The sequence below is a fragment of the Phycodurus eques genome, chromosome 7, assembly GCF_024500275.1.
Source record: "Phycodurus eques isolate BA_2022a chromosome 7, UOR_Pequ_1.1, whole genome shotgun sequence".
NCBI classification, from domain to species: Eukaryota; Metazoa; Chordata; class Actinopteri; order Syngnathiformes; family Syngnathidae; genus Phycodurus; species Phycodurus eques.
Window position 1 is genome coordinate 30,595,091 of NC_084531.1, and position 266,662 is coordinate 30,861,752.

The 266,662-nt window shown below is 47.0% G+C and overlaps 16 protein-coding genes, 1 long non-coding RNA gene and 1 other non-coding gene across 40 annotated transcripts; 8 read left to right on the forward strand and 10 right to left on the reverse strand.

The window, feature by feature from the left end:
- Positions 1 to 1,218: 1,218 nt before the first annotated feature.
- caln1 (calneuron 1) lies at positions 1,219 to 19,577 on the reverse strand. The gene is made up of 6 exons (XM_061682596.1): positions 19,386 to 19,577; positions 13,629 to 13,756; positions 11,374 to 11,517; positions 9,289 to 9,401; positions 6,063 to 6,219; positions 1,219 to 4,629 (listed from the first exon to the last, which is right to left on the reverse strand). Exons 2-6 carry the CDS (start codon positions 13,747 to 13,749, stop codon positions 4,502 to 4,504), a joined length of 663 nt encoding a protein of 220 aa, XP_061538580.1. The 5' UTR covers positions 13,750 to 13,756; positions 19,386 to 19,577; the 3' UTR covers positions 1,219 to 4,501.
- Positions 19,578 to 23,164: 3,587 nt separating this feature from the next.
- On the reverse strand, positions 23,165 to 61,449 carry tyw1 (tRNA-yW synthesizing protein 1 homolog (S. cerevisiae)). Its single transcript, XM_061682273.1, is given in 17 exon segments — positions 23,165 to 25,575; positions 29,572 to 29,739; positions 36,621 to 36,731; positions 42,244 to 42,379; positions 42,968 to 43,145; positions 46,664 to 46,773; positions 48,257 to 48,375; positions 48,459 to 48,511; positions 50,973 to 51,099; positions 51,901 to 52,002; positions 55,495 to 55,691; positions 55,694 to 55,775; positions 56,890 to 57,084; positions 58,320 to 58,421; positions 59,179 to 59,313; positions 59,436 to 59,563; positions 61,311 to 61,449. Coding segments are annotated over 17 exon segments (2,256 nt in total). The 5' UTR covers positions 61,402 to 61,449; the 3' UTR covers positions 23,165 to 25,353.
- An 825-nt stretch (positions 61,450 to 62,274) lies between these two features.
- Positions 62,275 to 67,847, forward strand: ilkap (integrin-linked kinase-associated serine/threonine phosphatase). The gene is given in 11 exon segments (XM_061681505.1): positions 62,275 to 62,613; positions 63,397 to 63,558; positions 63,888 to 64,005; positions 64,103 to 64,209; positions 64,953 to 65,046; positions 65,685 to 65,772; positions 65,899 to 65,958; positions 65,961 to 66,043; positions 66,258 to 66,377; positions 66,469 to 66,550; positions 67,659 to 67,847. Coding segments are annotated over 11 exon segments (1,077 nt in total). The 5' UTR covers positions 62,275 to 62,573; the 3' UTR covers positions 67,782 to 67,847.
- Positions 67,848 to 68,325: 478 nt separating this feature from the next.
- On the forward strand, positions 68,326 to 84,052 carry zgc:162872 (BAR_ACAPs and ArfGap_ACAP domain-containing protein). Of its 8 annotated transcripts, none has more exons than XR_009768951.1 (22): positions 68,326 to 68,619; positions 68,705 to 68,762; positions 69,315 to 69,434; positions 70,017 to 70,070; positions 70,158 to 70,216; positions 70,753 to 70,936; positions 71,374 to 71,418; positions 71,989 to 72,084; positions 72,180 to 72,254; positions 74,010 to 74,113; positions 74,315 to 74,366; positions 74,457 to 74,557; positions 75,686 to 76,056; positions 76,906 to 76,988; positions 78,312 to 78,400; positions 78,471 to 78,550; positions 79,174 to 79,328; positions 80,347 to 80,456; positions 81,037 to 81,147; positions 81,583 to 81,644; positions 81,714 to 81,903; positions 82,392 to 84,052. XR_009768951.1 is itself a non-coding variant. In XM_061682421.1 (22 exons), exons 1-21 carry the CDS (start codon positions 68,567 to 68,569, stop codon positions 81,824 to 81,826), a joined length of 2,175 nt encoding a protein of 724 aa, XP_061538405.1. In that variant the 5' UTR covers positions 68,326 to 68,566; the 3' UTR covers positions 81,827 to 81,856; positions 82,392 to 84,052. The 8 variants fall into 8 exon arrangements, 7 of the variants coding, with proteins under 7 accessions (XP_061538405.1, XP_061538406.1, XP_061538408.1 ...); XM_061682421.1 differs by having other exon boundaries at positions 81,714 to 81,856; XM_061682422.1 differs by adding an exon at positions 77,050 to 77,089 and having other exon boundaries at positions 76,919 to 76,943; positions 81,714 to 84,052.
- Positions 84,053 to 84,367: 315 nt separating this feature from the next.
- On the reverse strand, positions 84,368 to 87,468 carry wdr74 (WD repeat domain 74). The gene is made up of 2 exons (XM_061682433.1): positions 86,739 to 87,468; positions 84,368 to 86,080 (listed from the first exon to the last, which is right to left on the reverse strand). Exons 1-2 carry the CDS (start codon positions 87,351 to 87,353, stop codon positions 85,364 to 85,366), a joined length of 1,332 nt encoding a protein of 443 aa, XP_061538417.1. The 5' UTR covers positions 87,354 to 87,468; the 3' UTR covers positions 84,368 to 85,363.
- An 872-nt stretch (positions 87,469 to 88,340) lies between these two features.
- On the forward strand, positions 88,341 to 111,423 carry LOC133405462 (protein IWS1 homolog). 5 transcript variants are annotated; one of them, XM_061682430.1, is made up of 17 exons: positions 88,341 to 89,086; positions 89,390 to 89,472; positions 90,523 to 91,180; positions 91,362 to 91,421; positions 92,194 to 92,416; positions 93,646 to 93,703; positions 94,298 to 94,404; positions 95,167 to 95,317; positions 95,390 to 95,472; positions 95,824 to 95,953; positions 97,873 to 97,990; positions 98,071 to 98,182; positions 100,696 to 100,752; positions 101,287 to 101,398; positions 102,782 to 104,774; positions 106,590 to 110,407; positions 110,486 to 111,423. In XM_061682430.1, exons 1-15 carry the CDS (start codon positions 89,044 to 89,046, stop codon positions 102,905 to 102,907), a joined length of 2,121 nt encoding a protein of 706 aa, XP_061538414.1. In that variant the 5' UTR covers positions 88,341 to 89,043; the 3' UTR covers positions 102,908 to 104,774; positions 106,590 to 110,407; positions 110,486 to 111,423. The 5 variants fall into 5 exon arrangements, with proteins under 5 accessions (XP_061538414.1, XP_061538413.1, XP_061538415.1 ...); XM_061682429.1 differs by having other exon boundaries at positions 106,590 to 107,447; positions 110,287 to 111,423; XM_061682431.1 differs by having other exon boundaries at positions 102,782 to 104,206; positions 104,533 to 104,774; positions 106,590 to 111,423.
- On the reverse strand, positions 104,379 to 109,680 carry LOC133405372 (uncharacterized). The gene is made up of 6 exons (XM_061682247.1): positions 109,569 to 109,680; positions 108,558 to 108,811; positions 107,356 to 107,445; positions 106,607 to 106,803; positions 104,632 to 104,741; positions 104,379 to 104,567 (listed from the first exon to the last, which is right to left on the reverse strand). Exons 1-5 carry the CDS (start codon positions 109,678 to 109,680, stop codon positions 104,657 to 104,659), a joined length of 738 nt encoding a protein of 245 aa, XP_061538231.1. The 3' UTR covers positions 104,379 to 104,567; positions 104,632 to 104,656.
- A 4,074-nt stretch (positions 111,424 to 115,497) lies between the features above and the next one.
- Positions 115,498 to 121,995, forward strand: gmnc (geminin coiled-coil domain containing). Its single transcript, XM_061682248.1, has 6 exons — positions 115,498 to 115,589; positions 115,690 to 115,867; positions 119,449 to 119,572; positions 119,716 to 119,798; positions 119,879 to 119,983; positions 121,272 to 121,995. Exons 1-6 carry the CDS (start codon positions 115,498 to 115,500, stop codon positions 121,959 to 121,961), a joined length of 1,272 nt encoding a protein of 423 aa, XP_061538232.1. The 3' UTR covers positions 121,962 to 121,995.
- Positions 121,996 to 126,848: 4,853 nt separating this feature from the next.
- On the forward strand, positions 126,849 to 127,039 carry LOC133405629 (U2 spliceosomal RNA). Its single transcript, XR_009768974.1, has one exon. It is a non-coding gene; the product is annotated as a U2 spliceosomal RNA (small nuclear RNA).
- Positions 127,040 to 128,781: 1,742 nt separating this feature from the next.
- On the reverse strand, positions 128,782 to 143,272 carry LOC133405583 (interleukin-1 receptor accessory protein-like). 3 transcript variants are annotated; one of them, XM_061682690.1, is made up of 12 exons: positions 143,188 to 143,272; positions 141,976 to 142,124; positions 138,116 to 138,290; positions 137,320 to 137,403; positions 136,997 to 137,210; positions 136,717 to 136,885; positions 136,556 to 136,627; positions 135,588 to 135,717; positions 134,199 to 134,347; positions 133,469 to 133,612; positions 131,904 to 132,047; positions 128,782 to 130,317 (listed from the first exon to the last, which is right to left on the reverse strand). In XM_061682690.1, coding segments are annotated over exons 1-12 (1,815 nt in total). In that variant the 5' UTR covers positions 143,190 to 143,272; the 3' UTR covers positions 128,782 to 129,934. The 3 variants fall into 3 exon arrangements, with proteins under 3 accessions (XP_061538674.1, XP_061538673.1, XP_061538675.1); XM_061682689.1 differs by having other exon boundaries at positions 136,717 to 137,210; XM_061682691.1 differs by lacking the exons at positions 138,116 to 138,290; positions 143,188 to 143,272 and adding an exon at positions 142,868 to 143,181 and having other exon boundaries at positions 136,717 to 137,210.
- Positions 143,273 to 143,321: 49 nt separating this feature from the next.
- Positions 143,322 to 187,097, forward strand: LOC133405582 (latent-transforming growth factor beta-binding protein 4-like). Its single transcript, XM_061682688.1, is given in 35 exon segments — positions 143,322 to 143,498; positions 149,237 to 149,292; positions 149,607 to 149,820; positions 150,717 to 150,883; positions 161,148 to 161,402; positions 161,466 to 161,545; positions 161,617 to 161,766; positions 164,173 to 164,275; positions 164,581 to 164,643; positions 166,623 to 166,745; positions 167,592 to 167,768; positions 169,899 to 170,036; positions 170,130 to 171,290; positions 171,381 to 171,561; positions 171,563 to 171,759; positions 172,355 to 172,474; positions 172,717 to 172,830; positions 172,928 to 173,047; positions 173,126 to 173,245; positions 173,319 to 173,444; positions 173,816 to 173,947; positions 174,023 to 174,145; positions 174,539 to 174,673; positions 174,745 to 174,870; positions 175,749 to 175,892; positions 176,712 to 176,948; positions 177,024 to 177,095; positions 177,951 to 178,079; positions 181,414 to 181,554; positions 181,856 to 182,008; positions 183,551 to 183,640; positions 183,775 to 183,931; positions 184,454 to 184,656; positions 184,843 to 184,995; positions 186,195 to 187,097. Coding segments are annotated over 34 exon segments (5,772 nt in total). The 5' UTR covers positions 143,322 to 143,498; positions 149,237 to 149,267; the 3' UTR covers positions 186,338 to 187,097.
- Positions 155,126 to 160,182, forward strand: LOC133405587 (latent-transforming growth factor beta-binding protein 2-like). The gene is made up of 2 exons (XM_061682698.1): positions 155,126 to 156,144; positions 159,811 to 160,182. The coding sequence occupies exons 1-2, from the start codon at positions 155,899 to 155,901 to the stop codon at positions 159,817 to 159,819; spliced, it is 255 nt and encodes an 84-aa protein (XP_061538682.1). The 5' UTR covers positions 155,126 to 155,898; the 3' UTR covers positions 159,820 to 160,182.
- LOC133405588 (uncharacterized) lies at positions 180,306 to 182,492 on the reverse strand. Its single transcript, XR_009768962.1, has 3 exons — positions 182,193 to 182,492; positions 180,826 to 180,899; positions 180,306 to 180,689 (listed from the first exon to the last, which is right to left on the reverse strand). It is a non-coding gene; the product is annotated as an uncharacterized LOC133405588 (long non-coding RNA).
- A 1,252-nt stretch (positions 187,098 to 188,349) lies between the features above and the next one.
- zgc:101731 (SNARE_SNAP25N and SNARE_SNAP23C domain-containing protein) lies at positions 188,350 to 199,206 on the reverse strand. Of its 2 annotated transcripts, XM_061682696.1 has the most exons (8): positions 199,190 to 199,206; positions 197,698 to 197,877; positions 196,375 to 196,416; positions 196,250 to 196,298; positions 193,541 to 193,652; positions 192,324 to 192,470; positions 192,115 to 192,259; positions 188,350 to 188,587 (listed from the first exon to the last, which is right to left on the reverse strand). In XM_061682696.1, the coding sequence occupies exons 2-8, from the start codon at positions 197,767 to 197,769 to the stop codon at positions 188,522 to 188,524; spliced, it is 633 nt and encodes a 210-aa protein (XP_061538680.1). In that variant the 5' UTR covers positions 197,770 to 197,877; positions 199,190 to 199,206; the 3' UTR covers positions 188,350 to 188,521. The 2 variants fall into 2 exon arrangements, with proteins under 2 accessions (XP_061538680.1, XP_061538681.1); XM_061682697.1 differs by lacking the exon at positions 193,541 to 193,652 and having other exon boundaries at positions 196,250 to 196,416.
- Positions 199,207 to 200,129: 923 nt separating this feature from the next.
- Positions 200,130 to 209,193, reverse strand: capns1b (calpain, small subunit 1 b). Of its 3 annotated transcripts, none has more exons than XM_061682692.1 (11): positions 209,066 to 209,193; positions 208,109 to 208,158; positions 207,993 to 208,029; positions 206,317 to 206,409; positions 202,848 to 202,905; positions 202,453 to 202,517; positions 202,297 to 202,365; positions 200,793 to 200,871; positions 200,595 to 200,711; positions 200,387 to 200,445; positions 200,130 to 200,304 (listed from the first exon to the last, which is right to left on the reverse strand). In XM_061682692.1, exons 2-11 carry the CDS (start codon positions 208,153 to 208,155, stop codon positions 200,278 to 200,280), a joined length of 651 nt encoding a protein of 216 aa, XP_061538676.1. In that variant the 5' UTR covers positions 208,156 to 208,158; positions 209,066 to 209,193; the 3' UTR covers positions 200,130 to 200,277. The 3 variants fall into 3 exon arrangements, with proteins under 3 accessions (XP_061538676.1, XP_061538677.1, XP_061538678.1); XM_061682693.1 differs by lacking the exon at positions 209,066 to 209,193 and adding an exon at positions 208,667 to 209,059; XM_061682694.1 differs by lacking the exon at positions 209,066 to 209,193 and adding an exon at positions 208,272 to 208,652.
- Positions 209,194 to 210,126: 933 nt separating this feature from the next.
- On the forward strand, positions 210,127 to 223,396 carry zgc:162698 (Transmembrane protein 87A-like). 4 transcript variants are annotated; one of them, XR_009768899.1, is made up of 22 exons: positions 210,128 to 210,344; positions 210,544 to 210,616; positions 210,732 to 210,829; positions 211,191 to 211,310; positions 211,388 to 211,435; positions 211,808 to 211,876; positions 214,183 to 214,257; positions 215,456 to 215,600; positions 215,694 to 215,755; positions 216,677 to 216,860; positions 217,046 to 217,145; positions 217,230 to 217,323; positions 217,399 to 217,476; positions 217,733 to 217,841; positions 218,094 to 218,152; positions 218,275 to 218,378; positions 219,546 to 219,625; positions 219,718 to 219,779; positions 220,311 to 220,363; positions 220,445 to 220,475; positions 221,675 to 221,779; positions 222,985 to 223,396. XR_009768899.1 is itself a non-coding variant. In XM_061681501.1 (21 exons), the coding sequence occupies exons 1-21, from the start codon at positions 210,228 to 210,230 to the stop codon at positions 221,714 to 221,716; spliced, it is 1,794 nt and encodes a 597-aa protein (XP_061537485.1). In that variant the 5' UTR covers positions 210,127 to 210,227; the 3' UTR covers positions 221,717 to 222,807. The 4 variants fall into 4 exon arrangements, 3 of the variants coding, with proteins under 3 accessions (XP_061537485.1, XP_061537484.1, XP_061537486.1); XM_061681501.1 differs by lacking the exon at positions 222,985 to 223,396 and having other exon boundaries at positions 210,127 to 210,344; positions 211,817 to 211,876; positions 221,675 to 222,807; XM_061681500.1 differs by lacking the exon at positions 222,985 to 223,396 and having other exon boundaries at positions 221,675 to 222,807.
- A 1,823-nt stretch (positions 223,397 to 225,219) lies between these two features.
- On the reverse strand, positions 225,220 to 245,504 carry si:ch211-137a8.4 (high mobility group nucleosome-binding domain-containing protein 5). 2 transcript variants are annotated; one of them, XM_061682527.1, is made up of 4 exons: positions 245,279 to 245,504; positions 232,918 to 234,405; positions 229,453 to 229,926; positions 225,220 to 225,667 (listed from the first exon to the last, which is right to left on the reverse strand). In XM_061682527.1, the coding sequence occupies exons 2-4, from the start codon at positions 234,203 to 234,205 to the stop codon at positions 225,642 to 225,644; spliced, it is 1,788 nt and encodes a 595-aa protein (XP_061538511.1). In that variant the 5' UTR covers positions 234,206 to 234,405; positions 245,279 to 245,504; the 3' UTR covers positions 225,220 to 225,641. The 2 variants fall into 2 exon arrangements, with proteins under 2 accessions (XP_061538511.1, XP_061538512.1); XM_061682528.1 differs by having other exon boundaries at positions 225,220 to 225,664; positions 245,279 to 245,503.
- A 6,179-nt stretch (positions 245,505 to 251,683) lies between these two features.
- Positions 251,684 to 259,478, reverse strand: si:ch211-137a8.2 (uncharacterized protein LOC777613 homolog). 3 transcript variants are annotated; one of them, XM_061682554.1, is made up of 10 exons: positions 259,406 to 259,478; positions 255,567 to 255,725; positions 255,357 to 255,507; positions 255,006 to 255,188; positions 254,794 to 254,928; positions 253,733 to 253,927; positions 253,544 to 253,664; positions 253,333 to 253,461; positions 252,632 to 252,724; positions 252,471 to 252,549 (listed from the first exon to the last, which is right to left on the reverse strand). In XM_061682554.1, the coding sequence occupies exons 1-9, from the start codon at positions 259,423 to 259,425 to the stop codon at positions 252,657 to 252,659; spliced, it is 1,161 nt and encodes a 386-aa protein (XP_061538538.1). In that variant the 5' UTR covers positions 259,426 to 259,478; the 3' UTR covers positions 252,471 to 252,549; positions 252,632 to 252,656. The 3 variants fall into 3 exon arrangements, with proteins under 3 accessions (XP_061538539.1, XP_061538538.1, XP_061538540.1); XM_061682555.1 differs by lacking the exons at positions 252,471 to 252,549; positions 252,632 to 252,724 and adding an exon at positions 251,684 to 251,754; XM_061682556.1 differs by lacking the exon at positions 253,733 to 253,927.
- Between the last annotated feature and the right edge of the window lie 7,184 nt (positions 259,479 to 266,662).

Below are 266,662 nucleotides of genomic sequence, written 5' to 3' on the forward strand. Positions count from 1 at the left end.
GGGTGGAAAGAGAGTTGTATGGTTTTAAGGTTAAATTAGGGATTCGAGACAGGGTCAGGCTTTAAATTAGGGTTTGAAAACAGGGTTAGGGCTTCAAATAAGGGTTTCAAGACGGTCAGTATTTCAAATTGGGGGTTTAGAACACGGTTAGGGTTTCAAAGTAGGGTTTAAAAACGCTTTGGGTTTTAAATTAGGGTTTGAAAACAGGGTTAAGGCTTCAACAAAGCGGTTCAAAACAGGGTTAGGGTTTCAAGAGAGTTTTAGGGTTCTAAAACAGGGTTAGGGTTTCAAATTAGGGTATGAAAACAGGAATTGGGTTTTAAATTAGGGTAATAAAACAGGGGTAGGGTTTCAAATTAGGGTAAGGTTTTCAAAGTAGAGTTTCAAAACGGCGTCAGGGTTCCAAGACAGGGTTGGGGTTTCAAAGTCGCATTTAAAAACGGGGGTTGGGTTTGAAAACAGGGTTAGTGCTTCAAAGTAGGGTTTCAAGACAGTGTTAGGGTGTTAGATTAGGATTTCTAGACAGGATTAGGGTGTCAAAATAGGGTATCAAGGTGAATTGTAGGGTTTCAAAACAGGGCTAGGGTTTGAAATTAGGGTTTCAGTGGTAGGGGTTTTAAGACGGTGTTAGGGTTCCTAAGTAGTGTTTCAAGAAAGTTTTAGGATTTTAAATTAGGCTTTAAAGACACGGTTAGGGTTGTTTCAAATTAGGGTTTCAAGGCAAATTTTGAAATCTCAAATGGCATTCGCACTTGTGGCCTTTCGGTGACGGGCCACGTTTGTCATCCACTGTCGCAAAAGACAGGAAGGCAAATTTTCTGTGCCGCGGGTCGCGGGCGCGCCGGAGCCCATCCCCCTCCTGCCCGGGATGGGCAGGAGGGGGATGGCGGGGTACACCCTCAACTGGTTGCCAGCCAATCGCAGGACGGGGCACCTACAGACAAACAACCAGTCGCACTGACAGTCACAGTCACACCTACGGGCAATTTAGAGCCTCCAACTCACGCATGTTTTTGGGATGCGGGAGGAAACCGGAGTGCCCGGAGAAAAGCCACGCAGGCACGAAGAGAACGTGCAAACTCCACACAGGCGGGACCCCGCGGGACTTGAACCCGGGTCCTCAGAACTGCGAGGCTGACGCTCTAACCGGTCGGCCGCCGTGCCGCCGGCAAATAAATCAGTCAATAAAATACGCTAAAGTACACGATGCGTTTGAAAAACAACAAGATTTATTGCAACATCGTGAATACGTTGACTATTTACAAGTTGAAGCGTGTGCGTTCGGTTGCCATTTTGTGTTGAGCGTGTCCACGTTCCCGCTCGGCAACGTCACGTGTTCCCACATCTTGCCATCCTCACGCGAGACTTCGCGTCCGCAGGCAACAAAAGTGCTACATTCTTCGATTTGGTCATGACCAATTCTGAAAAGGTTGAAGCAGAATGAATGACGATTTCGTGACTCCAATCAACTATTTCACGCAAACATTTAAAATGGGTTATTTTGCTTTTCGTTCGTAATTGGAAAATGAATTATAATGACATTATTTATGAATAACCTCAAAATGAGAATGAATTATGATATTATTTCAATAACTATTTTATACATGCATAGAACTTTTTTTCTTCTTTAAAATACATCATTGGTTCATGAATTATAAATATATTGATTATCAAATAAACAAAAATGAGAACGTATTCTTGTCAAAATAAACTTTTACACATGCATTTAACATTTAATGATTTGTTTGACTGTATAATTGGTCATTCATTACAATTCAATCATAAATAACGAATACAGGACAATTATGTTATTACATTATAAAAGTATTTTACATGTTTTACATCAACATTTTAACTTTCTTCCCCCCCGTTTGTCTCCAAATGACGTCAGGTGCCCACGTGACCTTTCACAAACTCCTGTTGGCCCGCCCCTTGGTCCTTCTCGCTAGACACTTCATTAGGTACACCATCTCATACTAAAAAATCCTCTCGTCATAATGCGCACTGTATTATTATTATTATTATTAATGTAACAAATTGTTTATTATTGTGCTCATACAAGTGTTTCGTATCGTAACGACAATAATAAAGAAATTGTTCCATTTAAATCTCTGATAATCGTGTTTGTGACCTGAATGCCATTATTGTGTGAATCGACACGAAGCCACGAGAGGGCGCCCTTGCACAGAGTTTGCTGGTCATCCCGTTTATGGCTTGGACATGCGCGCCTTCCGCGTCAGAGTGACGTCACCCGGCGCACGCGTGTTGCTATTGCGGTGCGGTCACAGTGTTTCGTTACCTCGTACAAGTCACACGGAACACGTGACGTCGGTCAGCCAGACCACGTGGCTTCTTCCTTCTTATTGGAGGTGCGGGGAAGGTGTGGCGCCCGCACCACCAGGGGGCCTCAGAGACCCCCAAGTGGTTCGGGTTAGGGTCTGGATTTGAAGAGCCTGCTTGCGTCACCATTTCAACCATTCTTTCACTTTTCTACTCCACGACGCTTATGCTAATTTCCGTTAGCCCGTCTCTGGCGTTTTGCATTCCACGGTAGCATTAAGCTCGCGGACTTTCGTTAAACAAAATGATATGGTTTGCTTCTACGATGTTTAATTCTTGGGTTTTATGTGTCAGTGTTACAGTAAACTTCGCACTTTGGCTCTTATTTAGAGAATCTATTCTTGAAAAGTTTTGTCGTGTTTCAAGTATGTGGGAGCGCTTAAAAATACGGTCTCCATATTGTAGATTTTCATCTATTGCTGACGAGTGTGGAGGTTCGCGACACTCTGAACCTCCGAAAACCGCGCGGCGTTGAACGCAGCACTTGGAAGAGGAGGTTGAAGAAACATTTTATATCCAACTGGAGACTGCGGGCGGCAAAGAAACAGGGTGCTGCAGCGGAAGGAAAAAAAAAAAATAAATAAAATAAAATCTCTCTATATATATACACGTGTGTGCGTGTGTGCATTATAATTTAGTCCCGAAGGAATCGATTATTTATTGTGGATTTTCACACTCAGAATGCAGGACTAAATAAAAAAATTAAAAACTTAAGTCATCTGAACTTTGTTGTTGTTGAAGTTTGTTTAGAACTCAAGTGCCTGCAAACAAATTCTACAATTAAGATAAATATAAAGGGAACAAAGAAAAGGTTTGAAGTGTCGTCACTGTCCCGCTTTAAGACGATTTAGACTTTCAACCTAATTGGCATTATTGGGGTTATAGTTTGGATCATAATGAGCAGAAAGTGGAGATAAGGACTTGGCCCGATTGGGTCGAGCAAAAATCCACGAGTAATCGATGCAAATTGTAATTGCATTGAAAAAAGAAATGAACCCCAACAAATCTTGAAGCAGGCAAATTCCACCAATAAGTGTTTTGCCCAAAAGCAGCTTTGTTCTGAAAAAGGCAAAAAAAAGTTTGCAAAAGATTGTGAAAATTGGCGAGTTCGCGAATGGATTTAAAAACAAACAAACCAAAAAAATGGAATAGAAGTTGAGCAGGTTCCATTCCAAGCAAAAAGAACGTCTGGGTCCGGGTTTTGGGTCTGGATCTGGTTCTATTGCGCCACACATTTGCGATGAGTTCCTTTCAAACAAACTCCTTCACTTGCCTTTCTTTGTTCTCGACTGTTTCACTTCCCACTGGGAGCCGGCGCGATGGTCACGTGTCTATACGCGCCCTGCGATTGGCTGGCGAGCAAAACCGGGGCGGAGTCTCCGGCTCGCCCAACGAGCCTCGTGGTTTAGAACACGTGCTTCGCAGGTGAGCGGTTCCGCGTTCGAATCTGGCCTCGGGTACGTCGGCGTCCTCCCGCCTCCGCCTTCCCGAAACGCAAACGTGAGCTTCACCGGTGACGCAAAATTGTCTAAAGGCGCGAATGGTCGTTTGTCTGTTCAATAACCGATAATAATCGATCGATTCAGCAGGACAGAAGACGCAAGCAGAAACGCGCAGACGGACGAGACGGGACGACGCGATTGCGTCGCCGAGACCCGACGGGAAGTCAGACGAAGACGGCGACAAACGCGAAGAACATTGACGCGCCCAGATGGAGGAGGAGGAGGAGGAGGTGGACAAGAAAGAAGATCGTGAGGACGTGAGGTGTTCGGGGTCCTTGTCTCAAAGAGATCCCCGTTCGATCCCCCGCTCGCTCGCAGGCTTACCGTCCGGACTGACAGATTGTTTTCCCCACAATAAAAACAACAACAACAACGTTTCCCAGCATTCGTCGAGGCGACCACCACGCGAGGGTTCAGCGCCGGCGTGAGGCCGCCAGGTCGGACGCGCCTTCACGTCCGTCCGCGCGCATTCAAACCGTCCGGCGCTCCTTTCCCGCGCCCGGCGCCTCGTTATTGCGTCGTCGGAAGAGGACAGAGGAGGATTGTGGGTAACGTCAGCCCTTGAGTGTCCCTGCTGTCGGAGTAAAGGGGTGGAGTGCGAGGAAAAAAAAAACTTTGTGTGTGTGTGCGTGCGTGTGCGTGTGTCACAGTGGGCGTGGCTACTCCATGCCGTTCCTCAGCATCTGATTGGCTGCGATCAGCATGACGCTGATGATGAACGCCATGGCGAAGGCGCAGATCAGGCTCTTCCTCACGCACGTCTGACGGTTCTTCTTGGACGGGTGAACTGAGGGACAAAGATACGACGACAGCGGTCAGGCCGAGGCGGCGCCGTTGACGGCGTGTCCCTGAATGCAAGCATTACATTCTCAACAACTGTTCATCCGTCAGCACGTACTGTACGCGTGCAGTGTGGAGTGACCTCCGAACCTCATACGCACAAAAAAAAAAAAATGTTATCTCTTCCGCTAATGTGGCTAGCTAACGGTAGCTAAACAACTTACCCGTCACTCAATACTGTTATTGATCCAGCGAACGTGGCTCGCTAACGTTAGCTAAACAACTTCCCCGTGGCTCCATACTGTTATCTATTCAGCTAACATGGCTAGCTAATGTTAGCTCAAATTCATGCCCGTGGCTAGCTAACTTCAGCTAAAACACGCGCATTTAAAATCCATTTTCGGAGCCGCTTCTCCTCACGCGGGTCACGGGCGCGCCGGAGCCTATCCCAGCTATCATCGGACGCAAGCGTGACTTATTCCTGACGGAGTGTTGCCAAACATCAAATGTTACTGGTTTGATGTTGCATCATTGGGACTGTACGAGAAATACAATCATATAAGAGCGATGATCGACTTACCCGCCGACCGTACGGGGTCGTCCGTGAACGGGACATCGCCGTTATATATCTTTGCATTTGATTTGTCTGGAGAGCTGTCCAATTCCTTCTTTTAACTTTTGTTGCTAACTGGAATTAAATCATTCGGCCAAGACGCCGCGTGAATGATTAGCACCCTATTTGGTCACGCCTCGTATCGCTACGTTCTCTGACTAACTATTCTTGTTGCAATTGTAATTCAAATTCAGTTAGAGGCAGAAAATGGGACCAGAGAGGGCTGATTTTTCAAAACATCATTTGAATAATATTCTTTGAACACATGTGACAAAAAGCTTTTGTGCGTCGCTATGAGCGTTCAGCTTCACGGTTCGCGCCAGCGCTACTAAGCGTTTGCGGCTTTTTCTCGCGTGAGTTCACCGCCGGAGGAACGCTGTGTTTACTTTTGCGTCTTTAAACGTAGCAACAGGACGAGATTTCACACACACACTCACACTCACACCAAAAAGTCTGGTTTGAATGGCCAGCGAGCGCAGCAGCAATTTTGAACGCCGGATTCTGAGTTTTTTGTGTGTGAGGAAAAATGAGCTTTTTGGGGAAGGTTTTTGTGTGCGATTGCCAATTAACAAAAAAAAAAAAAAAAAAGAATCAAACAACATGCAAATCAGAGTAAAAGATTACGACTTCATCAGCAGACCTACTCGAGCTTTTCGTTACGTCTGCGACTCGGGGAACCTCATCTCCGATTGGCTGACGAGTTTGAGTTGAAAATATCCACCGATAGGCTTCTGCCATCCTCATCTTCCAATCAATAAATCAGAAGGCGACGGGAGATTTGACGAGGGAATGTCAAATACTCTCTGACAGCCCCACGCGCGTGTTACCTCCTTCAAATTCGGTCTGGCAGTTTCCCGCGTTCTCCTTGAGGCTCTCCTCCTCGTTGATGATGATGTTCTCGATGTCCTTCATGGTCAGGTGGTCTCGGAAAGCGTAGAAGAGGACGTGCTTCAGCTCCTCCAGCGTGATCCTCTGCATGTCGAACTACACGCGCACACAAATCGTGAGGATTACGGCGGGGGCGGACGTCGCAGACGCGCACGCCGCATCGGCCGTGTCGAAACATGCCGTACAGAGAGACCACATCGTTTCAAAAGAAAATTCATATTTTATGACGCTTATTCCTTATAAAAGACACTTTTTTTGAAAGTATTCTTCAGCACCTGTTCTCACCGTTTCCCAACTATAGTATAACATCACTTTAAGGAACGGAAAAGAAGACTGGCTTGCACAGTTCTCCAAATAAGAGGCAAAGTGTGCTCGCTTCAAGCTGTTTATTTGTCACTCCCGCTTGAAGTTTACCGTAAAACTGACCAATCAATCAGAAGGGGGTTAAATAGTCTATATTTTAACAGCAAACCATATAATTTCATCAAATAAAGGTATGCTAGCTTCATGCTAACTTCTACAGTGACCTCTCGCATAGTTGCAGTCTGACATTCGCAGATTTATTTACTTGCTGAAAAACTCTCCTATTCAATGCTTTTGTGCGCAAGGGTAAAGATATTAAAGTTGTGCTTTTCTGCCATCTTGTGGCATCCTCGTGCCGAGGAACTATGTTGAAGTGAGTTGAGGAGACAAAAGTTGTGATGTGCCGCCACCTCGTGGCTTCTACATGCATCTAACTGGCGCTTCGCTTTAATGCGACTCGTTACCGGGGGCAGACGAAAATGAGCAGAGACATGACGGCAGTCAAACAAGTGCTACTTCACACGCACGCAGCTTACGACGACACTCACAGGCATACGTATAACGGCAACAATCCCAAAAATTAAAACATTTCAAAATATAGCGCTTACAAACGCACGACAAAACATTGACATTGTGTTGCGTTTGGGTGCAGATTGAAGTTTGAAGGACAGACAAAACCAAACCAAACCAAAAAAAATTGCTGCGTGTTCCGGAAGAGCGTGACGCACGTTTGGCATCATCCACGCCGACCTCGGGGGAGGTCGGTGGCCGCCTGAAGCTGGTTGCCCCCGGCGACGGGGGGGCGCTTGGCAGGGAAGAGAAACATGAAAAATGTATTTTCCTGCGCGGGCCAGCGAGCGAGCCCGCGTCAGCTGTAGTCCGGCGCCCGCCGACCTTTACGGGACAACGCGGCGGCCGCGTGGACAGGAAAACGAGGCCCGACGCGCAAATCGATCCAATTACGGACTGCGATCGAAAGTGTCCGATCGGGAGATGAGCAATGTCGATTGGTGAAGTAGTTCCCGCTTCCGGTTTGACGAGCCGGTTTGGCAGCCGCAACCGACGACCTTCAAAGATGTCGAGGTCGCGGATCGCAAACAAACTCGACCTCAAAATGCAAAAACCGAAACATTTGTGCCACAAGTTCTTCAATGAGGCTTGCAAGCGCGACGCAATGCGGGCGTTGTCGCAATAAAGAGGCCTTCGTTGAAACGACCGTTTGCGTTTTAGACCAGGTCCGCGCATTTCAAATTTGGGTTTCAAGTCGGACTCAAAATAGAATGAAAATGACTTTCATTACATTCAAATTAGGGTTTCAAACAAGCGTTGGGTTTTTAAAGTAGGGTGTAAAGTCTGGCTTCTTATTTAAACAAGGGGTAGGGTTTCAAGCCAGCGTTCGGGTTTTAACGAGGAGGCGTGCTCGCAAGCGGCCCTCGAAAGGAAGGGAGAGCGAGAGAAAACGTAAACAACAACAACGGCGACGAGCGCGGCGTGCGGACGGCGTTTGTCATCGATCGCAAAAGTCATCGATCGCCAATTAGCGTCAGCGTGATTGACGATTGGCCGCCGAGGGGCAGAACCGCCGCAGAAACAAACAAACAAATAAACAAATCTCCCGTCTCACGCTTCTTTGACTTCGGCAGAGGTCACGCAATATATTCCCGGTCGCACGTGAGGACGCGACGATTATGCGCGTCACGCTTTAATCTCAAAGCAAACTCGGCTCGTGGTGTTGACGATGTCGCGTCGACCGCGGGCGGTCATCAAACCGTGCCAAGTTATATCTTTATTTATACGTAATAATTTCAGCTCAGCTCTTTTACAATTCATTAGAAAAGACGATCAAATTGCCAATTATAGCTCACGTTTGGTCTTTTTATCAGAAAAGATGAAAATTGTGCGCATCACGTTAAGAAGGGCATTTCTAACAGTTATAACATTTCCACGGTCCGTGTCATTAAATGCCGCCTTTGACGAATGTTTTCATTTCGCTCTTAACGGCTTATTATCGCGTAACACGCGCCGAGCACGTGACCGATGGGAACGTGAGCGAAAGACTCATTTGTTCAATATCACTTTTGTCATAATGACACGCTTCATCACGCAAAATACAGCAACTCGGTGTGACGTCAATCAAAATCCCGTGGTGCGTTGGAAACTGTAGTTAAGTACAGTATAATCACTTTCAAGTATTTTACTGTTCGGTATTTGGTAAATAACTGGAATTTACAGGAATGTCTAACAGTGTGTGTGTGTGTGTGTGTGTGTGTGTGTACCGCTCCTGCCGACAGCGTCGATATCCACATTGCGGGATAAATAAAGGCGTATCTTAAAGTTAAAGCTAAAGCTGCACCTAATGAAGCGTCTGGGGATTAATTCAAAAAACAAAATGCGAATCTGAAACAACGCGGCAATGTTATCGAGCCGACACTTCATCTGCAATATAATGTGTCGTGTGAGACAAACAAACGGGTGGTAAACAATAGGTGTCGCGCAAGCATATATATTGTAACAACAAGAAGAGACCAAATGTGCAATGCAAGCACGGAACACAAACAAGCGGAACACAAAAGGTGTCGCAAAAACACGCAACAACAGGAAGCGCGCAACACAAAGATAAGTGGCACACTAACACGTGCACGTTCGCAAAGACATGTAACGCAAACGGAGCGGAACAAAGACATTTGTCACACTGACACAGACTGCAAAGAAGATGTGTAAGATGAAAGCGTAGCACAACAAGTCCCAGGACACACAGGAGGTGTAGCGCAAACACACGGAACACAGACAAGTCAAACGCAGAAGATCAGCATGTAACAGCCGCAAGCGGAACCCGAACCGCCGCGGGAGTCGTTCCCGTACCTGCCAGAAGATGCTGTCGATGGTGCTTCCCAAGAAACCTTCTCTGGTTTCGGAGGAGAGAAGTTTTGGTCCCAGGATGGTCATGAACTCCTCGAAGTCCACCTGGCCGTCACCTTCGCAATAAAACGCAAATTAGCAACGCAACTAAATACAACCTCAATCCCAATGAAGTTGGGACGTCGCGTTAAACATCAATTCAAAACAGAATACCTTGATTTGAAAACCCTCTTGGACCTATATTTCGTTGAATACACGACCAAAACGAGATATTTCATGTTCAGACTCATACACTTGCTTGTTTTTAGGAAATAATCATGAACTTGGAATTTGATGGCTGCAACACGTTGGGACGGGTGGCAAAAAGTTGAGGAACGCTCATCAAACACCCCGCAGGTGAACCGGCCAATTGGGAACAGGCGGCTGCCATGATTGCTTCCCTGAATTGCTCAGTCGTTCGCGAGCAAAGGTGGGGCGAGGTTCACCTCTTTGTCAACAAGTGCGGGAGAAAATAGTCCAACGCTCTAAAGGCAATGTGTGAATTGAGGGATTTCATCATCTACGGGCCATATCATCATCAAAAGGGTCAGAGAATCTGGAGACATCGCCGCATGTGAGCGGCGGGGCCGAAAACCGACATCGAATGACCGTGACCTTCGATCCCTCGGGCGGTGTGTAGCGCATTGTGAAGACCCCGGACTGTTGGACAGCTGAAGCTGTGCATCGAGCAAGAACGGGAAAGAATTCCACCTCGGAAGCTTCAACAATGAGTGTCCTCGGTTCCCAAACCTTGATCGAATGTTGTTCAACGAAAAGGTGATGTAACGCCGTGGTAAACGTGAGCCTCTTTTCCAGCTTTTCTGGAACGTGTTGCAGCCATAACATTCCAAGTTAACGATTATTTGCTAAAAAACAATCAAGTTGATCAGTTTGAACATGAAATATCTCGTCTTTGTCGTGTATTCAATGACATAGAGGTCGGACGTGATTCGCAAATCATTGTATTCTGTTTTGACTGATGTTGAACACGACGTTCCAACTTCATTGGAATTGGGCTCGCAAGAGCTGCCAAACAACGAGGTCGTGTGGCGGCCGGTTCCTTATTCTTTCAAAATCAAAGTTGTCGCACCACAAGGTCTCAAGAAAATGATCAATACCTTCTCCCCCTGCCAGCGAGCAGGTTGGAGAAGGTCTACATCCTTCATCCCTGATCCCGGCCGGGCCTCGGGCCCCTCTGCTGTTTCCTTCCCCACGCCACGCCCCGCCCCTCTCTGTCACGGTATTTGCTGAAGAACCAGAATCCCCGGATTCCGTCTCCCGCGCGGCCCCGATGCCGACTGGCGTCTTCGGCGTCGCGTCCCAGCACGTTTCAAGAGCTCAAGGGTCATCCCCGCCCCGAGAAGGCAAAGGTCACGGGCCCCCCAAAAAAATAAACGGCCGCGCCGGGATCTTGTCGGCGGACTCCGGCTCGGCCTTCGAGACAATTATCAATTGACAATTAGAAGTTATATATTATATAACTTCAGCGGCTGAAGCCGGCCAAGTGTAAATCCAGCCCCGGTGGGCCTCACGACGAGTCCGCCTACGCGCAACCGGTGCAGCTGCGACAACGTGAAACTCAACGCGCAGCGAACGGCGGAGAGCGCCGTGGACTTTAGAGGAAGCGCAGCCCCGCGCCCTCCCGTCACACTGCGGCCACTCCGCTGGACTCCGCGGAGTCACGCCGCTCGCTCGGCTCGACCGTCTTCGGAAGCCAAAGCGGGAGCCCGACGCCGCGGCCCCGGTGAAGAAGGCCGCAAAGAGGAAGTTTTACCTAAGGCGGTTCAGGCCGCCGAGGACCGCGCGGACGCGGTTCTGCGAGGCTATCATCGGATCCGTCACCCTTTTGAAATAAAGCGGCCGCTTCTCCATCCTTCCCGAACAAAAGCTGTCGCAGCAGAAAGTCACGCGGCGTGGCGCCCGGTTCCCGACGCTTTCCCCCGCTACGCATCGACCCTTTCCGAATAAAAGCCGCCACGTCGCCGGCTTCGTGGAGCGAACGCTGCTTTCCGTCTGGAGCGGCAAGTCGTCGCCCGCGACGCGGCTCACCGTCCATGTCGAGCCGCTGCATGATGATGGCGAGCTCCACCTCGCTGGGCATGTACCCCAGCGAGCGCATGGCCATTCCCAGCTCCTGCTTGGAGATGAAACCGTTGCCGTCGCGATCCAGAACTTCGAAGGCCTCCCGGATCTCTGCCGCACAAACGTCGATGACATTTTCAGACATTTAGCGTGAAACTTTGACATTGCATTCATTACAAAAAAGACGTGAACTTGTATGAATGAAAAATCATTCATTCGGAAGAACGAAAAGACGTTCGGACAGTATCCAGCCGAGTCGCGTCTTGTGCCGCGACGTGCGCCACTCGACTCGACTCGACTCGACTGCGGGGAAGACATACAGCAGAACAAACAAAAACAACAGCAACGTTTCCTGTGGGAAATAGTTCCGTTTTTTGTTTTTTTTCCCCAGCTTTTATACGATTCGCTTCTCGTCGGACTTCCTCAAACGGAAAAGTGAGCTTACGCTGCGCTCAAAGCGTGTGGGAGGGATCAAACCTTTGCCATTTCCTTTTTATGTGGTCTCTCTTTTCACGCTTGGGGAACGTGTCCGCCCGCCGCGATAAACGGGGGTTCGCTGAACACTGAAGGCGCACAATTGCCCCTTTACTGTTCCAAAAAACATCTGCAATATTACACTGTATTAAATGTATAATACGGTGCCAATATGAGCCTCGATGGAAGACGGACTTATTAATGCGGCGCAGCCTATTAACACTTGACGCGGCCTCGATCTCGCACAAGCAATTTTCCAGGCGGCGTCTTAATGTGACACCATCGCGACCCCATTACGTGCGCACGGCGCGCCATCCTCCGTCAGGTGCTCCAGCCCGCAGCGGTCACACAAAACACACACAACGGCGGCGGTAAACGTTAGCGGCGTGCATCGAGCGCTCTTAGCGATGAGCAGCTAATGACGTCGTTAACCGTGCAAATAAAAAGCCAATGAATAAAACGTCAGGATGGACGGCGAGGGCGCAGAGAGGCCGATGGCCTTCAAACGACCTTCGCATCCAAACACATCCGCTGCACTGAGAATATATATTTCATCGTGCGTGTTCAACTTATACTGCATATTTTGTCAGCATCATAGCATCATTGTCCAAGTCATTTTGAACTTACTCTTATGATGTCAATAACAAATGCGAATGTGTTTTCTCTTGATGTCGATTTAGCTAAAATTCATCTGCCAAGGTTGAATGGCTCAACCCGACTCTTCTTGCTTGTTGAAGTTGGTGCTCCCCCCCCCCCACTTGTTTCCTGAAAGTGTTCTAAAAGGACAGGCAACTATGCTATTAGGCTAACGATATGTCAAATATATAATTATGATGATGATTATTATTATTATTATTATATATATCGTTGACATCTGGTGGAAACGTGACATGTCCAACTTTTGATCAAATTCCTATTTTTCGACAAATGGACACTTGTGTAATTTGACAAATTCTTGGCCAGCGTCGATGCCGCAACAAACCCGCAGATGTATTGTTTTTGGGGGGAGGGTGTCGTAAAACTCCGCCTCTTCCGTGCGGAAATATTGAGGTTCCGTACATTTGCGTAAGCTTGTTTTGTTAAAAATGGATGGCTGTCGCGTTTCGGCGCAGGAAGGAGCGGTCAGCCGCGAAGGTACGTTGGTGAGCAACTCGTTTCTGCTGAATTGTGCCCGACAGCGACTTTAATCTTCATCGTGGTCTGGAGGTCGTATACTGCACGTTGTGTTTCTTTAGGATGATGATGTGCACGAAAATACAGGATAAGCATCCTAACATTTTCTAAACATTGCGCAGGTTGTGTTTATTATGGCCCACAACAGTATTATTATTGTGGCACATAACATCGTATGTATTTGTTGTTCAGCGCTGCAGCAGTCTGCGGGCGCGCGCGCGCGTGTGCATGCGCATCGATTAGTATGCAGCCTATATTTTTCTGCAGTGACTTTGATGCAGTTTCGTTGCACTGCTCGCTGGCTTCTTGAACATTTGTTCAAGTGGGAAAGCTGTGGCGCACACGCAAACACGCACGCACACTTGATTATGATAAGAAGCTTGATGGAAAATAACACAACACTAACTTGAACCTCCTGACAGAGAATATGAACGACGCGCTTTTGAGGAGAGCTCGTGCTTTGGGTTCATCATCGCGAGAGTCAACAGAAAATGTTTCTTCTTGCGGACGAGCGTGAGCGGCTCGCCGAGACCGACGCGAAATATGAAATGGGAATATGACGAGGCGTGACTCACCGTGGAGTTCCTCCACGGAGATGCTGGCCGGCACGTCGCCGTCGGCGTCGCCGTCCGAGAGCGAGCGACTCAGGTAGTTGCCTTTGTACAGCAGGCCCGCCGTCACGTGGTGGAACGGCATCTTCTCCCTGGCGACACACGACAACGCAATCGTCTCGGTGAAGCAGCATGTGGCTCGTCGCCCGAGGTTGCCGGCGGAGCCCGAAGGGGCCGCTTTGAACACAAAGGCCAGACTTCCTGTCTTTTCAGACGCACTGGCTTCTTGAAATAAATCCCGTTGGGCGCAACTGGACAATTCAAAACGGACACTTGAAATCGCGGTGTCTATTTGGGCACGGCTTCTTCTTCTTCTCCTTTCCCTTCGCCCTTGTCCCTTTACGGGTCGCCACAGCGCGTCGTCCTTTTCCATGTAAGCCCATCTCCTGCATCCTTCCCTCACGCCACCCATCGACCTTCTCCTCGGTCTTCCTCTCGCTCTCTTGCCTGGCCGCTCCACCCTCCTCATCCTTCTACCGACAGACTCACTATTTCTCCTCTGGACGGGTCCGAACCATCCAAGTCTGCTCTCTCTCGAACTTTGTCCCCGAAACATCCAACCTCGGCCGTCCCTCTATGAGCTTTTTTTGACCTTTTTTCAAACGGAATTTTCTCTGCCTTTTTAATTTCATTTTTGATTCTCACAGGAACTTGTAAAACATGTCCGTACACTTGCAGGATTACAACCTTTTTGAAGAAGAAATAAGACTTTATTCTTGTACGATTACAACTTATTAATACAAGAAATAAAATTGTTATTCTGACAAAAATATTTGTATAATTATATAAAAATATGACCTTGAGTACAATTACGCCTTCTAGGTTTTTTCTTAACTTCGGTCTCACAATATTTATTTTTATTTAAATGAGATTTAAAAAAAAAAAAAAAAGTAAACATAGGACTATTGTTGTCTTTTTTTTCGAAAAAACAAAACAGAAAAAAACCTTTATTCGAGCAAGATTCTGACTTTTTTCGACAAAAAAACCCCAATTTAAGTGACAAGAATACACATATTTTTTTCCCGCAAAAATATGTCTGTGAGATTACAATTGTTTCTTTTCTGGGAATAAGCCCTTTTTGTCTTGAACAACTACGAGTCTTTCCTGAAAAAACCCGGCCGTTATAGCGGTCAGCCTTCCGGTCCTCGATGCGGCGGGTCTCGTCGCCATGGCAACAGATGCCGACCAGTTTAAGATGAGACGGTATGCATCATAGAAGATACAAACGGAGACAATATTCTCTTGTAAACAATTGACTGTGCCCTATAATGTCATCGCTCGTATTTGCATATTACACAGTAGACGTCATGAGTGTGTGTATTAACTACATTTAAATTGACGAAAACAGAGTGAAAGTGTTTTTATGTGCAGCATAAAAGCTTGTACATACGACGCCGTTTAACGCCGACATCCCATAATACTCAATCACCCTCAACGATTCACTGGCTTGGACGCGCGCGCGCGCACACACAAATAATACAACAAAATACAGAAATGTAACACTGACGAGATAGAGCTCCACTCAGGCATTGTTTTTTGTTTGGTTTTGTCTTTTTGCACCTGCAGACCTCTCCTCTTTTGTGATTGGTCGGCTGTGATAAACCCCGCCCCTTGATATCACTTCCTGATGGTTGACCAACGCGTTGCCACGCACGTATATTCTTGAAAGGATATTTTAAAAAAAACAAAAAAAACAACTGTTGTATGTTTCAGATTTTTTTTGTGTGTGTAGAAAACATCCATCCATCCATTTTCTGTCGCGCTTCTCCTCACGCGGGTCGCGGGCGTGCCGGAGCCTATCCCAGCTGTCATCGGGCAGGAGGCGGGGCACGCCCCGAACTGGTTGCCAGCCCATCGCAGGGCACATACAAACAAACAAACATTCGCACTCACAGTCACACCTGCGGCCAATTTGGAGTCTCCAATTCATGCATGTTTTTGGGATGCGGGAGGAAAGCGGAGCGCCCGGAGAAAAGCCACGCAGGCACGGGGAGAACACGCAAACTCCACACAGGCGGGGCCCCGCGGGGATCGAACCCGGGTCCTCAGAACTGCGAGGCCGACGCGCTAACCGGTCGACCACCGTGCCGCCTGTAGAAAACATATTGTAGAAAAAAATAACTGCAATGCTTCTGAAAAGGTTGTATATATTCAGAAAATTGTATATTTTCCAAAAAAGTAACACATTCTCGAAAAATGTATTGCATTTTCAGAAAATGTTCATGTTGACGAAAAAGTGTCTTTCCTAAAGAGTTTACTTCCAAAAATTCACTCCGCCCACCCCCAATTATGAATTAGAAAAAAAATAGTTTCTTCTTCTCAGATTGATTTTTTTCCCCTGAAAAAAAGGATTGATCTTTTTTTGTGAAAAATAAAACAAACTTTCTTGCAAAATGACAACTTTTCTTTTTTTCCCTGAACAAATTTAACGGTCAAGACAAACAGCTTGCTAAACACACGCCGTGTTTATGCACAACTGACGCGTTGCCCTTCGAACTCCGCGGATCCTCGTGCAAAGATGATCCCAACTACTCAAAGCCGTTAAAGCACTCTCGTCTTGATACAATCGTGATAATGGTAAAGACACGCGATAGTTCCGACACTTTGACGAATTCATACATATTCATTCATATCTCAGAAATAGCAGCATTTATTTTGCTGTCTGCTATTGTGTAGATACAAAATGGCTGCCTCACCGCAGATCCGTCTGGTGTGTTGCAACATCATCATGAGGCATTCATTAACGCTAAAGACAGCTCGGGTGACACACACACAAAAAAAAGATGCATTTGTGGTCATTTTCATGGGAAAGGCTAATTAAGCAATAGTAGAAAAATCCCCTGCGATTGGCCGGCGACCGGTTCAGGGCGTACCCCGCCTCCTGCCCGGCGATAGCTGGGATAGGCTCAGGCACGCCCGCGACCCGCGTGAGGATGAAGCGGTACGGCGAATGGATGGATGGATAGAAAAATCCCATCGATCCAAAAATGCGTCCAGCATCTGCGCAAAACATGCAACTTCATTTGGTCGTTCGATGTGTGAAAAATATGACTTTCAAACATTTTTCTTTCTTAGAAACAATCATGACTGTTTGATGGATAACAACTGCCAATAATTCAAATACTCCGATCAGCCAAATTCAGTGGGTTACGTCTTGACGATTATTGATCAAATCATAGGAAAATGACTCCTATTGTTTTTGTACATATCGTGTATTTTGGTTCCCTCCAGTGCAGTGCTGTGCGCGCGTTGGACAGCTGAGCGAACATGTTTCTCCATGTTTGATGTTGACATCATCAATAATCGATCGTGTGAAAAATTCATATCGAACAGAGGACGCATTGATCACAATACTTATTCGGGTTTGATCTCACATCAATCACGCTGCTCTGTTGTTCAAAGGTATTAGTCAGAGGAAGGGTAGAGTAAAAATATGTACACTTCATCCAAGGACTCAAAGAAATGCCCGCCAGATATCAAAAGACTGCGGCGGGTGGAATTGATGACAGAGGGTCATTCATTTTGTTGTTAAATCATTGATCAATCAAGAATAAATGGTCGGCAGGCAGCAGAAAGGGCCCTTTTCCGTCCAGGGCAAACGGGCAAGCGCTCGAGCACCACTCGGGCCCAATGTGCGCACGTGCCGCACCCCGAGATTGTCCGGAAACCGGTCCGGTATAGATCCCGCCTCCCGCCTCCCTCAAGTGGGCCGAGAGCCCGGCTGAGCCGAAACCCCCGATCGGGACCGACGCGGCAGGAAACGGACGGACGGACGCCGCTCAAGAGCAAAGCCGCCGGTACCGCGACAACGCTGCGGCCGTCGCGGCCGAGAGAGAGAAGCTACACGATGGAAACATAACGTCGACGGACGTACGAGAGGAAGTAACGAGACACATTCGAGATGGAGAGAAGCACGCGTGAGAAACGGAGAGAAGGTGCCGATCGACAGAGACGTGAGAGAAGGTAGAGGGACAAATGAGAAACAGAGATAAGGTCGAGAGACGTTTGAAAGAGAACGTAAACGGTGTAGACGTGAGAGAAGGTAACGAGACGCGTTCGGGATGAAGCGATGGTAGAGAAAGACGAGAAACAGAGAGAAGGGAGAGAAAGACGGAGAGATGGCGGAGAAACGTGAGAGAAGCTACGGGGACAAATTTGAAACAGAATGTAAACAGAGAAGGTAACCAGAATATACGAAAGAAGGTAGAGAATCAGAGAGAAGGTAGAGACAGAGACATTAGAAACGCCGAGACGTTCCAAGAAGAGAGCGAGTGAAGAGACGAGAAGGTAGAGAAAGATGGGGAGACGGTAGAGAGAGCCGTGACGGAAGCTTGCCAGGGACACATTTGAAACAGAAAATACACTTTTGAGATGGAGAGACGGTAGAGAGAGAGACACACATGGAAACCAAAGAGTAGGGAGCGCAAACAGAGAGAAGGCAGACAAAAAACGGAATCAAACGACAAATAGAAGGCGGAGAGACATTTGAAATTCAGACGGTAGAGCAAGACGCGAGAGAAAACCGAAACGGAGAGAAAGGTAGACACGAGACGAGACTAGAAAAAAAGAAGGTCGTAGAGTGAGACATTAAAACCTGAGAGAAGGTAGCGGGTAAAACCGCAAAGTGGCGGTAGAGAGACATCAAAGGTAGAGCTGGACAGAAGGTGAACGCGAGACAAGATGAGATGAGGAAAAAGAGAAGGTCGCAGAGCGATGCATTCGAGACAGAGCCAGAAAATACCGTAAGTGCGAGAAGACGGTCAGAGAGAAGGTCGTGAGGAAAAGACGGAGCAAACAGAGCTGGAGAGAAACTCGCAGGATTAAAGACAGAAACAAGGTAGTAGAGATTCAAGGTAGAGCCGGAGAGACGGTAAGGGAAGCAGAGAAAGAGAAGCTAGCGCGAAAATGACAGCAAGAAGGTGCTCGCGAGACAGAGAGAGCCTAGCGAGATTAAAGCCACAGTTGGAGAGAGACCAGACGGGACTTGAGGAAGAGAAGGTAGGAGAGACAGACCAAGAAAAAACAGAAAGAAAAACAGCGAGATGGTGTTAACGGTAGAGCCGGAGAGAAGGTAGTGAGTGTCGAGAAAGAGAAGACGGCAGAGAACACTCACTCAATCCAGACCGAGGGTAGAAAGAAAACGGGGAAAAAAAACACCGCAGGTGGAGAGACGCTTTTTGAAATAGAGAGAAGGTAGGGACACACAATAGAAACACAGACGGTAGAGCGAGACATGACAGAAGGCAGGCATTAGAAACAGGGAGAAGGTACACACACACACTTTAAAACAGAGAAAAAGTAGAGCTACGTTCAAAACAGAGGTGCCGACGCAATAGAAACTGAGAGACGAAAAAAAAAAGAGAAGGCAGTCGCGTGAGAGGAGGTAGCCAGAGAAACACAGCAAAACGGTGGGAGGCAGACACGTTAAATGGTAGAGCCGGAGAGAAGGTAGCGAGAGTTGAGAAGGACAAAACTCACCAAATAGACAGACAAGGTAGAAAGAAACTGGAAGAACCACATTTGAAATAGAGGGAAGGGAGCGAGACACCATCGGGGTAAAATCCTATCAAAGAAGGTCAAGTGCTGAGCGACATCTTTTGCTGCAACCCCCCCGCCCCCCCCCCCCGGCATGTGTCAATCAACCTGACGTGCGTGTGCATGTGCGCGTCAGTCATGCAACAGGTGCGCTGCGGCGACCCCTCCAGAACGCCAGCAACTCACGCGTGCGTGCGCCGACGTCTCGTGTCCTTCCGCTGCCGTGATCCACTTTTTGTTTTCTTCCTTCCAGCTTGCGGTCGTCGGACTCCCAAAATCCCGCAGCCGCCCGCCGCGCCTCATTCAAAGGAAAACACAGAGATTACGTTTCCGTGACGACGACGCGTTGCGGGCTGCGCTGCCTCCATCCTCCTCCTCGTCTTCATCCCGGTGATGATGAAGATGACGCCGAGGACGATGAGGAGCACGTGCACGCGCACACCGATTGGCTGCCGGCGGTGACGTCGTCGCTCGTCTGTCCGTCATGACACTTTTTTTCTTTTCTTGAGTAGATATTCCACACACGCGTGGACTTACCGCCAACTGCAGGTTTGAAAAATATCGATTTTAAGCTTTTAAATGGCGCGAAAACGTGGACGTCAAAGACACACACGTGCGCCACGCATGTAAATCACACCGAGTGAAAGTTAGAGTGAAATGCTCAAATGCTGTCGAGTGGAGCCAAATGACAAATTTAGACGCAGGAGGAATCAAAACGGCATTAAAAACATCGTTTGGAACACTTTGGAGAGCGCGAGAGAGACAGAGAAAGGTGGACACATTCAAAAGACAAAGATGTCGGTAACACAGAGACGGAGAGAAGGTGGCGGGAATAACAAAAAAAGGAAAAGTTTGAGAGAAAGAAACAGAAGCTAGAGACAAACAAAGAGAAGCTGGACAAAGAGAGAAGAGAGAAGGTAGTGTGATCCATTAAAAATAGAGAAAAGCGAGCAGTAAAATTAAAGACAGAGAAGGTAAGCAGATCCAGATCCATAAAAGACAGAGAGAAGGTTGCAACAAACAAACCGAGCCGGCAAGATAAAGACAGTGAGAAGCTAGCGAGAGAGTAGAGAGGAATAATAAAGAGAGAGAAGGCAGCAAAAAAAAAGTAAGTGAGAAAAGCTAGCAAGACAGACGGAGAGAAGGTAGCGAGAAAAAATAAAGACAGAGAGAAGGTAGCGAAAAAAATGAAAAACAGAGGGATGGTATCAAGACAAACACAGACAAGCTAGCGAGATATATTAGAGAAAGACAGAAGAAACAAGACAGATGGTCGTCAGGCGGAGAGGTGGTAGAGAGATGGAGAGAAGCTAGCCGGACGCATGAGCGACAGAGAGAAGGTAACGAGACAGAAATTGAGAGAGTGTAGATACAGGCTTGGCGAGAACCCAGCGAGAAAAATTCAGGGAGAAGGTAGCATGCAGAGAAAGCGAGACAGGAGTGGGAAAAATTAAGACGGAAGTAAGTTAAAGACATCAAAGATGGAGAGAAGCTAGAGAGCATGGGCGATATGGGCAGCCGCACACCCCCCCGTGGACGATCGGCAGCCATCGCGCAAGGCGCCATTTTGTCCGGGACCGCCTCTGCTACCGAGACAATTAGCGACAGAGAGAGGGTAGCGATAAATAAAGTGAAGCACCCATTTGAATGTGATGTCACTTCCTGTTTAAAGTCCTCTACACTTACCTGCTGTCTAAATAAAGCCAAATAAAAAGCAAAGGACGTATGCAGAGGGTCGCACGTAATGCAGTGTACACTATTTCACCCTATCCCGATGCTGCTCGAGTCTCTATTTAGCCACGAGCTAATTTAGCGTAGCACCGGCTGACTACGAGAGGTGCCAAGTGCACACAACGGCTGTCAATCATCCCACACTCGCCGCCGAGTCATCGCACTACTGCCGTCCTTTCGCGCTATGCTAAGCTAACGGGCGACCTGCAGCGTGGAACAGATAAAGAACGAAGAGAAGACGAGGTAGGGGTGTCTTCGGAAACTCAAAACGTGTAGAAACGTCAAAATGTGTGGAACGCGCGCACTTACATTATGAAAATGTTTTTCGCAACATATGTGTACACCAAGTGGAAAACATGATACCATGTTGACCTCATGACAAATGTGCACAGATGTCTTCACATGACAACCAGATAAGCAAATGTTCAAAAGTCAATGTTGTGTAACTGAGTCAAAACCTTTACAAAATCTCAGACAAACTAATACATTGCACCACAAGGTGGCGCTTCGAGGTCATATTTGGAAAAATATGTCATGTGTGGGACTACGGCAGAATGGCGCATGACTCGAGAGACCCAATCACAAGCCTCGGCTTTCGGAGGAAGAAGTGAGATGGGAAAAAAAAAAATCTGCGCTTCGGCGATTATTTTTCAAAGGTAAAGTGAAATTGCAATCGTGGAAATTTCCGAAAGCAAGTGTAATTTAGTTAGTTACACATTTTCTTCCAGTAAGGTCACGGAATAGGATTACATACATTTTGTAACGGAATGACATCACCTCGTTCCATGTAATTCGTTACTCGTGATATTCCTGCCACTTGACAGCTGCTGAAAGTAACTAAAAAGTTACTTTTTTCGAAGTTACTTTTGCAATCAAGTCATCAGTAAAGTAACCAAGTTACTTTTTCAAGGTAACTGCGGCAACACTGTTCCCAAGTCCCTTGTTGTGTTTGTGCAACATTGTCGAATCTACCTTTTCATATATGTGCATGCCAAATCATCCTTCAAACACTTCCTCACTAAGTAATAATTCCTTGTCCCCTGGAAAGTTTGAAAAAATAAGCCCGACACATACTCCTACTCTGCCATAGACAAAGCTGCAAAATGGAGGCAGACTCAACAACGCACGCACTTTTTGTTAGGTAGTCTACGCACGCACGCTTGCAGAGTAGTGTCGTGCATTCGATAACGTGCGCCCACTCACCCGTGTGAAGAAAAACATACGCAATTCAACAACAACGTGCTGCATATCCACTTGTGACCAGTGAACGGCTCCCAGCACAACTCGCGTGCTTCAGATGTGACAAAAAGTTCTCCGTGCTCTGAATTAAGAACACGGTCACATTAATAGCTTAGTGTTAAAACAAATATGATTATTAGCTCATGCTTTGATCCAATGAGATTGTGTACCTAATGAAGTGGCCTTGATTTGTGTGTTGTGTTCAGGGTTCTGGGCACAGGTTCCATTTAATCCTCCTGTTGGGTTTTAAACCAAATATTTTTTGGGGGAAAATCCCAGACATAAAATCAATACGTTTTAATTCCCATTCTAAATGTTTTTTAACTTGACTTTACAAGCATCTTTAACATAAAAATTAAGAGATTTAACTTGGTCTTGTGTGTGTTTGTCGGAGAAGACATACTGTATAACGGGATTGAGTTTATATTTGATTTTTTTTAATAGGGTATATACATTTTAATTAAAAATAAAAATATATTTAAAACAATATAGAATAGCAAAATATTTAAAGTATACTGTATAGTGGATATTTAATACTAGTGTGCATATACTGTACTTTGCTGTAGACCCAGAATTTTGCGTTAGCAAATATAAATTCGATATAAACAAAATGTTTACAAAATAGGACAATTTTACTTTCACAAGGGTCTAACTTGTAATTCATATAAACCAATCTTTTTGTTTGTTTTTACAACTTTTTCAATTTCATATTTTTTCCTAGTTTGAAACTTTAAAAGGGATCAAACAAATCCCAATGAACAGAAAAAGAGTATTTTGTGGTACCACTGTTTTGGAGGCTAAGGAGTTCTGATGATGATGATGATGACGAAGTCAGTCCGAGCGCTTCCTCGTGGATGTCAATCACGTCACACAGTTGCTGTCAATCAAACACCAAAGTTAGGCAGAAAAAGATGGGAAGTGCACCGAACGTTTTGGAGTGGGTGCGCGTGGAACAACATTTCTTAGCGTGCAAAAATCAGACCAAAAACTACAACTTGCACATTCAACTTGTATTTGAACGGGACACGTGACTAATCAACAAAAATGACATCCCCCTTTTTTTCATTTCTAGACAAAACTAGCAACTTATCAAAATGCGGAAAGAAAAAAAAAATTGGGCAAATAAAATGTGTATGTAGCCTAACGGGTTGCTAAAATATGCAACTTTTAACACGGATGACAAGGTTGCAGACACTAAAGAAAATCTCCGCAGCGGACGGATGACATTGAATCTAATGTATCCGTACAAATGAAAAAAACAATATGAAGAATAATTCAAAACAATGTGCTCAATTTTCATACATCAGCAAGATTTCAAGTTTTGACACGAATGTAATTGATCAGGAACCTAATCCAATACTTTCATGAAAATTGCCCCAAATAGGGCAGTTATGACAGTGAAAATCATAAACGTATAATCACCTCATACATTACAAATAGACAAATGTCATTGAATTGTTATACATTTAACAAATTGAATTTGAAATCACAATCATGGAAAAAAATTGGGACAACCAAATATTTCAGTACTCCACTGCATGAATAGTGAAAATTCATGACCCCGCGAATTTTTTTTTTTTTATAATTGCTTCAAGATGTCACAAAATGGTGGCAAAGCACTTCAAAATCCTCAACTCACTTCAACATAGTTCTTTGGCACCAAGATGCCACTAAAGGGTCTTTGTCTAAATGAAGCTCCTCTCTACTCACTCCAACACAGACATGATACCAACATGCCAAAAGACGGCAGCGAACTACTTTTGTCAAAATGAAGCTCCTCAACTGATGTTAACATAGATCCTTGACACCAACATGCCACAGGATGGTGGCAAAGCACTACCGTTGTCTAAACAAAGCTCCTCAACTCACTTCAACATAGACGCTGGCAAAGAACCTCCTCAGCGCACTTTAACGTACCGTATTTTCACGGCCATAAGGCGCAGTCTTACATTTTCTCCAAAATGGACGGGGCGCCTTGTGTGTGCACCGATTTCCAAAATCTGTAAATGTTGTTGTGTGACTTTAATGAGCGCTCCGCTTGACTGACACAGAGCATTTCCTGCCGACACGCTGCTTATGTCGAGGAAAGGCGGATGTGACTGAGGACGGCATGCGGACGTTAAAGGGGGGAGGGTGCGCGTGAACGAGGACGCTAAAGGCACGCCCCCAGGAGGTGTATATTGGCTCAGGACCCCCGAAAATGGCACCTACGAAGAGACACGCTTACGAAGCACAGCTTAAACTGCAAGCCATCAGTTACGCGGAGGAACATGGGAATCGAGCAGGCGCGAGAGAATTCAAGATCAACGAATCCACGGTTCGCAAGTGGAGGAAGCGGGAAAACGCCGGCGTCATTGCTGAACGGCCCCCCGGCAACGAGACCGACCCCGACAATGACGAGAGGGAACCCGGCGTGTTTAATGGAGAACTTGCCCAGCTGTTCATTTCGGATACAGAACATGAGGACTTTGATGGCTTTGTGGATGAGGATTGATCAAAAAATAACGTGAGTACATTGTTAAAGACTTCAATAAAGTACAGCTGAACTGAGTTATGCTACCGCTGCCTTTTTAAAAACATACGCTATGTTTTAGCGTGCATGCATGCTACCGTATGTTTTAAGCTAGCGTATGTTTTACCATGCCTGCACCCAATAATACGGTGCGCCTTACGTGTGTGTTAAATGCAGAAATTGACCCCGTAACTGTGACTGCGCCTTTTAATACGATGCGCCTTATGGTCGCGAAAATACGGTAGTTCCTTTTCACTATGTAATGGAGAATAGGCTAAAAAAAAAAAAAAAACAGCAAAAGGTGAATTTGCCAATGACGGGCTAACATTGTCTTGTATTAAGAAGGGAAAATGCCTGTTCAGTATTATCTGTTAACAGTGAAGAAAAATGTAAAATTTGGGACAGACATTCTGCTAAAATGAAAAGAACCAAACTGTTTAACGGGCCAAATGTAAGCCTCGAGTTTGACAACTGCGCTCTATTACCAGGCCGCTAATGAAGCTGCCGAGAGGATCGATTGAATTTAATCAACTGGTATCAATTGCTCACCAGATTCAATTTTGTCAGTTGACTAGGAAACCCAAAAAAAACCCAAAAAACCCCAACAACAACAGAGAAAGGGAACGCCCTGAAAACAAGAGCCAACGCAAAGTCCCGATCCCAGCGGCGCCGTCAGCATCCGGAGACGTCTTTGCCTTTGTTGCGCCTCTGGAAGCGGCTTTCGGCCGGGTCGAAGCCCCGCTCGCGGGCCCCAAAGAGCGCCCAGTCGGGGGTCGGCGCCGCGTAGTCCGACGCGGCGAAGACCTTCCGGCCGCCGCTCTCCAGTTGGGCCCGGGCCAGGTCCTGGAAGCGCTCGTAGTCGATCCACGTTCGCCACTCGCCGTCCACCTTAAACTGAAAACACGAGACAACTCGGGATGAGGCGCTAGACTGACGACGGCTAACGGGAGAACCATTGTACTCGCACCCGACCGCAGACTTGTCTCCGATGACGTACGGACGCTAAATTCCTGTCTCCTTCGCTGTCGTCCCTTCAGAATAAATGTGGCAAAACTTTCAAGGTCGCGCTGAATTTTGGTAAGATGACTCACAGCCAAGCTGCCGTCCATCTTGTTAAAGAGCCCACAGGAGGCTGATGCATGGATGCGCGCCCCTCCAATCCAAGCAAAGTAGGTAAGCGAGTGACCCCCCCCCCGTCTTTCCCACAATGCACCAGTGGCAGATTCAATAAATGGACACCCAGGCGCTAAAAGCTAACAGGACAAACATTGCATTTGTATTAATGCTCGATATCAGAAATGGTCCGTGGAGGATACGAACGAACATTTTTGATGAGGCGGGAGGTTTATATATATATATATATATATATATATATATATATATATATATATATATATATATAAAAAAGAAGCGGCTTCATAAAAGCTGCACGAAAATTCAGAGACATAAATCAATTTACTGATTGATTGATTGATGGTGAAGAATTCAGCCAATTGTGTGGAATGGAATACTAATCGAGTCTGGCATGCAAACTGCGAGGAAAAGAAAGTGGAGCAAATTGATCTTGACGGAGGAAAGTTAAAGACAGGACAAAAGACCACGAGAGAATAGAAGACGGCACAGGACAGGAAAACGCGCGGCATGACACGACAGGACAATGATGAATTTACCGAAAGGTTAATGGATAAGCATTCCGCGGATAGTGTGGAAGAGTTGTGGGACCCAGTAATTTGCGACGACACCTTGGAGTTTGCCATCTGAGGCCCGGTCCACACGTGACGACAATCGGCCTGTTTTTGTGCCGACTGCGCCAGTTCCCGACAAAGCACGTCAAACGCCAGACAATCTGAAGTCTTCTAAGATGATCCTACAAGACTGTCCTCAGCTCTGATGTGTGGTGAGAGTGGATTTATCCTGGTTTTAGGGTCCAAAATAGGACGGGCCGACCATCTTAAATATAGAACATGTTCAATATTTACGTTCAAAACGCTTCATGTGTCGGGGATGCCGATGTCTCCCCGAGTCACGACGCTGAGAATCGTGACCCCAAACGGAATGTAGCCAAACAGGAAGCACCCTATACTGATGAATATGGAAACGTAACGTACCAGGCCTAAAAGAGAACGTGACAAGGCCATTCATTCCAAATTAATATCATGGAAACAGGAGTTCAGAACATTCACAGAGCGGATCATCCTGAGCACGTTCCGACGACGTGGACAACTTTCAGATGGTTCAGGTGTACCTAATGAAGTGTCCAGTGGCTTCATGCTTTGCGCTCCACATGTCACACAGTGGAGAACACGCAGCTAACACGTAAAGAACACGTGCGGGACGATCCAGCTGTGGCGGTTCTGTCTCATTGGGCTTCATTCGTTCGTTGGTTGCAAGTGAGCTGAAGCTTCTTCTGGGCTTGCAGGGCAGAACATTAACACGCGAGCGCGCGCGACACAAGTCATGCGTTTTTGACGTACCTACGTTCACTTGTGTAAAAAATTTAATAAATCAATAAAATGTTTACAAACGGAGAAAACTGTCATATGCATGCCAGACCACTAGTTGGCGATGTCACTTCGTAAAGAAACACGACACGTGTTTGCCCTCAGGTCGACTTTACAGAAATTTTCATTTTTATTTTTTTATTTAATAATCGGTTAATTACGACTCATGTATTTAATGAATTCATTATTTTTTATTGAAATAAACTACGTATTTCACATACACAAAGGAGCTGGTCCATTTATCTGTTTATAAAAAAAAAAAAAAAAAATTTATAAAAAAAATAAAAAATACAAAAATCGAACGTGAGCCCAAAAGTTTCCCTGCCCGATGGAGACGCCGACGAAAAAAAAAGGAAGCGTCCGTTTCGAAAGGAAGACGACAGCGAGAATTCCGACTGAGCACGTCTGCTGGAGAAAGCGTCACGCTGCAACACAACAATCTGGGCCACAAGTGCAAAGCGTGCGTGCGCGTGTGCGAGTATATTAGGAAACGCTGACAGGCGTGGGCGAGCGGGACGTGCAAATGAAGCAAAGTCTGGAGCTGTCGCACAAATGGCTCCCGCAGCGCAGAAAGGAAAGACGACGGAGGGGGAATATGGGCGAGAAGGTGTGTCAATTAAGACAATGCAAGACGGGGGAGGACAGGTTAGGACAGGAGAAGACGAAATGAGACGTGAATGAACAACAATATACGACCCCAATTCCAATGAAGTTGGGACGTTGTGTTAAACATAAATCAAAACAGAATACAATGATTTGCAAATCACGTTCAACCTATATTTCATTGAATACACTCCAAAAACAAGATATTTCATCTTTCAAACTGATCAACGTGATTGTTTTTAGGAAATAATCATGAACTTAGAATTTGATGGCTGCAACACGTTCCAAAGAAGCTGGGACAGGTGGCAAAAAAGACTGAGAAAGTGGAGGAATGCTCATCCAACACCTGTTTGGAACATCCTGCAGGTGAACAGGCTCATTGGGAACAGGTGGGTGCCATGATTGGGTAGAAAAGGAGCTTCCCTGAATTGCTCAGACATTCACAAGCAAAGATGGGGCGAGGTTCACCTCTTGGTGAACAAGTGCGTGCGAAAATAGTCGAACAGTTTAAGGACAATGTTCCTCAACGTACAATTGCAAGGAATTTAGGGATTTCATCATCTATGGTCCAGAATATCATCAAAAGGTTCAGAGAATCTGCAGAAATCTCTGCATGGAAGCGGCAAGGCCGAAAACCAACATTGAATGCCCGTGACCTTCGATCCCTCGGGCGGCACTGCATCAAAAACCCACATTGATGTGTAAAAGATATCACCGCATGGGCTCAGGAACACTTCAGAAAACCAATGTCAGTAAATACAGTTCGGCGCTACATCCGTAAGTGCAACTTAAAACTCTACTATGCAAAGCAAAAGCCATTTATCAACAAAACCCAGAAACGCCGCCGGCTTCTCTGGGCCCGAGCTCATCCAAGATGATTCACGAGCTCATCTAAGATGATTCCAAAGTAGAAAAGTGTACTGTGGTCCGACAGGTCCACGTTTCAAATTGTTTTTGGAACCATCCGGACAATTAGGGACCCAAAGTTAAAAAGCCAGCATCTGTGATGATATGGGGCTGTGTTAGTGCCAATGGCATGGGTAACTTAGACATCTGTGAAGAAACCCTTAATGCTGAAAGGTACATACAGGGTTTGGAGAAACATAGGCTGCCATCCAAGCAGCCATCTTTTTCACGGACGCCCCTGCTTATTTCGGCAAGAGAAATGCCAAACCACATTCTGAACGTGTTACAACAGCGTGGCTTCGTAGTAAAAGTGCGCGGGTACTAGACTGGCCTGCCTGCAATCCAGACCAGTCTCCCATTGAAAATGCGTGGCGCATTACGAAGCGTAAAACACGACAACGGAGACCCCGGACTGTTGAACAGTTGAAGCTGGACATCAAGCAAGAATGGGAAAGAATTCCACCTCCAAAGCTTCAACAATGAGTGTCCTCGGTTCCCAAACGTTGATTGAATGTTGTTCAAAGAAAAGATGAAGTAACACAGTGGTAAACATGAGCCTGTCCCATCTTTTTTGGAAAGCGTTGCAGCCATAAAATTCCAAATTAACGATTATTTGCTAAAAACAATCAAGTTGATCAGTTTGAACATTAAATATCTCGTCTTTGTAGTGTATTCAATTAAATATATTCTGTTTTTATTTATGTTTAACACAACGTCCCAACTTCACTGGAATTGGGGTTGTAATAAATGAGACAGCAGAGGACAGGACTGAGCAGAGCAGACAGGATAAGTCGGGGTGAGACAGGATAGGACAAAAGAGGAAACGACGGCACAGGACAGGGCACAAGGAGACGGGAGGCGTTCGGGGGTGCGGCGTCACCTTGTTGTGCGCAATGAGCAGGCAGTTGGAGTGCTCGTGCTCGCAGGCGATGTCGTAACCGGGCAGCATGTCGAGCAGCTGCCGCGCAAAGTCGACCACTTCCCGGTGCCACGGGACGTTGGCCATGGTCAGATTGCTGGCCGAACTCTCGCCGCAGTACGTCACGCCCTGAAAAATACACACGCAGAATAAGCAAACGAGCGATTGATAAAAGACAGTCGCCAAAGCTGGAGGTGTGAAGCTGACTGCACGTATTTTAGGTTCATCCTGAAACTTCACCCCAAAGCCGACATCCGGAACTTTTTGCGAGTAGTGTAAAAAGATTCCAATTGCCCTTGTTGTAAGCGCAGATGGCAAGTTGCAGCTCCTCGGCGCAAGTAACGATTGGCAATCTGTGCTCCCAGGTGGCTGGAAACTTTTTTTTTTTTTTTTAACAGCTGACATTTATTCCCTTTTGCAGATTGTTTGTGCATTCGGGACGCAATCGATGGCGGCGGCACCTGGAGGCATGCTGAGTAACAGCGCGGCGCACCGGAGTCGCCTTTAAATCAGCAGGTGGAGAGGCCCAGACGACGGCGACCGCCGGGCGGGCGGGCGTGTTTCTGGCGGCGGAGAGGACGAGAGCCGTGATATATGCAAAGCCGAGTAGCCTCCAGGAGGTCATGTGACAGCTGGCTTGGCTCCAATCAATAATGTTGCTTGCAGAGGGCAGAAGCCCATAATGTCATCCCTTTTCCCTTCTTACAATGTAATAGGCCCATATCTTTTTGTTTTTTTCCCCCAATGCAATTATAATTGGCGTCAATTACGCACAGATTTTCGCTACAGCGCCCCAGGCCGGGCCCCATCCCCCGCCAATAGCATTTTGTGAAAATGTTATACATATATTGTGGCCGCTATTGAATTTATGTCTGGGACGCTGTAAAATAAATAAATCAAATAAATAAAAAGGCGGTTTGTGTCGAAAACACATTTATCGGAACGCATACGTGATCAATAACGCTTATTGATGCAGCAGGGAGCCGATCAATCAGACGTCCGATGAGCACAAGACAACAAATGAAAAGAAAGTCATTCACTGGGAACAAAAATCCTCACAAACGGAAGAAAATGAATTATTGCCTGCTTTCTGCAGCGCGAGCGCACACGCACACACATTGATGAATTGAACAACACGTGATGTGCACTCACTGGACGCTTCATTAGGCACACCAGCAATGCAATACTGCTTCTGCTGTGAATTGTGTTTTGTGACTTCAATGATGACTGTTAAGAGTTCATATTCTTGGGAAAATAATAGAAGTGACATCAAGCAAGCAGTTTTGTATGAAAAGAAAAGGAATAAAATGAAAAAAAAAAAAAGTCCCAACATATCGAGAATAAAGTCTTATTTTTCAATCAGTTTTCAAGTAATATAGAGGTAATCTGAAGAGAATCAAGTCATTAATATACATATTTGGAGTAATTAATTTTTGAGAATATTTTTTTCAACAAACTATATGTCATATTTTTCAGGGAAAAAGCTTGCTTTAAAGTTATTTCTTTTAAGTCATATTTGAGGAAAAAAGCGGCAATATTACTCGACTAAAGCCTGATTTTCTTGAAGAAAAAAAATGCAGACTTTCCTCGAAAAAAATGTGGTCATTTTATGGGAATCAAATAAAAAATATATTTTTGATGGGGGAAAAAGCACTAATTTTACAAATTATTTTGTATTATTTGCATTATTATTGTATTTTTCAAGTAATATAGGGGAAAATTTAAGCAAATAAAGTCGTACTTAAAAAATAAAATCAAACATTTAAAGAAAAAAGTATTAAAGTAACGTCTTAAAGACATTACACTTAGAGACAATCATTTTTTGGGGTGAAATTTTAGGTCTTCGATTGAAAGAGTTCGATATTCGATATGAATGGAGTTAACCCCTTCCCCGCGTCCCCAATCAACGAGCGCGTCACGTCGCATTATTGATACAAGCGCATTTGGTCAGCGCTTATTGTCGAGTGACAAACGACAAGGTCTCGGCGCGAATCGATAGCCGATCTCGTTTGGCGGGAGCGCAGCGACGTTCTCTACGGGCCACGCGGCAGTGTCGACACAATCGAGATGTCAAACCAAAGAGATATTGGGCAGCTCTTTGAACATCTTTCACTTTGTTCACAAACACACCAGAGTGAGCAGAGTTACGTTCAACAGCACAATACATTCTTTTTTATTATTTGTGGCATTGTTAACACCTTGGAACAGCAGATGTAAAGAATTATTGTCATTTATTAAAGGATAATTAAGGTCTTTATTTTGGAAAAACATATTTATGGGTACACCAAAGTCTTTCACGGCTTTAGTGGGCGTGGTTAGATCATAGAGCAGGTGTTCCTAAAGAAGTGGTTGCTGAGTGTGTGTATGATGTGCTATTGAAGAACCATTCAAATCAAAGCATTAGTCAGTTCAAGCTGGGTTCTGGATGAGCAAATACACGACGGGCCAAATGGGGGGGGAAAAAAATGCAACGAGCAAACAAAACGCAGACCGTCTCCGCGAACAGACGAGAGGCTCTGAGGAGGAGGATGAGCTAACACGGGTTTTGCTACTTTTAATGTGGCAGCAAAGTGCAAAGCAAGCAAGGCTAGCAAAAACAATTCATTACAGGAAATGCACACACTCGCACATATGCTTGTCACCAGGCCAGAAAGTTTCGCTTCTCATTACGCCGACACGTCCCTGGACTCACGGCTGTACTTCGTATGCGCCGCAGTGTCCCCCTTACAGCGACAAATACGACAAGCGACAAACAATATTATCCCGTTGCAGGGTTTTCATCACAAATCAAATATTTACAGTATTAATATTTAAAAAAATAAAATAAAATAAATTAAAAAAACACTCTACAGTGAACCCCCACCGTATCGCAGTTCATCTTTCGCAAGTCTGAATTTACAGTTGTGCGCCTCAAGTGTCGTGCCACAACGTGCCGGGTAGCACTGAGTTCGACTGGAAGACATGCAGCGTAATTAAGAGGAAGAAGAAGGGGCAGAGAAGGGCCCCTACTGCGCTCCAATAATAGCGCTTGTTCGCAAAGAGCAGAGAGAATATATTTCTCATAAGTACTGCTCTATGCTCTGTTTGTATGCGTTGCTGCTACATGTATGTGATAGGAGTTGTTCGAAGATTTAGAATTACTGTTACGTCGATGCTAATTTACGTTAGTTGTCTATGGCATTTCGCATTGTGTGTTAGCATTAAGCGAGTGGACTTTCATTAGGGGAAATGATATGCTTTGGTTGAACATTTTGCTGTTTGTTGTATGCTCTGTATGTATACATTAAAAAACATTAAGGTAACAATTATATTCCAAAACCTTATGTTAAAAAAACATTATGTTTAAAAAAATGATATTACAAAATATTAAAATAAATATTTTTTAACTTTATCACAAAAATATATTTTTTTTAAAGAAACGTGTAATTAGGAAAAAATGCTACAAATATTAAAATAAATAATACTGTTTAACTTCATCCCAAAAATAGACATTTTAAAAAGAAAAAATGCATAATTAGGAAAAAATGCTAAAAATGTTAAAATTAATTATTAATACTGTTTAATATTATCACAATTAGGAAAAAAGCTAAACTGTTGTGAAAATTCCAAAGACCAATCACATTACAAATGATCTAAAATCAACCCAAAAGTGACAAATATTTACATAAATAAAATATGACAAAATATATAAAAGCAATTATGAAAAAATACAAATGATAAAAAACTTATGAGAAATATCACAACAAATAAAATCAGAATACAACAATATATATTTTTTAAATACTGTACAATAAATTAATACATTAAACATTGAAATATATATAAAACAGTAATATTAGGCAAAAATAAACAAGTTAGAAAAATGGAAATTGCAAACAAATAAACAATTCTACACAGTAATTAAAATATTACATATATCCAAAATACTTAAATATCAGATATCAAATATCAAATTACAAAACTATGACAAAAATGACATTACAAAAATTATTCAAAAGTACAAAAATATAAGAAATACTAAATAACCCCCCAAAAAATACAAAAACGTTTGGAATATAATCACAGAACAGTTGCATAAGCACTGTTGCTGACAAGTGCTTCACGCTGTGTAGCATTGCCGTTCCACTTCACAATTCCTGTCACTTTTGTGAACGCAAACACCGACGAGGAGCGTTCCGCCGCAAAAACAAAAAGCCTCACGCGAGACGTCCAAGAAAAATGAAGCGGCGGCGTCCCGCCGCCTTCAATTATTTACTGGCAGTTGTCACGCGTGAGGCGCCCGTGGGCTCCCTGTCCTCTATCATCGTTTGGGGGCCCTTCTGCCGCCTGATGACTGCGGACGGCTCTGGATTATGAATGAGCGAGCAGAAGAGGACGCGCTCCCGCGGGAGGCTGCTTCCTGAATGCTAACAAAGAGCCTCGCGTGCTCTTTCACTTCTGGAATGGCACCAAAAAATAAAAAAAACATTCGGGTGTGATGTGAAAACCAATCTGGACCTGGACGAACATCATGCGCCTGTGTGAAAATGTATTTCACCCTCAGGAGGACTTTCCACTTGTTCATGGCCATTTTGGGCCAATTTGTTTTGCTTCTTTGACATCATAAAGTTTACAACTAACAACATTTCTTGTCCTCCGTATAAAACAGACATTTTGATCTTTCTGACTCTGACTTGGGCTGGCTGTTGTTCAGTCATTGACTGGCAGCCCATTTCAAAGCAGGGTTGCGCATATTGCCAGCGGTTTTAGAGCATTTTGGCTGATCTTTCAAGACCCACAGAACATTGGGTTCTGTGCCAATATAAGCATTAGCCCGCCAAAAGACAGAGGAGACTATTTTCTTTCGCTACAAAAAAACAATTGTTTCTACCTTTTTCCGTTCTTTGGTAATCAGCAGTAGAACATCGCTTGTATTCACCGAAAATGCCAAAAACGGGAGAAAACGAGATTTTTGTGAAAAGCAGATCAGTGACTCTCACTAAAATCTTTTGCTTTTGTGAATGCAGCAAAAACAAGACTGAGAACAGGCTTTTGATGGCAAAATAATCATTTCTTTACATTCCAATTTTCGCTACTGAAATTGCTCCCCCAATTGATAAATGTCACTTGGGGGCGGGTGGGCGGAATATAAATTCAAGTGTATAAAAACCCCATTTTACCCAAAGTCCGTGATTCCATCCTTGAAATAACAAGGAATAAAACAATGTACTCTTCCTGGGTTTCAACTGGCCACAACAGAGCCAAAAGGTTTCTTCCCGAGAGACGTATATCGTTGCTGTCGGGAAGAAGCCTCACAAATATGATAACGTTCCCAAAAACGCCATCTTGCTTGAGTTAGCAAACACCGCATCGTTCAAGTTGGCATTATATCTTGTATTGTTATCATACATCGTTGCGCCCCAACATCAGCACACCACCCCTAAATAATGTTCAAACGCTAATTCAATATGCAAAAAAAAAAAAAAAAAAAAAAAAAGTATTCCGCTGACAAAAAGCAAATGACTAGTTGCCTCATCTTCGCATGATGTAATAAATACGATGATGAGCTGATTCAGCAGTTGAATACGCAGAAGCCAATCTACATGCAAACATACCTTTGCCATTTGGGACAAACGTTTACTCCAATGTAGCTAGCCTAACTATTTTCACTCGGTATTGTCAAAAACACAACCGGACTTTCAATCTTGACGCGAATTAATGCCGCACGGCTCCCGCAGATTGATGGAAGAGGCGGAGTTTTGTAGCATTTCTCAGACAGTTGAGTTGACGGATTTGTTCGCAAGCTATTGTCAACACTTTCAATTGGTTAATAATGTGTCCACATGGGAACAGACCAACAGTATCAATTTATTTGTGAAAAAATACAAACTTGACCCTATTTGGACATACGAGGTTTCCGCCTGACGGTGGTGAAATTTAAAGAGCTGAAGTTGGAAATGACAAAATCAGATTTGATCATGAGATTTTTATCCCTACTTGGAATTGGTCCGATTCTGCTGTGCACATCAGATTTTTTCGCTTTACAGGTCTCGCAATTGTGACGCTTGAGAGCAAGAAAATGGAAATCGCGTCCCTCGCAATCCAGTCTGAGCTGACGCGAGGACAAACGCCATCTGATGAGGACACGTGTCACAGCCCCCCTCGTGAAGTCAATTATTCATCCGCTTGTGGAAAAAAACGAAAGAAAAAACTTGCATGCAAAAGGGGCCGCATGTTAAATAATGAAGCCTTCGCGTCTTTTTGGCTGCGCTAAAAAGGAACCCTAATACTCGACAAGATACGGTTTTCGCAGGGCTTTTAAGACTTTCAATACAACAAAGTGATTTGAGATTTGACTCGTGTTTGCTTGCGGATGCTTTCAATTCTTCAACTACAAAGCTTTTAATGTAATGCAGATGATGCAAGTCACATCATTAGGTACACTTGCGCAGTCAATAAGAACATGAGCAACTTGTTACAGAAATAAATAAATAAATACCGAAACAGAAACCATTGCAAAAGTTAGAAAACAACGAAAATTACAAATTAGAAAACAAAAAAAATGAAAACGTTTCGAGCAGATTATAAGAATGGACAATATTACAAATATCCATCCATTCTCTGAACCGCAGATACTCAGTAGTCCCCCCGGTGTGCTGGCGCACGATCAATCAGCCTCATTACCACCGCTGTATATAAGCCTGCCTGTTCGCGGAAATCCTCGCCAAAGAATTGCCGCCTCTCCTAGCGGTACCACGGCCCGCCTTATGTCAAGTAAGCTATACTGTTACTCGCTTCCCTTGTTAACTCTTGTGTCTCCTCGTTCCCAAGGCTGCCCTGTGTTCCTGACCCACGTCATTCAGAGCGTCGCGTGCCAGCCACTTCGCTTGAGCCAGACACCGGCGCTCCGAACGCAAATGAGGCTTTGCTGCCTGGGATGTCTCTTAAAACGCCCGCCACGTGGAAGCGCTCCAATAAAAAATAAAAGTCAAAAAACACACGGGAAGAATGAGACAAAAGCATTATCCTACCTTGACCTCGATGAAGTCGGGCTGGCCTAAGGCGACGAGCTCAGAGTAGGCCGTCAGCTCGTCCACGTTCCACGACTTCACCAGCGTCAGACGGTACACCGTCCGTTGCCTCTGAACCATAAAACACACACACACACACACACACACTCATTGGAAAAAGGAACAAATATCATCATAATGGAAAAATATTAGGCAAACATATCCATATTACTGAAACAAGACAAAAACATCCAAAATATGGAAAAAGAGAAAAATATTACAACAGACAAAAATTGAAAAAAAATAAAAACCTATTACGGCAAAAATATTGGCTAATGTTACAACACACGTTTGAAAAAATTGAAAAATATAAACTATCACGGCGGACGACTGGTTAGCACATCTGCCTCACAGTTCTGAGGCCCGGTGTTCAAATCCCGGCCCCGCCTGCGTGGCTTTTCTCCGGGTACTCCGGTTTCCTCCCACATCCCAAAAACATGCAGGGCTAGGTTCATTGAAGACTCTGAATTGCCCGTAAGTGTGAATGGTCGGTTGTTTATCTGCCCTGTGATTGGCTGGCGACCAGTTCAGGGTGTAACCTGCCTCTCGCCCGAAGAGAGCTGGGATAGGCTCCAGCGCGCCCGCGACCCGCGTGAGGAGAAGCGGAATGGAAGATGAATGAACCGATGAATAAACTATCACGACAAGAACAGTACAATACAAGAATATTACAACAAAAATCGTGGAACATTTTTACATTTATTTTATTTAAAAAAATAAGAATTAAAAAGTAGAAAATTAGTCCAAAAGAATCTAAATGATAATACAATATATTACACTAAATACAATAGATATTACAATGATATAAAAAAAAGTGTTATAAAATAATACAAAAAAATATATTTGTAAAAAGGATCCAAATTATTAAAAGAAAATATTTAAAAAAAAAAAAAAAAAAAAAAAAAAAAAAAAAATCACAACAAAAACATTAGTACAATACAAAAAAATACGAGAATGCATATGAAAAATATGACGAATAAATAGAAAAATATTTCAGACGTTTAAAAAGTAGAAAATTACAAACAGAACTTTTTAATTGAAAATAATTAAAAAATGTAAAATATATTGAGTATACAAATGGCGTAAATAAAAAAAATGATAACTAAAAAACAAGAAATACATTAGAGAACAAAAATCTAAATTATTTTAAAAGAAAAATTGTAAAATATATATCTAAATAAATAGATTTTTTTAACAAAACAAATCTCAAATTAGAAGATTAGACAAAATATTTAAATAAAAATATTAGACAAATATTACAAAATATATCAAATACCTTTTCAAAACATAGCAAAAAATATTCCTGAAATGTAAATGTATTTCTTTAAAATAGAAAAATACTACAAAATGACTAGCCACGTACGTTCGAAGTAATCTACAAAGTGTCAGATTGTTTGTCGTGCGAGAGTCGGGTGGGGGCGGAGGGGAAATCAAGGACGTCCTGAAGTGTAACTTGCAATAAAACAAAAACACCTTCCCTTTGGTGCCTGGCCAGGACTCCATTGTTGATTCCGGGGACACAACTCTCGTTGTTCCGCATGAAAGACGCCGCCGCAGCGCTGCAGGGTGCGCCGTGAGATGGAATGAAAATAAAAGGGGGAGCGGGGGCGCCAGTATTTTAATGCTACAGCAAAAGCTATTAGATGAGGGAATATGTTGTACAGTGTGAACGTCTCCTGGGTGGATTACAAAAATGAAGGATTGGACTGCTGCTGTTTGAATGGTGCAGGATGACGTAGACTGGAGTGTCATGCTACTTATGCCGTTAACAAGGAAAATAGCAGGCTATAATATTGTACTTTACAAAAACATCCGGTAATAACATATAGAATAAAGAATGTGCATCATGATTTATGATGCTTCAATTCAATTCACTGTGCTGCTCCTTCTGGTGTGCCTGCCTTGGCCACCGGATGGCAGCACATTGCAGTCGTACAGACACAGACGAAGAAGAGTCACCAGTACGCTCAAGTGACTCAGCAAGCTGCAATATCATTGGCTGTTTTTTGCAGAGGACAAAGAATATATGCCTTTAAGTGTTGTTATTTTGTCTGTCTTTCCCTTACTTCAACATAATTTCTTGGTGCCAAGATGGCGCCTTCGCAATATTTTACATTCAACATGGCTTTGGCCTAAGCAAAAAACAGCAAATAGGCAAGAATGAAATGTGTGAATTTGTGATTGAAAAGGTAATCCGTTCCAGCCCCTCAAAATTCAACCTCCCAAAAATTGTAACGTGTCTCTAAGGAAAACTAGCACTTTACAGTACAGTGGTGTATAAAAACGCTAATCGCAAAATAAAATAGGATTTGAAGAATTCAACCATTTTTGCATCATTTTCTTTGTACCTTCACTTTCGCTGAAGTTAATCTCACTCGTGTTTTTCGATGATTTCATGCTTTACTTCAATGGACGTCAGCCGCTTCTATTCAGCACTCACTGTCTTTAGACAGACGGTTAGAAAAAAAGACATTTGGCAAAATACCTGCACAAACAACCGAAACTGCGATAACAAAACAAAACACTGTGAGGTAACCATGAGGCCACGGAAAACATGAAGAAAGTGTGTTACTTTTGTTCTTTCCACTTACAAGCACTTTACATATTTTGCAAGAGTAACTAATAAACAGCTTGAAACGAGCACAGTCAGCTTCTGTTTTGCAGAACTGCTTCCTTAATTGGCCAAACGGCGCAAAAGTACTGAGACCAAAAACAAGTGTTACGCTTGCATTTTTGACCGTGGTGTACTGAGGTACTTTTCTAGAAGCGGTGTTATGTACAACCCTACTATAAATAAGACTACCGTTTCCCAAAAATCTGTTGACAACCTGCGATGCGCTCAAATAAACGTACGAGCAGCTTGAGAGCTACATGCAATCTGGAGAGGAAACGAGAGAGAATGAGTGAGTGAGAGAGCGAGAGAAAGAGAGAGGTGGAGAAAGATGGTGGAAGGGGAACATGGGATGGGAAAGAATGCGAGAGAGTAGGAAGAACAGATGAAGGTAGATTGTGGAGAGAACAGGTGCTGAGGAGTGAGAGAGAAAGACAAAAGGTGGAGAAAGACGGTGAAAAGACAACAGGTGATGGATGGAGGAAGAGAGAGGGACAGGTGGAAGAAGGCAAATAGAAAAAAAGAACAGGTGGAGGAGAAAGAAGGTGAAGGAACAGAATTTGAGAACAGGTGATGGATGGATGGATGGAGATTCTCCAAGGAATACTTTAAAAAGTGTGTTTTAATACATTGAAATGTGTTTAAAGCGTGGCAGGGGTAAAACGACACGGCGTTCCAAATGATTATGCAAATTGTATTTTTCTCCGATTTTTCTACCCCATGCAAATGACAGTCAACGTCATGCTCAATTCATTCAGCATTAGAGTATCATTTGAATGCTATTGAACAAACCTCCCAACGATGACAATATTTGTTTTCTTTCAAAAATGCACCGCTTCTCAATTATTGTGCACAAAAGAGTTGCCAAAATGTTTATAGCCTGTAAAGAACTGAAAAGGGTCGTTTGTTGAATTTGCAGCAGTAGCAGGTCACATTTGGTGATCTATTCAATCAACAACATCTGAACAGGTCAAGTTACATTTTGACAGAGACGCCCTTATTTAATAGCAGAGCTTGATAATTGTTAAACCCATCAAACGTTTTGGAGAATTTCTGCTCGAGTTTCTTGGCACAATGTCAGAAGAGCTGCGCGTTTGGAGGTGAAGGGCCGCGCACCCTGGCCGATCTTTTGCTTGAGCGTGAGGGCTGAGCTCAGGGGAGGATGAGGGCCACAACACCGCTTTCTCACCATAGCCGATGATGACGATGATGCCGCGGCATGAGACGGTGCATTGTCGTGCATGAAGATGATTTGCTTCCAGAAAGCAGACCTCTTCTTTTTGTACCATGCAAGAAAGTGGGCAGTCAGAAAGTCCACATAGTTGTCAGAGGTGATTTTCACAGGATCTGGGAACCTCAACGGGCCAACCGCCTCTCTGCCCGAAACACGTCTCTGCCGCCTCCTTGCCGACGTGGCAGCCATGTCGGGACGTGCCGGCCTTCCGCCGACTAACCGCCGCGCCGTCCATCTGGACCATCCACGGTCGCAGGGCGCCCATCGGCGAAACAAGACTGTTTGAAAACTTGTCTTCACCTATTTCAGCCGTTTCTGCTCATGAGCATTGTTTCGGGGTGGCCGAATAAAACGTTTACGCAAACGTTCAACCCTCCGGTCGATCCTCCACCTGGATGTTAGCGCCAGCGGCTTCAAATACTTGTTTGCTGCTTTACAATTACATTTCAGCAGCTGCGCTCTTAATCCCATGTAAAAACCCCAATTCCAATGAAGATGTGCAACAAGGAAATCAAAACAGAATACAATGGTTTGCAAATCCTTTTCAACCTATCTTCAATTGAATACACTCCAAAGACAAAGCATTGAATGTTCAAACTGATGAATACTGTGGCAAATCCTTCTTGTATTGGGCCGCACCTGGCAAACTAATTATCACAAGTGCCTGAGATTGACTTCAGTAATCCAGAGCCCTGAGACACAATTAGCTCCATTGAGTTGAATCAAAACCCACAAATCTAATTGTTATGACACTTTAATACAATTTGCATCATAATTTGGAACACGGTGTATATATTTTATGATATTGTCTCTCGATACTGCAGTTTTTCACAGGTCCGGAACGAGAAACGGGTTAAGCGCAAACAAGCGTCTGTAGCGTACGTATCGACAGAGGCCGCCGCGGGCCGCCAGCTGCGCTGATGGGCTTTTGTCTCTTTTTCTTGAAAAGCAAAAGGCCAGCGAGACCTTTTGTCCAGGCGGTCCCCCGCGACACGGAAACGTCGACAGAAATGGACGCATGCTGGGACAGGCTCGCATCCGGCGGGGACAGGCACAAAAGTTTGACGTTTTAAAGTCATCGATAAGAGCAGCTCAAAGCGAGCAAAGTGTTTTGGCATTTTAGTGACTTACGCACTCAAACACAAAAACACTGTGCTCTTGACTTCAATGAATGAGGTCATAAACACTCTAAAGCAGTGGTTCTAAACTGGTGGGTCGTGACCCAAAAGTGGGTGGCGGAGTCGTGGAGAGCTAACATGAGTAAAAAATGTACATGGGGTCCTCGACGGTACCAGTATGCAATGTTTCGAGGTTACAAATGGGGCGCAATCAACTGGTTGGCGCAGTGGCGTAAGAATATGTGGCCACTTGGAAAAATAAGGCATTTAAGGCAGCTAAAGTTGTACTTATTGTTTTTCCATTGGATTCTTTTATATTTACCTAGTGTTTATCATACAGAAAGGCCCCCACCCCCCCCACACACACAGCGGGGCCCTTTACCTAAGATAGAAAAATGTGACTTAAAATAAAAAGAATTCAAAAACGTTTCTTTTTTTTTTTTTTTTTTTTTTTAAATAACTGTCAAAAAACTACAAACATTTTTCCTGGGGAAAATTATCTCATAATATTAGGATATTAAAATTGAATAAACTGTTTACATTTAGTTTTCACTGTATTCTTCTTGGCAGCGTGTGACTTTTTCTAATAAAAAATATGAGGATTGGAGTTTGTGGTCTGACCTTCTCCGCCAGGGCCTTGAGGCTGTCTAGGAATCGCGTCCAGAAGTCCTTAAAGAGCGGCCTGTCGATCTTCTTCAGGCTCTCTTTGGTGCTGGCGTCCACGCTCACATACAGCTGAGTGACGGGATCCAAGCTCCTGAAAGCACCGGCAACTACTGAGCCTTCACCAATTATTGACTCCCCCACACGGTGGAGAGGAAGAGGAGGAGGAGGAGGAAGAGGTAGACGACGGAGAAGTCGGGTCGCTTAGTTCAAGAGTTTGTCATGAAGAATTCAGGAGAAGAAATCATAAGGGACTCAAGCACGACAGATAAAGCACTTAAAAACAAGTGACAATTACTTTTTTTTTTTGGAACAGATAAATGTCAGTTTAATTCAAATCAAAGGGAAAAGCGATTTGATATGCAGTGGACGCCCGCATACTCGCTGTCTGGCACCCGGGGATTCAACTATTTGCGGATTAATAAAAGCTTTTTTTTTCATTTTTCCTCATTTATTCTTTTTTGGAGGGAGACCAACCCCAAAAACGCTTATTGGCGTTTTATCACTGCTTATTCAAGAATATTTAGGAAAAAAAAATAATTCTATGCAATTACAATGGGCGCCAAATATCCATACGTATAGTCAAGGTAGCCATTTATTGCTACTTATTCACAGCTCTGGCAAACAACTCGACATCAATTGAAGGCATCTGGCTGCCAAGCGGCGAGCGAGGCAACGCTACCTGATTTCCTCGGGGAACTGCGCGTTGGTGACCAGGAAGCTTGAAATGCGTCGGGAGTGGAGGAGGCGCACGAAGCGGTTGATCTCGGGGTACATGATGGGCTCGCCCACCAGGGACAGAGCGCAGTGCTGCACCGTCAGACCCTCCTCGTAACGATCCCGCTTCACGCCGGGGACGCCTGGCGAGACAAAAGGCAACGGCGGATTTCAATCTGCAGCGCCAAACAACAACGCATGGAGGCAAAATGTTGTAGTCTTATGGGGATACGTCTTCATGAGCATGTAAAGATATTGCTTCAACTTTTTGTTTTTTAATCGAATTACTTGAGTTAGTCAAATAACGGTTGCAGTCCTAAAACATTGACATTTCTCAAAACACACTTTTATACAGTATCCCCATCTCACTGTCAAGAAATGGGAGACGATTGTATAACATCACTGAGGAAACCAAAAGAATCTCGCATGCACAGTTCTTCAAATAAGAGGCACAGCATGCTTGCTTCAAGCTATTTTTCCGTCACTCCCAGTTGAAGTTTACTGTAAAACTGACATATAAAACAAAAGAAAATTAAACTATACATTTAAATACCAAAATCATCAACCAAACATTCAGTCGTCGTCTAACAAAAGTCCAATAGCTTAATGCTTACACATAATGCATCTTTTTGCACAATTGTTTTTTGTTTTTTGTCAATGTCTTTATGTCTCCAAAGTGTTCTGTAAATTGACCGTCTGTTGTACTAGAGCGGCTCCAACTACCGGAGACAAATTCCTTGTGTGTTTTGGACATACTTGGCAAATAAAGAGGATTCTGATTCTGATGACGCTGCAGAAGGGCTAACAGAAATTAGCATAGATGTTAGGGTAATTCCTAACCTGCGCTTCTTTCTTTCAATTATGTTTAGATTTATCAACATTTCTCCTATTTTCTGACATGTTACGGACCAAAGCGGTCGATGAATCATAAAGAATTTGTCAATTTAAAATTATTTTAGTTAATTTAAAAAAATCATCAACAGATTAACCGATAACTAAAATCATTGTTAACTGCAGCCCTAATTACCGTAATTTCGCGTGTATAATACGCACCCCCAAAGTTGACCTCAAAATTCTGGAAAACACTTCTACCCATGTACAATCCCAATTCCAATGAAGTTGGGACGTTGTGTTAAACATAAATAAAAACAGAATACAATGATTTCCAAATCATGTTCAACCTATATTTAATTGAATACACGACAAAGACAAGATATTTCATGTTCAAACTGATCAACTTGATTGTTTTTAGCAAATAATCGTTAATTTGGAATTTTATGGCTGCAACGCGTTCCAAAAAAGCTGGGACAGGGTCGTGTTTACCACTGTGTTACATCACCTTTTCTTTTTACAACATTCAATAAACGTTTGGGAACCGAGTACACTCATTGTTGAAGCTTTGTAGGTGGAATTCTTTCCCATTCTTGCTCGATGTACAGCTTCAGCTGTCCAACAGTCCAGGGTCTCCGTTGTTGTATTTTATGCTTCATAATGCGCCACACCTTTCCAATGGGAGACAGGTTTGGACTCCAGGCAGGCCAGTCTAGTACCCGCACTCTTTTACGACGAAGCCACGCTTTTGTAACACGTGCAGAATGTGGTTTGGCATTGTCTTGCTGAAATAAGCAGGGGCGTCCATGAAAAAGACGTCGCTTGGATGGCAGCATATGTTTCTCCAAAACCTGTATGTACCTTTCAGCATTAATGGTGCCGTCACAGATGTGTAAGTTCCCCACGCCATTGGCACTAAGACAGCCCCATTACATCACAGATGCTGGCTTTTGAACTTTGCATCCATAACAGTCCGAAGGGTTCTTTTCCTCTTTGTCCCGGTGGACACGACATCCACAATATCCAAAAACAATTTGAAATGCGGACTCGTCGGACCACAGAACACTTTTCCACATTGCATCGGTCCATCTTAGATGAGCTCGGGCCCAGAGAAGCCGGCGGCGTTTCTGGGTGTTGTTGGTAAATGGCTTTTGCTTTCCATAGTAGAGTTTCAAGCTGCACTTACGGATGTAGCGCCGAACTGTATTTACTGACATTGGTTTTCTGAAGTGTTCCTGAGCCCACGCGGTGATATCCTTTACACATTGATGTCAGTTTTTGATGCAGCGCCGCCCGAGGGATCGTAGGTCAAGGGCATTCGATGTCGGTTTTCGGCCTTGTTGCTTCCATGCAATGATTTCTCCAGATTTTCTGAACCTTTTGATGATATTATGGACCGTAGATGCTGAAATCCCTAAATTCCTTGCAATTGTACGTTGAGGAACATTGTCCTTAAACTGTTCGACTATTTTCTCACGCACTTGTTCACAGAGGCGAACGTCGTACCATTTTTGCTTGTGAATGACTGAGCAATACAGGGAAGCTCCTTTTATAGCCAAGTACATCAATTTGAACATTAAAAATCTTGTCTTTGTCGTGTATTCAATTAAATATAGGTTGAACATGATTTGTAAATCATTGTATTCTGTTTTTATTTATGTTTAACACAACGTCCCAACTTCATTGGAATTGGGGTTGTACAATGCATGATTTTGCTTCTACCCATATAATCAAAACGAAGTATCTGTAGTTTGTTAGTTTTTTTCCAAATATTAATTCTGAAGTTAAACACTTTATTTGAACACGTAATACTTTATTTACTTGCTCTTATTTTGAAATTCCCAGCCCTACTTTTATTTAGTAAATGAGAAAATACACAGTTGTGCTCATATGTTTCATTACCCGGGCAGAATTTGTAAGATGGGTACAATTTAAAGAAAACATGAAGGGCCAGCCCAAATACTAAAAAAAAATATTTTAATGGGACTCAAATTAAACTGTCAAGCATTATCATTAAACAAAACATAACCATAAAGAAATTAATGATGGTTGTTATTCAGTCATATTTACAAAACAATATTTCACAAATTCTGCCACGGTATGTAAACTTATGAGCACAACTGTACATATACGCAGTCATATGTACCACTGTCATATTGGAATGAAAGTGTAGGCGACATCTTTTTCATAACCTCGAGGTGGCTTGGCATATTAGAATGAAAGTGTACACCTTTTTCATAACCTCTAGGTGGCGTTGGCGTATTAGAATGAAAGTGTACAGCTTTTTCATAACTGCCATAGACAGGCAAACAAAATTTAGCATCGATGTTACGGTAATTATAAACCTTCAAAGAACGGCTACTGAACACGCATGGAGCAGCAACACATACACAACACAAGCGCACAACAATGCTTACATTAAGGAACAATCGATATTAAAAAGGCAAAACGTGGTTCTGTATTAAACTGAAGGGAAAAATGACAATCTTCATCGTATTTAAGAAAAAAAAAAAAAAAAAAAAAAAGGCAGATTTTTGGGCCTGTTACCTTGAGAAATGGCTCCAGAAGACAAAATAAATTTCTGGATGTAACCATATGAACTCCTGTTTTAGTGTTTCTCTTGTTTGATTTGTATTTTCTGGCTACAAACTGGTCCGTGCTCTGAATCGGGAGACGACAGTACAGCACAGCGCACACGAGTGCAACCGCCCAGGAGAAATATTTAATTCATGCCTGGAATTTGCCAGAAATGCTGGAACATCAACAAGAAGTGCAAGAGCATCTCACGCCACATTTTTCAGAATAGAGCTTGGCGTGTCGCGCCGCTGACCTCGAAACTGTCGGATCATGTCCTGATGCTTCTCCAGCGCGTCCTGCAGGATCTTCTCGGCGGGGTCCATCTTCCAGCGCCACTCGGTGCCCACCGGATTGGTGTGGTGCCTTATGGTCAAGCACGCACATAAAAAAAAAAAACATCACTGGAGGTTTCATCTTGGCTTTGTTCTGAGCACCTGAAAGATGTTTGCACTCAGCGGACACAACAATAGGTAGACCTGTATAATTCATTGGCATCCAAGACAAGAGCTCGATCAAAAGTGGATTGTTGTGCTTTTACTTCACACTGGTGTACAATATTGTTTAATATTGGACAGGGCTTTTTTTTTTTTTTTTTTTTTTTAAGAACAAAGTTGGGTTTTATGAGAAAAAAAACACTAATGCTGTCAACTTTAAAAAAATCATTGTATTGGAATAGATGAATTGGCATTTTTCTTGTTTTTTTTAAATGTCAGAAAAAGGTAATGTTACAGGAATAAGTTGCATTTTTCGAGGGAAAAAAGTCACATTCTATCCGATAAAAATCTAAAGTTTTCAAGAAATAAAATGTGAATTTATTGGACTAGGTCTACTTTTCCTAGGTCATATTATGGTCATATTATGAGAATAAAACCATTAAAAACTGAAAAAAAGTTGGAATCTCACAGGAATATATATTTTTTAGAAAAAGTCACATTTTAAGTGATTAAAATAGTTATATGTAATATTTTACAAGAATAGTCCTGTTTTTACAAATTAAGTCATATTACAAGAATGCAAATTGATTCTTTTATAATTTCCCATGAATAACATCGTATTTCTAAAAAGAAAAAAAGTCAATGACATAATAATCTTACAAAAATAAAATTGGATTTTTTTTTTTTCAGGGTCCAAATTCAGTGATTATTCCCAAAAAGTCTCGAGGTCCTTTCTATGTAGACACTTGTTTCAATGTAAGCAGCTGACCTTGCAATGACACAAGACGTTTTCTGCAGGTTGTCAGCGTGTATGTGTGTGTGTTTGCGGGGGGTTGGGTTCCACGCTTGCTGACTGCCTGTCGCCCTTCATTGCTGCTTCTGGACAAAATGTCGTGCGCGCGGCGACAGGGGGAGCGGTGCTCTGACGGCGACCTTCAAGCGGGGAGCGTTGGCGACAAACACTTCGCCTGTCGCCAACGCTGTCATGAATCAGCGTCCGCATTTTGGTGTTTGCCGCATTCCCACCGCATGCTGCTTGCTTGCAACGACGACTTACACTGCGCTCAGAAACAGTGTTGGGGAGTTACTAATTACATGTAACGAGATTATTATGTCATTGCATTACAAAACGTATGTGATTGTAATCCATCACATTACTGGGAGAAAATGTGTAATTCAATGACCGTTGCTTTTGGAAATTCCCATGATTACTATTTTAGAAAAAACAGTCACTCCTAATTACTCGTACAACTGTCTCATGCTTTCACATGTTGACACGCTGATATTTCTCCACAAGAATTGCTCAATTATTATCTTACACTTGACATTTCAACAGCTCAGAGCCTCAGACCGATGCCTTTACTGTTTAGCTAATCCATCAGATTTCTTGGAAAAGTCGACTGCTGCCTTACCTCCAGCAGAAGACGCATTTGTTGGCGCAGGCCAGACTGGGCGTGGTCTCCATGCAGCGGTGGGACTGGATGCCATAGAAGGTGTGCTTGTAGCAGCCACCTCGGCCTCGCAGCATGGACTTGTTATATATTAAAAAAACAAAAACACCTCAGCTGTCAATTATGTCACTCAAAAGGGGTTGTGGAGTTCAAGTGTACGTACCTTGGTCCAACGGCACAGCTTCACCCCTGAGTGACTTCCGATCAGCTTGTAACCTGAGCAGAGACCGCAAACGGGACGCTTTATTAAGAACAGTCACTCTGAATGCCTGATTTGCTTCACTTGCTTTGGCTCCGAAAAGCACTTCAAGGAGGGGGGGGGGGGGGGGTAATAAAAAATAAATTGGACAGGACATTACCTGGACATGATACAGTAAACCCCGCATATTCACAGTTTGCCACTTGTGGCTTCTTTATCAGTTGTTCTACATTTTTTTCCAATAATTTTTTTTTTCTTTGGGGTGGAACCAACCCCGAAAACGCTTTATTCATGCATATTCAAATTTTTTTTTTCCTTTTGTCAATGCAATTATAATGGCCGTCAATTAGCCGCCGATTTTCGCTATTCGCAGTCCGGTCCCCCACGAATAGCTGGGGTCTACTGGCTGGGCAATATGGCAAAAACATTTTTTTTTAAAAATATATTTTTTCATTGTTTATGAACTGACAGTTTTAAAGGATATGTATTAAAAATAAAATTAGAGTAGCTTAAGATTTAAATAAGTAAACTTGAAAAAAAAGGGAAAATAAAGAATTTATTCAACAGTATAAGAAATATAGAAAAATATATAACAACAAACTAATGTAGCAGACATGGTTATGACGTGGTTGCTCACGTCTGAACTTTCATTATTTCATCACACAACAGAAATAAAACCCAACTGCTTGAGGCCATTGTCGGCCAAAGATGATCCTTGGCCGAACATTTGGTGCGTCGTTATTAAGACTGGCTAAATTCCGTTTATACCTGTTTGACAATTTATAATGTTAAAATAAGTATTGCATATACAGCTAATACACAATTTCATAACGACGAATGGATTTCTGTTTTCTAGCCGTGTTGCAGAAAAACAGCAAGAAATGTTCCTAACAAAAGACAGCAGGTCAACATTTAGGTGGACAGGAGTGACGTGTTGCTATTTATAGCGTAGTCGTCGTGGACGGCGCGCAGCAGGAGCGGGAGCTGAACGGCTGCCAGAGGCCGCTCAGCGACTTCCGCAGGTGAGCGAGCCAATGCGCTGGTTCGGGTGAGAAATAAAAATGTTCCAGACAAAGACACCTTCGGGGAAAAAAAGAAACAAACATGGATTTTGTGCTTAATAACTCGGACGACAAGGTAAAGCAGCCCCTGGAACGGGGGCTGCATCGTGGCAATGTCACAATTGCCGGCTCTACCGTTACACTCTGAACCGGCCTTCTGATTCTTTTACTTCTGTTTTGTAGTAATTTAGCCGGATCTCACGTGAAAAAGAGGCTCATAACGCAGTTTATCACGTTCCACCTCTCGAGTCGCACCTTTTGCGTTATGGATCGTGCGGCTTTGGAGTCCTGCCTCTTGCGGTATGGCTCTCAAGACACGGCTGTGGAGTCGCATCTCTGGCAGTATGGCTCCTGCAGCTCTCGAGTCGTCCTCTCATTAAGCCTCACGAGTCGCGTCGATCGTGTTACGGCTACTGCGGCTCTCGAGTCACGGCTCTCAAGTCGCAGTTCTCCCGCCGCGCCCCTCGCAGTACGGCTCCCGCGGCTATCAAGACACGGCTCTCGACTCGAGAACGCCACTCACGGGCCTCTTGCATTATGGATTCTGCTGCTCTCAAGTCATTCCTCTCACAGTACGCCTCTCGCAGTCCGGGTCTTGCGGCCCTTGAGTGGCGCCTCTCATGTTGCGCCTGCTGCGTTATGGATCTCAAATCGTGCCTCTCGGGGTATGGCTCTCCAGATACGACTCTTGAGTCGCGACTCTCATGACGCAGTTGCCTCTCTGGCATGCCTCTCGCAGTATGGCTCCTGGGGCTCTCCGGTTGCACCTCTCGCACAATTGCTCTCAAGTCGCGGCGCTCAAGTCGGGCCTTTTCTCAAGTTGAGGCGCTCGACTCGGGCCTCTCAAGATGCAGCTCGCGCATTAGGCCTCTTGCATTACGGTTCCTGTGGCTCTTGAGTCCTGGAATGGCGCTCCATTCGAGGCTCTCAAGTCGGGCTTCTCAGGTTGCAGCACACGCATTAGGCCTCTTCCAGTATGGCTCTTTTGTCTCTTGACTCACGCCTCTCACGTTGTGTCTGTCGCAGTATGGCTCTAAAGCTCTGTCTCCCGAGCTTTGGCTCTCGTGTTTGATCTATTTAGCGATTAATAAAGCAGCAACAGACGGGCAGCCTCTGGCAGAGTTGACCAAATTGTGATTGATTTGTTGGCGCAATGAAGAAAAGTTTGGGGACTTTTAAGTCAACAGACTTTGTCGTCCTTGTGGAGACAACAAGGTGAGGCGACTGGCGGCTAACATCTGGCTGCCTTCCCTCGAGGACGTCCTTTTATTTTTATTACTACCAAGCAATGATGATGGAGCTCTGGCTCCATCCTCCATCATCATCATGCACAAACACCTGGCAGATGCTCCTGTTGAGAAAAAAGCTATTCGCCGCTCCATTAAGGACTCAGTGGAGCACGGGGGCACTGCGCTACCTTGTTTACTCAGAGCTTCTCTCAGGGCGGGTGTGATCATCTCCCGTCGCTCTTCCTCTTTTTCCTCTTGGCTCTTCCTCGCCACCTTCCTGGAGCGCTTGGCCACCTGCCCGCCGTCTGAGGGAATCTGGGAACCGTAAAAGATGCATGATAATGGACTCACGTCTTGTAGGAGTGATTCTTTTTTTGTTTTGTTTCCATTCGTCACTCTATTGAGTCCTGTCTCGTCCCCAAAAAATGAATACGCCGGATTTCCAGCACCACGCCAGAGTACTAAGCTTATTCAAGACTTTTTTGGGTTAACAAATGTTTTTTCTCTCCAGAGGTCCACTGTATATGAAATACACATCTATTTCCCTAACAAATAACCCCCCCCCCCCATATCAGGAAATACATGACGTTTTTCCTCAGAAATACACGTTTTTTGGAAACAACTAAACAACTTTTCTTCTCCCCCCATAAAAATACAGAAATACGTGATTTTCCTCAGAAATACCTTTTTTTTTTGTATACAGTACACATCAGGATATACAGTATACCAAATCTCCAAAATGTTTTTTTGTTCTTTTTTGAGAAGAAAGCCATATATTTTTGTGGAATACAAAAAAAAAATGTCTCAATGCTACCTTTTTCTAGAAAATACACAAAACAATGTGCGCAAATATACAACTTTTTTTCTCAAAAATATAACATGCAAAACGTTTCTTTTTCGAGAAGAATGCAGTCTATATTATTTTGAAGAAAACAAAAACCTTATTAAAAATGATCTAAATGAATGAAGACCCGTGTATTATGTTTACGTGTCCATCCGTTGTTTGAGTCACTCATCATGTCGGTGGGCGTCCGCGCGTCTACCAGGCCATCTGCCGCTTCCGCGGGAGGCGAGGCTGCTTTCAAAGCGTGCAAATGAGACCGGCCGCACGCTGACCTGTTTGACGTTGCTCATCATCAGGCTGCCCAGATCCTCCACATCCAACACGGAGGGGGAGGTCGACGAGTCGTCGTCACTGCTCGACTCCACCGGCTCCTCCTGAAGAAAGCCGCAAAAAACAAAAAACAAACAATATATATACAAAAAACATGAGACTTCAGAGGTGGATAACAAGAAACAACATGCTAGATGCTAACGAGTTTGTTGGAGGTTTGAACATGTCCAGAATGCTGTGTTCAACATGTTTTGTTTGGCTGGCGACCAGTTCAGGGTGTACCCTCCGTCTGTCGCCCAAAGTCAGCTGGGATAGGCGCCAGCATGCCCCGAAGCCACCCAAATGAGGATAAGCGCTAAAGAAAATGGATGGATGAATCAAACATGCTACTAGCTAACAGCTAATGAGTAATTTGGCACACCAAGCCTTTCTATGATCAAGAGTCATGGGTTATTTGTTGCAATCATTTTTCTTTTTGTCTTTTCCCTAAAACTGGTAATTGAAATGTATAATGTAAAAATATGTTTTATTAAATAATTGGTTAGTTATAAATACATTGATTATATATCATGTTGCAATCATTTAGCTTTTGTTTTTTTGTTGTTTGGTTAATACTAATATATTTATGGATTTTTTAAAATTAATTCATCCTATTAAATAATTGGTTAGTTGATTTGTTGTAAACAATAGAATATAGGAAGGTTTGTATTATTAAAAATTGGATGTAGATAAACACATTCACCCCTCCTTGAGCCGTCACCTTATGGCGGTGGAGGGGTTTGTGTGTCCCAATGATCCTAGGAGCTAAGTTGTCTGGGGCTTCACGCCCCTGGCCGGGTCACCCATGGCAAACAGGTCCTAGGTGAGGGACCAGACAAAAGTACGGCTCCAAAGACCCTTATGATGAAAACAATTATTGGGTTACGTTTTCCCTTGCCCGGACGCGGGTCACCGGGGCCCCCCCTCTGGAGCCAGGCCTGGAGGTGGGGCTCGAAGGCGAGCGCCCAGTGGCCGAGCCTGCGCCCGTGGGGCCTGGCCGGGCACAGCCCGAAAGGGTAACGTGGGTCCCCCCCTTCCCGTGGGCTCACCAACTGTGGGAGGCGCCATAGGGGAATCGGCACGCCTCACCGGGTTCCGGGAACGTCCCTCCGGGAGGAGACCCCGGGGACGACCCGGGACACGCCGGAGAGACTACGTCTCTCGGCTGGCCTGGGAACGCCTCGGGATCCCCTCGGAAGACCTGGAGGAAGTGAATGGGGAGACGGAAGTCTGGCCTTCCCTACTGCTGCTACCTGACCTCGGCTAAGCGGACGAAAATGGATGGATGGATAAATACATTCAAAGAAAATTAGTTCATTAGGTAGTTGGTAAAGTATCAATATTAAATACATTGATTGATACATAATACAATTAAAAAATGAGAATGAATTAACTACGATTGAAATTCATAATTGTACGCAGACCGCATTCCAAATTATTATTCAAATGATATTTTTCTCAGATTTTCCTAAATAGCTGATGTAAATGACATCATTTTCAAGTAACCAACAGAGTATAATTTGAAATCTTTTTTAACAAACCTCCCAATTAAAACAGCATTTTCTTTTAAACATAAAATGCCATCCATCCATCCATCCATCCATCCATCCATCCATTTACTGAGCCGCTTCTCCTCACGCGGGTCGCAGGCGTGCTGGAGCCTATCGCAGCTATCATCGGGAAGGAGGCGGGGTACACCCTGAACTGGTTGCCAGCCAATCGCAGGGCACATACAAACAAACAACCATCCGCACTCACATTCACACCTACGGGGCAATTTAGAGTCTTCAATCCACGTTTTTGGGATGTGGGAAGAAACCGGAGTGTCCGGAGAAAAGCCACCGAGGCACGGGGAGAACATGCAAACTCCACTCAGGCGGGGCCGGGGATCGAAACCCGGTCCTCAGAACTGTGAGGCAGACGCTCTAACCAGTCGGCCACCGTGCCACACACATAAAATGCACTGTTCCAAATTCTGACGCACAACAGAGACATGTTTGAACATTTTTTTAACTAAACAACTGGTTAATTATATTGAAATTAATTATACATAACATACTAAAATGAGAATAACTTTATTATTTCATTAGTAACATAACTCATTCAAAAAATGTAACAATTTATTTTATTCTCAGCTGCAAATGATTTGGCCCATCTGTCCCTCGTAAGCATCAAATGAGCGTACGTTTGCCTTAAAATAATAAAACCTGGTCTCCTTTCAGCTACAAATCGGCGACAAAAGTAAAGCCTTGGTGTAGGTGTGACACTAGTTTGTAAACGCCACGTCCTGGCAGACATGAAACGTGTTCATTAGAAACTCTACTCCCCCCCCCGCCAAAAAAAAGTGTCTGCGTTTAACCTGCCTCTCGCCATTATTAGGCCGTCAAATTAAAAACTGAAAGGTGCGTAAATCTAAAAATTGCTTGCAAGTACGATGAAAAAGATGACAGGCGCGCTTGTCGGTTGCTGCCAGGAACAAGTCTCGACGACACAGTCGTCTCCCGAGGTGTCCGCTGCCATGACGACGGGTCATCTGTGAGCTGTCACGTTGTACGTGTGTGCGTGCGTGTGTGTGAAAATGCAGCGATTGGTGAGAAGAGCAAAGAGTGTGTCTGAGGGACGGACAGAAATGTCACATGTGAGGCGTGTGGAACATTTTCTCAGCGGAGCGACTAAAACCAGTATTATGTATGCATACATACAATAATCTGTCATTTTTAAGATCGTTTTCCTTCTTTTACTGTGTAAAAGTTTTAACTAATATCCATTGTTCCCATTAGCATAAAACAGGGGTGTCAAACTCATTTTGGTCACGGGTCACATTGTCATTACAGTTTCCCTCAGAGGGCCGTTATGACTGTGAAAGCTTCCATTTTTCCATTTTCTGAGCCGCTTATCCTCACAAGGGTCGCGGGATCATCGGGCAGGAGGCGTGAACTGAACTGGTTGCCAGCCAATCGCAGGGCACACACAAACATACAACCGTCCGCACTCACATTCATACTTACGGGCAATTTAGAGACTTCAATTAACCTAGCACGCATTTTTTTGGGATGTGGGAGGAAAGCGGAGTGCCAAGCGAATTGATGGATAACTATTTTTGACATCAGAAGTCAAGGATAATAGTCCAACTATTGTTCAAGTTACTTTAAAAAAAAAAAAAAAAAAAAAAAAAAAAAAAAAAAGAGTTTGGTAACAAAAAAACGCAATATCCCAACGATATTATTTATTAAAAATGACAAATTAATTTAACATTTTGGTACAGATTTGAACAAGAATCATAGAAGTTGACGCACTGAATTGCTTTTGAGGGAGACATAAGATGATGTGGAGGGCCGTATGAGGCCCCCGGGCCATGAGATTGACACCTGTGGCATAAAACCTTTTTTTTTTTCCCCATGTATTTTTTTTTTTCCATGTATTTTTTTGCTTTGTACAGCCCTTTGGTGCACTGTGCGTGCTTTTAAAGTGTTTAACAAATGAAGATGATGGCGCTAAAGCAATACTTTTATTGCTTGCCAAAGTCAAACAAAGTAATTGTTTTTAAAGTACCTTACCTCAGTGTAGTTATGATCCAGAGCGACGTTCTCGTACGCTTCTACTTCCTGTCCATCCGTCTTGACACAGGAAGTACCCTTCTCGCGTTTCCCGCAGCACTTGTCGTCGTCGTCGTCCCGGCAGAGATCCCGCAGACGTTTGAGGAACTTGAGCTTCCAGGCCAGGAAGTCGGCCTGGACGCTGCCATTGGCGCTCTGGCCACATTGCAATCGCCTTCGCCGCGGGTCAGGACGCGTGAGGCGCTCAGCATCCACAGCCACTTGTCCACGTTTTTGCCCACCTGGACAGAGAATGTATAGTCAATCAAAAACTCATATGTTCAAAGTTGTGCATGGGCCAATTCTCATAGGTTAATTTGGGGAAAAAAAGGTTTTTTGTTTTTTTAAGTTTCTGAAAAAAAAGTTTTGTTTAGTTTTGGGGGAAAAACATGTTTCCAGAAAAAAATATTTTCAACATTTAGATCTGAGGGAAAAAATATTTTAGGGAAAACGTTTGACTTTTTTACATTCTAATAATAGTTGTATATTTTCTATGAAAGTAAATTGTTTTTTTAGGGAAAACGTTGATTTTGAGAAAAAAGTAGAATATTTTCCAGAAAGAAAATGCAATAATTAAAAAACAAAGCTGCACATTTGAGAAAATAGTTGTCTAGTTTTGATGAGCAAAAAAATATGTTTTGAGAAAAAAGTCTGACATAATAAAAAAAATGATTTTTTTTTTTTTTAATTGAGGAAAAATGTGTATTTTGAGAAAATAAAAGTTATACATTTTAATAAAAAGTAAACAGATCTAAAACAGATGTCACTTTCTCAAAAAATATTTTGAGAAAGTAGTATGTGTGTAAGAAAAAAGTATATTTTTGAGAAAGTGAAATCTGTTTTAGAAAAAGTAGCATATTTCTGAGAAAAGTTTCATACTTGAGAAAATAGGTTTAATTTTAAACAAAAAAAAAAGTTTGAAATTTTTCAAGAAAATTTTTTTTTATCTTTATTAATTTCGAGAAAAAGGTATATATTTTTGGGGAAAATGTTTATTTGAAAAAAAACATTTTTCTTGTACTTTAAAAACATACATATTTCAGAAGAGAAAAGTTTTACATTTAAGAAAATACAAGTATAGTTTTGCAAAAAAACTTGGCTGAACTTGAGAAGTTACAAGATTATTATTATCATCCATCCATTTTCTGGACCACTTATACTCATTACAAAGATTTTAAAAAGTTGTATATTATAGGAAAACAAGTGACACATTTGAGGGGAAAAAAGGTGTATAGTTTTATTTATAAGGAGAAAGTCCAATATTTTCAAGATTAAAAAAAAGTTGTATAATTAAAAAAATAAAAATAAATCGTGGTGTTTTGTTGTTTATCTTCTGTCGACACGACCGAGCCCTACCGTGTTGTAATGGGCGGCGTAGAGAGAGTTTCCCAGGCCAAACACGGCGTAGCGGAGGCCCTTCAGGTACGTCTTCCCATAGCGGAAGTCGGTGGACGCCTCCTCCAGCCACTTGCAGAACCAGTCGGCGTTGTCGGTGGGCCGCCCATCCGTGTACGTGGCCACCAGGAACACGCACACACACTTGCTGCTGCACTGGCTCAAACAAACAAGACCACACAGTCAAAAGGAATTCCCACTTTTGGGACATGCGCTACTCCCAAACAGTTTGGGATATTGGCCTTTGGGGGGAAATTTTAGGCTGTACTGAAAATGCACTATAACCTTTACAGGTCAACTCAATTGAATTGAATTGCACGTCTAACTGATATGTTTCTAACAGTTAAAACTTAAATGATGTTGACCTTTCATTTTTGCATGCTACTATGTGCTTTTTCTTAGCCAGAAGAAAAAGCAGCTTGCCGCTATCCTGCGTTAACAGCAACCAACTCGATTGCGACCCTAAGCGGACAAAAAAAATATGCCTGCACTGCGCATACATTTTCATATTACTATTATACAAAAACGATTTTGATGAGATTGCTCAAATAATCGATGTCATGATCGGTAGAATCATGGATTCCTTAAATATTTGACAGCCCCGGCCATAATAGGAAGTGTTTATAAGAGTTTGGGAAAGGTTAGTCAGAGTGTGAAAAGGGTCATTAACTCAACTGTATTAATAGAGTACTTCAGAAATGGCAGAAAGGAGTTCACTGGCTTATTTCCATAAGACATGTTCATTATCACATGTTGGATTGAAACCACAGAGCAAGTTTTTCCGATCTGAGGCACTTTGCATATACTGGCCACTCATGCCAGAGTAGCATCTGCTCCATTTGCACACTGATTGAGGAGTATCTGTAACATTTGCACAACCGACATTGTCCCAGATGATCGCACTACTCGTCACTTTAAACCGCATCCACTCCTTGAAGTCTCAGCGCCCTTTGCACAATGGTCATTGCACCGGACTATTGCAATATTAGTCGTTCGAACTGCTCTAAGTGCTAGAGGACTCTGCATCTTTTTGCACAATTGTTTTTTGTCAATGTCTTTATGTCCCCAAAGTGTTCTGTAAATTGACTGTCTGTTGTACTAGAGCGGCTCCAACTACCGGGGAGACAAATTCCTTGTGTGTTTTGGACACACTTGGCAAATAAAGATGATTCTGATTCTGATTCTGATTTTGAATGCGGTTTACTGGGAGGATGAATGAAGCCAATGTAACTTAACACAGTGTCAGGATTTTAATTCGTGGGCGACCTTTTTTTAATATGAATGTGTCTGCCATTGGGGCTCTAATGATGAGTACAGTTGGCCAGATGTTCATGTTGGAAAGGGAAGCCACCATCTTAGCGCAGCCGCCAAAGGAAGGAGCCGCTTCTTACCTCTTCGGCCAGCCGATCGTCCGGATCGTAATCCTTCATGTCCATCACCTCGGCCGGCAGGCCCAAACTCCTCACGTCTGCCGACATCTCCTTTGCGAAACTCTGTCAAGAAAAAAAAAAGCCAGTTTCATCAATTGGGTTGCCAAGGGGTGGAAAATGTTACAGTCAATATCTACAAAGTTACCGATACATTTTTATGGGAGGCTGAGTTGGGGAATTATGAAAATATTCCAAATTGGAAACTTTCCACAGGAATTAATGGGAAACTGAGTCATTTAAAAGAAGAGCTAGGGCTGGGCGATTCATTTATTTAATCCCATTTGGTTTTTTTTTTGGGTCTCATCGATTTTTTTAATCAAATAAATAGATTCTCCCCCCCACACCCTTAATAAAACGAGGCAACCGACCCGTCTTGTACCTGAACTGCTATATATTGTATGCAGAATTTTGTTACATTTTCAGGGACAAACGTTCATTTGTTTTTTTGGAAGCAGCACCTTTCATCCATGTTATACTCAGTGACAGTTTTGTTGTTACAGATGAATACAAAAGAGAATACTTTGTTAATTAATTGAGGTTAAATTGTCAAACATTCAAAATGTTTCATTAAAATGTAATGAGGCTTTCTCCGGCCCGGTTAGAGTTAGGAGTACCTACTTGTCCAATTTGTTTTCTTGTTTGCTATTGAGAGCCAACTTTCAAGTGTGTCAATTTATAGTTTATTCCTGTTTGTTCCCATCAATTCCCAGTTAATTTCCATTGAGTTTCCTCCTCTGTAAATGAGCAGAATTTGGCAACCCTAGTCATCATACAAATTTCAGCTTGGTGGATGAGTAACACGTTGAAACAAGACACGTACTTTAGCTGTTCCGGTCTGGGAGCCAAAGAAAATTTTCACTCCGGACACATGAACTTCAGCAGGTTTAGCACAGCACTCGTCTTTCTTGGTGGCTTCCTGGACCCAGGGGCTGACGACAACCTTTGAGAAGGTTTTCTAAAAAACAAAACAAAAAGGTGATCTTTTATTACCCTGAAAATACGACAGCGGTGACACACACACACACACACACACACACACACACACGTTTACGTCTGAGTATCCACGCGCCACTGTACCTTCTTGAGGAATATGTTGAGCGAGAACCACAGCGTGATGGTGAGTGCGGCGGCCGTGTACAAATAGAGCCGGTTGTGCCATATGCACGTGACGTAGTTCTCGTAGGCGCTGCGGGAAGAGTCCGACGCTTGGGGCAAAAAAACAACACCGATGCACAATAATAACAGTCCAATGCTCAGGAGGTGATAGTAAGTCAGGGCTCGAGACGACGACCAAATTGGTCGCATATGCGACCTTTTTTTCCAGCAAATTTCATCTTGTCACACTGTGCATGTTCTAATGGTTGAAAGTTGCCTTTTTTCCCCACTGCAATCTCCTCCTAACCCTAACCCTAGCAACACTAACAAATCTTTCTTAATCTATCTATCGATCCCATTTTGGTCGCAGTCTTGAGCCCTGTTGGTGGCCTCCTGAATGGGTCGTCACTGTGCTTTTGGGGTCTTTTGAAGGCCGACCACTCCTGGGAAGGTTCACGACTGTTCCGTGTTTTCTCCATTTGTCCATAATGGCTCTCACTGTGGTCTGCTGGAGTCCTACAGCTTTAGAACTGGTTTTGTAACCGTTGCCAGACAGATAAATATCAATTATTTTATTTCGCATCTGTTCTTGAATTTCTTTGGATCGTGGTGTTTTGTTGCAGCTTTTTGAGATCTTTTGGCTGACTTCATTTTGTCAGACAAGTTCTACTTAAGTGATTTCTTGATTGAACAGGTCTCGAAGGTAATCAGGTTTGGGCGTGATTAGTGAAAATGAACTCAGCTTTTCCAACAAGTTGATTAGCCAAAGTTCATAATTAAACAAGGGGGGCAATTACTTTTTCACACAGGGCCAGGTAACAGAAGTTTTTTTTCCTTAGTAAATACAAGTCACCATTTTAAAACAGAATTTTACATTTACTTGGGTTATCGTTGTCTGATATTTACATTTGTTTGATGCCCTTAAACAATAAAGCGTGGAAACTTTAAAACAAAAATACTAATAATTTGAGAAGGGGGCAAATACTTTTGCGTGGCACTGTAAATGGGCTTGTTTGGTCAAATAAAAGTAAAGGCTTTGTTTTTATTTATTTATTTAATTGACCTGTTTTGTCTGCCGCTGCTTGTTCACAGTAAAATATTTTGCGAACGTCATATCGAGTCACTGTCAAGCTTTACTTCCCACGAAACTATGGTATGCCATGATCATGCTGTACCTCGTCAAAACATGGTGCGACCAAATCATTGTGTGGTGTTGGTCGCACCAGTGCTACTCGTGCAGAAAGTTCGTGTAGAGCCCTGGAACACGTGAGGCAAATGTAAAGCTAAAACTGCTGGAATGTCTTTTGGGAGTTAAAGGTTACATGTTAATTATGCATTTTTAAATGTCTTCTCAACCTGTCATGGTCAACATACCCCAAGGATCGAGAATGAAGTAGTCAGATAACTCAAACTTTACTTGGTTGTGTAATTTCACTGTTGATGGGTAGGCACAGGCAGGCAATCCACAATCTAGGATTCCCAGCTATTTCTATTCAAATATTCACAAGTCAATTTCCATAATATTTCCCTGATAAAAAAAAAGAAAAAAGTTAGCACTGGGTTCATATTACGCTGATGGAAAAAAAACATGAAAGGGGTGCGCTAATTCGTTATTTTAATGATACATTGACGCACAGAGGAAACAAAAGCATTTAATAAGTAAATGACTGTGCCTCACTAAAGATACGTATTGGTTTCGACCATTTCAAGCTGAATTCGGGTTAAATTGGTCGAAATCACAACAGGAGGGCACCTGTTGTTGAGTTGATGTTGAGGTTGCATGTGTATCGAATGCTAGCTAAAAGCTTTCCCTGCGTTTCTCTTATCCAATTTAGTTAAAAGTTTAAATAATCTCACCTTTTGTGTTCGAGCTACTCGCACAAGATCCGAAAAATACAACGAAAACTATAAAGCAGTACATGGCTGCAAACGTTTTGTCTGAACACATATATTTTAACAAGTACAGTGGCTACTGGTGCCGTGCAGAACCATTGCCGTTCGGTCGAAAAGGCTAATGGGAGATGTAGTTCTTAGAGTCTTAAAACGAAGACGTTACGCATATAACGTAAAAATGATTTTATTATTCATGTTGAGATAAACACAAAAAAACTAACCATTAACATTATTTGCAGGCATTATGAAATTACAAAATACATGTTAGTCAAAAGAAAGCGTGGTCGAAAAAGAAAAATCACGAAATGCACCCTGGGAAACGTATTTCTTACGACCACTGTTTAAACTTACTGTAAAATTACTCGTAAGTTTACAGTTTACAGTCACCTGTCGCGTGCAGACGATACGAAACAAACCACAATCAATAGACAGCAACCTGAACAAATTACAGTACGTATAACTAATTTAAAATCTAGTTAACGTTTTTTTTGTTTTGTTTTACTGAAAGCGGTACGGAAAATGGATGGATGGATGGATGGATGAAATAAACTAGGGCGTCACGGTGGCCGACTGGTTAGCACATGTGCCTCACAGTTCTTCAGTTGTGAGGAACCGGGGTCAAATGCGGCTCCGCCTGTGTGGAGTTTGCATGCTCTCCCCGTGCCTGCGTGGCTTTTCTCCGGGTACTCCGGTTACCTCACACATCCCCAAAACATACATGGTAGGTTGATTGAAAACTCTTAATTGCCCGTCGGTGTGAATGTGAGTGCGAATTGCCCTGCGATTGGCTGGCGACCAGTTGAGGTGTACCCGCCTCTGACCCAGAGTCAGCTGGGACAGGCTTCGGATCGCCCACCACTCCAAACGTGCAGTTCACAACGAACGCGTTCGGAGGCGCCAAATCCCGTCAGTGTGCGAGTCTCAACAACTTTAAGACGAGGACGAAGAAGACGCCGACTCTTGGCCTTCTGTTAGCAAGCACCCATCCATCCAGCCATTTCTTTACCGCTTATCCTCACTAGGCTCGCAGTGTTGCTGGATTTCAATGTGTATGCAATGAAAAAAATAACTGTAAAACGAATTATTACTCTAAAACTGTGAGTTTTATTTTATAATTCCACATTTCGTTTAATCTTACTTGCTATCGCGTGGACGTAATTCACGGATTCAGACTGACAAGCGGTTAAGATAAACTAGGCTAGGCTAGGTGGCTGGCTCCGGAGAAGTATGGATCTATTTGACGACCTCCCCGAGCCCACTCAGACCGGTGAGTAACGACGGTTTCACGGGTAAACGCAGACGAGCACACCGGCATCAGCCACGATTCATCTGCGACTGATAAGGTGGTCGTCACCAAATAAAATGCTCGTTCTGAGTCACTTCATGTCGTTTTATGATAATGATGATGATGATGATGGTTGTGGGGGGCTGGAGATCGGTTTTAGGAGCTTGGACTATGAACCTTCAAACATTAACACAGATTGCCAAATATTTTTGGGGCGCTTGAGAACTTTTTAGGGGGACTGAAGATCCCTGCATATATGCACTAATGTACCTTTTAGTCAAAACTTATGGAAACAATTAACATTTAAAGCCTTCAGCAATTAATGATGCCACAATAAATCCTATGGCATTTAAACCTGTTAAAATGAACAACAAATATATTTGATACTGTTTTGGTAAATGGCACGAGCCGTAGGAGATTAGCTTCTATGTTTGTGGCATTTATTTTGTGGGAAGGATTATAATCGTTTTATTTCTTAATTTTTGATGATTTTCTTACTGCTAGAACGCCTGCATTTTCCCCTCTAGGGATCAATAAAGGTCATTTAAACACATTTAAAAAATGAAATGAGTACGTTTCATCAGCCAGGTTGGCATCGGAAATGAGAATCTGTTCTCAATTGCCTTATCTGGCTAAATAAAGGTTAAATCAATTTAAAAAAAAAAAAAAAAAAACATTTGAAGTTATGGTCAGGATTGTTGTGACTTCTGCATTTTAGCCACTATTGCATGCAAGTGCTGCATTAATGTGTGGATGTGTTGTCAGGTCCTGGCTCGACTGCCGTTCCCGTCTCGCCGCGAACCGCCAAAGACCTGGTTGACGACGACGACGACGGGAAGAAGAGCGTCAAACGAAAACGGGTGGATGAAACATGTGATGTACCTCGGAACGAAGAGGAGGAGGAGATCAAGAAAGTTTGTAGAGAAGGTTTTTTGACCTCTGTCACCATGTCTGATGATGCACGGCGACCGTGACGCAGCTCGGTTTACTCTGTGTGTTTTGTGTGTGTGTTTGTTTGTGTTTTTGTGTGCGGGGCTGTATCTATGTTTTTTGTGCACACATGCATTTCTGTGTGTGCATGTTTGTGTTTTCATCTGTGTGTGTGTTTTATGGTTTGTTTTTGTGTACGTGTGCTTTTGCTCCTGTGTCCGTGTGTGTACACGTGTGCGTGCGTTTCTGTGTGCACGTTTGTGTTTTCATTTGTGCGTGTTCTGGTTTGTTTGTGTGTGTGTGTGTGTGTGTGTGTGTGTGTTCAGGCCGCCCCGTGTTGCGAGGCTACGTGGCTGCGAGGCGCGGCGAGCGTGAGGAAATGCAGGACGCTCACGTTCTACTTCCCGACATGTGTGACTGTCTATCAACGCTGCCTGGTCAAATGTAACACGCATATACATGTACACACGGCACACACACAGTTATGTAGAAATGTGTTTCTCTTGCTGATGCTTGTGAATATTTTCCGATGTTTCTGAAGATCTGGGGCGTCGTATTTCGCCGTGTTCGACGGCCACGGCGGCGCTCGAGCGTCTCGCTTCGCGGCTGAGCATCTTCACCACATTCTGGCCAAGAAGTTCCCCAGAGGTGAGCAGTAAGGATACAGTGAAATAAATAAGAAGAATATTTAAACAAAATTTAAACTGTCTACATATGCAGGGATTCTTTTTATAGCTCTTTTTTTCCCTAGGTGTGGGTGAAACAAAACAAAAATCAGCAGGCACACAAAAATCTAAGTCTCAATCTCAAGTGGATTTTACAATCATCCATAGAGAATAAATTGATGTAAATTATGTTTAAAATCATTACTGTAGATTTATTGTAAGTTTAAAATCATTCCTACATTATATTTTAAATATTTGATGTGCATTAATTGTGTAGGCTAAATATCCCTTTCGAAGTCAATTATGTGCAAACTCATCCCTTAAGAAAAAGTTCAAAATCATTCCTTTAAATTTAAACTAGATTTACTATCATCCCTTTAGTTGTAAATTATGTTTAAAACACCCCCTTATATTGAAATGATGTTGCCCTTTAGACATACAGTTTGGTTTAAAATCATCTTTCGTTGCAAATTATGTTTGAAATCCCCTGTTTATATGTAAATGACGTTTAAAATCCTCCCTTCATGATCCCTCAAGTGCACCCAAAGACACTGTACAGTGAAATCGAGGTAAAAATAAATTAAAAACACAAAAACATTTGTGTAAAAAAAAAAAAACAACAAAAAATAAAAACTGGATGACAAAAAACAGCTTTTGCATATGGACACAAAGCCAAACCGTATAGAGAAATATAATTTTGAAAAATATCCATTTGTCTTTTTTCAGGTGAAAGTGAGAACCTGGATAAGCTGATTAAAAAGTGCTTGGTGGACACTTTCCGCCAGACGGACGAGGACTTCCTCAAGAAAGCGTCCAGCCAGTAAGAGTCCTCATTTGCTGCTGATAAGCAGCAATGGACTCAATTATTCTGCATTTGTATTTCTTATAAAACACGCATACATAATCATGTAAAGCACATTGAGTTACCTTCTGTATGAAATGTGCTATATCAATACATTTACTTAGGTTAAAACATTTTTTGGTGGGGTGGGGGGGGTGATATGACCTTAAATAAAATCTCCTAATTTTATTCCTCACAAAATACCGAATTGTGATTTTTATTTTTTTAAAGATTCCCCCCCTTAATGAAAAGTAAAAGCAAATAACGATGACATTTTTGTTTATTTTTCCCCTGATATCAAACAAGCTTTGAAACAGTTTATTTCCCCCAGTAATAACTTGCATCAACTCCCACAGAAATAATCAAAATGAATGTTTTCTTTTCAGATCATGTGCAAATAAGTGTTTCCTTTTTGGAAAATGTCCCTTTTGTCTAAACATGTATGTAAGCACGATCCTTAATAAATTTAGTGGGAAAGTAAAAACATTGGCATGACAAATTAGAATTCATCAATAAAATGACTCAATCATCCAATCCTACTGCAAAAGGTGTTTTTAGTTCTTTTAAAATTTCTTTCGGTTTCAGCATTTGTGAATCAACTCATCTTTGTGGAACAGGAAGCCGGCGTGGAAGGACGGGTCCACGGCGACCTGCGTGCTGGTGCTGGATGACGTGGTCTACGTGGCCAACCTGGGAGACAGCAAGGTAACTGCTGTGCTGCGCTAGTGCCACGACTAGGCCCAACTAGTGGGCATATGTCACACACTAGAAAGCCACCCTATGGAGGATATAGCAAAGGCTGTGGGCGTTCCTAAAGTTGCGTCTCGGCAGGCGGTGTTGTGTCGCATGGAAGAGGACGGAGAATTCCCAGAGGGACGGCGGCAGGAGGCCGACCACTGCTGTCGCTCAGTCGAGAACACAACCCCACCATCTACGAGGAGAGGATGAGGATCCAGAGGGCGGGAGGAACCGTCAGGTACTAGCGTCAACATCCCCCCAACCCCTTGGATAACATTTTCTTGAATATGCTGGTGTGCTTTAAGGAAAGATTCAAATACACTGCACTGTCACATCCCAAATAGGAAATGTTTATGAATGGCACTTTTCTTTCCTGTTGTGTCTCTCCTTTGTATTTAATGGCAGTGGATATTTTGGGGGACGAATGGTGGATATGTTGTTGTTCGTTGCAGGGAGGGGCGTGTGCTAGGCGTCCTGGAGGTGTCGCGCTCCATCGGAGACGGCCAGTTCAAGCGATGCGGCGTCATTTCCTCCCCAGACCTGAGGAGGTGTCAGTTGACGGCTAATGACAGGCAAGAACAATGACACACACACACACACACGCACACACACACACACACACCAAGAAGCAGAAAAACAAAATGTCTCCTTTGGCCTCTTCAGGTTCATCATCTTGGCCTGTGACGGCTTGTTTAAAGTGTTTTCGGCAGATGAAGCTGTCAGATTTGTCCTCGACGTCCTTCAGGTACCCAAAGGAAGTCACTTTATTTAGTTCTGCTTCATTCTATTCTGCGTCTTGTTTGCATTTAAACGGCGGTAAAATCAGATGTTTGAAGTTTTGTGTTTGACGGCAAGTCATCAAACTTTCCCGCCATGCTCCGCCCACACGAAATAACGAAAAGCTAAGTCCTTTGCAGTTTAGCGTTCTCCATCTGTATAGGATACATGCTTCAACTTTGGAAGCAATCAGCAGAGATGTCAAAAGTGCTGGTATTCAGTACTTAAGTAAAAGTACTGATACTTGTCCAAAAAACAATTCTGGTAAAAGTACTGAAGACACTCCCTTAAACAAAAGTACACACTTATAAGAGTACATAAAAAAAGTAAATTAACATTTTTCAACCCAATAACAATATACATACAGTGAGCTTTTTGTATCTCTCCAGATGATTAGGATGCGTTCTCTGGGGCAACAATAGATAAAACAAAAAACAGAAGCTAGTCAAAAAAATGAGCAAATTATGGCTATTTTCAGTTTGGGATTTTTACTGTTTTGTTTTGGCACTGGGCAAATAAATGTGTTGGAAATATATGTTAAGGCTCAAACGTGACACAATTTACTGCCAGCAAGCGAGACTTCAACATGTTAGCTATCTAAAAAACTAACGTGGTTCATTCATTGCAGGTACCTTTCAAAAAAGAACCCGATATTCTTGCTTATGGAAGATTATTCCCAGTTCGGAGTTCCCTTGTTGTGATTGTGCGACGTGTGTGCGAACGTACGCAGCACCATGTGCGGGTGTCCTTGCTATTTTGGTTTCCGACCGTGCCATCCACAAATATGGAATGCGGCGACACCTTGCCCCCACTAGCTTGGCTACATGGAATGCGCCGACACCTCCGGTTTCCGTTTTTTCGGCGTTCTGCTTTTTACGTTGCGTCCTCGCTATCTTTAGAAGGGTTTAAAAGTAAAAAGCTAATTTTTTTTTAATGTAAGGAGTTGAAAGTACAGATATTTGTGTTTTAAAAAGTAAGGAGTAAAAGTAAAAACTTGCCACAAAAATAAATGCACAACAAAGGTACCTGAAAAATCTACTTTTTAAAAAATTAAACCTTCTGTTGTGTTGTTGTAGGACGCTAAGTTGACTGACAAGGAGGAGCAGTTTGAGGCGGCCTGCCAACAGTTGGCCGGCGAGGCGGTCAGAAGGGGCTGCGCTGACAACGTCACCGTCATCTTGGTTTCTATTGACTTCTGAACACACACACACACATGCATGCATTGACTTTCTTTTCCAATAAAATACTTGACTTCCTCTTTTAAAGTCTGCTGTTGTGTGTGTTACTCTTGCACAATACAAATGAGCAATAAAGCACGTCGGATGCGCCTTCCATTAATCACTCACCAGTGTGCTGCCTTATAGCAATATTACTGTTCCAACATTTCTTTTAAGAAATAAATATTGTCTGATAATACTGAACCCATATCACCTAATCCTTCTTCAGTATATGTGAGGTTTAAAATGTGTGGTGTGTCTTAAAAGCGATTTGCCCGAAGCAATATGGCGGCGCTGTTACGTGCCATAGCTGTTGTTGCTCAAGGCTGGTGTTGGGTGGCGCTAGTTCTGCTTAAAAAATTACACTTCAGATTACTCTTATTAGTTGTCATTATCTATAATAGTGTTAACCATATTTACATTTAAATTACGAAAACTATCCCAGTCTTGAGTCCTAAGGGACGCAATACCTCTGCCGTACGCCAGATGTCTCTGCAGGCTGAATGCAACCCGGATGGGGGTTGGAGGCGCGGTCCCGTCAACGTTAGCATCTCTTTGGATGTGTGAGATGCAGACAGCTGTTGTAGCCCTCTACACTACTTTAGATTTTACGACAACATGCGACATAACTACTGCTCACAACTAAGTAGGCTGCGTCTCTGTTACTAGTTTAGTGTGTAGATTGAACGCAATTTTGTTCCTATTATGAGCAGTCTCGGTGAGTGTTAGCTAGCCGGCTAACAGGTTTCCAAGTGCCCTCAGTCAACATGGACGCGCTGCTGGACTTCTCGGAGTGCGTCGCGGATTCTCCTGACTTCAGGTGAGCAGCTCGCTCTTCCTCGAGGAGTTGGCCTCGTCGACGCGCATGCGCAGATGCCTCAACCTTTCTGTGACGTGTTGTTCAGGCTGAAACTGGATCGGTTTGAAGAGGATGTTTCTCTGCTGCAGACACAGCTGGACAAGGTACCCAATTGACTGTACTGGCAATAGGGATCAGAATAGCAAAATCGGCACCCTAATTGACACGCCCCCTCCTTGAAGGGCGTTGAATTGCCAATAGATGGCGGCTAAGTACTATTTTGAGCTAAATGAACCTCCTCACTACAACACAGTTTCTTGCCACCAAGATAGAGGTAAACCACTACTTTTGTCTAAATTAAGCTCCTCAACTCACTTCAACATAGTTCCAAGATGCCACAAGATCGCAGCAAACCTATACTTTTGTCTAAACGAAGCTCCTCAACTCACATCAGAATCAGAATCATCTTTATTTGCCAAGTATGTCCAAAACCCACAAGGAATTTGTAGTTTTTGGACACCAAGATGACGGCGAACCACTGTTGTCTAAATGAAGCTGCTCAACTCACTTCAAAATAGTTCCTTGGCACAAGGTTGCGGCAAAAAAACTTATTTACCTGCGATAATTGGGGGTTCGCTGTATATCACGATTTCACAGTCATTTTTGTCTGAATAATCAACATGCTATTATCGTGTGTTTTGCATGTGACCCATCAGGTGACAAGATTGTGCGGAAAAATGGTGGAGGCGGGACAAGCGTACAATGCAGCCAATCAGCTGTTCCTCGCCGGCCTGGCTGAGCTTTTCGCACGGCACAAGGAGGACGGCGTCGTGGCGGTGAGGACCCGTCTGACAGTGCCTTTAGTTTTTCTATGGCATTCTAGAAACTTCTTGATTACCACTGGTTCTCGTTTTACTGTCAAACTCGAGGCGTGCGAAAATGAACAAACATTTATGTCACCGTACAGCTCATTTGATATCCTGTTTATGACATATATCCCGATATAGTATTTTTCCTTATTGTCTCCATTTATAAAATACTGTACATATTTTATAGATACCACACAATACATTGGGAAAAAAAAGATGATAAAAATAAAATGAAACAAAAATATCCAGCGGCCAAATAAATAGCATTGAAAATATCTGGTAGTACAACCACTTTTCAAGGAATGCAATCCCAATATCATAAATGGACCCGAAGGAAAATAAAGTCAGCTCGCACATTCTGACGCTTACTTCCCGCTAGCATAAATTGTGAGCACCATCTTCTGAGCTCTGAGGGCGGGGGTCCCATTTGAGAATATTTAAATATTCGGGGGAAAGTTTTTGCGGTGTTGGGTTGAGCGTAAGCAAACTCGACATTTTGATGTGATCATAAATTGTGACCACCACCACGTTCTTTTGGTGTCCTCTTAGAAGTGCCTGAGCCAGTTCGAGCAAGGCCTGCAGGAGCTGCTCACTTTCCACACCGTCAGTACGCGCGCACGCACGCACGCACGCACACACACACACGCACACAAGCACGCTGAAGTCACACTTTTGTGTGCGTGTTGTCAGATGTTGTTGGATCAGAGCCAGCGAGCCGTCAGCCATCAACTCAGCGGCCTGCGCAAGCAGTAAGAACACACACACGCACACACACGCACGCACGCACTTGAAACCCGAATTTCAAACCCCAACTTTTCCTTCAATCTGTCATTTGAATACCGTCTGTCATTTTAAACGCTAATCCAGGTTTGACCCCATCATTTAAAACCCTAATCCTGTTTTGACATCCTAATCCAGTCTTGAAACCCTAATTTGAAAACCTAATCCAGGTTTAAAACCCTAATTTGAAACCCAAGACCTGCTTTGAATCCCTAATTCTAAACTCTACCCCGTCTTGAAAACCTCATTTGATGCCGAAACCTTTACTTGATACCCTCATTTGAAAGACGAATTAAAAACCCTCCTTTAAAACTCAAATTCAGGTTTGAAACCGTAATTTGAAACACTAATCCTGGCCTGACATCCTCATCCGGGGTTGACACCCTAATCGTTGTTGCGCGTGTTCATTATTTGACGATATCTGAAAATACAAGCAAGTTGACCGACGGATCGATCGATTGATTGTACCGATCGATGCGTTGGTGATGATGTCGTCGTTTTTGAGGTTGCTGCCTCAGCTGTGGGAGACGCGTGCGGAGTTCGTGCGCGTCGACGAGGACGTGGCCGCGGCGGCCGCCAAGAACGCTCGGGTGCCTCGACACAAGACGGCCGAGGCCGAGAGCGCCGCTCACGTGCTCGTAGCCACCAGGAAGTGCCAACGACACTTTGCCCTGGATTATTGTCTGCAGGTACGCGCACGCCTCATCTGCTGACACGCGCGCGCACACACACGCACACACACACACTGACACTGACCGCGCAGACGCCATCTTGACACACACACACGCACGCACTAACAAATAAACTAAGACAAAAACACACACACATAAAGACACACACACAAATAATACAAAAATCAATTAATAAATGCACACAATACAAAATACAAATTTACCATACATCCATTTTCTGTACAGAACACATAAATATACATGTATACACACACACTAACACGCGCATACACATAGAGTAAACAACCGCACGTGCATAAAAACACTCACACACACACACAAACAGTCAAACACAAACACTTATCCATGCACACACAAACGGACACAAACACTCAACACGAACGCTGACCCTTTTCTTTCTTGTTGTGTCTTTTTCTTCTTTGTTTGCCATTTAGCTCAACACGTTGAAGACGCAGCAGAAGTCGGACATCTTGAACTCGGTGAGACGAGGGCGGCGCTCACAACTTTAGCGTTTACTTGAGCAAATTTAGCGTGAAGACGACGGACAAAGGTATTGGGACGCTGGCGGCTCTTCAGCGACCAATCACAAGTGGGACTAAATGGAGATATCTGCTCGGAGGAGTTTGGTACGGGAGCGACCTACTAACGGACGAAAACATTTTCGGAACGCCTCGCATCCGGCAACTCGAACTTGAACCCCTAATTTGATGCCCTAACCCATGTTTGAAAATCAAACTTTGAAACCTTAATCGTGTCTTCAAACCCTGATTTGAAACCCTACAGAGAAAGCCTCACCTGAAACACAAACTCTGTTTTGAAGCCGTAATTTGAAACCCAACTTAAAGAAACCCAACCCTTGTTTTAAACCGTGACTTAAATATTTGAACCGTAACATTTGTTTGTCCCAATACATTTGTCCATGCAATTTGTTCTTTCTGGAAGTTTCCAGCGATTTCTTCCCGGCGACAATAATTCTGATGTTGTTATGATGATATTATGGTGATGATGACGATGATTAGTGTGGAATAAGGTTGTGTTGTGGTGTTGAGGTGTTCTCCTTGGTCAACGCTCAGCTGACCTTCTTCCATCAAGGCTTCGACCTCCTCCGAGATCTGGAGCCCGCCATGAAGGTCATGGCCGCGCAGGTCCACGCAAACACACACGCACACGCACACGCACAGCAAGTAGGTTGTTGCTTCCGCCGCCGCTACTAAAGACGATCCGTTGACTTCGTCCTCAGTTGTGCGAGCGGTCGGCCGAGTGTGCGAGCAAGCGGAAAGATCTGGAGAACGCTCACCTGCTGGTCCAGGAGGGAGTAAGTCAACCACCCAACCAGCGCACATTTTGGGGAACTTTTCTCTTCAATTCAGTTACATTGGATTTCAAAGAGGAGCTTAGGGTTACACAAATTGTTTTACCCAAAAAGTACTACAGTGTTACCTTGACTTACAAGTGGCACAACTTGCAATTTTGTCGTTCTTGCAAGTTTCGAGTTGTCGTTAAGCTGATTTTTTTGCTTTGACGTTCAAGTGCACTTGAGGCTTTCTGCCAGTAGGTGGTGGCAGCGAACTTCACCACATCCGTCCACCGTCAGTTAGAAAAGTGGAAGTAGAATATTTGATTATGATCGTTGTATGGTGCACATGCATCCAAATTGGGCTAAAACTCCCAAATTTGTGGGATTGAGAGTGAAAATTAGCAGGAAAAAAAAAATCTAAACTATACGAAAAAAGGCCAATTTCTGCAGTACACGTTCACATTTTCCATTTTTAGTGCAGCTGTTTCCAAGTCTCGTTACGTTCAATTTAATTCTGTTATTACGCTATGCCAGTGTTTCTGAAAGTACAGTGGACCTCCGCATACTCGCTATTCGGCACAGATTTGTTTTCAATTTGTGTCAAATTATAAAATTTCAAAAGAAATGTTTTATTGTTATTTTTTTTTCTGTTTTCTTTTTTAAGAATGTTTTTTTTTTTTTTCCAGTGCAATTGATTGGGTCATCAATTATCGGCGGATTTTCACTATTTGCTGACCAGCCCAGTACTGTACTCACTGTACTACTAGCTGTATGCGAAGGAATCACTCAATTCAATACAAATCAAATCTATAGCATTTAAAACATGAAATTAAATCAGCCACATTGGTTGCAACTATAAGTAAAGCCTTGTACAGTACTTTTATTTTACATTTTGAGTACAAATGTTTTTAAACATTTTAGTACACATTTTATTTAACTTCCGTGTACAATAATATTGATTCAAATCATTAATGTACAGTTTATTTTCTTTCATTTTCCTGTATTTAAAACACTGTTAATGTTCAAACTGTGCATAATGTTACAGTGACTTATAATAATATTAAATATACTTCTTAGGAATAAAACTACTGCTTTGTTTTTGATGAACACTTAAGCCTATTATGTTACTGTATTTTAATGTTGATCGTTATGGTGTTACTTGGAGAACTAAGTACTGGTATTTTTTCTTGGGTGGCAATTGGTGTAAAAAGTTTGAGAACCACTGCGCTGTGCAATATTATACAGTGCTTTTTTTTCTAATTGAAAAACCCGTGACAAAAAAAGTGTAGTTTTTTAGGAGGTTGGAATGGATTAATGGCATTTTAATTGCAAATTTACAAGAATAAAGTTGTATTTCTTTCTAGAATAAAGTCATATTTTCAAAATCATGTCTTTTGTGGAAAAACTGGAAATCTTAGTTTAAAAAAAAAAAAAAAAAGTAATTTGTTGGAGAACATTTGCAGGAAAAAGTTTTGTTTTTTTTTTTCTTCAAGGAAAAAAGTGATTTAAAAAAAATTTCAAAAATAAAGTTCTATTATTTTGAGGAAAAAACCTTTTCAGATCAAATGGTATTTTACAGGGGGAAAGGATTAGATTTAAAAGAATGAAGTTATTTTTTTCAGTTTAAAAAAAATCTCTGGAAAAAAAGTTTCGTAAAGTTTTAAAAATTCTTTTGAAACACAACAACATGCTTTCGAGGAAAAAAAGTAATCTTCCAAAAGTCAAGTCTTTTTTTGGAGAAAACCCCCCAATTGTGTGCGCGTGTGCGTGTAGGATGCCTCAGGAGAGACGCCGGCGAGGCCGTGTGACGGAAGTGATGACATCATCCAAGGTTACCTCTTCAAGCGCTCCCGAAGGAAGTCCAAAACGTGGAAGAGGTCACGTGTCTTCTTGTGTTGAAGATGCAGTTGGATACTGAATACTTTACCTTCCTCATCCAGAGGGAAATGAAACCATCTTGTCTGTAGAGACACACACGAGACAGTAACGCCCAAGTGACATAACCTGGCGTTCAGGCCTTTATTAGCCTTTTTAAAATGACATTTAATTCTTAAATCCATCTCTTTTTGTCTGTACAGGTGCTGGTTCTCCATCAGACACAACCAACTCACCTACAGGAAGTCGCACAAAGTACCGTTTTCGATCATGAAGTCATAGTCGTACGTGCGATATCGGTAAGAGGACAGGAAATGGTGACGCTTCGTTCGTTTCCCGCTCCAGGAGGCGCCCGTGCGTCTGTTTGAGGACCTGCGACTGTGCGCCGTCAAGTCTTTGGAAGACGCGGACCGACGGTTCTGCTTCCAACTCATATCTGTGCACAAGTGAGCCAAAAACCCAACACGAAGGCACCAAAAGTCGGAGTAGACATACAGTACGAAAGCCGCAAAGACCAGACGCACCGGACGCTTTTGGATGACGCGCGTCCCGTCGACTCGTCCGGCCGTTTTCGAAGCGGTTTCCCGTATCGCCGGATTTTGGACCGCATTTGGTCTGGTACCTCAACACGTACAGAACAGAAGATAGAAGCACCAAAAGAAAGAGTAGACTCGTGTTTCAAGTTTTATTTCTGGCTTTTTCCGTTCTCTCGTAATCAGCAGTAGAACACCCAAACCCCACCAAAAAGCGGAGAAAGGCAATTGTTTGTGAGAAGAAACATGTCGAGCAGAACGGTGACTTTGAGGCCAATATGTTTTGCTCGGTGACACCTCAAACCATAAAACAACAAAAAGAAGCCTGAGAACGGGCTTTTTATTTCCAGATAAACAACAAACCAACGTGCCGACTCGCCGCACGGCTCAGTGGCTTTTTTGCACGGCGGGTCTAGAAGGTTGATCGTCTTCCTCTTTGAAAGGGTTTTTGCATTTCTCCGGTTTCGAGGAATCTCCTACGTTGCCGAGCGTTCCGCCAGCCGCTCCGGCCTCCGTCAGAGCTGCGGCGTGCCTTTTAAACGGGGACGTCCCCATCCAACTTTTCCACTTCCGATACCATACGGATATCGCGCCCTTGAGTTTTGGCCAATACGGAGTATCGATTGTGAACAAAAACCAAGCAATAAACAAAAGTCCGCGATGTATTAGAACATTCGAGAGGTGTCGTTCTTTTGTCGACTTTAGTTTGACAGTGAACTTCAACTCGCGTGCCAATAAACCACTTTAAGCAAGCAACATTCCCGCTGTTACGTGCGTCGACAAGGTTATTACGATTATCATGAGATTACGTTCACACTGTTGCTGTGATCACGTGGGCTCTGGCGGATGGAAGCGCTGGAGCGGCGTTGGAATGGACTGCTTGGATGAGCGTGGTCAAATCTGGCATTTTCGAGCCCGATCCGATTATTTGCTGACATCGGACCGTTTTCCCATTTCAAAAATCACATCGGGACACCCCTGTTTTTAAGAACAGCAGGAAACTTGTCGCGCCTCTCATTTTGTCCCATTATGTCCCATCAGGCGTTGCGTCCTTCAGGCCGACTCGGAGCCCGCGAGGCTGGCGTGGACGTCCGCGTTGCAGGGCAGCATCGACACGGCGTACGGAGAGCGAGGCCGAGCCGCGTCCACGCAGGCACGCTCGCTCCTCGTTGGCGCCGGGAACTCGTCGCGATCGTCGATAATAGCGACGTTCGTAAATGTCACCCGCAGCCCCGAGAGCCCCTCCCGCCCGACAGCGACGACGGCGCGGCCCATCGGAGGACGGCGGCGCTGGCCGCGGTCTTGCGCGGCGCCGGCAACCGTCGCTGCTGCGACTGCGGCGAGGAGGAGCCGCGGTGGGCCGCCGTCAACTTGGGCGTCACCGTGTGCATACAGTGCTCCGGGATACACCGGTACACACGCACACGCAAAACATTTGGATTTGACTCACTTGGAGCTAATCGGGTTTATTCAAAAATAAACTCGGAATGTTGCGGGCATCGAGTCCTTTTGAAGATAAACGGCAATTGATTAGGACGCGTTTTATATGAGAAAATCATGCATATTTTCCGCATTGTGTTTTTTACAACTGAACCTTATATCGATTCCTCAAGCATTTGAACAGAAGAAAAAGACGTCGTATGACTAAAAATCAAATGATAGAAGTTAGAAAAAAAAGGGGTAATATTAGGCAAATGAAGGGAAGTTCATGTTGAGAAAAGGCTTGGTGCAATTAGGGTTAAAGTTAGAGTTTTTCAAGTCGAAATGGGAATATTGGGAGAAAGTCAATCTTTAAGAACAAAGACTACTATGAATAAAATCATAATTTAGAAAGGAAACTGTAATTTTATGAAAATAGTGTTGTTTTTTTCAGAAAAAGGTATATTGCAATGAGGATCAAATTTAATCTAACAAGAATAGAGTTCTATTATACAAGTGGATGGGTGAAAAAAAACCCAAACTTTTTTCTAGAGAAAACTTGTAACATTTAATAAAGAATAAAGTTATATTTCTTGAGAGTTTTTTTTCTTAAATAGAACTATAAAGTCTTATTTGGGGAGAATATATTATGAGAATAAATGAAAAAAAAATGTGTTTTGTTTTTTGTTTAAAAAAAATCCGAATGAAGGTTTTTGTTTTCGAGAAATAAACGTTTTGAGAATAAAGTTGTAATTGGATTGTGCTAATAGAAGGAAGAAGAGTTTCTTCAAGTGTTGTTTTTTTTTTTTCCCCTCCCCTCTTCTCCCCCCCACCGCTGCGAGGACGCGCGTGCAGGAGTCTGGGCGTCCACGTGTCCAAGGTGCGCTCGCTCACGCTGGATTCGTGGGAAGCGGAGCAGCTGAAGGTGAAACTCGCACAAATGAGTCCTCCTGTTTGACACGGCCACCGGCCCGCCTCTGTTACAGCGGAACCTTCGTTTACCAACTTAATCGCTTCTTAGACGAGGTTTGTAATTGGAAAGTCTGTAAATTGAACATCATTTTCCGATAAGAAATCATGTAAACATGAATAATTGGTTCCAGCCTTGACAAAAGTCCCTATTTTAATATAAGCGTGTCCACTTCGAACGTAATCTAAGGCTAGGCGGTACTAATATCAATCATGACAAGGGCAACGAATCACAAATCTCTTTATTAACCGAGTGAACAACAGCAACAACGGGCGGAAGCGTGCTGGTGCGTTCGCAGTCAGTCTGGTTGCTAAAATTATGAGGCGACAAATGAAATCCATTTGACCTTGACTTGTTGGTTTGCAGCGTCTTCTTCTCGTGACGACAAACTGCCATCCATGTAAGGCCTGGTAAACACAGGAGGATTTCAACAGTGACAGTCCCTCAACATAACGATACAAAATGCGGCATTGATCGGTTTTGGCCGTATCGTACGAAGCGTGCTCGAATCATCTCAACGCACACAAAGATTGTGTTCCGCCGCCGATCTCAACGCCGACGGATCTTTGCCGAGTGGCGATGTTGCTAAAAAAACAGCTTGCTTTGGAAAAGACGTCTTGCCGTCTGGGAAACTCACTTTTATACATAAAGTCTTGGGGATCATCGAGATCGCTTCCGGCAACATTGGGACGAGCCTTAATGTTCCTTTCGCTCAGCAGTGCTTTTTGTCTCAGAACTCTGCCATGCAGGCCATTTTTGCCCAGTCTCTTATGGTGGAGCCATGAACACCGACCTCAACTGAGGCAAGTGAGGCCTGCAAGTTCTCCGGATGTTGTCGTGGGGTCTTTCGTGACCTCTCGGATGAGTCGTCACTACGCTCTCGGGGTAACTTTGGTCGGGCCGGCCGCTCCTGGAAAGGTTCACCGCTGTTCTGTGTTTCGGCCATTTGTGGATCGTGGCTCTCACTGTGGTTCGCTGGAGTCCCAAAGCTTCAGAAATGGCTTCATAACATTTTCCGCACTCCTAGATCTCAATGAATTCCTTTCTCGTTTGTTCCTGAATTTCTTAAGAACTCAGCATGATGTCGAGCTTTTGAAGTTCTTTGGGTCTACTTTGTCAGGCAAGTCCCATTGACGTGATTTCTTGATTGAGAAGAGGTGTGGCGATATCAGGGCTGGCGGTGGCGAGAGAACTTCAACTCGGATACGCTAAGCCGCACTTGTGAGACGAAGTGAAGCTTCGTGTCGTAACAAAAGACTTTGCGTGTTTGTGTCGTAGCTGCTGTGCGTCCTGGGAAACGACGCCGTCAACGGGATTTACGAGGCGCGGTGTTCGCCCCGAGTCAAACCCACCGCCGAGAGTCCGCGGTAAAAAAGCGCCGCACGTCAACCAATCGCGAATCAATACTGGATGATTGACGAGTCGTCCGTCGGTCAGCGCCGAGAAGGAGGCCTGGATACGAGACAAATACGTGGACAAGACCTTTGTGAGGCGTGACGGCGACGACGACGGCACACGTGAGGTTCATCGACAAAACGCTGACTGTGGATAGAAAAGGTCTACACACCCCTGTACGAATGCCAGGGTTTTGGTGTTAAAAAAATGAGACCATGACAAATCATTTCAAAACCTTTTCCAGAGGGGAAGTAAACAAATAAACAAGCAAAATAATGTGGTTGCACAAGTGTGCACACCCTCATAAACCAAATAAACATGTGGCCATGTTTTGAATTAACCAATGACATTCAGACTCATGTTAACGGGAGTCAGCACACACTTAAAACCTCTCCCGACTTCTTTGTACGTCTGGCCTGTGGAACTCATCTTACAAGGAATCGGACAGATTTGGAGCCACACTAATAGACCCAGAAAGACCGAGTGCTGTAACAAAAGCCAAAGGTGCTGCAATGACGTATCCTTTTGAGGGTGTGCGTATTTATGCTGCCAGGTCATTTTATTTGTGACGTCACCCCTTTAAAGATTTGTTTGGTTTTCCAGTTGAATTGGTCATCGGTCACATTCAAAATCCTGGCATTTGTACGGGGAGTGTGTAGTCATTGTATAGCCCTTGTATGCTGTACATGTGTTGCTGCATATATGTTGTTAACGTGTAGTTGCATATTTGCTGTCGCGCATCAAGACGCCGTCGATGCCTCGCCGACCCCGCGTCTCTACCGGGCCGCGGTGGCCGGAGATCTGGTCGCCATGGTGACGGCGCTGGCCCAGGGGGCGGCGGTGAACGGGAGCGTGGCGCAGGAGGAAGGACGCAGCGCCCTCATCGGGGCCGCCCAGGGGGTGAGGTTATTTTGGAATATTACCAGAATAGTCGTATCTATTTTTTTCACAACTTTGGGAATGTTAGGAGCGTCAAATATTTTTTTACGAGGACAATTTTTGATCATTGGTGTGAGTTGGAGTGATTGATTTGTTTGTCGATGTATGTGCCCTGCGATTGGCTGGCGACCAGTTCAGGATGTACTCCCCCTTTCGCCCGGATTCAGCTGAGATAGGCACCAGCGCACCCGCAACCCGCGTGAAGTGGTATGGAAAATAGAACATTTTTTGATAGTAAATTCGGAGTATCAGAATGATCAAATCCTATGTTTTGAACAAATTCGGAATATTACCATGCAACTAATGATTATTTTCATAATCGATTAATCTGTCAATTTTTTTTCTGATTAATCGGTGAATCCGATTTAAAAAAAAAAAAAAGATACATTTTTAATGTCCATCCCTTTATTCATAAAAAGGACATTATTTCAAGTGGACAGTGCCAAAAACGTCCATCCATTTTCCTTAGCGCTTCTCCTCACAAGGTTCACGGGCGCGCTCTAGCCTAGCCTAGCCCAGCTAACTGTGGGCGAGAGGCGGGTTACGCCCTGAACTGGTCGCCAGACAAAGTCATTTGTTCAACAATTAAACTTGTAATATTTAAACGGAAGTCAAATTTTGGAACATTATGAGTTGGAATTGATATTTTTTTTTCAAGCTCGTCCTGTCAAACCCTTTTCCTGGCTGGGTTTGCTGCCTCCCAGTTTTATTTCCTGGCTAACTAAAGGTTAAATAAAAACAAAAAGAATACAATCAAAATATGAGCAGAATTAATTGATAATAAATGTCCTATTATTATAACAACTTTTTTTTGCTGAATAAATTCGGACGACTCGGAGAATGAAACTTCCATTCAACGTTTTGAAATGCACCAGCGCCGTGGAACAGATTGTGTTCCACTTTGGAGGTGAATCGTGTAATTGAGACGAGCAATCAGCAGGTGGCAGTAGATGCTGACATTCCTCCATGCCGTCTGCAGGGGTCGCTGTTGGCGTGTGAGTTCCTGCTGCAGAACGGTGCCAACATCAACCACAGAGACCGAAGAGGACAAGGAGCGCTCCATGCCGCGGCCACTGCGGGACACACCGGGTCACTCCATGCGCACACGCACGCACGCATCAACTTCCACAGAGATGACAGAAAGATTTTTTTTTCCTTTACAGATTAAAATAAAAACACACACACACACACACACACGATATGCAAACATGTTTCCTAATACATTTACATTTTCATGATAAAATGCACATACCTCAGGACAAGATTTTCCACCATGTCGATAAATGACTGCTTTTACAACGTATAAACGGGCGCCGTATGCAAAACTATGTGGAAAAGCATTCGACTAACTGTCCATTTCTTAGCTGGAATTAAATCCGCCAGTCGCCTTTCGGGGGAAAAAGTTGTTGATCGGAAAAGTGGCTTAATATCGAAGCGCCCACTGCCGCGGTAAACTAGCCCCACTGTTTGCAGCCATGTTGTTAGTGTAAAAGTGCACAGCAGCAGAAACAAGTTTTTTTTTTTTTAATTCAAGGAAAAGGTCCCAGCCTTTATTTATTTATTTATTAAACACAGCTCGTTCTCCAAAATAAAATAAACATTGAACATTTTGCTACACAAAAAAAGCTCACACACAGACTAAATGTGACGTTCCCATTGGCCGCCGCAGGCAGGTGTGTCTGCTGCTGAAGCGAGGAGCCAATCAGTACGCGGTGGACGAGGGCGGACGCGACCCGCTGGCCATCGCCGTGGAGACGGCGCACGCGGACATCGTGACGCTGTGAGTTGACGAGAAACGCGACAGCTGCTGACGTTCACGCCGTGGTTCTCGACCTTGTCGGAGGGTGACCTTCAAGTGTCCGCCGCTGATCAGACGCTAACGCTGCTAACGCTGTTAGCTAATGCTAATCGGTGCTAGCACCGGGGCTCTGCTTACCTATTGCCTTTGGCATGATAAGGATTCTCTGCATTCTGGCAACTGGACTCTGACCATCACTTGAAAGTGGCTCTGAACCTTCAGCCTCCAAGTCACGGGCGAAGAAACTCTTGTGAGGGCGGGGTTATGTAAATTGGCCCGATGGTGATGTCACAGTGGGCAGCAGGTTTCCCCCCATACTCAGATCACAAATGATACGTTCCCTTCATTGTGTGAAATGGTAGTTTACGAAAGATTGTCATCTTTTGGGTGTGTTTCTTGCTCGGCTTTTGCTTTCAGGCTGCGCATGGCCAGAATGAACGAGGAGATGCGAGAATCCGAAGGAGCGTTCGGAGCTGCGGGTGAGTCCGCTAAAACTCGAACGTTCGGTTTTGACATTTGCTCAGCGCCGTCCGTTTGGATCCTTCCAGGAGACGACCAAACCTTTCAGGACATTTTCAGAGACTTCAGCGACATGGCGTCGCACGACCCCGAGAAGCTGGCCAGACGAACCTTCGGCCGCCCAGGAGATTTTCAATCTTGAGGCGACGTAATGCCGCACGGCTCCCGCAGAGTGAGGGAAGAGGCGGAGTTTTACGACACTTCTCAGACAGTCAAAGAGTTAATAATTTGTTGTCAGACTATTTAACACTTTCAATTGGTTAATCCTTTGTGAAAGTAACAGACCATGTGCTTGTGTGCACATGGTCTGTTACTTTCACAAAATCAAATCGTAACGATTTGTGATCAAATATGAAATTGAGCATTTTCGGACATACGAGGTTTCCGCCCGACGGTGACGATATGAACTCGAAAACAGAAAAAGTGTGAAAAACACTTCATCGCGTTACTGCACTTGCCGACATGAAGCTCTTTTTATTTCATGTGGCGCCACCATCAGGCAAAGGCTGGAATTGCATTGCTAACCGGCTAAGATGCTAACGCACTAAAGTTGCCGAAAACTTTTATGCTCAAGGGCCACATTTGATTTTTAAAACTGACGGATGGGTCAGTTCATTCGTAGTAAAGGTTTTTTTTTTTTTTTTTTTTTAATTACAGAAACGTGTATTTTAATGACACATTTTTTTTTTCCCAATGATATGATTTAGAATTGGCGGCACGGTGGACGACTGGTTAGAGCGTCAGCCTCGCAGTCCTGAAGACCCGGGTTCAATCCCCGCGGGGCCCCGCCTGTGTGGAGTTTGCATGTTCTCCCCGTGCCTGCGTGGCTTTTCTCCGGGCACTCCGGTTTCCTCCCACATACCAAAAAACATGCATTCATTGGAGACTCTAAATTGCCCGTAGGTGTGACTGTGAGTGTGAATGGTTGTTTGTTTGTACGTGCCCTGCGATGGGCTGGCAACCCGTTGAGGGCGTACCCCGCCTCCTGCCCGATGACAGCTGGGATAGGCTCCGGCGCGCCCGCGACCCGCGTGAGGAGAAGCGCGACAGAAAATGGATGGACGGATGGATGATTTAGAATTATAAATAACCAATCATTTAAATAAATCACAACATTTAATGTAGATGAGACCCCCGCATATTTGCAGTTTGGCACCTGCGGATTACCTATTAGAAGTTGTTTTTCTACATTTTCTTATTTTTTAAAGAGGGCGTAAACCCCCGTTTTTCCTGGAACACGGTTATTGGCGGTACTTATTCAAGAATTTAGGGCTTTCAGTTTTTTTTCTTCCCATGCAATTATAACGAGTATCAATTATTCACAGATTTTCGCAAAACACAAATAATCAATGCTATTTTACAATGAAATATAACCTATTTATAAAATACATGGTAAATGTACAGCAGAAGCCCGCTATTCGTAGGCGATCGAGACCGCGAACAGTAAAAATCTGCAGATAATTTACGCTCATTGGCAATTTATTTATTTCTTTTTTTCAAGCCCAAAACTTAGTGACTGGCAGGAGATAAACCACAAACAAGTGTTTTCGGGATTGGTTCCCCCATAAAAAATAAAAACAAAGAGAAAAAAAATTGGGATTTTTTAAAATGTTATTTTAAAGATTTGAATAAATAAATCCACTGGTGCTGAGCGAGTATGCGGGAGTCTGCTGTATGCCTTTATTATAATAATGAAATAATACACATCTGTCCATTCTCTTACATTTTTAATTCACCTAATTTTAATGTATTTACAAATTTAATAAAATAAATGTTAAATGTAGGTACAAATATTTTGAGTAATATTTTTACAATCCATGAATTATTCAATTAGCTAAATGTTTGTGGTGTTTCCATACGTTTGCGGTGTGTGTGTGTTTATTATCCATCCGTCCTTTATGAGAACACAAAAATTGTTTGTAATTGCGACGTTGACGTAAATGTGTTGTCACCCAGCATGCACCACAACTTCACAGTCAAAAGTGGAAACGCATAATTGTTTTTGAACAAGTTTGCAAAAGAAGGCAGAAATCAAGTTATGTCCAAATGTTTAAAGTGTTAGCCTCACCGCTAACATTGTTCATGTTGACTCTGTCACAAAGGGAACGTTTGCCTCATTTGAAGCGCCTCCGTCATCACTTGGGAGATTCACGAGTGTTTACAAAGCAGCAGCGTTGCCTTTAAGATTGAAAAAGTTTTGTCAAAAATGTTTTTAAGGTGAACTTCTCACGCTGCTGCTCATGTTTGTTTTTGTCATCTTACTGCAGAATTATAAATCGCTGCTAAAAAAATAAATACATTTAATCCTTGACTGTTGCTAATATACTATTGTGTAATAAACATTTAAAAACACAAAGAAAAACATATGGCCGGTTATAATTTTGTATGAAAATGCACCAGTCACAAAAAAGTTTGCAATACCTATTAGGCTTCGGGATGAACCAAAAATGCACTGGAGCCTTTAAACGTCAGCTTACTTTGACCGTCTGTAAACTTTTGAATGTGCGTCCAACAGAGAGACGAGAAGAGTCACAGAAAGGCCTAGAGGTGGATTTACAGCGTTGCCTTAATACCAGATCATTTATTGGAGATGCAAGTCGTCGCTTGGTCGACTTTGTTTGTTGTCTTAAGCACGAGGGGGGAAGGAAGAAAAAAAAAAAAAAAAAAAAGAGATCAGGTGCGCTTCAGACCCCCACCGCTAGGTGGTGCCAGCAAACTCCACAACATGCAGCCACCTTCCATTCGCATTGGTTTCCTTGCAGCTGCAGGACAATATCAGTTGGTGGCGCTAGCGCACCATTAACGCTGCTTTGCAAACCTCTAAGAAAGAACCACAGAAGAAGAGCAAGGAACGCATCAGGCAGTCGTTTTGCACTCGCATTTTCCAGCTCATGCGGAGAACAATTCTTATTACTGGGTTTTTATGCCCAAAAATACTGTCAAGTAGACAGTATTGACAACGAATCAAGAATCAGATTCATCCATCAGGATTTTATCATTTATAGACCTTGTCCAAATCTTTGGAATTTCTGCCTCTCACAATATGAATCGTTATGTATTATAATAACAAAGCAGTAAACATTCATGATTATAGAATTTGAATATTAAGGCGGACTGATCATCTTTGTGTTTCATCAAAATAAGACATTTGCAAATATCTGCTTTTCTTTTACAAAACCACGATCAACATTTTTGCTGATTTTCTGACGAATGCTACTGCCCAAACCGGGAACCGAATCATCATCGATTTATGTTTGTGTCAATTTGAAATGATATCCTCTTTTAGTTAAAAAAACAAAACAAAACAATCAGATTCAATGAATTGATCAAATAATCGGGCCTGCTACGCGACTGTCTTTTGATGGTGGTACTTGGAGAGTGAAGACTTTTGGGAGGTGTTTGACAAGCGCCGCTCGAAGCGATTGACAAATCCCAGCTTCACCTGAAAATTGAAAGCCTTTTCCCCGAACTGATGCATTCACGGACCGTTATATCTTCCTGTTCATGTTTAAGGCAAAGCAGTTGCAGGCACGTGTATACAACGACAACAAAATGTCATTTTAATGGCTGTGCTAAAATGACAAAAGTACGCACATCCCTCCAAGCAACGCTCGCCCGTGTCATCGGTCTCTCAGTCCGAGGAGCTAAGACGTGAAAAGTCCCACAACACGAACGCCTCTCAGGCTTGAGCTTTCCTTCTCTTCTTCTTCGTCGTGTTCTTCTGCGGCTGTTCCTCTTCCTCGTCCGGTGTTTCTTTCTTGGGATTCTCCTCTTGATCCTCAGATATTTTCTCTCTCATCTCCTCTGCCGGTGCTTGCCTCTCCGAATCGTCTCGCTCTTTGCATGTTTTCTCTCCTTCCTCCACTCCTCGTGCTTTCCTCTTCGCGTTCATCTCCTCTACCTCCGCCGACGTTTTCCTCTTGAGATTCTCCGCTCGCTCCTCCACCCGCTCCATGCCATCCCACACCTCGTCCACGTCGTCGTCGTCGTCGCCCTCCTCCTCCTCCTCCTTCACCTCGCGGCCGCCGTCCCCCCGTGCCTCCTCCAGGCTTCGGCTGGCGAGCAGCAGGCAGTTGAGTCGGGATTTGAGGTAAACCTTATGCTGCAGCCGCCGGTCCTCCAGGCTGTGGATGCGCAGGAAGCGGTCCAGGCCGCAGGACGCCACCAAGGGCTGCGCGGCGTGGCACTGCAGGCTCCGCACGCCCCCGGACAGGCCCTTGAAGCACCCCCGCACCAGGCCTTTCCGCAAGTCCAGCACGGCCACCTGACCGTGCGTGTTGCCGACCACCACCGAGCCCCCCGCGGCGGGGAGAGACAACGCCGTCAGCGGGTACTCCCCGAAGGTGGCCTCCAGGACGGGGCGCCGCTGGGGCGTGGAGGGGTCGTACACGTGGACCTGGCCGACAAAGCGCCGTTACGACAAATGACTCTTGACAAGAACGAAGACAAACAATAGGGAACGCAAGGACCATTTGAAGTGTCGCAACTCTGCTAACCGCAAACGTTTTTGCCAGCGGAGTTGTGACGTGGACTTTCTCAAAGGGGTTCCGTGCGGTACCAGCGCCGATCAACTGGGCACAATTAGTTTGTTACTTCCCATGCGCCGTCCGTGACAAAAACAGTAACGAATCGTAGTGCAGACCGTGAAACCCCCAATTCAACTTGTTATAACTTTAGGAGCAAAGTATTTCTTCTGCAGCCAGGGGGTGAAGTTTAAAACTGGCTGCCGCTGAAAGGAATTTGGTGTGCGGACTCACTCATCTGCATTAGTTTGCTTTCGATGAATCGATCTCTCATACTTTTGATTCCACTCGAAACGTTTCATTTCGTGCCACTGAACTTTTTGGTACCATTGTTCCCGTGACGAAGGTCTGTCGCACGTACGGCTGTCAAGTCATGTACGAAAATACACTACCGTCGGGGAAACGAACACGAACGAATGGTGGCGCAGATGCTCAAGAGCCGAAATCCGAGTGGTGCGACGCTGGCGACGACGTCGTTTTTGGCGAGGCAGGGGGTCAAGGTTAAAACGGTGCAATTCTCAAAGGACTCACCTGGTGGAATCCCGTGCAGGTGACCACCTTGTCGGAGCCCGGTATGAAGGCCGTGTCCTTGACCCAGTGCGGCCGCCGTAGATTCAGCCAGTCGTTCCGCAGGTTCCTGGCGGTGAACACGGGCTGGTCGGGCTTCTCCAGGTCCCACACCTTGAGACAATTGTCCTTACCGCCGGTCGCCACCTTGTGCCGGCGCTCCGGGTTCTGCCTCATGCGGGCCACGTCGCTTCCCACGCGGATCTCCGCGGAGGGCTCGCCGCTCTCGTCCCTCCAGACGCGAAGCAGGCCGCCCTCGGCGCACGTCACCAGGGCCGCGCCGCCGTCCAGCACGGCCAGCCCGACGAAGGAGCCGTCCTCGGCCGGGTCGCCGCAGCGTCGCGCCTCGGTGAAGGCTCCCTTCTCCAGGCTGAACGTCTTGACGGTCCCGTCCGCGGCGGCGACCAGCAGCTCGCTCTCGGCCGCGTCGGCCCAGCACAGCGCCCGGACCTCGTGCTGGCGGCTCAGCTGCGAGCTCTCGCCGAAGTTGAAGGCTTGTCTGCGGGACACGCTGACGCCTTTCAGGATGCCCGTCTCCGAGCCCAGCCACACGGTGCACGGTCGGCTGCTGTCGCCCATGTCGCGGGGGCTTCGACGACTGCTCGCTCGTCTTGTCGTACTTCGCGAAACCGAGCACGCGTTTCCTCGCCGGTGGCCGGGTCGCGCGTAACTGACGTCATTCTTCGACTTCTTCTTTGGTTGGCAAACCAGCTTGATGGCGCCTTACCGCCACCTACTGCACTGACGCAATGCAGCCATGCTGAAAAGTAAAGGCATTTGAAATGTCATTGACAGTATCTCACGATCTCACGTTAGGAACGGTGTCGTCCTGTGATTCTCTCCGGGTGGTACAAGTACGGACAGTGGTTCGCGGGCTCCCTCTCGTGGTCTGCAAAATCATCATTGCCTAAGAACAGTTGTACTGGTATTTACATTTTTATTGAGGTCATGTTTTATTTAACTTTTGTGTAATACATTTAAATTCAATGTTTCATGAACTATTGTTTGCCTGCGTTTACCTGTTAATATTCAAACTCGACTTTCACAGTGGCTTACAATATTATGCAATGCACTTTTTATTATGAATAAAACACTTGTCTAGTTTTTAATGAACACTTAGACCTACTATGCTACTGCATTTTAATGTTGGTCGTGATGACGGTACGCCTTTCAGGATGCCCGTGAGAGCCAAGTATTTTTTTTAGCTGGGACTTGGGGAAACAGGTTTGGGAACCAATCCTACAGTCAATTGGTAAATCCGCTTCCTTTGAGGAAATTAACTATGTTGTAGAAAACCCTTTTGAGTTTTTCTCCCCTGAGATAAGAGCTACCTCTTCAGTGGACATTTAAAAACTCTTAATAAAATCTTTCGACAGGCATTCCAGTTTGGATTGATGAAACCCTGACGTCATAAACGTTACCGTAGCTGCCGTTTGACGTCATGACGCAAAACGCGGTGAAAACAGGTGGAAAGCAACGTTTACACCGGAACGGAAGTTCAAGCAGGTAGAGTCACAGATATGGTTTGGTTATACGTCACGCCCATTTTGAGCTCCGTGCCGACTGCGACGCGAAGCTAGAGAAGTCGAAGTCACCGTGTGTGTGTGTGTGTGTGAGCGTGTGTGCGCGCGCGCGCGCGCGTATGTGTGTGTGTGTGTGTGTGTGTGTGTGTGTGTGTGTGTACGGCAAGAAAACCAAAAGACCAACGATGCCATATACGGTTGCGTAAAACGGCGTACAATTACGACAAGGGAACTGTGAGTCTGTTTCACGTGGAAAAAAATAATAAATAAATAAATATATATTCTTATCATTTAAAAAAAATGCTTTTTATTGATATCATACGCTTTGGGGTTGATAAACAGTAACCCTCATAATAATCGATTGCGGAATAAAACGTTACGACTTTATTTCCGTGTCCATGCATTGCTTTCTCTGGGAACGTCGACCTCTCCAACATGGCCGACAGGTAGGCACGTTGGTAAGCCGGGCTGTTTCACTTGCGCCATCATATCTATGGGTAGATTGCCTAATTTGGCTTCTTGTTTGGTGCGTCATTATAAGGCGCCGGTTACGTTTGCGCATGCGCATATGACCGTCCCGCTCCATTTTGGCTCGCCTTCTTCTTCCAACAAGCGGCGGCTACCGTGGGGGTAGCGGAAGCCAACTGTCTTCTTTTCGTCTAAGTTCCGTGTTGATAAAGCGTGGATAGCATAATAGTTGTCGCGCGTGCTTTTCGTCTCAACTGCGAGCCGTCTTCGTCTGAAAAATGGACGGAGAAGAGGACGACTTCATGTCCGGGAGCCACTCCGGTAAACACTTTTGTCCTCTTTGATACATAACAAGCTCACCCAGTTACCTCCGAATTCGAAATCTCATTTACACTCAATGTTGTTTTTTTTTTTTTTAACCACGCCTTTCTTGACCTAGTTACCCCCTCCCTCCAAAAAAAAAAAGTAATTTATTGCAGGCAAGAAGTGTCTGACCGCTAATAAGTACAATAGCAGGAAATACTCAGGAAACTGTACAATATTACATTATCATAACATATCACCTTTGAGATTATTTTTGGTCCAGTCGCCCCTAAAATCTGTCAAAGTCTTTTTGATCCGCAGACGACGGAGGCGGAACTCCAGTCCAGGATGAACATCTGGCATCAGACGGCGAGGACGCGAGCAGCAACAAACATCGTTCTGAGGTCAGAAGCACGGCAACAGTGTGTGGCCGGAAAAAGGGGCAAAGCAAAGTGCCGGTGCCCTTTGGCAGGAAAACTAATGGCAATTTTACAATGGGGATTTGCAAATTGGGGAGGCGCAACTGTATTTAAAAACCAAACAAAGTGAATATTCTTGGGAAAAAAGTTACACATTTCAAAAAGGATCTGTCTGGAAAAACAACTGCGTCCATCCATTTTCCGTACCGCTTCTCCTCACGCGGGTCGAGGCTGTGCCGGCGCCTATCCCGGCCGACTCTGGGCACCCTGAACTGGTCGCCAGGGCACATCTAGACAAACCATCCTCCGCACTCACATTCACACCATACCGTCGCCATAAACGAGGGATTACGTTAACTGTATTGCGGCGTCGTACCAGAAAGGAAAGCGCCGATTTCGATGAGCAGACGCACAAAAGGAGCCCGGCGGCACAGTCTCCACCCAGCAAAAGACAAAATTCATTTCTGCGCAATGTTGGATTGTGTATTTACACAAGTCGTACATTCCAAAAATCATATTTTCAAGACAAACGTATGTTTTCAAATAAGCGGTATTTCAATAAAAGTAGTATATTTCTGTAAAATGTGGTCTTGTACAGTGGAAGCTGGGTTTACAAATTCAAGCGTTCATGAACAGAGGTCATGTTTCCCGTCGAAATAAATTAAAAATCAATTAATCCGTTCTAGTCACACAATGAAGTTATATTTAGTTAAAAATAAAAAAATGAGTACAAACACTTTATGATGATGAAACAGCACGGCATGTTCGCTAGCTAATCGCTGCGCGACGTCTTGACCTTTTTTGCACACGGTACGCGTTGAGAACCGCGTTGCGTTGTGGGACGCGGTGGACGTTTGGGCCAGCGCGTCCACGGTGAATGTAAACAAGGCTACAAAGGACTGCTTGTTAAAGTGTGCGCAAACCAACGTCATTTTGGTGGGGAAATTGTCGTTCGGAAACCGCGTTACTGCGCATGCGATGTTATTCGTGAGTACGTGGTCAACGAAGACGCGACGTCATCGTTTGCGTCATCAGGACGAGGGCAGCGACGACGAGGACGCGTCCTACGACAAACGCCGGGAAGACAGCGAGTCCGACGACGACGACGCCCGGCGAGACGCCGGCAGCGACTCTGAGGCGGAAGCGCCCGTTCGCCGCCGCGACGACGACCGGGGGAGCGGCTCCGACGAGGAACCTCCGAGGACCGCCGTCAGCGACGACGACTCTGTGGGCAAACGCGGGATGAGCGCGTCAGCGGACGAGGCGCCGGTCAAACGCGCCGCCTCGGACGACGAGGAGGGCGAGGCGTCCTCCTCCGCCCGGCGCAGAGGGAGCGGCTCGGACAGGGAGGAGGACGGAGGCCCGGCGGCGGCGGCGGCGAGCGACTCTGACAACGAGGACGCCAAAGCCAAATCCCCCGCCGACAGTGACTCTGACACGGAGACGCCGGCCAGGCGCAAGGCGCCGGCCGACTCCGGCGACGAGTCGGACACGCGGCCGAGGGGGGGCGACGAGCGGGCGGGAGGCGAGCGGAAGGCCGTCGTGCGGTCAGACAGCGACGACGACGACGACGACCACAAGGAGGACGGCGGCGGCGAGGGGGGGAAGGACGCCCCCGACGTGGCGGGAAGTGACGGAGACGCGCGCGAGGCGCGGAAAACCTCGGACAACAGCGACGACGACGAGCCGCCAGGTAATCCACTCGACGCGCTGAAGACCTCCCCCGAGGCTTCGACCTTTCGTATGCAGGAAAGTTCAAGTGACAGATGACGTCCCGATTGAAGGGAACGGCACGTCACGATCAATCAATCAATCAATCAATCAATCAATCACTCACTCAGTCATTGATGAAGGCTTGCATGCTCGCGTTGCAGTGAAGAGGAAGAAGGCCGTCCTCTCAGACAGCGACGAAGACGAGCGGGCTGGCAAAGCGGGTGAGGCTTTCTTCAATTCGTTTGTCCCATGAAATCAGCGGGTCAAATATGCAAATAAGGAAATGAGAAATATCTGTGAAGTACATTTTTAACAAAGTTAACATTTTTTTTTTTTTAATGTATTTTAATAATTGTTTAAAACAGAGCAAAATGTATTCCTCAATATTAGTAATAGTATTAAATGAATATAATAAGGGCTGCAACTGATTAATGTAATAATGGATTATGATCTGTCAATAATTGTTTTCATTAAGTGACGAATTGGATTAAGACAAATCTTTTCCATCCTTTTATTCCAAAAAAGGAACACGATTTCAAATTGACGATTACGATGAGGACGCATCGCTCCGTAACATCCGTCAGAAAATCTGCAAAAATGTTGATCATTTTCCAAAGTGAAAGCAGATGTTGACAAACGTCTTATTTGGGGAAAAACACAAAGATAATCGGTCTGCTTTTCAAATTCCGAGGATTTGGACAAGTAAAACGAATAATCCATTTTCAAAGTGGTTGTTGATTAATTTGATAACTGATTAGTTGCTGATTAATTGATGAATTGTTGCGCCTCTACATTTAACCGTTTTTATATTCGTTTCAAGTGAAATTTCCCCCTAAATTTTAGTTAAAAATGAGAATCGATCGTTTTAATGTTAAAAGAAACGATTTTACATCGTTTTAATCCACCGTTCCACACTTATTCTTTATCAATATTACGATTGGGTTTGTTTTAAAAATCAAAAGTTTTCCATCCCCGTTCCGGTCGTGTCCGCAGCCGTCAAGAGGAGTCGCGCGGTTTCCGACGACGACTCCGACAGCGACGGCGAGTCGGGCGGGATCGATAAGAGCATGGCGGCCAAGCTCCGAGAGCTCGGCTCGGACAGCGGCAGCGACGACGACGGCGGCGGCGGCGGCGGGCGCGCCGAGGCCGCGGCCGAGGACAAGGACGAGAAGGCGCTCTTTGGGAGCGACAGCGACGACGACGACAACCAGGAGGAGTGAGTGAATAACTCGAATAATTCATTTACATTCAAACAATAAAGAAATAAAAAGTTGACATCTTTGCCACAAAGCTTGGCGGTGATCGTTTTTCCACATGGGCCAAATGTTTCCGTGGACTCAAAGGCTAACCGTTAGCCGGTAATCAGCCTGCCTACTTGACGTTCTCATTGGCTGACTCTCATGTCGCTCACCAGGCCAGGCCACGCCTTTTAAAGCCACACACGTTCAACCTCTACAATACTACAGTTTAGGAGAGGACGACGCTGACCCCAGGTGGACAAAAATAATACCTGCACCTCACGTGCATATTTTGTAGTGGTATTTGTGTCTAATAATGCAAAATCAATTTGTATCCGACTACTTAAACGACTGCGACAATAATGAATACACACATTTGATAGCCGCATCCCTACAATATTCACACACATCCAATCTTCTTTTTCTCCAGTGGGATTTTTTTCTTTTTCTTTTCTTCAATTACTGTAGTTCAAAGCGCATCCTCGCTAACATGGCTGCAAGCTAAGAGGATCTATTTGCATGTTCACGGTCAGTCTTGCCAACGTAGCGACTTTTCCGACACCTCTCGCGAGTTTTTGTTTCGCTTTTGTTTTTTCAAAAGAGGATCTTCAGTTCCCGCGAGGAAGGGAACAGCACGAGTGGAATCGTTTTTCTCGTCGAGTCCGCCCGATGACCATCGCGGTGTCAATCGCTGCACGACTCTTGCGCAAGGGCAGGAAAAAAAGCAAAACCTGTTTTGAATAATATTTCCTGGTTTTCTCCAAGCCGAGACAGAACCCAATGGACTAGTATTGGGAATCTGAATTGAATTTGGGGGGCGGTGGGTAGCTCATATATGGCACAACCCTACAAACAAGTCAACTTTGTTTGACTTCAGCTCGGGTTTACACACCCCGTGGACCAGCGAAAATCAAATGACAGCAAAAAGAATAAAACCCCCAAATATTTCCCAGTATAAACCAGCAAATGCGTTGAAAGCGCAGCACAGAAAGTGGTTCCTTCTCCATCTTTGTGAGTGATTGAAAATCGCAAAATATACAAAGCCAACAATACAGACAACATTTTTGTTTGGAAAATGCGTTCGGTCGCACAATGCATTTATTACACTGTTGTTTATTGACCTTGGGTAGATTGGCAACAAGTGATTTAATGGTAGTTTGCACACTGAAGTCAAATATCTCCCATCTGGTCCTTGTGTGTCTTTCAGGAAAATGATCGCAGACATCTTCGGGGAGTCTGGAGACGAGGACGAGGAAGAGTTCACGGTGAGCGCGACACGGAGGCGATCTCCACCCCTGGTGTACCGAGAAACCATTTTGAATGTGTTCATGCTTATGAACAAACCCGACATCTTGGGAGCGGAAAAGATTGCCGACGCCGATGCGTGCGTCGCGTGACAGTCGCACATCGAAGAAGACATTCACTTCGGTCAACATTCACGTGCTTCTTTTATGTGCTGCATTTTCCCATGTAAAACGTATTCATGGGACATGGCATCAGTGTGCAAAAGTCTTAAGGCCAGTGTTAGCTTTATTTTGTTTTCATGAATTCAATGTTTTGAAATCGTCTTTTTTCACAGCTTTACGCAACACACAAAAAACAATTTTCAACAACTTGGTTGAAGGAAAATGCGTTTTGGTTAGCATCAGGATACAGGAATGTATTTCCGCCATTTTAGTCTGAAGTAAGATGAAGGTTTTTGCTACTTTTAAATGCGCTTTGCGTCACCCCCTATTATTTTTTTTAAATTTTATTTGTTTGTTTTTTTCTGTGCGTGTGCGCGCACGCCCGCATGTCCGACATATGTAGGGATGAGCAGATGCTACATGCTAATGCTACATCCGTGTTTGTGCGCGCAGGGCTTCAACCAGGAGGACCTGGAGGGCGCAAAGAAGGAGGCCAAGGAGAAGCGGCAGGAGCCGGACGACTCGGACTCCGACGAGGGCGTCCGGCGCAGGGGCCAAGAGTGCGTCGCACGTGCACCCGGCACAACCAAAGTCCGGCCGGGGGGCCGCTTGTGGCCCGCCGCACATTCTAATCGGAATATTTCAAAGCGGCCCGCATTGAAAGGTTAAAATGTTGGAAGATAGCGCACTGTTTCAAATATTACCAATAATGTCGTACAAATGTATGTTCCAAGATGGCACTTTTTTAAAAACACATTTTTCTGTACCAAAGTTGATCACAATTTCTTAAATTTAAAATAAAAAAACATTACAGTTCATTTTTTTAAAGTTGAATGTTATGAAGACTTATTTAAAATATTTTTAATGTAACAATGTGTCAATTGTTTTTATTGAAAATAAGAAATTATATTTGACACTTATTTAGTTTTGCTGCAGTTATTTTAATGATATAAAAAATTGGCACACAATTTTTGTATTTAACAAAAAGAGTAAAGTTCCGTTTGAGACAAATTTTTCAGACGTTGAACGTTATAAGAAACACTTATTTTAAGTATTTTAATATAAAGGATGACAACATGTGACCATTGAAGTTGAATACAAGATAAGCAATTTTAAATGTAACGAAATCCGCTACTACACCAATAGGACCTTTTTGCTTCGTCACCACCAAGAACGTCAACCTGCGATTAAGACGGATTTTGTTCGTTAACCGTGTTGAACTGCTTTGCGTATCTGCGGCATGTTTTCTGAACGCGAGGTAAAGTGGCCCTCGGTGGAAAAGGCGACGAGGCGTTTTATCGTTTTGCCGCTTGTCTCCTCAGCACCAGCTTCATGTCCGACTTCGACATCATGCTGGCTCGCAAGAAGGCCATGAGCGGCAAGCGGCGGCGCCACCGAGACGGCGGAACGTTTATCAGCGACGCCGACGACGTGGTCAGCGCCATGATCGCCAAGATGAACGAGGCCGCGGAGGTCTGGCCGGCAAATTCCCAAATCCCTAGAAGCCTGACGAGTCCCAACTTGGTTGTGTTCGTCTTGTTCCAGGAAGACAGAACCCTGAACAGTGCCAAGAAGCCGGCGCTGAAGAAGCTCACTCTGCTGCCTCAAGTGGTCATGCACCTGAAAAAGTATTTTGTCTTTTTTGGATTTTAGAGACTGTTCAGGTAGCCTCCATCTCAGTAAAGTAGAATGTCAAAAGCTTAATTTATGGAGTTCAGTTCAAAAAGTGAAAGTCATTATAGAGTGCGCTACACACGCTCTGTGAATTATTTCATGTATTTTTTTGAAATGTGTATAATTTGAATGGTATCGATTTACAGCGGACGTAAACCCGAAATTCAAATATTACGTAACAGTCCAGAAACTATGAAACGTTGCGAATGGAGTAATTACACAGGAGTTTTCCCTCTGAAGTGTCGCCGTGAGACAGGTGGGTAGAAGTGTCAGCTTACCCAAAGTTGTGTCGTGCGGCTGCTCAGGCAGGACCTGAAGGAGACGTTCATCGACAGCGGCGTCATGTCGGCCATCAAAGAGTGGATCAGCCCGCTTCCCGACAAATCGCTGCCGGCGCTCCGGATCCGAGAGGAGCTGCTCAGGATCCTGCAGGAAGTGAGTGCGCACCAGCCTGAAGGTCTGCGTCAAATCTTACAAATGATCAGACGCGTCGGGGCGCCGACACGTCACTCGCAGTCCGATAGGAAATTCTGGTCCACCAGGAGGGGGAAGCAGTGCACCGTCAACACTGTGCATAGTGGGGATGGGGCGCCGCTGACCTCGACTCGGGACGTTGTGAGTCGGTGGGGAGAATACTTCGAAAACCTCCTCAGTGCCACCGACGCGACTTCCCGTGAGGAAGCAGAGTCTGGGTTCTCTGAGGCGGGCTGTCCTATCTCTGGGGTCGAGGTCACCGAGGTGGTTCAAAAGCTCCTCGGTGGCAAGGCCCCGGGGGTGGATGAGATTCGCCCGGAGTTCCTCGAGGCTCTGGAAGTTGTGGGGTTGTCCTGGTTGACTCGCCTCTGCGACATCGCGTGGACATCGGGGACAGTGCCTCTGGATTGGCAGACTGGGGTGGTGGGCCCCCTTTTTAAGAAGGGGGACTGGAGGGTGTGTTCCAACTACAGGGGGAATCACACTCCTCAGCCTCGCCGGTAAGGTCTATTCAGGGGTGCCGGGGAGGAGGGTCCGTCGGGAAGTCGAATCTCAGATTCAGGAGGAGCCGTGTGGTTTTCGTCCTGGCCGTGGACCAGTGGACCGGCTCTACAACCTCGGCGGGGTCCTCGAGGGTGCGTGGGAGTTCGCCCAACCAGTGTACGTGTATTTTGTGGACTTGGAGAAGGCGTTCGACCGTGTCCCTCGGGGAGTCGTGCGGGGGGTGCTTCGGGAGTACGGGGTACCGAACCCTCTGATGCGGGCTGTTCGGTCCCCGTACGAGCGGAGTCAAGAGTTTGATCCGCATATCCGGCAGTAAGTCTGACTCGTTCCCGGTGAGGGTTGGACTCCGCCAAGGCTGCCCTTTGTCACCGATTCTGTTCATAACCTTTATGGGCAGAATTTCAAAGCGCAGCCGAGGCGTAGAGGGGGACCGGTTTGGTAGCCTCACTATTGCATCTCTGCTTTTTGCAGATGATGCGCTTCTGTTGGCTTCATCAAGCCGCGATCTCCGACTCTCACCGGAGCGCTTCGCAGCCGAGTGCGAAGCGGCCGGGATGAGAATCGGCACCTCCGAATCCGAGACCGTGGTCCTCGATCGGAAAAAGGCGGCGTGCCCCCTCCGGGTCGGGGATGAGATCCTGCCCCGAGAGGAGGAGTTCCAGTATCTCGGGGTCTCGTTCACGAGCGAGCGAAGAACGGAACGGGAGATCGACAGGCGGATCGGTGCGGCGTCTGCAGTGATGCGGACTTTTAATCGGTCCGTTGTGGTGAAGAAGGAGCTAAGCCGAAAGGCAAAGTTCTCGATTTAGCGGTCGATCTCCGTTCCTAGAAGAACAAGATCCTCGAAGCAAGCGGCCGAAATGTGTTTCTTCCGCAGGGTGTCCGGGCTCTCCCTTAGAGATTGAGTGAGAAGAAGCCCGATCATCCGGGAGGGGCTCAAGAGTTCAGCCGCTGCTCCTCCGCTTTGAGAGGAGCCAGATGTGGTGGCTCGGGCGTTTGATTCGGGTGCCTCCCCGCTGAGGTGTTCCGGGCACGTCCCACCGGGAGGAGACCCCGCGGGCGACCAAGGTCACGCTGGAGAGACTGCGTCTCCCGGCTGGACCGGAAACGCCTCGGGATTCCCCCGGAAGAGCTGGACGAAGTGGCTGGGCAGAGGGAAGTCTGAGCGTCCCTGCTTAAGCTGCTGTCCCAGCGACCCGACCTCGGATAAGCGGAAGAAAGTGGATGGATGGATGTGCAGGCTAACACCGTTACTGTGATGTTAACATTGAAATATACCGTTTGCGGGAGTAAACGTGTAAAAGTCATCAAATCAGCGGCTGGAGTCCCGTGGCGATCCCGACGTTATCCCTCCCGTTGCCTTCTTCGCTCCTCAGCTGCCGAGCGTCAGTCAGGAGACGCTGAAGCACAGCGGGATCGGCCGCGCCGTCATGTTCCTGTACAAGCACCCCAAAGAGTCGCGATCCAACAAAGACCTGGCGCTCAAGCTCATCAGTAAGAACCCCTCGCCGCGCCGCCGCCTCCTTCCCGCTCCTTCTTGCCGTCAAGCTCCCTCCCCGTTGCGTGCGTGGCAGACGAGTGGTCGCGACCCATCTTCGGCCTGACGTCCGACTACAAGGGGATGACGCGAGAGGAGCGGCAGCAGCGGGACCTGGACCAGCAGATGCCTCAGCGCAGGCGACTCAGGTAGCCACCGCCGCTTACGTCCCGCTTCTAGGCCGCACTTCCTGCCTCAATATTTCACCTTTAATACGTTGGAGTCCTCACATCGTCACCGTCGTCACCGTCACGTTCCACACCGCATTAGGGCCTTCAAATAAAACCGAATGAATGCCGTTTTTGGCTCAACAAAACTGGCCACAAAATCGATTGTGTGTTTGTTCAGTTTTCTTTCAAATCTAAAAGTATTTGTGACTCCAAACTTTTGGACGGAAGTCTGTGTAAAGATGATCCTTAATGAATGAACATTTTCAATGTTCGACAATTGAAATAAGTCGTCAAACTGCAAAGCTCGGCTGCGCCGTTTGTCTTTTGCCGGCTCGTCTCGTCTCGTGTCGCGTGGAGTCGCTCAGGTGAGGCAAGGCGACCTCTGCGAAAATAGTCGCGGCACGGGAGCGCGTGGCTCGGCTCGCGAGCTCCCGTCGTGCGAGTTCATCGCCGCCTTTGCGTAGCGAACACAATCTCGATTGCCTTCCACCGGGCTCCTTTCTTGTCATACGCAAAACGACGTGAAAATGATTCCGCTCTGTTTGTTAGCAGCAATTGAAGGACCAAAAGCGTCCAGATGGCCTACGTTTCACTAACCGGTTCTCTTTGTGTGTTTTTTGCTCAAGAAAATGAAACTGGCAGTCATTACCAATAATACCAATCCGTTGTGGCGCCATGGGTCAATGAGTAATTGCCCTCGGGAATGGCAATTTTCATCATCTCGATCGGTACGCTGCCGTGTGATGGTGGTGTGGCGTCAGCGATGGAACCGAACACCGAATCGGTTGCATAGGACATAGGAACGTACTCTACCGGTATTGTAACGTGGCAATATATACTCATATTTTCTATAGTTGCTGTCGAGCAGAAGCCGAAAATGACTGGCCGGTCAATTTTGGGGGGATATTTTTCTTTTTCCAGAACTATGGAACAAGTGCCAATGTTGACAGCATTACAGAGTTATTACCGATAACTTTGAAGTTGCTTGCGGTGGAAAGACGCTAAACATAGCGACCGAATGGCCAAGTGCGTAACACTGATTCTGCTTATTTAAACCAGCTCCACTCTGTTGTTAGCGAAAGCAGTGCATATCGGCAGGCATGCGCTTTCAACTAAGGAAACCACTCAAAAATCTGATTTATTTAAAAAAAAAAAAAAAAAAAAATGGAGAGCGAGGAAATCACCCTGACACATAAGTTCCAATTGATGGATGACTCGGCCAGCTCTGCGTTCCGGTGTCTGCTGTCCTCCTTTCTTAGCTCCCTCCATCTCTTTCCCCCTCTCCCTCCTCTCGGTCCTCTCAGTCGGCCTCAGAAAGCGGAGAGGGCGGAGGAAGCGGACGTCTTCTCTCCACCCGGCAGGTTCTGTCATCGCCATCGTCGCGCATGTTACATGTGGACAACACACACTTGGAAAATTTAGAAGTCCAAATTTTGAGGAGTTTTAAGCGGGTTGCTCGCACTGGAGTAACCGTTGTGTGATGAAACAGGCGGGTCGCTGCATGTTCTCCAACGCGCGCGTCCGCCGTCGCAAGTCTGAAGTGTGACATGAGTGCTACACGGTGGAGCCTTGGTTTTGGTTATTAATCTCCAGGTGAAACAATTCTTCGACAACTAATCGATTATCAAATTAATTCAAAACTATTTCGATCATCGATGAATCGTTTCGATACCTCGTGGAACTTAAAATTGTCCAACTTGTCGGAAATTCAGCCTCTCAACAGTAAATATTCTCCGATTTCTGTCGTCTTCCGTGAAAGCAGACTGATTATACTTTGCGTGTTTAAGGAAGACATTTGCAAACATCTGCTTTTACTTTGGAAAACAAATATCAACATTTTTCTGACAGATCTTACGAACCAAACCAGGAACTGAATCATTTGTGCATATTTTGCACTCTCAATTTGATTCAACGTCCTGTTTTTGGATGAATGGATGAAAATGAAAAACGTTTATCCAAATCATCGAGTAATTGATTGAATTACTTGACAGATGAAATAATGATTACAACAATCATTAGGTGCAGTCCTAGATTTATCCATTCCAAAAAGTCGGACTTGAACCAAATCGTACAAAAACCAAAGAAAGATTTCCCATAGGAAATAATGTAACTCCAATTCATCTGTTCCAGACACCCCAAAAAATACATTTTATAGAGAATAACTATATTTTAACATCGAGAAAGCAATGTAAATTATGTATGACTGACGAAATGGATAAATGAACATGAAACGTCACTTTTACCGAGATTGAACATAATAAAAACTGAGCAGATGTATGAAAAGTGGGCCAAAGTTTTGCCGAGAAAAAACAAAAAAAAACCAAATGCCACACGAAAAGCGAGCGTCCATCGTAAGTCAAGGAGGTCCAAACGCCCGAGCGGAAGCTCGACGTCGCCGGCGGTTCTCGTGCGACGTCACGCCGGCAGCGGACAATAACCGCACGAGTCCGCGTCCACGCTGACCTCGTCGTCTTCCTCTTTTGTCTGCGCAGTTCCGGTGGACAGACTCCCCGCCGGGACCTTGAGAAACAGCTGACGGGAGAGGAGAAGTAAGATTCCACCGCCGGTGTTGTTTCGGGGTGATCTGCTGCTCCTGTTGCCGTGGTAACAAGTGTCGTTTGAGAAGCGACGACGGCTCCGTCGCCGTCACGGATGCCCCGATTATCGCTTTGTCCGCGCAGAGTACGCCTACTTACATTTGAGTACTCGGTAATGCCATTGTGACGAAAATATTTTGGCTAAAGGCATGTTCAAAACACCAACTTTTTGAACATATGGCAATGTTTCACTCAGAGAAAGAGAGAGAGAGAAGACTTTTTAGAGTCACAACACAAAGAATAAATCCCATATTACAAAAGAAAAAGAATCATTACAACTGTGATCCAGCATTCCAATACAAAGTCTTTATAATACTGTACAGAAAGGAAATAAGCACATGCGCACACACGGCTGACATGTGCCAGGCTGGCAAAGCGCCACATACAATATTGGCACAAATCCTGGTATCAGACATTCACATGACTTGACGTATTGTTGGAAATGTTGACTTCTCCTCATCGCTCTGCGTGCGCTCGCGTCCGCAGAGCGCTGCGACCGGGCGACCCGGGCTTCTGCGCCAGGGCCCGAGTACCGATGCCCTCCAACAAAGACTACGTCGTGCGGCCCAAATGGAACGTGGAGATGGAGTCCAGCAGGGTGAGCGCTTTGACAATCTTAATCGTCGCTATTCAATGAAGATATGGAGACTGTACTGTAACCGTAAAACCAAGTTGAGCATTGGGGTCTTTGACTCCGTACGCTAATTAAGCTTTTCAGAATCAGAATCAGAATCCTCTTTATTTGCCAAGTATGTCCAAAACACACAAGGGAATTTTTGTAGCTCGTTTGGGGGGGCTGAAGCACCCCTAAAATGAATCCCAGCGCCCTTCAAGTTTGAGATCAAACAAGGCAATGTTTCGAAACAACCTCGAACATTTACAACCGCAGTAATGTAATATTTGAGCAACAAGAGTACAGCACTGTTGCCTCCAAATGGTTTGCTCCTGCAATTCTATCCCATTTTGCAAATGAATTCCAGCACCCCGAAGCCCGTCATCCTCCAGACATGAAACTAAATGGGGGTGCGGCAAGGAAGTTACTGGGAGCGAAAAACCGCATGAATGCGTTTGTATCGGTTGTTTTGCGATAGTGTTGGAAGCCGAGAGAATAGGAATAATCTTCTCGACTTCTCATCACCGTGTACGTAAACCTCGTGTTTTTGTCTTCACGGGTGTCCGAAGGGGTCTTCAAAAGCTTCAAATATTTATCCAATTTGAGGTGTTTTAAGTCTTGAAAATGATTTGGAAAAGTCTAAATTAGGTCATACTAAAAACTACTCACTTCAACAAGTAGTGTAATATTTTGTCTGACGGTAGCCTTATCTATTTGTCGTTCGCAAGCGAAATAGAACTCTCCACTCTCAAGTTTGTTGAGTTTAGATTTAGGAACTTTTTGTTCATAAACCCAGCTACCTCAGTCTAAAATGGCAAAAACAATAGTAGCACTTTATCACTCATAAGTTAGGCATTTTGGAACCAGTTTTAATGTCAAATTGCGATTTATTGAATGATTTTATGTACTTGTTGACATGTCTTGTCTCTGTTTTAAATCACCTACCAAGGGACTACGAATGTAAATTAGCTGTTGCTAACTTTGGCACAAGTATTGTACTGGCGTTCATTAATGTGCGTTGTGCCCTTCAATTAAATGATACTTTATATCATACATTGAAATTATGTTTACAAAATGCCCTTTTAAGGCATTCCTAGTGGTCATATGCAAATAGGTGGCATTCAAAGTTTGTTAAACTGGCTTAAAAAAATCTCACCTGGTGCCGTGATATTCCTTGTCCCGCTAAGTAGGATTTGATTTTAAGGCTATCTCTTTTACGGGAGTGCGGATGGATCATCATGTGAAAATGCATTCGGAAAGATGCAATGTTTCGAGGCAACGTTGACAAACCGGGAAGTGAATGCCGATTCGGCTTCGGAGCCATGGTTAGTGTTGAAAATGAAGGTCGGAAGCCGTGTTTCCCCGCAGGGTTCCGTGAAGAAGGGGATGTCCCGGGTGGACAAGCAGATGCGTCGCTTCGCAGACATCCGCCGCCTCACCAAGACGGGACACGCCGTGAAAATCAGCGTGGAGGGAAACCGCATGCCGCTATAGGATTGCTTTTCTTTTCTTTACTCTTCTTGATTTTGTTTGTTTGTTTGTTTGTTTGTTTGGTTGGCGCAGCTCGTCACAAAAGTGAGCGCTCGCTCTGTCGTTTTTAATTGCCATCCGTGAAGCCCGGCCGCTCGGTCACACGGTCTCCGTCGATGTCATCGGAAGTTCAAATATGTCATCTGCGGTGTTCTAAAAGATGAGCGTGTCGCATAGTGGTCTCTCGAAAGAGATGCCTCAAATTCAACAGGAAGTCACCAGTGATGTCACATCAGGTCTCCTCGACAAGGCTGATGATGTCCCAGATCGTCCAAGGTCCGCTTGGAGAACCTTCGTGTGCTCTGTTCTGGGTCCAGGATGCTTTTCTTAATAAAAAAAAAATAATAATAATAAAAAAACAACAACAACAACTGGCCTCTTTCTGTCACGCATACGTACATGACACCGTTGTTATGATAATATGATCTGTTCGTGTCTATCATGTTAACATCTGGGAAGACTGAAGATGAACAGATTGTTACCAGAACGACGTATCCGACTTGTTCTTAGACCAGGACATTTGTAATGGAGATTATTCTCAATGAGGCTTTCCTGTTCAAACAAACAAACAAACAAACAAAAAAATACTGTGTGACTGGAAATTCCCCCATTGTACCTAAAGTAACCACCCTGATCCACTGGGTTTAAAAAAAGAACACTGATAAACGATCAGTATAAAAAAAATCAGTATAATACTAACCAAACCTTATGATAAGATGGATATTTTATTTAAAACGCACCATAAGAAGTTGAGGTTTCCAATGTGACGTCATTGTAACGGAAATCATTCCCACGACCGGCGAGTGAAAAGTAGAAAAGGAAGCAATTAGCAACGTACACTTACGTGCTTAGAAAAACACAACATCATTCATGAAGCACAACGGTAAGTTGGAAATAACTTGTGAAATAATGCTTTTGTGCTTCCAACTTGAAGGCTCGAATACAAATTGTGGCGGTGGTGTTGTTAGCTAGCACAAGCTAGCTCAATTCAGTGGAACATCCGGGTACAAAATGATTTGTATATCTGCTCCGGACCCCCACGTGAAGATTAAAAACAATAATAATAATCACTTAACAGTTCTGCTTGTACTCTTTATGGTGTGCTCCGATCATCTCGACACGCAAGACCAAACACCACCGATCTCGAATCTAGTCTTGCAAGACTGAGCAAAAGCCAGGAAGAAGAAACATAACACAATATGTCGGGCGCATGTTTCGACAAAGGTGTTTTCATTCCCAGCCGCTTCCTTGTTCCTCAGTCAGGTCAGTCGAACACGCAAATACAAAATGAGTACACTCGCAAGGAGCCGCTGTTGGCCACAGTTCAACCCAACTCCAGCGCCTGATTCCACTCACTAGGCCACGCCCCTTTAAGGCACACATCCAACATGCATACTGCATATATGTCCGGTAAATACATGTCACAAATCCCCTTTTTTTTTTTTTTTAACATATTCTCTTTAATGTGTTGATACAATACAGTGCTCTTTTATTGTATTATTTATTGTTTGGTAGGCAGGAACAGATTTGGAAACATTCATTTTGTGTTTCAAGTATAACAAAGATTGAGTTGACTGCTGGACTTCCAGGTTGGCGATCTTGGCGGCCGCTGATTGGCTGAGGCCTAGGACAAGAGGCAGTGCTTACTCGGTCACATTGTCCAAATGAGCGACGCTGTCATGCGGTACCTCGAGCGGCCGGAGGTGGCGTTGCCTAGCCTCTTGCGCTTGGAAGGCGTGTCATCCCGATCCTGTCCACGGGAGGAAGGCTGAGGCGTCGCCGTGGCAACGCAATCACGCTGACAGCCACGCAGACGACAACAACACTTCAGGTACTACACAACATCGTGTTACACTCACTTTCTTTAGGACGTCGTAGTAACACACCACAAGAAGTATTAGGGACGCTCTGGGGGAAAAACAAATACTCTGCAACAACAAAGTTAGAATCTTACAAAAAGAATCATTTTTCTAACCAAAATCTCGGAGGAGGCGAGCGTAGTCAAATTTTAACAAAGAAAAGTCACGCTACGCGCATAAGATTACTTTTATTTATTTTTTTATCCAAATATGACTTATTCTAAAAATGCAACTGTTTATGTTACTCTAAAAAGATTATGATTACTATTCTTTTAAATGCAGCATTTTTCTACGATGACTAATTTTACCTCTTAATGCGATGTTTTTCTCTGAAAAATACGACTATCCTCAATACCTTACTTTTTTCCCTCAGAGATAAAATACGACTTTCTCAAAAAACAACATTTTTCTCACAACATAAAAAATACAACTATATATATTTTTTCAACTTTATCCTCAAAAGGTGACAACTTTCTCACTTGAAAATTTTGACTTTTTCCTCAAACTACCATAAAGAATTCAACTTAAAAATAATTATAAAGACGTTAGCTTTGAAAGATTGTTTTTTTTCTTAAAAAACATTTTTAAATGCAGTTTTTCTAAAAAGAAAAAGATGATCCCTGACTTTTTTCTCTCAATACGGTGCTTTTCTCGGAAATATAAGACAATCGCTTACTTTTTTTCCTCCTTTTTTTGCATCTTGATTTTGAAGACAAAAAAAATTAAACTAAGATAAAAAAAATTTCTCAAATGTACAACCTTTTTTCTCCAAAATACAGGCTACCACCTTTTTCCTCCTGAAATGTGATGCTTTTCTCTGAAAAAAAGTATCACTTCATTCTCAAAACTTTGAAATTTTCCCTGGGGAAAAAAAATGATAAAATGAATATTTTATTCTTGAAAAACACAACCCTTCCCATAAGGTTTGAACTTTTTTCACTTGTTTTTCAAAATACAAATTCTCCAAAGAATACATATTTCCCCAAAATCTTGCATCATGAAAGATCGATTCTCTTCAAGAAAAGGCAACAATTCTTTTTAAATGCAGCAGTACAAATACAATATTTTTTTTCTTGAAAAATGAGTTTTTTCTTACAAATGTTAAAAACACAACTATATTCTCATTACATTTTCCCCAAAGATACAATTTAAGTCTGATAAGATTAGAACCTTTCCACTAAAAATGTTTTCGCAATCTGCCACTTTTCTTGAATGAGAATACAAAAAAGATGTTACTCTTAAAAGATGATTCTATTTCCTCTATAAAAAAAATGTTATGAAATGCAAAATTTTTCTAAGAAGAAAAATGACTATCAATATTAGATTACCACATTTTCTTCGATTAATATGATGCTTTCTCAGGAAAAAATGACTATTCTCAAAACGTTGTTTCTCTGCAAAGAATAAGAGTAAAATATGACTGAAATTTATTGTCAAAAATATATATACCCTTTTAGCTTTTTTTTTTTCTCAAATTAAAAGTTCTTGAAAAAATACATTTTCAAAGGTGGGTACATTTTCTCTTAAAAAGCAACTACTGTCTCTCCATGAGATTACTACTCGAGAAATATTGTGTTTTCTCTCCAAAACACAATATTTTCTCGACGACAATCTTACAACTTTTAAAGTCGTGATTGCAACAAAAACTAGTTTCGAATGGAAATTCTCAGAAGAATCAAGTCTTATAATTGTTTGTAAAGGTAGAAGTTTTGTGAGAATATCGATTTTTTTTTCCAGACAAGGAAAAAAAAAAGTCACACAATTTTTTTCCCCCCTGTTTTTTTCAGCGTGTTCTGACCCGTACCCGTCGGCCGCACGTTTGGCGGCGGCGCCGGCGGAAAGTCGATCCAACCGGTTCGGCGGCGGCGCGTTCGCCTTCCTCTTGGGCTCCGTCACGCCGTTCTCCGCCTTCGCGCGGCGATCCGCCCGCAGCGGCTCGATGCCGCCCGCGCGGGCCGACGAGGCGGGCGCGGACCTCGTGGAGGCGGCGCCGTCTACATGCTGGAAACGCCAACACAACACGACGCAGATGGGTGGCATCAGGCTAGTTGCAAGGTGCGTTTGCGCTTTGTTGGATTATTCATAATGAGATATTTTTGACATAAATATCAATATGCACCACTTTTTTTAAGTGTTAATATTTTCAAATGATCGTTTCTACAACATTCCTAGGAAATCACAATGTCCCATCACTGGCGCGCAAGTATTAGAACAGGTCGGCGAGCGCCATGTTGGAATTAATTGTCATTAAATAAAAATTGTTTTTTTAAATATATTTATATATATATTTATATATATATATATATATATATATATATATATATATAAATTCACTTATTCATAGATTTTTTTGGGGGTGGGCAGCGGGGGCGGCGCATGGGTGTCCCCCGTTTTTTTTGCGGAAACCCCTCGCTTCTGCTAGCGCACGGCAAATTGACACCACAGCGGTCATGCCTTCTGTCTCTGATAGGTTGTTGTTCTCCGGGCGCAGTGGTTTCCCTGCAAACTCTGACTATAATTATCTTGCTAGCGTGCGCGCGTGTGTTTTCCAACCTGTTGCGGTAGCGGGAGCCGGCGGCCGTCGCGCTGGGCCACGTTGACGGACAGCAGACAGATGACGAGCAGCGAGCCGCACACGCGCATCTGTGAGCGAGCGCACAACCGTCACTCTTCACACCTAGCGCCTGCCTGTTAGCATATTAGCCTACGAACACATTTGCGCTGCATGCTAACACCTGGAGCAGAATCCACGCACGCACGCACACACACACACAGAGTCCACTTTTAGCTCTGCTGACGGGGATGAGTATTGTCCAGCAACATCCGGCTAATTTTAGCATTTTCCATCCCCGCAAATAAACGCCTTTTGACTGTCCAAAAAAACGAGACACCCCCCCACCCGAGGCACACACGCACGCACGCACGCACGCACGCACACACATGGGCAAAGACACATGCCGGCAACATCAAACACAATTCTTGATGACGCACAAGTTACACACACACAAGTCAATTGTTCCATTCACAAAAATGCGCCGGTCTTGCCAGACTTTCATCTTCAACATCAGCCAAACTTTATGAAAGATGTTAAGTAAGTTTTGTATGAAGAGTGACATTCAAATTTACACTGGGGAAAAGCAAAACTTTGAATTGACTGAACTGGAACACTGTTCATCACTTGCACAGGATTCAAATCATTTCGAGTGATGTTATTGGATTACTTTGGAGGGAATAGGGGCAACATTTTGTCGTCATCTTGCAAACACTTCAATCACGTGCAACCGAAAAGTTAAAATACACGTTATGAGACTGGGGAAGACGTTCTTCTTCTTTTTTCAAAAAACGTCCGGGTATGGCAAAAGACAATCTCCGCTCAATTGCCTTACATGGGTAAAGAAAGGTTCAAGACAAATAATATAGTTTGTGTATTTTCTTGCGTAAAATGATTACGTGACATGAAGAGACACGTGCTGAGTGACACCCGTGTCCGCGCTTCAGGAGAAGTTCCGAATATTGTTATGAATATGGAAACAACACCAACACGCCGACATCAAATCATGCAGAAAAACTGCGAGGATTTGTGTCTAAAAATGGTCAAATGTCAACTGGCATTTGCAAAATCGTTGCTCCGATCAACGAACAGCGCAAGTCTTGTTGAAACGACATCAAAGTCGAGCGATCAAACTGAATTGAAAAGACAAAAAGCGGAACGGCACACGCAGAGACAGACGCGCGCGCGCGCGCACGTGTCTTACCTCCAGCGTGTCGTCCGTTGTGTCGCCGCCTGCGGACTCCACGTCAGGTTTTATAGCAGCCGCCCGCCCGTCCTCCCTCGTGACCTCGCTTCCTGTGCGGGCGTCACTTAGCCTGAACTGCAACCGCAGCTTTCCTCCCTCGTCTCCTTTCCTTTCCCTCGTGTCCTCGTCCCCTCCGACTTTGAAGACTACGATGACGCTCGCGCATCCAAAGCACGAACTCCTCCGGCATCGATCGACCTGAGCCGAAGCAGCTGTGAGGATTTGGTTGGGTTTGCTTTGGTTTTATCAACCGAAAGCGCAAAAGTCAGATTATTATTGCTGTCGTAGATTTTCAGGACTTCGGTCACTGATTTGACAGCGCGGCATCCCGTGAGGGCCGAGTTTCAAAACAATGTTTTTTGAACTCATTTTCATGAATGTATTGATTCAAGCTGCGACAATCGATCCATTAACGACGAACGGCTTATCAAATGAATCAACGACTGTTTTGATCATCGATTACGGGTAATCGTTTAGAGAGCTCGTCGAACTGCAAATTGTCCAAATGGTCGCAAATCTCAACAGTAAATTTCTCTCGTCCTCCACGTTTGCAGGCTGATTATCTTTTGTGTTGAATCTAAAGAAGTCTTGTGCTAACATCTTCGTTTACTTTGGAAAACAAAGATCGATATTTTTGCCGATCTTCGGACGGATGTTACGGACCAAAACCACAAACTGAATCGTCGTCAATTTGTTTGTGTGTATTTTTCACTGTCAATTTTCACTGCCGAAACGTATTTGCCGAAAATAGCCCACAAGTGCATTATTTTTGACTTTTTGGGTGAAAATAAAATGTCACATCGCTGGCACGTGCGAGTTACGAGTTACGAGTTACAGCGTGACGAATCATTTACGATTAAAGTGGCACTCAGCAGATAGCCGTGTTTTGTTTCTAAATACGTTCAATATGTTTGAAGATAAGTGCCGAAAACATGTGACATAACACAAGACCTCGAACAATATACGTACCGCTAAATTGTTGAGCTCCGGCATTAGCATCTTTTTCACCGTTTGAATTTTCCTGATTTTGTGACATCACGGGGCCGGCCGGCGCGTATACTTTCTCGCGCGACTTCGTCATGTCGTTTCGCCGCCTAGCTTCCATGACGAGGCCCTTTTACCATTCGGGCGTGCAGCGAGCGAGCTAACGATGGCTACGCCCGAAAACGCGCCTTCTCCGGATGCGTCACTCGACTGGACTTTTTTGAAGCTCCCAAAAAAACGAGGAAATAAAAAAGTGATGCATTGACAAAATCGCGTCCGTTTGAAAGACACACGCGTCTTTCAAACGGACGCGATTTTGGTTTGTTTGTGTCGCCACGGGCACCGTGCCACCCCCCCGGGGGGCCCGGCGACCTCCGTCTCCTCGTCTCGCTCGCCCACATTGAGAAAACACACCTGCGCTATTAATAGCAGCTAACGCGCCAGTAATGACGGAAATAACCGGGCGGCTAATTGGCGACGACCTTCTCGGGTCGCGCCGATGTCCTTCCACGCCGCACCGCGCTTTTCCTCCCTGGTGCTTTCCTGAATGCATTCATATCAGTTTCCAATTTGCGCACACGCACACACGCACACACGCACACACCCGTTGCTCCTTTCCAAGAAGTGATGTGGGCTCTGACTAATACCTGGGAAAGAGTGCGTCACCTCAGCTTGTTCCTAACGAAGCCACTTTGCTCGGCAGGTTCCGCTTCCGCACCGTGAGCCAGTGGAGAAAGAAAATGATTCAGCTCCGTGTCAGAAATTTGGAGCCCCGGACTTCTTGTGGCTCTGCACACGCAGAACTTTTTTGTGGTCCCGTTCCGGTTTGTAACTCTTAAATCCGATGTAAACTCAACAATCTGTGGTTTTGAACTAATTCCTCTTCTACCTTAACGCTCTAGTGTGGTTCTGACTTCAATCCAATCAACTCTCTGCTTCTGAGGTCCCTGGAACCTCACCTATCTGTGGTCCTGATCCAATCCCCTCGAACGTCAACAATCCCTGGTTGTGAACTAAATGCCTCTTAACCTTACCTTGTGGTTCTGACTTCGATCCCCTTCAACCATCTGTGGTTCTGACTTACAGTGGGTACGGAAAGTATTCAGACCCCCTTAAATTGAAATTGAATCACGAGGTTCTGAACATAACAGCGATAACAGCCCCTACCCGCCATTGAGGACTCGCACGCTGCCAGAACTGAGACAAGGGCGTGCAAAATCCTCTCGGACCCTCCGCGCCCCGGTCACCGGCTCTTCCGGCTCCTTCCCTCAGGTCGGCGCTACCGATCAACGCAAACTAGAACTAGTAGACATTCCGACAGCTTCTTCCCTCTTGCCATCGACGTCTTCAACACCTAACCTCAAATTCCGTTACGACCAGCTGGCAATTATTTGACGTGAGTTGGTTGCCACATTTCTGTGGGGCCAACGATGTAGGACTCGTGCACTCGCTGTCGTCGTCTCGCCACGCTGCACTATTTGCATATACCGGCCGCTCGTGCCAGAGTCGCATCTGCTCCATTTGCACACGGATTGAGGAGCGTCTGCAACATTTGCACAACCGACATCGTCCCAGATGATCGCGCGACTCGTCACTTTAAACCGCATCCGCTCCTTGAAGTCTCGGCGCCCTTTGCGCAACGGTCATTGCGCCGGACTATTGCAATATTCGTCGTTCGAACTGCTCTAAGTGCTGGAGGACTCTGCATCTTTTTGCACAATTGTTTTTTTGTCAATGTCTTTCTGTCCCCAAAGTGTTCTGTCAATTGACCGTCTGTCGTAGTCGAGCGGCTCCGACGACCGGAGACAAATTCCTTGTGTGTTTTGGACATACTTGGCAAATAAAGAGGATTCTGATTCAGATTCTATAAACTGGCTCTTCTCTGTTCATATCCATCTTGTTCGTGTTAGCCGTGGACATCTGCAGAGGCCGCAAGAAAACAATCTTCCCAATTGAGAATCATCGTTCAAATTGCTGAATCGCTCAGCCCAACACACAAAGTCGTCGTGAGCAATGTGATAAAGGAATATGAGCCATTCACGTCGTCAACGTTTTGCTGGTTCCGTGCACTTTGTGGACGTCCAATTCAATTCCAGGACCTGGTGTTGGTTGTGTTTCATCTATTTGTGGATTTAATTGTAACACGATACACACGCACACACACACACACACACACGAGCAGGCGGAAGTATCCAATCTCTCCAGCCGCCGGAACATCTTGTTCGAGCTCAACAAAAAGACGTTTCCAACGCACGGGAATTGGCGCGCGCCGGCAGCGGCCTCACTTGAGCAGCCAATGGGAGGACTCGCAGGCCGGTGATGTCGCCCGCCGCGCGGGTAGGCATGCCGCCGGGCGACACCCGAGCCCTCTCGGCTTTCGCGCGGTGTCGGTAACGTGTCATTACGCCGCTGCGCACGGTGGAAATAATGGGCATGATATAATGTTTGTGGACAAATGTAACAAGACCACAATTCTTCGCAGGAATGAGGGGCGGGACGTCGAAACTCGGATTGGAAGTGAGAAGCGTTCGTGGGGAATATCCCTCGACCGCTTCAATCGTGGGATTACGAACACGATTTCAGTATTCGCGGTAGCGGCGCCGAAATCCTGGCACACGCTGGCGGGGCAAGAGGCCGTGCGCATACGCGATGTTAAGACCGAAGTGGAGATTGCAACCTTTCTACGGAGGTCGGCGCTCTAATTGTCGGGGGGGGGGGGAGCATTCCAGAGTATCGGAGCCCAAATAGAGAAGGCTCTCGAGTCCGGAACCTGCGGCCTTCTTCTTTAATCGTCATTGGGTCTGGGAAGCGCTTTCGGACTCTTTTGTAAATAAAGGAAAAGACAAATCAACTTAACATAACATCAAGTGAAACGTCTTTGCTCTCTGGGTCCCCGACAGGCCGGCGTCTCGCGAGCGGACGAACGTTCGTTTTGACTCGGCGATTCAATTTGACACTTGACGGAGTCGAAGTTTTGGCTTGACGGCAGGTTCTTCGGAGGTGCGTCGGCGTTGTCTCGCTCGCTCTTTCTGGTCGCCTCCGGCTCTCAGCGGGCGACCGTTGTGGGCAGAAAAGGGGTCTCGGCTTAGCTGAGATTAGCGGCAACGAGCCCGCGGCTAATCGGCGCTTTCGCTACGGTCACGCGTACGCACCGAACAGAGAGCAACGTTGGTGTGTGCGCGCGCAGCATTTCTTGCTTGTTTCTGAGGGGGTTGTTCATTTCTGCGTGCAGAAGTCAAACAAAGCGTCCGTCTTGTTTTTACTTCATCTCCACAGGGGGCAACACACACACTCAAGATGAGTTAACACACTCACGCGCTATCCTAACACTTTTGTGTTTTTGTTGGAGAATTCATTCAAGTAGTAACCTCAGAAAAGACGAACCATTTTCTGGGCGTTTTACAAAAGCACACACATCAGGTTAGTTCGAGTCTATTTTGTGTCAATTTCCCCAAATAGTTAAGATTCGGGGCGGGACGGGATCACGTTCTGACAGTTTTGCAGGATCCCTGTGCTGCAATTACAGCTCCGAAAGTACTTGTTTCTCAGAAAATGAGTCACTTGAGTCCTTCTTTGCCTTGCTGCGTTTTGCGACGTAACGTCAGAGCGGAAACGAACTGCTCGTCAGCTAGGAATCCGCTGGCCGGTCGGTTGTCGAGAGGCCGCCTCCCGTGGCTGGCTGCAAACATTCCTTCCGGTTCCAGTAATATATTAACGTGACCTGCCGTTACCTGTCCCTCGTCGATGTGATACCGTATCGGACGTGTCGCCTCCAAAAGCAGGCACGATTTGAAAAATATCCTTCCCAAAAGAAGAGAGTTTTTCGACAAGGGCGATAAGGTCAGGTCAGGGGTCAAAAACGACGACGCGCGCAAAACAGATCGGAACGTTTTAGCGGTTTTGAAACTGCGCTATAGCTTCAACCCTGTAAGCGGCTCGGGGCTCAGGACTGGGGTCAATTGTCTTTTTAGTTTTACTTTGTTCTCATCTTTACAGCATATTTGAAATTCGTTGAAGACTTTGATGTGCACAGAAAAGCACGGACGTTAGATTCTTTGAAGTAAAAACAAAAAACAAAAATCATTTACCTTTACAATAACGTGTGTGTGGTAACCGGTTGAAGACTAAATCTTTGTTGTCAACCGAAACAGACGTTCGGTGATTTCGAACTGGATTGCCTCAGACGTTGACAAAATCACGTGTTGGGTTCATTCAAGACGTCAAACCCTTTTGATGGAAACGATTGCAGAAACTCTCGTCGTTGTCATTGATGATGACAAAAACTCACATTAGTTTTGTTCAAATTGTATTGCAGGTTTACAAAATCAAGTACGTTAGGTTGGTTGAAAACTAAATCGTCTTTGCGTGTCATGAGTGCGATTGACAGGTCGAGTTGTCAGTTGTTTGTGACTCGAAGGCTAGCCTCATGTGTTCCGACGCGAGAACGTCATCATGAAGGCGACGGGCCGTCCGCTCGCGTCGGCGGGCCGCCGCCGTCGTCCCGCCCTCATTAGGCTCCCGGCGGGGAGGCGGAACGGGAGGCGGGGCGGGCGGGATTTAGCATCTGCGCTCACAAGCCGACTCAGACCGCCAGGTAGACCGCCTGTAGTCCCGCCAGTCGCTTATCTGGCATTTCGGACGCTCCGGGCTGGCGATTTGGTCAAAGTCTTGTCTGGCATCGCGTCGCTTTTACGAGCCGATGCTTCAATCCCGCCGTGTCCTAACAGTTCACATCCTGACCGTCCGTACGCCCCGACCCGACTGTCTCATCGCTTCCGAGCCTTCTCGTCCGTGTTTTACCCGACCGACGGTGTCGAATCTGTCACACCGCAGGTGTCCGGCGTTACCTCAGAAATGGCGGACCAGCTCGAGTTAGGGTTTGAGTTTCTTCTTTGTTTTCATTAGCTCTGGGGAGATTTCTGTCTTGGAGGACTAGATTGGGGATTGGCGGTGGGACAGAATCTTTGCGTGCGTTGTGCAGGACAATCGAACCTGTTAAATGACAGATTGTTTTTTTTTTTAATTTCAATTTTCAAAAAAATAAAAAATCTCAAGATTTTAAAAATCCTTCTGTGCGCACCGGGCCTCTGCAGAAGAACCCACTCCGCTTGGTCCAGTTCTTGTGGTGGGATCCCGAAACCCGGGTCTTCCCCGCATCGTAAGCAGATGCCCGAGCCACCTCATCTGCGGAGGAAAATGCAGCCGGACTCCGAGCCCCTCCCGGATGACCGATAACCCGACAACTCCATTGAAAAACAAACTCCCATCTTTTTGAGATTCGACTGAGTGCGATGTTGCGGTCGCACGACTGCGATGTACCCGTGTTCAGAATTCAAAGTCAGCGCTTTCAAATACCTCCAATTAACGCCCAATCCAATTTCAAATTGCTTTTCCTGACCTTTTTAGCGATTGAGCAGAAGCCTGAAGTGTTTTATGCTAAGACTCTTTGCTATTTGGAACTGTTCCTAATTCCCTCCACCTTGACTCAGGCCCTGGTTCCAGTTCCCGTGTTCTCGACGCTGGCACCGCCCCGGCGTTCTCTTCCGGTGATGAATAGTGTTGTGTTTGCGCCGGAGATAACGTTTGAACTTGTGGGCCAAACGTTCAAGCTTGGTTCCAGAATTTTGCAAAAACGCACTTGAAATCTCTCAAACGCATGCGGGAAACGCATGTAGACGGGAGGATGAGGGCCTGCCCGCTCGCCGGCCGCCCGCCCCCCCCGAGGTCCGGTGTCCGCTCGAGGCGAGCAGCTGGTCGCCGGGTAATCCCGCGTCCCGCGTTCCGTCCGACCCCGCGGCCCCCGGGGGCTAATTGGAAAACGAGAGGCCCGAAGCATCAAAGTGGTCACCTGCTGAGGGACACGCCCGCCTGACACGCGCACACACGCGGTGACCGCTGACTTTGCTCGGCACATATGGCGAACACGAGGTTATTGTGCCATCCCATCATAACGTGCACGAAACACCTGACGGTCGCTCAGGGGGAAAAGCTTCGACACTGCGCTCGGTAATGACATCCCGTCGGTCAATGACGCGGCAACGTGACTCCTCGTTTCCTCTCCTTGTGCCCTAGCTGCCTTTTCGTGGCCGACTTCTACCGCGCCTAGCCCGCGCGGTGTCCTACCCGCGTCTCCTCTGCCGTCCCGTGACCTCCTCACCTCCTTTCCCCGCGTCCTCCCGTCGGTGGAAATGCGCCGCACAGAAAAAAAAGAACAGTGTGAAATCGACTCCTGCTGGGTCGACGGAAGACTTTTGGAGGCTTTCTATAGCGCCGCGCTCTCCAGAGTTGCGTGGGCACTTTGGAAACAATCAATTCAATTTGATTTATGCAGCGCCAAATCACGACAGACGTCGTCTTTGCGCATGGAGCGGGTCCAAGGCCGAACTCCTCACTCGTGAAAAGACCAAGCGAACCGCACATGAGCAAGCGCCAGGCGACGGAGGCCGGGAAAACGTCCTGTCGCTCGGGAGGAAACTCGGGAGCTCGTTCGGCGAAGTGCTGCAACTCCGATCTTGTCGCGGTCGGTCGCCGCTGAGGCCTTTTCCGGCGACAGCCTCAGATTCGCTCGTCGTCGCCTGGCAGTAAAACAGGACAACGAATACCAAAGTGTTCAAATAAGCCTTAAATCGAGGTTTCTGTGGAGGGAGTTCAACATTGAACACCTTGGAAGAGTTCCTTCTTCAACACCCCCCCCCCCCCCCCCCCCAAAAAAAAAGAGGTCAATTAGGGATTAGACACGTAACACTGCCTTAAAAAGTGTTACAGTGAATTGTTTTTATATATACCGTATTAAATCATTCCAATTAAGAAAATCGTTTTTTGACACGAACATTTATCATTCCTGGGACCAGACATATTTATTTGCACAGCCGTTGTATGCGGTCGACACGGGCACAAGGTCATTATTTGGTTTCATGCCCGCGTAGCGACGAGCCCGACGCCAAACGCAGCGGCTGCAAACAAAGGCGAGAAAAGAGCAACAGTTAGCGACGACTATTTAGCAACGGTGCCGCAAAGCATGCTGGGAGTAACGTTTCTTTCCCCGTCGCTACAATACAGCGTGATTCAAAAGTAACTCCCTATTTTAAAATGCTTATAATGTACTCATATGTTGTCATATGTTTCTCATTTTTTGTGTGTATGTTCCGTGATGTATGGAAATGAAATACATAAATGAAAACGACTTTGGGAGAACTTGAAGGGCGAATACGAGAAGTTACGTCTTCCGTCCCGCAAGAGTTCCTTGCGAAATCAGTTTCGCGCGGTTCCCAGGCGGCTTGAGAAAGTGCTGGCTCACGCTGGCGCCCACGTCCAATTCCAAATAAACGCCGTGCAATACACTTTCTTCTCATGTTCATTTCTTGTAAGAATTATATATAGTTCAGAAATAAATTACAAGTACCGTTATTGCTTGTGTATAATGAGCATTCCCCCTGCCCCCTCCCCAAAAAATTGTCAAGTCAATAGTGCGCATTATACATAGGTAGAGGGGCAAATGGAAAGGGGAAAAAAACAGTTCACATTTTAGAAATGTATGTCGCCATCTAGTGGTTATGAAAAAGCTGTACACTTTCATTCCAAAGTGCCACCGCCACCTAGAGGTTATATAAAAAGTATTTCATTCCAATATGACAGGGGAATGTATGACTGCATAGATGTACAGTTGTGCTCATAAGTTTACAAATTCTGCCCAGGTAATCAAACATGAGATTATAACTGTGTGTTTTAAATAAAAGTAGGGCTGTTAATTTCAAAATAAGAGCAAGTAAACTTAAAAAAAAAAGGATTTACGTTCAATTAAAGTGCTTTACTATCAGAATAATTTGGAGCAAAAAAAATAACAAAATACAGATAATACTTCATGTTTTGATCATATGGGTAGAAGCAAACTCATGCATGGGAAAAATGCATTATACATAGGTAGAAGGGTTTTCCAGAATTCTGAGGTCAACTTCGGGGGTTGCGTATTACACACGAGAAATGAGGCTATTTAAAAATCGGGAGTTACTTTTCAATCACCCTGTACATTGCGAGGAGTTCCACTAATTACATTTCAAGATCTCTCCAATTCAAGCACGATTCAAGATATCTACGTCTCTCTTTCCGGATATCCAAAATCAAGTTTTGACTGGGCGAATTCAAAATGTCGATATCCCAAACTGGGTTTCCACCAGGCCGGGGTGTCCAACCTTTTTTTTGTCGGGGGGCCACGATAGAGTCCCGGTTCACCTGCGAGGGCCGTTGGGACTGTGAAACCATATCAATGTTTGTCTCATCATGTTCGAACATGTACACAACGATAGCGGGTTTGACATCCAAAGTCAAGGATAATAGTTTGTTCAACGACTCTTCCAGTTACTGTAACTTGCTAACAAAAAATGTTTGTAATATCTCGTGATGATTTATGACATATGACAACTTGAAATGTTGCTACAGATTTGAGCAAGAATCCTGGAAGTTGCTGCACATGATTTGCTTCGGTGGGCCACATAAAATGATGTGGCGGGCCGGATTTGGCCCCGGGGCTGCGAGTTTGACACGTGTACGCTCGGCAAAACTGAATTCCAGTTTTGGGGGACTCAAACTCTGCCGAGCTGCGATGTGAGAAAAGGTTTTGGATTTGTTTCTGAAATCAAGCTGGAGTTGAGCGTCCTTGACTCGTCTCCTCGTGTCCTCATCTCGTGTCCTAGCGCGCCTTCGCCCTCGTCTCCTCGTGTCCTTCCTGTCCTGGCGTTGGTTTGACGAGGTCGCTTCTTGGGTGGCTTTTTGAATTCAGCTGCTTCGCTACACTTTTTTTTTTTTTTTTTTTGCACATTTCATGTATTTAAAAAGAAATATTTCAGATGATTCATTTGTTGAAATCATCTTCTGCTCAGGTGTTTTCCTACCTGCGTGGAGGCATGACGTGTCAACAGCCCTTGGATGTGATTGGGCGAGCTGCGTGTGTGTGTGTGTGGCGAGCTTCGCGCCCTCTTCATCTCGCCTCCTCGCTTATGTTTCCGCATTTCAACATTTCCAACTTTTTCTTTGCATTGACTCGCTGGGACTTTGGAAGGGTGCGCGTGCACGTGGCGCGCCTCCTCGGCTGCGCGTGTCCGCGGGTGAGTTCGCGGACGCGTCGGTGCCTTGGATGCTTCGCGGGAAATGGGTGACTTTTCTCTTCTTTCGTTTTTCATTTGTGATGCTTGGAAATGATTTGGGAATCTTTGAATTTGTGCGTTTGGTGAGTGGAAATGTCGACGGATTCCAACAGATGCGAATGTTTGCAATGCATTTATGTCCACGCGAAGCACATTCATGTAAAACAAAACAAAAAAGATGAAGTTCAAGTTGCGTCATTCACCATGAGAGATTGTTAAAATAGGACTCATTTGAACGTGTTTTATTGCAGCATTTACAGCATATCTATATTTCTGTTTATTTTACAGAGACAACAAAAAACATAACGTCAGCAGTGAATTTAGGGAAAACAGTAAGCTAATAATTATACGTTGAAAAGATGTTTATAGAGTGTGTGTGACTTTCCATTTAAGTCTCCCCGGAAAATATGTGCGTTTTTATTTATTTTGTATTTTTCCTTTGTTTTCCTTCAACTCTATTTGTATTCAGTCTTATCATTTCTCTTGTAATTGTACGTTTGATTCTCTTTCATTTCAATAAAAAAAATTATGTATTTGAATATTTGGATCGAATTCGATTCCAACAATCAAAGAGCGTTTTAAATGTTAGTCAAATAAGGAACGTTTTTAATCAGGTTATTTGATTGCATTTTTACAAAGGTGCTGTTTGGATGTTCTTTTCTTTTCTTTTCTTTTCATTATTAATCATGATAATGTACGGCATATGTGTTTGACTCCCCTTCAAGAGGGACCTCGGCGCCGCCCTTGTTTCCGTTTCCATGGAAACCCTAACCTCCACGTGGGCCCCCGTCGACCGTTGTGACGTCATCGACGCCGGAGCGACGCGTCGCAATTCCTCGCGCGTGCGGGGTCCGTCCAGAAAAACAAGATCTTTATATTTGACATTTTATTCAGTATAATTCTGATTGCTGATTATGCCGTGATGTGGTCACCCGTCTGAATGTATTTCGGCCTCAATTGATGTCAATCGTTTGTGTGTGCGTGTGTGTCAGAGGCGTGTGTGTTGAGCAGGTCTCCCCCTGCCGGTGGGTTGTGGTCAGAGCAGTTGCCGCCTCACCTGCACAGGAACAAACAGGTACGCCGCGTGTTTGTCAGCCAAATATGCGAGCTTAAATGCTAAAGGTGGCGCACACGCGTGTCTCCGGTCACCGGCAGCTCGAGGACGCGCTGCGGCGGCGGGACGAGGAGATGGCTCGCCTCCGGGACGAGAACGACAAACTGCGCCGATTCCTCGACCGGTCGTCCGGCGACCTAAACCAAGTGAGACAAACACCGTTTCCACGATAGACGTAAATGACCGACCGGTCGCCGCTCGCTGTCGGGACACGTTTCGACAAACGGCCGTTCGCGGTCCCATTGCCACTTGGAGGATCTCACAAAAGTGTGCACACCCCTGTCGCGCGTGCGAGCGCGACCGCCTCACGGCTGACGCGGAAACACTAACGAGTCGCATGCAAAATGGCCGATTGGGCGCAATTTGGATATTTTCACTTCGCTGCGGACACGAACAGACATATTTCCAATAATTGATTGAAATACCAAGTCTTGCTTTTAACACAATAAAGTCTTGATTAAGCAAGCATACCCTCCCCAAAAAACAAAAACAAACAGAAACATGAAGAAAAATGTGGATTCTTTTCAAGAAAAATTTCAATCCGCGGGTGCCAAAGCGCGAGTATGCGGCGTCCAACGTAGATTCAATTCTGTTGCGAGCGGTTTCAACTTGAACGGCTGCCTTGTAATATTCGGACTCGCCTCCTAAAATCCACATTCGCTGTTCGTCTTGACAGTGACGAACGACTGGCGAATCACCATTGAATCAGAATCAGAATCCTCTTTATTTGCCAAGTATGTCCAAAAAACACACCAGGAATTTGGCTCCGGTCGTCGGAGCCGCTCGAGGACGACGACAGGCGGTCGATTGACAGAGAAAAACTTTGGAGACAGAAAGACATTGAGAAAAAAAGAAAAAACACTCACTGAGCAATAAAGGGTTGCTAGTTGTCTGGTAATGCCGGTACATTTTTTTCCCCCTTCTGAGTATTTGAAAACTCTCTCTCTCTCTCTCTCTCTCTCTCGCTCTCTCTTTCTGTCTGTCTATCAGAGCACCATAAAAGATGCATGATGCATTTTGGCTGTTGAGAATATCCGTGCAGTTCCTCGTCATCGGACGCTTCGTTCCGCGGAGATGATCGTCTCGGGGTAGACGGCGGGCGCCGCTATTGTACAACGACGCGTGCGCAATAAGTCGAAATGGCGGCAGAAGTAAACAACGGAAGTTGCCGCAGAGCTTCGCTGCATCGCAGCTCGTCAGAATAAAATATATCGGCTACTTCGATTCGTTTTCAGTCAAATGCGGAAATTCAGGGTTTGGTTTTTTTCAATCCAAATTGCCACTCATGCATTCGTAGTGGTGCTGTGTTGCGTAATTTCGAGGGGAGGCGTGCAGAACGGGAGGCTACCACCTGGACTGGAAGACAAAAACAGGTTTTTGACACTGTGAAGAGAGGAAGTACTCAGAACACAAATAAATGTTGTCGTTGTGCAGAAATCGAGCGCCGACAGAACCAAGAATCTGAACCGGAAGCGGCCGTACCACGTCGGACGCTTCCAGAACTCCGCTCTGCGCCACCTTCGGGTCACCGAGCACGTTTGTCGGAACCTTAGCTCCGAGTTCAGTTCTACCGAGTTCGGTTCCGACGAATCCGGTACCGCCGCCTCCGAACCCGCGCCGGACCTTTGGGTCCTGAGGACTCTCGGTCCGAAGGACCCGGCCGCCGTCGACGTGTCCTCACCGCTCGCCCGCCAAATCGAGAGCCACCGGTCAGACTTCAGCCACGGCGGCCCCGAAGGTCCGCGAAGTCCTCCCGCCTTCTCGGCGTCCACTCCAAACCGCAGCGGTCCGCCCCCAGGACACCTGTTTCCCGAGGAGACTCGCTTCGGCCAGGCTCCTTTCAGCGATCCGGTCCCGAACTGGTCCCGTACCCCGCAGACTCCGTGGCGAGTCAATTGTCCCGAAGGGGGACGTCCGGACTTGGCCTTTGCGATGTCCCTGAGCCCAGCCAGTAGCGTGAAGACCCTCAGCTACCCTCAGGGGCAGGCCTTCGTCAGGACGGATCCCAAAGGACGCTACAACTTCACCTGGTTGCCTACACGCACCTCCAGATACCAGGACCTGGGTGGTGGACTCGAGGGGCCACGCAAACCCCGAGACCTGAGACTACTTCATGGAACCTGACTCCTAGATTATCATTCACTTATGCCTAACTCAGAACCAGTTTGTCTCTCTGAGGCCACCGTAGACAAGTGTATAGGTTGCCAAGCTAATCGTTGTAGTTAGAAATAAACATGTTGATGTACAGTGGAAGCCACAGTTTCCTATGATTCTGTTTTGAACCTTTTTTTTGGGGGTCTAAATTTTGGCCCGGTTTTCATACTTCGGTGTGGTTTTCATGCAAAACAACCAACAAAAAATGTGATTCTGTACGTCAACTCCCGAAATTGATACGAGCTCATTTGAAGAATTTCATAAATTGTGTATAAAATAGGGATGCAACTAATTATTGTTTTAATATTAGATTCATCTGTCAATTATTTTTTCAATGAATCCGATTAAAAAAAAAAAAAACATTTTTACTTTCCATCCCTTCATTTCAAAACAGGACATTCTTTCAAATTAAAAGTGCGTAAAGGTCACAAACATAAATTGATGATGATTCAGTTCTTGCTTTGGTCTGGAACATCCATCCAAAAAAAATACAAATAAATCAATCATTGGGCAAAAATGTTGATCATTGTTTTCCAAAGTAAAAACAGTCTTTTTGATTTTGAAAAAACACAAAGATAGTACATAAAGGATGATTGAAATCGTAGAATATTTGCGGCTGTGAGGCTGAAATTCCGAGGATTTGAGCAATTTTAAGTGAAATGAGGTCTCTAAAGGTTGAATCCAATTCTGAAAACCTTTGTTGAATAATTTGATAATCAATTAGCTGTCGCTTCATCGATTGCCGCACCTCTGGTATAACGTGTTCAACAGACGGCGAGGCATATTCCGCAATGCAATTAGCAACTCGAGAAAATAACAAACCTCCCGGTCTGCTCGGCAACACTCGTAACATCTTGCCAAAAGTCAGACCTTCGGAATAAAAGCCTGGCAATATTCTGACCGTTTTGCCACACTTTTCCGGGCCACATGGTTATGGCTGCTTTCACAGTCACGCATGTGGTTTTTTATGTAATGTCTCAATAATGTTATTTTTTTTTAATATATGTACTTTATATTTTTGGGTGTTGTTGGGGTTATCGGAGGGGGTTATTGCTTTGAATCTTGGTTGTAGTCAGACTTTCAGGAACGGATTTCTCTCCCGAAAAGCGAGCTTCCACCTCCCATCCGTCCATCCGCTTTCTGTAACGGGTCTCGGGCGTGCTGGCGCCTATCCCAGCCATCTTCGGGCGAGAGGCGGGGTACACCCTGAACCGGTCGGCAGCCAATCGGAGGGCACAGACAAACAAACAACCGTTCGCAGTCACATGCACACCTACGGGCAATTTAGAGTCTCCAATGAATGCGTGTTTTTGGGATGCGGGAGGAAAGCGGAGCGCCCGGAGAAAAGCCACGCAGGCGCGGGGAGAACATGCAAACTCCACACAGGCGGGGCCGGGGTTTGAACCCCGGACCTCAGAACTGCGAGGCGGACGCGCTTCAGAACGAAATATATTAATTATTATTATTAACAAAACGATTATTAGATTGGAATTAAAATGTAAGCATAATTTCCGACTATTCGACTGGACGCATTTGGGCCGAAGCGCGTTAGCATGTTAGCTTGTTAGCTTGTGAGCTTGTTAGCTCCCTGCCCGTGTTTCCCAACAGTTGGCGGTCCACGGCTCCCCGGAGCCCACCGCCACTCCCCCCGCCCGGCCCTCCCTCCGCAATGACGGGGAGGCCATCTCCCCGGGGGTCCCCGAGAGAGCCGGCCCGCTCCCCCGAGACGGAAGCGGCGTGTCCGAGCGCTCCGTGGCTAATAACGCGGTCGGCGAGGGGGCCGCAGATGCCGGCCAGATTGGCGGCCTTGGAGCGGAACGCGGGAATGCGAAGGCGGGTGCGACGGGGATCCCGCCGAGATCACACGGAGATCACGCCCGGCCTCTCCGCCGACGGCTCATTAAGGAGGACGGACGTGAAACTCAATCCGTCCTCGGACGAGCGTTCTCGCGCAAGTCGACAGCTTGAACGCTCGACGCGGCCGACAGCACGACGCCCACCGGCCACCGTTCTCACACACACACACACACACACTAATGAGTCGACACTTCTCACATCTCACTTCTTCTTCTGGCCCTGAAAAGCCCTGAAAATGCTCGCGGTTCTTTGTGTCCGATGAAACTAACGCTGACCCTACACTGGCCTCAATGGCTCACGTCTCCCACTACGCTGGAACGCAACCCTGACCCGAAATCCGGACTCCTGTCTTTTCGCTCGGGCTTCGACACGACACGAACGCTTCAAATTGATTGGCTTCTTTGTCCCCAAATCAACCCTGGCCCCGGTCCTCACCCTTGAACCCGAACTCCCCCTCAAGCCTAACCCCAAGCCAGGGGTCAGCGACCTTTTCCAAAGCCAGAGCTACGCGCCTGTCGTTGCGGCGTGGAAATACGGGCAGGTGCCTGAATATCGGAACATGGACCCGATCCGGTACCCGCGTGACCTACTTGCGCAGTCGGCAAAGCCGGTAAAAGCACTTCCGCCTCCGAATGGCGAAGGGGACCGTTTGAAAGCGCTCGTAGCAGCTGCAAATGGGGCATTTCCTTTCACTTTTGTCAGTTCAGCAGGTGAAATGCATGCTCTGTTGGATTCAGGTCAGGTGATTGACTTGGCCTAACATGGCTTCCCACTTTTGCAGTAGTTCCATCGCTTGGGTTTGAGATCAGCACAGCTTTTGAGTGGAACATAAAGATTAGGAGTTGAATCTCGGCACGTCACGTCCATTGCGAGGGACGGATACGACAACATCAGAAACCGAAATTATTGGTCCTTGCGCAACAGCACGGCGAGATTAGAAACTCAAGAAACTCAAAATGCAGCCGCGTAGAAAATAAACAATGAAAATGAACATAGGTGAACGTGCTGGAAGTTGGACAGGTTTAGGCACCTCACCCCCCAACAGAGGATGGACAGTGGGTACGGAAAGTATTCAGACCCCCTTAAATGTTTCACTCTTGGTTATATTTCCGCCATTTGCTAAAACCATTCGAGTTCATTCTTTTCCTCATTAACGTACACACAGCACCCATATTGACAGGAAAAAAACGGAATTTTTCTGGCGGAGGGCTGCAGCGATGGCTGACTTTCTAGAACTTTCTCCCATCTCCCGAGCGCATCTCTGGAGTTCGGCCGCAGTGATCTTTGGGTTCTTCTTGACCTCTCTCACCGAGGCTCTCCTCCCCCGATGGCTCCGTTTGGCCGGACGGCCGGCTCTAGGAAGGGCTCTGCTCTTCCCAAACGTCTTCCGTTTAAGGATTACGGAGGCCACTGTGCTCTTAGGAACTTTAAGTACAGCAGACATTTTTTTTGTAACCTTGGCCAGATCTGTGCCTTGCCACAATTCTGTCTCGGAGCTCTTCAGGCAGTTCCTTTGATCTCAAGATTGTCATTTGCACTGACATGCACTGTGAGCTGTAAGGTCTCATATAGATCTTATCTTTGGGTCCTCTCCCCACGTGTTGTGTGCTACTATGCTGCCACCTGTTGGTGTGGCGAGTGAAGCAAGATCCGCACGGAATGTAACCCAAAATTGATGAGATTTTATGCTAAATAACCTTTCGCAAGGTTATTGAGCATAACCTTGCGAAATTCTTCTGAATTGATGAGCCTCAAATTAGTACATTGGATTCAACTATATTGTATGTAAAATTACATTGCAGTACGGAAAAGTCCATTTAATCCAATCTGGAATGTTTAATCAAGCCCTTTTCGTAAGGACTCTGAGATATCCCCGGTGACAATGAACGCAGCTTTGAAAACAAGTGGTTTGTGTCGACAAACTACTACAGAAGCTGACTGGTAAAAATACAAATACATCCCCTTCTTAATGACGTCCGTCTCCATTTTAAAATAGCTACGGTGCTGATTTGTCTTCTTTTTTTGGTTGCAAATAAATTTATAAATAAAATATTGTTGCATTTTTCGTTTACATAACGACACCGAGACGTCCCACGTGACCACGAACGTCACCTCGTGAAGGCAAATTACCGGGCAAGGTACCGCGGCAAAATTGGGATTTTCGCCGAAGACGAAATATAAAAAAAATATATTGATGAATGTATGAATGTTTTTGCTTTATGTTATGTTTCATCTCAGTAGGGGAAGGAGTAATCATCCACATTACAGCCTAACAACGTGTTAGCGATTGATGCAAGTCAAATACGTGTGTGTAGTTCACCTCCGGTGCGATGGTGGCGCTATAGCAGTAACACTTGTCGATTGCCAAACAGGAAAAACAGGACGTAATTTCATGTAGTCTATATTTCGCGTCTTTTTTTCGAAACAATGTCGATCGAACAGGAAACTGATTTTCACCACACCATTATACAAAAATAGCGCGTTTGTGCATTGTTATAAGAAAACAACTCTGTGTTTTCTTTGGCAGTGGAGGACTATTTTAACGCTATTGAGAGTGTTATGTTTATCGCTAAATTACTGTTGGTTCGACGCGGAACACGTGACCTATGAGTGCGTCCTGCGCATTCTTTTCATTTATAGAATGAAAAGCAACACAATTGTCCCTTTATGATTTATGATGCATGTTTATTATAATTAAAAACCCACCGTTGTGTTATTTGCTTGTCGAAGAACATTGTGACGCCAGTATATGAGATAAGTTTATTGCTGCTTTCCGATTGGACCAATGTGGGTCACCTGACCCACAGGAACCAGCATTTCCCAAGCATTTGTTTCATGTAATGGGGGAAAAACAACACGTTTGTCCCCATTGTCAATTAAATTGTGTGCAGATGTTGTTTGGCGTGTAAATATGTCTTATTGGCGGTCGTTGTCGTGTGTCACCGTCACTGTAGCTCGTAGTGTCGGGAGTGAAATGGTCCCCCGTGGCGTTTGGACGTTATCGCTTCTCGGCCTTTTGGCTAAGATCAAGTGTAGTATCTGTTCTTATCAGTTTAATATCTGATACGTCCCCTATCCGGGGACCATATATTAAATTGATTTTTGGAACTGGGAGATGGAATAGGGGCTTGCTCCGTCCACTCCACGCATCGACCTGGTATTGCAGTACCTCCAGGAACGGTGCACTCCCTCTGCTGGTTCAAAACAATAACTACATGAGCGTGCGTAAGTACCTCCCGTGAATTGAGGAGGAAGTTGTTGGTTGAAGGCTCTTATTCGAATGTTATCTGTTAAAGTCTTGCCTTTTTTTCATAGGAAGTGCTTCTAAAGAAAAACAATTCTCGATGTAATCCTTTTTTTTTTATTTTATTCGTTCCCCAAAAGTTATTTGTTTTTATGGAAATTTCTTTTTTCTTGACAAAAGTTGAATTTTCACAATTTTAAGAAGTCCTAATTTTCTGAAAACAACAACGGAGATCAAAGAATTGCTTTTACAAAAAAGGCATACAATTTAAAAATTCATTTTGTCATTTGAAGTCACATTTATTTATGCTTCGGTCGGGAAGGAATCGAACTTGTGTCTCCCGTGCGTAGACTCTTCTCGCGAGATCCTCATTCATCGCGATGGTTCAGGCGTATCAACAGAACGCGGGGGAGGAGGTGGAAAATCCATCCATCCATTTTCTTTAGCGGGTCACGGGCGTGCTGGAGCCTATCCCAGCTATCTTCGGGTGAGAGGCGGGGTACACCCCCGACTGGTCGCCAGCCAATCGCAGGGGAAGCATTTCTCGGTTTGGAAGCAACAATGCATGGTGGGAATGTCTTTGCAGATTCCTTAAACCTAATCGATATATATATATATATATATATATATATATATATATATATATTCAATTTCTTGAATTCCCGTTGTTATATATGTTATATGATGATCGAGTGTGCACAAACACGATTCGCGTACCAGATGAGCCCATGACTGAAGCCAGTGCGTGTGCTACCAAGAGTTCTGCGTCGGTGTGACGTTATGTAAACATACGTACACACGTACTTAGCAACATGCTAGAGGTAAAGGCTTCTTTGTACTCGCGCGGACGGCGACCGCGCTGACGTCACTGCGCCTGTCCCACGCGCATTTTGGCTTTATACTCGAGCGCAACCCACGCGCGCAGTTTTGAAAATGTGCTGCAGTTCACCTCCAAGTCGGGGGTGTCGCTACGGCTGCTATTGGCGAGGACCCCGCACGGTGGAGTTTGTGGAACAGCGTCTGCGAGAACGAATGGACTTAGATGACACGTGTAATTATGCTGCAAAATCCATCGAGAAGGCGGCGGCGGGGGCGTAGATGGTATGCGGAACCGAGGGGCACGCCGAGTACGTCGTCATAGCGTGTGACTGAAACGGACCAATCGCGAGAGATGATCTCTGCGGCGTTTGGACGCGCAGCTGCAATTTTTGACGTGTGCGGGTCAAGCTACGCAGACGGGCCCGGCGGGGCAATTCGTCAGTCACGTGATGCGACGCGGGCGTCGTCGACCGCGGGAGTATAAAGAGGCCTTTAGGCACTGATTGAGAAGGTAGCGCATCCGAGGTGAGGCTCAGCCTTTGCGCCCAGGTTGTCCTGATCCCTGTAAAAAATCCTCACAATCTCGATTTCACACATTGTTAGTCGGCAACTGTGATCGTGCCATGGACTGATCGATGATAATTGAGCTTCATCGCAATTGTCTCATGAGGGTCGGTACTCCAGAGTGAATGTTTTTTCTACTTGAAGGAAACATGATGCATTGTACTGTGTGTGTGTGTGTGTGTGTGTGGGATTGGTTAGCACTAACCATACTAAAAAAAAAACAGCTGTGCAATGCAGAAGCCTGTGCAAGGAATAAAACAGAGTGAGCGACACAGGGCAGAATAAAAAAAAAACAAAGCTCGAGACTTTATTTGCATCAATGTTTATTCATAGAACCGAGCACAAACAATTGCCAGGATTGACGTAAATCTGGGGCCAAAAAGGCACCTGATCATATTAGCAAAATATGTTAGAAAGAGCACATATGGAGCTGAGGTTTTAATAGCTTTTGCAGTGTCTAGTGGTGCAAATAATACATTTTATGTTAATCATTGTAAATACCCTTTACACGGGTAGAATCTGTGAATTATTTGAAAAGATGTCTTTCATATTATTGTCCAGTAAATATTTTGCGGGTTCGTTTTCGACAGTGCTTTCCTTTCCACTGTCAAAAGGAAGCTTGACCTTTTCCAACAAAGGTTAAGGAAAGGTGACATAAAGGTGGGGAGCCTCCCCCCCGAGTGCCTCCAGCCGAGAAAGCGACTCCGCCCCGTTTTCAATTTGACCACTTTTCTGACCCATCTCGTGACTAAGCTTAAAAAGAAAAAAAGAAAAAAAACGACACAACCCCCGGGAGCGACGTTTCGGACCGCCAATAGCGGCCTTCCTTGCCTCTGAGGGGTGGCGAAAGCGTCCGTTCGTTCAGCGAGCAAACCGTTTTTTATTCCAAGCCAGTTCCATCCGGAAGGGTGTCGAACGGGGAGTCACATGACACGACTCCTTGGTTTGTACTGGTCGCTTGAGTGTTGTGAAATAAAGGGGAAATGCACAACAAGATCATGTGGCACAAAGTTGACTTTTCTCAGTTGAAGTTGGCTTTTGGAAAGTCTTCATCCTGGCAGTTTTCAAAGGACAAACAAATAAAAATGAAAAAAATGAGTTTCTGGATGGTGTCTGACTGGTTAGCACAGCCGCCTCCCAGTTCTGTGCGGAGTTTGCACGCTCTGCCCGTGCCTGCGTGGCTTTTCTGCGGGTACTTTGGTTTCCTCCTCCATCCCCAAAACACGCCTGGTAGGTTGACTGAAGACTCTAAATTGCCCGTATAATGTGAAAGTCAGTGCGATTGGTTGTTTGTTTCTATGTGCCCTGCGATTGGCTCGCGACCAGTTCAGGGCGTACCTCGCCTCTCGCACGCAGTAAGCTGGGATAGGCACCAGCGCGCCCGTGACCTGAGTGAGGAGAAGCGGTCAAGAAAATGCATGGACGGAGTTTTTGGATAAGCGGCACGGCGAACAAGCGGTCAGAACAAGCGGTCAGACTGACGGCGATTGGCCGTCCTCATAAGCCCCGCCTCCTCGCCCCGGTCGGTGCCCGGCGGCCTCCTGACGGGCAGCTCCAGCCGCAGCTTCTTCCAGAAGCGCGAGGTCGACTCGCGCGATCGCTCGCCGCGCCAGCGCACCGTGGCGAGCGCCACGCGCGCCCTCCTCAGCTCGCGCACCCACTCCTGCCGCCGCACGGGCTCGTACTGGATCAGGATGAGGCGCAGGTGCCCGCCCGCCAGGCCGTCCACGCCCGCCTTGAGCTCCAGCAGGCCCTGGGAACCCCGGCGGGCGTATCCGGGGCCCGGCACCAGCGCCAGGCGCCGGCTGCGAGCCACGAAACGCAGAGTCTCGTCCGTGATGGCTGTCGGGACACCAGAAGAACAACCGCTGCCGCGTGCATTTTGCATGTTTTGCCACACTTTTGAGTTCAATTTGTAAAAGCATTTCGAAAATAAGAACGACTGCCATTCCATGATTTCTCCCAATTTTACAAGATGACAACGTAGGAGGCAAATAAAATGTCGTCGCAATAAATATTCTGAAAGCGACTACAATTTGAAAGTCTTGAAAATGGCAAGATTCAGAACTCCGGTGACGGAAACGAGTTGCGTGTGGAAAGGGTGTGACGTGCAGGAGCGACCCAAAGAAAGAAACCAGAGAGTCAAGCTCAATTCATATGACAGGTACGACAATTGATTGCTTGTCCTGTTAGGTCAAGCAGAATGGAAAATCTGTATCCCTTTTACGCCGGAACGCTTTGACTGTGTTTGAAGCTTCCGCTGTGCTATTCGAATTGAGCTTTATTGAGAATCAGACTCGATCAGTCGAACGGAGCAAAGTTTCGAGAAGGGGGAGAGAAACAAAGACGGAAGACGAAGCACTAATTGTGAACGGGATGAGAGAAGTCAATCGTTACATGATCTCCAACAATCAAACGTTAAATTGCGTGGGGCCAACCAAATTCAAATAGTCGTTCGTTGCATGCCTCATTAATATATGGAAAAAGCGCATGAAATCAAGGTTATGGAATAATTCTGAAATGGTTAAGACAATAATGTGCAGAATAGGTTCAAATCATTTAGAAGACGTGATGTTAGAGAGACTAAAAGGGACATTTTAATGTAAAAACGTCCGAAAATGTCATTGGTTCTTCCCTCAGCTACTTTTCCTTTGAATTTTGTGTTTTCATGCTTTTTTACTTTCATGTACTGAAGTAAAATTACGTTACAAAATAAACGCGGCGGTCTTGGCCATATTCTGCTCCTTCTGCTGTGCACACCTTGGCCACTGGGGGGCGGTCAAAGACAGACATACGGCTGGCTCAAACAAAACTCCTCAGAAGGCCGCAAACAAAACTCAATTACTCTGGAACCTGTCTTCCGATTTTCAAAATCCTTCATGAGTTCTGGTGGTCGTTCCAAGCAAACTCAGCATTTTGACAGACTGTTGTTGTTGGCAAATTTTGTCACAGCGCTCAAAATATCAGCCAGGTCAGTGAACACTAGTTCCTATTTTGGGCGGACGTGAACTGTTCATGAGTTCATTTCTGCCCCATGAACGTCGTCGTGAACGGTTTTCCATTTTCATTGAAGAGTGCGAGTTTTCTCCGCGACTTCCAGGACAAAACCCGTCCAAACACCGCGTACACCGTACGAGCCGCCATAAACGCTGCATTTGGCGACCGATTCGGTGCGGCCGCGCGCATGCACGAGCTGCGTTCGGGGACACTGCGTAAATGGGAGCGAACGTGTTCTTTGTTAGGAAAATTATTCATTTCGTTATACCACTGTACGATCACACTGTCATAACGGGGAATTTATTTTGTTGTGGAATATAAGACGAGTGCCCGTCATACTGTGTTGCATGTTTTTGTTTGCAAATTTGTATTTGTAGGCCAAAGCCTTCACTCCTAAGATTGATGTGTGTGTGTGTGTGTGTTCAACTCACTCCCTCCCGGCAGGCTGTCTCGGTCAAAGATGCACACCGAGTATCCCAAATGGTTCTCCAGGACTCGGCGCAGCGTCCCCAGGACAAACTTCTCCTCCTCGCTGTTTCGGGCGTACGAGATGTACACGTCGAAATCCTTGCTGTCTGCACGCGCACACGCATTAGCGATACACAGGAAACCACTCGACATGACGCAGCCCTCAAAGTCGGGGGAAAAAAAAACAACACGACAACTTTCCTCTGAGGTCTATCGAGCACAAATCAGAACAGCAGATTAACACAAGTGAAATTATGATGATAATTCTAATTACAATATGAACACTAAGTATTGTGACACGCGCAGTAAGTGAAAAGGAAAATCACAGGTGGAATTTGGCCATCGACGCTGTTCCCTCGCAAGTCGCCAGAGGAGGGCCGCGCGATACGGCAAAAGAAAACTAAAAGATCAGGATAGACTTTTCATGTCGTCCCATCTCAAGTATCACCACAATTCTGTCGATTGTTTTTCACACGCCAGTTTTAAAGCTATAAAGGTGCAATTTCGGGCGCCCCCGACTGCAGATATTCGGCATTACAACAAAGCGGTCAGTGACCGCCCGGAGGCGACGGCTCCTCGAAAAGAGGTCGATGCGGTTCATCCGCGGCAATTTTGATGATTCTTTTCATTTACGCAGCAATTATTCGATGATTGTTCGACACTACAAAAACATATTTGTGGTAAGCTTTTGACAACCGCGCTCCGCCCATATTGCTCGGCAGAGAGCCTCATTTCCGTGCCGTCGTTTGCGGGGCATGTATACGGTAGACCACAAACTAAAAAAACCTCAAATACAAAATGCAAAAATACGGCGACATGTTCGAAGAGCTGACAGGCTTAATCGGCATTTTGTCATCTCTCGTAGTGGCTCGGGTGAAAATGACAACCACAAACATGTCGTGGATGGCAGGTTTCAAGCATCTATACCGAAAACTACTTTATTACGAAGTAGTGTAAATAAAAAAAACATGAAAAAGATTATGACAGAAAAAAATCAAACATTTTATACAACAAATGTAGGAAATAAAATGTAACCTAAAGAAAGGGGAAGAAAAAGAAACTGTATTAGGGTGTAAAAGGGTGCAATGTGTAACTCCGACCAGCAGAGGACGCTGCCTAACAAGATGAGATGCGTATTCTAAAAGTGTGGAAGAGCAACACTCGTGTTGCGACGGTGAACGTTGTAAACAAATGTTCTATTTTGGTGTTTTACAGCTAAAACAATCCAAACTGAGACAGACCGAGAAGAATCCTTTCTGCGCCACGCTACTCCAGCCAACGTGGGAGAGGAAAAGGTCGACTCTGATCGGCCGTTGTCGCCGACGTTTCCGCCGCGTCTGTCAAAGCGGATACGCTCACGGCCTATCGCCGGGATCGACCAGAAATTTACCGCGATCATTTCAAGCCGGGGTCTGCCGCGTTTCCAAAATCCCCACGCAAACGAACGCTTCCGAGATTGGCCCAGTCAGAGCGGCGCCCGGTACTTTTCCTTCCCGGTTGCGGCCGACAGAGCGAAGGCGTCGCTCACCCGTGTGCCGCTCGTCCGTGTGGAAGCGGGATCTGTAGAGCAGCAGCAGCTCCAGCCGAAAGACGCGGTAGAGCGCCAAGAGGGCCAGCGACAGCGCCAGGGTCACGGCCAGACCGCAAGCCAGCTCCGGCGACGGCGCCGACGCTGGAGCCCCAAAGAACAAAAAAAAAAAACATTTCACCATTTTCAAAGGCTGAGGATTACGTTTTCGTTCCAGCGCGCCCCGCAAATCCGCGCTTCAACACCCGCCGATTCGCCCATTTGTCCATTTTTGGAGAAATATGAAAAGAGATTTTTTAAATCTGAAATTATAACGGGGGTCAATTATCCGTGGCTTTCGGCTATTTGCCATCCGGTCCGTAGCCCCCGCCAATAGCCACGTTTGTTGCGTTATAGCTGACGGCAGGTGGGAAACATTTTGAGTCCCGCTTGAAAATATTTTCAGGCGAAAATGCCAATCTTCGAAATCGACATAGTTTTGGTGCAGAGGGCTAAAGATCGGAACGAGCGAGAAACAAAGTTTCTTTTGGGTTTTTTTCCTGAGGAAATAAAGCCGACTTTGTTTTGCTGGGTGGGATTGGCTTTATCTGCTGACACAACACAATATTCCCTGGCCCTCGAAATGCTCTGAAACGGCCGACGGTCAACGAGTTGTGTAAAAGCGCCGGAAGACGAGAGCTCTGCGACACTTTCGCCGCCGGCCGAGAAAACCCAGCGAGTCCGTTCTCACCTTCCTCCTCCAGTCGAGCCCTTCGCGTCCGGAATCCTCGCCGGTTCCTCACCGAGCAGTCGTACGTCTCGCCGAGGTCCTCGGAAGCGAAGTCGCGGATCAGCAGGGCGCTCTCCTCGATGCGATCGCCGTGGTCGGAGCGCACGTGCCTGAACACAAGCCGGCGGCGGCGCGGCGGGTCAGCGTTTGGACGAACGTGGCTCCTTTTCTTATCATTTGATCGGTAACGGGAAAGACGCGGGCTTTTTGGAAATCGATTCGTTCGCATGATTGGAGGATTTGAATTCTCGGCGGTTGTTATTCATCAAAAGCTCATCGTTGTTTGTCAGAAAAACAATATTCTGAAGTGATTGATACCTTTCTCCCTTTTAATGTACTTTACCAAATGAAGTTTCAGGACTTCTGATGATTTTGATTCCATTTTTCTTCCTATTTCTCCTCTGGCCGAATTTGCCTTTTCCGTGAAAAGAAACCCGAATGCATCTTGCCACTGGAGAGAGCCTCGTGTTGTTGTTGCTGCGATATCTGTGCCGAGGCGGCCATTTTGCATTCGCACCACAGCAGACGCCGGCACGCCGGACGACCGGTGAGAGCGCCTCTGCCTCGCAGTTCTGAGGACCGGGGTTCAAATCGCGGCCCCGCCTGTGTGGAGTTTGCGTGTTCTCCCCGTGCCTGCGTGGCTTTTCTCCGGGCGCTCCGCTTTCCTCCCGCATCCCAAAAACACGCATGCGAGGTTGATTGACGACTCGAAATTGCCCGCAGGTGATGTGAGTGCGGACGATTGTTTGTCTCGACGTGCCCTGCGATTGGCTGGCGACCGGTTCGGGGTGTACCTGTACCAGGGTGTCGCCCGAAGATAGCACGTGAGGAGAAGCGGTAAAGAAAACGGATGGAGGGACCGTAAATAAATCCGGTTGGATGAAGGAGCATGTATGAATTGGCCCAATTGTCGTAACTATTGCAGCCCTTCATCGTTATCGCGATTGTATCCAGACAAGAGTACTTTAAGGGCTCGAACGAGCAGTCGGCATCGTTGGTGCACGTTTATCCGCAGAGTTTGAAGGGCAGTTTGTCTTTGAGTGGGCCGCCACCATCGCCTCCATCTGTAAAACAGCCTTTACCTCAAATGCCTCAAATTTGAAATCATCGAGAGCTTTTGGAAAGTCGGACTTGAGGTGTCTTTATCGTATCGGATGAAATGATAAGAAAACGACCCTATCGGCCCGGTCGCCAGCCAATCGCGGGGCACGTGTAGGCTAAAAGGCACGTCCGCCCACGGACAATTCCGAGCCGTCGACAAGGTTTTCAAATACCCGGAGGGAACCCACGCGAGGGCTTTACTCCGGCAAATGTGCAAACTCCGCTTAAAAAGTCAAGACGTTTTGCTACCGGTTGCTGGCGGAGAATCTGGGGTCCGCCAGCTGGTCCGCCGCGTAGCCGTCCACGCTCCACCAGATGGACCAGTTGGCCGAGTCCAAGTAGGGGAAGTGTCCTCTGCACACCAGACGCACGTCCGAGCCTGACGGGAAGACAAACGCACTCTCACTCTCAAATACTGTACACCCGTCACCGCCATTACCGACTTAATAGGCACAATTAAAAATACACAAATAAGAGTAGTAGATCAAATGTATTTTTGCATATTGAGTACATGTTAGTAGTTACAGTACTACCGTACATTACTGTATGTTTAAAAGATTAGGAGTAGAACGTGTTTATAAGTGTACGATAGATGTTACGAGGAGACTGAGGAGGTTCGGGCAGCTTTCAAATATGAAAACATTATTCCCAAAATAGGCGGTCGCTACTTCCCAGATTTCACCTATTGCGGGAGTGATCCGGAAGCCAACCCTCGCCGTGAAAAAATATTGACTATTATTATTATTATTACTATTACTATTATGATCACTATGATAGTGACCATTGTCCATGATAAAATAATAATTACAAAAAAACTCTCTGTCACTCTTCTGGCATTTCGCAAGTAGAAATCATTTTGGTCAACATCACTGATCGGGAAAACTTTAGTCTGATTGAACGTCAAGACAGTCCCAAAAAATAATAAGAAGATTGTGTCTTTTTATACTCGTGCTCAGTCAATTGGACTGCATTTTCAGCAAAGCTCGTTCATAGGAAATGATTCGGGACTCTCAAGCGCGCACGGCGGCCGGCCGCGTTCGACATGTTTGCTTTTCAGTGGAAAAACTGAAATTGCATCTTGGGTGCATCGCGAGTGTCTGCCATCCGGCGTGAAAAAGAATCTCAACGTGCTGCAGTCTGTGTTGCACGCGGCCCTGCTCTGAAAACTTCCCTGGGCGCGCGGCGTGCATCACAAGGCGGCAGAGGCGCCCGCTCACCTAGCTTGACGCCGAAGACGTGCTCGGCCGTCGGCTGCAGGATGCTCGGCTCTTTGGGCAGGAAACTGGGCGCTGAACCACACGCGCAAACGCACACCTTTCAATAACATTTGCGTGTGTGCGTGTGCGTCACTGTTTGGGTGTGCGTGCGACGTGCTCACAGACGGCAGTGACGTTGACGCCGCGTGTGAAGCGAAGCGCTCGACCGGCCCTCCGGTAGCGCACCTGGCACCGGTAAACGCCTTGGTAGTGGTCCAGCATGTAGTGGAGCTCCAGGCGGGCGCCGGCCTGCTGGCGGTCGCTCGTCCAGCCCGAAGGCCCCTCGCACTCCTGACACGCACACATACACACGAGCCATCCACCCGCACACACGCAGGTTTGCAGGGCCCCGGCGAGCCATTTTGGGCGATTGCGTGGCGCAGCGTCGCGATCGGTCCTCACGTGGTACCAGGTGACGACGGGCGCGGCGTCAGCCATCTGGCGGGCCTCCCGCCAGTCGGGGCAGTCCAGAACGTCGCCGCCCTGCAAAGGGACGCGCGCCCCGGCGAGCGCCACGGCGACCGGCAAGTCGCATTCCCGGCCACCCTCTGGCGCTGCCCGCGGGCGGCGGACCACGCTCACGCTCGCGGCCATCTCGACGCACTCCGAGCGGTGGCTGGAGGAGGAGCGAAAGGGTCGTCAGAGCAAAGCATTGCGGGATGCGGGGATGCGGGGAGCGTGCGTGCGTGCGTGCGGCGTGCGCGTCTCCGGCGCCGGCTTCTGACCGTAGCTGGCAGACGTAGCGGCCCGCGTCCTCGGCCACCGCCGGCTGAAAGCACAACATGTCGTCCTCTTTGCTCAGACGCGCACTGCGATGCGACAACACAAAACATTATTACAACACGATCAAATTACACTGCCACTACTCAATCACATAACAGCACAACACAATCTATACACAATTACGTTCAAACACAACAAGTGCGTTACAATCCAATCGCTTCACAAGTCAATAGCATGACAACACAATCACGTATCAACGGTACAACACAATGTAACACAATGGCATTACAACAAAACGACATTAATACACAGCGACGCAGTCACATTACAACACAATTGCATTACAACTGCACAAACGCATTTAGACAACACAATCACGTTGCAACAACACATTCACATGCGCCACAAAAACACAAAACACAATCGTGTCACATCATCATCAACAGCGCCCTCTACTGTGCACACAACAACACTACACGCAGCGGAAGAACAAATCGCGTGTCGGGCTAAAATGTCCGAATTTGGTCAGGTTCTTTTTTTCCCCCCCCACAAATGGATGCTATTGGTCAGTTTCCACGTGTGTCTGTTATTTGAGTCAATGATTGACCAATCGCAAAAATTGAAAATGTCTCGCTCTGTTTGACGATGACGCAATGTTAACGTCTCAACAAACGCGCTGTTTTTTGAGGACGTGTGCGCTTTCCGCCCGACGCCGGCGCTTCGTTTTTCCACTCGCACGTAGCGTTGCCGTGCGCACAGTAGATGGCGGCGTTGAAGACGACGACGCTTGTGGTTGACCTGTGTGTGATTGGCTCCAGGTGTTGTCCTGGGAGGAGGCGGTACCACAGCGGGTCGCCTGAGGACGAAAGGTTGGAGAGGGACGGCTGGCGGAAGAGGGGGCACCGCAGCCACGTCGCCTCGCCCTCCAGGACCCGCACGCCTGCGGACTCGCCCCGGTCGTGGCACCGCGCCCCTAAACACGCACGCACGCACGCACACATGAAATACCAAAACACAAGTGCTACGAACGACTCGGTGGTAAGTCAAATTGACTTCTGAATTTTTGTATTTGAATCCAAACGAATTCAAGTCCAGCAGACCCCCACATACTTGCGCTTCAGCACCTCTGCGGATTTTGTAAAATATTTTTGAAAGTTATTTGCTTTTTGTTTTTTGAAATTTACATTTTTCTTTTTTTTTGGGGGGGGGGAGGAGGGGGGACGAAACCCAAAAATGCTTTGTCCCTGCTTCTCCGAGAATGATCGATTATATATACAGCGGGTACAGAAAGTATTCAGACCCCCTTGAATTTGTCACTCTTTGTTATTCATTTATTCCGTTTCTCCAGCTTATCCGAGGTCGGGTCGCGGGGCCGGTAGCTTTAGTAGGGACGCCCAGACTTTCCTCTCCCCAACCACTTCATCCGGCTCTTCCGGGAGGATCCCGAGGCGCTCCCGGGCCGGCCGAAAGACGTCGTCTCTCCGGCGTGTCCCGGGTCGTCCCCTGGGTCTCCTCCCGGCGGGACGTGCCCGAAACACCTCGCCGGGGAGGCGTCCGGGAGGCATCCAAAACAGATGCCCGAGCCGCCTCACCTGGCTCCTCTCAATGCGGAGGAGCAGCGGCTGAAATCTGAGCCCCTCCCGGATGACCGAGCTTCTCAGCCTCTCTCTCAGGGAGAGCCCGGACGCCCTGCGGAGGAAACTCATTTGGGCCGCTCGTGACCACAGGTGAGGGGAGGAACGGAGAGCCACCGGTAAATCGAGAGCTTCGCCTTTCGCCTCAGCTCCTTCTTCACCACGACGGACCGATACAAAGTCCTCACCGGTGCAGACGCCGCACCGATCCGCCTGTCGATCTCCCGTTCCGTTCTTCCCTCGCTCGTGAACGAGACCCCGAGATACTGGAACTCCTCCGCTCGGGGCAGGATCTCATCCCTGACACAGAGAGGGCACGCCACCCTTTTCTGACCGGGGACCACGGTCTCAGATTTGGAGGTGCCGATTCTCATCCCGGCTGCGAACCGCTCCGGTGAGAGTTGGAAATTCCATAAAAGTTATGAACAGAATCGGTGACAAAGGGCAACCTTGGCGGAGTCCGACCCTCACCGGGATCGAGTCCGACTTACTGCCGGATATGCGGACCAAACTCTGACACCGGTCGTACAGGGACCGAACAGCCCGTATCAGGGGGTTCGGCACCCCGTGCTCCCGGAGCACCCCTCACGGGACTCCCCGAGGGACCCGGTCGAACGCCTTCTCCAAGTCCACAAAACACAAGTAGACTGGTTGGGCGAACTCCCACGCACCCTCGAGGACCCTGCCCAGGGTGAAGAGCTGGTCCGCTGTTCCACGGCCATATATTGAACTCGGGTGCTGTCCGTTTCTTCAGATCATCCTTGAGATGGTTCTACACCTTCATTGGAGTCCAGCTGTGTTTGCTTACACTGATTGGACTTGATGAGGAAAGCCACAACCGTGTCTATATAAGACCTTACAGCTCACAGTGCATGTCAGAGCAATTGAGAATCAGGAGGTCAAAGGAACTGCCTGAAGAGCTCCGAGACAGAATGGTGGCAAGGCGCAGAGCTGGCCAAGGTTACAAAAAAAAATTCTGCTGCACTTAAGGTTCCTAAGAACCCAGTGGCCTCCATAATCCTGAAACGGAAGACGTTTTTATCACGACCAGAACCCTTCCTAGAGCCGGCCGTCCGGCCAAACGGAGCGATCGGGGGAGAAGAGCCTCGGTGAGAGAGGTCAAGAAGAACCCAAAGATCACTGTGGCCGAACACCAGAGATGCAGGCGGGAGATGGGAGAAAGTTCTAGAAAGTCAGCCATCGCCGCAGCCCACCGCCCGTCGGGGCTCTATGGCAGAGTGGCCCGACGGAAGCCTCTCGTCGGTGCGAGACGCATGAAAGCCCGCATGGAGTTTGCTAAAAGAAAACACCTGAAGGACTCCAAGATGGTGAGAAATAAGATTCTCTGGTCTGATGAGACCAAGACAGAACTTTTTGGCCATAATTTTAAGCGGCACGTGTGGAGAAAACCGGGCACCGCTCATCATCTGTCCGATAACGGTCCCAACAGTGAAGCACGGCGGTGGCAGCATCACGCCGTGGGGGTGTTTTTCAGCCGCAGGGACAGGGAGACCGGTTGCAATCGAAGGAAAGATGAACGCGGCCAAGTACGGGGATATCCTGGACGAAAACCTGCTCAGAACCTCAGGGCCGAAATGACCGTTTTTGAGTGGCCCCGCCAGAGCCCTGACTTAAACCCAATTGAGCATCTCTGGAAAAGACCTGCAAATGTCTGCCCACCAACATTCACCGTCCAACCTGACAGAACTGGAGAGGATCTGCGAGGAGGAACGGCAGAGGATCCCCAAATCCAGATGTTGCATCAATCCCAAAAAGACTCATGGGTGGGTGCGTCGACTAAATACCGAGCAAAGGGTCTGAATACTTCTGGCTGTGTGATAGTTCAGTTTTTCTTTTTTCATAAATCAGCAAAAATTTCAACAATTGCGTTTTTTCTGTCCGTATGGGGTGCTGTGTCTACATTAATGGGGGAAAATTCACTTCAATGATTTTAACAAATGGCTGCAATATAACAAAGAGTGCAACATTTAAGGGGGCTTTCCGTACCCATCAGTGCCTTGTTAAGGCTTCTTTGTACTCGCGCGGACGGCGACCGCGCTGACGTCACTGCGCCTGTCCCACGCGCATTTGGCCTTTATACTCGAGCGCAACCCACGCGCGCGGTTTTGAAAATGTGCTGCAGTTCACCTCCAAGTCGGGGGTGTAGCTACGGCTGCTATTGGCGAGGACCCCACGCGGTGGAGTTTGTGGAACAGCGTCTGCGAGAACGAATGGACTTAGATGACACGTGTAATTATGCTGCAAAATCCATCGAGAAGGCGGCGGCGTAGATGGTATGCGGAACCGAGGGGGGGCACGGCGAGTACGTCGTCATAGCGTGTGACGAAAACGCACCAACCAGCGACAATTTTTGACGTGTGCGAGTCAAGCTACCCAGACGGGCCGGGCGGGGCAATTCGTCGGTCACGTGACGCAACGCGGGCGTCGCCGTTCGCGCGAGTACAAAGAGGCCTTTCGGCTTTCATTTTGAAGTTGGCCTCCGCAGCTCATCGGAGGCTCCCGGCCCGAACGATCGCCGCGGCGGCCGGCCCGACCTCGACACTTTCTATTCCGTCTCGTACCGTCGCCCCAAATCGTGCTCAGTCGTCATCGATCGGTCATTGCGAAACGGCGCTAGGTCATCAGCGTTAGCGGCGAGCAACTTTTCCGAGGCGCCTCGATCGGCAAAAATGAATCCGCACGATTGCCTTTGATGCCGAGAGCCTGACACGGTTGCGGTCTTGACCGATCCATTTTGGACAAACTGTAAGGGAATGCGCTAGCTAGCTAGTAGCGACATTAGCTGTGACATCACTTCCTCACTTTCGTCAGAAGGAGGGGCAGTTTGACGTCACATTGATGCGATTTTTGCACGCAGAATGACGTCAAAATGGTGGCCCAATGTGGTGTTTGAAAAGTATTTTGGGAATAAAGACTTTGTAGATTGAAATAAACGGCATGAGATAAAGAGGCCACGGACATTTACAATATAACAACAAGTTTCGACATGCAGGCTTTACTTGCGCTTTAACGCAGGCTCGCGTCCGTGTCCGTTTTCAGTCGAAGCAACGGCAGCGGGCGGCGGGCGGGCGCCCGGCGGCTCGGCGGACGCCCGGAGGTCCGCCGTCACCGTGGCGACCAGCACAGACACCAGGAGGAAGACGCAGGATGTCCTACACACAGATTGGGCGTCACTTTCCCTTGCGAACGCGACATGTGCGTTCGTACGAGGTGTGTTCGAGCGTGTCGACTCTCCTCATTACGAGACGGACGATAAACGAGCCGGAGCGGACGATCGTTTGTCCTCCGTGACGACTCCTCCCCGTCGTTGTCATCATCACGTGACAAAAAACGGCGAGTGACCAAAAGTGATTGTCAAGTGAACGCTTCACCAAATTTCCAATCATATTGCAATATTTTCCCTTACAAAATAGAAGTGTTGTTATGCCTTATTTCTTGAAAAAAAGTTTTCCCCAAAAAATAAGATGAAAAGAAAATACGACTTGCTTCCCATAAAGTCCATTTGTGATGATTTTCTGGAAATTTTTCTCATCCAATCAAAAATGGCTCTCCTCGGTTAAGATTGACCTTTGCCCCCAATTCTGCCTTTTTTCCCCTTGGTTTTCGAACATTTACTTCGGAACAGTTTGGATTTCGCTGTTATGTACGTATGCATTGTACGTCCACTATGTTGTGTCGATTTGAATCATTTCAGTCCCGCTTTGTCAAATTTTCAAAGCTCAACCACATTTCTGCCGAACACCGAGGCCTCCGACGATAGTCGCCCTTTTAATCGTGCTCAGGATGGCGATACTTGACGAGCAAAGATCGCGTTTTGCAGGTGCTACTACTTGGTTTCAAAAGACAAATTCCATTTATATTCTTACTCTGTATTTGCGTGGGTGTGCGTACGTACCAGTCAACTAACCCGTCGGTAACATGATGTGATTCCTTTTGTCACATTTAGCACACAAGTTGCCCATTCGCAGAGTGAAAGCGAAACGCGTCCTTTTCTCAACGCTGGTGGACAATAAAGATGTGGAAAGGTTTTGGCTGATCACATCCACCCTGAACTAAATCCTAATGTATAATGCGACAAGCGACATAGCTTAAGTGTACATGAAAACGCACCCATCTCATTAAAACTCCATCTTGTCAAGACCATTGAAAGCAGAACAGTGTGAGAGCGGTGCCGGAGAGCAGAAGAAGACAAAAGCAAATTGTTTGTTGCCTTACATGAGCGCGAGTCGCGAGCATGTGTCCGGACGGGAACGGAACCGAACACAAGCGACCGAGGAGTTCGGCGAGCCGCCGACGCTTGGCGCGTCACGCGCGCATGCGCACTCGGGCGCCCACGAGCTGGGCCATTTTGGGTTCCGAGCGCCAAATGGCGTTGGAAGTTGCGCAAGTGGGCGCTCGGGAAGTGTCGCAAGTTCCTGTGCGCTTGCGAGTTGCGACGCCCGTTGCCCGCTGACGGCACACGACACGCGCCCGCCGACGTCTCCCTCTCGTGGCGGCGAGGAGTCCTGCACGCCGAAGGACTGAAGGTCTGCTATTTGTTGCATTGTTGTCATCGCGTTCCCCCTTAAAACGGCTTCATTAACGCGGATTTACTCTACGTCATTTCTCTCATTACACAATTGGCTAATTGTGTGAGTGTTCAGAAACAATGCCGTTATTTCAGAAATAAGCAATTATACATGTCCGCTACGTTCAACAATGATGTATTTATTGTACAGTGCTTAGCTTGTCTCCAATAATTAGTGCCGCTCATTCCACTTTTTGGGCGCAGTCGTGAGCGTCGGTCACCGCCCTTGCTGGCTTCCTATTGGCCGAGTCGCTCGCGTTCCTATTGGCCCGCCCGCACGCACTCGCGTGCCCCCTTTCACACCCCGACGGGTGAGTTTCAAGCTCGCCGCACTTTGCAACCGGAATCTCCTCCCGACATGCGCGTGCTCCTGCTCTGCGTGTGCTGCACGACGACGTGGATGCTCGGCGCGCACGCCAGCCGACGGGCACCGGAGCCGACACCGGGAGCGGACGCGGAGGCCGGCGGAGGAACGGAGGCGGGAGGCGGGGCCGCCCGGGAAAGGGAGGTCAGCGTCCAAACATTTGCCACAACTCGCCTGTTGTTTTCTGTACCTTTGATCCTACGAGTGACGTGACGTCGCCTTCTCACGTTCAAATCATTTGACGACGTCGACCAGTTCAGGGTGTCGTCAGCTGGGATAGGCTCCGGCGCACCGCGACCCGAACCAGGATAAATGGATGGATGGATGGAATGTGTTTGGTAGGCTGCAACTTCGAGAAAAGTCAGCCCCCCGAAGAACTTTGCGAGACGTTGTCTACCATGGGGAGACCCAGCCCAAAAGGTTTCGACCGGCCGTGACTGAAGAGAGTCTGCCATTTCGGTCCAGCCTCGCTTAGCCTCACTTGCGCCAACAATATTTTTCCTCTTTTAAAGGGTTTCAGGCCCAGCGTGAAAACACGTTAATTTTGCAACTTGAAATGTGGTAGACGTATCCATTACGAGTAGAAACAGTCTCTGGAAATAATGTTTGACAACACACAGGAAGTCTGCACCCAACGGGATTGTTTTTTTTCTTGTCAGTTTTTTTCTTTTTTAAAGATGTGGCTTTTGGGAGACATGACTATCATGAGTAGACCCACCCAAAAGTCTCAAGAAGCCACGGAAGACAGGAAGTCTTCCATTTTGCTTCACTTGTATTCAACCGTATTTTTCTTTTTTAATCACTGCCTTCAAAAGCCGTCAATGGCAGTGAATGAGTTAAAGGAATTCATCCCCTGAAGCTTCTTTGTCTTAGCAACATGGAATTTGGGAGGCATGTCTGTCATGAGTAGACCCACAAAAAAGTCTTAAGAAACCATTTCCGAAAGCACACAGAAAGTCTGCCGTTTTGGTTGGAATTGGCCATTTTAGGCTCATTTGGTTAAGTTTAGCCCAACCAGGGAAAAAACACAAAAAATATCAGCCCCCGCAGCCTGTTAAACTTAGCAACATAAAACTTGGTAGATATGTCTATCGTGAGGGGTCCCACAAAAAAGTCTCTCGAAGCTGTACCCGAAAACACACGGAGAATCTGCCATTTCCAGGTAATTTCCCGATTTTGTCCCATTGCGACCAAATGTGGTCAAACGGGACCTCGGATGGAGTGTGTTTATCCCAATTGCGTCGGCGACAAATCAGCAGCTTCTCAGTGTTACAATGCTGACACCGCTGGAATGCGACGCATCCTGTGAGTTCGCGAGTGTCCGCAGTCACACACGCGCGCTGATGTTCAACTGATGGAGGCTCAGGTCAACGTGCACGCACACACACAAAGTCACCTCGCAGAAAGTCAGCGAAAGAAACTGTGACGTGTTCACTTATCGTTTATAACGCATGCAATATAAAAAGACAAATGCAAATGTAGATGTCAAATATTTCGCTTTGCTTCACACTGACAAGTGTTCCTAATGTTTTGGCCAATGAGATGATCATTTGTGATGGAGGGCAAAGGGAGCCAAAATGTTTCTGGCGGCCCGTTTCGTACGTTAATCCGGCTCACTTAGCATTTTGCTCAGTAAGACTCCTGTAATTATTATTATTATTTTTTTTTGCTTTCATTTAGCAGACCCCCCCCGGAAAACAAATCAAATAAATTAACTCTCATGTATTGATTATTTTATCTTAAGTTTCAGTAATTCATATTATGAAATAATCGGTTAGTTAATGAAATGGAAATAATCAAATAAAAACTACTAGTAAAATAAACAGTTTGTAAATACAGTTAACGTTTATTTGTTTAAATAATTAAATGATCCTAAATACATAATATAGTAGTATATATATATAGTGTATATACTGTATAATATGTGATAGTATGCTGGAATTAAATTGAACTTTTAAGAACATTTATTAATATATTATGTGATACATAATGCATATTATAACTATAGTTTATCTGATATTAAATGCTTTTTTAATAAAAAATGAATGTTATATTTTATAATTTTACAAATGCATTTAACAACTATTTGATTAATGAGCACCATTATATTCAAAACAAAAATGGATTAAATTATTGTCATAAACAATATTTTATACAGTATGCAGTACATCCTCCATCAATTATTTATGTTATGAAATAATTGGTGACATCTGTGGATATACTTAAACACGTAAAACATGAGAATAAATTGTATTAGAATTGAAGTAAAGAATTGGACATCGAGGTTGAACAATGATTTATGACAATCGACTGGTCCGAGTCCAACATGCCTACAAACGCACAGGAAGTCTGCCATTTTGGTTTGAAGCAGAGATTTTAGGCTCAAACGGCTCAGGTCCGCCCAACCAGATTAACAACAAAAAAATAAAATAAAATAAAATAAATCGTCCAGTTAGTATTAACAATATGAATTTTGGACATGTCAGTCATGAGTAGACCCACCCAAGAATCTCAAGACAGGAAATCTGCTATTTTAGTTTGAAGCGACCATTTTAGGATCAGTTGTGCCCAACCATACATTATTATTTTTTTTTTAATAATTCAGCCCATGAAGCCAGTGTGACTCAGGCATGCTTACCAAATTCTGTGTACATGCCTAAAAAGACGCAGGAAGTCTGTGCTTTTGGTTCAAAGCAACGGCGTCGCTTGAATTCCATGTGAATTGAAGCATATGTTTCACATGAAAGATGTTGTTCTCCTTCGTTCCACAGACACATATCCACATACAGTGCTAGCTTGACTTTCAAGTGCGAAAACCTACCGATTTTTCCAATTGCTTGGTCGTTTTTGTATTCTTTTTTAGCGCTGTGCTGCGAGACAAAATTTGAATGGCGAACAAACGTCAGATACAACGCCGCACGAGTGAAGTGACAACCTTTGGTTTGCAGTCGTAAACGTAATAGTGCCATGTTTGCGCCACCATTCAAGTTTTTGATCAACTTTGCCAAAAACGACAGAGGAGCGTCTGTAAGTGATTTTTAAGACACTGTTAGATTTGTAATGTACATATAACATGATGTATGAGTGAGCTGAATGCTAGTTAGCATTTTTTTTTTTTTTAAACCAAGAATAGTAATCGCCAGCGCGCAATTGCTGATCGCGATTCCTAACGTTTAGCATCAGCTAAGTTTGTTGTTGTCTCAAATTCTGTACACCGAATTTATACCATACGCACAGTACAAACATATGCAGTCTACGGATAGAAGTCCATTCCTCATCAATGAAAAAAATGCACGTTCCTACTAAAAAAAAAAAAAAAAGAACATTTTTTTTTTTTTTTTTTTATGTTTTAGGGGAGGGGTGGTGGGCCTGGACAATTACTCAATGGAATAGTTGATAGGATAATCCATCCATCCATCCATTTTCTGAGCCGCTTCTCCTCACGCAGTCACATTCACAACTAGTGGGAATTTAGAGACTTCAATCAATCTCCTATGCATGTTTTTGGCATGGGGGAGGAAACCGGAGTGCCCGGAGAAAACCCACACAGGCGGGGCCGGGGATTGAACCCCGGTCCTCAGCACTGTGAGGCAGACACTCTAACCATTCGTCTGCCGTGCCGCCGACAGGATAATCAATTCTAAAAATATTCGATCGTGACAGCCACGCCGAAGACGTGCATAGACTGAGAACTATGTAGGGCTGAATTATGGAAATTCCCAATGCCCAATCGGCATTCATATTGACAGTAACTAATGACTAGCGAATCACAATCGAATCGTTACAACTTGAACTATTCCGAAATATTGTCATTTTCCAACAAATGAAAATCCAATTTAATTTCAGTGGACCTCTGCATACCCGCGTTTGGGCATCGAAGGAGTCACCTATTCACCGACTTCTTTTCAATTTAAAAAAACAAACAAAAAACATTTTCTTTTTTTTCAAATTTTTTTTTCTGTTTGTTTTTCCCCCTGGGGGGGGGGGGGGGGGGCAATCCTGAATTCAAGTTTTTAAAAAAATATATATTTGCACAATAAAGTAAAGAAGTTATTCTTTGATTTGTTTTGCTTCAAACGTGAAAATTCGGATTTGTTTTTCTTTTTTTTTTTCTTACAATAAATCAAAGAGGGAAAGAGAGGTGTGCTGGTTTTCACATCTGTTTTTATGTTTCCTTGTATTATTCTATGTCACAATTCATACTGTATGACCAGGTTCCCCAAAAATCGTGCAGCCTCGTCGGAACAATTTTGTGTCTTTACCGTTATTCTGATGACATAGCGACAAGAGTGTTATGGCTTTAAGGAGTATTTCGGATCATTTATGAACTTGTATTTTCAGAGTTTGAAGGGCAACAGGTGTCAATTGTGCAACTCACACCATCTTTGTCTTCTTTACCGTGACGCTTTTTGTATTTACCGTTATGCAAGAAGTGTATTTCATTGGCCCACCACAATTGGCTCTGTCATCAAGGATTGCCTTTACTACGCATCCATCCATTTCCCGTAGCGCTTCTCCTCACACGGGTCACCGATCTCAGCTGACTCTGGGCGAGAGGCGGGGCCCACCCTGAACTGGTCGCCGGGCCAATCGCAGTGCCTTTGCTCTGAAAAACTAAAATTGGAAATCGTCAAGAACTTTTCGAAAATAGGACTTTAAGCGTGGGAGATATTTACCCAGAGAAAACCAAGGCGGCGTCAAAAAATGAAATTTTATTTGTCTTTAGCGTTATTGATCCGATGTGAAAATGGATCAGATTTTGTAACCTTTGACAGAACAAAATGTGATAATAATTGATAATTAAAATTCAAGCGCCGTTGAACGCAGTGACAAAGATGCGTGTGCGTGTGTGTTTGCGCGCGCACAATAGGAGCAAGGCACCGTGAGTAATTTTGAAATCCTCGGCGAGAGGTGGCGTCCTCTCTCATGCTGACACGCTTTTTTTGCGGCGCTTCCCGGTCGGCGCGACTCGAGCTAACGTCAACAACGCGCAAACGGGACCAACCAAACGCTTCCGCTGGCCCGTCCGCCCCTTTTTCGTCCGTTAGCGTCCACGTGCTAACGTTGACTTCAGACAACATTTTGGGTGGGACGAGGTCACGGCGAGGTCGCGACGAGGTCGTCGCCGGTCGCGTTCACGAAGCCGAGGACGAACACACGTGAGCGTGAGGACGGCCGGAATCTCCGAAGTGCGAGGCAGACGCGCTGACCCCGAGGTCGCCGTTTTGCCGCCTCGTCACCTTCGTAACGGTCGCCTCCGTCAGCTCTCGCCCGCTTTGAACGATCGTCATATTTGCTCATAGAAAAATCACATTGTCAACGTGTGTGCGCAGATGGGGCGCGTGTGCAGATCCGGTAGCGAGGATGAAGACCAGCACGTGTGTCAAATGTGAGTACACGCATCCAAGATGGCCGCCACACCCGCGTTCATCATTTCCTGTCCCTTAACGCACGTGTGCGTGCGTGCGTTGGTGCGTGTGCGCGCGCACCTGTGCAAACGCAGCGTCGATTACGTTTGCCATAAGTGACTCTAAAAGAATCAACATGTTGTAGGACTGGCGTGTCACATTTCGATTCTTAACACATTAAAGGCACACACGCGATTGTGCTAATGATTTTTTCTTCTTCCTTTTGTCCTTTGTCTCCTTTCCTCTTTTCCTTCTCTCCTCCATCCTCGTCTCTTCTCCTCGTGTCCTCCCGCAGGGCGTTGTCCCCCTCGTTGCCGCGGCGCCCCCCGGTGTCCGAAAGGCGTCTGCGAGGTTTCCACGGCGACGCCATCACCCGCCAATCAGCTCACCCCGCCCACTGCTTTGAGTCCGCACCCGAGTCCCGAATCGGAGGACTCCGGACCGCCGTCGGACCGACCGAAGCTGGGGGCTAATCTTTCAGCGGGAGCGGCAAAGACGACTTTTCTCAGGTGAAGATTCCAACGGAAATTGAGGAAATCTCGAGGAAGACGTTTACGATCCGAATGTTGACTGCTGAACGGACGTCAAAATACTTGCGGGAGACCGCAAACGATTCACGCGTGATCAGCGCTAATGCTAATGCTAATGCTAATGCTAAACAAAGATCTCAGAAAGCCACTTAGAAAGGCTACTAGCCCGGAAATCCTAAATATTTAATATGATATGGGGTCATTGTCATATAAATGGGTTCATAATGGTGAAGACGCTTTGGGGGAGGGACGTTTTTCTCGTTGAGCATTTATTTTTATTTGTTTTTTATTTTTCCTCCGCCTTGGTTTTATATGTATAAATGTCTCTCCCATGCTGAAAGAGCCTCGCTCGAAGTCCCACTTTCAGAACGTTACTGATGATTTCAAGTTTTATTCCATAACAGTGAAGACAAGTGATGAATGCACGAATTTCGTGGCAGTCAACTGACCAAGAAGATTTCTTCAGCTTATGTGGGGAAAAATCCTAACCCACGATAACGACTTCAATTTTGCCACAGAACAGAGCAACAGATGGTGGCGGCCCACTGAAATACACTTCTTTGCATAACAGTCAAGACAATACTGCATCACGCTAAAGATATAAACATCCACCCATCCGTCCGTTTTCTGAGCCGCTTCTCCTCACGCGGGTCGCGGGCGTGCCGGAGCCCATCCCGGCTGTCGTCGGGCGAGAGGCGGGGTACGCCTGATTAGCTGATTAGCAAGAAATTGCTCAATGCGAAATGCAGCCAATTAGAACAGCTAGGTCCTTGTCTGGAAACGCAATGCTAAATATTCGTTTTTTTTGCTCGATTGGCCCTGCGACAAGTTTTTTTTTTTTTTTTAAATCGATTGTGAATATCATATCTCGACAGTCTGCGTGAGGCTCAGGCCGTCCTGATGAAGAAGACGGCGGCAGGAAGAAGAGACAAGATGGCCGCCATCCTGATGAAGCACATCGAGAAGGAAAAGAAGAAGCTCGAAGTCCACAAGTCGTTCTCCCGCGACGGCGACGTCGCCGTAGGCGCCGACGCCGTCGCAGGTAACGTCATGCTAACGTCATCAAATGACGCCACCGGCGGCCAACTCGTCGGTTTTACCGGCTGCGATTTGCTTGATGCGTTAGCTCAGCTGCCATATTTCATGTGGCAGATATGCTTGTAAACTCGTGCCAGTAAATGGACTGAACTTCATAAAGCGGCAGCCTACAAAGTGCGCAAAATGGAACGCCTCGCAGTCACACACACACACACACACCATCCATCCATTTTCTACCGCTTATCCGAACACAGGAGGAGACCCCGGGGACGACCCAGGACACGCCGGAGGGACTTGGTCCTTCGGCTGGCCTGGGAACGCCTCGGGATCCCCGGAAAGACCTGGATGAAGCGGCTGGGGAGAGGGAAGTCTGGGCGTCCCTGCTAAAGCTGCTGCCCACGCGACCCCCCCCCCCCCCCCCCCTCCCACACACACACGCACACACCAAAACATATATACCACCATATATATTTGTCTGCGATTGGCTGGCGACCAGTTGAGGGCGTACCCCGCCTCTCGCCCGAAGATATCTGCGATAGGCTCCAGCACGCCCGCGACGCGCGTGAGGATAAAGCGGTACGGGAAATGGATGGATGGATGGATGGATGGATGGATGGATTCCATGCGTTAATGCCCATATGCAGGATATTTCATTGTTTATCATTGCGGTAGCAGTTTTCCACGCATTGGCACCGGCATCTTTAAACACTCAGGCAAGCGTTAGAAATGTGTGTTTTCCTTTCTCCAAATCATGTAAATAGATATCCTTTTTCTTTTATACTCCGTGTTGTTGTTCGTTTGACCATTTTATATGACCAATATACAGTATTTTGTCGACGTCCGTTCCCGTGATGTCATTTTATAAACAAGTTCCAGTGACCTAATGTGTGTTTGTGCATGTGGATGTGTGTGCGTTTGTATGTTTATCTTGTAAGAATGCCGCTAAGCTAATCACGCTAACATCCGCACAGCACGCATTTGTAGCGTTTCACCTCCTGTGCGTTATTTTCTGTAATCAGGAATGTGCAGATATGCTCCTGATGATTGACATAATGCACACACACTGAACACGCGTGCGCACACACACACGGAGTAAAAACAAGCTGGCGGTGATGTCATCGCTGAGGAATGGTGCTTCGGGGTTTTGTGAGCTTCAGATAAGGAATGTAAACGCGCTGGCCCATTCGTGACATGTGATCCTTGCACCAAGTAGCAGCACTTCCTGTTATTGCGCTGCACCGCGGCCACGCCCACTTTGGTGAGCCCCCCTTCTTCACGGTGGGAATGCGTTGCACACACACCTGTGACGGATAAGTGAAAATTCCCAATATACAGGAGACCGTAAATAGCGAAAATTCTCCAATGAGCGGGGATGTACTGCCAATAAGCTATTTTTGGGGTCGGTTGCTCCCCCCCAAAAATGGAAAAAAAGGCGACAGAAAGGAAAACCAAATGAGAATCTGCGGGTGCTGCACCGTGAACATAAACGCACACGTAGCACTGCTGGCATAAACTACGGCTGCTACGTTATTAGCGTGTTTGTAACAGAGTGCTACTGTAACTCTCACTTTCTGTGTTTGAAGTTGAATTTTTTTGGGATGGAAAATCAATTAAAAGTGAAAAAGAGGTGCTAAACGTACCTGTTGAGCAGAAATGCTGCCAATTCCACCTAGCTTCGGAATCCTATCGGTTGCCTGATATGTTTGGGATGGAGTTTTTTGTTTAGTTTTTTCCCCCCAGAGGTGGTATTTTCCAAAATAGTTTCAACAAAGCTTCCGAAGCCCAAGATAACAAGTCAGCGGGAGCCTGCGCACGTGCGCCGCCGACCAGCGTGCGCCCGGATGAATCGGTCACGCCTTCTGTCACAGATAGGATGGTCTTCCTCAGGCATGGTGGTTTCTTAAAAAACAACAACTGCAAATTTCCCCTTTAATCCGAGCAACAGAAAATTCAACCAATTAGCCATGAACGCATTATTCACGTTTACTATGTGTGAATTTCCACCGTGTGTACTTTTCAATCAACTGACCTGTTGAGATGTGAATCACGAGCGCAATTGGCCTCACGTAACGTCTCCTTGTGGGCTGACACGTCACACATTCAAGCTAGGAAGGCTAACATCCTCCTTCAAACCATTTCATCTGTTTTCTTCACGGTTCTGCCCCGGTCAGATGAAATGTAGTTTTTGTCGCTAATTTCGTTTTCTTGTATTGAACCTTGATTTACCCAGGTAAAGCCTTGGAGACCAGATTCTCATTTGTAATGGCGACTTGGCGGCAGACGGCAGAGTAAAACTAAGCAGAAAGAAATTCGTATACTGTGCAGTGGACCCTCGCTACTGGGCCAGATCGCAAATAGCAAAAATCCGCAGATAATTAACGCCCATAATCATTGCATTGAGAGCACAACAACATTCTTGAATGAGCGCTGATATACCACCAATAATTGTTTTCTGGGTTGTTTTGAAGAGAAAAAAAGAAAACAAATCCTCGAATAGGTCAATCTGCAGGTCCCTCGCTAACTTGTTAAAAGATGCTATTGGGGTGAATGAGGTGAGTTTTTATTTGCATTATTTGTCGTCGAGTCGCAGTCGTTCGGGGCGAACCGTTCTACAGACGGACGACAGAGCAAAAGTCGTGCGGACTTTGGCGAAGTCAAAAGGCGCACCGCCACATTTCCATACTCAACTTCAAAATGAAACACGCCGGCATGGACGTCTGATCGGTTTATTCACGATCCCGATTCCGACGGAGTTGGGACGTTGTGGTAAACATCAATAAAAACACAATACAATGATTTGCGAATCATGATCGACCTATATTTAATTGAATACGCTACAAAGGCAAGGTATTTCATGTTCAAATTGATCAACTTGATTGTTTTGAGCACACACAAGAAAAGCTCGTACAAGGCATAAGGAAAAGTGGAAATACTTGTGGGGGGAGTGCGAGGCGAAACAAAAACGCGGAGGCAAAAACACACGCCGGAGCAGGCAAATGGAAAATGAACAACAATATTTCCATCTATCCGGCGCTGAACTCATCACGATGCCAAGCGGCTGTGCTCCGCCCGTCCGGCGCGGCCAGAAAACGGAAAATAACTCAGTATTTTCCGGTAACGCAAACCGGGATCACGACACCTGCGACGAGATGGCCGACGTTTGTTGACATCGCTCCTTTGGCCCGTTCGGCCGTGTTTCGGCGCTTGGCTTCAGTTGTTGTTGTTCTGCGCTTCGAGGGAAGGTTTGCGTCAGGACGTGAGCTCATAGCCAAACGCAAACGAGAACAAGACTCCTTTATGCCGCGGAACCCCGTAAAAGTCGCTCACTGGGCTTTTTTGAACGAGGCTCCCGCAAAGCTTCACTCGGTCGGTCGGAAAATGTCGGAACACAAACCCGAGTTGGTCCCGGCCATCGTGCAGGGCGTGTCCCGCTTTGTTTCGATCGCAACCGGGAAGTGAAATGTTACCAGCCGAGCCGTGCGCTTTGACACGTTCATTTATTCACGATTAATTTTTCCGATAAGCAATCTTTTTCACATCAGCTGTACAAATTGATGTCAGTACTTTTTGTGACAAACTTAAAAAAAAAACTTCCTTTTCCACATGCAAAAAAAAAAAAAAAATGTATTGCGTAATGTCATTGTCGTTTCCATAAGCGAAGGGGTCAAAACGATCGAAGCGACTTTTTGGTCTTCTTTTGTGTGACCTCGCCGCCTTTACGTATCCTCGCGGCAGCCTCAGTATATGCGGGTGTTTTTATAATGAATGCAGAGCTGAGAAGATGATGATTTCAAATCAGCTCACAAACTTTCAAATTCCTTTTTCAGGCCACTCCCCCTCGCTCCACACTCGCCACCTGTCAATCACGCTCATTGTTCTTCGGATATAACGCACACGCGCACAAAATGTCCGCGGCATTTGAGGTTTAGAGGAACGTTACGCGTCATTAATTACACAAACGAAACTTGGGGGTTAAACATTTTTCAAATTGGACCTCGGCCACACGCCTGGCTAATATTGCTAGAAATAGAAAATGGACTATTTCTGATCATAATCACAAGTGGGCCTGGCTAGAAATGGACGGCAGGAGCGGGCCCGGGTGGGAGAGGCGCACAGCGGGCGTCGGCGCCGCAAGCGTTGGTCGGGAGAAGCGTACGGCGGGAGCGGAAATACGGCCGGAATGGCAGAGGTGTGCCCGGATGGCGCCAGCGCGCGGCCTGGCGTCGGCGTGCTAGTTTGTTTCCACATGTGCTTGCGTGTGTGCGACAGACACGCACCCTTGGCAACACAAAGAGTGCTCGTGTGTGTGCGCAGCCCAAAATTGACAAGACTTCGCTTTTCTTCAGCTTGTTGTTGTTGTTTTTTTTGCTTGCATCATCAGCGAGACGCGCGGGGAGACTCTCGCCGCATTGACCTTTGATTTACGGCACTGGCGAGCCGCGCCGGGAGACGGCCACGGAGGAGGGCGGCGGCGGGAGTGGGCGTGTCCCGGCGGGGCGTTTATGTTGGAGCGGAGCCCGAGCCGCTCACTGCTTTCAATTCGATCCACCGCAAGGCGAGAACGCTCGCTCGCTCGCTCGCTCGCTCCCATCGGAGAGCAGCAGAGACGCAACGCCGTGCAAGAACCGCGACTTTTGGAACCAGACTTTCTCCTATCGGAACCAGACTTTTGCCTTTTGGAACCAGATCTTTTTTCTTTCTAACTAGACCTCGTTCTTCGGAACCAGACCGTTGCCCTTTGGAACCGGACCTTCTTCTTTCTTCTTCTTAACCAGATCTCCTTCTTTGGAGCCAGACCTTCTCCTTTGGAACTAGAATTTCTCTCCTGGAACAAACCTTCTTCGAAACCAGACTTTCTCTTTTGGATCTAGACCTTCTTCTTCATCTACTTCTCATCCTGCTTCTTGTTCTTGTTCTCGTGCTGCTTCGGACCCAGACCCCGTCCTCTTCCTCTTCTTTCTTCTCGTTCGGACGATGCCGATCCCGCCAAGCGCGAACTGAGGAGCCCCAAAAGTCATCATGCCGCTTCTGACGCTCGTCCGCTTGCTGTCGTCCGTGGTCGTTTTCTTCTCCGTGGCGGCCGACGGGCAGTCGGCGGGCGCGGCGGCGGGTCTAAGGGCGGACGGGGTGCGGGTGATGTTCACGCCGACCATCTGCAAGGTGCGCTGCGACCAGCGGCGTTGCGTGAATCACTGCGAGCGCGGCAACGTGACCACCCTGTTCAGCGGCCCGGCGGCGGGACGGCGAGACGGCGACAGATTCAGAGTGTGTGAGTCACATTATTACTTGATTGACAGCTGTCATTTAGCAGCAGTTCCTTCGCGTGTGCGTGACTTTATCCGAATGACAACTCTCCCGCTCCTTTCTTGGTCAAGTGAGACAGAAAAGTTTCCAAGGTAACATTGGCGATGGCGAATAATGGGGATTGTGCGCCCGAATTCTGCCTAGCAACAGGTGACCAGGAAAAGCAATTTGAGCATGTTGCTAGCTAAGGTTGAATTTGTTTTCGTTTGAAAATCGTTAATCATTTAGAGGCACGGTGGACGACTGGTTAGCACATCTGCGTCACAGTTCTGAGGACCCGGGTTCAATCCCCGGCCCCGCCTGTGAGGAGTTTGCATGTTCTCCCCGTGCCTGCGTGGCTTTTCTTCGGGTACTCCGGTTTCCTCCCACATCCCCAAGACATGCGTGCTAGGTTGATTGAAGACTCTAAATTGCCCGTAGGTGCCAATGGTTGTTTGTTTGTATGTGCCCCGCGATGGGCTGGCGACCAGTTGAGGGTGTACCCCGCCTCCCGCCCGAAGTTAGCTGGGATGGGCGCTACAGAAAACGGATGGATGGATTTAGAAACGGCGGAGTTTGCATGTTCTCCCCGTGACTCCGTGGGTTTTCTCCGGGCACTCCGGTTTCCTCCCACATCCCAAAAACATGCATTCGTCGGAGACTCTAAATTGCCCGTAGGCGTGACTGTGAGTGCGAATGGTTGTTTGTTTCTATGTGCCCTGCGATGGGCTGGCGACCCGTTCGGGGCGTACCCCGCCTCCTGCCCGATGACAGCCGGGATGGGCTCCGGCACGCCCGCGACCCGAGTGAGGAGAAGCGGCTCAGAAAATGGATGGATGGATGGGTGGATGGATTTAGAAACGCTTCCCCCTGTATGGTGGAGGTGATGACATCATTGAACTTGATGCTGCAAGATCAGGGTTTGATTTCAAAAGAAATGTATTATTATTGCCCTACCATATAATATTATTATTATTTTGGACATTTCAGTGGCAGAAGTAAATGGGGTCATGTGTAGGAATGCCTTATTTTGTTTTGATAACTTAAGGGGATATATATTATGTTATATCATATGATATATTCTGCTTTCATGTTGGTGGAAATGAGCCTGTTTTGAGCGGTCGGTCGTGTCTCATGCAAGTGAACCACTGTTCACCACGCCCCCGTCTCCTGTCGGGCCAACGGCTAGAACAGAAAACAAAAAAATAGTCAATGCCAACTGCAAAGAACGCAAAGATCCCCACAAAGATGGCACAGATTCTGTTTTCCCTGGTGGAGGCAGCACTTCGTACTCCCAAACATCTCCCAGCAGCTCCACCTCGCAATCACGTACGTGCCGCTTATCAGAAGCTAACGTTGCTAGCTAATGTCGATCTGCGCGTGCACCAAAAACCCAGTGCAGCTCTGCTTACCTTTTAGCGTTTTCGTAACGGTGCAGTCCGGTGGTCGTTTGAAAGTGTTTCCGGATCTTCGCCCGACCAAGCTGCCAAATCGTAGTCTGAGAAGTTTAGTAAATTGGCCGACTTGTGACATCACACTGCGGCCAAATTAGGAACGTCTTCCTTACAGGCACATTTTCAGAAATACTATATACATTTTCCGGTCGTACTAGTAAATCTCCAACAACTGAAGATTTACTAGTACGACCAGTGAAGTGCTACCTGTTAACTACTCGAAGTTTATATCATCACTAGTCTTACTAGTAGCATGCAATTGTCAGCTAGTTTTGCCTCATAACATGCAGTTGTTCTACTGTCGTTCTACTAGTCCACTCTTTGTCCTCACTAGTAAGACTATTCAGCGCACTCGTAGAAAGACTAGGATGCACTAGACGTTAAGTAGTTAGTCTTAATAGTAATGTTTTTTCCACTACTGTATGACATTACTGCACACTAGTAGAATGACTATGTTACCAGTGAAGCAAATGTGTGCACTCGTTGACATTTTCATGCTATTAGTACTACTAGTGAAGCATAGTAGTACCAGTCGCACACAATTGTCAATTACTAGACAGCTTTGTTTCACTAGTATGCAGTTGTTGTACTTGTGCTTCCTAGTCATTCTACAAGTACTTTTTTCTCTCTCCCTAGTAAGACTATTCAGCAACTAGTGAAGCTAGGATGCTGTCGTAGTATGTCGTAGTCTTACTAGCTATGTTTTTTCCACGACTGCCACTGTGTGAAATTTCTGGGTACTGGTATAATGACTCCATGATACCAGTGAGACAAACATGTGCACTAGTTGATATCTGCGTGCTGCTGCTAATGACGCGCTAGACGTTAAATAGTACAATTGTATACTGTCACTAGTAGTTCTAGTACCACGCAATTCCTCAGCTCTTCGGTTTTGCCTCACTCGTAACATGCAGTTGTTCTACTAGTGTGACCTAGTTCTTCTACTAGTACATTCCTTGTCTTTAGTAGTAGAATGACTAGGACGTTCTAGTAGTATGACTGTGTAACTAGTAATGTTTTTTCCACTGCTGTATGACATTACTCCGTACTAGTCGAATGACAACTTTACTAGTGAGACAAACATGTGCACTGGTTGACATCTGCATGCTACTAGTGCTACTGGTGAAGTGCTACATGCTAACTAGTAGAAGTATATATTGTCACCAGTAGTAGTAGTAGCATGCAGTTATCAACTAGTACACAGTTTTGCATTACTAGTAACATGCAGTTCCACTAGTCCATCCTCGTTCTACTAGTGCACAGTAATGTCATACAGTAGAGGATGGCAGAATAATGTTACTAGCCAGACTTAGTCGTTCGATTAGTGTGCCCGAGTTGTTCTACTAGATCACCCTAGTCTACTAGTGTGCAGAATTATTATTACTAGTGAGGACAAAGTAGTAGCAGATGTCGACTAGTGCACGTTTGCCTCACTGGTAACATGTAGTTGTTGTATTAGTGCGCAGGCATGTCACACAGTAGTGAAAACAAATCATTACTAGTAAGAGACAGCCACACTTCTAGTGCATCCTAGTTGTTCTACTAGTGTGCTGAATTGGCTTACTAGTGAGGACAAAGAGTATACTAGTAGAAAGGCTGGATGCACTAGTAGAACAAGTGCAAGTTACTAGTGAGGGAAATTTGTGCACTAGTTGAAAAATGCATGCTACTAGTACAATATATAATTCTACCAGTGAACAGCTAGTGCTTCACTAGTAGTACTAGAGTGCTGGTAACATGGAGTCGATCTACCTGTGTGCAGTAATGTCGTTCTGCTAGTGCGCAGAGTTGCCTTACTAGTGAGGACAAAGAGTCTACTAGTACATGGACCTTAAGCCGATATGAAATAAATGCTCAAGCGGCTTTCCACAGGGCCGCCTTATCTGCTCATGAGCGGCACTTCCTGCCGGGAAGTGTCTGGCCAGGAAGTGCGTGCCTGCGTATTGGCTGTGTATCTCATAGCTATGAACAATAGGTAGAAACGACACGACCCTTTGATCTGCGTGCCTACAGCGACACTAAGCTAGTGGGGGCAACGTGCCGGCACATGTCATGTTTGTGGACGGCGCCAAAACCAAAGTAACAAGGATGCCTGCACGTCGTGCTGCATACGGTTCCATACAACGTTGTACAAGCACAAGGGAACGGGCGATAACCTTTCATCCATCCATCCATTGTCTTCCGCTTATCCGAGGTTGGATAAGATGCCCGAGCCACCTCATCTGGCTCCTCTCGCTGCTCCTCCGCAATAACCTTTCAAAGGTACAAATATTTTTGAGCCAAATGTTCTCTACTGATAGCACACACTCTGATGTTGACTGAACAGTAAACCTCGGGAACATCGGTTGAGAAATGAGCAAAGTTCCACCGATTTCAATATCCTTGCATTGCCTTTTACGGGAATGTTGACCCCACCAACATGGCTGCCACGTAGGTAGCCACTACTATCACTATTGAGTCTTTTTTTAATCGATTCTCCAATTGATTATTGATCTAATAATTGCACCCCACTTTGTTTTTTTTCTGCGACTAACAATTTTTTTTAATTCTCATTTATGAGGAATGGACTTCCATCCTTAAACTGCATATGTTTGGACTGAGCGTATGGTATAAGTTTGGTGTACAGATTTTGAGACAGCAAAATGGTAAATCGCGATTAGCATTAGCGCACTAGCGTTTACCATTTTAGGTCAAAAAACACAAACTACCATTCAACTCACTCATACTTATGTTAAATGCACATTACACATTTAACAGTGTCTTAAAAATCACTTTCAGACGCTCTTTTGGCAAAGTTTAACATTGGCCCAACACTGTCCATGTGCAATAGATGTCAATGTGTTTTTTTTGGGGGGGGGTTTGGGTCCCGGCAGAGCTTCAAAGCAGCGTCAACATATTTTTGAAGTCAACTTAGCCGAGGTATTGGATTTATTTTTGTTATTATTTTTTTAAATCCTCCCCAGCCCGACACGCAGGCGTAGGCACACACCCACCAACATGGCCGCCACATAGGCACGTCGCTTAGCCGGCCGCGCTGGCGTATCACGTCTTCTCTTCATAGCTGTGGTGTTTTCTGTCAACAACACATCACGTGACCGGCCTGGTATCCCAGCAACCGGGGAGGTTGACGCTTCCCAGAGTACATTGCGGTGTGACAGCCATGTGAGAGGAAACACGTGTTCAAGATGAAAACTTTCACTAAGAACAACACAGGGACTTAACCTTACTTTCACACCTTAACCATAGCTGGAAACCCTATTTTGAAACCCTAACCATGACTTGAGAGCCTACTTTAAAAGTCTGCTTATTTGAAACCTTGCTTTGAAACTCTTAACCCTTGTTTGAAACCCAAATCCAGGCTTGACGTCCTACTTTAAAACCCTAACCCCGACTTGAAACCTTGACACAGACCTGAAAGCCTGACCCTGACTTTGAAACTCAAACACTGGCTTGTACCCTATTTTAAACCCTAACCCAGGCTTCAGACACTACTGCAAAGTCGTTTAAAGTTGTTGTTGTGTGTTCGTGTAGTTGTGTGTCGTCTGCTGTGTAAGAACGGAGGTGTGTGTCTGCTGAAGGATCGATGCCTGTGCCCCTCCAACTTTACCGGAAAGTTCTGCCAGATCCCCGTCTTGTCTCAGCCCTCCTCGCGAGCCACGCCCTCCTCGTCGGCGCCCAATGAGATCGTCAAGCCTCCCCGCCTGTCTGACATAGCGGCCAATGCGGATCTGACCCGGTCTGAGTTTCTCCTGCCGCTGCGGGGTCAAAGCCAAGACTTACCAGGGGGTGAGTCTTTCCTTTTGGAGTTTCTTAAAACCCTACTTTGACCAGCTAACTCTGTGTTCCCAGGAAGCCTTGGAGCATCCCTGGTGAAGGTGAGCGTTCAGCACCCCCCCGAGGCCAGCGTGAAGGTTCACCAGGTGATGAAGGTCCGAACTCCGATTGGCCGATTCCACGTTTGGACGGCCGGTTTGGTGTTGATCGCCGTTTATGCCCTCAGGTGTCGGGATTCGTGCCCGCGCCGCGCCCGCTGTCGTCCGGCACGCTGTCCGGGTCCGCGGGGGCTCCGGCGCCGGCGCTTCGAGGCGACCGCGTTTATGCCCAACATGCCGGCTTCAAGTACTGCTTCAGGGAGGTCAAAGACGGACAGGTGAGAGGTGTAACGCGCCGGTGACGACTCATAATACCCTGGGGACGCATCGGTTTATGTATCGACGTATCGATTTATATTCCTGCGATCCAACTGGATCGATCTGTGCTCGGCAGGTTCAATATATCGATTTAAATCATTTAAAAATGTAAGCGATCGATTGTATCCATACTAGGAAAGAACACACTGGATTTAAGGAGGTGTGTGTATGCGTTGTATTTCCAAGGAAACGCTTGTAATTCCTTTTCTTTCCAGTTAGCACACGACAGTTAGCACTGTCAAGGCTACTTTCTTCTTCATCATCATTATCTCTTCTTTGTTTCCTTTTGTACGCCCCGCATCAGGCACTCCTTTCCGTAGTGCCCCTAGCGGAAGGTCGAGACACCACAGTATGTGTGTGTGTGTGTGTGTGTGTATTGAAGTTTAAGGCATCTGTCTGTCTGGTGGACGGCAGATGAGAAGGCGGCTAGCGATAAACGATCATTAAGGATGCGTGTGTGTGACTTTGGGCAATTCGACATGCACTCTGAAGCCCTTTAGGTTACTTAGCTTAGCTTAGCTTAGCTTAGCTTAGCTCACTTGCCGCTAACAACGATGAGGAAAGCTCACATTTGTGCTACAAAGAGCAGGTTTGTTCATTTATTTAGCTCTCTATGCTTTATGAACACGATTCCTACATGATTTTTCTCATTAAAACCTCAGTGCGACGTTTGTCGCCATTAGTATTTCATTGTTAAGAACAGGGATTGTCAAAGTTTGGGTCCAGCCAGGGACTCCTCACAGTGCAGATATTATTCCCTCATAATTCTAACACCCATTAAACATCTCTTTCCATCAAAAATGGACCAACAATGAAATGATATAAATAACAATAAGATGATGTTTCCCCTTTTGTTTCACTGCAAAGCAGTACAAAAAGTCAGCTTTTATGAAGCAGACTCATAGTCCATGAAAAGAATATCATTGGAATTTTCATGACTGAATAAAATGATCATACACTCACTTCATGATACTGTTCAGATTCAGTTTTTAAATCCATCGTTTCAAATCAAACAATATAAATTTGCCTTTTTTTCAAATTCAGTTTTTTACTGCAATTATTCGGGTTTAGCCATTCAAATTCAGTTCCTGGTTGCTCATATTTCAGCCCGTACGCTCGCAGGAACCGAGGCATCACCTAGACCCAAGGCTCAAGTCAGAACCAGGACCAACGCCAGGAAGCATGGTAACAGGCAAAACCATGGGACTGCCAGGAAGCGAGGCTCAAGCTAGAACAAAGCGACTGGCTAGAACCAAAGGACTGCCAGGAATGAAGGCTCACGTCGCAAGCAACACACGAGCAGAACCGAGGTACCATCCGGAACCCGGACCCTGGCAGGAATCGCTCACCGACCCCAAACAAATGTGAAGTTGTCGTGCTTGTTTTCCGTCCTGTCCGTGTCCGGCACTCGCGACGACTTACGAGTTGAGTCGATGAATCGGGCTTTGCTGAAACCGAGACAAAAGGCGAGCAAAAGCTGTTGCGTTTGCGAGCCGTGTGAAACAGGAAATACGGATGTCCAGAAAGACAAAGTGCGAGCAGATTGTTTTTGTCTGGAAACACGTGTGCTGTTGCGCACCTCCGAGGCTGACGACTTAATGGGAACCAGAAGGACTCGCCGTGTTGGAAACTGGAAACTTGATCGCTTCCACGCTCGCGTGAACTATCACGCGTGCACACACACACACACACACACACGCACGCGCGAGACACTGCGTGCCAAAAGAAGAACAGGCGCTTCCTACAAGTGCAACTATTGAGCCCGCCTCTCTAGCGCCACCATCAGGAGACGCAAACATTGACACACCAACCATTTATGACCTCAACCGAAGAAGCTTTTTGAGTCGAAATATTTAGAAGTATCAATCACGAGTGACGCAAAATATTGTACTTCAACGATAACGCCTCACGACGCTCGATTTGAATAATATTTTCTCATCTGTCATTTTGGATACTGTGATCCGAGTTGCTCTTTATTGACGCGATGAAGTAAGTTGAAGTCAACGTTTAAGCCTCGGCGGAGGTCGGCCCCCTCTGAGTACTCTTCTTGCTTTTGTTTCCAGGAGAGAATATGTTACATTCATCAATCACGTTTCAATGTGGTGTCTTATTATAAATTCTGGAAGTTTAAAAGGAAGAAAAGAGGGCGTGTCCAAAAAAAAAGTTGGTACTAAGAATATGGAGAAATTTCAAATCATTTTTGAGGTTGTTTTCCAACCTGTGCGTTGTGCAGACTGATGTCAATTCAAAAGGCTGTGCAATAAAAGAAGCAAACCCATAAACGGAAATCTTGTAATGTACAGATCGTTGGCCTTGAAGGTTCCGTTGATAAAAAGTGGATTTTGTTTGTTTGTTTGTACCAACAGTGCAGTTCTCCTCTGTCGGGCCTGAGGAGCAAAGAGATGTGCTGCCGAGGTCTGGGAAAGGCGTGGGGCTCCGCCGACTGCGCCCTTTGCCCTCCGCACGCAGGTCAGCAAACTTTGAATCCACGTTCACGTCTTTGCTCCAACAGAGAAGATGCGCCGGGAGCCAGCGTGATCCGGGACGGCTCGAACATTTGGGACGGATCCCACCGGGATATGCTTATATAACACCTGAAACACACACACACTTCTTCTTGTTGTTGAGGACATTACTTAAACCGGAGCAGAGCACCAGAACCAACACAATCAAAACACCCCCTACACTACAATAAATGTAATACAAAATGTTTTGTTTTTGCTTTCTGTGCGTGTGTTGACGCACTTCTTGCGCAATAATCCATCCTGACTCAGCAGGTCCAAACAACAACAGCTGTCCCGTTGGCTTTCAACCAGGCAACGGAACAAAATGCCTCGGTGAGTTTTTTATTATTATTATTATGATTCTTATTACGATTATTATTCGTTGTCAGAGTTGGCTGTGATCCCAAAGCAAAGTTTTATGACCGTTTTGAGGAGGGGTGTTCGATACCACTTATTTTTTTTCACTCTGCAGGAATCACCGATACAATAAGCACTTTGAATACATAGTGTCAATGAACACAATTACGGATAATTGTGAACAAAGACCTTTTGTTCGTCCTGACGCACGACGATTCGCTGATGTGTCGCAGTGTAGCGCCAACTACTGGCGAGCAGGAAGTATTATGGGCCGGTATCAGCAGCGGCCTTCACGAGTACTCGAAAGCTTGAAATAAGGCCGGTATCGGGTCGATACCGATACCTGGTGTCGGTACCCGCCCATCCCTAATTTTGAAGATTCACTGTGAAAAAGGGCTACAAGGAGCTATTACTGTCCAGCGGTGCCTTGAAATACGCGTGTCCCGATGATTATTTATTTATCGCTTTGACCTGCGAGCACAAACTGATGATACAAGGGCCGTCTGGTGGCAGTACAGCAAACTCAATTCTACTCGATACACAACAAGCATCAGTTTGGCAAATCGTGAACATTTCATCCAAAAAGAGGCTTCCGACTGTTCACTGCCCGTCGAAGTTCGCTCAAACTAAGCATAAAACAGAGAGAATTATCTGTTGTATTTTAAAAGAACCAAACTACGTTGCCTTAGGAACGCCCCCCCACCCACTAGCTTAATGCTAATATATAATGGAAAATCACATCGACAAGCTAACGGTTAGCGTCAATACTCACGGTTTTACAACCCTTTAAGCAATGGATAGTTGAACACAAACGGTTGAACAACACATGTAGACGGATATTACAATACTCACAGGCATATATTCTTTATCTTCTTTGAAAAATGATTACTATTACAGCATGTTACTGAGTCTTTCCTCATTTGTTTCTGTATGATTGTAACATGATTATACTGCCTCCCGGTGGCCAAGGCGGGCACACCCGAAGGAGCAGCACAATGAATTAAATTGCACTATTAAGTCATGATGCACCAACTACCAACTGTATAATGCTTTACATTCTATTCAATTGTTATGATCAGTCTTACTATAAAGTACAGTATTAGTGCTATTTTCCCCCAAAACACAAAAATTAGTTTTTGGGCTTTTGTCGTGGCTTGACAAACGTCAGCCGGCGGGCCAGATATAATCGGCGGCGGGCCCATTTATGGCCCACGGGCCGCTAGTTGCCGACCTCTGCTGTGGCGCTTCCCTAGTTATGCAAATAAACAGATTCGAACTAAAGTAGTAACAAAAATGTCTCTTCATAACGCTGGTGACTAAAGGTCATTTGTTTTGAGAATCCAAAATGTTTTCCTCCACTTTCTGCTCGGTGTCAAGGTCCCATTTGCGGACGTGTCACATGAATGATCCTCAGGTAACGGCTTTCAAAAGATTGACTGCTGTCTCGTGACGGCCACCCGAAAACCTATTTCCCAACTATTTGCGCCATCACCTCGCGCAGAAAGCGTTGACGTTTTCCTTTTGCAAAAGTAACTCCAATATGGAACCGGTATATGATGGCTTGATTCATTTTAACATTGTAGCGGTCCACTCGCCTGACTTTGGTGCGGGCAGCGTGGGCTCAGTTCCCACTCAGTGAGGTTGCGAACGGTTGTCCGCGTCTCTCTGTGCCCCGCGACTGACCGGCGACCGGTTCGGGGTGTCGCCCGAAGTCAGCTGGCATAGGCTCCGGCGCCCCGTGACCCTAACCGGTTATAAGCGCTGTTGAAAATGGATGGATGGATGGATGAATTTTAACATGATGAATGAATTCAAGTCACAAAATGTCGAAGTGGCCCCTTGCATCCTTCTATTTTTCTGTATGTGGCCCTCGGAAGGAAAACGTTTGGACACCCCGGATTTCAAGCTTTGGGAAAAGAGACGCGTGAACTCTGCCTCTGTGTTTTGTTTGCTAGATGTGAACGAGTGCCTGCAGCCTGGCCTTTGTGAGAACGGCCTGTGTGTGAACACGGCGGGGAGCTTCAGTTGCGTTTGCAAGCACGGCTTCATCCTGGATGCCTCGCACGGACTCTGCATCTGTAAGTAAACACACGCACGCAAACAGTGGCCCTCTTGAGACTCGGCTTACGGAATCCAAATCAAGGCCTGTTGCCCTGCTATAAATCCATGTGCTCGTCACTGCATGTGTTCAAAAAGGTGTACGATACCAGATAGATTTAAAACAATTAGGAATTTGTTAATGACTCTCCAGCATAACTGGGCGTGCAAAGAAATGATTTGAACTTCATGTCTGGCTGGACTATTGCTCAAGACTACAGTGCATTTAAATGTTGGTAGACGTCAGACAAAAGACTCCGTATACTTTTGTAGCATAGTGTATCTAGAGAGGGGCAAAGAGAAATGTGTGCTTGTTTTCACGTTACGTGCATGTTATTCTGTATTTTTTAACATCACCGTATATATATATATATATATATATATATATATATATATATATATATTAGCGGTTAAAGAAAATCACAATGCCATTTTTTTTCCAATATTCTGTCAGTCTTACAAGATCAGTCAAAATACTGTGAAAATCTGCTTTGAAACAGCTGCTGTCAATGAGTCAAAAATAGGATTTTAGTTCCAAAAAATACACGGACATGCGGCAAAGACTCTGAAACTTCCCTGTGAACCCAGGCTTAAGTGAGCTCCTCCCCAACATACCGTCACTTCAACATAGAGTACTTCCATGACACTTTCCTATTTAGAAAGTGGCATCTTAGCATGTTTCAGAGAGAGCACAAAAACTGCAATTAGCTGGGGATCTTTTCCACAGAAAAACAGCTACATTCGTGAAGAGTGACCCGCCAATACACGGTGCTCACGAAACGTCGATCTTTGACGAAGAAATGTTTGATCTTTTGTGTCCTGCGCAGCCCAGAGCGTGATATCAGAGGAGAAGGGCCAGTGCCACCGGGCCCTGGGTTCGGGTCTGGGCCCGTCCTCTTGCTCGCTGCCCATCCTCAGGAACATCACCAAGCAGATCTGCTGCTGCAGCCGGGTTGGCAAGGCCTGGGGACCCCGATGCCAGCGATGCCCCTACTTCGGCTCGGGTGAGTCGCTGCTCCCGTGATCTTATTGGCGGTGAAGTTTATGCAGGCTTTTTCCTTTCTTAAGGAGTGACTTTGAACTGTTTCAAATTTTTTAAAAATGACACCCAACTCAGTGCAACAATGATCAGATAATAACAGGTTTCATGATGTAAAAGCCTCTCCTTGAGTCGTCATCTTATCGTGGTGGAGGGGTTTGTGTGTCCCAATGATCCTAGGAGCTAAGTTGTCTGGGGGCTTTACGCCCCTGGCAGGGTCACCCATGGCAAACAGGTCCTAGGTAAGGGACCAGACAAAGCACGGCTCCAAAAACCCTTATGACGAACAAAATATATGGATCTAGGTTTCCCTTGCCCGTACGCGGGTCACCGGGCCCCCCTCTGGAGCAAGGCCTGGAGGTGGGGCTCGAAGGCGAGCGCCCGGTGGCCGGGCCTGCACCCGAAAGGGTAACGTGGGTCCCCCTTCCGATGGGCTCACCACCTGTGGGAGGGTCATAGGGGTCGGGTGCAGTGTGAGCTGGGCCGTGGCCGAAGGCGGGGACCTTGGCGATCCGATCCCCCGCTACAGAAGCTGGCTCTAGGGACAGCAATGTCACCTCTCTGGCGGGGAAGGAGCCTGAGCTGGTGTGTGAGGTCGAGAAGGTCCGACAAGATATAGTCTGGCTCGCCGCCACACGCAGCTTGTGCTCTGGTACCAGTCCTCTTGAGAGGGGTTGGACTCTTTTCCACTCTGGAGTCGCCCACGGTGAGAGGCGCCGAGGAGGTGTGGTATACTTATTGCCCCCCGGCTCGGCGCCTGTACGTTGGGGATCATCCCGGTGGACGAGAAGCTAGCCTCCCTCCGCCTTCGGGTGGGGGGACGGGTCCTGACTTGTGTCATCGGACCTGCGGCCGCATGCCTTGGACACTCGGGTGAAGAGAGGGGCGGAGATGTCAACTGATCAACACCTGGTGGTGAGTTGGCTCCGATGGTGGGGGAAGATGCCAGTCCGACGTGGCATGCCCAAACGTATTGTGAGGGTCTGCTGGTAACGTCTGGCAGAATCCCCTGTCAGAAGGAGTTTGAACTCCCACCTCTGGCAGAACTTCACCCACGTTCTGGGGGAGGCGGTTGTGATCCGGTGGGGAGAATACTTCGAAGACCTCATCAATTCCACCGACACGCCTTCCCGTGAGGAAGCAGAGTCTGGGGTATCTGAGGCGGTCTCTCTTATCTCTGGGGTTGAGGTCACCGAGGTGGTTAGAAAGCTCCTCGGTGGCAAGGCCCCGGTGGTGGATGAGATTCGCCCGGAGTTCCTAAAGGCTCTCGATGTTGTGGGGCTGTCCAGATTGACACGCCTCTGCAACATTGCGTGGACATTGCCTCTGGATTGGCAGACTGGGGTGGTGGTCCCCCTTTTTAAGAAGGGGGACCGCAGGGCGTGTTCCAACTACAGGTGGATCACACTCCTCAGGCTCCCTGGTAAGGTCTATTCCGAGGCGTAGAGGGGGTCCGGTTTGGTGGCGTCAGTATTGCATCTCTGCTTTTTGCAGATGATGTGGTTCTGTTGGCTTCATCAGGCCATGATCTCCAACTCTCACTGGAGTAGTTCGCAGCCGAGTGTGATGGATGAGAATCGCCACCTCTAAATCTGAGACCATCGTCCTCAGTCGGAAAAGGGTGGAGTGCCCTCTCCAGGTCGGGAGAGTGTGGAGGAGGTCAAATATCTTAGGGTCTTGGGGGCTCAGAGTAGAGCTGCTGCTCCTCCGCATTGAGAGTCAGATGAGGTGGCTCGGGCATCATCTGTTTAGGATGCCTCCTGGACGCCTCCCTGGTGAGGTGTTCCGGGCACGTCCCACCGGGAGGAGACCCCGGAGACGATCGAGGATACGCTGGCGAGACTACGTCTCTCGGCTTGCCTGGGAACGCCTTGGGATCCCCTCGGAAGAGCTAGAGGAAGTGGCTGGGGAGAGGGAAGTCTGGGCTTCCATGCTGAGGCTGCTGCCCCCGCGACCGGACCTCGGTTAAACGGAAGACAATGGATGGATGGATGGCATGATCTAAAAGGTTTTTGAGCAAGAGGGGGCCAGAAATTAGGTGGAGGCCTCCTCCAAGTTGTTGTTGTGTATGAGTTGAGGATTTTTGCTCTCCCAGTGGGTTTCAAGGAGATCTGTCCTGCCGGTCCGGGCTACCATTACTCCGCCTCCACCCTGCAGTTCAACCAGAGAGCTTCTGATCAACTTGACACCCAAGGAGCTCAGCTGGTAACCAACGGCGACAAGCAGCATCAGGGTACGTCCTCCACACCCGGTCAGAAGTGTCCTCACCTTTTACGACAACAAAATCAGACATTACCCCTGGATCCATTTGTCTCTCCTTTCTCAGATACTACTACTATAGATGCTACTTCTTATGGCGCCACCAGGTTTCAGCAGAAACCCTCCGCCAGCTTACCCAGTCTGCCTCCACCTCGCCTGGCTGTCAGCCCGCCACCGTCGAGACCTGTTAACCCTGGCAACACTAACCGGCATGAACCTCAAACTCCCGACAGGACCGCATTCCAACCAAACCGCCCCAGACCGACCGCGTATTCTGTCAGACTGCCACCACAATCCAGCGGGAGTCAAGGAATCAGTCACGACCGAGGAAACCTTGGGACTCAGGACACAAGTCAGAGCCGAGCCACGAGCAGGAGCCAGGGGACCAGCCATCACCAAGGCATCATCAGGAACCAAAGCTCAAGTCAGAACCAAAACACTAGCAGAAGCCAAAGCTCAAGTCAGAAACAAGACACTAGCAGGAGCCAAGGCACCAACCAGAACCAAGGCACCAACCAGAACCAAGGCACTAGCCGGAACCCAGGCATTATTGGGAGTCAAGACACTACCAGGAACCAAGGAACCAGTCAAAACCTAGGCACCAGCCAGAACCAAGGTAATGCCAAGAGCCAGGGCTCAAGTCAGAACCAAGACACTAGCAGGAATCAAGGCACCAGCCAGATCCAAGGCACCTCCAGGAACCAAGGCTCAATTCAGAACCAAGGAACCGGCAGGAACCAAAGCTCTGGTGACAGACAAGACAGTACCAGGAACCAAGGCACGAGCCAGAACCAATATACTAGCAGGAATCAAGGCACCACCCAGAACCGAGGCATGACCAGAAACCAAGGCTCAAGTCAGAACCAACGCACTACCCAGAACCAAGACACTGTCAGAAACCAAGGAACGAGTCAGAACCAAGGGATTAGCAGAAACCAAATCCCCAATGGGAGTCAGGTCAACAGTGGGAGCCAAGTCAAAAGAGTTGATCAAGGTACCAGAAGCAGCCAAATCTCCAGTGGAAGTCAAGGCACCAATCAAAACCAAGGTCACAGTCAGAACCAAGGTAACAATCAGAATCAAGGCAGTGGCAGAAGCCAAGTCACCAACCAGAACCAAGGCTCCAGCAGGAACCAAGGCAGAGGTAGGAGTGAAGGTTCTACTCAGAACCAAGAAAGAAGCGGGAGTCACAGGACCAGCCAAACCCAAGGCACAGATGAGAGTCGAGGTACCAGACCAATTGTCTGATGAGAAACTGGCACGAACAGGAAGTGTTTTTCACAATCAATGGTAGATGAGTTCTCTGTGTTTCGGGTAGGTCTTCTGCCAGGAAGAGGAGACTCCTTCCCAGAACCGGCGACAGGGATCCCCGAGCGAGATTCGAGGCCCGGCGGAGATCTCCCACCTCCCAAGAGGCCGCAGACTACCACACGGCCACCTCGAGTCCAGCGTAAGTCCTCTAAACACCAGGGACTGTCTGAATCACAACAACAATGCTATTGATTTCTTAGACAAGGTCTTTTTTTCACATTTGTGTGTGTGCGTGTGTGTGCATGTGCGTGTGCGTGTAGATGTGAACGAGTGTGTCGCGTCTCGAGGTGTGTGTGCTCCAGGTGAATGTGTGAACAGTGCAGGCAGCTACCGTTGTATTTGTCCACCCGGATACAAGACTAACCCTCGGAAGACCAGCTGTGAAGGTGACTTCCTGTCCAAACTGTACTGGTATTGCTAATGTGGCTAACATGGCTAATACCAGTAACCTTGCCAATGTGGCTCATGTGTTTAATGTGACTACAGATTGCTAACATAGCTAACGTCACTAATGTGACTAACTTAGCTGAAGTGGTTAACATCGTGAATGTGGCTAACAAGGCTAAGGAAGCCATTGTCTGTGCTGTGGCGAATGAAAATATAATTGTTCATGTGGCAAATGTGACTAATGTGGCTAAAGTAGGTAACATGCCTAATGTGGCTCCTATCGCTAATGTGCACCCCATGGCGAATATCAGTAACACCGTTAATGTTGCTAACATGGCTAATGTCACTGTGGCTAATATTTCTAACATGGCTTACTTCTCTAATATGGCTAATGTGGCAAATGGGACTGTGTGCTAGCGTGGATAATGTGGCTGGATAATCGTGGCTAACATTTTGCTAACATGGCTCACTGTCACCCCCCTCAGATGTAAAAAAAGTGTGAGGATCCCCGAATATCAGTGACATTGCTAATGTGGCTAACGTGGATACTGTAGCTAACATTTTGCTAACGCGGCTCACCGTCGCCCCTCTCAGACGTAGATGAGTGTGAGGATCCACTGCTGTGTCCCGGTCAGGAATGCGTCAACAGTCCTGGGTCGTATCGCTGCGTCTCCTGTCAGCCCGGATTCGGACTTCTGAATGGACTGTGCACAGGTAACGCATCTTCGGAATATTCACGACGCCCTGTGGAAAAATGTCAGCATTTATATAGGAGAGCAGCTATGGAATCATCTTCAGATGATAATCATTAGCATTCGCCGGTTTAGTCAAACCTAAACGGGTCACTCGTATTCCAAGCACGGTCAGTTGTGGCTTTTTGATTGACCCGGTCAAATTTTCCCAGGAAAAGTCAGAAAAGATGCTCGAAGCGCGTTTGTTTGCTGTTGTATGTTCAGACATCAACGAGTGTGTTCAAGCGCCGTGCTCCAACGGGGAGTGTGAAAACACATCCGGAAGCTTCCGATGCCTCTGTCGCCACGGTTACAAGCTCAAAAACAACACCTGTGCAGGTCCACACGCAACACGACAACATAACGGCACAACATGAAACACAGCCGACGATGTCGTCATTGTGACGTGTGTTCGTGCGTTTGTGCGCGTGTCCAGACGTGAATGAGTGTGCGGATCCGTCTCAGTGTCCCGGTCGGATGTGTGTCAACTCTGTGGGCTCGTATCGTTGTGTGTCCTGTCGCCCGGGATACATGCTGACCGACAAACATTGCACAGGTAACACACACACGCACGCACTCACTCACACACACACACGCGCACATACTGTATACTGTACTCATCTGTTTTGCAAAGATGTGAACGAGTGTGAGGATGGCGCAGTGTGTCCTGGCGGGCAGTGTGTCAACACTAAGGGCTCCTACAAGTGTGTGGACTGTCGCCAAGGTTACCGAGCCGTGAATGGAGTGTGTGAAGGTACACACACACACACACACACACACACACACAAACACACATTGTCCTCATTTTGGTGGAAAATGTCCCGCAGACGTGGATGAGTGTGGAAGTACGTCCGCGTGCGAGGCTGCGCGCGTGTGCGTCAACACCGTCGGCTCGTTCCGGTGCGACTGTCTACCGGGGTATCGAACCTTTGGCCGGGGGCGACCGTGCAGAGGTGAGTCCTCTCCTGCGCTGTGCTCATCAACTGAGCCGTGTTCTGATTGGCTGGCAGGGACTTGGGGGCTCGGGGTGGTTGAACGTACTGTGTATAATGTGTGCACGCCATACAAATGAATCATATTGAATCATATACACAAATGAATCATTCCTGGATGCTTGGGTAAGCAAATGGAGTACACCTTCTCAAGAAATATAATGTAGACTTGAACTACATTGCCTACTGCAGTTTATTGTCACGATGTGCTCCATTTGTTCATCCAGATGTCCAAGAACTCAATTGAATATCAAGTGTAGTCGATGGAGTGCAGGGATGCTGGTGTGTGTGACATGTGTTACATTGAATGTAACGTGTGTATGCGTGTGTAGACATTAACGAGTGCTTGGAGGAGAACTGGTGCCCCGCCACAGGAGAGTGCGTCAACACACCGGGATCGTACAAGTGTGTGTGTCCTCAAGGTTACACGCTCGGCGGCGGCGACGACAACAAGACGTGTGTCGGTAGGCGCAACTTCTTCTTTGCTGGTTGTCACGACGACGTGCACGCACGTGAGACGTGTCGACGGTCTCGTGCAGACGTGAACGAGTGCGCGAGGTCCAACGTGTGCGCGGACGGCGACTGTGTCAACACCGAAGGTTCCTTCACGTGCAGATGTCGGCGTGGATTCACCAACAACCCGGAGAGCAACGCCTGCCTCGGTACGTGCGCACCCAGAGGAAATATTTGCACAAAAACAATCGGGTTTATCATTTTGAACATTCAATATTTTGTCTTTGTAGTGAATTCAATTGAATATAGGTCGATTTGATGATTTGCAAATCATTGGAATTTGGATTTGTAAAAACATTGGTAACGTTTGACATTACATATCATACTGGAATGAAAGTAGACCTTTTTCACAACCCCAAGGAAGCGCAGATTGTGAAAGACTTTTTTCATTTCACCATTTTTGGGGGGGAAAATGTCTCTTATACCCGAGAAATGTAAATGCCAAATAAAAATGGACCGTTTTGAGCCGAAGTTGTTTAGAGTTGAATGATCGTGCACGTGCGCCACATCCATTCCAGAATGCGTGCGCGTGTGTTTTCCAGACGTGGACGAGTGCGTGTCGTCCGGCGGTTCCGTTTGCCGAGAATCCGAGCGGTGCGAGAACACCGTCGGCTCGTACCGCTGCCTCACTTCCTGTCGGCCGGGACACCGGGCCTCGGCCACCGGACGCTGCGACGGTCAGTTTCGCAATAGAAGCTTTTAATGCGAACGGGCGGAAGGGAAGTGAGTCACGTGTTTCCTCCGGCAGACGTGGACGAGTGCGAGAACGGATCGGCGTGCGGCCGGCACGCCGTCTGTCAGAACCTCATCGGAACGTACGCCTGCGTGTGCGACCGAGGCTTCGCCTCCGCACCGGATGGGAACTTCTGTGTGGGTACGTGTCCGTTCGAGCAAGCTGCGCTAAAGTGCGGGTGTTGCGCCATAACATTTTGGACTTGCTGACTGCTCCATCAAAGTCGTCGTGCAGTAACAGCAGAAAAAGTGTGGGTGTAGAGCCCTTTAAGGGTGAAAGGTGTGGGTGCTACAAACACTGACATTCCAGTCGGAGTGACAAGTGTGGGTGTTTTTGAGACCTTACCATATCGCTTGTGCAATCACAGCAGGAAAAGTGTGGTGTTGAAACACCCACACCCTTGGCCATTGCCATAGCGTAGGGGTTGAAACTGCTTGTTTGTGTAATAACGACGGCCAAAAGTGTGGGTGTTGAAACACCCGTATTCATTGAGAGGACAATGAAAAAAACCTTAGATTACTCAACGTTGTGCAATAACAGTGGGAAAAGTGTGGGTGTTGAAACATCCGCATCCCCCGTGCGTGTGATGAAAAGTGTCGGAAGTCCCATATTCCAGCGTATGGTCCAGCAGGTGTGACCAAAAGTGTGGCGGTTGAAACGTGCGGGTGTTGAACCATTCCGGAGTATGGTCAAAAAGTGTGCGTGTTTAAACCTTACGCCCAGAAAAGTGCGGGTGTTGAAACACCCCAAAATCACCTGCGGGTGCGACCAAACATTTGTGGGTGTTGATGTCTTTCAACCGGAGGAGTTGAAACATGAACACATTGGCCAGTGAAAGGGTTCAACACCCACACTTTTCCTTTCCATTTTTGTCACATTCCTCTGCAAATAAAGTTGCGGGTGTCGAAACACACACATCTTCTGCTGGTGTGACAAAAAGCGTGGGTGTCGAAATCTGTCAAAGGCAAAAGTGTGTTGAGACACCCGCACGTTTGCGTTGTTGTGCGTGCGCGTTGCAGACGAGGACGAGTGCGTGTCCGTGCCGGGCGCGTGCGGTTCCGCTCGCTGCCGCAACCTGGACGGATCGTTCGTGTGCGAGTGCGACACGCCGGGAGAACGCTTTCACACGGACACGAGGCGGTGTGTGAGCGCACTCACGCCAGGTACACACACACACACACACACACACACACGCTCCCATTCCTTCTAATAGCGTATACAGGTCATTTTCGTATAATTTCATCAATAACGGTAAAGACACCTTTAAACATTGAATTTTGCCTTTTTTATTTTTTTTTATGAATACCGACTCGGTTTTCGCTGGTTAAACTTCTCCCATATTGAAGAAGAGGCCACGCTTAAAGTCCTATTTTCCCCAAAAGTTATTGATTTGAAATTTGAGGCATTCATAGTAAAGGCTGTCCTTAATGGCCGAGTGAAATGCATTTCTTGCATCACGGTAAAGACACTTTCAAACTCTGCAGCTAAACGTGCGTAAATGAACCCAACTGCTCACTAAAGCCCTCTTTTCTTCACACGATCGGAATAACAGTAAAGACACGCGACAGCTGCCACACTTTGACAAAGTCCTATATATTCATTCATATCTGAGAAATAGATCACAGCATTTTGCTCTTGTGGGAATGCAAAATGGCTGCTACGTGGCAGAACATCATGAGGCTCTCTGCAGCCGCATTAACGCTACAGACAAACGAGGACCCAGAAAAGGAACCCTTTTGTCACCGCGTACGACGCGTTTGTGTTGGTTTTCAGGCAAACTTTGGAAAATAGGACCTCAGAATAGTTTTTTTTCTCAGAAACAATGATGAGCTTTTGATGGGGAACAACTGGCAATAATTCAAAAATGAATAGATTTTCATCCATCCGTTCTCTGAACCGAGGGAGAGTACCGTTCTCGATCCCGCGATATGAAAATGATCAGGAATGTTTTGACGTGACGACGTAAGCTTCTTGTTCCACAGCGGAGACTTCCCCCATCCGGTCTCCGTCGTCGTCCTCCTTCCACGCGGGCGCCTTGCCGCCGCCGCCGCCGCCCCTCCCGGCACCCCGTCCCGGCGAGCTCAGGGACTGCTACTACAACCTGGACTCCTCGTGTAGCCTCCTGGCTGCCAACAGCAGCCGGCAGGAGTGCTGCTGCACGCTGGGCGAGGGCTGGGGCCTGGGCTGCGTCTACCAGGCCTGCCCCCCCGCCCGCGAAGGTGAGACTCCCGTCGGGGGGGTCGCGGGGTCGGCGGCGGCCCGGCCCAACGCTGACGTGTGACGTTCGTGTGCAGCCGAGTTCCTGTCGCTGTGTCCCAGCGGGAGAGGATACGTGACCGCCGCGGCGGCGACCTTCAGCTACACAGGTGGCGCGCTTTCTATTTATATTTCCTATTCATAACCCAAGCTCCCTGATTGGTAACACAATGACCTAAAAACAGATTCCAAAAATACGTATTTGCAGTTGTGAATGTGTGCAAATGCAGCCAGGGTTTGGATGCAACGGAAAAATACAAACGCCAGAAGCCTGAATTTCACATACAATTGATTCGATACTCCCACGGTCCTTATACTTGTACACAAAAAAAATAGTGTTCACTGTGCAGGGATGAATCGGGGGGTTTGATAGTGGTGTCAAGCTCGTTTATGTCACGGGCCGGATGGTAATGAAGGTGTCCCTCGGAGGTCGACTGCGGACGGGTGAGTACCGAGCCCGACCTGATTTCAATCCGTCCGGTACTCGTAAAGGCCGCTGATATCGGCCGCTCGTGATGCAGAGCGCCCTCTTTCGGCACCTGCCGGTCAACATGTCTGCGGTGGCGGGGAAGCCGCCGCCCGCCATCTCCCGAGCGGCCTCCGCCGTCCTCCCTGCGGCCGTGCGCCATGCCGGTGCCGAGGACGCCCTCCACCGCACATCATCTGGAGAAGCTCCTCAAGACGCCGATACCCAGTCCACCGCCACGCGCGAAGCGAAGAAAAAAAAGTTGCCGTCTTTAAATAAATGACCTCACCTTATGTTGACGTTTTGTGTAAAACTGACACATTAAACAAAAGGAAACATTGTGGATGTCAACACCAACATTTCCAAGCAATTAATATGATTTTGTCTAACAGGAGTCCGCGAGCTTTATGCTAGCATATAATGCAAAATGCCATAGACGGGCCGGTCCGTCTACGTCCTGCATGATGTTTCCTCTTTTTTCACTGTTCTCCCCTCCCAGATGTGGACGAGTGTAAGCGCTTCCATCCTCAGGTGTGCAAGAACGGCGTTTGCGTCAACATCATTCCGGGATATCACTGTTACTGCGCCAGCGGTTTCGTTTACAGCGCCGCGCTGCTCGAGTGTGTCGGTACGCATGCACACACGCGCACACTTTTGGTTTTTTACTTTTTTATAGGGATGGAGCGGTTTTTAAAAACCTTCAAAACGGTTTGGTTTGACATTTTTTGTTTTTTTTTGGGGGGGGGGGGGGTTATTTCCCTCTTTCACTAGTGTGGCGAATCAGGGAACATTTGCGCTAACCGCGCGAATGCAAGCCAAGATGGCGGCTCATCTAGTTGCGGCGGCGCATATAAGGTGCGTTTGGAAGTTCTGACGCCCCGAAGCTGAGAGCGTGCATTCCAACAGCGCTCTTGAGTTTTCGAACGTGGAGCAGACCGCGCTCGGAGAATACTCCCAACCGTACCTGTAGCGTGCCTGAGTGTTGAACTCTGGGTAACGTAGTCACGATGCCCATTTGTGGCGCTGTCAATGGAGTGAGATCTTTCATACAAAACTACATTTCCTAGCATCCCATATTTGTTTCCAGCATTTCTTTCAGCTCGCATATTAGGGAAGGAAAAATCATCCATCCGTCCATCATCGACACCGCTTCTCCTCACGCGGGTCGCGGGCATTCTGGAGCCTATCCCAGCAACTGCGGGCAGGAGGCGGTGTACACCCTGAGCCAATCGCAGGGCACATAGAAACAAACACACATTCGCACTCACATTCGTACCTACGGACAATTTAGGGTCTTCAATGAACCTACCGTGCGTGCTTTTGGGATCTGGGAGGAAACCGGAGAATCCGGTGAAAAGCCACGCAGGCACCGCGAGAACATCCAAACTCACACAGGCGAGGCCGGGATTTGAACCCCGGTGCTCAGAACTGTCAGGCACGTGTGCTAACCAGTCGTCCACCGTGCCGCCTAATTTGGCCACATTTCCTTGAAAATGAATCGTGCTGAAACAAACCTCCTCCGATATGTCCTCCTTTGGTTTTGAGAGAGATACTTCAGCAACCCGAGGATACGCAATGCGAGCATGTGGCGAGCCAGCACCCATAAAAGGCAGTTGGCATCAAAGTGGGCGATATACACGGGCTGTTCACCATTTCGCCAATGTGGATGGAAATAGCCTCAAATTAAAGATGAAAGTCTGCAGTTAAAGCCCGTCTTGGTCATAGATGCATATATAAGATTTTTCAAAAGTAAATGTAAAAAAAAAAAATGCATAGAAGAATAACTGATTTTCCGAAGACTCGACGTGTACCGAAGCGAAAACCGTGACCACAAAACCGAACCGTGGATTTTGCGAAGCGTTCCACCCCTACCTTTTTTGCGCTCAATTTGATTTTTAAAGTGAACAAACGCGCTCTACAAATAACATTGAGTTCAGTTGGCAAGTCATACAAAAATGTAAATTAGTTAGTTGTATATCAAACAATCCAATTATATGAATATTCATGTCTTTTTCAAATGTATATTTTTTTGTGTACTACGTATTTTTCATGTGGGATCCCCTAGAACGGGGGCGGGCAAAAAATTTATTTTTAAAACCAGCCAGATCATTGTTAAATAAATAAATAAATAAATAAACATAAAATGTGAATTTAAAATATTGTCAATCTTAAGTTAAAAAAAATCATTATTTTACGCTATACCATTTATTGTAGTTAATTTAATTATACTTAATCAACCACTTATTTAATAAGATAAAAATGCGAAATTATATGTAAGAAAAATTAATGCTTGAATTGTAATAATTATATTATTATTCACCAAATATATTTTGAGAAAATGAATAGAAATTAGATTGACTGAGCACTGCACTGCCATGAATAGCACAAAATAATTGAGCCCCCCCCCCCACCCCCCCAAAAAAACGTTAGAATACCCCAAAATCTGATCTCAAAACTCAATGCTATTTCAAAGTATGAATTACCCTTCCACATAAATGTCTTCCAGATTATTAGATTTTGAAAAAAATGCACCGGAAAGGTGCATGACTCTCTGTATTTTCCACTAACAACCCAGATTACAGTAGATTTGGCTCCCCCTCCACATACAAAGCTTGTCTCTCAATCAAGACGTATCACTTCAACATACTTCATGTTACTGCTTTCCTATTTATACAAGGATTTGGCGCCTGTCTTGTGGCATTTTAGGGCGCTTCCAAAACAGTACGAAAACACAGATAGGTGTACCTTTGTTGCGTGAGCTGCAAATACTACAGTAGATACATTTCAATTTCGTTTCAAGTCCATTTGAACGAATTTCAATGCAACTCGCTTCACAACAAGCAGCAGTTTGGCAAATAGTGAACAACAAACAAACAAATCAAATGACACGGTTTCCTTTTAAAACAACCAAAGCAAAGTTGCCTTAAGAAGCGTCCCCGCTCGCTTGATGCTAACACATAATGGAAAATGCCACATACGAGCTAACGTTAGCATCGGTAGTCGATGTGTTATAACCCTTTAACCGATGCATATTTGAACGCAAATACAGTGTTGTGGTCGCGGGACCGACTGGAGAGTCGAAACGTTTGGAAAGACTTTAAAGGTGTCATTGTCCACCCCGAGGAGGTGCCCGTGCCCGTGCCCGTGCCCGTGTATGTTTGTGTTGCGTGTGTTTTCCACCATGAAGTCATCGTCTTTTACGTGCCTCGCCTTGGTCCTCTCATCGCAGCAGCGGCAGCTGTGCAAAAAAGAAAAAAAAAACATTTGGTAATTGGTGACGCCAATGGGGAAAAAGACGTTAACATGATTGAATTAGCCGGGGAGCATAACGGTTGTACTGTGGAGCGAAGGGGGGGGAAACGGTCGTCGTTTACCTTTGGGGCCTGTCGCGGCTGCAATTACGCTTTGGGGAAAAAGCACGTCACCGTCGTCGAAGTTGTGTCTCAAACTGGAACGGAAGAAGGAAACACTGCACATTCAAGCTCATTGCTAACATATAATGTGAAACGCCATGGACGGACGGGCTCACGGAAATGAGCACGGAAGTATCGACCTTCAAACAACTGCTACCGTAACACACACAGAGCAGCAACACATACAAACGGAGCGTTTCACTCACACTGAGTCAGAAACGAGCCCTCGAAAAGAATTTACAACCTACTTTACTTGATTCGGTGCTTGGAATGAGTATTTTGCCACTTAGTCTCTTCTGGAGAGTCTTGCATATTTTTCTCTTTTTAAAAAAAAAAAGGGAAAAAAAATCACATTTGATTTCACTTTCTAGTCTGAATCCTCTCAAATCGGATTTATATTTCTCCTATTTTCTGCAGTGTATAAATAGCTAGAAGCTTGATTGTAAAATCTGTGATCGTCTCGCGTGCTTTGAATGTTGCCCCTTTCATCGTTTGCGTCTTCTTTTGTCTTGAGCGACTCGAACGAGCGTTGCGTTTGTGCGCCTTCAGACGTGGACGAGTGCGAGGCGGAGAGCTGCGCGGGAGGCTCGTGCGTCAACACGGCGGGTTCGTATTATTGCAGCTGCCCGCCGCCTCTCGTGCTGGACCAGACGCAGCAGAACTGCGTCAACTCCTCCCACCTCAGCCCGGGTAAGACGCCGCACGCCTTCCCTCGGCACAAACCGCAAATCAGGAAATGGAAAACGTCGCGCCTCGATATCGAGTCCGTATTGGCCCCCAACGTGTGACCGTTTTACAATACTTTGACCTTTAGTATTTGATTAACTCGACAGTGAGAGAAATCAGGCAAATTCGCCTTTTTTATGCCATTTTTGTGTTTGAGTATTGTCCAAATATTCTGATGGCATGATACGATGTGGTGGTGTCTACATGAGAATGTCTTTCTGTTGGCAATGGATGTTTAATAGTTGCTGTGGTGTGTGCGTGTCAGATGAGAACTTGTCGGTGTGCTGGCAGACGGTGAGCGCCGAGCTGATGTGTCAGAGTCCCCTGTTGGGGGCGCGAGTCACCTTCAGCGACTGCTGCTGTCTCTACGGCCAGGGCTGGGGCATGGAGTGCGCGCTGTGCCCGCAAACCGACTCGGGTAACGCGACAACGCCAGCCGCGTCTCCGTGACGATCGAGAGTGCTACTACCTGTTTGCGTTACGGTAGACGCGTCATATCACGGCGACGGCAGTCAACGGAAAGCCGCCGTGAGGCTTCGTTGGGCTCGCGATGCTTTCGATGGTTGGTTGCAAAAACAAAAAAACAGATAACAATAGTTTACCTGGCGATTTGACGTAATTTGGCTGGACGTACCGCGTCGGTCAGCAGAAAGCATCGGCGCCTCGCGAACCCTCTTCGTCCCGGTGAGTGTCTCAAATGAGGAAATCAGGGAAACCGCCGACATCGGAGAATGCCGCCCGTATCAGAAACCGCCCGCTAGACGCCTGCAGCTGCGTCTCGTTGCAAGCTTAAACTTTGCGTCACCTGCCGACCAGTTGAGGAATGAAAGGCTTCCGTTTGTTTTGGGAGCAAAAGCAATTGAGAGCCAGAATTGTGCTATGCTTGGCCCATTTCGCAGGGGGCGATTTCATGAACGTAAGCTGTCACGTTTCTACATTTGGAGCCGGCGTGTTGTGACTTACGACAAATCTTAGCTATATTCATCATTTTTTAATGTCAGTGTGGATGAAATAACGAAGCTTGCGGTCATTTTCTGCGCGCCGGTTATGTTGACGTGATTTAATGGGAGCACGGGACCCTCCTCTCAAAACGTCCCGTCTTTTTTTTGTTTTCACCCACGCCCCCTCGTCTGTGGGGTCGTGAGTCGTCGACTCTCATTTCCGCTATTAGTGAACAAACGCTCGGTAAATTCTGCTTCGCGACGACACTAAGACCCACGTCGAAGGGTACGTCGCGACGGACGCTCGGCCGCCGAGATCTCGCCAACCGCCATTCGGAGCGAAGCTGCTTTCCATATTTAAATTGAGAGGAACAACGATCCAATTGGAGCTAAATGTATTTACGTCGCGTATAAATGAGAAATGCGTCCATCTAAACTGCCTGGTGAAATAGAGCAACTAGAATAGCTCGAAATAGGGCATCCTGGGCATTTTCAACCCAAACGATGTCGCAAACCTGTCAACATTTAGATTATTTGGGGGCAGAAACATGATGCGTAAGTCTTGCATAAGTCTGAAAATGTCTATTTTGATGCAAATAGCTTTCAAACACCCTTAAGTCTTAAAATGGAATCACGTGTTAAAATGTCTTTATTTTGATGAACGTGGTCTGAACAAGTCTTAAATTTGATGAAAGCTGTCTTTAAAATGCTGTGAATGTCTTTTAATTTGATTGGAAGGAGCATCTTGAAAAGTCCTGAATTGAAAGGTCTCCAAAAGTCCCACAAGTCAATTGCCAAGACTACGACAAGCTATTAGCATTTGAAAGTCAAGTCAAAGTTGAACATTTGCTTCACTGCGAGCTGCGGTAGGTGCAGTGAAGTCTTACCTTAAAACCACCTTAAAAAGTAACTCACATTAAATGAGGTCTCATCTGGAATGCCTAACGACTCATTTGAATCAATGATGCTGCTGCTGCTGCTGCTGCTGCTGATGATGATGATGATGCTGATTTCCGCAGAGGACTTCAGCAGCCTGTGCAGCACGTTCCCTCCTGCCGTCTTCCCGGACTCGCCTGGACTGGAACCGCTCGGACCGCAAAGAGGCGGAGGTGCTTCAAACGCTCGCTTTCCCCAAATCGAATGCATGCCTACGTGCACGCGTACATCCATTCATGAAAGCGTTTCTTTTTTCTCATAAAATTGTTGATTTCAATAATCAGTCACGCTGTCCCCCCCCCCGCAGGTCCCCCCTTCTTCTCCCCGTTCAGCAGCGACGCGTTGCCCCGTGACGTTCTCCCCGCCTCCGACTACGACGACTTCTCTCCAGTCGGAGGCGACGGGGCGCCGCCGTACGCCTTCGGCCCGCCGGACGACGCGTACCGGGGAGCCGGGCGCTTTGAGTAGGAACAAACGCACACGCATCACCATCGACACACTGCAACGGCGATTGTCGAAGTGTGGCTCCCTCTTGTGGTACCAGAAAGAATCCCTGCCCAAGCACAGTTCAGAACTTTATAGTTCAATACAGCTGGATTTAGGACGAGAGAACTGTTTGTTTTTAAACATTTATTTATTTTATTTTACTTAAGTGTAATACATTTTAATCGAATCGTTACTTTAGTACAGTTTTTTTTTTTTTTTTTTTGTACAGTTTGAGGTTTTGAAGCGAGGTGGCATTCAACTTATGCTTGTAGTTTGAACTACAACTACACTTTGTCTGAGTGTTTTTTTTAAAATAACTTTGTTTCTGATATGGGTATCTTATAGCGAATATTTTGGTATTTTTTAATAATGTTTGTGTATTTTATATATATATACAGTATCATTTTTTTCTTGTATTTATCTTCTATTTTTGTATTTGTTTATCCTCATTTTTTTTTAAATCAAGAACTACAGCACCCCCTGTATTGTGTCATGCACAGTGGCGATTATTACTCGGAGAGAGACTACGACGGGTCTTGGCCGCGGCCGCCCGTCCCCCGGCCGGACACGCCCCCTCTCAGCTTGGCAACGCCTCCGAGAGGATCTCCTTACGAGGAGGAGGAGGAGGAGGAGGAGGACTCTTGGGGACCCGGACCACCGTTCTCCCCTTACGCAGGGGCCAACCCCAGGAGACTCTATGAGCGTGAGTGGGCCAAACTGCAAAGAGTATTTTTTTGTTTTGTTACACCCTTCTTCCAATATATATATAATATATATATATATATATATATATATATATATATATATGTGTGTGTGTGTGTGTGTGCGCGCCTGCAACACCTTCCACAAACTTACTTGGCTGACTAATTTTCCCGCGTGTCCTCTTCAGGGCGCTATGCGGCGTACGCCGGCCTGAGCGCGGCAGAGGATTGCGGGATACTCGACGGCTGCCGGAACGGGACGTGCATCCGCACGGACGAGGGCTACACCTGCGACTGTTACCCTGGTTACCAGCTGGACACAACTACTGTGACGTGCATCGGTGAGACGGCCGCGTTTCATTTGTGGTCGCGCGCCATCGGTAGCAGGTCTCGTGACGTATCTAATGCCGTTCATTTGTTTATGTGGGAATTTGATGTTATAATGTCATGAATTGTGCCACTGAGAATGAGAGTGGCCTAACTCCATTCTTGTCTTTTTGCAGGTTAGTGCTAATATTGTGAGACTCGAATTTTTTGTTAACAAAACAATTTGTGTATTTTTCTTGTCGTACTTTTTTGTAATGTTTTGGCATTTTTGTATTGGCTTTTTGTCTAATATTTTTCAATTGTTTGATGTTTTTCTTACAAATATATTAAAAAATGATTTTGTATATTTTTCATTTTTTTATATAATATTTTTTTAATATTAGTGTGTTTAGTTTAGTGATTAGTGTTTAATATTAGTGTTGTCCTGTCTATTTTTTCATTCATAAAAGAATTAATTTTATAATTAATTAATTATAATTATTATAATTATAATTTTATACAAAATGTGTATTTTCCCCCATATTGGTGTAGTTTTGTGTATTTTAAAATGTTCTATCGATTTAAAAAACATTTTTTAAATGTGTTTGTTTTTTCCCCTTACTTATATTTACAATATCTGTTTTTTTATGTATTATTTTTTGTCATTTTTGTCCCCCAATATTTGTTTTGTAATATTTTTCCATTTCTGACATTTTTCTATTTTTCATACATGCAAGTCAGTCGGCTTTTGGCAGAATTCGCCATTTACGTGAATCGTATAGCTCCGATGAGTTTTTCATGGGGGGGGGGGGTCACCGTCGCCGTCACCGTCGCCGTCGCCGACGTCATAGGCTGTTTTGTCCTCCTTGAACGCTGGCAGCTAGATCCATTCCACACGTCCACCATCCACACACAGATGTAATTTGCCAATATTACTCCGCGGCGGACTAATATGCACGCGCATATTAGTCGGGCCCGCCGGCTTCGGTTGGATAAGTCACAGGAGTTGACGAGACCGGAAAAAAACAGTTCCGCCGCTTCTGCCGTTGAGGAGTAACGGCTGATCTCCGCGCCTACGCGGCGCTTTTATAACTTGTCTGGTCACCGAACGTTACAATATCGTCCATTTTTCTTTGGGTCCTCGAACATTGTCGATTTGTGTGGTGGCGTCTGTTTTCTTAGCGTGTGTATGTTTTCCCTAAGTCGCTTTGTTTTCTTTTGCTTTTGTTGGCAGACGTGAACGAGTGCGACGTCGGCGCGGACGTGGACTTCCCGTGCGTCAACTCGCGCTGCGTCAACACGGACGGTTCGTTCCGATGCGTGTGTCAGCGCGGCTACGTCACGTCGCGCAGGCTCAACCACTGCGTGCTCGCCTAGACCGGACCCGCCGAGACCGGAGCGGAGATTCAAGTCAACCTGAGCTGGGCTTGAACGCCGACCAAACCAGCTGAAGGACTCCGAGCAAAGTTTGAACTTGAACCGGAGTTCGCCGTCGGCATTTCTGTTCGCCCAGTTTAGACGTTAATTGAAGCAGAGTTAGCTTTATTTAGCATTGTTTGCGTTGTTGTTGTTGTTGTTTTTTTCAACCACGACACTAAATTAGCACCAAAGATGAATCGGCAAATGCGCGTTTTTCAATTCAGTTTGTCAATTTGTGACACCAAAAGCCCGCCTGAAATGATGGATACGTTTCCACGATGGCCTAATTGTGTAAGAGCAAACGTTTCAAAGTTCATTTTTCACTTGATTCGAAGACGACGAAAAAATCGTCTCGTGGTTAGCGACATTATTTTTTTTAGCAATATACGTTTATACACTCAATCAGCTGTTTTCTCACATTAATGACATAATTCAACAAACGCTTTTTGGTTGGTTTGTATTTTTTAGTATCTTTTTATTACTTTAAATACGAGTGTGTGTGTGTGTGTGTGTGTGTGTTTTGTGCGGGAACCTAAAGACAACAGCGTCCATACTGTAAATATTTCAAATTCACAAATCAGATCCTCTCAGTGTTTCATTGTGAGTATTCATTTGAAAAAATGTTGTGCACTATAATAAGCGCCGGTATGTTCATCTGAGCTACTTTATTGTATATTGTTTATATGACAAGAAAAGATATTTGCACACAGGTAAACAAGTTTGTCCGTTTGTTTTTGTGCGATGCGACGCGATGCAGTCCGCCGCAAGTTTCTTTCCGTTTTGACGTTGCGTCCACGGGGAGGCGGAGTCGATTGAGCTCAAAACGCCGCCCCTCGCGTTTCGGTGTGTACGGCACATACGCATCTCTCCAGCAATGATGACATACTTGCATAACGGTCAAGACAAAAGACGCGTTGCCCTTCAAACTGCGGACAAACGTGCATAAATGATCCGCACGACGCGTTCAAGCTGTTACACGCTTGTCTTGATGCAAACGCAGTAACGGTAAAGACGCGCAATAGTTGCCACACTTTGACAAATTCATACATTGTCATTCATATCTGCGAAATAAATAGCATTTATTTGGCTGTCTGCTGTTGTGGGAATGCAAAATGGCTGCCTCATCCCAGCGGCATTAACGCTCGAGACGCCTCGCGGGACAAAAAAGAAGCAACAAACGGATTCCTTAGCCGATCCTTTCGAGGGGCTCGGAGCGCGTTTTTGTTTCTAAATCCATCCAACAATACCCTGCTCAATTGTGGACATAGAGCAAGAGCAAAAGCGTCCCGATTTTGTGACGTCTACGAGGCCGCGCCGTACGCTTTCTCGTCGCGCGAGTTCCCGCTCCCGCAATATCGGGACGAAGTGACGTCACCGTTTGGCGACGCCGCTCCGTTGTGAGTTAGCTGCGCTTCGCTTCCATAACGAGGCCCGTTTACCACTCCAGCGTGCGCTTAGCGAGCTAATAACGGCGGCTACACCCGGAACACGCCGCCGTTTGACACAACGGCTCGGTGACTTCCCAAAAAAGGAGGCGAAGCGGTGGGGTTATGCGCAAACAATCAACCCGATATCGAACGATTATTGCCCAAGCTGATCTCCAAAGGAGCTGCAGGCCAGCGCGTGTCTGCATTCCAAAGCAAACGTGTGTCCGCACACGCCTGCAGCGCCGCGTCTATCCGGCCAAAGGACAATTCTGCGCGGTAAACCTCGTCCGTTATGAGAACACGTGCCGTGTCCTTATACGATCCGTATTTCCGCTTGTCGTCGTTGACACGTGACGCGAATGTTTCTCAATCTTCTTCAGGCGAAATCTCAAACCCACGAAGACCCATTTTTTGGACCCACCTTCATTTAATTGTCACACAACAACAACAACGAGTAAAAAAAAAAAAAAGAATGCATAAATGTCCTCTCTGACATCCACCCCGCCAAAGGTTACGTTGAATTTGTTATGTGCTGGCACGCGGGACAATTGGCTGAATTCACACACACGAAGTCTTGGTGAGTTTCTGGCTTTTATTCGACACTTTTGGGGAAGGAACGTTGCCGCTGGCGCCGGTGGAACGAAGCGGCGAGCTAAGCGCCAAGGTCGAAGGCCAACCGTGGCCCGCGCGCCCGCTGGGACGATGAGCGCCTCTTCTATTTTTTGATGAGGTTGTTAGCTTTCTGCTTGGCGGTCCCGATGCGCGCCACGTTCAGAATGGCCTGCGCAAAACACGACACAAACCACAAACGAGAAACTTTGAACGTCATCCCCCGCAAACAAACAAAACATTTGCTCATGTGTTTTTCAACGACAAAAATACTACTCTATAATATTATCCTTTCTGAAGACGTGGCTCATTTTCATAGAATTTGATCAATAATGGTAAAGACATACCCCCACTGAATTTCCTTTTGAAAATCAATTCAGATGTCAAAATGTTTACCGTTGTGTTCCGGATGAAATCTGATTTGTCAATGAACGTTTTTTGATTTTGTGTTTTGCATATATCAGATTTGTTTCCCTCTTTTCCATGTCATTTTTTTCCACAAATATGTCCGTGATTTACACGTTTTTCAGATCCACAAATATTTGTATTGTGGAAATAATTTTGAGACAAATCTCTCCCCATATTTTTTGTTTTTAGCCTTACTGTAATACACAGCTGCATGCGTGCAGCGCACCGCACTGCCCCCAGGCGGTCAAGGCGAGTACAGCAGGAACAGCAGATAGTCATGGCTTTGTATCAAAAGACACAAAACGCTTTTTTCTCCCTGACCGTCTGACATGAAATTAGACTAAAATTGTTCTTGTTTTAGGTTAATTAGACAACCGACATTATTTCTATTTGCAAAATGCCACAATATTGAGTGATTGTTTAAAAAAACAATTGTTTTAAACAAATATATTTAATAGCCAATACAGTCACCCCAGGCGTGCCAATGTTTCTAGTCGGGGCTGTATTTATTTGTATTTCTTTTTGTAATTTCAAATTTCTTACGGATTTATTTTTTCTGGTTGTTCTATTAATTAATGTAAATTAATTTAAAGTAGAGTTTTGGTAGTTAAATGAATACAAAGTTTCCAAATCAATGTACTCGTGTTTATAAATTGTGATTTCAACATAAATAAAAATAATCGTGATCATTCATTTTTCCATAATCGCCGAGCCCAAGTTTCAATTAGCCATTGGCCAGCGCGAACCCTGCATCTACAAATAATGCACAATTTAAAATCAAGTTTTTATATAAAGGCGGCGGTCCCAAAATGACCGTTTTCCTGTGAAGACATTTTGCGTTATTTACACCATACAAATAAATAAACACGTAATAGTATACGGCGATATCTGTGCATCTCCTAGGGCCTAAGCCCCCCCCCCCCCGCCCCCCCTGTCCATAATTCCTAGTGACGCCCCTGCATATGGATAAATATGTACAGTATGGGTTTGTGAAAGTGTAGCAACTATTGCTTGTCTTCACCGTTACTGCGGTTGCATCAAGACGAGTGTAACGGCCTGGGATCATTTATGCACTAGTATCCGCAGAGTTTGAAGTGCAACACGTGCAAATTGTGCAACCCACACCATTGTTTAGCAAGATGTTTGTCTTTACTGTTATGCAAGAAGTGTATTTGAGTGGGCCACCACCATTTCCTCTATCAATAAAAATCGTCTTTACTATGAATGCCTAAAATTTGAAATCATAGAGAACGTTTTGAATTTTTTTTGTTGCTAAATGATATACTTTTGGGGGGTCCTGACTGTCCTTACCTTTATTGATCAAATTGCAGCATAAAAAAAAAAACGACCCACACAGAGAAATGACATGATCAAATCAAATGAACACGAATTCAAGTCTTTGTCACACCAATTGTGCTGCTCCTACTGGTGTCCACCTGGGGGCGGTATAAGAAAGAAAGACGGGATACAAAGTAGTCGTTCTTCGCAGAGAATATATACGCCTGTGAATATTGTTAAATGGCACCTTTCAGGGAAATCTTGAACCTTGGAAGCTAACACTGGAACTAAGGTCGAAGCTAATGCTGGAAGGAAGCGAACGTTAGAAGTAAGGTTGGAAACCGACTTCAGGAGCTCACGTGAAAGCTGACATTGGAAGCTCCATTGCGAATGTAACGTTGAAGCTAACCTCGGTCAACAACAGAGGTAAGGTTGTAAACTGAAACCAACGTCACGGGTGACATTGGAAGCCAACGCAGGCGATAACGCCTGTGGCTAACCACGGCGTCCCTGAGCTCTCGCGTTAGCAGCAGTGTTGGACCTGAACGAGCTCATATTTTGGGGCAAACGTGAACTGAATTGTCTTCATTTTTATTACTGGGAATGCGCCCGTGAACGGTTTTCGAACGAAACTTCGTTGTCATTCAAGAGTGCCAGGTGTGCTTAGCGACTTCCAGGACAAAAGCCGCCCGAACACCGCGTATAGGAGCCTTCATAGGTGGGAGCAGACATGTCGCACTTTCAGTGCGGCCATTCGTGTTTGCGCGAGGTGCGTTCAGGGACACTGCGTAAATGGCAGCGACTGCGTTCTGTGCTGGTTCATTTGGAATAAAGTACATTCTAGAAACAAATATTATTTGTATCAGAATGCTTTAGGTAAAACACCGTATGATCACACTATCATAACATGGAATTTTCTATTTTTTACACAAGAATAGATACATTATTTTGTTAATATAATCCGCCAGAGCTGGCAGGAATGCAAAGCTATCAGTGTTCTTTCACCATCGTTCCTGTCATACGGTGTTGCGTGTTTTTGTTTGCACATTAAGGACAAAAGTTCTGTTTTTGTTTTAATTCCTCATTTTCAAAAAAAGACCATTCAGGCGACACATATTTCCTCGTGTTTTTGCATTTGGCTTCCTAGTGTGGAATGAATGGGTGGCAACAATGGGGAAACAAAATGGCAGCATTTCGAAGGTAATAGCACGTCAGCGACATATTGAAAATAATACGTGTATTCATTTTTGGACTGATGAACTTAGTTCAAAAATTTGAATTATGAACTGAACTAGTTCCTTTTTGGAACTAGCTTTGAACGAGTTAGCATAGAAAATGAACTTTCCCAACACTGGTTAGCAGAATGCTTGAAAACTGACATGACTTGTTGAAGCTAACATTAAAGGTAATGTTGGACGCTAACATTGGGGGGGGAATGAAGCTAACATTGCAGCTAAAGTTGACGCTAACGTCACAAGCTAACATTGATCTAGCTGTGTGCTAATGTTCGAGGTAACATTGAACGCGAACTCCAGAAGCTAATGGAGGTGCAACAGTTAATTAAGCGACAATCGACTATCAAATGAATCAACAACTATTTTACTCATTGTTGTTGAACTTAAAATGTTCCAAATCGTCTGAATTTTGGCCTCTCAACAGTAAACATTCTCCAATTCATGTCATCCTCCATGAAAGCAGACTGATTATCTTTGTGTTCAATCAAAATAAGACATTTGCAAACATCTGCTTTTACTTTGCCCATTTTCGGACAGACGACGTAACGGCTGTAGCCCAAACTAGTAACTGACGCATAAGCAATTTATGTTTGTGCATTTTCTGCACTGTCAATTTGAAATAATGTCATGTTTTTCAATAAAGGGATAGAAATTGTAAAATGTTTTTTTTTATCCGATTTGTCGACGAATGGAAAATAATCGACCGTAATCGACTATTCAAATAATCGTTAGTTGCAGCCCTCCGAGCTAACGATGGCGGTGTCGCGCGTGCGCTCACCTTCCCTCGAACGCGTTCGATCTGTACGTTCTGTGTGTCGATCTCGTTGCCCATGTCGAGCGCCATGCATCTCAGGTTGCCCACGATGCTGCCCACGTGCGCCAGGTTGTCGTTCATCTCGTCCTCGCGGGCGTCCCGCGTCACCCTGGGACAAAGCGGCCGTTTACGCAGCCGGCGTTTTCAGACGGCTTCGTGCGAGACGCGTCTACCTGCGAATGTATCCGCCGCTCATAATCATCTGCTCGCGCTCGTCCGCCACTCGAGACGACGCCGGCTGATCGGACATCACCCCGTCGTGTCCGGAGCCGCCGCCCCAAACCGCCTTGTAGGCCCCGCTTTCTTCCAAGGCCTTCGGTCTGATGGAGAGAACGTGAGAGGAAAACACAAAAGGAAAAAAAGCTTTCGTCGTGTCGAATGTAGAAGGAGACGTGTGCACAGTGTTGGCAAGTTAGTTACCCTGTTGTGTAGTGGAACTATTTTAATGACTTTCTCAAACGTATTTCTATTCTGATGACTTTTCTTAATTTTTTTTTTGAATGCATCAGGAGGACCCTTGGATGTTGGCTTGGAAAAAAAAAAATAAAAATAAAAAGTGGATCAAAAGCACAGATCAGTTATTTTGGAATAAAACACATACTGTATTTTGTTCTGTACATAAATAATAAACTGATAACAAAACATGAAGAACTGTAAATACATAATTCAAAATTGTACGTTGCATCGCATGTGTACGGCATGCGTAAAACATGATACCATGTTGGCGTAAATGCCAAATCCACACAATTTAGACAATCTCTTGGTGTGACGACAAGTCAGTGAAAGTGTTCAAGTCAAATGTTCTTTCATGTGTTCAAAAGGTGTAACGATGAGTCCAACCGCTTCAAAACCTCAGACAAACTCATAGATTGCACCGCAAGGTGGCGCTTTTAGGTCATATTTGGAAAAATGTCATGTTTGAGACTACGGCAGAATGGCACATGACCAGAGAGAGCCAATCGAAAGCGTCTTCTTGAGGAGTGAGATTGCGGGGGAGGGGGGGGGGGGGGGACGACGACGACAAAGCTTTTGCAGCAATTTCTTAAACGTCACTATAATTGTCGTTTTGGAATTGTTCCAAAAGCAATTGTAATTTAATGACACCTTTTTCTTCCAGTAATGTCATGGATTATAATGAGATACATTTTGTAATTCAATGACATAATCTCATTGCATGCAATTAGTTACTCCTTAACAGAAGAAGAAGTTTCTTACGGGAAGATTGACGGCTCAGTTTATGCTAAATGGACATTATGGCTCGTAAACAATTGCGGTCGTGGACCCTGATGCATTATTACTTGGCGGACAACTCTCGGAGTGACTGCGGTCTTTTGGCGAACGTCACGAGGATAACGTAGAGCCACGCACGCACACACGCACGCGCACACACTTGTCACAAGCGCAGAGGCCGCAGCACTTTGCCAAGTCGGTCAGGTTTTTCTCGGCTTCCTTCATGTCCGCGTTGATTTGATCCAAACCTTCTTCAACGCGCTCCAGCTGCTCTGACGCCAGCAAAGACACACGAACACCAAAATCAGTCACAACTTCACACAAAATACTCCAAAGTAACACACAGAGTCAAGTGAGGCATTTGTCGACGCGTCACGTGTTACGTGTGAGAGGCCACTGTACGTGGAAAACATTTGACTGCACTAATGCGGAACCCGTCAAACGTGACAGTTGCGGTGTCCGCGTTGAACGAGTTGAAGGGTGCTGCTTAAAGTTTGGCAACTCGGGCTGATCCTCAAAATTTCACCATCTCAACCGTAAATATTTTCCCGTTTTGGGAGTCCTCCATGAAAGCGGACGGATTTGCTTTTGTGTTTGAGCACAAGGCGACATTCGCAATCCGATTTTAACCCGTCCAACATTTTTGCCACTTTTCGGACGGATGTTCGCTCGGTAAGGTCAAGAAGAAAACAATAGTCAATTTAGCCTCTGACAAAATAATGGTTCTTTTAGCGGGTCACGCCGCTCGCTCTCTTGGATAAAATTAGAAATGAGCTCATCGGAGGGACAGCTGAGTTTCCATGTTTTGGAGACAAAGTTCGGGAGAGCAGACTTGGATGGTTTGGACGCGTCCAGAGGAGAAATAGTGAGTATGTTGGTAGAAGGACGATGAGGTTGAGCTGCCAGGCAAGAGAGCGAGAGGAAGACCAAAGAGAAGGTTGACGGATGTCGCGAGGGAAGACACGAGGGCCGTTGGTGTTGGAGAGGAAGAATGCAGGAGATAGGCTGACATGGGAAAGGATGAGGCGCTGGGGCGACCCCTAAAGGGACAAGCCCGAAGGAAAAGAAGAAGAAGAAGAAGAAGAAGAAGATGAATACCATGTAGTCGACGCTGAAGCAGCCTCAGAAGCGGATCTCGAACTAGTAGCCTTTCGAGAAGTAGCTGTGGGATTCAAAAAGCTCGGTGAGCCGTGGGGTCCAACGTCTCAAGTTACTGGCCGCGTTTTGCAAGGACGTGCTCGGCGCTTACAGTGAACGTTCGCTTGGAGCGACGCTCGCCAAACGTGGCGCCGCAAGCCACTTAATAGGAGGCTCCGCACACGTCAAATGTCGCGTCGGTCGGATTCAATCATAAAAAACAAAATCTCTTCTCGCGTGCGTGCACACAAATTGGAAGTTGTCGTCCACGAACGTTCGAGCAGCGCTGTACGTGCCACGTGGTCGTCGGAGACGCCGCAGGGCAACGCGCCCAATTGGGATTTTGGAGGCGTTCGCGTTACAAAAACTAACGCGGCCGTCAAGCGACACAAACGCGACGTCACCTTTTTACGGAAGTCAACGCGGTCTGACGTACTTGTGACATTTTCTTAACCGAATAATGCTTCGGATTCTTCTTTTCACCACTGACGGATTTCTGCTCCTCCGGCCGCTTTTGCTTTTGGCGATTGTCTGTTTTGTCCAACAATCGCGACGGTCGTCGCCTTTGAATGGCGTCCGGAGGTCGGACGGGGGCGACGCGAGCCCGCACGTCTGCGTTTTATTCCCACGCACGAAAGTGGCCTGGCTCGGATTTGAAAAAAAATCCAAATTCTACTGTTCACATTGACGTGAAGAAATCAGACGGGTCGTGTTCACACCATTTGATCAAATCGAAAAAAAAATCGAATTTCGCCATTTTTGGAATGCCACCTTAGTTTTGATGGGTCAAAGTCTCCCATGCAGAAACATTAATTCATTCATCGTCGCGGGCGTGCCGGAGCCCGCCGTCCCAGCTATCGCCGGGCGAGAGGCGGGGTACGCCCCGAACTGGTCGCCAGCCCATCGCAGGGCACATAGAAACAAACAGCCGTTCGCGCACACATTGACACCTACGGGCACTTTTGAGTCTTCAATGAATGCATGTTTTCGGGATGTGGGAGGAAACCCACGCAGGCACGGGGAGAACACGCAAACTCCACACGGGCGGGCGGGCGGGCGGGGCCGGGGATCGAGCCCCGCGGGGTGCGCCAACCGGCCGCCCACGTTTACGGATGAGGTGCCATTTTTGGCCCTCATTTAGTAAAAGCAATCCGTACTGACAGCAAAGAGTGCTCGGCCATTGAAATGCACTCGTTTTTATAACGCCGCACACAAAAAGGCATGACCGTAAACAGCAGCTTCATCAAAACCACGAGTTGCACAGTTGACGTCTGAGCCCTTCAGACTCTGGGGAGCAAGCGATCGATCAAACTTTATTCATAGAGCACTTTTCATACAACGACATGCAACTCAAAGTGCTCTACATACTGTCGTTGAAATCCATCCGTTTGCGTTCGTTTTCATGGGAAAAGGCAAATGAAGCAATCGGAGAAAAATCCGATCTATCCAAAAATGTCCATTTTTAAAATCACAACTTCATTTGAACACGGAACAGTAAAGACATTTTGGCATTTCAAGTTTGAAAAATGCATGTTCTTCGAAATGATGAGGACCTTTCGATGGATAATAACTGCCAACGATTTTCAAAAGGAAATTTACGAGGCCACGTCTTTACCGTTATCGATCAAATGAGCCGGAAACTTCGCGTCTGGGGCAAAACGTCGGAATCGACCCGCCGCGTGAACGTCGCCTTAGCGTGACGGCTTTCGTTGACGGCTCGCCAATGTTTTACCTCCTTGCTCGTCCAACATGACCAACGCTCGGATGCCGGCGTCTTTGCTCTAGACGAACACACACACACACACTGACATGACTTTTGGTTCGAATTAAGACAGCCAGGCTTGTGTGTGCGTGCACCTCCTCCACCAGCTGCATCATCCTGCGTGTGCTCTCCAGCGACTGCAACACACACACGCCACATCATTAGCGACATTTACACAACATCATTCAAAGGAAGGCAGAAAAGTCGATTGAAGTGAAGGAAGGAAGTTTTGTAAGGAGACGATGCTGATGGTTTGCTGTCGCACAAACATGACCGTGTGTACACGCGTGTGTTCTTGTATGTGTTTGGATGTGTGGATGTTTATGAGGGGCCGTTGGGGACATTATTCAGGATTAGCTCTCAGACTATTCTAATGCTTTCACACACACAAACTACTGAAAGGCTCTCATAAGGACTACTCAAACACTCATACACACACGTCTTGCTCTCATTGACACTACTCAAACGCTCTCACCAACACTACTCAAATGCGTTCACGCGAGCACGTCAATCACATTCTCGCACACATCGCCGGCATTCACGACTTCATGTCAGGGCGAGGCCGGCTCGCCCATCACGAGCGGGACGCCTCTATTGGGAGGCGGATGCTGCCGAATAAATGTGCCTTTGGGGCGAAAGCGCTGCGGACGCGTGTTTACGCCCCCTGACGCGAGGCAAGAGTTTCAACAGCGCCGCGTGACAATCTGAAACGTATTCGGTTCGTTGCGGGCAGGACGGCCGCATAGTCGCGTCGGAGATCCCCTGCACCTCGTGAGGCGGCCAAAGCGAATGAAGGAATTGAATTGGTGTTGTGAAACTCGTGTCATAGATATGCACTCCGGACGACGCACGCTCACAGTCAAATATTTTATCTTTTTTTTTAATTTAGGTACACCTCAATAAATTAGAACATAGTTGAAACGTTTTTCTTCAGTACTCATAGAGTGATGCAACACTGAAGTACTTTTCAGAGGGCAAATTCCAGCCTAATTCTTACATTAAAAATCACTTTATTTCTTGAATTAATTCCCTATTTCGTTTGTCATTATAATTTAGTTTCTCAATGTGAGGATTTTTTTGATTTGCTATGTGCTACAATCATCCAAATAATACATATTTTAAATATGAAATACTTCACTCTGGGTGTGTGTGCGTGTGTCGCGTTTGTGTGAGTCGCGTTTGTGTGGGCGTGTGCATCGTCCACGCCTGTCGCGCCTCTGCATGTCTCCATGGCAACCAGGTGAGCCAGGTGTTCTTAAAGTGACAGCAACCACAGAATCTTGCCGTGTTGTGTGCGCAAATGTTGATGTTTGTGTACACCTCATTGCACGCGATGAGTGCGTTTTCCTTTTACACACACGCACACAATTTGCTGTGTGAGACGTGATGAATACTCACAGCTGATTGGTTTCACTCACCTCCTCTGTGACCTGATTGGCTCTCCTTTGTAGCTCCTCCTGCTCGCTCAGCACGCGCGGCTTGGACGCCATGCTGCCTGTGTGTGTGTGTGTGTGTGCGCGTGCGTGCGTGCGCGCGCACGTTTGTGTGTTCAGTGGCAGGTGGCAAGATTAGCGCAAAGCATCAGGTGCTTTTGTCACCTGTGGAGCACAATGACATTAACTTCATCTCTAATAACGCGCGCGCACACGCACACGCACACACATTGTATTTCAGCACTGCTATATAATATATTGTACTATTATATGACAATGAAGAGGACACACAAACTTCATTTTTACATTTGTTGTTACTTTCATCTGATGTATAGTGTGAGAAAAAACAAAATGGATAAAAAAAATAAGCATCAAAATTGATGTTGACTTATGTTGCATTTTGAAATATATTTATATACCCCATGATATGATGTGTTGTACATGTGGCGCGATAGACTTAATGTTACGGATGTTCAAAACCACCTTTTTTCTCTTGACCGATATCAGTAAAATACCAATAGTACCTCCATCCATCCATCCATCCATTTTCTGAGCCGCTTCTCCTCACGCGGGTCGCGGGCGTGCCGCAGCCCATCCCATCCCATCCCATCTATCTTCGGGCGAGAGGCGGGGCACGCCCCGAACCGGTCGCCGGCCAATCGCAGGGCACATAGAAACAAACGGCCATCGGCGCTCGCGATCACACCGACGGGCAATTTAAAGTCTTCAATCAACCTACCGTGCATGTTTTTTGGGATGCGGGAGGAAAGCGGAGCACCCGGAGAAAAGCCACGCAGGCACGGGGAGAACATGCGAACTCCACACAGGCCAGGCCGGGATTTGGAACCCGCAACCTCACAACCGTGAGGCGGGTGTGCTAACCGGTCGTGCACCGTGCCTCGATATTACCTTTGATACCCCAAATTTGAATGAACACAATGACAAGTAATTGTAAAGACAAACCTCTTTCTTTGTGATGCTCATGATGATTGGCTGATGTGTCAAACCGCCACAGTGTAGCGCCAGCTGCTGGCAAGGAGGACTTACTCCATGTCAGATTTATTTTATATTTTTGCGGCCTCCACGAGTACCCGAAACCTCGAAATAAGTCCGCTATCCGCCCGATCCCTTGCATCGGTACCCGTCCGTCCCAACATCATATAAATACGAATGTGATGTCGAAAGCGAAGGAGCAGTTGGCACGAACGCCGTACCGCCGTGGCTTCCTCTTGATATACACGCGCGCACACGTTGAGGCTGTGTGCGTGTGGCCTTGGAGCATCCGAATGACGCACACGCACACATTGCTGCGTGCTAGCGCTCACACTTTTACAGTCAAACACTCGGCGCGACTTTGAATGTCTCCAAGTGAGCGAGTTCACGAGAGATCATCCTTCGACATCGTACGGCGCGCGCGTCACCGTGGAGATTGGCTCAGCGCCGACGCGGGCACAGAGAGAGCAGACGTGTTTCTTACCTGCGGTGAGCGCGTTCATCGAGAAAATGGAAGACGAAGCACTCGGACGGCCCACGCCCTCCGCCGCTTGCGCCTCCCACGGGAACCGCCCAGCCGCTCCCCGCGCAGGCCGCCGTCAATCATCATCATCTAAGTTACTACTCTAATGTCAAAAGTAACAATTAGGAAAGTCATTACTGTGTGCAAAGTAACGAATACAAAGTAAAAGTGGAATGTAATTAGGCTCAAATGTAACTACTTCGGGCGAAAGGCGGACGACGCCCCGAACCGGTCGCCGGTCAGTCGCAGGCCACATGTAGACGCGGACGACCGTTCGCACCGTCACTGAGTGGGAACTGAACCCGCGCCGCCCGCACCAAAGTCAGGCGAGTGCACCGCTGCGCCGCCCGTGACTCTGGAGGAGTCGGTGCAGTAACAAAAAGGGACAAACATTTTGTGTTGTACTGATGTTTTTAGCCCATGAAAAAAAAGTGCTTCAATTTAACGGACGACGACTTGATTCTTTTTGGAAAGAACAAATAAGGGATTCATTCCAAAATGATGGTTTTGATCCAATTGTTTTGAGAGGAAACATCCAAGGGTCCCGTCGGTGACGTCATTCAAAATGTAATCCTATTACTTTGGCCTGAAGTCATTTCCACGACTAATCCATTTTCAACAGAGTAACGTGTAACTGGCGACATTTCCAAAGTCATCGTCCCGACACTGGCAGCGATGGTCAGAAGTGACAAATGTGAACCGTAACAAGGTGAGGAAGTACCGTGCGCGTGGAATAACTCGTCAAAAAGTAACCACCGTTCAAGGGAACGACGGTCACGCGTAGCTTCGAGACAGCTGTAGAAGCCAGGTGCGTGCTGGGAGAGTTGAGGAAAAGTAATAGATTACATTAGAATCATTATGATTGCCGGTACCGTGGCGACACACACAAAACACAAATCCATTTCAAGGTCGTGACTTTTTATTGGGAGAGAAAAGTTGAAAGTAAAGCACGTTGCGGGGCCACCACCCGGCAGCGGCGGGAAGTTCAACACGGCGGCTTTTTTCTCTTTCGGTCCCGCGGACGTGACGACGACGACGACGCCGAAGCTTCACGAGTACATCGTCAGCTGAAGCCACTGGACGCCAAAAACGGTCGGAAGACGTCAGATGGCGACACAAACGCACGGGCACGCGCACACGTGTCGGGGTGGGTTTTACCTCTTTGATGTCCAGGTTGATGGAGCCGCTGTTTCCTTTGTCGAGAGTCTTGAAGGCTCCTGCGTGCGCAGTCGCACACACACGCGTGAAATAATCGAGTCATCCGTGCGTGTGCATGAGTGAGCGAGTTTGATAACATTGGACAGAGAGAGTGGACGCGTGAGTGCGCATTGAGTATGCGAGAGAGCAAGCGTGTGTGAAGACTTACTGCACATGGCGTCCAGTCGCACCAGGCAGCCGACAAAGTTGTCAAAGTCCATGTCGCCGTGCTCGTCGCTATAGCGACGGATGATCATCTTGTACAGCTGGTCGTTCAGAGGGAAGCCTGCACGAACACGCGCAAACACACTTGTAGCGTACGCTCACACTTCTAGGCGGCGACGGCCGCTCGTTTGACTTGCCCCACCTGCGGACTTGAAGGCGTGCGAGAGTTCTTTGCTGCAGATGAGGCCCGATTTGTCCTTGTCGTGAGACACGTAGATGCCCTGAAAAAGCACCAAAACATCTTTCACGTCTACGCAAGCACTCAAAGGTCCCTTGGAATTAAATGTGTCCTTTAGGTGGCAGCCATGGATTGTTGAGCCATCCGTTTCCTATGTAACTGGTCTCCAGTTCGGTTTTTGGTTCATTTTCACGAAGCACACCAAAGCCCGATGACCCCCAGACCTTTTCAATCCAGAAATCACTTAAATAGAACTTGTTCGACAAAATGAAGTCGGCCAGAACTCAATGAGTTGCCAGAAATGCCACCACGGAGAAATAGTCTGTTACAAAAGCCCCAAGAGAACCAAAATGACTCATCCAGGAGGTCACGCAGGCACCCAGGACAACTTCTATCGAACTGCAGGCCTCCCTTGCCTCACTTCAGGTCAGGAAGAGATTGGCTTCCACGGTTCCAAGGTGAAAACCACTGCTGACCAGGCTCGTCTTACGTGTGTTTGCAAAAAATCTGAATGAAGACTTTTGGGAGAATATTCTATGGACTGACGAGATGTAAAGTTGAGCTTTTTGGAAGGCGCGTGTCTCGTTACATCTACTGGAAATGGAACAGCAGTCTTACCAACGGTCAAACACGGTGGCGGTAGTGTGATGGCCTTGGGCTGCTTTTCTCCTTCAGGACCTGGACAACTTGCCGTGATTGACGGAACCATAAATTCTGCTCTTTAACAGAAAAATCCTAAAGGAGAATGTTCAGCCATCAGTTTGTGACCTCAAGCTGAAGCGCACTTGGGTTCTGCAGCGGGATCACGATCCAAAACACACCAAGTCAAATTCTGAATGGCTTAAAAAAAACCAAAATGAAGGTTTTGGAGTGGCCTAGTCAAAGTCCGGACTTGAATCCGATTGAAATGCAGTGGCATGACCTTCAAAAGGCCGTTCATGCTCGAAAACCCTCCATTTTGGCTGAATTCAAACAATTGCGCAAGGACGTGTGGGCCAAAATATCTCCACAGAGATGTGAAAGACTCGTTGCCAGTTCTAGAAAACGCTTGATTTCAGTGCTTGCTGCTGAGGATGGCCCAACCAGTTCTTGGATTTAGGGGCTCATTAGTTTTTCACATAGGCCAGGTAACTTTGAAGAGTTTTTAGTCCTTAGAGATATAATACGCACGTTCTGTCGCCGCCTGTGCTAGAATTCAGTATTACAACTACAGAAAGCGACGCTTTGATAAGATGTTGGCGTCCCCTTGTATGTGATGATTTGACATTTTTTTATTGTGTTTTGAAGGACAGCCAGCGGGTCGGACAGTATGAACGTCGCTTATTTTACGTCAGGCACCTTGTTGGGCAGCTAAGGCAGATTCCTTTTGCGACGGAAGGCCGTGATTGCTTTCGTTTCACTTGGAAGTGAGGAAAAACGGCGTGCGGCCTTTCCTTGGCAGGGCTCGGAGCATTTTCAAGCGACTCACCTGCCATTTCTTGATGTTGTTCCACATGTACTTGAACTCATGGAAGCCCAGCTTGCCCGTGCTGTCGCTCTGCAGGCGGCGGCGTTAAAGGCAAATGTGGCATTTTGAACATTTCAGTCTTTTGTTATCGTTTCCGATTCGTCGGCGCAAGGATACGTCCATGACGGCCACCATGCTTCTGCACGACTCGATGCTGAAACCGTCCGTCTTCAAATTTCCGTCTGACACAAAACATTAGCATGTGCTCGTTAGCTTCTCCCATGTATTTGAACATTAGCATGGGCTAGTTAGCTTTCCGGTTTCTTATTTATCCTCCAAACATGAGCATATGCTCGTTAGTTTAGCGTGAGTTTTTTCACTACCGAACATTAGCATGCAGTCACTAGCCTACCCTGACTTGTTTCATGACTTGAATTTAGCAAGTGCTAGGAAGCTTCTCCCATGTCTTATAACATTAGCATGAAGTTTATCCACTACCACACATTAGCATGTGCTCGTTAGCTAAGCACGACTTGTATAAACGTGTGCGCGCGCACGCATGTTTGACTCACGTTTGGTGAGAACTTGGTTGAGGATGTCCATCAACTCTTTGGGGTTCACCTCCATGTCCTGAACAACGCAAAAACACGCATGCACACATTATTACAAACTGACATATTTGGGAGTTAACACACAAAACAACTCCGATAAAATATACACACAAACAAAAAATACACACAAACAGACTACCACATAAAAACACACACACACAGAGTACTGACACAAAACACACACGGTACCACAAAGTCTCTCACACACACATACAACGACACACACGCATACAAACAAAAACACAAACTACCACAAAACACATGCACACACACTCTTGCTTGTTTACATTAACGTGATGCTCATATGAACGAACGAACACACACACATGCGCGCGCACACACATTTTGTGGCACACTAGCACGAAGTCGCACGTGCGCCACCCGTGTGTCGGAATGCCAGGGAGGACGTCCAGCGACCGGCAGCGGAGGTCAAGCGGGTCACGTGACGACTCTCGAGGACGCTAACCCCGAGTCTCGATGAGCCGGCCAAGTCCGTCACCGCGGTAACAGACTCGGCAAAGCCTCATTTTGTAACCGATCGGGCCCATCGCATTTGCAAGTTGGACACCCGAGATCCAAATTTAACAAGGGTGTCAAAGGTACGGCCCGCGGGCCGTGAGGATGATTCGAGTGTAAAACAAGTACCTGTTGTTGCTAATTTTCTCCACTGGAGGTCGCACTGATGCTACATTTTGTATTCACATACATATTCAGGCACGGAATCTTGCAAAAACTATAGGCACATCTTAATAGATGAGAATATATTTATTGTAATTCATTGAGATGACATACCTTAATAAATAATGCAACAGAAGCCTGCAGATGACTTGAGATGTGATTCATTAGCTGGAAAATGCAAATGTGACATAGCCTGAAGCCTCACGCAATTCCCCTGCAGATTGGACAACAATCGATCACATCTGCGGGCTTCTGTTGCACAATTTATTTGGGTACGTCGTCTCGACAAATTTGAATTTTTTGATATATATATATATATATATATATATATATTTTTTTTTTTTTTTATTGAGATGGACCTGCAGATCCACTGTCATCTGTAAATTGCATATGTGTAAATCAAAACACAGATTAATAAGAGTTGAAATTACAACCTTTTTCCTCATAGCTTTCTTGTATGACTAAAAACAAGATTTAAATTTTTTTTTCAGAATGTAAGTGCAAGCAAGTGAATGCAGGTATTTGACAAGTCTGTTGAATTCAGGGGCCGCATTCAGCCCAATTTGACATCAAGTGGAATTTGAATTTTCCAGAGACTCTTTCCTGGGACAGTGCAGACTTACAAATCGGAACTTTTTTGACAGGTTTGATGAGACGGGAATTTACATTAGGATGAGCAAGTTACAGATCAATACAAATCAGCTTGGCGTTTGCTGTAAGGTTCTCCGCAAGCGTTTCACAACGAGACGTGGACAATTGCGTCACGTTTTCGAAAAGGCAAATGAATATCGGTCTACGAGCCGCCTCGTCTCCTTCCTGAGTTTCTCGTTTTTACTACATTGGAGGTTAGCGCTAGTGTGCGCGCGTGCGGTGTGACAGGAAGAAGCAGAAGAACCGGTCCGACGCGATGGAGCTGCAATCCGAGAGCAGGGCGTACTTCGGAATGTCAGGAAACCGAGAGGCGCGGGCGGACAAAGGCGGACGCGTGCTCGACGAACACAACTTGACACCGAAATGTGATGAAGGACAAAAAGGAAGAGTTCATCATCCCCTACTGACATTCCGGATGGTGCAAATGCACAAACATTTGGTGGGGGGGAGGGGAGTAGTTCAAGCCTTCAGATGCCTCAAACGCTTTGTCAGTCAACTTCAGCTGGGAGTGGCAGTAAACAGGATGAAGCCTCTTTTTTCATAAGTTGTTCGAGATTTGCAAAACGGCCGCTTCGTATGAACCGAGAGAAAACAAATGGATGAATCATAAAACTAAAATAGAACTACAACCGAAACCTAATCTTTAAAAAAAAAAAACACACAAACTTGAAAAAAGTGCCGTGTGCACCTGAATGAGATGGTATGATTTCTTTTCATATCATCAAAAAATGACTGGTCGACGTCTCAGTGCGGTTGTGTGACGGACAGGTGATTACGCGTGTAGCGGGACCGCGGCTATACGCCGGAGCGAGAGGGGCCGCGGCGGTCCCCCTCAAATCCAACCCGTCGCTCCCGCTTCGTGCGCTACGTGTGGCGGCTGCCTCATATCGCCGAAGTCTCCGATTGGTTAAGGAGGTATGTTCATCTTTATAATTGAGGTGCTGTAAAGACGTATTCATTTTCGACGCATTTGTCTCATTTTTGGGACGAGCGACCCCGCTGCAAGTTAGTGTGTCAGTCTGCCGCCGGAAGTGGTGTCGGTTTGACTTTCAAAATAAGAGCGCTAACCTGAAGATTGCGTTGTTGCCGATTGACCTTGTTTTGATAGAATGGAATCGAATGCCTTCCATTGTCACAGATTTGCGTGTACTTATGTGTACTTATTGATCCACTGTTGCGTGTGCTTGCCTATTTGTACTTTTTTGTCCTATTGTAGACATACTGTCACGAAACATATGGGCCATTTTGGAATTTCATAACAGTAACGACACTTGACAAAAAAAGACAAGACAAGACCAGAAAAGAAAAAAGTGAACGTAGCCATTTTTACGCTTGCCTTGCTTTTCCCCGGGCGAACGTCGCCCACGCTTGCTCGGATTTTCGAGACGTTCGTGATGATTTCAAATTTGGGGCATTCATCCGAGAGGCGATCTTTATTGACGAAGCAAATGGCGGTGGCCCATAACGGGAAAGACGCATCCATTACATTCTTGTCTTTATACAATCGTAATAAGTGTCAAGGTTGACTTTTTTTGTTTTTTTTCTTCTTAGGAACAATTCTGAACCTTTGATGGATAACAACTGCCATTAATTGCAGAAGAATTGATTTTCAAATTCCGTGGGCCGTGTCTTTACCGTTCTTGATCAAATAGGATATAAAAATGACCCATAAATGCACGAAAAAAAAGAGAGAGGAATTCTATTCAAGGAAAAATTGAAAAATTGAAGTATTCCCGCGAGTGCCCCATCGAGGGTTCATCTATTCAATTTGGGCATGTTTTGGTTTCGTGTTAGTGCTATTCGAGCGCTCCGGTTCACGCGATTTGTGCGTGCGTGTTAACTTCCCAATGGCCGGAGGAGCGAAAAGCTTGCACGCGCCCAAGATCAGAAGGTTGTACGGCAAGTGAATAGCGACGCACAACTAAGCGCGCGTGCTAACAATAGCCTGTGCGTTATTACGGCGGTTTACGCAATGTTAAGTAGTGAACATTTCTGTGTAGCGGTTAGCTAGCGGCGTTTGTGCCGCTAACCGTCAAGTATGCGTTCGCCGTTCGTATTTTGTACTCTTTTTGGTATTTGATGTCCCGTTGCGGGGACTCACGTCTCCAGCCAGCTTCTTGAACGCTCTGCGAAACGCTTTCTCCTCGTCGTTCTCCTGAGCCTCCTCGAACGCCAGGGGTCTGCGGGGAGGGGGCTGAAACACACGCGCACACACACACACACACACACACACAAAAGGGTCAGTGTTAGGCTGCGCACACACACACACACACACACACACACATTCCTGCATGTTGTGACAGTGTGTTACAGATAAGTGAAAATCTCAACTGTAGCTATGGTACCGTATCGTATCATGGACGCCTGTACAATATTTGAAAGGAAGAAAAAAAAGAACATTGCAATTCGATATAGAACCCTGCGATATATTTTGGGATTTAAAAAAAAAAAAAAAAAAACATGCAGGATTATTATACACATAACGAGAAAACCAGCACATGAGAAAAACTATGCTCGGTAGAGCACAAAAGTATCTGGCAGTTGAGCAATGTCGTATTGAGCAATATTCCAGCCGGACGTGAAATTCAAATCATGCACCGTGCAGTCATTAGCCAATTCCTAACACTATTCATTTGCTTTAAATCAAACTGGTCTTTTACACCTCTTTGAACATATGCATTCGTATTTCTATATTTGAGTGCATTAGTTTAAGCAAAAGCATGTTGAGTACACCCGAAGTTCGTCCCTTCAATAACGTCACGCCTCCCCCAAGTGTAACGCGTTGCGACGTGCGTTCATTCGCCGCATTATGATGAGAGCGACCGCAAATGCGGGCACGTCATTGCTAATCTCGTGAGCGAGTCCGACCAAGTCGCTCAGCTCGTCACTTATCGCTTATGTACTTAACAAAAACAGAGTAACAACATAATGAAATACAATGTAGAGGATGAAACAGTTTGCGGATCATGATTTAATGCTGCAATCCAATTCACGAGTGCTGCTCCTTCCTTCCTCCTAAGACAGCCGTGCGGACACAAACGACGAAGAGAAATAGACTTCTTCGACTGCTATTCGGTAAGTCGCTGCAATATTAATCATTTGACATCGAGGATAAGGAATATATGCCTGCGAGTATTGTCATATTATCTGTCTACGTGTGATGTTCCACCATTTGTGTTCAAACGTCTCGTGGCTTCAAAAGGTGTTAAAACTGCAACCATGCTAACTGTTAGCATGGCAATTGCATTTTCCATGTATCTTAGCATTAAGCTAGGCAACACGATTTGGTCCTTTTCAAGTCACCAGGTGTAGTCGTCTTTGTTTCGGACTAAACTTCAGCCGGGATTGGCAGTGAGCAACGTGCAGCCTGCCCTTTGATCAATTGTTCCCTATTTGCCAAACCGCCGAGCCGACCGGCCCGGTACTGCGCTCGTATCTCGAGCTGCCAATCGGCGGCTCGTATCTCGACAAACGCGTAGATCGGGTCACTCGGATCTCAAGGCGATACGTTTTTTTTCTTCCGGGTCGCGCGTTGTGCCGACTCGCTCTCGTCGAGCTGGCGCAGACGCTAGCGAGCGGCCGTTCGGCAACGTTTGACTTTTCTCGTCACGCTAATGTTGCGAACGTGGCTTGCTAGCTGCCGGGGATACTAGCAACCCGGCTCATCGAGGCGTTCGGCGGTGGGCGGGCTCTTAGGAGAGCGTTGCATTGTGGGAAGAGTCGAATGAATCGGCCACACGCGCAGGCGCAGGCTCACGCTCACGCTCACTCACTCACTGGATCTGAAGGGGTGAAGATGCTCGGATCGATGTTGCTGCGGGAAGGACGGCGGGCGTTAGCGGAGCTTGGCACAGCGACGGCTAACAAACAAACCGGTCCGACGGGATTCTCACCTGACGACGTTCAGGATGCCACTGATGAAGTGTTTCGCGAAATTCATCTTCTGAAATACAAAAAACAACAACAACACCAACATCAGCAATAGGACATTAATAATACACAACCATATTTACCGCGACAGTACTGTTATATTTATGCCGTATTTTGTGTGCTTACCTCTGCGAGTTAGGATTTGATTTAGTGCTGCAACTAACGCTTGCTTTTAAAAAAAGAAATTAATGAATTGATAAATCGGATTAAAAAACATTTTTGAAGTTCCATCCGTTTATTTAAAAACGGGATTTTTTTTTTTCTTCAAAATTGCAGAAAACGCACAAACATGAATAAATTACAATTGAGTTGCTGGTTTAGTGTCGGTCAGAAAATCGGCAAAAATGCCCATCGCCGTTTTCCAAAGTAAAAGCAGGGATTTGCAAATGTCTTGTTTTGAAAAAACCCAAACATCATCGCTTTGCTTTCACGGAGGACGACAGAAATTGGCGAATATTTACTGCTGAGAGGCTGACATTTCTACAATTTCAACCATTTTACATCTCGAAACGATTGCTTACCAAAATTGTTGTCAATTAACTTGATAAACGATTATTCTTGCAGCCCTCATTTCATTGCGTTTCGTTTATACTGCTCCCAACCACATAAAACACGTCCTGAATGTCGAACACTCAATTGGAAAAATACTGACACGTTGGTCCCTTCATTAGGAACACTGCCGCAAAACATGCAATCCACAAATCGGCCCTTTTCCACTCCATTATCGATGTCGGAACAACGATCAGCACATTCTGCGCCTCAAATAAAGAAATGGCATGCACGCAAAGAGCAGCAAGGATGTTTTCCTTCCGGCCGCCTTCGCTTGATGCTGAACGGAACTTTCCCCAGGTGGAGACGGGAAGCGGGCGGACGGACGCCCGCGGGGTCGCGACGACGTATGACAGTGGCGTGTTCCTTACGCCGTTGAGTGGAGTCGAACACGGGAGCTGCAAGCGGGCACAAGGTCCAAAGTCAAGTCCTCCTCGGGCGAGCCAAGTTCCTTTTCAATGCATCAGCAGCAAACACGCCCAGAACCGCGCGCGCCCCCGCCCGCCCACCCGCTCACGCACGCGCGTCGAGACGAGGTGCGGCCGCTCGGTCCCCGGGTCCTAACGCACACCGGCTCCGCGACAAGTCTGAGCAGGATTGCCAAAGACATTTGAGAGATTTCGGCTAAAAGCCCAGCAAAAGCCACTCTGCGGTCACGTTGCGACTCTGCGTCCGTGCACGCGCACCGACGTACGCGGATGGTGGCGCGTAAAGGGCTCTGACGTCAGCGGCAAGATCCGCGTCGCGTGGAAAGTCGTGACTGCTCGCCCTCTGCGGGCCCCCGCGGGCAACTACAACAACAGTGAACGAACTTGAAATACTGTAACAGCAGCAGCAATCATCGTAAATGAGTCATGGATGGAACGATGCCAAGAAATTCATATTCGCCTCTATATGCGTTCAGCTTGTTTTGAGGCAACATGTTAGGAGTGACGTTCTTTCCTATTCTTTCATTTTATTTGGATCATTTTTAAAAATTATTTGTACCATTTTTAGAATTGTATTTTAAGATATATTTTATATCTTAAAATATATATTTTTATATATTAAAAATATATATATATTTATATATTAAAATATTATATATATATATATATATATATATATATATATATATAATAATTATTTATTATATATATTTTATATATTTTAAATATCTCGTGTGTGGGCGGTTAAGGGTGTCGTGGCGTCATCAAAGATGACCAAACCTGACAACAAAACAAAAACACCAAAAACATAACCTACAGTATATGATATGCAGTACAATGTGTACATTTTGTTTAAACAAAAAACAAAACAAAGGAATAATACAAATACAATTTAAAATCAAAATAAAACCATTTGTAATGGGTCCATAAGTTTCAAGTCCCGATAGCCTTTTTATTTTTTTGTCCTCGTGGCGTTCTAATTTGGATGTCGCCAGCTAATGACGTAGGCGCTCGACTTGATCTTAGTGACGTAGCGGAAGCAGGAAGGTGAGCTCCAACGCGTCGGTGGACTTTTTCGAGCGCTTTCAACTGGCCTGTTGCTCAAATGGCGGCCTGCGCGGCGCTGCGGTCCGGGACGCTCCTCCTGCTGCTCGTGTCCGCACTCCACGGGCCGAGCTGCGCGGTGTCGGAACCCGGCAAATGGGTCCTGAACGTGGACAGTGTGAGTTTGCTGTGGTGTCGACACGGTTGGCGACGTAGCGGCCACGCGCGCGCACGCACGCACGCACGCCTCCAAATCAATTGAAACAACTTGGTCGCTTACAATTGAGCGACTTGAACGTAACACGTCAGCTAACTGTGTGTGTGTGTGTGTGTGTGTGTGTGTGTGTGTGTGCGCGCGCGCGTGTACGTTTTTCCAGGACACTTTGAGGAAGCACAACCTTTTCGTCTTTGCTAAAACTCTGTTCAACAACAGCATCATCCATCTTAAATGTATGCACACACACACACACACACGCGCACGTCTTGGCTTGGCTTGAATTCACAGTCGTGCGTGTGTTCGTGTATGTGTGTGTGCGCGTGTGTGTTCGCGTGTGTGTTCGTCCAGTGGCGGCAGAGAGCTGCAACTCGTCTTCCCCAGTGCACTTGAACGTCTCGTGGTACCTGAGGAGTTCACGGTGCTACGATGAAGTCTTCGGTGTGGACGTGCGTGCAATGTTGCCAAGATGATTTTGGAGATGTCGTGGGCTAGAATTGCAAGTTACACGCTTGAAAATGGAATAGTTAGTAGTGTAACTATTTGAATGACGTTCTCAAACTAATATAACACATTACAGGAAATTAGGTTTTGATGATTGTTCTTAATTTGAGTGAATGTGATATGGGGGGAAAAAAGGGGAATTTTCCAGCAATTTTTCCAACTGTTACTCAAGTTGTAACCATGGCAATTTGCCAAAGCGAGTGTAATTTCTTGACATCCGTTTTGTCATGAAATGATGTCATCTGGTCACACGTACTTGGTTTACTCCGCAACACTGTGTGCGTTTCTCTCGGCGCGTGCGTCCAGGCGACACGAGCGGAACGGTACTTCGGGTCCGCCGAGGTGAATCCGGGAGGAGGAAGTGGTTTCTTCGTGTTCCATCAGTACCCGCTCGTCACTTGCCAGCCACGTGTGGACCCCAACATAGTGAGGCGCACGCGCACGCACTCTCGCCCGCCGTGAGCGGGTGGGCGACCGTAAACGTGATGTTTTTGTCGCCACAGTTCGGTCTGAATGCGTTTGACGTGAAAACTCGACTGACTGAATTGCAGGTAAGAAACAAAAGTAAACAAGCGCACAACTACGACACTTGTCTGCACTCGTACCGCACAACACAACAGCGTGCGGACGAAGGCCCGCTACACACTTTAAGACCATCGTGCCGGTTTTGTCCCGATTATTATTATTTTTCTTTCCCTTACCGACCGAGGACGGCGAGCGCTACACTATCTTGTGTCTAATAGAATGAATTCGCCGATAAGATGAGCTTTAGGTCTGACGTGTGTGTTAAGAGTGTTGGACCTGACCATCTTAAATATTGAATGCGTTCAAGTGCACGACAAATTATAAATGTTCCAAACAACAAAACATCGCAACTTTCGGAGATTGGCCCGTCTCTCCTTTTGATGCTCTCAAATGCTCAGACTTTTCAGCCAATCACAGAGAAGACCCCCGGCAGGAAGCGCAAAGAGGCGGAGCTTCCAAAAGCGAAGGTGAGAACGGTGCGATGGTTTTTAATGGGGCCTGACTGATCTGGATCTTTTTCAGCCGATTCTGATATTTGGCAGAAAACAAATGCGACTGAGACGCTGCGGCTCGGGTTCTGACCGGATCGAAGCGGTCGCAACTAATTACTCCATTTCTAAAAGTCTCTGCGCTGGGTCCCAGTCTGCGTTACAATCGATTTTCAAGTCCGAGACGTGAAATCTGTCGGCATGAGCGCTCTACATCGCCGGACGGTTTCGGCCCTGCAGCACAAAGGGGAAACTCAAACACGGTGAGGCGGCTTTTAGCCAAATGGGGTACGTTGCCAACACAAGTCGAGTTTCAAAGTCTTTCAATACAGTTTTAAAGCTTCGATTTAGAGCATTTGCACTTTTAAATGATCTTTCTTGCACTGTACATCGTTTTTATCTTTTTTTTAATCAAAGTTATTAATCATGCAAAGCACATCGAGTTAGCTTGTGTATGAAATGCGCTATATAAATTGCTTTGCGAAGAATAACGTGGACATCCTGGCTTTTGATCTTGGTTAAGACCTCTCTCTCTCTCTCTCTCTCTCTCTCTCTATATATATATATATATATATATATATATATATTAAAAAAGGAAAACTGAAATAGCACTCAGTCGCAAGTATTCAGACCCTTTGCTGTGCCACTCATAGATTGAACTCTGGTGCTGTCCGTTCCTTCTGATCATCCTTGAGATGGTTCTCCACCTTCATTGGACTCCAGCTGTGTTTGCTTATACTGATTGGACTTGATGAGGAAAGCCACAACCGTGTCTATATAAGACCTTACAGCTCACAGTGCATGTCAGAGCAATTGAGAATCAGGAGGTCAAAGGAACTGCCTGAAGAGCTCAGAGACAGAATTGTGGCAAGGCACAGAGCTGGCCAAGGTTACAAAGGAGGCCACTGTGTTCCTAAGAACACCTAAGAACACAGTGGCCTCCGTAATCCTTAAACGGAAGACGTTTGGGACGACCAGAACCCTTCCTAGAGCCGGCCGTCCGGCCAAACGGAGCGATCGGGGGAGAAGAGCCTCGGTGAGAGAGGTCAAGAAAAACCCAAAGATCACTGCGGCCGAACTCCGGAGATGCGGTCGGGAGATGGGAGAAAGTTCTAGAAAGTCAGCCATCGCCGCAGCCCACCGCCCGTCGGGGCTCTATGGCAGAGTGGCCCGACGGAAGCCTCTCCTCGGTGCGAGACGCATGAAAGCCCGCATGGGGTTTGCTCAAAAACACCGGAAGGACTCCAAGATGGTGAGAAATAAGATTCTCTGGTCTGATGAGACCAAGACAGAACTTTTTGGCCATAATTTTAAGCGGCAGGTGTGGAGAAAACCGGGCACCGCTCATCATCTGTCCGATAACGGTCCCAACAGTGAAGCACGGCGGTGGCAGCATCACATCTCTGGAAATACCTGCAAATGTCTGCCCACCAACATTCACCGTCCAACCTGACAGAACTGGAGAGGATCTGCGAGGAGGAACGGCAGAGGATCCCCAAATCCAGATGTTGCATCAATCCCAAAAAGACTCATGGGTGGGTGCGTCGACTAAATACCGAGCAAAGGGTCTGAATACTTCTGGCTGTGTGATAGTTCAGTTTTTCTTTTTTCATAAATCAGCAAAAATTTCAACAATTGCGTTTTTTCTGTCCGTATGGGGTGCTGTGTCTACATTAATGGGGGAAAATTCACTTCAATGATTTTAACAAATGGCTGCAATATAACAAAGAGTGCAACATTTAAGGGGGTCTCTATAATGTAGACAGTCAAGACAAGAAAGCATCGTCTTATTATACAGTCATGGCTAGTTCCAATATTTTTGAGCACAACTGTACAGTGTTATGACAAAATCTAGTCTATACTTTTTATCTTATCTCATAGTTTTGTGTGTTTTTGTTACTTTTTCAAATGTACTTGGTAGCTTCATTGTTTGTTCCCTTCTGTCATCCTGTCCCTGTGGTTGCACCCGCCTCCATTTTCTCTCAAGGACCAGATAAGAGAACTTTGTGAATCGGTCGGTGTGTCTTCGTTCCTCACCTCCCCCTCATTTTCGTTGAACTGCGCGTTGCTCTTCTGCGTTCCGCAGAGACGCGAAGCAACCGGAACCTCTCTCGACTCTCTCTCTCTTTGCAAAGATGATCTTAAAATGACAAAAGACGAGAATGTTTGCCGATTTGAAAAGTGCTAGTACCGGCCGATTTTTATCGATTCATCGGTCAGGCCCTAATTTAACTTTAACTAATTTAACATTTGATTACGTGACCAATTTGTTCCTCGTCCTCCAGCCGGCTGCGGGAGAGACAGACGAGCAGAAGAAGACGCCGACTTCTGCGGGAGACTCCGACGTTCCTCACAAACAGGTCGGCTTGATGTTTTCTCCTGAAGAAAAGAATTGAGTAAAACAAGATATTCTTTTGGAGAACGTGTTTGATACAAAAGAGCCAATGATAAACAATATTTTATGGACAGATGGGGGGGGAAAAAAAAGAGCTTTTTGGCAAAGCAAACAAACAGTATGTTTACAGATGGCGCATTTAGGAAAATAACACCCTGCCAACAGTCGGGCATGGCGGAGGATCCGTAATGCTGCGGGGCTGCTTTCCAACATCTGGTACCGGAGGCCTCGACTGGATCACATGTATCGTGAAATCAGAAAATGATCGAGATTTGAGAGCCAAACGTCTTACCCGGCGTAAGAAAACCCGCTTCGAGGCGAAGATCGCGGGTCTTCCGGCGACACAAAGACCCGAAGCGCACGTCCCAAAGTGCACGTGAATGTTGAAAAAGAACAATGGCCGTCAATGAGTCCTCATCTCAAGCCAATGAAACATCTTCGGGGGAGCTGAAATCTTGAGCTTGACAAATTGCAAAGGAACAGTGGGAGAAAAGTGCAAAAAAGCTTCGAGATGGGTAGAAGAAACGTTTGGAGCCTTTCAACGAGTATTATATCGGCTGTACGAAAAAGGAAGGGGCGCCCATAATGGCGAGCAGGACTGCGTCTCAACTTCTGCCGTCATTTGGTCATCATCATCATCATCATGTGATGATCCCGACTCGATCTCATCTTTGCCGTGTCAGCTTTCCCGCCTCATCCAGATCCTTCCCATCTCACGTCCTCCAGATTTGATCTTAACCTCGTTACATCCTGCTCTCATTTGATCTCATCTCATCCTCTCATCTCCCGTTTGTCCAATCTTCTCATCGCATCTTGATTTGAGCTCATCCTGAATTCCCGTCTGGTTTTGTCTCGCGTTTCTTTCATTTTACGGTCTTCCTGATCTCATTTGATGTCAATTTCATCCTCCTCTCATCTCATCTGCTGCTTTCATCTGATTTTGTATCTCACCATCCTTCCCACAATCTTAACGTTATCTCATCTTTTCATCTGCCGTTTTCAATGTACGTCACGCTCTAATTTGACCGATGAGCGTGATCTCATTCCGTCTCATCTTCTCATCCTGTCTTGACGTGACGAGATGGTTTCATCTCACCCTAATCTGCGCTCGCGTCGGATGTCGTCACTGCGAGTCGTTGACGTGCGCGCCGTCGTTTTTCCAGGCCGCCTCACGTGCGCACTTCGATGCGGTGGCTGAGAGCTGGGCGGACGGTCCGTACGTGTTCCTGCTCAGCGTCCGCGAGGTCAAAGAGAAGAACCGGGCTCCCGACCCGGCCCGCGGCCCCCCGGGCCCCTGGAACCTGCGGCGTGAGTACAAGCGCTCGTGCACGCTCCTCGCCGCCCGCCTGTGCGCGTGCGTGCGTGCTCACCCGTGCTCTGTGTGTGTGTGTGTGTTGACAGTTCAGGTGAGCATGAAAGGACCTCACGACTACATCTCGGCCTCAGAATGGCCGCTCATGCTGGTAAGAACACTATTGAGTTTTTCGCTGTGTTTTTCCCGGTCGAGCGGTAACCGCCTCAGGTCCGAGGTGCGTTAGGAGCGGATTCGTCACGATGTTGGGGTCCGAAACGGGCTCGGGGCCCGACGATCTTAAATAACGAAGGCGTTCAATATTTACAAAGGAAACGCTTGACGCGAAGGGGGGACGCAGACGTCTCCCGAGTCACGACATTGAGAATTGTGACGTAGAACGGAATGTAGCGCTCAAAGAAGCACCCTGGCTCAACTGAAGGGAAGGAAAGTAAAAATAAACGTCTCACCGATGTGTTTTTTTTTTTTTTTTTTTTTTTTTTTTTTTTTGCATAAGGGTGGCTTCCCCAGACGGCAAGAAGTAGTTTTTTAAGAACATTGCCGTTCTACAAGGCTTCCCGCTCCGGCAACCTTCAGAAACGTCGGCGCACGTCCGGAAGTGTTTCTCCTTCGTTTTGGCGCGATCGTGTGAGACTTTGCGATCGGTGGTGGAGCAGAATTTTGTGTGTGTGGTGTTCACACACACAATAGCACCAAAACTATGAAATGCTTTTCAAGTTGTTTTTGTTTTTATATCTTCGTTTATGCGTCTGTCGCAGATGCGCCTTGTGTGTGCACCAGGCCTTACCATACGAGCGACCCGACTTTTGGAGTTTTTCCAAATGCGATTTTTAGCTTTGACTGTTGCTGGAAAGTTCATTTCAACGGGCCACCGCCATTTGCCGTGTCAATAAGGATCGTCTTTACCGCGAACGGCTAAAATTTGGAATCGTCAAGACCTTTTTGAAAAGAGCAGCGGAAGCGCGACAGACGTTTAAGCGGAGAAAAGCAAGGCGGCGTCAAAAGAATTGCTGAGTTGGATTTTTGTGTTTTACTGTTCTTGATCAAATGATGCGCGTGTTGTGGCGTTGAGTTCTACATGGTGATGTGCGTGGCGTACGTGCTGCTGGCGCTCTTGTGGCTTCTGCTGTCGGCGTGCTACTGGAGGGACCTGCTCAGGATCCAGTTCTGGATCGGGGGCGTCATCTTCCTGGGCATGCTGGAGAAAGCCGTTTACTACGCCGAGTTTCAGAGCATCAGATACAACGGCTTGTCCGGTAGGTGCGCCGACACGGCGTCTTCCGACACGGCGCGTGCCGCGCGACATTGGATGTGCGCTAATGTGCCGTGTTCCAACGCGGCGCACCGCGGGACACGCCAATGTGGCATTTTCCAACGTGGCATGTTCCCATAAGGCAGCCGACCGCGCTGCCCGGTGTTGTCGTCACTGTTCCTCATTCAGTCCAGGGCGCGGTGGTGTTCGCTGAGGTTCTGTCCGCCGTCAAGAGGACGCTGGCCCGCGTGTTGGTCATCATCGCCAGTCTGGGATACGGCATCGTCAAGTGAGTCGGTGCGTGCGTGCGTGCGGATGGCGTGTCCTTCGCGCAAAGGTGTCGTTAACGTGACGCCGCGTGCGTGTCCGTCAGGCCCAGGCTGGGCGCGTTGCTTCACCGCGTGGTGGGCGTCGGCCTGCTCTACCTCATGTTCTCCGTGGTGGAGGGCGTCCTACGGGTCGACGCCGTAAGTCCCGTTCGCGAGCACGTCTTGGCCTCGGCGTTGTGATGTCGCGACGAGATCGCCCGCGTCTGCCTTCAGGATCGAGGCGACAACGCCGGCAGTATACTTGTGTGTGACGTGGTGCTCGCCTTCACCGACTCGTGCGTCATCTGGTGGATATCCTTCCGAAGTGATCGTGCTGCCGCCTTCCCTTCTCTCGGCTTTCGTGTGCAGTGACCACTAAAAGATTTGTCGTAATCTCTTTTAATGAGGAAAAGTACCGTACGCTTGATCAAGACGCGCAGTAATGACCTAATTAAGTAACCGACAAAGATTTTGAGCGTTTTGGTCACACCGCATCATTTAAGTGAGGCTTTTCCCGTCCCGCTTGCCGACGTTGCCGTCCTTGACGCGTCAGTCCTCGTGCGCTCACATCTTTGTGAGTCTGGCTCAGACGATGAAGCTGCTCCGACTTCGCCGGAACCTGGTCAAGCTCTCTCTCTACACGCACTTCACCAACACGCTCATCTTCGCTGTCATCGGTAGGCCACGCCTCTGTGTGCGTGTGCGTGCGTGCGTGTAATTGTTCATCGTCCATGTGCGATCGTGTGTAAATGTAAGTCTAATTTTGTTTTTGTGTGTGTTTAATTGCATGTTTGAGGGTAAGTGGGCGTGTTCGTGTCATTGGCTTGGTGCTTTCGTGTTTGTTTTTGTGTGAGTGTGTAATCGTATGTTGGACAGGGCTGCGCTTTCAAAGTTTGTATTGTGTGTGTGTGTACACGCGCGCGCTGTAGCGTCAGTCATCTTCATCATTTGGACCACGAAGACCTTCAAGATGGCCAAATGTCAGTCTGTAAGTATGGACTACTCACAAGTAGATGTATTCTTGTAACATAAAAAAAACAAAATAGGTTTTCCCATAAGTGTGTGTGTGTGTGTGTGTGTGCGCGCGCGCGCGTGTGTCCGCGTGCGTAGGACTGGCGTGAGCTTTGGATCGATGATGCTTTCTGGCGTTTCCTGTTCTCCGCCATCCTATTGGTCATCATGTTCCTGTGGCGACCGTCGGCCAATAACCAGAGGTTTTTTTTTAATTGTTATTTTTTTAACCTCACTTAATTTTCCGATACCTTCCTTTCCTTTACAAATAGTATTGCATTTTTGTTCATCTATTAGACAGTACACCGATCTGATCTGCTTTGTCATAATTCGCCGATCCGATCAATGTCCGCAAAAGATATTTACTCCGCGTTCCCATCGTGTACGTTATATTTGAATCCTAAAGCTAGTTTGTATTTAGCTTTGTCGCGTGTCTACATACGTAGTACTGTAAATATTTGACCGCCAGTAGAGTTATTTAAAAAAAAAAAAAAAAAAAAACCGCGGTGGTGTGGGACGGACAACGTGCGCTGAATGCCTGGATCAGACACTACAAGACAACTTGACTCTTTCACAATTGCACTATGTCAGAAGCTTGTATTCCGATACCACCGCATCTCGTCTTTTACGACCACTGGGCTTTATCTTGTCAACGCTTAACGTGACCGGATGCACTCGTTACCGTGGCGACGACAATAACGACGGATCGAGCCGTGCGTATCATAAGAGCAAAACGGGGAAACGCGTGCGCTGGCGGTCACCGGTGCTCGGGAGGCGACTTTCATTCAAGGATTGCTTGAGGTATGTTCACGTACTTTTAATACGATAGCGCTCGCAAGCGGGCAACAAAACGTTACGTAGCCTAGCAAACTCGTGCTAGCATTAACGGTTGTACGTAAACATGCCGGCGTTCTGTTCATCTTGTGATCGGTTATCGTTTTTTTTAAACTCGCTGATCGGCCCAGAAAAATCTTGATCATGTAAAGCCTACTATCTTTGCCAGCAACGTATAGTGACAAAGAGCAAATAAATGCTCTTCTATGAGATGGCAGAAAGTATGTCATTGACTTGTGTATCCACTTCTTCTGACATTTTTGTTTGTTGGTTTGCCGTGGGATTTTTGGAAGGTAAAATATGTGCCTTGGCTCGATAAAGGCTGGGAATCACTGTCCTATACGGGAGTCCCTGATCTCATCGCGGGGGGTTTACGTTCCAGAACCAAATGGCAACAATCGCCACGGAATTCCCCCGATACAGTGAAAATCTGCGATATAATTGAATATGTCCGATTTTCAAATCCGCTGTGCGGTCGACAGGCATATGGCGAGGGACGGCCGTACTTTCTTTATATTTGCGTGTGCGTGTTCCAGGTACGCATTCAGGCCTCTGGTGGATGATGAGGAGAGTGATGAAGAGGAGGAGGACGAGCTCATGGTGAACGAAGCTTTCGGTGAGACATCTGTTCTTTCACCTCGGCGCGTCATCGTCTTTGGGTGCTCGTGAGCAACAAATGATGGGAAACGTTTTGTTTTGCGTGTGCAGAGGGCATGAAGATGAGGGGCGTGAAGAACGAACCCAACGGTGCCGCCAGAGCCGACAAAGTGGTGAATATCTGCAACACACACGACGCGCTCCCAATATTATCCAGAACACGGTGGTGCCTTGAGATACTAGTGACCTGAAAAGCAGCACTTTGGTCAACGGTGAACCATTCCTGGGGGAAAAAAGAGGCTTCAAGCTGTTTACTGCCAGTCCCGGCTGAAGTTTACCGTCAAACTTCAATATGCAAATGCAAAGAAATGGTCTAAAATACAATACAGTGGATTTCGTACCTTTATCTATCCAGGAGTTTGTTCTCCCCGTGCCTGCGTGGCTTTTCTCCGGGCACATCCCCAAAACATGCGTGCTCGGTTAATTGACGACTCGAAATTGTCCGTAGGTGTGAACGTGAGTGCCAACGGTTGTTTTCTTCTCGCGTCTTTTACTTGGTGTAGCCACTATTGCTGCTGAAACGATGCAAATGTACCCGTGGTGGCAGGAATAAAGGTGATCTCATCTAATCAATCTATTTGTAGCCGATCTATGACGGACGTGGCCCGAGGTGTCCCTAATCGAGTGTCGCGCGTTGTTTCCAGGATGAAGATCTGAAATGGGTGGAGGAGAACATCCCGTCGTCCATGGCCGACGTGTAAGTGGTGATATTTGATGTTGCGCCGTGACGTTGTGCTGTCAATCGCGTGACGGTCATGTGACGTCTTCCCGCCCGCAGCGCCCTGCCCCCCCTGCTCGACTCGGACGAGGTGAGTTTGGACGACTGCTGCGGCGCGCGCGCTTGGCGCGATAAGCACAACACCACACGTGGAACATTCGTCACGATGCAGTACATCCGTCCGTCCGTTCCCTCTACCGCTTCTCCTCACGCGGGTCGCGGGCCCGCCGGACCCTATCCCGGCTGTCTCCGAGCGAGAGGCGGGGTACACCCTGAACCGGTCGCCAACCAATCGCAGGGCACATAGAAACAAACAAACAACCATTCGCACCTTCAGGCAATTTAGAGCCGTCAATCAACCTTTGGGGATGTGGGAGGAGGAACGATGCAAACTCCGCACCGGCGGGGCCGGGATTTGAACCCCGGTCCTCAGAACTGTGAGGCAGATGTGCTAACCAGTCGCGCGCCGTGCCGCTGACGATGTCGTGCAAACATTTTTTTTATTTATTCATATTTCTATATCGCAGGTTTGCACCTATCGCGGGCGGTCTGAAACATAACCCCCACGATGGAGGGGGTTTACTGTATCGAAATTAAAAAAAAAAATCCTTCATTTTCCTATATTTAAGCAAAGTATTAATGTGCATAATGAGTTTTTTTTTTTTTTTTCGGTGATACTAGTGTAAGAAGTCTTGACACCCGGTGTCGTCGTAAAATGTGTGGCGTGCAGAGGGAAACATGGCAACCGTCATCAGGGGGCGCCAAAGCCAAAGCTGCCGTTGCCACGGTTACTCCGTGTCGTTCAGCAGTCACTGAGGTCACGAGGTGTCGCCGAATGTCAGTGACGCGCGTGGACATAAATTGACCTGAGTGCAAACTTGCGTGTTGTTGACTTGCGCCACACGCGGCTAACCCCGACATGGCTCTTATGTAACGCGCGTGTCTTATCGTCGCGCTGCACGTCAAACTAGAACGAGACGAGGCAATTTGCCTGCGAACGGTGAAACGCCGAAGCGGAAGCGATCACGTAGAATGGGAACGCTGTGGAATGTCTCATTGGGAATGAGGCCAATTCTAGGGTGAAAAATGTGTCATTGTGGGAAAATAGGAAATGTGTTCTGATTTCTCTTTCACAAAGACTGTTTGTTGTTGTTGTTTTTTTACATGATTATTGATTTGATGAACTATCACAACAACATACATACTCGCACTCCAGCAGCCGTCCGTCAAAGACGTAAACTTAAAAAGTTGTTTAGTGTGGACGTTTGATCTTGTTGCTTTGCGCGTCAGGAAACCATGACGACCAAGTTCGAGATGTCCAAGATGGAGTGACGCCTTTGAGGACGGAAGAGGAAAGCGACGTTTGTGTGACCGATCTCCAACTTTATGAGCTTTGTAAGCGTCAACTGGACGAACACTCACCGTGGCTTTTTTTTTTTTTTTACCACACAAATCCTTTTTATATTTATGTACTTAAACACACACACACCGCCATATTTTGACAGCTTCTTTGCATGTAACAATATCATGTTGTGTATGCCGTTGCCATGGCAGCACTGCTGTCGTGCGTGTGTGTTTTTGTGTTGTGCTCGGGCTTGCGTATGGACTGCTCAAAATCATAGCGGCGTGTCTTTAGAAACCTCCTTTCACTTTCATTCAGCATCCCTCACTCACGATTATTATTGATCATCACTTTTCTGCTGTCATGACTAAAAATGTCTTCTTAAAAAGTTCTTCTTTTGCAGTTGTGATTTCTTCACACTCCAAACCAGCACAGACACAAAAAAATAGAAATTAAAAATTCATTTTTTTTCCCCCGCCTGAAATAAATGTGAATAAGCAAAGTGATTTATACTGCAAATAAGCGGTGTGTGTGTGTGTGTGTGTGTGGAGGGTTCCACATATAACGGGGATAGATTCCCCCCCCAAAAAATTAGAGAATTGGTGAATGCGCAAATGGCGAAATGCAAATATGCAGTGCGCCACTGTACTTACAGTAATGCCCTCGCACGTGGGAAAGGAGAAGTACCGTCGCCGATGCACTTTTCAGCCGTTGATTGAAAGCCGGTAGAATAATAAAGCACAAACATAATGAGCAGACCGTGCAGGAGCTGCTGTTGGCCACAGCTCACACTCACTCTCACCCCCCCCCTCCCGTCTGTCGGTTAGACTAGGATTTGAAGTTGTTGCTTTTTTTAACCGGATTTCCTCGAGGCAAAATCCCACCCAAAAAGATTCCCCAAGAAGGCCATTTTTTCAATTTCTCTGGAAGCAATTATCCAATTTCCTAACTTGTTGGTTAAAATGGCCGTTCCAATCCTGTCATGTTGTTACTGTGAGTATTGTTCTATTATCTGTCTGCATGTGTTGCTCCACTGTGTTCAACTAGCAGTTGCTGATAAAACCAAAATCATCGATGCTAACCGTTAGCATGTCAATGACGTTTTCCTTTGTTGTTAGCATTAATTAAGCGAAGCAGACTTTTCCCCCAAGGCAAAGCTATGTGGTTATTTTATTTCCACAAGGGTTAATTGTCTAATTATTATTATTATTATTATTTTTTGATTTGTTCACGCTTTCCCAAACTGCCGCTTATTGAGAGAGGGGGAGAGGCTCGGTCATCCGGGAGGATCTCGGAGTAGAGCCGCCGCTCCTCCGCATCGAGAGGAGCCAGATGAGGTGGCGCGGGCATCTGATTCGGACGCCTCCCCGGTGAGGCGTTCCGGGCACGTCCCGCCGGGAGGAGACCCCGGGGACGACCCGGGACACACCGGAGAGACTACGTCTTTCGGCCGGCCCGGGAACGCCTCGGGATCCCCCTGGATGAAGCGGCTGGGGAGAGGAAAGTCTGGGCGTCCATGCTAAAGCTACTGACCCCGCGACGCGACCGCCGATAAGCGGTAGAAAATGGATGGACTTGAGTTTACTGCCACCCATTGGGGAACGTGCGGCATGGCAAGAAATGCCTTGCCGCGCCTACGGTCGACAATAAATCCATCAATAATAAATCAATCTAAATGTTTGTGATATTGTGTCCATAGTTCGTGTAAATGTTTTAATCAATATTCACTCCCGTCCCCTTTACAAGAAAAAATGGCGCATCCTACCTCTGGGAATGTAATTGAAGATGACCCATGTGAACATCCCCTCAGATAGTTTGACAATAAAACGTTGTGAGGTGTGACACGCTAGTCGAGCCAAAGGCCGTTGGCGTCTTGCGGAGGAGGACCCAAGACGCCTCAGGGAGCCAAAGATGAAGGTGAGATGAAGAGACCAAATAACTGTTTGGATGAAGAACGAGTGCGAAGTTCAGCAAGACTTTTTGTTCTAATCGTTGTTGTTTCTCCCCAACACTCCCCAGCGGCTGCTTGCCGAGACGCCACCATCGGCACCGGTGGCACGCGTGGCGTTAACGCGGGAGGGGGCGCCGGTGAGTTTGCTGACCATCGCTGAACGCGAGCTCGTTTGTTTTTCGGCACTTTCCCAAAGCGGACCTTGCAATTCTCTGTGCGCTACCGCACAGAGAATTGCAAAGTTTGGGCTCAAGCTCCATGTCGTGCCAATTGGACGATGTCTCCGGAGCAGTGCTGCGGTGCCTTAACGGATGCAAATCGCCGATCGGACAATTGATTTACTTTTATTTTTTGCGAGCTTTAGGCTTCATAGGGTCATGGAAAACCTGGAAAAGTTAGGGAAATTGAAAAGAAATTTTCCAGGTCATGGAAAGGTTATTGAAACGATGTTTTTCGATAAAGTTTTGGCAAAGTCATTGAAATGTTGCACGGATAATGTAAAAACAATCCCGACGACCACGCTAAACAGACGACGTTTGTCTTTAGGTCAACATGGTGTGTTTTCCATGTGCCGCACACATACTGTACACGTTTTTACTACGCGTTTCCATTCCATCGTGTTTTGTTATCAATTTATTATTCAGTTAAAGAACAAACGTGGTTAATTCCAAACTAACGATCTATTCCTTTGATCCACTTTTGTGTCCTGTTGATGCGTTCATTCCAAATGACGAAAACTCCTCAAAATAGAAATACTTTGAGAAAGTCATTGACACCGTTGCACCACGATTCCATTTTCAACAGGGTCGCTTGTAACTGTAACCGACGACATTTAAAAAGTCATCTTCCCAACGCTGGTTATAATGCAAAACTTTTTTTCCACAGAAAATGTCAAGCGTGCGGTGGTAATAATGTCGGGCCGTCGTGCTTCTTCATCACAACACGCACGCGCGCCGACTTTAATACAAAGAAATCCGCTATTATTGCGACGGTTATGTAAAAGGATGAGATTATCGATACGTGGATTAATGAGCGCCCAATGGCGGCGCAGCCCAACGCTCTCCCCTGAATTAGCCCCGCCCCCCCCCATCCCATTGGACGTGGCCCAAAATAAACACAACTCCACACCAGAGTTTGACTTGTTAGATTTTTGTCTTTATTGTACTATTTTTGTATTTATTTTATGAATAATTTGTTTTCCTTGAGTTTTTTTTTTTTGTTTTTTTTTGCTAGCAGACCAACAAAAACATCGTCATTGTCATGGGAGTGTAAGTGACTGCAGAGGAACAAACATTGACAGAATGTGCTTTACAAAAGAGGACAAAGAATCAAATCAGATTTGTTTTTTGTCTTTACATCATCGTCATCATCATCATGTCCACGACAGAACAGTTGAAACACTCAACACACAGCCGGAGACGTCGCAGTGTTGTTTGTTGGGGGGGGGGGGGGTCCGTCTATTTGCTGGAGCAGTCTATGTACTGGAGTCCAATCTACCTGGATGGGTGGGGGGCTGGCTACAAAGCATAACGGCTGTCAATATAAAACTAGCAGTCTTATTTTTTTTTTCTTTTTGTATTTTATTTTTCCACCAATCAGGGCTGTGTATAGGGGGGAATGGGAATGCAATTGTTTTTCTAGCTTTACATTTCAGCATTTCTCTTGTGGATGATATAAAATGTCACAGACAAGCAGAGGAAATGGAATGCGGGGTTGGTGAATTATTGCTTTCCGAGTATTTAGGATATTTTTGTTTGTCAACTACATGAACTCTCCCAGCCGCTCGCTCCTTGTCGCCATGGCGACCTGATAAAACACGTGATTACTCCTTTTTTTGGGGGGTTGGGGGTTGGGGGTGGGGGGGGGGGTTGTCAAGGAAGGAGGATTTGGGTGTGGGTGCGAGGGGGGGCTCAGAGCTCCTTGCTCAGCGAATCCCGGGAAGTTCTAATCCTCTTTGTGTGGCCTCACGCGCTGCCCGCCTTTTTGTCTGCTGAATGATAACAGAAGACAGTCAAAAGGTGTTCAAAATGAAGAAAAATCAGATTTATTAGAACAAGAATAGGCAGACGGACATAAAGTTGCCGACGGGATTGTGCGTACGCTGACATCACAGGAAGCCCGTTTGACACAGAACGTCGTCATCCTCGTCGCCCGATAAGCGTTTGCCCTTTTTGGCGCCATCGCGGTGCTCCGAACCCTGAGAGTGCGCAGACTACATTTGACCGGACCGCACCTAACTTGACTCGAGTGGACTGGAAGAGTGATTCCCAACTGCTGTGCTTTGTCACATACGTGTGCTGTGAGAGCTGGGAAAGGAGCCACTTTCGATGGAAGTCCGTTTCTCGCAGTAACAAAACAATCAGATTTGTTTTCTTTTAGGAGTAAAGCAGGAAGCCTTTTCTGCATCCGGCAAAAATATACTCAGTGGACCCCCACCCCCCGCCCCCATAATCGCAGTTCGGCACCCTGCTTACGGATTTTGTTTTCATTTTTCCGCTTCTTTGGGGGGAACCAACCCTGAAAATGCTGAGCGCTTTATTCCTGCTTATTCAAAAATGACTTCAGGGGAAAAAAAAGAAAATGATTACAATTACAATTCCCCGCAGCTTTTTGCTTTTCCCAATCCAGCCTGGTCCCTGCACCCCACAAATTGCAGGTCCACCGTATATATATTTTCAACTTCAACACCGAAGTCTGTTACCACCAGTTTCAAAAAGAATACTAATGGCTCATGTTGATGTGCACAGGCGCTTCCGTTCCTTTTCGATTAATTTCTGGACATCCTCGTTTGTTTTTTTTTTCATTTTAAAATGCAATCTCGTTTTTCCAGGCAGGCCTGGCCTGTTGAGTGACCTGGAAGTCAGCGAATGAGAATGCAGAGTTGGCCACCTGTTAAGTGGCTAAACGGTAGCCACTGTGCGTGTTGAGTGACGGCGTCAGTTGAGGCCGTCGGCAGGCCGGCTAAGAATGCGCTTGTGTTTACTGTATTTGGTTACGGCTGATCAATAAAGCGATTGAAAGCGCACCAGCGGCTGTTTCAACCCTCTATCTATCCTAACCACCTGTTATGGATTACAATTCATTCCAACTAGCGGTGAGAGGCTCTATTCAATTCACTAACGCTGTTTACTGTAACTGTGCAGCCGTGTAAGCCGGTTTTGCTGAGCAATTGGCGCATCGCACTTCAGCTTCTTTTAAGTGATCCCAAACTTGGACGTTCTCTTTTTTTCCACGCGCTCTTTCCTCCTGGCTCACACTTATTGCTACGCGAGTCTGCAGGAACTTTAGTCCGTGTGGAAAAATAATCACCGCAATATAGCGAGTAATCAGCGGTATAAGTACGGGAAAAAAAAAAATGCGACACTCTATAAAGCCGCAAAAAGTGAACTGCGATACAGGATAGCAATGGACGACTATAATTTTGGGGGCATTTTTTTATGTTGGTGTGCCGTGAAATATGTGCCTCAAATCTGCAAAAATTAGGTTTTTTCTTATTACATTTTTTTTTTTTTTCATATATATCTGCTACAGACCCCACACATGACGATAAACCGTGAATCTGGCATTTAACGGTTTTAGTCATGTTGTGCGTGGTGTGCTCCGATAATCTCAACACAGAACACCACACACAAAGATTCTGCTCCGCCACCAATCTAGAATCCAGTCTCCCGAGGCAGAATTGCGATTAAAAAAAAAAATAAAAAAATAAATAGAAGAAACACGACCAGGTTTCCCGAGTGTTGCCGAAGGGACCGGAGGCGGAAGTGTTGTAGAACGGCGATGTTGTCGAAAAATACTTTTTGCATTCTGGTGAACCCACTCTTATACAAAATTCGACATCAGGTAGGACGATTGCTTGTATTTATAGCCACTCCCTTGTTCCCCAGTCAGGTCACTTTTTGATTGGTCTAAAACGTTTGCAGGTTCTATCCGGGCTCCAGTGCTCTGGATTGCCTTACCCGTGGAAATTAGAGCTACTTCCTTAGTTGAAATGTTTCAATCTCGACTTTAAGACTCGTTTTTACACTCGTTCTTGAGTTACCCCACGTATTGGCCTGTTTTACTGCCGCTTCTCCTCGCCCCCCGTCCTGCTTGGCGATGATCGAATCCGAGGCTGCGTGGCTTCTGGGCCGACCGACCGGGACGAGATCTAATATGGACCGCTCTCCCGAAGGTGTTGCCGTGGAAGATTCTGCATCAACGGGGTCAGGTCCTGCGGACGGACCACATTCGTAAAGCATCTACTTGTAGGGCGCTTTTCATCTCACTAAATGGACTCTGATGCGGTTTTAATTCACATTGTCCGGCAACATACTATGTGATAAATGTGGCTCGCTCTCGGCTCTGCCCGGGCGACAATGAGCAAATCTGAGGCTTTTGCTGTCTGGATTCTGCGCTGACCAATCGGGACAAGATCTGAGGTGGACCGCTTGCCCGGAGGCGCTGCTGCGGAGGATTCTGCGCCGGACGACTGGGCCACCTGCGGTCCCCTCTCAAGCGACATGCTTCATCCTTGAGGCTCAAGTGTGTTGCTCTCCTTTTCCACTCTCTAACCCGACCGGTCGAGGCAGACGGCCGCCCCGCGCCGAGCCTCGGACCCGTTGAGGGTTAGGGTTAGTTTTCCTTTCCTTGCCTCCGTCGCCTGGCGCTTGCTCATGTGGGGTTCGCATGGTCTTTTAATGAATGAGGAGTTTGGTCTTGGACCCGCTCCATATGTAAAGTGCCCTGAGACAAGTTCGGTTGTGATTTGGCGCTATATAAATAAGTTGAATTGAAGTTGAATCTATTGCAGCTTGGTCATCCTTCGAGAGGCGTCGCTCCAGCTGCGGTTCTTCTGGTTTTGATTTGTTTTCCTTGCCTGGGAGATGACTCAACTGGGGGCCTGTGAAGTCCTCCGATGCTCTTTTGCGATTAAGGACTATCCAAACAAATTTGACTCGGCTACGTTCTGTTCCACGGCGCAATCGACGGTCTCATGACTCGGGAGACGTCGTTTCCCCAAACACGTGAAGGTTTTCGGTGGTAAATATTGAACGTTTAATATTTACGATTGTCAACCCGATCCACGTAGGATCTATTACCGGGATACATTGTCTCTTAACACGCAGCAGGATAATCTCGAGAGACGTTTGTCATTTGAGGTCGGAAGGGGCAAAACCGTGACAAAGACAGGCGTCACGGGCCGAAGAGCAGCATCGGCCGTTTCACTTGTGTTCAAGTACAAACTTTACACATTGTGTCTTTGGGTGGCTAAACTATGCAAGCGGTCTGTGCCAAGCTAACTTGTGCAATTGTAAACTTTTCACTCGTTTCATTTTTGGGCGGTCCGGTCGGGCTCGTCGTCTGTGCTAAGCTGACTGGCGTATCAACCTTTTTGACTTGTTTATGTGCAAACTTGTCACTCGCGTGTCTTGGGGCGGTGGCGTGTCGCTACCTGGTTGTGCTAAGCTAACCGGTGTGTGTCTCGTGCTAGTGTGCGAGCTCGTTAGCAGGTGGAGTTGGCAGCGCGGCAGCCGTCGAGCGCGCCGCGGCGCAGCTCGCGCTCTAATTGGTCAGCGGCGGCTGACATCACGGTGCGGACGATGGCCGCGGCCACGTCTCGCAGCTCTCTCTTCCTCACCCCTTCGTCATCCTCATCTTCCTGCCCTCCCTCCACCCCCCTCAGCTCATCGCTAATGTTTGTTAGCACCGGCGGCTGTCTGTCGTTCACATCTCCTTCCTGGCTGCGGTTCTGAGGGTAGTCCAGGTGGTGGTGGTGGTGGTGTAGTAACTCACCGCTGTTCACAGGTGGCGCCATGGTGTTGATGACCTGGGCATTGGTCTCCTCCTTGGCCCCGCCCAGCTCCTTGGCCTTCTTCAGCGGGCTGTTGTTCTTCTTCTCGTCGTCCTCTCGGCGATCGTGGCCGTCGTCCTCGGCCGTTCCGTTCTCGCAGCCGTTCTCGCCGTTGGTGACGGGAGCGTGGCCCGGCGTCTTCTGCGCCTCGGGCTGGGCTTCCTGCCGCCGGAGGCTCTCGTCGTCGGTTTCTGCGGCAGCGTCGACTTGGGCGTCTCCATTGCCGTCTTCTCCTCCCTCGGCGGTGGCGGCGGCGACCTCCTCCTCTTCCTCCTTGGCGGCGTCGCTCATGTCCACGCTGGTGGACTTGCCTTTGCGCAGGATGAAGTTCTTGAGGGAGACGGCCCGGCCGAAGTGGGAACGCTTGACCTTGGCGGACTTTCCGTCTTTTCCGTCTTCTGCTGCGCCGTCCTCACCTGAAGCATACGAAACATTAATTAAAGACCATACCCTACCGTTGTTCCAGAAGGTTGCTCGTATCTCGGATTGTCGTTATTTTGCCGTTTTTCTATTGTCGGTCATTATGGTATCCCATTGAAATGAACGGAGACATTTTCCGTATGCGACCCGTCGCGTATTTCACAACGTATTCAACCGAACCATTGTAACTTCAAACATTTCGGCCCATTCGGGATAATAGAAAATTCATCAAGTCTTCTTCCTCCTGGCGCGTCTGCGTTTCTCTGGGTGACGTGCGTGCAACTCACGGCTGACGACGAGGCGCTCAAAAGAGGGAGTATGTGAACCGAAGTTGCGTTATTGGGTGTAGGCGTAGCTAGCTAGCTAACCGCACAGCTCAGTTGCGCCGGATAGCATCATGACTCATGCTAGTTACTGGGCGCCGTTTTGGCAGTGCACAAAATATCAGGAAAATTGAAATGAGTTTTAACAACAATCAACAATTCACTTCTACATAGTTGTTGAACTACATAGTATGCATTATTTATGAGTAATTATATATATAATGATCATTTGTCTGGATTTTTTGGGGGGCGGCGCTAAAACAGGCTTGCGGTGACAACTTCAGTCGGTCCCGGTCCACTATAAACCGTAACGAGCGCTGTCCACGGCTCGTCACTGGAATTCCGAGTTACTTAGTAATTGTAGCTTGGCCTTTTTTTTATCACTACTGCACGGTGCAGTTCGCCATCCACCTCTGCCCACAACCTGAAAAATATCTTCTAACGGCTAAGCTAGTACGTGTTGTTCGCTCGTGGACCGGCAGCAGACCGGCGTTGGCTCCGTCCGGAGCTCCTTAGCCTTGCTCCGTGTGCCGTGCGTAGATCCACACAACAGAGACACTAAAGGGAAAGTTAAATGTTTACTACGTTTGCTAACCCGCAAGCTAACGAACGTCGCCTAATACTTCAGCGCCTCGCTCGGTGTTTGCGTTTGTGGCCCCCCACGTAACAGAGACACGGGCAAGTAGGTCTGCACGATAAATAGAATTAGAATCGCGATCACCATTTTGGCTGCCGCGGTTAAATTAGCCCTATCGTCGGCTATTTTTTTTTTTTTTACCTTCAAAATGGGGGCACTGCTGCATACGAAGAGAGCCCACAACCTATTCAGCCGACCACTCGGGGGTGAACGGATGCTTAAGGCTTCCGCGCTTCAGAATCAAAGCCAAAACGGCTTTGTCGTCTAATGCAGCAAAAGCGGAATCTTTTATTTTGAAGTCGGCCGTCTCAGCACGTCGGCGGAGAGGCGGCGTGTCACGGTGAGACGCGATTAACAATCGTCGTAGCGGCTGCCTCCGCTTCAACTTTTCGACTCGCTAATCGGAAGCTTTTTTGGGGGGAGGGGTCAATTATTTCACTCTTCAGCGCCGGCGCGGGGCTCGGTGCACCGGTCGCTCTGTCGGATTTGCGTTCGTAAATTTGTATGTTCGTGAACAGAGGGACGCTGAAGAATACGGCAAATGGAGCCGCGCTGCGTCGAGGAAGTGATACTTCACAATGAACTAAACAAAAGCTTTTCGGACAACAAACATCCTTTGAAGTAAGGAACAGCTTTGACTGACAGGATCCTTACAGGATTAATAGAGTATGTACCCTTTGTGAGTGGAGCAGCACAAGCCAGCACGTGCGTTGCGTTGCGTTTTGGAATCGTCGCTATGCTCTGACAAACGTCATTTGGACTCTCGATTGGTTGTCTCGCTGATTTTGCTGATTGAAGTTCTGTAGGTAACCCGGAAGAAGGCATTTACTTACAACACCTAAGGGATCCAACTTTTTCACTTCCGATGCGATACCGCTATCGAAGTCTCGAATCTCGGCCCGTACCGATATCGGTCCGATCCGATATCGGCAGTAATCCTACATACTCGACTTATTTTGCAGTATGGAATGTTAGAAAAGGTTCGATCCAGTGATATTCCTCCAACGGAGAACAATAATCAGCGACAGTAGGTTCGGAGAAAAACTGAGCCATTGATTATTGACCAATGGGTTAGATAAAGTAGCTTTAAAAATAAGAACTTAATACAATAAAATAAAATAAATCGAACTTCTGATCCTGAAAAATAACTTCAATGAAACCAATAACGGAAAACATACTTCAATTGTAACATAACCACTGCTTAACGTAAACATATGCATATTCTACATTTGATTAGATTGGCAGGAGGAGCTCAGCCGTCTCTGTGCGAGCATTCAATGGACCGCTTCCATACGAGTGGTCAAATCTGGGATTTTAGATCCAGTCCGATGGGATACTCGTTTATTTATTTTTTGCCGACATCGGACCGATTTATGATTTCAAAGATCGGATCGGGACAGCCCTACATCACATTGCCTCCATCTCTAACCCTCCTCCAGCTCAACGTCGCACTGCCTCCCCCAAGAGACGTTTCTCTCGCAGCATAGCGCTGTCTCAGCGTCTTCTGCACTCCGATGCTACCGTCCGACTTTCCTAAGCACAATCTGGTAAACGTTTGAGGAGAGTTGGGTTGGGTTGGGTTGGGTCGGTTTAGCTTGGCTTGTCTTAGGTCAGATTGGTGAGGTTGCGAGAGTTTGTTTTGTTAGGTTACATTGGGTTAGGTAGGGTTACACTTGGGTAGGTTGGTTGAGGTTGGAGTTCGCTAGGGTCATGTTGCTTTCGGTCAGGTTGGTTGGGGGTTTGTGTTGAAGTTGAGTTGGGTTGGTTTAGCATCGGGAAGATTGAGCCAAAAGGAAATGTAATGCTCCTCCCACAAATACATGACATGAACAGAAAATGCAAAAAACAAAACTATTAAGTTTGCCTTTTTGTTTCGAGGAATCAAACAAACGAGATGAGAGGAAAAGAAGTGAGATGTTGTTGACTCGGGCTCTCATTTAAATTTCAGCTGAGCTGTTGAATATTTGATTTGGGGGAGGCACCATCACGCTAGAAGTTAGAGTTTTGAAAAAGTGTAAGTTTCTGACCTGAGGCGGGGGCTGCAGAAGCCGCATCATCTTCCCCGCTGGGCTGGCACTCCGTATTTGCGCGCTTGGACTTGGGGATGACACGCTTCTTGAAGGAAGTCCAGATCTCGTTGGCGTGTTGCGTGACGGTGGCTCCTCCCACCGCCTTCTCCTCCTCACTTCCGTCCGCTTTCTCCTCGCTTCCGTCGTCGGCCTTATCCTCCTCGCCGCCCCCCTCGGCCTCGGCCTCGGCCTCGGCCTCCTCGGCCCCTTCGTCTGCGTCTCGCGCCTCCTCCGGCGTGTCGGCAGAGTCTTTGTCGGCGGTCTTGATCTTACCGCTGATGCCCGCCATGGACGGATCCCTCTTGAGGCCCTGGAAGGTCCAGGAGCGCTTGAGCTTCCACCTCTTCTGGCCCGACTCCTTGGAGTCCAACGTGGAGGAGTCTCCGCCTCCTTCTCCGTCGCCGCCGTCTTCTGCGCCGCTGTTCCTCTTGTGTGCTTTCTGAGCCATGAGCTTCTTGAAGGAGTGCCAACGCTTCATGTGCTTAGTGGTGGCCGAGGAAGACGAGGAGGCTTTCTGCTCCGTCTCTGCCTCCGCTCCTACTTCTGCTCCTCCCACCTCCTCAGCGGCGGAGTCCGTGGTTGCGTTCAGTGCTTCGGGATCCTCCAGGCGGTCCAGGGACTTGGAGCGGACCTTGACTTGCTTGGGAGGTTCGAGGGTGTTGCCGTCCTTCTTCTCTGTGCTTCGATGGGAGAAGATCCTGGCCACCGGCTTCCTGATCAGATCTCGAACTGAAGACTTGGACTCTTTGCCCTTCTTCTCGTCATCCTTCTCTCCATTTTCCAGCGCTTTCTCTGCGACGGCCTCGCCCTCGCTGCCTCCTTCCGCTCCCGCCGGCTCCTCTGCGGCTTTCTCGGCCCCTTCGGCGGCGGCGTCCTCCGGTCCGGCTCCTGCCGCGGCGCTGGGTTCTTTCTTTTTTCTCCCCGCCATCACCTTACCCAGGCCGCTCTTGTTCAGGAAGGAGTCCAGGAAGGAGGTCTTGTGCTCGTGGTTCTCCGAGCTCCGAGCGGGCGCCGCCTCGCCGCCGGCGGCTCCGGCCTCCTCATCGCCGCTCGCCGCCGCGTCGTTTTCGACAGTCTCTTTGGTCGGCGCGACCTCGCTGTTGCCCGTAGGGCCGTCTTTGTCCGTGACCTCGCTGTTGACGGTCTCTGAGTTCTGTGCGGGTTGTTCGGCCTCTGTCTGCTCGCTCTCCGGAGTCTTCCCGTCTTCCTGGACCGCGGGCGCCGCGCTGGCTTCCGTTGCCGCCATTTCCTAACGTGACGGCAAACTGCGACCACAGAGAGAGTGTGTTCCTTCTTTCCTTCCCTGGCCTTGTTCCCTGCCCGCTTCCTCGCCCTCTCTAGTGATTTGTTCCTCCCGTTAGGCAGTGCCCTCAGCTCACGGCAAGCAGGGTTGAGATGGACGGCGTGGAGGGAAGGTACTCGGCATCCTACTAATCCTCCCGACTCCTGCGGAGAACAAGGTGGCAAAGAGTTAGCGTGGCGTCGATGAAAGGACTCGGGTGAGAAGTGAGAAGCACGTCTTTGACACGAAACGCAACACTTGAACCTGATCGCATCAATGAACGCGAGGGAGCGGGAGGGCGCACGTTTCCACGCCACTGCCAGACAGACAGACAGACTACGTAGACAAACGGACGGGCGGCTAGGCCGAAGGGGACAGCGTGATCGGAGAGGGGGGGAGAGAGAGGCGGGAAGATTATTGTGACCGGCTGCCATATTGGATCTGACTCGGCAGAACCAGAGCGGACGCGCAGGTGCACGATCTCGCCTGTACTTACTGTACCCTTTGTACTTCTCTGGTGGGGAAATTCTTTTGTTTTCTACAAATCTGTCTTTGTTCATCCACTGTATCTTTGTCAGCTATTTGTCAGATGCTCTGCCGTTGGATGGCAGAATCTCCAATGAACCTGCGTTGCCATTCATACAACGGAATCATAGTTTTGTGTTCGACCAGACCTCAAATCAATGGAGCGACTGTTTGAGAGTTTTCTCCGGCTCGATGCAGACAAGACGGACGTAATTTGGCCCCAAAAAATGAAAGCTCCAAGATCAGGGGTCTCCTTAGCGCCGTGTCGCTACAAATCAAGCCTGCGTTGGAACGAGCCTTTTTTTTGTTTTTTTAACCACCTGAAGAACGTCGCTCGGATCGTGGGTCTCGTGTCTAGAGAAGACACAGAGAAACATTTCCCTTCGTAGGTTAGATTCTTGTCATGCCGTCTTTCCGGGTTTAAGCAAGAAATCGCTTCTATTTCGTTTCGGCACAAAAACAGCCCGACTGTCTTTGTGTGAACCGAGGCTACGATAGCTTACTGTATATTTTTCAAATGTAATAACGCATTGCACTTCAGCTACTTGTGTAGCCACGGCTGCCCTGCGGGGGGCGGTCTGACGGCAGCGCGGCCTCCGAAATACGTGCCTTGCCTTAAAGGTTGGGCTCTATTTGCTCTATTTAACCTTCACCAAACATTACGTTGGCATATTTTCCTGTCATCTCGTCCGGGAGGTACGCTTGTCAAACTGGGGAACGAAGACGCGTGCACGTCGTAGAAGCGAACGCCTCCGCTTCGCGCTGCCAACACGTCCGAGCGCCGAACGTGAAGGATAAAAAATGCAAAATAACGCAACGATTCGGCTGTCGCGCCTACGTTGTTTTTGGGTCGCGGCCGCGAAGGCAGACATGATGAACGCCCGCCTTGAATAATTCATCTGCCACAAGTGAACTTGTGCAAACAGTCTTCACGCGAGCTCTTTCAGCCCCGCAAATCCGCTCGCGCGGACGCAGCTCCTCTCGTCATTTGGACACAATTCCAATCAACCTCGGATCGGAATCGTTTCGCCGCTTCAAACCAGAATGGCTGACTTCCTTCCGCTGTCTTCGGCCACAACGCTTTGTGGCTCCGGTCATGATAGACGCGCCCGCCACCTACCTAAGGATGAATGTGTGTGTGCGAGTCTCATTCTCCTAACCAGAATGAAACGTCTGCAACGTTTGTCAACTAATAACGACAAAGCTCGAAAGATGAATCAAAATTCAACATGTTCTTGTTGTTGTTTTCGCTGAGGCGCAAGGAAGAAGAGTGACATCACACTGATGAAGAGGACAAAATGGAGGGAGGAAGCGTGCCAGCGTTTTGTCTTTTTTTTTTTTTGCCGTGCGCCGCCGCCGTCTGTCTGGCTCGTGCTGGCGCTTCGCCACTCATTTCTTCCTCTTTCTGCATTTGTCCTCCCTCCTCTTCCTCACTTGTTTCGCTCGTTGGTTTATTTTCTCCTCCTCATCTCCTGACCGTCCGAGGGTACGGCCGCAACACGGCGCCGATGACGTCGCGGCCGGCGAGCGAGAGCGCCGCAGACGCGTGACCCCGCGCTGACCCCAGCTGGTCGTTTTGTGACAAGCGCATCCGATTCCGGAAGGGACGAGAGCGACGACGACATCCCGGTACACTTCGAACCCGGTGCTCCCCTTGAGACACGCACGCCCGAAAGCCACGGGATCCGTGTGAGGAACGCCCACATCCGTACTGCGCATTGGGCAAAGCAAGCCACCTGCGAGCAGGCGCATGGCGCAACGGCGACGGGCAAACTCCTCGGCTCGACTCGGCCGTCTACCTGCACCTCCGAGACGCCGATGTGCATATTGTGCTTAGAAAGGAGTGAGGGAGGCCCATATCCACGAAGGTGGAAAACAGAGGAGGGGGCTTACGACGTCCCCTCTCTCCCACTCGCGACGCCCGCGGCCTCCTCGACCGACGGGCAGCTCCACGACTGCTTTGCTAGCCTAACGACTCTCGTGGACGACGGACAACGGCCTCGCGGCTTATTAGCCTTCCAAACGAATGTTAGCGTACATGCCTCCAACTCGGTGCAGCAATAGTTGAGTTTTCCACACCAACGGCGGCCGGCCGCCGCGTCCTCGCTGAGCCTCGCCGCGCGACCCGATGAAGCGCGCTCGCCCAACGTCTTCGAAGGCCGGCCGCGCCGATTGGACCGGACCGTCGTATAACGAGAAGAGTTGCCGGTTGTACTTGATCACATTAAACCGTAAAACGATCAGGGATATGGGGAAGCGGCGCGGGGGCCAATCACGGCCGACTCTTCACACGTCACTCGCGATGTCACACGAATCCTCGGAGGCGTATTCGCATGGCGCCTGATATTCCGTGACATATGATTATATCATCTCCCAGCATGCGCCAGGCTTTACGCTGGTCGCGTCACCGTATGCATAACGTCCATTTTCAAGACCGCTTATTCCGGTGCGGGTCGCAAACTCGTTACTCGCTGACGACAGACGTGCCGGTGAAGGTGACCCCGGGTGAAATTTGGAATATCGATGGTGTGTGCGTGTGCGAGAACAATGAAAAGCGTGAGTGCACGGCGTCAAACGGAGCGAGGCGGCGGCGGGCGGGCGAGCGAGCGTCTCCCCTCGGGCAGGAAGCTCTCCCGACGTTCCGGGTGACGAACGCGCCTCCTCCAAAGGGAGGCGGCCTCAATTCAGACGCCGCTTAAATGGAACACGAGCTCGTCGCGTCCACTTTGTATTTTGTTTTGGGTGGCGGTTGGGGTGCAGAAGAACCATTTGAGCAGGAAAGATGGATTGTGATCGATCCAATCGAACCGTAACACGTCATTATTTGTGCCAAAATGGAGGATTTTCTGAGATTTTGAAGAATTTCCCCCCAGTTGTGTCCGACGACCCATTAAGCTTCAAATACTTGATGATGTTAAGATGTGGGCGGGGGCGCCGCTCGGGCTAGCGTCGCCTCTGCTCGGAGTGAAACTGAGCTGAAGTGTTTTTCGAAATCTGGTTGCGAGCAACCGAGACGTCGTCGCGGGTCGACTCTTGCCGGACACGGCGAGCAAATTTCACGTTGCCGAGCCAAACGGGCTTCGGGAGCTGAATTTTGCAAGGAAACTCCTCATTCTGTTTAGGAGTCACAGATCAAACATCAGATGGCGCTAAGCTATGCTAGCAGAAAGCACAACACGGCAACAAATCGGATGCTAGATGAAGGTAAACTAAGACTTTTGATGATTGTTTTGATATAGTTAACGTTTGGCTTGAGAGTAATGTGTCCTCGCGTAGCTGTTGCCGTTGAGCAGCTTAGCTTAGCGGCGTTCCCGCCCGCTCGGCCCTTTTTAGCGCGCCGGATTTAGCGCGCCGCTAATCCAGCGTCAGGAGAGCAGCCAATTTAAAGGGGATTGACATCCCCGACTGTTTTTGGATCTCTGTTGCTACGCCGGCGATCCAGCGAGCCTCCGCGCGCTAACGTTAGCCTCTGCAACGCTAACGTCGGCATTGAAAACACAATCTGTTTATCCGCGAAAAGCTCGGCCGATAACAAAATCCCTGAATGTCGAAATGGAAGGTGAGCGTATTGACAGGTTAGCGCATCCGCCTCGCGGTTCCGAGGAGCGGGGTCCCATCCCCGGCCCCGCCTGTGTGGAGTTCGCGTGTTCCCCCCGTGCCTCTGTGGCTTTTCTGCGGGTACTCCGCATTCCTCCCACATCCCTAAAACACGCGCGCTAGGTGAATGGAAGACTAAAGTGGCCGTAGGTGTGAGCGGTTTTGTATGTTTGTTTGATTGGCTGGCGACCGGTCCAGGTCGTACCCCGCCTCTCGCCCCAAGATAGCTGAGATGGGCACCGGCGCTACGGTTTGTGTGTGTGTGTGTGTGCGTGCGTAACCGGGCTCCGGACAAACGAATAATTACACACCAAAACATTGCACCGTCTTATCATTTCCTCGTTTTCAAACTTTGAATCTTTACCGTGAGGCGTCCGAAACAAAGTTTTGGGATTTGCCGTTTTCTGAAGATGCGAATGCCGTTCATTTGTATTTTTCTTACATGTTTTCCAATATCGATCGGATAATGGCTTCATTCGGCTCTTCCCTGAAAACGAACACAAATGCGTTTTCCGCAGTGTTGAAAGACGTCGATGTTGTCGCACGACACCAGAGGGCTCTGCGGTGAGACAGCCGTTTTGCATTCACACAAAATGAATAAATACCGTTATTTCTCAGACGTAAAGGCGTGGCAACTATCGCATTACTCTGATTGTATGACGACAAGAGCGTCACGGCTTGTATGAGGAGTCGAGGTCCTTTGTGTACCAGTGTGCAATTGTAATCTGTGACATTCCTGGAAGAAAATGTGTCCTTAAATGACAGTTGCTGTTGGAAATGTCCACGATTACAATTTTAGTTACATTTGAAAAGTAGTTCCAAAAGTGCAGTTTGTTTTTTGGGGGCTCCCCCCCTTCCCCGTCCGCCATTTTACTTGCTCCTCCTAAAGCCCATGCTTGCGATCGGCTCTCGCTGGTCATGTGCCATTCTGCCGTAGTCTCTCATGTGACCTACTTTTCCAAATATGTCCTCAACGCGCCATCTTGTGATGCAATCTATGAGTTTGTCTGCGATTTTGAAAAGGTTCGACGCGTAGTTCGACTTTCGAACACAAAAGAACATTGCGGTTTCACGTTTGCTTGAAACCGTTTAACCAGGAAAGCCTCGCTGAGATTACAAATCTCCTTTACAAGTGTGTCCTGGTCCAAGACAACAAAGAGTCAGGAAGAATTGCCTTATAAATAAAAACATGCCAATGATTATAAACGACACAAAGCTCCACGCTGCATTGGAGCGATCAAAAACGGGATAGAGGCGAGTGTTCGCACGCGGGACGTTGGGCCCCGTTTTATTGTGAACAATAACGGTCCCAGGAGTCAACCCTGAGGCGCGCCGGTTTTCAGTTTTAAAGGGCCCGAAGTCAGGCCTTCCTTCCGCCTGCACGCACTGCAATCTGTCCGACAGATAATTGTCACACCGGCTGAGAGACCGTTCGGACAGACCCGCCCGTGCCAAGTCGTCTGCGTCTCCCAATCTCGCGGTCCGACGCTTTTCGACGCACCTGGCAAATGTTCCGATCGCATCGCCGGCAATCTTCAAAGCTGCCGCTCTTGCGCTGTGCTGCTTCTTCTTCTTCAAAAAAAAATCCCATGTCAATTGTCCTGTCGCGCGTCTTTACAAGGCGCCGACCGTGACAACGAGCGGCATCGAAATCTCATGTCAAACGTGACGTAGCGCTCCTTTAAGATAAAGGTCGTGTCGTGCACCTTGAAGACGAGTCTCCCCCCGAATGTTCACGTCTTTCACCTGTAGTGCAAATGTCAGGTCGTGCTCCTTTACAACCAAAACCTCGCCCGGCGTACCAAATGTCACATCACCGCTCACGTCGCGCACCTTTGCGACTTCCAGACGATTCTCGTCCGAGTTCACCCTTGAAAGCTAATCTCTTGAAGCCAAAACAACTCTCGTGCCAATTTTCCCGCAGGTCACATTTAGCGGGCGGGCCGCCACCTCGACCTTTGAACTTTGGCCCCGAGCGCGTCGCTGTCGGAAGCGGCTTAGCGGCACCCGAGATGTCGATCGGCCGAGGGGACGCCGAAGTCGAAGTTGCGTTAAGTGCGGCGACGGGATGAGCGCGCACGACGCGCCGGGACGACGGCAATGCACACGCTCAACGTAAATCATCGTCGTCGCAATTGGAACGGCTTCGCAGGGGTCATCTGGTCGATAACGGTAAAGACGTGGCCCGCTTATTGAAAATCAATTCATGTGACTGATTTGAATTACTGGCAGTTGTCATCAGTCCAAAGGGTCTGAAAAGAAAAAATGTTTATTTACCGTTATGGGAAAGACATTTTCCCAGAGGAAGTTTTCCGATCGATTTGGGAAGATCGTTCCGTTTTTAGGATCTATTGACTTTTGTTCCTCTTTTCCATGCACGCAAGCGCAAACGCATCGCATTGCCCAAAGAGTTCCTTTGCTTTGCGTCTTTTCCAAAACGTCTCTCGCGTTAATGCCTCCTGATGTTGTCGCAATACACCAGAGGGGTCCGGGAGCTGGAGTGCCATTTTACATTCCCACAATGGCAGACGGCAAATGAAATGCTGTTATTTGTCAGAGATGAATGAATATTTATGTATGAATTGGTGAAAGTCCGGCCGCCATTGCGTGTCTTTACCGTTATTGCGTAAAGAGGGTCATGGCTTTAAGGAGTCGTCGGTCTCGCTTATGAGCTTTTATCGGCCGAGTTTGAAGGGCAACGCGTGTCCCTTGTGCAAGTTACAAACTGTTTACGGTGTGTCTTTACGGTTATGAACCTTTGCAAGAACTGTATTTCGGTGGGCATTGTTTTTGTTACCGAAACCTTTTTATTTTTTTTATTTTTAAAAAAAAAAAACCAACAGTTTTCAAAGCTAGTTATCCTTCAATTTGTGGAGCGGCACTATTGGCAGCAGGTTGGGGCCGCGAAGAGGGAAAATCAACACTCATTGTAAGCGCCATTAAAAAAAAAAAAAATCCTTTTCCGCCTGAAAAAAAAGACCGTTTTGATCCTCGGCCCCATCGTGCAGTAAGAATAATGATGATAACGCATTGCACAAATTTATTGGACACCCTGGCGGCGGCGAGCCGCGGCCGCCCTGCAGGGGGCAGTCTGACGGAGGCGTGGCTGCCATTCTGCACCCGCGGCCCCTCCGACCGCCACCAAACATCCGACCGCGTTCGTTCGTCGGCAATGTGGGTCAAACGTCTTTCCCGGGGACGCGACGACACGCGCTCGGGCGGGGTTACCAACGGCACAAGTTCCCCCTTCCCAAAAACAAACGCGTCCTCCCTCTTGCGGACGACAAAGGCAGCACGCAAAGGTCAGCGAGCAAGCGCGCAACTCTCGTTTGCCGACGAGAAGACGAGAAGCGCGTGACCGGCATGCGACGGCCCAGCGCGCGCCCGCTCCCACAATCGCGGCCTTGTCTTCCCGCCACAGACCGCGTCTTGTTCCTGTCCCGCACGTCCGTCCTCAAGCGCATTTCGTCCTGTTCGGTTCGGTCTTCCTGGCTTGTCGCTAGCCGATGCGCGGCGCTAGCACGAACAACGTGGCCGCAGACACAGACGAGCTCGTTTACAAACCCGACGCTATATTTCGCCAACTCCCGGCGACGGTTTCAAAACAAACGGAACGATTGTCATTTGTTTTGTTTTGTGTGTGCATAGGACAGGAAAAGCAATCAAAAAGCGCTCATTCATCCACATTGGAAACTTTTGACTCGAGATGGGTGCTCTCAAGCCGCAAATATTGCGGTGCCGTGAGATAGGAGTTCAGTTCGTTCCTTCAACATGAATTTTTTTGAAATGATAACGTAGACTAATGACACAATTAAATACAAGTCAGTCAGTCGTTTTGTCACATTTCCTCCTCCGATTGTGCTTAACATTCGCGTGTGTGCGCGCCTCGCAACGCCACTGATACGAGTTGGTCTCTGCAGAGGATAAAGAAGAGATGTCTGCGAGTGTTGCTATATTATCTTTGCTTGACCTGCGCTCCACATTTGGTGTTCAAATATTTGTTCCTGAAAGCGTCGGAACCCCGATGGACTCAAACTTCGATGCGGCATCTGCTCGACCCACTTGCGCGTTCGGCGAATCGGGTGAAAGCGCTTCCAGCCTCGGAGACCGTTCCTCAAAGCGCGTGTCGGAGGTTTAAACGTCGACGATGTCTTTTTCTGCACACAAGACGGCACCACAGAGCCACCGACGATGACAAAAGGCTCAATCCGAGTTACGATTGTTAGCGAAGCGTACGCAGGAAGTCGCGTGATATTTCTCTTAGAGCGGATTATCCATTTCCGAAACACAAATATCGCCCGACGGTCGAACCTGATTGCGGCGCGCAAGCGTTCCATTCGTCCATTTTGCGGCGTGGCCGTCGGTCGCCGCTTCGCTTCGTCGTGCGACTTTCCGGCGCGTTCCGCCGCTCTTTTTGCGTTTTGCTCGCTCAGTATGCGGCCGAGAAAAGCAAAGGCGTTTGCGTGGCAAGGGAAAACGACGTTCAATGTACAAACGTTTCGATTGAGAAATCCCGTTCAAGAACTAATGGAGGTTGCGCTGCAGATGCTCATTGTTAGCCCGCGTGCCTATGGACTTTCCCATTGCATGTTAGCATACAGCTAGCAGAAATACACAAGGTGCAATTGTCTGTTTGAATGCTTCGTGTGAGCATAAACAGCTTGAAGCCTCTTTTGGGAAGAATATCGACTGATCGCGTCTGCCAAAAGTGCCGCGAGCGGAGACGTCTGCCGCCGTACGCCGCTCGCATCTCGAGTTTGCGCTCGCAACTCAAAGGAAATCAACAATCCATGCACGGAAAAAGCACGGAAACGCCGACCGACCCTCGCTATTTGCGGGCCGGACGGTGAACAGCCAAAATCCACCGATAAGCACGCCGATGACATTGAACTGTTTCGTTTTTTTCCCAATTAAAATGAACTGAAAACATTGCAAAATATCGGCAAATATGTGAACGGGTACACGGGGGCCGCCGTATTTGGCCAAAGCGGCTGCAGCTCTACGGGAGTCTCTCTGAAGTAACAATAATGATATTCCTAAATAATAAATAATACTCTCTGAAATGACACGACGTTATTTATTGCCGACGAGTTACGGCTCGCCACAAACGTCGTCTTGCCTTCTTCGCTCCTTCCTTCCTTGTTTCCTTGCTCCCTTTTGTCAAAATGGAGTTTTGGGGTGTGCATTTTTGGGCACGGGGGGGGGCGGTCACGCTGGAGACAGCAGGTGCTCCAGTCCCGCCGAAGACGGAAAAGAAAGCAATTTGCATTTCTAAGCGGCCCCCCTCCCTTCGCACACGCACGCGCACACAATGTCCTCTCCTCCATTTTGCCAACTTGGAAGATGGCGACCGAGGACGCCTTTTAGCGACTTGAGGCGCTCCACGAAACAAAAGCGTTCAAATCGACGCACGTAAGCAGACTAACAAAAAGGATCCGCAACGAATCACTTCAACGAGTGGCCACCGGATGGCGCTAAAGCAATTTTCAGGGGGATCGAAATGAAACTCCTCAACTCACTTCTATAATATTCAATATGGCGGCACCCTGAGATCTGAGCCAGTTTTGACTTTTCCCTTCTCTTGGAAATGAGGCCAGTTTGCATCATCATCATCATCATCATCTTCATCGTGTTCCATTGAAGTCAATGGAGAGTTTTTGTGCGTACAATATTGTCAAATGGCGTTTCTCGGAAAGAAACAACATTTTCGGCGGCTGAATCGCGCGTTGGGGAAAGCTCATTCGGGACGCTCGCCGCGTTTTGAGATACAAGTGCGGCCGCCGAACAAATTCAACCCGTATGTCGGGGCGCCGCCGCCCGTAAACGGCAAATGGCCGAGTTTTGGGGGCGAATGACGGACCGCCTCCGCACACCAAAAAAATTGCGAGTTGGACAATTTGCTGAGGCGGGAAGTTCACACAGTCGGTCGGGAAGCTCCTTGGAATGTCCGCCGTTGCAATTTCTACATCAGTCGCGCACGACTCCAATTTCTTACGCTGGCTTATATTTCATTTTTGTGGAAAAGGGGAAAATGGCGTCCGTTTGTCACGTTTCGAAATCAAAGTCTTTGGGAGTACTCTGGTCAAGCTGAGGGTGGGGGGCAAATCGGGTTCCCCCCATAAAGGCTTGCGCCGCGCAGGATGAACATTCGGAATCGGGACAACATTCGGATTATCGCGACTAGCGAAGCGGCGATAGCGGGTGTCGAAATGGGCGGGAAGCAGCTTTGGGGGTGGGGGTGGGGGTGTGGGTGGTGGGGCTCCCAGTGAATTTCTCATTGAACAAAACAAGTGAAGCGCCAAATTCCCAACAAGAGGCCTCCTTGTCTCTTGTGCGCGCGCGCGGCCGTGCGGCGTCAACTCAACTCCAGCAAATCTGATTCCAAATTTCAATACGTCTGCCATTTGGTCATAGAAAATGCCAGAGACCCCCAGCCCGACCACCCCCCCCCCCCCCCCCGGCGCGCGCCCTTCTGTCTGTCTTTGTGCACGCGCACGCACAGACGCACGCTGTCATTCTTGCCTTCGTTGTGTTCCGCTTTTTTAGTGTCAAACAAGTTCGTGCGTGCGCGTGAGGGATTTTGGCGTCCTCGCGCACGCGCGCACATGTATGACAGACGCGCACGTGCCTCGCTGAAGAAAAAGGAAAATCACGGTGACGCGCGCATTTTGGGGCAAACGTCGCCAGACAGCAACAACCGGCCGCAGCACTCGGTTGTGCCCCTCCGCCGCGCGAAGGAGACCCCAAAATGTGTGCGAAGCATCAGAAGGCGCGCGCTTGTCTGCTTTGTCGCCATGACGAGGAGGAGGAGGACCTGTAGCCTCACCTGCCCCCCCGCCCGAGAAGGGGGCGGGGGGGGGGGCAAAGATGAACACACGGAAATAATAATAATAATAAAAAAAAAGACAAACTCACCTGCTTCCGTGCGTGTAAATCCGGTCGGTGCGGAGGAATAATCAGCTTGTTGTGTGGCGGACTGCGAAAGACGACAAATCCTCCCAGACGTCCTCGCTCGCGCGCGCGCTCTCGCTCTGTCTCTCTCTCTCTCTCTCCTCTCCCCCTCCCCTCTCGTTGTCTATGCCCCCCCCCACCCCCTCCCTCTCCTCAAATGGGCGCGAGGGGTCGCAAACAGCGGGACATGGGCAAGTCTTACACACACACGCGCGCACGCACGCTCCCCTATGGTTGCCCCTAGCAACGACGAAGACCACCGGAGGCCCCGCCCCTCAACAATTTGAACATTATCTCCATATGGAGGGGGGGGGGGGGGGCTTGTGATCATCTTCTCCAATGTGCGCGCTAAAACTAAACGAAGAATTTGTGTGGAGACAACAAAATGTCGCCCCCCCCACCCCCCTTCCCACCATACCCCCCCCCCCCCCCCCCATGGCTTCTTCATTGACGCCATTGTTTGTGCGCGTGCACGAGAGAACAATAGGAGCGAAGCATCAGGCTGACTATGAAAAGAGGGAGCGTTTGGCTGAGGGGTCAGGGGGGTCTGGGGGGGGTCTGACCCTTTGCAACGGGAGCTGAAGAATCTCCCACAATTCCTCCCAACGTCCACGTCGGCCTCTTCCGGAAGCTTCGCGGCGGACGAACCCGTCGGCGAGCCCAAATTCCACAACTTGTTATTTGTTTAGTTTCGTTTTCACATCACGGTAAAGACTCGACCCGATCGGTCGATTGGAATTATTGCCAGTTGTTATCCGTCAAAAGCTCATCGTTGCGTCCGAGAAAAAATGTGTTTTTCAAACGACGAATGGCAAAATGTCTTTGCCGTTGGGTTTCCCAAATGAAGGACATTTTGGGATAAATCAGATTGTTCTTGTCTTTTCCAAGAAAACAAACACAAAGAGTCCTGTTTTTTTTTCTGTCTTCTACAAATGTCACTCAAAATGTCTTTACCGTTAATGCACACGATGTTGTTGCAATACACCAGAGGGATGCGTGACGTAGCAGCCATTTTGCATTCTCACGATGTTTCATATATTTTATATTCATATGCAAAAGCGCGGCAACTATCGCACGTCTTTACCGTTATTCCGATCGTACCGAGACGAGCGCTTCGACGGCTCGAATGAGTAGTTGGGATCCTTTTAACTGCGGCGCTCGCAGCATTTTAATCAAGCCCTTTATGTCTTTACCGTTATAACGCGAAATGTCTTTCAATGGGTGCCGTCAATTAGAACCGCGTTTACGTTGAAGTGGCTCCAATTTAAGATGCTCAAAAATGTTTTGCAAACACAACTTGAAGCGCGGCGGTTTCCGCACGGGAGACGTTTACCCGGAGAAAAACAAGGCGGCGTCCCAAAAAATGGCGACGTTCGGATGACCTATGACCTTTTTAAACAAGCTAGAAAAGGACGATGTTGAAACATAAGAAATCGAACAAGCAAAATACAGCAAAAAAAGAAAACCTCCATCGAAGAAATCAGCCGCCCGGCGCCGAACGGCGACGCGGCTCTCGTTAGCGCTTCCTAGCTCGGAAGCCTTCGCCGCCGTCGTCCGCTCGAATCGGAACCGGAGGAGCGAGCCGTCGTCCGTCGGAGGAATTCGCTCGGTGGCCGTCACAGAATTTCCCCAAAAGTGTTCCGAAAAGTGAAAGATGAAATTGCATTCAAATGTAGCGAACGGTGAAGTTGCTGCGGCCCCGAACCTCTCGTCCTAGAAGCGCCCCCGGAAATCTCGATGTCCGCCGAGTGCCGCTCAAAGGAAAACGGCCGGCAAAATTGCGTCTTGCTTTTTCTTGTCCTCCGAATGTCCAAACGATCTTCTGGGACTTCATATTTGCTGAATGTCCACGTTGGAAGATTTTCTTCACAAACATCTAAAAGTCCGCCTGCTGGCTAAATCAACATGTTGGCGTCTTCAATTTCAACATTGGCTAAATGTTCGTCCGGCGATCAATTTTCAGCCAATGACAGTCGCTGAATGGTAGAAAGAAGAAAAAAGAAAAAAAAGAGGAGGAAGAAACCAGAACACATTTGTGTGCTTGTTGTGGATGTTCCACTTTGATTTGAAGACGATCGGACCTGACATCGACCTCCTCCTCCTCCTCCTCCTCCTCAAATACACCGTCAGTAGTGGATGATGACGTCATCAAGTAGTGCTCCAACTAAATAGTTGGTCATGCGCGCGCAGTCCAATGTCATCTGGATGTCAGCAAAGGGAAAGCAGCGACGGCTGCGCGCGTGCGCGGCCTGAGCGCAAGATGAAGACGAAGAGTCGGATGGGAAAGGGCGAGCGACATTGACGGAGAGCAGAGAGAGAAAGTCGGCAGCGAGCGAACGGAAGGCGCCGCTTTTCTGCTTGATTAAAAGAGGTTTCTCGAACGCTCCGCCCGCTTTCTCCAGACCTTCAACACAAAACAAAACGAAACTCAAAAATCATCTTTATTGTTCCCAATACAAATGCGTTTCGCAAAACCGGCCAAATCCTAATTAGCACTTGAAGTCATTTTCTCATTTTTGATTATCAATCGCCGATTGGCCGAGAGCCACGGCCTTCGGCCCAAATGAACTCCTACCGTAGCCAATGACCTCGGGCCGCCGCCGGGAGGAGGAGAAGAAGACGACGACGACGACGACGTGTGAGCGCATGACAGCGGGAAGAAGGGATGGAAAAGCGGAAGCGAGGCAGGCAGCCTCACGGACGCACACGCGCGAGGCGGCGGGAAGTCGGAGGAAGGAGACAAGTTAGGAGCCAAGGAGGAAAGGAGGAAAGAGAGGAGGAGGAGGAGGAAGAAGAAGAAGAAGACTCCTTTCAGTGGCTGCGCTGCCACACCCAAAAACATTTTAATTAATCATAATAATAATCAACCATTTGCAAGCAAATCCTCGCACGGTGCCACTGGCGACGGTCCCGAGCGGCGCCGCTCATCGCGCACAAACTTATGAGAGAAAACCATGATTTGCTAGCAGAAAAAAAACATTGGTGACCCCCCCCCCCCCCCCGCCCCGCCCCGCCCCCTTCCCATAATCCCGCCCTGTGCGGCAAAGCGCCGTCGCCGCGGGGGCCAATAGCAAGCGTCCTGGCCGATTAGCCGGCGTGATGAAAACTTTCCCAGTGACGTGATAACCCCGCCTCCTTGGCATTGCGATGCTCATCGCCACGACGACGGCGACCCTTTGCCGGCTCGGGCGTGTGCTGTTGTCATGGCAACAGACAACAACACGGGCAAAAGTATCGGGACGTCTTCGGGAAGTCGAAAGTGGAGAAAAGGCGGAGTTACACGTCGTGCCTTTCAAAAGCGCTTTTCCTCCGCTAGCTAAATGCTAACATAAATGGAAAATGCCATCGACATGCTAACGATAAGCCGAAATAGCTACACGTTATAAGGCGTGTCAAACTCCGGCTCGTGACCCAAATCTGGACCCTACCAAATGTGTAAAGCTGGCCTGCGGGTATACAGCGCATGTGCATTTGGGGGGTTATCGGTCTTTTTCATGTACTGTACCGCTAAGAATGCATTACAGGAGTGATTCATGAAATGCACAAATTGTATTTTATTATTTTTCCAATGTACTGTTGTTGTTTGACATGCTTCGAACTCTCAGTTTGCACAGTAAAAAAAAAAAAAAAAAAAAAAAAAGAAGAGGAGAGAGACCGACGTCGCTGCATTCAAAAAGTCGACTTTTGACTCGGACCAAAAGTTCAATAAACTTCCAAGTTAAAAAGGCCGTGAAACCCTTGTTGTATAGAAAAAATATCAAACCATACATTTTGTGCGTCACTGTGTGTAATATAGCACTAATATCAATAACATAACAAAACTAATATTATCCACACAAATTGAGTGATGTGCTTCTTAACGGCCGTTGCTGAGAGACGACAAAGGCTCAAACGGTCACACCGCGGGTCAATTCCGATTATTTTGCCCAACGTGACACGCGTTTGATTTTTTCACGTCAATGTAAACAGTTCAACTGCAATTTTGTTCTTATTCAAGTCAGGCCTCTTTCGGATGTGGAAATAAATCGGATACGAGCGCGAGCCGAGCCGAAAGACGACGAACGTCGCGCAAAAAAAGCAAAGGAGCACAAAACAGTCAGCGGTGAAAAGAGGAATCGGAAGGCTGCACAAAATCCTCGGCCATATTGATCTCCGTCAACGCGGCGTCCGGTGTGCGCGCAGGCGCAACGTCACGTCCTGTTTTCCGAGTGACGTCACGGGCGCATCGCGTCCTCAGCAGACGTCGCGTTTGTTTTTGCAAATGTGAACGACGACATCAAAAGGTCGGATTGAACGGGGGGGGGGACGGAAAACAAAAACAAAAACAAAACAAATTGGCCATCGGGCCCCGCAGCGTCAACGTCGCCAGAGAGAGCGAGGTCTGAGGTAGTCTGCGGCAAAAACGCTTCTTTTCATCCTCTCGCTCATGTCAGCGCCAGCTAAGTGATTAGCAGTCGCTCCGCCTGCGTGCGCCCTCGATGACGTTTTAACGCGAGTGGTCGAAGAAGTCGATGCGGGGGTCAAAGGCGGCGGCCTGATGAAGATGGGGTGCGTCTAATCGCTGGGACAACCTCCGCATTCGCGCCGACAAACGTCCCGAATTCCTTGCGCGGGAACGTCGGCGCGTTCGTGACGCGACAGCAGCCGCAAACTCGATTTGACGCAACCCTGTCCGTTGATTAACCCGCGCGCGCGCACGCAAACACACGCGCGGTGGCGTTAATCTCCACTTAATGTATTAACAGTGTCACCAATCGCCATGACGATGCCTTCTGCAGACACGTGAGCGTGGCACGATACGCAATAATCTCACCTAACGTGCGCGCACACGCACACACACTCGAGTCAGGAAATGTTCAGTACATTTTATTTGGTGAACCTTTGTACAAATGCGTGCCTGTTTTCATACAGTAGAAGACATCATTTGATTGACATTTTACAAGCATCAAATCTTGACAAAAAAAAAAAAGAAAGAAATGTTTTTAATTCATGAACATCATCAAGGCTCTTCAACGCACTCGCAAACGGGCACATAAAATCCCCAGCGACATTGAAAAGAACCTGCGCTTGATTACAAGGAAATCCTATTTGGAGTCAGCCAGCTAAAACATGCTAGTTAGCATCGAGCTCGCAATAAAAGCGCGCACAAATAGATCAGCGGACGTTAGCGACTAATATTCAACATACATTTATTTGGACTTTTTACGACAAATCTCGTTGCTACAATTCCCAAATCTTCCCCTGAAAATCTCCACGAGGGAGTCAAAACTTGAGCAGCTAACGATGCTACGTTGTTTTCGGAAAGTGCTACAAGTCGGACAAACGAAACAATTCGATCGCGTTAGTACCTCTTGACGCGCGACGACTACGTCCCAAAAGGTCATTCGGGTCAGGTGGGCGGGGGTCCGTTGACGTAGCTGAGGTGCAAGTTGCCCGGCGCGCCGCGGCGCCACGACGGCTCCAGGCAGCTCCAGAGGAGGCAGGCCAGCAGAGACGTGACGGCGGCCAGCAGGAGGCGCCTGGCGGCCCGTCGGGCCTCGGAGCTTCTGCCGGGTCGCGTGGGAAGAAATTTCACACTTTGTTGTTCGCAATGTGTGAAATGGAGTTTTTTTTTTTTTTTTTATATATAAACGACGGGTGCGTGACATTCCAGTGTTTGTTCCCGATGTGTGCAAATTTGGAGAATTGTTATCAATGTATTTATTTTTATTTTAGCTTGTTGACAATGCATGTGAAATTCATTTGAAACGTTTTCTTTTCCAATGGGTGTCCACAGCGTGTGTGAAACTGAAAAAAGTTTGTCGGTTTCTTCAGGTAGTGTTTGAAATGTGAAGATTTGCCGACAACGTGTGAGCGAGTTTCCGAGATTGCGTTACGTGTGTGACAAACGTGGAGGTTTGTTTTCAATTCTTTTGGGAAATTTTAAGTGGTTTTTTTAACAACGGATGTGTGAAATTAAGGTTTTGTTTGTACAAACTGAGGTTTGTCCACGATGTGTGTGACATTTTTAGATTTGTTCAAAATGTATGAAATTGTTTCAAAAGTAAAAACTTTGGTAAACTTTGGTGTCTCCTCAATGGATTACAAATTTTAAAAGGTGTGAAATGGGCGGTTTTGTTCACAACGTGTGAAATTGAATTTTGGAGAGTGGTTTACAAAATGTGTGCAATCGGTAGGTTTCTTGCCATTACGTGTGAAATCGAGACATTTGTGAACTTTTTACAACAAATATGCGAGTTTGTTTACAATTCGTGTAAAACGGAGTTTCGTTGACACTGAACGTGTGTGTGTTTAAGAAGTTTGTTTCCAGTGCGCGAGTGACCTTTCAAGATCTTTTCACAACGTGTGCGTCATTTTCAGGACCGTCACCTTTGTTCTGCTCCATCGCAGCAGGACTCTTCGTCCTCTTCATCTTCCTTCTCCTCCTCCTCATCTTCAGTCTGAAACACATCCATTTCTTTTTGACGACGACATCGTCACTCGGCGACCCGATTCGCCGATCCGCGCCCGGCCCGAATCGGAGTCGAGGTCAGGCGACGGCGAGCCGGCCGAAGCGAGAGAGACGTCGGCGCTGCGGTCGCCGTGGCAACTGGAGACGCGAGCGACAGGATTCGCCGGATCTCGTTCGGTGACGCCCGAACACCGAACACGAACGTCGTCGAGGCCACGCGCGCAAACCAACATGGCCGACGCGTCGACGCCAGCGTCGGTCTTCCTTAGCTGTAATGCTAGAAGCTAACTTCCGAAGGTATCGATGATGCCAAAATCGGACAGCAATAACGCTGTAGCGTTGGAGCTAACTTCGGAAGCTAACGTTCAAGCCAGCGTTGCAAACGAACACGGGTCTCCTTTATCTTTAACGTTCGGCGTAACATTGGAAGTTCACGTCAGAAAAATCTAACAGAGGCTAACTGTGGAATCCAACATTGGCGGCGATGCCGGAAGCCAACTTTGTAACCCAACGGAGCTAATGTCGGAACTTAACGATTTTCCAGACCTCTGACGTTAGCCGTATCGTTGAACGCCAACTGCGGCGGCTAACATGGATCGCTAACCTGACCGTCCGTCTGCACGGCTTTACAGCAGGACGGACGGACGGGGCTCTGGACTCCCAGCCACGCCCTCACGCGCCCGTCGAAGCCGCCGGGCTCGCCGCCGTGTTCTGGCGCGGAGGTGACCCGGCGGTCCGCAGGAGTGCTCGTTGCGTCGGGGAGAGCTGGCGATGCGCTGAAGTGCTGCGCGCAAACAAAAGGAAAGACGCGTCAATCGCGTCACTTGTCGTCACGCAGACGCTCTGCTCAAACCCGAGCGGCTCACCGGCGCCTCCTCCTGCCTGATGAGGTCACCTACTGATGACATCAGAGCCGAGGGAACCGATGTCGCTCCGCCTCTTCGTGGTTTCTCGAAGACCTGCACAGCCAAAGTACTCGGACGCGTCAGTCAATGTTGAGACACGTGACAACTTTTAGTAATAATTCAGCACGTGACGTCTTTGAAGTGTTCGGAAACGTACGCAACGTCGTCGAGTTTTTCTAAGTGTTTCACAAGCGACGTATCAGATTCTAATCAACATTTCACACTTCCTGTTTGATGTTTGAGTAAACCTTCCATTTTTTTGTTTTTTTTAACATTCCACGTTGTATTTGAAGTTTAGGAAAAAAAATCAATGGTCCACAAATCTTTTTGTAAGTGTTTAACATGCATAAAGACATACATAACGTCTTTGAAGTTTCTGGAAAACAATCCGCACGTGACACCTTTGATGTTTTCGTAAATGAAACGTTTCAGCAAACAAGCCGTACTTGATGTCTCATTTTGTTTGGTTTGATTTTTCAAAACATTTTTAGTTCACATTCCTCATGCGACATCTTGGATTTTATGTCTGACATTTTATGTCTGAAGAGTCAGTCAACATTCCCGAGGTTTTATTCACTCCACATCTAAACGTCGAGGCGGCGAGGGACAAACAGGAAGTGCCTCGCCACAACTTCCTGCCTGAACATCCGGGCATTTCCCACCTGCGCTGGCTCCGTCGTAGGAGAAGTCGCCGCAGGAGACGGAGCGTCCCACGTCCACCGAGGGGTCCCACTCCAGACCCAAGTGCTCGTGGAAAGGCGAGGACGGCGAAGGCGGACGACGACGGCCGTCTGACGGGAGGAGACGAAGAGGAATGTTGACTTTGCGCTCATCATCCTCATCGCGGTCGGCGTCGCTGGCGGACATGCTGACCTTTAGGACCGACGGGGGGGTCCCGGTGGACTTTGTCAAGCGCTCCCTCCTCCTCAAACAAAGTCTCGGACGGACAGCCGGAATCTGGAGGCGGAGTCAGCAGGAAGTCGTCCTCAAAGACCTGAAGAGAGGAAGAGACGGGACATCGACACGAAGGCGTACGCAGAAATGCCTGCGTTGAGTGCGCACCAGCCTCATGCTGAGGAGTCGCGCGTGCGCGCGTCCGATGCTGTCGTAGACGCGCCCGCATCGGCGCAGAAGCTCCAGCAGGCGGCGCTCCACACGCTGAGCGTCGCACGCCGCGCCGCGCTGGATCAGCGCCTCGCCGCGCTCCAACACGCCGTTGACGCGAGCGCACTTCGCGCACACGCTCCGCTGGAACGACTGCACAAACGCACACGCTCAATACGCTCGGACGTTGACTCGCGCTCGCCGCTTCGGGAAGTGCGGCCCACAGCGGCTCCATTTTGTATTTGCGCGTTTGACCGTTTGCCCCGTTCGATCAAGCCCGATCCAACCGGGTCCACTTGGATCCGGTCAGGCGCGGTCGGTTCCAGCGCTGGAGTCGGCTCTGTTCTGGTCCACTTGGGTAATGTTTAGACTAGTCAGATTTAGTTGGGCCAAATCTGGTCCGGTGGTGGAGCCGGGTCAAGTTGGTTCCAAGTGGGTCCGGTGCCAGTCCCGTACAGTTGGGTCCAGTTCGGCCCGTTCAAGTTCACTTGAGTCAAGTTCAGACCACAGTCGAGATTCAGTCGGGCCGGGCCGAATCGGCTTCAGGGCTCGAGCCAGGTCCGGTCAGATTCAGTCGGGTCTATCAGTCAAGTCAAGTCTGTTCGTTTCGCCCTTTAATCACAAAAGAGTCTCAAAGGGCTTCACGGGCCCACAGTCGGCAACGATCGACAACATCCCCCCGATTCGGGCAAGGAAAAACTCAAAACCCCGCTTGGGGGGGGAAACCCTCCGCAGATGGGGAGGACCCCCCTTCCAGGGTGAGCAGGCTGCAATGGATGGCGAGTGGGCAACATTGATCACATCGTGCCACCGGCACCAGACTACGTTCATTGTCCGTTTAAAGAGAAGCGGCACTCGTCGATATCGGGTTCTAGTTTAGACCGGTAGATTCAGTTGGGCCAAAAGGGTTCGGTCAGACTCATTCTGGTCTAGTGCATATTGGTCTACTTGGTTCCTACAAAGTCTGGTCTAGTGGCGGAGTCAGTGAGGCCGCATTACACGAGTTGTCATAAACGCACCTGCAGTTGTCGGAGTTTGTCGTACTCGTTCCCCGTCACGTGTTGGACCTCCACGAGTTGAACTTCCATCTCAGCCAACCACACGGCCAACTCCTCCGTCTCCTCCTCAAACTCCTCCCACTCGCACACCAAACCCTGAAAGAGGTCCGGCTGCTTTTTAGACAACATTCCTCGCGGTCCTCTTTAGCTCCTTCCGGGTTCTGTTCCGCGACCTTGAGTCTTCCGCTGATGGACTCCAGTTCGACGTCGAGGCGGTCCCATCTGTGTCCGCAGTCCCGGGCGGCATCCAGCAGGCGGGTCCGCATGGCGCCCCGGAACAGCAAGGTGAGGCTCCGGTTCCTCTGGGCCAGCGTGTCCAGATGAACCAGATGAGCTGCTGCCTCGCACCGCAGCCTCTGGTACACAAACACGCACACATAAACGCATACCAGTACGTGCACATCAACACACACCCACATTGGCGAACATGAGCACATACACGTGTACGCGCAAATGTACCCAAGTGCACACGACACGGAGATGAACCCACAGACACACACACACAAACGAGCCGCGTTCCTCACCTCTAACCTCCTGACGCCATCCTTGGCTCCGGCGTAGGTGACCCGGCTCCAGTTGCGGGAGGCCACGGCGTGCTCGGCCAATCGTAGCCAAGCGTCCAGGTGGCCGTGTTCCTTCATGAAGCCGTGCCAAAGCAGCCATCGTCTCTCCAGCCTGCAACAGGAAGCGACGTGGGCGTTCCACGCGTCGTCTCAGGTGTCGATCAAACTCACCGCTCGCACCCCGGCGGGGTCCAGGTGTCCGTCGACTCCTCCGGGGTCGCGTGGTCTTCGGTCCGGGCGGCGACGTCGTCGTCGTCGTCGTCGTCGTCGTGGCGGCGGTGCGAAGGGGGCGTGTCTGACCCAGACATGACATCGGCGCGCCGTCGACGTCTGGAGAAGAGGTCGCGGTGAGACGCCGCAGTAGCGCGCCGCCGCTCGCTGCCTTCGGGGGCAACAGTGAGTCGGTGCGCAGTTACCTCAGCGGACGCGACTTGCGTTCCTTCACTTTGTAAAGCGCATTACCGCAATACCGGAGCGGAGAATTACTGCGACTTGCGACCGGCGCTTCTCGTACGTTAGCTGCTAAGCTAGCATGGCGGAGGCTAGGCCTTGGTGCAGGTCTTCCTTCCAGCTATCTTTGTGTTGTGTGGCGATGTTTGCTAATTCCTATCAGCGATGTCATTCTTTGAGTCATCGTGGTGACGAATACGCGAGCTGCCCGTCGGGTCGAAAGCTTTAGACCGGTGCGCGTGTCGCGTGTTGCGCGTCACGGCAGCCCGGCCGCTTCTTCCGCCTTCGCCCGGGCCGGACGGGACACCGTGCCTCCGGCGTGTCCTGGGTCTTTTCAGGGTGCGCTCGGAACGCCTAACCAGTTGTCTGGCTTCGCTCAATGTGTAGACACCTCAAAGACCGCGTGAGCACATATCTCTCGTCGAAAACCCTCTAATCTGGTATTTATGAAACTGGGTCACATGTCAGAAGAGTTTTTGGTGCTTCTGTCACTCTTGGCGAAGGTGTCAGGAATCCTTTTTGTCTGCTTCTGACCCAAATCTACGCCGGTATGATTGAACTAAAATGAGAATAATGATTTATTCTAATAATGATGAAAGCCGTGCAGGCTGAGGTTTGAGGTTTGATCTGACCTGAGGTCAGACATGATCGGGACACTGTGACGCCAACAGGAAGTCAGCAGAGCACTAATGACTTGAGTTGGTCAGTTGCATACACGCAATTCAATAGCAGTTTGTGGAACTGCACTTTAGGAGGAGGCGCATGCATTTTATTTGTCCACTTGAGGCCGCCAACCGTCGACATTCGGCGAATGACCGATGAGCAGCCAGCGTGCAGGCGGCGAGGGCGCGACTTCATTAACCGTACTGCCAGGCCATTCGCCAGCATTGTCACTCACTGCAGCGAATGACCGACGAGCAGCCAGCGCTGTGCAGGCGGGGGAGGGACTTAAGTGAACAGTGTACTAGTACGACGAGTGGTTCGTTTGCGCAAGGAACGGCGTACTACGCAGTCCTGAGCTTTCACTAGCGGCTGGTTCTTCAAGCTAACAGCTAATGTCGAGTCAGTCGAGCACATGAAAACAAGCAGACATTTAAAATGTAAATTAATCATAAATGTATATACATATATACGTCTCTAATGCCATGTACTGTAATTGACTGAAGCCACAAGATGGCAGCAAAGCACTACTTTTGTCTAAATGAAGCTCCTAAACTCACTTGAACCCTTCCTTAACACTGGGATGCCACCCGACGCCACCGTCGCTTTGGCCTGAGCGCCAAAATTGTGAATAAGGTCATCGTTTGGAGAGAGAAAAAAAATAATAATAATAATAAAAAAACAGTTTGCGGTTTTTCGCCTCAAATGGTACCTTCTGCCACCTAGTGGAGGAGCATTTCATTGTCCTGCTTGTGACTACACGTCGCTGACGACGACGAAAAAAGACAATATTTGGAGTAGATAAATATTCATTTTCAGTAGGTGAAATTGGGTCGTTTCCCGCGGCCCACCTGACGATCTCTCACGGCTCGAACGTTCTCGGCAATCGCCGGCGTCCGACTCGACGCGCGCGACGTCGTCTCCTGGCCTCACAAGGAGTCCATTGAGCGTGCGTCGCCGTGACGACAAACGCTTTTGTCGGTTGACTGGCGCTCAGGTGACAGGCTGCGGTCACACGACACCCGACGCCCGCTATTCAGTCGCTCGCCATTGTGCTGCAACGCTAACACCGGGCTTGTTGTTGGGACGCTTGATACCGTAGCTCACTAAGTCAGCTTTGCGGCTGACGCGCTTCCGTGTTTAACAAAACAGGCTTACGATTTTCACTCGCTGTTGCTCAACTACAACAAAAATCCTGACTTTTTATCTTGAGGCGACAAAACGCCGCACGGCTCCTGCAGAATGAGGAATTGTTTTACGACAACTTCGCAGACAGACAAGTTAATAGATTTGTTGTTCTTGAGCTGGTTTTAACATTTTTAATTGGTTTACAATGCGTACATAACAAAAACTCAAAATCCTTACCAAGACGTTTTATTTCTAGTCAAAAGTAATTGTAATTTTTTTTTTTTACTCCTTATCGACATGGATGAATTCGTTTGTCAGGACGATTTTATTATTATTATTATTTTTTTAAATCAAACTTTTTAGCGACTTCCGCATTTGAAAGCACATCTCCGCTGATGTGCACTGCTGACACTGCAACATGGCTGTGAACTTTAGAGTCTCCAATTCATGCCCGTTTGTGGCATGCGGGAGGAAAGCGGAGCGCCCGGAGAGAAGCCGCGCAGGCACGGGGAGAACACGCAAACTCCACACAGGCGGGACCGGGGATCGAACCGCGGTCCCCAGAACTGTGAGGCAGACGCTGTAACCGGTCGCCCGATTGCAAAATCTTACTTTGTAAAATTGATCTCGTTTCTAGTGAAAACAGTTGACTGCACTTGTTTCAAGAGAGTTTTGACTTTTTTCCAAATATTCAGCAAAACAAAAGGATTTGTTTTAAGATACAAGATCTGATTTTAAGACTTCATATCAAGTCAATACACATACTAGTTGCATTGTTTTCTCTAACTTTAGGGACACAATGTCTTGTTCCTTGTATTTTTTTTTTTTACAAACGGGGGTCGGCCAGCGTCAGTCACTTCTGTTCACATTTTGTTGGTCTTCATGAGGCTCACGTGTTTTGGAATTTGGAATTTTGGAAGCCACCAAGCGGCTGCTGGCAAATTTATGAGGGGCCGTTAGGGACATTATTCAGGATTAGCTCTCACACCTTCTATTCGAATGCTTTCACACACATTAGTGGTAATGAGAGCAAGACTTGTGCGTATGAGAGTGTTTGAGATGTGTTTATGAGAGCCTTTCAGTAGTTTGTGTGCGTGTGAAAGCATTTGAATTGTTAGTGTGAGCGCTAATCCTGAATAACGTCCCTAACGGCCCCTCGAACAAACTTTCACGTTGTCATGAGCAGGGTGACGCCTGACCCAGTTACCATGGCGACAGAGGCTCCCACTCCCTCCTAAACAAATAGGCTCTTTGGCACGCGCGCGCGCGCACACACACACACACACACACACACACACACACACGATCGCGCGCACGTTTGATTTAAACCGGTTCTCCGGCGCCGCGCAAATGAGGCCCTTCGGTCACACAACATAACACTACACGAATATTGCAACATTACACACGAGAGAACATCGCAAGGACAACATGACATTACACACAACACAATATTACATACGACAACATTACACACCAGATAACATCACAACATGACACACAACATGATTACACAGCACAATATGACACTACACACTACATACCAAAAGAACATTACAGACTACGTAACAACGCAATACACACGCCAAAACGTGTACTTAAAGCGCCACCAACAGGAAGTTGAGTTTTGGCCGGGTCAAGCACGCACGCACGCACCAAGCAGGAAGCCAACGTCAAACATTTGCACTTCCCAAAAATGAAATGAACGCGTGTGCCTCGAACGTCTCTTTTTGTGCGGCACACAAACTTGCGCGAAGAGATCAAACACAAGTGACCTGCTGCCGGACGGCGTCATCTCAAGTCTTGTCCAACTTGAACTTTGCCGAGACGCGAGCGCACACGCGAGGAAGGAGGAGGAGGAAGAGGAAGAGGAAGAGGAGGTGTGGCGCGACGTCAGGTTCCCTTCACAGGTGGCCAGGCCCCGCCCCCCCCCGCGCACCTGCACTCACTCACCTGACGCGAGGCCGCAGCTTCTTGCTTCTTTTCGATGTAGCGCTCGCCTGTGACGTTTGTATCCGCTAAACGGCATCAAAAGATGAAAACATGTTTAGCGCGCATGTAAACAAACAACAACAGAGCACGATGATGTTGCTGCACGGCACCGGAGGGATCTGCGATGAGGCAGCCATTTTGCATCCACACAACAGCAGACAGCAAAAACTAAACGCTGTTATTTATTTCTGAGATACGAACGAAGACGTACGAATTTGTGAAAGGGTCACGACTTATTCCGATGCTATCAAGACAGGAGTTTGGATCGTTGATGCACTTTAATCCGCAGAGTTGGAAGGGCGACACGTGGAAACGTGCAACTCGTACCATTTTTACCGAGCCGCTTGTGTCTTTAGCGTTACGCAAAGACGTGGATTTCGCTGGGCCGCCGCGGCGACATCGAAGTCGTGAGCGTCGGTTCTGATTTTCAGAAATGTGTTTGCGTCTTCGCCGTTACGGCCTCAAATGTGAAATCATCGAGAACATTTTGAAAATAGGACTTTGAGCACGGGAGCCATTTGCACATATAAACCCCAGGCGGTAAAACAAACAAAAACTAAATCATGAAGTCAAGAAGGAACAAAAACACGTTAGCGGTATTGATCGAATGATATGAAAATGAGTCGCATGTTTACAGCAAACCACAACAATCGCCCATTGTATTTGTGAACAGCAGCGTTATATGGAAAAAGAAAAAAAATAATAATAAATAAATCACAAGTTGCATACTTAATATTTGGTGGCGAAACTGACAACTGGCTTGAAAACGACAAAAGCAGGGAAGAGGCACGCGTTGGCGAGCGAGCGCGCACTGACCTCGTGACCTCTTTGGCGCGCCCAAGCGGCTTTTTGCGGTCTAGCGTGACCAATGACGCGGCTGTTGTGCTGCTGTCAGCCAATAACAGTGCCATTGTTCACACACGGGGCCAATCGGAGCAGCCCCTGTGGACGCAAATCGGCCAATCAGCTTTCGCAATTGACTCCCCGCCCTCTCACGCGCGCGCACACGCACGGTTTGATTGAATTTCCCCCCTTTTCCCACGACAAAACTCCCAACAGTTATTTTTGTGTACTTTCCATCGGTAAATACATGTACGTTGAAGTGAGTTGAGGCATTTCATTTGGACAGAAGTGTGCTTTGATCTCATTTAGGTGCTAATGAACTATGTTCAAGTGAGCCCAGGTGTTTCACTAGAACAAAAGTAGTGCTTTGATGTCATCTAGGTGTCAATAAACTATATTAAAGTGAGCTGAGGTGATTTCGTTGGACAAAATAAGTCCCTTGGTGTCACCTACATGCCAAGAAACTGTGTTGATGTGAGTTGGAGTTTCATTTCGACAAACGTAGTGCTTTGCTGCCATCTTGTGGCATGTTGGTTTCAGGGAACCATGTTGAAATGGGTTGAGGAGTTTCATTTTGACAAATATATTGCTTTGGCGCTGTTTCGGAGCAAAGGAACTATGGTGAACTGAGTCGAGGAGTTTACTTTCCTTAAAAGTAGAGCTTTGGCATCATTTTGTTGCCAAGGAACTATGTTGAATTGAGTCGAGGAGTTCGATTTTTGACAAAAGTAGTGCTTTGCTGTTATTTTGGTGCCCAGGGACGATGTTGAAGTCAGTCGAGGAGTTTCATTTCGACAAAAACGGCGCTTTGCTGCCATCTTGCGGCCTCTGGTGTCAAGGACCTATGTTGCATGCAGCGAGTTGAGGCGTTTCATTTCGTCGTAAGTAGTACCTCGGCGTCATGACGGTGCGAAGGAACGAATATAACGGAATATATTTGACTTGATAGAGGCTAAGGCCAGGATTTTGGAAATCCGCAAAGATTTTTGCATCTGTGCCAGCGAACGCTTACGGTCGTCACGTGTGTCGATAATCGAAGATCGCGTTCCGCCACCCACGTCCTCCCAAAACGAGCCCGAATGTTTCGCAAGGTTACCGGAAGCGCGACCGCGTCGTCTCAAAACGACTCGCTTCGGAAAAGATCCTTGCCGGTCTGGGGAACCGCTTTTTGACCACCAAATCACACCGGGCTAAAATTCCCTTCCGTGTCACCGTTCTGTCTCGGCGTCACCGCTCGGGAGAAGTCGGCGTTCCCCGCGCGCACGAAGAAGAGTTTTGCCCGGAAATATTGAACACGTCGGTCGCCGACCGATCCACTCGCGACGCACCTCGGACCCGACGACGAGGCCCGTCCCATCGTCTCGCAGGATTTCGGATTGTCCGGCTCGGGAAGGAGCGAAACCGACACAAAACGGCCAGATCGCCGTCGCCTCGATTTTTGGATGGATTTCCGCCACGGCGACGCAACGTCACAGTTGTGCTCCGTGCCTACGCGCCGCCGGGGGACTCCATCGTTCTGCTGGGGGACTTCAATGCTCACGTGGGCAATGACAGTGAGAGTAGGAGGAACGCCCCATCCCCATGCCCCCGATGGGAGCCCGAGCGGTGTTCTGTCATTGGACGTTTGTGCTCACCACGGATTGTCCATAACGAACACCATGTCCCGGGGCGTAAGGGTGTCCACACGTGCACTCGTGAGGGTCTGCCGGGAACGTCCGGCAGAATCCCCTCTCAGAAGGAGTTTCAACTCCCATCTCCTTTGCTCGCGTTCTGAGGTAGGCGGGGGACATCGAGTCCGAGCGGACCTCCGTCGCCGAGGCGGCCGTAAGGTGGTCGGCGCCGGTCGTGGCGGCAATCCCCGAACCCGTCGGCGGACAGGAGAGGAAAGCGGTGCACCGCCAACACCGCGTGTAGCGGGGCTGCGGCGCCGCTGACCTCGACTCGGGACGTTGCCAGTCGGTGGGGAGAATACTTCGAAGACCCATTGAGGAAAAAGGATCTCAGAGTAGAGCCGCTGCTGCTCCTCCGCATTGACGAGCCGGATGAGGCGGCTCGAGCCTCCCCGGTGAGAAGACCCGCCGGAGGGACACGTCTCTCGGCTCGCCTGGGAACGCCTCGGAAGAGCTGGATGAAGCGGCCGGGGAGAGGGGAAGTCCGGGCTGCTCCCCCCCGCGACCCGACCTCGGATAAGTGGAGGAAAATGAAAGAATGAATGAAAATATAAACAAGACGCAATCAATTGAAATGGAATCAAATACAACAAAATAAAGACGAGAAAAGAAAACACGGGGGAGGAAAAGATGAAAGAAAGAAGAGAAAAGCAACAAAAAGAAAAAAACTCAATGATCATCCAACAATCACTCCAGTCGTCAGGAAAGTTGCTTTGCACACGTGATACCGACGTTATCGCCGTTATGCAAACGACACAAGAAATGCAAAGAGAAGAACGAAAAGAAGGTCTCGTTGAACTGACGGAAGCGGTGTTTGATGTGACCTTTGAACTGTGTACTTGCTGCTCATTGGAATGCAAATCAAGCGGCGTTTTGTCGCCTTTGAAGTCCTTTGAAGCGATGAGCTTCATCATTAAAACCTTTCATTCGTCCAAGAGAATTTCTTGCACTCGTTCACCCTTTCCCGCGCCTCACGTTAGTTCAGCCTTTTTGGATTTGGGGAATTCATTTCCCATTCAATCAGGTCTTCATTTTTGTTTTTACACATGCATTCAACACTTTTTTATCTTATCAAATCATTGTTTGGTAAATGATAGTTCCGTGAGTAAAAACAATCATTTAAAAAACGAGCGCGGATCACGATCCGTCCGCGCATCCATTTTCGACACGGCCGATCCCGGTTAGCGTCGCGAGCCCGGCCGACTTCGCCCCGAACCGGTCGCCGGTCGGTCGCAGGGCACATCAAGACACGGACGACCGTTCGCACTCACGTTCGCACCGTCGCCGAGCGGGAACTGAACCGGCGCCGCCCGCACCGAAGTCAGGCCAGTGGACCGCTGCGCCGTCAGTCACGTGGATTATTATATTCAATTACATTTTGCCATTTTTTTTAAAAAAATGAAATGAATGGATTATTTCTTTGAAAGCTTTTTAAATGTTTTTTTGTTTTTCTATTCCTTTAACTCAGACGTAGTATTGTTTTGTATTTAATTCATACATTTGTGAAAAAACGTGAGCAAGATACTGCACGGCTGACCATGTATAATAATAATAATCCTAATAATAAAACAAGAGAATACAATAGAATAAGCCTTCATTTACTCGTGAAACGTATCTTGGTTCGCATTTACTCCAAAAGTCAAATGGTAGCAGTGACATGGCAAGTGATTATTATTATTATTATTATTATTATTATTATTATTGGTATCATTCCGTTCAAGGTCTTCTTTGTCCACTCGAGCTTTTTTTTTTTTACTTGGCATCCAAATTCTTCTTCATCATGACTTCCGACAGTTGGAACTTTTTACCTGAGTGACTTTGCACACTGATTTTTCTTTTTCATTAAAGTCGCCTGGCACACAAGATACTTTTACTTCATATATGATGACTTTTCACAGTAATTACGTTTTACAAAGCTAAATAAAAACAACAATTAATAAGATATTGCTGATGAATAGTCAATGAAAGTTTTCGTTGTTTATTTCAGAATAGATTTTAGCCCGAGGAGTAAATTCAAAAATGAGCCACGAATGACAAAGCGCTTGTTATGGTCCCCCGTCGAAACACGCCAACGAACCATCGAACGTGCGAAGTGTGGCCGAGACGACGAGTTTCGCCCGAGAGTTGAATGCGGCCGAGTCAAATCAAAGGTCCGGACTTCTCGTGGCGTCTGAGAATTCAAAGCGAACCCATTTGCATATTAAAGCTTCGCTCGGCTGTTGGACGGCGCCGCACTTAAAAGCGGAAGGTTGTAGTACGTCGTCGCAGCGGCCGTGGCCACGATGGGGGCGAGCGGCGTGTCGGACTTCAGCGTGGCGCGCATCCTCTCCCCGCAGCCGCGTGGACCGAGCGCCGGCTCGGCGTCGGACGCGCTCGTCCCGAGGCCCGGCGCCGGTACCGGTACCGGTACCGGCTCCTCTGCCGCTACCGGGACTTGGACCGGCGCCGCGGTTCCCTCGTCGACCTCGTACCCGTACGGGCTGAGACAACCTGCCAGCTTCTACCAGAACCCGTCGGTGTTCGTCTCCTTCGGCCCGGACCGCGCAGGTATTTTGTACTTTTCTGCTCTATTAGTATAGAATACAAGTCATCGTTTGTAGTTTTTTGCTGACTTTACGCCTCAAATATGTCATAATTGTATGTTATCATCTTGTATCTCCGTCATAATAACGCACGAGTTTTTACATTCAGCAGTAGTCGTAGTAGTAGTAGTATACTACAAGTACGAGTACTCGTAGAAATACTAGCAACAGCAGTAGTAGTAGTAGTAGAAGATAGTACAAGGAGTAGCGGTGGTAGTAGCAGAAAGTTGATTCGATGGGGACCAAGCCCGACTGCAAATCGCAAAAAAATCAGCAAACTTTTGACACCCCCGAATAGTTGCCATGGAAAAAAGAAGAGAGAAAAAACAAAAAGCCAATCAGCCTCCAGCTGATTCGCCTTTTTTTGTTGTTTTGTTTGTCTGGTCAAAAAGAACCGCTACGTAGCGTCGCTTTCTGCGGCTAACGGGATTGGTTCCCCAAAAAAACGGGGAATAATTGACACTGCCTAATAATTGCGATGTAAAAGAATTTGGGGGAAAACGCAAATAAGCGAAGCATGAAGTGAATAACGGGTGATCGCTACCTACGACTAATTTTGGAAGAATTGGTGCTCCCTAAAAACTGCTATCTTAAAAAAATAAATCAATAAAATAAGTGCGAGTTTGCACCAATAACGGGGGTTAGGTTTCCCCCCCAAAAGTCCACAAATAATAATTGATGCTCCCTAATAACAGCAATTTTAAAAAAGATTCGGGGGGGAAAGAATTTGAAAAAGTGGGGATGGGGTGAAAAGATCCACAAATTAGCTGAGGTTTTGCGAATAACAGGTGATTGGTCAAAACACTAGCAGTAGAAGTAGTGCGATGATAGTATTCGTAGTAGTTTGAGTAGTAGTAGCTTTCTGCTCACTGTACATGTCGAATGTCTTCCAATTGTCATGTCAGTCATCATAGTGATGCAATCGTATGTTTCGGTTGGACAGGAGTGCTGTCATGGTGCAGTTACCACGGTTACAGCCCCCTCGGACCTCGGCCCCCCCCCGGCCGTCCTTTGGCACCCGCGCATCAAAAGACCCGGATGAGGACCGTGTTGACGCCGGCGCAACGCCACCATTTGGAGGCGCTGTTCGCTCTCAGCGACTACCCGACGACGGAAGCGCGCGCGCGGGCCGCCGTCAGCACGAACCTCAGCGAGGAGACCGTCAGGGTGAGTTGTCGTGGCTCGGGTCACATATTTCTTTTCAAAGACTACACTGGTGCCATCTCAAATCACTTTTATGTGTCAAACTGAAAACAGGCAAGTAGTTCAAATTGGTGATTCGCTGTCTTCATACCTCGCTTGTTCTATTGGCGTGCCGCAGGGCTCAATCTTGGGTCCATCCTCTTTCCCCATTGACATTAATGGGACTGCATCTCGTCCATTCCAGCCTGCCTAAAGAACATGCAAATATTTTTTTAAATACTTTTTCGAAAGACAAATTGCAATCAACTGTTTTGTACTGCGTGAAAGTCCCCCCCGAAAAACAAGATTTGAAAGTAAAAAAAATAAACACAAGGAAACAAAACACTCACCACGACGTGACTCGGGAAACGTGACTTGCGACGACAAAGATCCGACGCCGACCGAAACTAAATCCAAGCAAACTGATGAGACGAGGCGCACACGGACAAGACGCAAGTCACGAGACACAAGAGATTCTTTTCACTAGTGCACTGAATTACATATCTTCGAGGTGAGGACAAAAACACGACTTTAAGCTGTGTAGCAACAATATGGAAAAAATGCTCAATCGACTTGGCATAAGTGCTAGCAGTAGTAGAAATGCTAGCAGTACAATAGTCGTAGTAGGAGTGTTGTTGTTGTGGCGGTGGTGGTCAACTGTCCAATTATCTGCTTTTCATTTTTTGAACATTTACAACAAAACCAAACCAAAACAAAATGACCTCATCTTATTTTTTTGTTGTTGTGTAGGTTTGGTTCAAGA

Coding starts and splice junctions, on each gene's coding strand:
- zgc:162698 (XM_061681500.1), top strand. CDS start 210,228: ATGGCGGCCTGCGCGGCGCTGCGGTCCGGGACGCTCCTCCTGCTGCTC. Junction 210,617..210,731: donor CAGCATCATCCATCTTAAAT/GTATGCACACAC, acceptor GTGTTCGTCCAG/TGGCGGCAGAGAGCTGCAAC. Junction 211,436..211,807: donor CTCGACTGACTGAATTGCAG/GTAAGAAACAAA, acceptor TCAAATGCTCAG/ACTTTTCAGCCAATCACAGA.
- caln1 (XM_061682596.1), bottom strand. CDS start 13,749: ATGCCGTTCCACCACGTGACGGCGGGCCTGCTGTACAAAGGCAACTAC. Junction 6,220..9,288: donor TCGACAGCATCTTCTGGCAG/GTACGGGAACGA, acceptor GTGCGCGTGTAG/TTCGACATGCAGAGGATCAC. Junction 4,630..6,062: donor CCAGACCGAATTTGAAGGAG/GTAACACGCGCG, acceptor TTTGTCCCTCAG/TTCACCCGTCCAAGAAGAAC.
- wdr74 (XM_061682433.1), bottom strand. CDS start 87,353: ATGGGCGACAGCAGCCGACCGTGCACCGTGTGGCTGGGCTCGGAGACG. Junction 86,081..86,738: donor CCTGCACGGGATTCCACCAG/GTGAGTCCTTTG, acceptor TTTGTCGGCCAG/GTCCACGTGTACGACCCCTC.
- LOC133405462 (XM_061682428.1), top strand. CDS start 89,044: ATGGACGGAGAAGAGGACGACTTCATGTCCGGGAGCCACTCCG. Junction 92,417..93,645: donor GACGACGACAACCAGGAGGA/GTGAGTGAATAA, acceptor TGTGTCTTTCAG/GAAAATGATCGCAGACATCT. Junction 94,405..95,166: donor GTCCGGCGCAGGGGCCAAGA/GTGCGTCGCACG, acceptor TTGTCTCCTCAG/CACCAGCTTCATGTCCGACT.
- LOC133405587 (XM_061682698.1), top strand. CDS start 155,899: ATGCCGCTTCTGACGCTCGTCCGCTTGCTGTCGTCCGTGGTCGTTTTC.
- capns1b (XM_061682692.1), bottom strand. CDS start 208,155: ATGAATTTCGCGAAACACTTCATCAGTGGCATCCTGAACGTCGTCAG. Junction 200,446..200,594: donor GCGACTGGACGCCATGTGCA/GTAAGTCTTCAC, acceptor CTGCGCACGCAG/GAGCCTTCAAGACTCTCGAC. Junction 200,305..200,386: donor TCAACCTGGACATCAAAGAG/GTAAAACCCACC, acceptor TTTGGCGTCCAG/TGGCTTCAGCTGACGATGTA.
- LOC133405372 (XM_061682247.1), bottom strand. CDS start 109,680: ATGACGAAGTCGCGCGAGAAAGTATACGCGCCGGCCGGCCCCGTGATG. Junction 107,446..108,557: donor CAACGGACGACACGCTGGAG/GTAAGACACGTG, acceptor GCTCGCTCACAG/ATGCGCGTGTGCGGCTCGCT. Junction 106,804..107,355: donor GGCTCCCGCTACCGCAACAG/GTTGGAAAACAC, acceptor TGGCGTTTCCAG/CATGTAGACGGCGCCGCCTC.
- zgc:162872 (XM_061682420.1), top strand. CDS start 68,567: ATGGACGCGCTGCTGGACTTCTCGGAGTGCGTCGCGGATTCTCCTGAC. Junction 78,401..78,470: donor CCCACCGCCGAGAGTCCGCG/GTAAAAAAGCGC, acceptor TCCGTCGGTCAG/CGCCGAGAAGGAGGCCTGGA. Junction 81,645..81,713: donor AGGAGCGTTCGGAGCTGCGG/GTGAGTCCGCTA, acceptor GGATCCTTCCAG/GAGACGACCAAACCTTTCAG.
- si:ch211-137a8.2 (XM_061682554.1), bottom strand. CDS start 259,425: ATGACGCCGTCCGGCAGCAG. Junction 255,508..255,566: donor ACCCCGCCGGGGTGCGAGCG/GTGAGTTTGATC, acceptor TTCCTGTTGCAG/GCTGGAGAGACGATGGCTGC. Junction 253,928..254,793: donor ACAAACTCCGACAACTGCAG/GTGCGTTTATGA, acceptor GCGTTTGTGCAG/TCGTTCCAGCGGAGCGTGTG.
- LOC133405583 (XM_061682689.1), bottom strand. Junction 138,291..141,975: donor ACGCGAGCCTGCGTTAAAGC/GCAAGTAAAGCC, acceptor GTGCGTGTTTAG/GGGCGCGGTGCCACGACCGG. Junction 136,628..136,716: donor CGTCAACGTCACTGCCGTCT/GTGAGCACGTCG, acceptor CGTGTGGTTCAG/CGCCCAGTTTCCTGCCCAAA.
- si:ch211-137a8.4 (XM_061682527.1), bottom strand. CDS start 234,205: ATGGCGGCAACGGAAGCCAGCGCGGCGCCCGCGGTCCAGGAAGACGGG. Junction 229,927..232,917: donor TTCTGCAGCCCCCGCCTCAG/GTCAGAAACTTA, acceptor CGTATGCTTCAG/GTGAGGACGGCGCAGCAGAA. Junction 225,668..229,452: donor GGCGCCACCTGTGAACAGCG/GTGAGTTACTAC, acceptor GTTATCATTCAG/CAGACAAAAAGGCGGGCAGC.
- zgc:101731 (XM_061682696.1), bottom strand. CDS start 197,769: ATGGCGTCCAAGCCGCGCGTGCTGAGCGAGCAGGAGGAGCTACAAAGG. Junction 196,417..197,697: donor CCAATCAGGTCACAGAGGAG/GTGAGTGAAACC, acceptor TGTGTGTTGCAG/TCGCTGGAGAGCACACGCAG. Junction 196,299..196,374: donor TGATGCAGCTGGTGGAGGAG/GTGCACGCACAC, acceptor GTGTTCGTCTAG/AGCAAAGACGCCGGCATCCG.
- gmnc (XM_061682248.1), top strand. CDS start 115,498: ATGGCGAACACGAGGTTATTGTGCCATCCCATCATAACGTGCACGAAA. Junction 119,573..119,715: donor CAATTCCTCGCGCGTGCGGG/GTCCGTCCAGAA, acceptor CGTGTGTGTCAG/AGGCGTGTGTGTTGAGCAGG. Junction 119,984..121,271: donor CGTCCGGCGACCTAAACCAA/GTGAGACAAACA, acceptor GTCGTTGTGCAG/AAATCGAGCGCCGACAGAAC.